Genomic DNA, 266,221 nt, shown 5'->3' with positions numbered 1-266,221 from the left:
AGTTTTTCACATAACATACCATCACAAAACCAGGCATATCTACACGGTGGTTATTACTACAGTTTATGTTCTCAGCCCAAATGCATAAATCATTCTCTTCTGCTGTTATGGGTGTGGGGTTTATGTGTTAAAGAAGATGTCAATAAATTTCCATATGCACAAACTGGTTATTATGTAACTAAGATTATACCGGTTAGCTGAGAGGTTGTTACACCACTCATGAATGCACTGTCTAGAGGCGTGTCGCACCGGGTCTTTGTCCTGGAGCTTTTGTTGCCGTTGATCTCCTCACAATCGTTTTCTCAGCCAGTATTAATTCACTTCTACCCATATCTTCTATTTACATTATTGTCAGGTTAAAAACAACAATGAGTGCGTAGAAACTCTCAGAAAGCTGGAGTTTTACAGTAATGTGGCTCAGTCCAGATTTTTATCTTAGCTCTTTTTATCTTGGCATGACACCGGTCTCTTTATGGTTAGTCATAAGGTTATCAGATTTCTTCCCTTCAGGACTCAGAACCCTTATCTTGTCTGCAGAAAAACAGCAGCGGTGGTTTCTGTTCTGCTTACAAACAAAAGAATCAATCATTCAATCAAACTTTATTTATATAGCTCTTTTAATACGGCCAGGTGTAAGACAAAATACTTTACAGAGATTAAAAACTCAAGGGGCAATTTTAAAGCAACATGTGGTGTAGTGTGTCTGCTGGTTGAATTGCTTGCTAAGTTCCTTAACCCAGACCTATAAAATACTCTAAGGCACATAACCAAAGCGGGGAAACAGTGCTATATACATAAAAGCAATATATTCCTTATATTTTTAATTGTATGTTTGGACCTGACAAAAAGATTTTAAGGTTTTATCCGGTAAAAAAAACAAAACTACTACTGTCTGGCCAGCACAAAATATTTGATTCGTCAGCTTTAGTGTTCCCCTAGTTCCCAAATTAGCCAACTGCTTTGCATACAAATCTTAATTCAGGATTGTTGTGGATTTTTTTTCTTCTTACCTATCTCAGAACATCAAACATCATTTTCAAAATCCATTTATCTGCTACTGGAGTCTTTCTGATCTGCTGCTATTTTTTTTTTTCCAAATCTGGTAGTACAAAGTCCTCAATTTCTTTAGGAATTCACAGTGCACAATGAAGAGTTTTCAGATAGTAAATAAATAAACAGCATATGCCCGAATAAAACAGCAAAAAAAAAAAAAAACCTTGAGAAAATATTTGCTGAAAGCAAATTATAACGACTCTAAGGAAAGCCTGGCCTCTTAAAAGCTAAAGTTATTTAAGAAAGTTAATTAACTCAGAAGGAATTCAGGACTTTTGCATGCCATCACTTCAAAGCCATAGCTGCCCATTAAGATACATAGAATTAAATTATTTTTAAATGATGCTTGTTTAGTTTCCGCTCCAAATAGTTTCACCAAATCATGAAAAGAAATCTAATTGAAAACTACACGATCGTTTTCTGTGCTTATTATGCAAGAATAAAGGACAGACAATCAGAGGTGAAGCAGGGTGTGTTGGACTTTAGTGACTTATGGTGTCGCTGAAAGCCCAGCTGCACCCACACCATCTTTGGTGTGAATCAGTCACCCAATAATGAAGGAAATCTGGAATTTATTTCCTGTTCTTCGTGCTGAGGTGTTACACAACAAAGATATAACTACTCATGTTGAAAAAACGGCAACAATGTGTCTAACTAGAGCATTTATTTCACTTTGCTTACATTACAGAGCGTGGCGTCATGTATATTTCATTCTAACCGACTGGGAAAACAAAAAGAATACGAGAAATGTCTTTCTAGATCCACTCGCATTCGCTCCTTCGCGAGGAGCATTAGGCACGGCAAATTTTGTCTCCCTGCCGACTCCAGTTTGCCGAGTTTCAGTGGCTCAAGGTGTTGTCAATTGAAACTCAACAGACAGGGAACATTCCTCGACCTGCAGGGAATTTAATCCACCCTCCCTCTTTAAACACATTCAACATAGTTGGGGAAGCTTCAGTGCATACAACCATTAGCAACTATTTTCAATCTTGTTCTTTCTGTTTGAGAGCGGACTAGCTGTATAATGGCATCTCTGTTCAAGGCCTAGAATATAGGTTTGTCGCAGATTTACCCAAACCCCTAAATGAGTAAAGCCATTCCTGTGGTGCTTTGGCCTCCCATGAGCCACCTTTTCCTGCTTGTAGCTTATTTTGTTTAGTAACTATATGTAGTGAGCAGTTCATTGGTAGAAACCAACATTCAAACACAATGAATGAAATCCATATCTACCAAGTTTTCAAAAGCTGAAAAAAACCTCCGGATGCAATGATGCTTATTTATATAAGTAATTGTGAGCTATATCCAGTACGTACACTGAGCAGCCGCTTTGTTAGGTACACCTTCTGCACAGAATGAAAACACGTTAACATTTGAAAATCGGACCGTACTCTCTTTACCTCATTACTTTGGTTGAATCGTGTGACAGACTGCCGTATGACGCCATGTAAATCAAAACTAGTTAAATTAGCTTTTTCTTTGTTTTGTTTTGAGATTTGAGCTTTTTTGTTAATGGTAACAAATATTTCTAAAACATTTAACTCTCTGAGCTAAACGTTTTCCATACCTTTCACTGTACCTTCCTTTCGATATGTTGTACGGTTGGTATATTGGACAACTGGTGAAAGTTCTGGTCTTTTGCTGCAGTGCCCTACCTCATGGTTAGATTTGGTTAGCATTTAATTACTCATTTTATATTTTACATTTTTAGCACTTTTATTTATGTAAGATGACCTTGTGTAACATTTAAATAAAAGAAATGTAAATGCATTGAGGGTTATGTGTTCAGATACCCTAGTTACATTAAGTGATTGGTTAGGTAGCATTTTACACTCTCGTTTTATATTTTTTATTTTTATCCCTTTTATTTATGTAAAGTGACATTTGATGTGATTCCATCCAATTCTTGTGTGAATTTTGAACAAACATTTAGAATACGGCAAAAAAAAAAAAAAAAAGCCCATAAGACGTATTAACCAGGACACGCACAGCGTAACGTTGACATTGGCTGCTATAAACAGGAAGTTGATGTTGCTAACTTGCCCGGACCACGGTCAAAAACACCTCAAGCGAGCGTAAAAACTTTTTTGGCGAAATAATTCAATTCAATTTTATTTATATAGCGCCAATTCATGAAACATGTCATCTCAAGGCACTTTACAAAGTCAAATTCAATCATAATACAGATTGGGTCAGATTATACAGAATGGTCAAAAATGTCCTATATAAGGGAACCAGTTGATTGCATCAAAGTCTTCACAAGCAGCATTCACTCCTGGAGAAGCGTAGAGCCACAGGGAGAGTCATCTGCATTGTCCATGGCTTTGCAGAAATCCCTCATACTGAGCAAGCATGTTAATTAAAATTTTGCCGTTTCCATCAGACCCTTCTAATGCGATACTTCAAAGTGCGCATTAAAAAACTTTGATGGAAACGAGACTTTTTTGTGCTCTGAAAGGTTCCTTTTAAATAGAAGAACTGTAAATGCAAAATGCATTGAGAGTTTGCGTTCAGACACCGTTCTATTACCTTGAGCTGATCTGCTTGTTGCCAACAAGACATTTTCCTCCACACAGCTCAGCACGTGTGTGTTGAAGGACTTTTTCCATCACCTATTGGTCCAGGCAAACTAATTTACCGCGTTTGAGCTGAAGAAAATTTGTAACTCTGTTTGTTGCAAACATAAATGTATTCAACCAAAACATAAACAGATGAAGTCATTCTTCTGCTGCTTTTGTCCTCACCTGAGCCGCCGTTTATCGCTTACAGCTTGTTTTGGGGAAACACAGTCAGTGGTATGTTGCTAGATGCCGTTATGCAACCCATTGTTTTAACCCAATCATCCAAATCAAAATCTGACATACGTTCTTTAAATGTATATATATATATATATATATATATATATATATATATATATATATATATATATGTGTGTGTGTGTGTGTGTGTGTGTGTGTGTGTGTGTGTGATAAAACAAATTATGCACACTAATTATTACATATTCCACAGGATATTTGGAGACTAATATGGATTTTGCGCATGTAAAACAATCACTGTTGTCTTTATCTCTCCATTTGCCATTAAAGGCATGAGATTACTTTATTTTCCCGCTTGTGTTCTGCTTTTGAAGGATTTAAAGACCAGATTTCAAAGCTGAATCAGATGCTGTTAATTCTTGCTGGAGGTCTTTCCATGAAAACCCCTGAATTTCACAAAAAGCGAGCCAACCTTCGCCTCAGATAAACTTTATGAGGCACACAGACAGTTGGACATGGGTTACGCTGTGGCGCACATGTGTGGGTTTCCTCTGGGTACTCCGGTTTCCTCCCGCAGTCCAACCGCCGTGTGTTTGATGAAATACGTTTGTCGTGTGTTTGATGAAATACGTTAGTCTTTCCTTTATGTCTCTGCGTTGCTGTGTGTCAGATTCGGGACATGTGCATGCCTCTTTGAGCATTAAACACCGGTGATTGGGATATTAAAGTTCTTTTTTGTATGTCCTCCTCCTGGAGACTATTGTTTAAGATTAATCTTAAAAAGGTAGTAGAGTTTGACAAGAAGGTTCCTAGTAGGCAGACCAGGCTTCGCTGTATCTACGGCATTTTGTTTCCATGAAAGGACGAGCGCATTCCAAAGAACTCCGCCTTTGTTTCATCACTTCATGGAATATTTTCTTAAGTGCCAATGGTCCAGACATCTTTAGGGTAAATGTGGAACGAGCCTCTGTTTTCTTTTTTAGTCAGCATAGTTCATTTTATTTACCTCGAAACTCTCCTATAGATGCTATTTTTGTCCGGTTTCATAATGTCGTTTCGTGAATGTAGATTAGTACCTGAAACACGAGAGGCCGCAGGGTAAATGTTGCTCTGGGTTCATTGACCTTTTGGATGAGTTGTTAATTTGCTCTTGGAGGGATTTTGTTTGGCCAGCCACTCCTGGGAAGGTTCCCCGCTGTTCTATGGTTTCTCCTTGTTGTGGGTAATGGTTCTCACTGTGATTCAATGAAGACCCAAAGCCTTATGAGGCTTTGTCTTTTCCAGACTGGAAGGATTACACTGGCCTTTTCTTATCTGATCTTGAATTTTCTTTAGATCTAATCATCACGCTTTGCTTTTTGAGATCTTCTAGCCTACTTCCTGTCGACAAACAGGTTCTGGTTGAGGGATTTCTTCAGTCTACGAGCCTGGCAATAAAACTGCAAGTGTGAGGTTACTGTATTTGGACTCAGCTTCATGCAAAGTTGGATTAATCACAGGGACAATCATACTGTACTCAGGTTGGTTTGGAACGGCTTCTTATCTTTACCTTTGAACAAAACCCTAACGGTGCAAAAATATTTGTGCAACACCCTTAAAATTATAGCTAATTATCCTAAAAAAAATATGTAAATAGATTATTTACCACAGCTAGTAAAATCCCCCCATGCTGTAAATATACAATACTTAAAAAACCTACATAACAATAATAAGCCCTTATATTAAGCACTTATAATAATGATAATAGGTGACATCATCACCAAATATATCAAAAAGGGTTTTATGTTGGACTAAAAATCTAAAGGGTTTGCAGGTATTTGAAATGTTTTGTGGTCTTTCTTGCAAATCAGCTCACCTTGTAACACAAATACAATCAGGCAGAAAAATGACACTCCAAAAAGTAGTACGTTCATATAAAAAAAAGTTTATTAAGTACAGGTATAAAAAAAGGTGCATACAAAAGTAATTGCTTGCTTTGACATATGGACCATGTAATCACAAAACTTAACAGGCTAAACGACAACAACAACAACAGAGACAGCCTCTCGTGGAAACCCTCATTATTCTCCTCGCAGAAGAATTATCATTTGATTCCAGTTCATTGACCATGTAGGACACAAAGAGATCAAGGGCAGCGATGCAGTCAGCATCTGCCTCCTTCTAAGCGAAGAAAGACAAAATAAAAATCCAAAAAAACAACAACAACAACATTAGACTTAAAGAACAAGCACAGGACAAATCCACGTGAACTCACTGACATCATCATCATCATCATTTTTGCAGTAGAGATGTTGAGTCTTTTGCCAGTATAGGTTCGCTCTACTTCTTCCCCACATTTTGAAACTTTCATATAGCTCTATGGCATCCATCGGGAGGTAATAAATATATTAAATAGAGGCTTAAATAGTTTCATCTGATAAGGCCTGAACGTAAAACTATTCACAAGACATCGGAGTGCAAAAAAAAAAAAAAAAAAAGAAACATTGATGCTTTCATCAGGACCAAAAAAACCACGTGAGCTCGGCTGCTGCCTTTCCTCGCCACCGTTCAGATGATGATCGTTTCATCAGCAGCACCAGCAGCAGCAGAAATCGGGCCCACTGAGAGAAAAACAACAACAACAAAACAAAAAAAAAGTTCAGTTCAGCCGGCGAGACTTTGGAGAAAAGAGTCCAGTTGCGCGCGTCTTATTGGCCCCATCCCCCGATGCCAATCTCCTGCTGGTAGCGCTTGGTGAGCGAGTTGGCCTGCTGGGTCAGCTTGGACAGAACCCCCTGCAGTCCCGTCAGGTGGAACTGGAACTGCTTCTGCAGATCCTCGTCCTCTCCCTCGTCTTCCTCCTCGGAGCACGACGCCGAGCAGGAGGAGGCGGAGGCGGAGGAGCAGGTGGAGGCGGACGAGTGCGAGCGGCCGATCTTCATGCTCTCCTTGCGCATCTCGTCGGCGGACGCGCACCGGACGCCCCACTCCATGTCCGTGCGGATGGACTTGAGCAGCTCGTAGTAGCTGTACATGTCGCCCTCGTCCTCCTCGGACTTGAGGCCGCCCATCTCGCGCTCCTCTTCCAGCGGGACGTCCCGCAGCAGGCTGGGCACCAGGATGGTCTGGTCCATGTCGTTCACGGCGCCGATGAAGCGGTTCATGGCGTTGAGGAGGGAGTTCTTCTGCTTGGGGGTCTCCGACAGCTGCTGCATCATCATCATCTTGGCGCGGAGAAGTTCACGGTTCCTTAGGCTTGTTTCTGCGTCTCTGCTTCTGCTTTGAGCGTTTCTCGTTGTTTCAGAAATCTCGGCGAAGGTGGCTGCTTTATATGCGCTCTCTTCGAGGCGGTACCCCAGCCCGGACCTGTTTGTCGGGTTTGAAACCTGAACCGGATGACCCAAGGTAGCACAGGGACGGGAACGAGGGCTGGCACAGAGGCTGCCTTGCAGAAAACCGGTCGGACCGGCTCACACCTATCCGGAGAGATTCGTCCAGATTCTTAGGTAACAGGTGCAGATCTCAGGCAGAAACCTTGATTAGTTGCGTTTAAACGCAGCAGAAGTTTCCGATCCACCTCTCCTCCGTGTCCGTCCCGTAGATCGGCCAAAATAATCTAACTTCCGGTGAAAGATGTGGCAGAGATTATTGTCCCACGTGTCACACATTCTGTTCCGATGGATCATCGCCGCTGGACTTCCTCATGAATATTTATCTGCAGAGACATCAGCTCACTGAGCTGATGCACGACAGCCAATCAGAGGCCAGGGTTTGATACGAGGGCTGGGCGGGCCAAGCGCAAAGGTGCACCAATGAGAGCCCACCACTGCACTCACGGTAAAAGCCGAGCACGCTGCTTCCTCCTTTGAAGGATGAAACAGGTCCAGACACCCAGAGAGAACAGCTGGAAGGTTCCTGAACTTCTTTCAGCCTGATGTCACTGAATCAGGGAGTCACTGAGTCAGGGAGTCACTGAGTCAGGGAGATATGTGTTAGTTAGTACAGTCAGTGCCTTGGAAGTAAGGCAAGGAATTTCAGCCACTTTGACTTCTTGTCTTCGTGTTGTTACAACCACACACTTGTGCATGTTTTGCTGGGGGTCTTATGGGACAGACCAACACAACAGAGAGTGATTGTGAAAGGGGGAGCTTTGGTTTAAAAATGTTTTAGAAATTAAAAATAAATCGGCCAACGAGAGGCCCACAGTAACTCTGGAGGAGCTGCAGAGATCAACTGCTCAGGTGAAAGAGATTTTTTTTAGTTTAGAATATATATATATATATATATATATATATATATATATATATATATATATATATATATATATATATTCTACAAGCCATGTAAGGATGGAGCAAACAGGCGGAAGATGATGTTCAGCTCAGACTTTTTGCTCTATGTGGAAGAAGTGATCTTCCACTTCCCACTGGAAGAGGAAACCCACTAGCATTGCACGGTACCCTGAACACAAAACTGGTGGTGGCAGCTTTATTCTGTGGGGATCCCTTTATGGAGTTTATAAAAAAAAAAATGTTTAATTTTCTTGTTAGTCTAACATAAAATCGAAACAAAATGTACAAACGGTTTGTGATTGTAACAAAACAAAATGTGGGAGGGAAAGGTGCAAGGGGTATGAACGCTGCAAAGCAGTGAATGAGTGCAATGGACTAAGTGAGGGTTGGAGACTAGAAGGCACTCTGATCATTAAACTCTCAATGGTTTTTATATTTTGATTTGAGCTCCAGATTTGAGCTCTCAAATTCTGCTCTTAAACCATCTGGGATTTTCAGACAGGACAGACCCGGGTGAAGAAGGTAGCAGAAACATTTAGATTGTCTGGGGGAACCAAAAGCACTTCAACTGAACAGAAACGCAACAAACACATCCAAGAGCCAGAAACTCAGACAGATTGGTGCATATACGGCGATTCCCAGTAGGACAGATTTGCATCGTCAAGCTCCACATCAGAGAATTATTATGGACTTAGACGTTCCATCCCAAAATATGCCCTGTTTATCTGCAGCCACTGGTGCCTGAATCTGTATCAGACACCGTTATACATTCACAACCTCAACTTGACTGCTGCAATTTAGTCTTTGTTGGAGACCACTGTGCAAACCTCTGAAAGTGACCAAAAACTCAAAATTTAGCCTGTTCTCTATCAAAAAAAACAAAAAACCCAGCAGCACATCTCCTCCAACACGACTTAACAATCGCATCGTTCAGACTTGCAAACCCTCGGGTTAAAGACACTTTTGGAGTGCGTTTGAGTTCAAAGATTTCCATAGATCACTTATGACATTTCTTACGCTCTCAGGACCAAAATGACATGCAGGCCAGCTGAATTTATGATGATTTTTGTGGATGTACAATTATCACAGAGCTACAGTATCTAATGAGCTAGGGGTTCTGCCTCCCTTTCCAAGACGTCGTCAGCTCTCGGTACCTGGCAGGAGTTCAGTATTACTGTGTATTAATCACTGTATTATAACAGTTTAAAGAGAAAAAACCAAAACTCCTCTTTTGACGTTTGCATACTTAGAAATCAGAAATACTGGATCAAACATGACAGGTAACTTCCCACCAACAGACCCACATGATGAGAGTAACTCCAGTGGCTTATGATGAACGTTATCCAGACGGCGGATGTATTGAAACGATTATATAAGCACTAACTTCCTCTTTGCCGGGTGCTGGCCCGTTTCCAAAGGCATTCAGGTTTGGGGCATTTCCTTATAAGGTAACTGTAGTCCATGAGGGTACAACACTGACCAGATTTTTAGATTGCACACACAGCTGAGCTGTTGCACCAGCGGGTTTCCAGTGGAGACGGTAAACAGCCGAGTTGTCCCCAGCCTTTCAGCTGCGGGGTAAACACGGGGACTCCCACATGTCTGCTGCCACAGAAATAGCTCCTGGAACAGTGCTTGTTACTGTATGTTCACTGTGGTGGGAGGCGAACACTTCTTGTTGAAACGAAACTGGAGAAGGGTGTTTTCCCTTTTATGTTGCAAGTTAAATGAAGTCGTGAGATGGACGTACCGTCAGCGGCGCCTTCTGAGTCTAGAGACAGGCCAGTGCTGTGTAAAAAAAAAAAACAGGATGAGCTTGGAGAGCTGTTATGAAGCCCGACAGGGAGACAGGTGGGCTGACCGAGACCATTTGCTGAGAGCACAGGTTGTTCCACATGGGAGGAGGTGTTCAGGCTTTGTTGCCGGGCAGGAATTGAGGGAATGTGAACACTGAGGTGGTAAAACCTGCTGGGCTGGCTTCCGTCTCTGGGTAGCCAGCCTACTCCAGTAAGCCCTATCTGCTTTTTGGAAGTCTATTCTTCTTCTTCTAATTTTCTGCCCTAAATTGGAGCTGAAGAGACCTGCCGTGTCACACATCGACCGATCAGATGAAATCTGAGGCGTCACACGAAGATAACCTGACTGTAAATTCAAAAGGCAGTTTTCAAATGATCATTTATTTAGGCCAAAAAGCTATTCAAACCATAACAGGCTTATGTAAAGATATGATTGCCCTTCTTATCAAATCTTATATTAACTGTGATTATTTATAATAACCGCAAACCAAAACGGGCTTATGTAAAGATATGATTGCCCTTCTTATCAAATCTTATATTAACTGTGATTATTCATATTAACCACAGGAAAATATTTCAACATACAATAGCAAGTAATATTCTGAAAGGCTACAAAAAATAAAAAAGTTAAAGTCTGGGCTTAGGTTCAGTTGAGATGCTGTGGGATGAACTTGTTCATGTTTGAAAACCCGCCAATGTGGCTCCCCCAACCAATAAAAATGAAGGACATCATATAATTCCTAAACCAAAGGACACCGACCCCACCATTCGCTGCACAGCCCATGCATAAACAGTGGAAAACTTGTTTGTAGTGCAACTGGCCCTTCTATAAACAATCTTTACCACAAATACCACAAATAAAAGAAACAGAAATATGTTGATCTGTTTATTGGTCAAAGCAGCCAGATCCTCTGCAAACTACAAAAAGTCGTGAAGTTGCTCTGGTTTTTTTGGGTTTTTTTTGTTTGTTTTTTTGTAAAAAGCTTCGGATAACTATTGTCTGACCCAGTTTTGTGCTCATGCTTTCTCATGACGTCTTAGTTTTTAAGCGTTGAGTCCTAGCTCCAGGGAGCTGCCAGAATAAGTAGCTCAAGAAGGAACCAGTACAAGCCAGAGGTTCATTACTCGCATTTCTGCAGCCGCAGCGAACCGAGAGTAGCATTCAAGCACACTAGGCCACTGAAACTACCACCTGTGACGTGCATTGTTCTCGAACAGGATAGCCTTTGCAGTCACATGTATTAAAAGTCACTTTATGTAATAAAGTGTCAGAATGGGAGAAAGTTTAATACCACTAAGAAGTATTGCATAAAGAGTGAATGCTTTTGTTCTTGTAGCTGTGCCTTGAAATATGACATAATGTAATTTTTGGCAAAAGTAAAAGAAAAGGAAGAAAATCCTAAATCCAACTTTATTTATGAAGCAATTTACACAAACACAGAGCTCAAGGTCGTTTAAAGACCTAAAACTAACAAAATAAGTTTAAAATGGATCCCGAAATGGACGGGGAGCCACTGAAGTGAACTGAATACCGGTAAGATGAGCGAAGACAAGTAGCATTTTGCACCACCTGCAGACATGTGATTAAAAACCCACTGACACCAAAATGAAATGTGTTGTCGTAATCGTGGTCGCAAAGGCATGGAGTGATGTCCCCAAATGCTCCAAAATGCATCGAGGAGCATCACCAAGCATCACTGGGGGAGGAAGCAGGAGAATCTGGCACTGACTGAACGCAGCTGGAGAGATTAAATACTGGCAGGAGTGATTGCTGGATGGGAAACAGGTGAGTCTAATTATTGAACGTGAAAAAAAACAAAACGATTATGGCTACATCAGGGGAAAACAGAGACTGAGGGGAATAAACTATGGAAAAATGAAACGGTAGCATTAACAACAAAGAAAGACCTGAGGTAAAAATAAAATAACACAGGGCTCGTCTGGATCATAACAGGTATAACACATCAGAAACTGCTTCTGTTTACTTGGCAATGACATTATTATAAATTTATAACTGTAAATTAAATCAAACTCCTTCCCCATGGGGTTTGATTTACCTGTAGAAAAACATATCCTGGAATCCCGGTCTGCAAAGGTGCAAAACGAGGTAACACTTTACAATAAGGTACACAAAATTTGTTTAACTACTAGGGAACGACTTGGGAACTAATCATGTAGTAATTGTTAGTTAACCAGTACTTATTGGGGAACACCCAGCCCAGCCTTGTTTGGGAACTACTTGTTTACCTGGGAAACAAAGATGAACTAATCAGGTACTAATAGGTAGTTACCAAGGACCCAAGGAGGAATGGCTCAAGAGCTAATTGATAATTAACCAGTACTTACTGGAGAGCACACAGTCCAGCCTTAAATGGGGACTGTTATTTATTTATTAGGGAATCAAAGACAAATTAATCAGGTAACTAATAGGGTAGTTAACCAGGACGAACTGGGGAACACACAGTCCAGCCCTATTAGGGGATTGCTGATTTGTTACTAAACAATGTTGGTCCTGAATAACCCCGCTTCAGTGAGCCCACAGCTCATAATTGCCAAAAACCTAGTGATTATTGATTTTACTGGATTCTCTCTTTTTTTGTAAACCAGTTGATGAAAGACATTAGCAATTTTATTTTCTGACACTGCTCTCATCTTAACTATGTCCTGACTATCACTTCCTGAATACTAAATTATATTCTGGTCATTATTTTGGTTAACCTCAAGTAGTGGAACATCATACCAAGAACTTACTAAGGAACCACTCTTTACCTAATTAGTCCCCGATCATTATCAATCATTACTCAATCAGCATGACTAATATACAATATTAACCAATGCTTTTTTTGTTTTCTTACAAATTAAAAATATCCTTAACTGATCCGTTAGATACCATTTCTATCATATAGTACTGGTTAATAAGGTTTGGCTGCGTGGTCACCAGTAAGTACTGGTTAATCAAATTTTGTGTACCATATTGTAAAGTGTCAGATTATCTACAAAATACACAATAACAAATAATCATGTGATGCTAAAATATAGTGTTTTTTTATATTTGTTGTGAACGGTTTGGGTAACTATGGCCTGGCCTAGTTTTGGGTTCTTCTTCTCTGGTGACGGCATCGTTTTTTCTTTTTGTTTTTTTTTTTTTAGCACGTATCACAGCTCTAGGCGGCTTGCCAGAAAAAGTCGTTGTAAACCAACTACTCACATAGTTCTGTCTTTAACCAAACCGGAGTAAACTGCATGAGGTCACTGAAACTGGTTTTGTCCTCCTTCATGGAACAAAGGAACAAAGAGAAAAGAAGTTTAACATTTATCATTTCTGTACAGGTCTGTAAGGACAGATTCATATTTTTAAACAGATTTATAATTCAGCATCCCCCCCCCCCCCAAAAGAAAATAAATGCAAAGTAGAAGTGCAGCCTCTTGCAAGACATTATAATATTCATTCAGTATTGTCAAGTTAGAGCAAAGTATTTTGCTAAGATTTGATGAACTGACACAAATTAGCGCAAAACAGAGAGAAAAACGAAACACGATTTTTAATTTTTCCTCATAAATAAAGATCACAGCAATCATGACGTGCATTTGTTTTTAACCTCTGTCTTGGAATACTACATTTTAGCCCATTCTTCTGTTCGTTTTCTCTCAGGGTTGCTGCATATCGGTTGTCACGTCTTGCCACAGATTATCTCTTCCATCGAGGTCTGGGCTTTGACTGGACCGTTCTAAATCAGGGGTTCCCAAACCTTTCTGCCTGCGACCGCCAAAATAACGGTGTCAGGGACTGGCGACCCCGTTTTGGCGAGTGGGATTTTATTTTTTTTCTGTGGAAATTATGATAATAACGATTTAAAATTACAAGAATAAGGTCATATTTTTGTAAGAAGCCCTAAAAAGAATGCAGCCTTCCCCCAGCATTTAAATCAGGAACGTGGAGCATCATTTACTACTCTGAAATCGCTTTTACAAATAAAGAAATGCTAAATCTTTTTAGCACATCAGCATCAAATCATCTCACGACACCTAAGCAATGTCTCGTGACCCCCTTGTCCTATTAAATTAATTTACCCCGATCTCAACTATTTAGATAAATAAACTTGTCACAAGGCAGTACAATGAATTTCTTTAGCAGCAGAATGTCAGATAACAAAAGTTTACAGTTAAATTAACAAAAAATAGATAAAAATTTCAATTTAAAATTGCATATGTTTACTAAGGTCACTGTTTTTGTGTTTGTCTAGTCCTCATTGCAGTATTTCATTGTATCTCCCAATTTTCTCTTTGCTAACATCTGCATTTCTACGTCTATATGGTGCCTGGCAGAAGGGCTTATACCCCTGAATGCAGCATATTTTTGATCGGTGACCAACGCAAAGTGGTACATTATTGCAAAGTGGAAGGAAAATGCTGCATGTTTGAAAAAAATAAATAAAAAATACAAAGCAATAAACAGCCTCCCTGAATTACCAAGCCGCAGAACGGGCTTTTCGCTGAAATGGAAGCTGCAACTCTTTGTCTCTATCAGTTCTGCACATGTAGAAATGTCTTTTCTCTGTTCCTCTTTGCAGAATGTGTCAAATTCAGACAGATTGGATGGGCAGAGTCTGTAGACAGCAATTTTCCATCCTAGCCCCAGATTCTTAATTGGCTTTGGGCGTGGGCTTTGACTGGGCCGTTCTAAACCATCCCATTGTAGCTCTGGCTGTATGCTTAGAAAGTGAACCTCTGCTTCATCTTCATGTCTCTGGCAGCTTCTAACAGCTTTTCTTCCAACAATCCCATGCATTTAGCTCTGTCAATACTCCCATAGACTCTGACCAGCATCACTGTGAGTGATGAGCAGTGCAGTGTGCTGTGTTAGTTTTTCCACCAAACGTGCCGTTTTGTGCGTTCAAGTAACTAACGTTGTAAGAGATCCTTTTCCAAGGCACTGCCTAAAACATCCCAAAGCGAAAGTGCACCGGTTGAACTCGACGCCGTTTACTCGGGCGAATGTAATTGTTCATTTTTCTCCTCAGTTTGAAGCCTTTATGTGTCGCTGCCTTAGAAACAAAGCCCCGCTAACAGTCTCTCGGCTTCCCCGCCGCAGATTAGCTGATCCCTGATTCAGCCTGAAAACAGAGAGACAAACCAGGTCAGCAGAGCCAACGTGCACAGCTGCTGAGCAGAGATCAGAGAGAAACAGGGACTGGCTTTGCTGCTCTCAACAGCGCTGTCAGTCACGCGCCCCACCTCACTGACTTCATCTATTCTCCTGCGGAAAAGGCCTCTCTCCGCTTGTCAGGGAGGACGCGGCGTGCCTGAATGCGACGGCAAAACCCCGATCAAGTCGGGAGGGTTCCTCCGATTGTGTGTCATGTCAGAAGCTGAGCATCCACAGATTACCACGGGTGTCATCATCATCATCATCATCATCATCATCATCATCAACATCCTCATCATCATCCTCATCATCTCTGAGGCTTCAAAGGACGAGGAGGGGAGAGTGGAAGAGAGGGGAGAAAAGGGGGGGTGGGGGGGGTGGAGAGGGAATGAGGGTTAGTGGTGCGTTGAGCTACAGGAACAGGCAGCTTGAGTGGGAACTCTAGTACTTGTCATCGCAGCGGCATGTTGTTGGAAAGCGTGAGGCAAGGGTGTCAGCGGGAAGGCTGCAGGCAAAGCAGCAACAGCAATTAGAACAACAATAACAACAACAGCAAAAAAAAAAAAAAAAAAAAAAGACAGATAGGAAAAAAAAAAAAAAACTAGCAATGATAACAGCTCCCATCACAAGCCGGAAGGAAGGTGAAGTGAGACAGGCTGGCTGCATTACTTTATAAGGTAGTAAATGAGGCATTTTAGTGGCATGCATGAGGGAGTGTCTGTCTTTGTCTCGCCTCAGTGGGAGGAAGGCTGCAGCTGCCGCTGCAAGCTTTCAGAGTCAAATCTACATTAAGATCATTGTGAGGCGATTTCGTTCATATCAGGCACCTTGTACGAGTTTTAACACAATTAAGGTGCCGTTTTTAAAACAGGTTTCCTTTATTATGACCGTCTAAAGATATTTTAGTGTTATGATTTAAAGATGGCAATCCTCGACTAAACAAGTCCTTGTCAGATCCTATCATGGTTCATGAACGTCTAACAAAGCTAGCAGAGCTGTGTTTACCTCAGGTTCTCGTAAAAAAAAAAAAAAACACAGCTGATTTCAAAGGAGACCGATTTGGCCATTGGGATGAATGCATGGGATTGTTGTTCGCAGCTTAGCACTAACAGATGCTGCATATGTTCCTTTAAGCTATCAGCATCCCGATCTTGGATGTGTCCCGGTGTTAGCCGGACGTTCTAACAATCCAAGCGTCCAAATGTTGTGGGATCTGTTAAAAGGAGAGCAGATCTACTCATCAGGCAAACCGAATGGCTGTAAAATCAGTTCCAGACAGATTGAGTCTGCAGACGTTCAGGGATGCTACATGAACTAGCGAAGCCTTGTAAGGGCAATAGAGGGAGGACCTTGAAGAAAACCTTATGTATGCGTTACACAAGGTGGACCCAAGTGCACACACCCATGATCAAATGCTCGTTTTTTTTTTGTTATGTAAAAGATGATAATCACAGTAGACTTCACTACCTTTGCAAAAGTTCCAGATTGTTCCTCCTTGCAGCCTCCCTGACCCGTTTCTGTTTCGTCTTTTTCTTTCCTTTTCAGGAGAAATCCAGTTCTTGGTAACATCGCTGCTGTTCTAGAGTTTCTCCACTTCTCAGAGGCCCTTTTCGCCGCACTATAATATATGTAACACTATGAGGAAACTAGTCCTCTCCTGACAGGTAAATTTATACAATGAAATACATTTTTGATCCTTTTTTAATCTCTCTGCAAACCAGGATTTAAAGGATGCAAGTTTCAGAAAAAAAAAAAAACTTTTAGGGAACCTGAACTTCTGGCTATTAGTTAGCAGAGCACAACAAGGCCCACTTTATTAGGGCCTCTATTATGAAATGATTTAAACACTCTCGGCACCATTTAATTATCTGTTTACGTTTCCAGCTTAAAATGAGCGGTAAGCACCAGCAAACATACTCTGTTTTTTAAGCACACTAAATAATTCAGGCCCCTTTAATAGACAGAACGTCGTGCAACACCTTTTTGAAGTCAAGTAACTCTGCTGACGTGACAAATACCACAGCAGGGACAAAAAGTCAGACAGCGTTTGTCTTTGAGCTCATGTGCTGCGCTCCGAAGGTACGCTGTGTATTCAAATGTGGTGCCGAGGGTTCTTAATCACTCATAGGTGACGAGCGAAAGCAGGCTTTCACCGGCCAAGTGCTCCATTTAGTTCTCACAGTGTCTTGACAAGATGACAGATGTTCATATAGGCCCTGAAGACGCAATATTTCGCTAAACTAAGCAGAACGTACTGAAGTGGACTCGTGAAAGTTGGACGTTGCCAGACGGAACGTCTTGAGGCGATTGCACCGCATGTCTTAGTTATTTTAACATAATAACTCGGGGCAGTTGCAGCCATAATTGTTGCAGGATCCAAAACAATAAACAGTCACTAGTAGATCCAAGCGGTATTGTATATTTGCTGCATATACCTTCTGCAGTCGAGGTCACGGGTCAGGGAGGGTCCTTAGTTGTTTGTCGATTGCTTTGAGAAACCAAAGGTTTGAGAACAACCAAGCTGATGCACTTTTGAGCGCATTGTTCCTGGAAAGTACGATAGTCTGCATCCGGGTTTCCTTTACAGGCTCAAAAAAAAAAAAAAATCAGACAAAATCTGGAGCTGAGATTTATCTTTTTCCAAATCTGGAGCAATGACTTCATTCAGACTTTAGTCTTTGTATCGTTTAAAACACTTTTTTTTTTAAAAGGTTTTTGCTTTTGACCCACAAAACAGCAAAAATAGGCCTGAGACTCCAGCTGCCGGCTATTCAGCATTAAACCATTTCTACTAAGTCAATTAAGACGGGGGTGCGGTTCATCTATTTTTTTTTTTTTTACGTCAACATTTTTTGTGAAAACATGCTTCAGATGAATCATTTTTGCGAGTTGATTCATTTATGAAGAGGATCTCAACAGCCCACACTTGTTGATTCACCCCAGCTTTGGGAAAACATTGACCCAGCAGACAAAAATTTGAATTTCCAACAAATAAAAGGGCTTTCTAGATTGGTTTATTTTTTCAAATCTGCAGTTTTCCTCTTATGTGCCACGTCAGTGCTCTGCATGGGTTCTGCCTGGTTTTAAAGATCTTTTCGGAGTCTGTAAATGAATGTGACCTCAAGGGGATTTTTTGACCCCTACATCCTCTTAATCAGAATTTTTGCACCAGATCGGGGATTTATGGGGCGTTCTGGACACTGCACCCGACTCACCCTGGCTGGCTGAACCGGGACCTGGCGAGATAGGTAGACGTCGCCTCTGGTTCCTGGAGGACCTGCTTCATCTCTGTAGTGGCTGCCTGGCCTCTGAGCTCCATGGGGCTGCTGGTTTTCCTGGGTCTTGGAGTTCTCTCTGCTTGCTTCTGACCCCTGAAGGGGGGATGACTGTGGCAGTCTGCACCCATCACTGAACAAATATTTTGCTTTTCACTTCACACTGAAGTCTGGTTTATGCTTGACACATCCGCGAGGTCTGGTCGGTCATTTTACGTCATTTTGGCTCCCACGCCTCTCCGTGCGGCCAAAGGTTTCCGCTCCGCGCACCAAGGAAAAAGCTAGACATTTTTATTATGCGGCCCATAAAGATCACCGTTGATCAACAAATTGTTAACAGTTCCTAGACAGTAATCGTTGTCACTCTTACAAGAAAGCAAGAGGCTAAAATGATGGAAACAACTGTGTTTTCTACTTCTATATGTAGCGGGGTGTAGTAGGCTTGCTGTGGGAGAGCAACACTGCCCTCTAGAGTCTAGGAGAATAGTGCGACTTCGGAGGAAAAGCCGACCGGAGCATAAATGCCGCAGACGTTGTGTCTTGTACCCGCGTGGAACGTATTAAGCAATCTTTATAGGCCCGTTTACACTACACTTTTTTAACCGAGCCGAGCCGAGACCAGTCTGAGCTTGGATCAGTTAACCAAGCCAAGACGACCGTTTACACACCACACTATCCCGGTTCCTTGGTTGCTCCTCGCCTCCTAGAGACGATCTGCGGTACTGCTGCTCTCTGGGATTGAAGGCGGGACCGAGCAAATCAAAATGGCGGCGCCCGTAACATTCAGGATGTTATGGTTAGCCAGAGTCGGCTTTTGGGACGTGGATAAGACAAACGAACGTCTAATAAGGATTTACAGAAGCAGGAAACAACGACAGACGCTGAGGTTCATCACACTGTTAAGCAGAATCATCTCTGAAAATCGTGTGGCACGGTAAGGAAGCTAGTATTATTATGAATGTCTGAAATTTGTCTGAATGGAGTGTAAATCGGGACGTGCAGCCAGACACGCCGGAAAAAACATGGACAGTCAGCTGAATGTAAGGGGATGACGCGGTCTGCTCATGCGCTCTTTATTAGATAACCGGGCCAAAAAAAAAAAAAAAACAGGCCGAGACCTACTAGGGAACTGGTCTGCAGTTAGCGCGGTCCGGTTCAGTCTGCTGACCGTTTACACACAAGAGTTATCTCGGTTACCGAGCTCAGACTGGTCTCGGCTCGGTTAAAAAAGTGTAGTGTAAACGGGCCTTATGTCTTCATAATACTGTGGGTGCGCTGCCCTGTTGTTCTCTCCATCAACAGTTTTGTTCCATATTCTTGCTGCTGGTGTTGCTGATGTCTGTGTTGTTTTCTTTGTTTGTAGGTGTCCATGGCTGTCTTTCCTCGGTTTCCCCATGGCGGCCATAGGCCAGTTTTTCTATTGCTGGGTTTTGTCATTTTTGTCTATATGTTTTCTTTGTGTTTCTGTCTTCTCTTTTCCCTCATGGTCAAGGGTATAGGGTCCAAACCCAGAATTAGGCCTGGCCGATTAACCGGCTCCAACATGACCGAGACCGATGAACGGACCGATAAATGGACCGATGTACCGTCCATCTATCGGTATCGAGGCGAACTGCTCAGTATATTGTGATATTGATTTTGGGCCGTGTCGTCCAGCCCTGCCCAGCATTGTATCCTGATTGGTTTCACTGAAACGTCAAGATTGTTCTAAAGGCTACGAAAATGAAAATCGGAGGAACATTTATATTACGGACTAATTAATGTGTACCGTTTGTATTAGGGAACGCGGTGCGTAGGATTAGTATAATAACAATGTTGTTGAAAAGCGAACTCCCAAAGTAAATTTCGCATCAGGGAAGCTGTTTGGACAGCTGTCCAATAAACTGTACGGTTATATTTAGGGCTTTGGCGATGCGACGCAATAGACTGACAGGTGGCTCTGTTATCGAGGCCCTCTGATGTTGAAACGCACTGAAACGTTAGAACCGGCAGCCGGGGTAAGCTGCTTTTGCAACGACGTCTTCCTTCTAGGAAAAAAAATAAATCTCCTTGTTTATTTTGATGTTTGAAAAAAAAAAAAAGGGGGGGTGGGGTGTAAGTGCGCTCGCCCTGTTAATAATTAGTCTGGCTGCACACGGAGGTGTCTGTGCGCTGCGGAGTGCGTGTGTGTGTGTGTGTCTGCGTGAGTAATAGCGCTTCCCCGGTGAATGCCTCCCTGCAGCCCACAGCCCATTATGTGCCGCGGAGAGGCGGGGGCGAGGGGCGAGGCGGAGCGCGGAGAGCCAGCAGCACGCACGCTCCATTAGCGGACCCACTGCCGCGCCGCTCTTCCGGTAATTTGCGTAACGAGGTTGGAGCGAGTTCCGCTGGCTGGCCGCGGTCTGACCGAGCGGAGCTGCTCTCCTGTCTGCTCCTCATGTCAGCGCGCTGCCTCCGCTGCAGCCCGTAGGAGCGGAGGAGGACAGACAAGACAGGAGGGGGAGGGGGAGGGGGGGGGGGAGCGAGATGGAGATTAAGCGAGTGTGTGTGTGTGTGTGTGTGTGTGTGTGTGTGTGTGTGTGTGTGTGTGCGTGCGTGCGTGTGTGTGTATGTGTGTATGCAGCAGCCTTCCGCTCCGAGGTTCCGTTCTCCGTCGGTGCCAGAGCGCCGCCATGTGGACAAAGATGCTGCTGCTGCTAGAAACGCTGCATACAGGAGAAAAAATAGACGGCGCCTCTCTAAAGTGTCCCCCCCCCCTCCCCTCCCCATCTTCCCCCCGTTATTTCCCATTGCGACCACAGTTCAAATCTATTTTATGTAGGAATGACCAACGCAACGTGTTACACGGGGAAGCAGAAGGAAATTATACTTTAAAAAAAAAGTACAAATAAAAAAAAAAACTGAAAATTGTGGCATGCACTTGCATTGAGCAGTGGTTTGCATGGTCTCCTCGTGTATGTATGGGTTCTCTCTGGGTACTCCATCTACCTCCTACCTGTACTGACATATGAACTAGAAGACTTAGAGCTCACCTTAACTTTATGTAATATAAACATGTTTCATTGCATTTGTCATTTTAAATCTATGTAAGTACAAATATGATAATAATAATAATAATAATAATAATAATAACACATAAAAAAACAAAAAACACTTTAGATGCAGCTCACTGGAGGGTGGTGCTATTTTTGAGCAGGCCTGAACGCACCACACGTGGTCCTTGAGGGCTACCTGGAGCCCGCGGGCACCATGTTGGCAACCTTGCTCTAAACTGTCCTAGGCGCACTGTGTGTGTGTTGTCATGTGATGGTGTACCCTGCCCCATGTCTACTGGCTGCTGGAGAAAGGCAGCAGCCAGCGACTCTGCTAGGGTTAAGTTATTACAGAAAATGGAGGATGGAACGTGTGATAGAGAACTGCTCAATCCATCGTCCAAAACTTTAAGTATAAGGCGACAAATGAAAACCCACCGACAGACGGCTGTCCACGTGAACTGATAGGCTGAGTTAAGGACGGCGTTAACAATCAATCGGTCGAAACGATGGCTATTAGTCGAGCACTCCACACATCTGGCCGTTACGGTAGAGCAGCAAGAAGAAATTCACGAGACGTTCTGTTTGCAGTTCAAATCAAAGTGTTTGTATTTAGATACAGAAAACAGAGGGGACTAGACAACACTGTAGTTGCCTTTGCAGCAGAAAGGTCTTGGTTTTAAATCCTGGCCTGGGGGTCTTTCTGCTCAGTTTGTTTATTTTATTTAGGGCTTTTATGGTTTTATCTGAATTCCTTTTTTTTTCAGCATATTCCCACCTCTAAATAATGAGAAATAACATTTGCGGCCCACTTAAAACCCTTTTCACTGTGCAAAGTGACCCTGGTGTTCTGGCAGCTTGCAGCTCATGGCCGGGTTGAGCTTGGTGGTTCCTGGATCGTTAATGAACATCCTAATTAGTTTCCTTTCATCTGACAGCAACAGTTTGGGTCTTATTATAGACTAAGTGGTAAAAATAATGCTTACATGCAGCTGTTTGAACTGATAATGTTGGAATCTGCAGCTGGTTGGATGTGGCCCCAAAAGACTCTGCCCACTTGTGTGAAATCTAAAAATCTTCTTCTTAAATCGTCTGCTCCTCTGAGCTGTTTTGAACGTCGATATACCCAATGATAGCTACCTGCTGCTGCCAAATGTGACCAGCAGTGAGCTATAAGGCTCTTTAAGTAAATCATTCCATCTATTAGATGAATGTCCATATAGTTCAGCCTGTATGATTAGCTCTGACAGTGGTCGGATAAAGGAAATCCACAACAGATTCAAACTTGTGACAAATGGAACATTTCTGGTGTTAAAAGTCACTGAAGTTGTTTGTTCCACCCTGGAAGAATTTAAAGGTCAAGCTTAATATGAAATTCATGCATTAGGTAGCACTGAAAGTAGCTGGGGGCACATTTTGTGGGCATCTTTATTTGATGATGTGCACCAGTTACCCCTGCAGCAGAATCCCTTCACAACACGATGCCACCAAAACGTCGCAGATGGGATTTTAAGTAAGTTAGGCAACAAGAAGGAAAGATTGTCATTGTGGTTAAACGCAAATTTAATTTCAATAGAGCACAGGGCATACGTTCAAAACTAAAAGTCTTTTTCTTTTGAGTGTCCTTACACTCTGCAATGCGTTGTCAGCTTCTTCCCAGCTTCAGTCAGATATTCACTTTTCCTTTCATTCTGCAGGGTAATTCTCACATTTAGCACCAAAACAGGTTCAGGGACAGGGAAGCAGACTAGTTTTTCCCGTATGAATGCGATGGGTGGACCCATACATGGTGCTCATGCTCGAGTATAATTGAACAGATGAAGATGTTCTGTAAATTATACCCAAAGGTGATCCAGAACTGTGGAGGTCTGCATTTCCCTTCCTGATATCTTGCGTGATGACCTTTGATTTTCCTCTAGTGTGACACAAGAAGCAGTTTTGTTTGATCTGTTGCCTTAAAATGCATCCAAAAATGAGACGTCTTTAATTCCAAAGGTTACAAAGTAATCTATCATGCAGCTTGCGATTTAGGAATGTTTTGTGTTAAATGAAGGAAGATGGCTTGTTTTGGCAACGCCTAAAGGGAGATTTATTAATTAAAACCCTAGAAAGCACAAAAACACTGGAATCTGTGTCTTCCTAGTCACGATACTAAAGCAGAAATGAATGAAGACCAAAAACAGAAATCTGTTAGTCTGTATATTTATTGATAATAAGACCACTGATGGTGACTTAGTCAGTAGTAGACAGCACGGTGCGGTTCTTCTTGGGTCTCTAGTGACCCCTTGTGTAAGATGGATGGTATTACAGTTTAGTATTTACAGAACAAAAAAAAAAATTGGAGTAGAGAGGGCAGGAAAACATACATCCACATATCAAATGTACAGATCTCTAAAGGAAACCGCCACAATTAAATACTGTCAAAAAAAACCAACAACAATAAAAAAAAAATAGTCACAGCTGGAGCCACAACGTCTACCAAATGCTCGCACACGCTCACATCCACCATGAAAGGGAAAGAGAGACTGAAAACATCTGGGCGAAGCTGTAAACTAAATGCCAACAAACCATAATAAGTTTAGAGCTAAGTGCATTATTCCTCAACTAAAACATCAGCAACAATTATTAGGTTGTTTTTTTTTCAGTGCAAGTTTTTCTTTTTTTTTTTTTTTTACAAACAATCAAACTAATACTGACTCTGAGCGCTTAATGCGGATCGAAAAAACCGTGACACAACAGTTATACTGATTAGCATGTTAGATTGTGAAACAACACGTCATATAAATTACATTTCCAATACATATCTACAGATGAGGATGATTATGATGATGGCAGCAGCAGGTCGATGCACTTCACAGAATAACCGTAAATCGTAGATGTTCGGCGAGTGATTCCCACTGATCTCCGTTTGCGACAGACTGCTGTGCTGAATACTTCAACAGAAGAAAATGACTCAAGATCCTGATCGTTTGAGGTCGAGAAAAATTGTCAATAACGGCTTAAGTGTAAACACACACAAAAAAAAAAAACATAAAGAAAAGCTTACTAAGGACGTGAAACCATTCTTGGATCATCAAGTGGCATCCTAAGCTAAATCTCTCTCAACATGCTACTCATCCTACCAACAACACCAGAGTCTCTTCCTAAAAACAACTACAGATGCATAAACATGCTCAGATCCAAACAGTGAGAGTCTTAGATGTTGTTCTTTCTTTTTATCTGAAAGAATCATATACAGGTGCCTGTGCAAGGAGACTATGCAAAAAAACAAAAACAAACAACTAAACAAATAAAAAATAAAAAAATGTAGCTGAATCATAATATTCAATCAGAGCCTGAAAAGACCCGGTCACATCTTTATCTAAACTTGCATGGACCATGGAAGAAAATTTACACATTTCTGTTTCTTAAAGATTTCAGAACATCATGATTGAGTGAGAACTACCAAAACACGAATTTCTTGTAAGAGATAAAAAAGTGTAGTAGCCTTCTTTGAGCCAGCTGACCAGCAGTGTGCAGCCACAAGTGGAGGAGGGTTACTGCTTTTCTGCTCTATGACCCTATTCCCACCTGGCACTAACAGAGCTAGACACAGATAAGATAGTGCTCAAAACGTTTTGACAGAGGTTTACCACCAGACTCACTATGGACGTGGTCTATGGAGGAGGCCTTTGTATCTGCATTAGTTCAGCAGTCTGACCGCAGTCCATCCTGAGACACGGTGAGCTGAAGGGAGTCCATTCAATATGCAAAAGTATAACCTTGGCAAAGAAAAATACATTCTCCAAAAACAACTGCTGCTGGGTAATTTCAGAAAGTCTTTTATGAACTCGTTGGAATCTCTCTTCCATCTAAAACTCACAGTGGTTCACAGGACTGTAGATCATTTTTGGAGTTAATTGCAGGCTACCTGCTGCAATAGCTACACTGTAAATTTGTCCTGTCTCTCAAATATAAAGATGAACTGTTTACTAGTGTTGCACCGATACTGATACCAATATCGGACAGGGCCCCAATCCAGCACTAAAATGGTGGTATCGGTATCGGTGAGTACCAACAAATAGGGCACCGATACCATTTTGATGTTTGAACGCAGCCTTCTCTCTCCCAACAAGTATTATACATGTTATATAAGTTCATGAAAGTTGCACTATTTTGGCATTTGAGAGCCAAAACTCAGGGTTTAAAAGAGATTATTCAATTATTAATGTAATTTTACTGTCTTACTGTTGCACTACTATTATGCATGTTATAATTTCACAAATGTTGCACTATTCTGGCCTTTGAGAGCCAAAAGTTTATTCAACTATTGTCACCCATTCCAGGTAGGCAATAAAAAGTTCTACTACCCTAAGTAGTATGCAGTTCTTTATATACACACACACACATTAATTTTAAACAGATGGTATCGGTATCGGCCAATACTGCACAGCCAGGTTTCGGGTATCAATATCGGGGCCAAAAAATGGCATCGGCACAACACTACTGTTTACATAGCACTATGTGCACAACGAAAGTCTGCAGAAAAGCTCACAATAGCTGGTGAGCCATCAGGTAATTTTCCAGCTTTTAAGGGTTAAAATCTTTAGTGCCTGTGCGCTGACACTGAGCTCTGTGAAATCCTATATCATCTATTCGCCTTTATTTTGTCGCATTTTGCAAAAATTAAGCTGCAGAATCTTGCTCAACATTGCAACTGGGGTGAATCGTAAACGTTTCGATGTCTGAGAAACAGTTAAAGGGGCCAAATCCATGTGAGGTTTTACCAAAGCATCAGCAGATCAGTTGCATGTCTTGTTAATGGCTCAGCTGACAGGTCACTGAATGACGTACCTGTGTGTTCCTTTAGATTAAAGGTGGGTAACTCAGCTCTGATTACTCAGGATGGACTTTAATGCCAGGTGCAAATTGTCAGCACGGTCTACTTTTATCTGAATCAGCCATGTTAATGCTTACCGGAAAGGACTCTGGTCACTGCCGCGTTTTCTCTGGCGTCTCATTAAAAAGACTTCAAACCATAGTTACAAGTCTGGATATTGTAACTTTATAAAACTCTGGTATGACTAAATGCAGGTTCAACAGCTTAAGTCTAATTTAGAGAAAGATGTTGTGGCCAGCTCCTAAAACACTGATTAATTCATTTGTACATGCAAATAGCAGTTTTCACCTATACAAAGGCTAAAAATGCCTTTTTTTCACAGTGGGAATTTTAAATGAATAAATCAAATTCATTAACTTATTAGGCTTTCCTAATGTTTATATTATGGGCAAAAAAATATATATGTTTTAATATCATGGTTAAAAATACTCCAAAGCAGTTCTCCCTTTCCCCACCTTTATCAGCCCAAACTCTCCTCCTTAGTGCACATAATCAAGTAAGAAAAGACTACAACCCTAGGAATACACAGTGATGAGCAATAACAAATGGAAAACTAAAGCTATCAATGGAAGGGTTACTTTCAGGTTTTTAAGTAATGCCCTTCTGAGGCTGTCCGCTCTGCTCCCCCTGCCTGCTGTGGGCTGCACCGATCAGAGATGACCCCAAACGAGCAACTTCTACGTCAAGCATCGATGTGGTGCGTGGTACAGAAAGCTTTGATGCAAACCGCAGCGAGTCGAGGAATGGTGCTTTACAATAAGTTACATTAAGATATTACACTGAGATCACAGGCAGAGAGACGGGCGGAGGCAACTTCCGATTCAGACGTGTGATGGGAGTTTGGGGAATTTACTTCAGTCTCGTGGCAAGACGCTTTGTCTCTTCTTCTCTCCATCTCCCTGGTAAGATAAAGAACGTTTTAGTGGTGGAATGATTTAAAAAAAAAAAAAAAAAACTTTTTTTTGTATAGATTTGTGTTTACCTCACCTGCCACTTCACATTAGCTAGACCATCTCATACTGATTGGCTGTGATGATCCTGGACAGGCAGCAGGCCAGCAACATGCCAATCAGCTGAAATGCACAACCACACACACACACACACACAAACACGCACAGACAGGCAGACAGAGCTTTAACAATCTGCTCCCATCAGAAATGTGAACAAACCATTATGAAACAGACTTTTCTTTAACCCGTACCTGCGAGAAGGCGATCCCAAACGTCACTCCTGCGATAATGGCCATGTTGGTTTCCATGAACGAAGTGACCAGCTCAAAGCAGCCCTGAAACAAAAAGGGGGCGTGTCAGTAGTTTTACTGCACTGTACTTTTTTACTTTTACTTTAGTAATATTATTACTCAGGTATTGCTACTCTTACTTGAGTAAAATGTCTGGCTGCTCTACCTGCTGTGAGTAACTTTGTGAATAAAGAACATACTTGTTTTAACCAAAAATGCACCAGAGAGACAAAAACCCAGAGTTTATCTTAAAGTGAGACTTCTTATTTGTACACAAGCTTTGTTATTTTAATGTTCTTTTCTATCTGCTGAGCTCATTGAGCCATTTGGAGGTCAAATGAACGTACAGTAAACAATAGATGTTGTCACCGGAAGTACTTTTCACTGTTCTAACATACTGTATATACATTATCTGCTGTAAATATTGCTTTCAAGTTTGAAAATGATTTAGAAAAGTGTTTCTTTTGTCTTTACTATATCTTTTGTCTTTAAAATACCAGAATTTGCATGTAACCTTATATTTTTGTCTGTCCAATTACATAATTTTTAAATACAAAATAATCAGCTGTTATGCGTAGTTACTCAGTACTCGAGTAGCCTTCTTACTGAATATTCTTTTACTCAAGTACTTTCTTGGCTGACAACGTTTTACTTTTACATGAGTAAAAACATGCTGAAGTAGTGCTACGCTTACTTGAGTACAATTTCTGGCTACTCTATCCACCTCTGGTCAGCAGAGGAAACAGGGACACGTTATACGTGCTAATTAAAGCAAGACATGGGATCGTTTCTGAGGCAGCTGTTGATGTGCCGAGAAGCCAGGGGTTCGATAAGAGGTCACCTAATAAAGTGATGAGGTTCGTTTAATGTGGACAAGCAGGAAAAAAAAGTGGAGCTATTAAAACCTACCTGGTGGTAGACCTTGCTTGGGGCCACAGTTGCATTGCGGAGATCGTCTGGGTTACAATCAGAGGAGTTAAAGCAGCAGCTGGGAGGGATACCATTGGAGGGGTAATACACGCTGGCAAACCAGCTGGTGTAGTTATAAACTCCACAGCAACGCAGCTAAAAAGCCAAAAACAAACACAAGAACACTTAGATCCTTAGAACTAAGCCAAGTCATGTTACTCTGCCTATCTATTTATTAACTAGGATTTACAAAATCCTAGTTAATAAATAGAATTTAGCCGAGTCTGCGCTACTTTCAATGGAACCTTTTGTATATCCGGATTTATTCCTTTGACGTCCATGTTTCTACAGAAGCCCTGAATGGACAAACCACACTTTGATTCTAAAGGGACTAAGGATTTTGGTAGTTTCTGTAACGTTAAGATAAAAAGAGGTATGGCTGTAATTAGGTTGGTGTCTTGGTGCGTTGGTTTCTGTGCTCAAAAGTTGGGGGGAAAAAAATCGAATGAAAGCCCCTCAAGATGGCTGCAGCATGCACAAAACGTAGTAAAAATTGCAGGCATAAACTGTTAATTTACACTTGTGGCCCTTCACGTTTCATTATACCAGTAGCACACACATATACCCAGACTGCATTGAGCCATGGAGCCCATATGAGGAGAAACTGGTTGGAAATAAAGGCCAGAAATGAGACGGTTCGAGTGTTATATGATAGGATAATTGCTTAAATAGGTCTGGAACCCTAATGGGCCTCAGATTTATTGTAATATTTCAACTAATTTTCTTAATGTCCGTAAGATACCCAGATAAGACCCACTAAGTGACATCTAGCTTGAACACAATCCACATGAACCCCTGTGCCCTAATCGATGTAGGAATGTTGTAGAAGCTATTAATGGACACATTATTTTAACATTTGTATGCATGATATGAGGAGAAAAACATTGTTTAGGACTTGTACAACTATGCAACTCTAGACTCATATCCAAACTCTCGGTACCTAAAAAATATGTAAATCTCAGCACAATACTATCAATGGTTTGGAAATGATTTCTTAGTCAGAACTCAGGGTGTCCTTGCTGATGTCTAAAATCTGATTTAATAAAGGGTCCCCCAAGGTTCAATTTTGGTGCCTATCATATTCACCATTTCTTTAATAGTGTTGAGACTAGACTTCACAAGGTCTAATCGCATTTTTATGCAGATTACACGGTTATTTAATCTATTGGTTCTCTAGCAATCAAGCTATTGATGATTCAAATAGTACTATTTGACTTCCAGGTCAAATAAATATTGAATAAAAATAAATCAAATCAAAGTTTTATGTCGTTTTCCAAATTACAACTAGAAATTCCAGGTCTAAAAGCGATCCTTCTCAGTATTAATTGTGCTAAATCTCTATTTAAAAGCTCTGCCGTCAAGTCTTAGCAGTACACATGTACGAAGTTATGCTAAAAAACTAAAAACAAATGAAACAATGAGGCGTAATGTAGTGACTTAATGAGGGCAAATAATAGATTTCTGAATAAGTTTAACAGATGTAGCTTTTATTTGAAACACAGCCAGAAGTGTTTTTGTAATTGGTCAGTTTTTCACAGGTCAGCTGAGTTTATTTAGCTTAGAAATGACAGAATCAGATGTTTAATTTGAGGCATGAACAGGTTGTTGTTTTTGAATCAGGGTCTGCAAACTGCCTTGGTTAATAAATCAAACGCACCCTTAAACAGGAGGACAATAGCCACTGATCATACCAGGGCTGCAATCTGCTTGCTCTGTGCTAGCATTAAAAAAAAAAAAACTAATTTAGAAGCAGCAGTGAGCATTACTGTAACATGAGCGTACGGTCAAACATTGCAGAAAGCCATACATACTGCAAGCACTGATACCATGACCAGTCCCTTGGAACACACTACGGTGACTCAAAGAGGAACACATTAATCATTTATTAAAATAATCTGAGCTCTCTGGCGTACTTTCACCCCTGATTGTAAGGGTGAAAGGTTGCTGAGGACTCGAGAACCTGGGCTTCATGTTGAAACATAAGTCTTTAGAGCATCAGTCTGAGTCAAGACTCGAATCTTTGTATGTGCAACGTACAGGACACTGAGGACCAGCCTCAGGAACAAGTCTGAGACCTTGAGTCCAGGTTGAGCCTGGAGTCTTTAGAGCAGAATCAGAAATGACATCTGAAGTCTTTGTGCAACTTAAAAGCTAGTCGGGCCTAAGTCTGAGAACTGAATACGTGACTTTCAATCTTCAGAGGGTAGTTCTAAGTCAAGTCTAAAATCTTTTGCGACTGAAGTACGACATGAGTCAACGTCTGAGACTTGAATCTTTAGAGCGTAATTCCACGTCAAGCCTGAAATCTTTGATTTGTTTTTTTTTTACTTAAGCAAAACCTGACTCTGAGTTGCAGAGAGTCCCACTCTGCACCCTTATTAAGAGTTTTCAAAGAATTGGAGTTTATTGCATGCTGGTCTGCCATGCTGCACTGCAAAACCAAAACTAAAAATAAGTCAAATTTTCTTGAAATTAATGTATTTGTCCTTGATTTGAGCACGTAAATAAGATGATTTGCCAATGGAATGAGATTTTTGCACTTAAAATAAGAACAACTCATCTCCATCATCTTATTTAGAGTGCAGAATGTCTAAATATCTTATTTCAGGGGTCAAAATACTCATTCCATTGGCAGATCATCAAGGACAAACACACTCATTTCAAGAAAATTTGACTTATTTTTAGTTCTGTTTTTGCAGTGTGCACATATGTGTGTGGTCAGGTGGCAGCCAGTGCAGCACTTCATTAGAAGTAACCAACCTTTTAAATTGTGGACAGTTTCCTTTAATGAGTCTGTAGCTCGGCTTTACGTTGTCACTCACCCTGTGCTGCAGGTTGTCCACAGCACGGCTCGCCTCGTCCTCAGCATTGTAGTTCAGGACTGCATCAGTGTAGGTCCTCCGAAAGGTTCCCTTTATCTACAGTATGCAACAGCACACACACACACACACATACACACATACACACACTTAATGCGATACATTGACACAGACTTGCGCAAGGTTTGTGCACAAAGCCGCGGAGAAGTAACTCTGACCTCGTGACGAAACACGAATCCTGAGATCCCCGCCACGAGCTCAGCCAGGAAGACCAGTGAGAGAAACATGGCGTACTACAGAGAGAGGAAAGAAAGCAGCAGATTTGCATTGATTTTATGAAGACCTTCAACCGAATATCATTTGCCTTTCGGTGCGCACACGCACTCAAACACACTCAAGCGCCTACTGAAGAACTCACATCCTCGTGCAAGACAGAGGTAAGCCATGATTACTTGGATCATGTGACCTGGGGTTAGTCAGTCAGCATCTGCAGCACTTCTCACACAAAAAAAAAGGTTCTTACCAGCTTCAGCATCCATGGGCTTCCTCTGCAGGTGGCAAAGCATCCAAACAGGCCAAAGACGATGATGACAGTCCCGGTGCCGATGAGGACATAGGGGGCGTTGGTCGAGTTGTCGGCTATCAGGGAGATGTAAGGGCCCAGCATCAACTTCCCCCAGACTCCCACTGCCAGCAGGATGGCTCCTGTTATCTAAACGGATGAAAGAGAGACGGCACAGGGAGCAGAATGAAAAGCAGAAAGGAGGCCTTAATCTCTGCACTTATTTCGACAGTTGTGCTTTTCGCACCGTGCAGAGAGGGAAAGATGAAGAAACGGGGATCAAGGTGGAACAAAAAGGAGAGCAATTATGGTAGGAGGAGGAGCCGGAAGATAGGAGACAAAAAAAATAAAAAATCACCAGGAGTACGAGGTGCCAATCACCTGCTCGGTGAATATGCCTACACTCACGAATGAGAACATCAAATCAAAGGGGCTCTTTGATCCGAGGCGAGACGCTTCCTCCTGTTGCGCCTCTTTTAGCATTTCAAATGAATGCGGCGGATAAAAGGGCGCGTTGTTCGAGGCAGATGAAGCAGCGTGTGTCTCAGCTGGGTTTGTCTCGCTGGCGCTGGAAACAAGAGTGGGGGGGGTTGAACGGCTGTGGATGATCCGACTCTGGCGAGGTCCGCCTCATCCTGCTCGCATTGTCTGCTAGAGAGGAGGCTGCTCAGCATCCAGTTGTGAGGCCTTCTAATGACAAAAGGACCACTCTATGCTCATCTACTCTGCACCTTTAAAAATTACATGAGGACTACACCGTCTTCCCTTCTCCTTTCTGTCCCTTTCCATCTGAAAAAGGGCCATCAGGAGATGAAAAGGCACAGAATTATTTCATGCCCTGTGGCTCCCCCCCACCCCCATCGCTCTGTATGTAGCTTCAGCTGGCTTTCTTCAAAATGAGCTGCTTTAGATTTTGCTGGGAACAATAAACATGTGGAAGAAGTCGCTTCTGAGAACAGCCGTTTTTGTCTTACACGCAAAACGTGGACGAAAACTAATAGAAATCCCTGTGGCGGCAGTATCATCATGTGGGGATGCTTTTCTTCAGCAGGGACGGGGAATTTGGTCAGAGTTCACGGGAAGATGGGTTTAAATGAAGGGCAATCCTGGAGGGAAGCATGTTGGAGGTTGGAAAGCACGCCACTAATTCCAGCAGAACGGTTTAGGTCAAAGCATTTCCATGTATTTGAATGGCCTAGTCAAAGTAAACTCAATTGAAGCTTTGCAGTAAGACCTGAAAAAGTCTGTTTCTTCGTATGTATGTATGTATGTATGTATGTATGTATGTATGTATGTATGTATGTATGTATGTATGTATGTATGTATATGGATTGATGCATGCGTGCATGTATGTATGCATGCATGCATGCATGCATGTATGCATGTATGTATATGTATGTATGTATGTATGTATGTATGCATGTATGCATGAATGCATGTATGTATGAATGCATGTATGTATGCATGCATGTATGCATGAATGCATGAATGCATGTATGTATGTATGTAGGGACTATTTCAGGGACTATCTGGTACCGCTCCACAGTAAAAGACCTTAATAAAGTGTTTTAATGCAAGGCAGATACTAATATAAGATTGCATAACGGGTATGGAGGAAAAAGAGAGCCATAATCATGCCTCAGTGTTGCTGTGGTTAACACGTTTTCCTAAAAAAAGGGCAAAAGTACTTTAAAAAGCCATACTTCACGTGGTCAACATTTTATTGTTTCCTTCAAACGGTTCAGAAGCCAAAACACATTCAGTAAATCTGCTGGTGTTACTATAACACCAGTGTTGCTTAATTAAAACGTATTACCTTTCAGTTTCAACGCTGTGCGTGTTTGGATTATTCACATGAAGGGATATTTGTTAAGGAAGCTAAAGCTGCGAAAAATGGGCATTATATTGACAAGTTGTGGGCAGTTGGATGCTGGGGCGAGAAAGCCCACACAGGATGTCGTCACACGCGGCTGAGATTTTTATTTCTGCTCTCAAACTGAAGGCTGGAGCTTCGTATTACACAACCACAATAAAAATGTCTATATTCAAGGACATTTTTTCCTCGTTGTCACAAATAAACCAAACAATTTTAGAGGGTGCCTTTATGTTTGCATCTTTGTGGTCATTCATATATTTGGGGAGCAAGATGCTCAAATGATGAGGGGGGAAAAAACGCCCACAAGCAAATGAGGAGATGGAAGAATCAGTTGACGGGACATGAGTCCATCAGTGATGGACTCATGAAGACATGATAAGTCCTGTTTAAAGCTTTTCACAAACCAAGCAGGCCCCGCATGGTTTGCTTCACAAGTAGGGCCTAAATGTAGCGGGACACAGCAAACGTATACAGATGTAAAACGTGGGCTTAAATGGCAAACACAAAGAACTTGACTGAGACTGGGGCGGGGGTTCACCTTCCAGCAGGAAACCTAGAAACACACTGCCAGACTTACAACGGGTCAGATCAAGGGGTCTCAATTGGCCCAGTCAAATTCCTGCCTTAAAAAAAAAAAAGTAAGTTCTGTGGCTGTTATAATGAGTAATGCCGTTACTTCTGGTAGAAAGATGCCAAATCACTGTGAGTCCTTGAGAAAAAAGTAAAATAAGCCCTGTGAGTGGCTAGCTAACAGCTAGAAAGACGTACGCTGACTTTGGCAATTTAAAACACCTCCGAATAAAATTGTTCTACATGACGTTGGCTGATGGGTTAAATCGGCTGATGCGTTACATTGATACGCTGCACGTCTGACTGGCCTGTTATCCTCCGCCACCTGGAAGGACGTACCTCATTTTTCAACAAACTCCTGTTGCATGAAATCTTTCTCCAACAGGTCAGGGAACTACTACTGACACTACTGTAGAACATCACTTCAACAAAGTCCAAAATTAACCTTCAGATCTAATTCAACACCTATGGCTAGACTAGGAAAAACATGTCTACAGACCCTCTGCCTCATCTCTCCACTTATTTAGCAAAAAGTTCAGTCTAGATGTGTAAAGATGGTAGAAACATACCCCAAAAGACCTGGAGCTGTAATTGTACATGGACCCCGGTTCTACTACATATGGAAAAGACATCTGAATTCTCAGAACAATTTTCAGACTTTAATTTTTCTTTAAACAGCTACCACCAAGTCTCCTTTTTTGCTCCACTCTACAACTGTCTGCTGCGTTGATCAATCACAGAAAACCCCGATGAAAACAGTCAATTTAGTGTTTGCACCACAAGAACTAGTGAAACAGTTTGCGAGGCATTGTACATACATGGCCAGATATACTGCATGTTATTTGTAGCCATCTGGTAAGCGCCTGACAATAATTAGGGCTGGACGATAATTCAATAACGATATATATATATATATATATCGATCGATAGATGTATATCGATGGTAGAAAAAAAAGGGTCAATAAAAAGTCAAATAGATAAATTGTTTTCCTTCCTTTTGCATTCTAGCCTATCATGTAGGTTAATATTACACTCATTATATCCTCCCAACCAATCACAAACGCAGACCCCTGAAAGCTCCACCCCTCCAAGCTCTGCCCCCTTCTAAGAGTTTACAGAGCATGGGTTCTTTCTAATTTTTTAAAAACTTGCAGTTTTGGTAAAAAGTTAGTTATATAAAGGATTGAGTTTGAATTCAGTGTTTGCGTTTTTTATATATAAAAATGGGTCGCAAAGCAGCAGCATAAAACGGCCAGTGCTGCACTTAAAATAAGCTTACATGTTTTGAATTTGTTAATAATTATCTTTTTAAATCTGCCCATTTGGATGTTGCTTTTTTTCTCATTACTGCAAACATTTCATTCTAATCTAACATTCAAAAGATAATAGCCTATTATTATTCTCAGAAATAAATGACCGAACCTCCAAACAAAAGCAAGTATCTAATGCGCTTTTAAGTACGTCATCCACTCCACTCAGCTGCAGATGCCCCCCCCCCCCATAAACTAAAGGACTTCAGGTCGACGATTTAACTTGCAAGTAGAATTATTATTATTTCTATCAACAGTGATTGTAACAGGTCAGCGCTCTCTGCCATGTCAGTCAGGATTCCCTTCGGGTCTCTAATCATGGCGTAATGATCCTGTCCTCCAAACAGCGGCTGCTACATACAAACAAACAGTTTGGTGTCACTGCTTGAGCTTAACTCTCAACAGCACTGAGGGTTTCAAGTCTGCCGAGTGTTGGTTGTGAGGAGGAGGGGGGGGGGGGGGGGCTGAATTCCAAGCACCCCAATATGCTCCTTCTTCCCCCTTTTTGAGCCCCACAGCCCCTTGTCCCCTCTCGACACCCCCCCCCCCCCCACCCACCCACCCACCAACACGTTTTGTTTGAAATTCAACGCCGACCACCATGGTTACGCCACAGAGTTTAAAACAGGTCACCCCCCCTCCCTCTCTTTCCCTTTCCATTCGCATCGTCCTGAGCCTAATAAAGAAACAGAAGGTGCGACGGCGAAATATGCTCCCACAGGACGAGGAGCAGACTCCAACACCTGCTCGGCATTCGCGCGCCTCCTGTCCCCCCGGGTGTATTTAAAGAACGGTGACACTTCTTCACTTGAGACTTCTTTTTAGCCTCGGCAAGCTTCAAGGCAGTGAAGCCTGGACGTCTCTCCTATTTCGACCAGATCTTCAGCCCTCCGGGGGCTTGCCGAGACCCCCCCCCCCCCCACCGATCCCCCCGGCTGCCTGAAACCTGAGGCTTCAGATGCTAGAGAGTGCCTACAGACCACCCAATCCAGACTAAATATAAAAAGGTCGCGTCTGTGACAGAGGTCCATGTTCATGCTCTGTCCCTCAGTGCTGCAGGACCTGTTTGACTTGAATGTTGTAATTAGCATTCCTGTAACATTTAAACCCTAATCAGATCTGGCAAAACGCATTCATTGACGTTAGACTGCGTGGGCTTTACAGAGAGCGCGTGGGAAACGGAGTGATGAATTATTGACCACAGGTTTTTCGTGTCCTGGACGTTTGTGTTCATGACCAAGGGTTTCGCTTGGTGCCTAATCCAAGGTGCAGAACAAAACCTATCATGGCCCAACAGAAGCAGTGCTGTCCTCTGTGTCTGGATGTGTCTCTTAGCCAAAGAGGCAGACAGAAGGGAATCACGTACTGGTGTGGGTACAGTCGGACTCAAGAGTAATGAAAGCATCAGCCCATTTTAGACCCAAATAGGTACTTCCTCCTTGTGCCGGATGGATTCGGGTGTGATCGCTGGCAGGTTATTTTTCGGTTCATTATCTTGGAACTTTAAAACTTTTTTCTCCAACAGCTGTTTGAAACGCATGGGAGGTCCGTCTGGAGCAGGCGGGCTCCCGGTTATGGTGCCGCTCATTTGGCCAGCTAAGTGTTTCCAATCCTCGATCACTTATGGTCCTGGGTTTAGATATGAAGGCAAAATTGCAAGTTGCAGAGAAAAAAAACCAACAACTTAACAATACCTTGTAGGAACCTAACGCCAAAATAGACAAACCTTAGACAACAATGTGAATAAACCTTTAAACAAAAAGACATTTAATGCAAGGGGAACTTGAAAGGTTGATCAGCCCACTTTGACCTAGGAGAACCTTCTAGATTGAGTAAAAGGGTTTTCAAAAGACTTTTTCTAAGACTCTGGAATAACGGTGAGTTTCATTTAGAGTTTCCAACCTCCAAATCGAAAATTTCTACTGGAACGGCCTCTAAACTCAAAATTACGACCCAGAAAGTCGGTGCCACAGGACCAGACCTGCAACAACATTGAGTGCAACTTCCGACTGTTTTTAGCAGTTTTCTTTTATTTATGTAACATTTAGTTGTACAGGTACTACTTTTCAGTGTTCATAAGACGGGACGTTTCGGCGCTGCTTACATCCTCAAAATAACGTGTAGAACAGTGTTTTTTGTCTTAACAAAAGTGGCCATAGTGGCTTAACGAGCAATGAAAGATCGCCACCTATTGTTGTTTTATGTTTCGTGTTCAGTTGAACAGTTCAGCATGGCTTAAATAAAGTGAAAGATTTTGCAACACAATGTGTAAACGTCTTTGTACATTTAATAATGGCTTTTGTTTAAGCGTCCATGTTGTTACTTACCGTCGGACAAGAGAGAAACTGGAACGGGGAAAAAAGAGGAGGCGATCTAATCTGCGACTCGTTACTCTCAAACTCCGAGATAAATTGGCCGCAGCATAAACTCGTGTTGGCAGCGTGTTCTTCTGGTGGAGGAGTTAACACAAGGGACAAATCAGCCAATCAGAGGCAAACTTAGGGTAACGGGAGAGATATGTTACTCTACAAAGTCAACAATAAATGGTTTCCACTTGTTTTGTGTTACATAAAACTGGTTTAGAAAATATGAAAGACTTGGCTAAATCCCAAATAGGACAGTAATATATCCCCGCGGCCAAAATAACTCTCTCATGACTGAGGTCGTTTCCATATTCCACCATTTCAAATATTTAGCCATTCCCGTGAATAAAAGAAAGGATCTAAATTCAAGGTTTGACATCGACAATCATTTTTTTTAAAGTTAGGAATTGCAGATTATTTCAGAGCTTTCTAAATGTATAAATTCCTTATGTATTTGTCAGCATTTAGAAGAAAAAGTTTGAGCCTGACTCATCATGAATGGTAAAGTTTTGTATGATAGCAAAAACTCTATTTATGAACATGGTCCAGATGTAATGACTCAAGATGCAGGGAAAATAAAAGATGCCATAGTGCCGTACTGGTTTGCATTATACCGCAGGGTGTGTCTTATGCTTGGTTTCCCCTGCAGTAGAACAGCAGGATAGCTAGACGGTTGCAGATAAATCAGGAGCACGCTTTCCTCTCTGTCGTCTCAAAGCGTTACCATGCTACTCTAAACATCTACCAGGCACCAGAACCTCCCAAATCCTAACGCTTAATTTTTCCCATTTGGCTCAATTTCATTCTGAAAAACAAGCAAACTCTGTAAATATTTTATGGGTTTTCAAACTGCTGTTGAAAACCGGAGCAGTTTGATTGATGTACTAAGCAGCCCAACTCCGTCTGCCACGGATTTATGCGATTTTCACCGAGTTTTGGTTCAGCCGTCTCCTAATTGCTTATGGAAATGGCCTTTACATGGTTGGTTTGTTAAAACTGGGTGGCAAATATTTTTGGACAGTAATGATTGTAATGCAACACGGTCCTGGAGCATCAAGAACAGCCAATAGGGAAACTGCAGCTGCTGTATTACTTGTGCCGCTTTTCCATTGGCCGTTTTCGCCCCGCCTGACTCTTCTTGCCCCGCCCCCAGCGCTTCTCTACTCCACTCCTGTTGGTTTTCCAGACCCAGTATAGCCAGAAGGTGGTGAATATCTTCTGGGGGGTGGCTTTAGCCCCGCCTCCAGCCGTCGGTGCGGTCAGCTGCTAATAAGCATCCCTGTTTGACATTAACCCGTTGAAAACGGTAAAGAATAAAAATTTAAATATATCTTTAGAAATAAAATCATAAATAAAACAACAACAAAAATACTAAATGTTTTTGCATTATTGGATTTGGCTTGAATATTTTTTTTTAAGGATGAAACCACTGGAATAAATCTATGGATCACGCATCAGCCTGAACTAACTAATAAGGCTCAATATGTTGTATTTGGAACAACTAACTCGGGTGCCGATGCATAACAAGACGTCCGTGCAAGAAGAACGCAGTGAAAACAAAGTCTCACGCTCCCATTTGAGTTTATAGAAGGGAACATTTATGTGGTGATATATCCACCGAGGAGGAGAAAGCAAACCGGTACCTCACTGCCTGTCGTTCACCACGCAAATGGCAGAGAAACAGTCATTAGAGACATTAAAATTCCAGCAGAAATTAGTCAGAACTGGTTCTGACCAGAGCTGATACTCTGGTGTACACAAGCACACGTCAGCATTTAGATCTCACCGACGTTGTCACCAGAGGGCTCCTCTTTATGTTTACAAGTCACGTGGCATTTGTGCACATCCCTAGCTGTCTGCAAATCTGTGATGTATTGAAGGGCAAGTAAAAGCAATTTTACACAAACTGCAGCTACCGGCAAAAATTCTCTTTTCACTTAGCTCAGACGCAGAGAAAAAAAATAAGTTGCTGATGAGGCTAAGTCCTTAAACTGAACAAGATTTAATGATTTAAATAGATTTGTGGACAACAGGAGATGTTTTTTTAATTGATAAAGCATACGTATGGAGTAAAATTGGTAAGTACTTCAACTTCTCATCTCATTAGCAGCAACTGCAGTCGTCTCAGTGGTCTGGCTGTTTACCCCCTGCTCTGAGTACCTGTCCTAGCTCTTCAGTGTTTTACTCACTCTATCCTTTTTCTGTGCAGCCATTTGACATATCCCCCTCTTCTATTCAATGATACCCCATCAGAAACTGCATATTTCTATGACGTCATCTCCTATATATGGTACTCACTTCCTGTTTTAAGACATCTGGCTGCAAAAACCTTTTTTTTTTTTTTTTTTTTGCTGCCAAAAGGTGTGTTTTCAGAATGTATTACCTGTTTTAGAAGAATAAAAAAAAGTTTTACTGTTAATTATTTCTGTTTTACACTTGATTACTCCTTGATTTCTATGACTTTAATATGTTATTTGTCCTTTAAACCAGCAGGCTCTATAGATATTCTTTGTATTGCACTCGAGAATGGGACCGGGTTGGGGGGGGGGGGGGGGGGGGTAACCCGTTCAGGAGCAGGAAACCCCGGCAACCATCTACCAAGTGACACTCTTCAGCTCGTTCGGAGGGATCCCACGGTGCTACCAGGGTAAAAAAAAGGACATGCTGTCCCTACGGACAGTCCTGGGTTTGATCCAGGGTTTCCTTTTCAGTGGGACGTGCTTGTAAAACCTCGAAAGAGAGCAAACATCCTGATCAGATGCCCTAAAGCACCAAAGCTGACTCCTTTTGATGTTAAAAAGCAGCAGCTCTAATCTAAGCTCTGAAGAGCTCCATTATTTACCCATAGTTCTCTGTGAGGGAAACACTGCATCACTGCGCAGTAGTTGGAAACAGTCGGCAGGGAGAGGAATGTTGCCAACAGCCAATGGAAAGTAGAGGCTGGGATGCAACAAAGGCTACGGGCGTTTTTTTAATTTAATTTAATTTATTTATTTGAAACTAGTGATAAAAATGATAAGAAAATAAAATATGCACAACAGAGGAAATACTCTGTTATTAGAATTAGGTACAGTTGGAACAGAAAGCTGAAAATGCTCTTAAAAATGTAAAGGTTTTAGCAATTCATAAAGTAAAAATGAGTAATTTTTCCAGTGAATTAGTTGGGATTGCATCTTAAAGAATCAACATCTACAGATAAAAGATTTTCTGGTTTAAAATTAAGTTATTTATTGTGGATTCTAATTGTTTTTTCCGGTCCAAAGACAACAGTGTTGTCCTTTTAAAGGTAGAAGTAGAACAATTTTAGAATAAAGACATCATGGAAAGTCCTTTTAAATCCCAACAACAACCTCACATGAAAACAATAAATGCTCCACGGTGAGCATTTACAAAAAGAACAATGAACAGGCTATCCAAATCTAATAATAAAAAATTTAATCAAATATTTTAAGTCATACTTGATTTTAGGTGGGAGCAGAAAAGAAACAAAAAAAAGAAGCCTGCTTGATTTCTGGGAATATCTTCTGCTACCGACGTCAGCTGCTATGTCTGTCCTTTAAACGGTGGACCATGCAAGAGCTTCTAGAAGAGCTTGCAATGTTTAGCTGGATTGATCAGTGCTGTGCACTCCGTGATCCCTCAACAGGTGCAGCCGTGGAGCGCGTGATCTACCGGCCTTCTGGCCGGCGACGCTAAAATCTGCTGAAACCTCCCGTTCGTTTGAACTCCAAGGCTCTGCAGGAATCTGTGAGGAGTGGGAAAATCGTGCAGCGGGTCCCCAGAGCCCAGCTCCTTTTCTGGCTCAACTCTTTCTCCATCAGACGCTGGGACATTAGCTGCACAACAGTCAGGCAGACAAAGCGCTTCCATCTTTACTCCCAGGTCGACTATATGTACTCAAAGGGATTTCAGAACCTTTTCGTTGTCACTTTAATCGGGGAAAAAAAAGGGTGGGGGGTGGGATGCTTTTTATTACAATTTACAACTAGCACAATACTGTTACTGCATTGGTTCAACAAATCTCCTGTTTTTGTTCAAGCATCCTAATAATTTAAATGTATTTGTACTACAGAGCATCATGTTGTGCAGCCATGGCATTTTTATCTATCTATCTATCTATCTATCTATCTATCTATCTATCTATCTATCTATCTCTCTCTCTCTCTCTCTCTCTCTCTCTCTATATATATATATATATATATATATATATATATATATATATATATATATATATATATATATATAAATGCCACTCAAAGTGAAAGTAGGTTACAGGCCAGCAGCGCTGAGGCTGAATAAATAAAGCCCCCCCTAAGCATCTATGGCAGAAACCCTACAAAGCACAGGATGCGTTCAGAAAACAGGCCTCTCTCATCCAGGGCCTTTTATGCTGCTCTCCTGTAATGCTCCCCCCCTCTCCTCCACCTCCCTCTCTCCCACCATGATGCTCAGATGCGAGACAAGCGCACTGACGCCCAGCAGCCAGCAAATGTGCAACCTTAGACCCCCCCTCCGGTTACATAAGGAGCGACTGCGTTTAGAAATAAAGGCCAAAAAGCGCGTCCGCATTCGCCTCAGCCCGTCACGTTTTGTCAGTCAACAGCACGGATCCGTCGATGATGATGATGCTGCTGCTGCTGCTGTTGGCACCGAGCGGCCTTTCATCACGCACAACAAAAACACGGACAGCAGCAGCAGCGGAGGAGGAGGCGGCGGCGGAGCGGCAAGTGTCCACGTTTGTTGCAGGGGAAAGGGGGGTTAAACAAAAGCAACGGCAAAACGAGAAATCAGAGGATACGTACCCAGAACACGAAGGAGTAGACGATGAGGAGCGTTTTAAGGCAGGTGATGACAGGTTTGGTCTCCATGGCGGAGCTGTGTGTCAGACCGAGCCGCTGTGGCGATAATAACGGGGGGAGCGGAAAAAAACAGGCACGTCTCCGCGGCTGGTCGCGCTGCGCTGCGCTGTGCGCGGATGCGGCCGCACGGCGTCACTGTCCCCCTGCAGGTTGCGCTTTGGTTTCTGTGTACGGCGTTAAATCAAGCAGCTCTCCTCAGATAGATGCCGCGGAGACAAATAAATGACGTTCGCTGTTGAGGAAGCTTGGAGTTTGCTGAGCGGCGGAGGGACATATAGATCCTCGGCTTCAGTGAAAACACCCCCCTCCCCACATGCGCACTAGAGGGCTTCTATGCTAGAAAAAGGTTCATGGTTTATTCTTTTTTTTTTGCACGGGTTATGTAAAAATAAAACGTATATATCTCAGATTGCGCATTAGGGGCGATCAGTTTCAGGTGAATCTACGTGCGAATCCAAGCTCTAAAGAGGCCTCGCCAGCAAGAAAGCTTCCTTGGATGGGAAGCGAAACGCCTTTAGCGTCAGAATAGAAGTACAGTTGTTTTATTTTTTTAACCTGTCTTTGGATTGCGCATTAATGTGAACACATTTTGCATAAACACAATATAAACAAAACAGTTTGCACTGTCTACTCCCTGCAAAGTGTAAAATAAATAAATAAAATAAATGGAGATAAAATATAGTGGTATAGGAGGAAGTATATCGAGGGTAAAAAAAGCCATCAAGGGAAATGTATTTTAAGAAATCTAAGTGGGTTAAACTTGCACTAGGGTTATAAATATCAATTAGTGCAGTGTCAGATTAATCTGTATTGCAAAATACAAGATTTACTCTCAAACTCCTGTTGTTGAAGGCAGATAAAAAAAGCTACAACAACATGAGTTGTTTTTAAAGAATAAATTATGGATCAAAGTTAAGGGAAGCCTTAGACTCAGAAGAAACTCCAAATGAACACATGCATAAAGATTAAGACCTAAAATAAGACAGATAGACAGACAGACAGACAGACAGACAGACAGACAGATAGATAGATAGATAGATAGATAGATAGATAGATAGATAGATAGATAGATAGATACATAGATAGATAGATAATCCACCCCAAAAAAGCAAAAGGTTCCAGAATTTGCTTACTCAGACAGTTTTAAGTTAGAAAAGGTTTCTGAAAAACAGGCACCATTTCCTTCCTCTTTCCAATTATGTACCACTTTCAGTCAGTCAACTGCAAGAAATCCCAGCAAAATAGACTGAAATTAGTGGTTGTGATAAAATTAAAATTAAGTAAAAAAGTCAAGGGGCTGTGCGTGCTTTTCACACTGAAAGACAAAATTTTGACATATGCTAACAAAGAGATGCAAGTATAAAAGGCAGTCATAAAAATACAGAACATTATGTTATCACAGAACACGGCAATAAAATACATTAAAAAAACTCAAATATAAAACACGTGGCCTTCAGCTACCAATGTAGCACATAGTTGCAAATCATTACCTTGGAGGACAGTGAAAGTTGTCTGTTTGTTTCTGTATTTAGAAATACTTCCAGCCTGGAGGCGACTTGTCTGAGAGAACAGCTGAAGGAGTTCAGTGTAATTGATGGGATCAGATAAAATCACCAATTTTGAAAAAGAAAGCATGAACTCCACATTTTATTACTAAACAACCTTCTCAAGAATTGATGCCAAAAGTCTTTACTGACATTATAGAAATCAAACTCTTTTTATACATTTCTGACCAGTTGTCTGCACGTTTGCCCGCACGTTTAGACAATTTTTGGTGATGATCTCGAGTTTTTAAGTCTTTGGGGTTGGAAGGGTTCCTTGCCATCACCCTAATCTTGAGCTCCCTGCAACGATTCCCTATCAGAGTAGGGACAGTACTTTGGCTGGGCCGATTTCAAAGCAGTTGGAAGGATGCAGGATCTGCATGAAGTTTTAGGACAAACTGTATGTAATTATGAAAAAAAAAAGCTGAAGTCAAAGCAGGAAAAGTTTGGGTGAAACAAAGTTAAATAGTGTAGATGCGTGCAAAATAAGTAAAATCCAATTTCAGGATGCCGTGCCTTCCTTTTATCATTGCAGCTGCAAAGAAAATTAATGGAGCTGAAAGTGCTTATAGTGCAGTAATACAAAAGAAAAACTGGAAACAGTTACCAAAAAAAAAAGGCCACCTTTCTTTCATTTTACCATGCATCTGATGTTGTTTATTATGCAAATGTATTGGAGTTTTATTGGAGTTCTGTTCTTTGTCTCTCCCTAAAGATAAACTATGAACACACTTAACGTTATCAGACAAAACAAATCAATAGATGTCTGGATTTGTTTAGATGTGAGTATTTTAATGAATATTGCATGGCAAATTGATGAAAAGCTGCCGTTTAACATGCAAAACCTCAATGTGACCTGACGTCACTGGGCTAATTACGTTGCAGAGTTTTGAACAAACAAAAAAAAAAAAAATCTCATGGAAAGGTATACCATGAACTTCTAGTGTTGAACTTAAAAAAAAAAATCAGGTTTTCACTGCACAAAGTAGACTTAGACAACTTTATTGTCATTCTGTATGCACAAAGTGCGCACATAACAAAATTTCGTTGGCATACAGCTTGAAAGAAATCAGCTAATTGCAGCAAGTTTCAGAATAAAGTTGCAGCAGCGATTTGTGTAAACAATTGAAATGGCTTTAGCAGTACTAGCAGTTCAACAGTCTGATGGCAGCAGGGAAAAAGCTGTTGCAGAACCTGGTGGACCTGCAGCGGAAGCTGCGAAACCTCTTCCCAGAAGGCAGTAGGGAGAACAGTCCATGGTGGGGGTGTGAGGGGTCTCTGATGATGTTACGGGCTCGGGACACACATTGCTGTGATGAGATGTCCTTGATGGAGGGAAGAGGAGTCCTGATGATCCCTTCTACTGTCCTCACCACTCTCCTCACATTCTTCCAGTCGGAGGCACTGCAGCCTCCACACCACACAGAGAGACAGCTGGTCAGAATGCTCTCTATGGTGCTTCTGTAGAAGGTCTTGAGGATGGGCGGAATATTTTGCCATTCCGATGAAACACAGACAAAAAACTGGCAGTAAAACAAAATGTGCCCAGTTCCCTCCTTTATATCACTCTGCTCAGCTTAAACGGAGGTTAAATATTCAGCCTGGTATCAGGCTACAACAGTATGACTCAGTAGTGAAAGAGTCTGGGTGATCGAGTGGCCTGCATGCCTCCCAGACCCGTCACTTGCTGCTCCATTATCTATTTGACTCATCTGACTCATGCCCGTGGCTGCAAATGGCTCCTGGGATGCCCTATGAACTCCTCTGACCTGAGGGGTCTACATGGTTGGTTCACATCTGACCAGCAGCTCTCTATTGTGTTTGGCCCCACACTGTTCAGGCCCTTACAGAACAACAAGAATCTAGAATCTGTCCTTTGACCAACAGGAAGCCAGTGCAGCAATTTAAGGACCGGTGTGATCCGTTTTCCTGGTGACAGTCAGGTCAGTGGTACCATGTTGAATGAGCTGCAGAGACCTGCTTTAGTCTTTCAGAGACCTGCATAGATACTATGATGAGCTACTGAAAATAAAAGCATACACTAGCTTTTCTGGGTTCTGTTTGGAAAGGAAATTCTTTATGCTGGCAATGTTTTATCGTGGTGGTAAGCTGACTTCTGACTTATTTAGGTTGTTAAAGTTCAGGGCTGAGCCCATGATAAAGTTTTATGCTTGCTCCGTGGTCTGGAGCTTCATGGCGCTCAGCTGAGTTCTGATTTCCAAAAGTATGTTCGCATCGAAGGCGATCCAGGTGATTTTTCCAGCTTTTGGGCCACTTGACATTTTGAGGACCTTAATAGACAGAAAAGTTCATCTTTTTAAATTGGAGCGAGGTTTTGCTTCGCTTTGTCTGCCCAGTTTGTGCCGATCGCGTCTCTAGAAACATGTCCTTCGCATCACGGACCATTAATCCGCTCCTAAACCACCTTTACTCAGGGATAACATGTAAACCCCTCATTTCAAACGTCTCGTTCGCTGTGAGTTGAACTTCTGTCCCATCAACTCATGGATATTTTTGACAGACTGTAGTGCACTGTAGTCAAGTGTTGACACAGAAATATAAAGTTATACATCACGAGCATACATATTGTAGATTTTGTAGTACTCCATAATCTGAACTAATGAGATCATATAGAAATTGAATTAAAGCCGCCCGAGAATGGAGCCTTGAGGTGCTCCACATTTGATCTTTGTTTGCTCTGATACAGAATGACACAAATTAGTCCCAGTCTGTCAAATAAGATCTAAACCAATTTATCACAGTACCTACCCATAAACCCCTAGCAAATTCCTAATAGCTAGTTAGTTTTTTTCCAAAATATCTATATTTTTTGTGATCACTCTCCAATATTTGCTTTTCACTTCTTTAATGCAATGTTGTAGTCCCTTGTTACAGTAATAGACAAAGGTTGCCTCTTTACATTTAGTGCTTCAGCCCAATTTTCCACAATGCAAATAAATGAGATGTCTGCTGTATTTTTTTTTTTTAATCGGTGTTGAAATAAATTTCAATCTTGGTATTGAGATTGTGTGCCATGGTGTCTTAAAGCAATACATCTACAGCTTTTTTTGTCCACTTCTGTCATAACGAGAGATGACGTGACCCACGATCAGCAGGGGTGTAAATCCCCTGCTTTGGTTCAGTCATACATCTTTCTTCAACTTATCTATAGCCTTTACAAGATTTGAGCCTTCATCTGAGTTCATGAACCGAAGCGGGCAATGTTGTAGTTGAGAACAAAGAACAGATTTTATTTCGTAGAGAAAAAAACAAAACCACGTCAGCAGACACATTCTTTTTGCTTTTCTCACATTTGTTGGTCCAAACGTCATTTAAAAACTGAAGACGAATGTAAAAACGTACAAAAAACACCAGTCAGTCACAAGAAAGCAAACGCGTAAATCGCTAAACCATGAGCGTTCAGTCAGTAGTCGACACATTCACTTCTTAAAAACACATTTAAAGTGCTGAAAAATACAGGAAACGTACCAGTTCTTTAAGAGTTATTAAGAATACAACAGACTTAAGTTACCAACAGCATGTGTGACTTTAGTCTGAGAATAGTGTTAAATTATGACGCATAAAATTTCTTCTATTTATTTATTTTTTTACTTTGTAGAAGATCTCTCATGCAAAGCGGAACACTTTTGGAGGCTTTGTGATAATTTTGATCAGTTTGATCAGTTGTCAGGAAAAGTCATGTCAAGCAGCTGCCTTTGCTCTTAAAGTGACATGACTCTGCTGTTTTTGTTAGCATGACATTGTTAGCAGCTTGATAACAACTCTAGATTTATTGGAATTTCAGACATCAGCACTGAGGCCTGATGCTCTGCGGCATTTTACTTACCCTCTTTGCTTTTGAATGAGAGCTGCACAGGATCAGAGGCTAAAATAGAATATTTAACAAAAACAAATATAGATGTTCCTACTTTTGAGGAATGGGGTCAGAAATGTTCAGCTTAATATTATAGACATAAGGTTAACCAGGAGAAAGATGTCACAAGTCTATAAAGCGTAAGGAGAGAAATGTACAAGAGCAGAAGTGGAGCTTCTCAAGGTTTTCCTGATGCTCTGTCAAAGATGCCGGCCTTCTGATGTGAGCGCCAACACCCCTGATGTGCTTACCGGCTCACACGCCGGAGTTCTCCTCCTCTTCAAAGCCTTCGCACTTCAAAGACGCAAACGTTCTTTTCAACCCTCTGGTCCAACCCGGGGACGTCGCATCCATCCTCTACACCGAGCCGAACTCGGCCATCCAGGCTTCGTATTTCTCCAGGTCGGCAGCGGACACAGATTTTGAGATCTTCTTCAGAGTGAGAGTGAAGTCCTCCATGGTCACGGGCATCTGCAGCTCATCCTTAGACAGCGCTCGAATCTCCTCGGGGCTCAGGCCTTGGATCCGACGACGCATGGCCATCATGGACGCGTCTCTAAAGCAGACACAGGGGAGCAGATGGTTGCTCACTCAGTAACCTTGCAGTGTGGAATGCTGGGTTTTAATAGTTTAACCGTTCAGAAATAAGATGGAGCCGATTGTATGAGGAAAACGCTGCCTACGGCTAGAGGCCGTTTCTAGATGAAATGCATATCCAAGGTCACTGAAGAGATGAGTCAGAGATGAACAGAGATTGTTCCTAAAATACCACGAATAGCTGCTGCAGAACCATTTCACTCACTAAGAGAAAAAGACATTTAGGGTTACAAGAAAGACGGATTTGGCAAATTCTCAAATGGCAAAAAAACTGATAAAAGAAATAAGTTTGTCTCTATGTATCAAAATCAATGTAACAGTTTAATAGATATTCTAATAGCTGCAATAATCAAGGTTTTACTGTAGCAGCAGTAGAATTAACTGGGGCTTTTCTGTTTAAATGAGAGCAATTAGATTATTAAACATTTTGTTTTAATTTTTCATACTTACTGTGAAGCTTTGCTATTTTACTAAAGGTTACCATACTGTGAAAATCACATAAAGGAACATACCTACAGCTGCTCGTTCAGATTTATGCAACAGGCATTTAAAAAGGTATTCATTAAATTCAGTTTAACACCTTTTACAAACCCTGTATGAAGTTAAATTATGATCTATGCTTGAAAACAGACAACGAAATCTGAAAATCAAAACTTTATACTCATACTTTTGAGTGTTTCCTGATATATTTGAAAAGACGGTATTCTATGGCAGAAGTGAACGGTGTGGTTGCAGGATTCTGGATTGGAGCTCGGCATTTTTAGCCTTTATTACACACCTTGATATGAAGACTGGGTCACTCAAAGCCTTTTAAAAATCCTTAATGCGATTTACTGAGTTCTGATGCATAAATAGTCGCAATGCACACTTTGCACGAGTAATTCAAATAATACATTTTTATTGGGATTTTAGGTGGGAGGTCAACATAAAAGAGCATAATTGTACAGTGGACGCTTTTTACAGTATTTATTCACAAAAATATCTGAAAACTGTTTGGTGTCTTTGTATTTAGCCCCCACAAGTAAAGACTGATATTTCTGCCCATTCCTCTTCAATAAACTAACTCTGTCCTTTTGCAATGTCATTGCTGATAACTGCATTGCATCCCCACAGCACAATGCTGCCACCTCCATGTTTCATGGCAGTGTGTTGTGTGTTCAGGGGAAAAGGGAAATTTAGCTTTTCTACATGCAGTGTTTTTAAAAAAAAAAAAAAAAAGGTGAATTTTTATCTCATACAACCACAGCCCCTTTCCCTAGAAGTTTGCCGTGTCTCCTACATGCTCTATGGCAACGTGAAAACTTTCAGCAATGATCTTCTTATCTAATTTCTGGACCCGTTCGAAGGAAGTGAATCCTTTTGCAAGACACTGTGTGAACGATTTTTAAACCCCGTTTTAAAAGGATGAGAAAGGAGCAGGTGACCGACTGACATTCAGCAGCAGCATCTGACCCTTTTGTCTGAGCGCACACCAACCTGCAGACGTTGGTGATGTCTGCTCCGGAGTATCCCTCAATCTTTTCCGCTATGAGCTCCAGGTTGACATCAGGAGCCAGCTCCACCTCCCTCAGGTTGATCTTCAAAAGCTCCGCACGGCCGACAGCTGCACCAGACAAAACGGATGAGACATTAGGGCGACGCTTTAAGAGCTGTGGATCGGCAAGGCTGCGTCATGAATCAGTCCGCCTTATTGTGCGTGGAAGGAGATGGCTTGAGCGGTCACCTGTGGGCAGCGCGATGTAGATGCGCTTCTCCAGCCGCCGCCGCAGCGCCTCGTCGATGTCCCAGGGGAAGTTTGTGGCGGCGAGCACCATCACCATCTTAGAGGGGTCGTCGTTCTCCAAGGCGCCGCCAACGCCTGCAAAACACACAGCGCTACAATTAACCAAAGAAACACTTTTGAAAAGTTTTCATTCAGCACCAAAGGAGTTCTAATCCCAAACATGTCAAAAACAACCAGAAATTACTGCATCAACCCTACCGAGTGACAGCTTTTACACTTTAACCCTCATTTTTCTCTTGGCTGATCCGCTCAAATCAGCCGCGGCGACACACGGCACCTGCTTCTTCCTTTGGTCCACTAACCGTCCATCTGGATCAGAAGTTCTGACTTGACGCGGCGGCTGGCCTCGTGTTCGTCCGACTTCCCTCTACTGCCGCAGATGGAGTCAATTTCATCTATGAAGATGGTTGTTGGAGCGTAAAATCTGGCCTAAGGGGAAAAAAAAAAAAAAAAGAGAGATGAGACGGGCTTTTTTTACATAGAGGACCAATGAGCAGTGAGCCAGGCTGGGCATTTTCAATATTCTACAGAAACGCTCACCATTTCAAACAGCAGGCGGACAAGTTTCTCTGACTCGCCCCTGTATTTAGAGGTGAGGGTGGAGGAGGACACATTGAAGAAAGTAGTCCCACACTCTGTGGCCACAGCTTTGGCTAGCATGGTCTTCCCTGTGCCTGGCGGCCCGACCATCAGTACACCCTGAGGGGGAAAAAAATAAAAATAAATAGTGGAAGAAGAAAAACATGAGAGACTCTGACTTGCAATTCCAGCTGGATGGCTGCACATCCGGTGGTGCTTACACCTAACAAGGAAGACACTTATTTATTTATTTATTCAGATTCCTAGAGATTTATGCTGAGCAGCTCACCGCCTTGTGTGTCTCACCTTACAGTAATCAAAATTAAACATGATTATCTCTCCCCTGATCTCATCTTCCTACAGTAGAGTCCCTCGTTGCCTGTTTGAGCTTTTCAGTGGTAACCAAATAATTTTATTCTCTTGTTTGGTGAGGCCTGTATTAGTATAGAGAATGGTTGAAATGTGAGCCGTGTAGACTTGCAGCAGCAGACACGGTTACCAGTTCAAATGTCGTCCCTTCTTCTTTAAAAAGGCACAGATCAGATCTCTCCCTCTTTTAAAAACTGAGGTCCCATATTTGAGGTTGCAACTATATTTCGGTTATGGAGACTCACTCAGTGGTCAAGATATTTGAATAATCTTCCCTTTTTTTCACCATTTGATCTGTGAAACAAAACAAAGGAATCTCTTTGCCATCATCTATCTATACTATAGATGGCATAGCTCATTTTTGACTATTTCTTTTGACAAATACTATAGATTCTGAAATCTATTAGTATACCTGTACAGATTAGATTAAACACACGTTTTGTTTGTACGCACGAGAGTCTCAATAAATGAAGAACACATCGGTACATTTGGAAGTGATCAGACCATAAGTATGGTAGTTATAATTACCAGGGACCAATGTGGCTGAAAGTTGAAGCTGATGAAACCTTCTTCTCTTCTATAATAATATTTTACTCCGTCTTTGTAGCCTTCTGAGAGAAATAAGCACTTCTTTGCTTTGAATGAGAAACGCTTAGCTTTGTTTGCATGGGGTAGAAAAAGGATAAGAACGGTGCCTGAGGGGAAGGCGCCTCACATGATGGAGCTACACAGAGGCCGACATAACAGATGACGAGAGGAAGAGGGGGGGGGGGTCGAACAGATTTGTGTAGACACAATAAATCGGCGGAAAACATTCAAGCGCAGAAGGTTTAGTCGACGCGCACAGATATCCTAAAAAACCAAACCATTCTGATCAGTGGCAATGCACTCGTCTCACACATGCTTGACATTTATCGGCATCTAGAACGGCGTTCGTGCGTCGCACAGCCAGGCCGGTGGATTCACGCTCATTCATCTTCGCAGATCGAGCACGGCAGACCCACACGCACACAAAGTAGTGCACGTTTTGGAAGGGTAGCAGGTAAATGATACCTAAACATGTTTTACAAAGACGAATCTGAAAAGCGTGTCCCGTTGACTCGATGCTTCGCAGAACTAGCTGCCGCCGCAGCTGCTTTGCACATCTGCAGGGGGAACATTTCTGCCCACTCCTCTTGGTGAAATAGATCACGCTCATTAAGATGTGATGCGTGAACATCAATGTCCAAGTCTTGCCACAGACTTTGATTTTGGATTTAGGTCCAGACTTTTTTTTTTTTTTAAATAAACACGCTTTCATCCGTCAGTACTACACTGTAGGCCTGGCTGTGTGTTTGTTGTCGTTTTCCTTGCTGCCCGGTTACCCAGCCTCAAGTCTTTTTCAATCTATACGTTTCCTTTCATGACGCCCTGATTAAGCTCCGCCCATCTTCCCCATCAACCCTGACAAGCATCCCTGTTTATTGCTAAACAAGCATATCACCACAGCCGGATATGGCCACCAGAAACTTCTGCGGTGGGGATCGTTGTTCAAGGTGACGTGCAACAGTATTTTTGCAGCAAACAAAGCGATTTGCAAGTAGCTGAGATAAAATTACAGACAGGTGGACTCTATGTGCTATCACTTGACTTTATTAGTTGCTCATTAGTACAGTATATTCTAGAAAAGCGGGGCAACTATTACCACTGTAGGCCACAATTGTCATTTTATCTTATTTTATATATTCTTTTTTTTCCCAAAAAAGGAAATTAAAGTTTATAGTTGTGACTTGAAAGCTGTGAAAAAGTCCGTACGGTATGACCGTTTTAGCAAGGCGCGGCGGATCTACCTTCCACGGTCGACGAATCCCCTTGAAAAAGTCAGGCATCCACATAGGCAGCACTACGGCTTCTCTCAGAAGCTTCTTAGCATCTTCCAAATCAGCAATATCATCCCTACGGATCAGAGAAAAAAAAAGCCAGAGAGCAGAACAGGTTAAAAAAAAATAAAAATCAATCGCCCCAGTGGCAAAACGTGTGCAAAGATATGATTGAAACGGTGCGTGCCACCCTACCAGTGTACGTTAGGGTTGCGGGAGACTATGTCTCTTTCTAGTGAGTCCACCAAGTCGCTGTCATATCCAGTACCATCAAACTTCTTCTGTTCTCCATCCCCTGAGACATCCACTTTTTTACCCTGATAATTAAAAACAAATGTTTTTTTTTTTACAAACTTCCCGATTTGTTTACTGGTCAGCTGAAACACACGACTAGCCATCTGACCTTATCGTCTTTGGCCTTTAATCCCCGGGCATCTCTGTTCGCTTGCCGTTCTGCTTTAGGGTTGGCCTGAGCGCGTCCTGCTGCCCCTCGGTGCTGCAGACCAGGAGAGTCCTTCTTCTGCTGCTGCTTCACCGCACTGTTGGGCCTCTTCGCCACGACAGGATTCCTATAAATACCCAAGGGACCGACAGATGGTTGAACAGACCCTCCCAAGAGCATTTCTGGTAGGCAAACGGTGGCAAGGCAACCGACAGGAAACGGCTCTCTCAAACTCAAAACCAGTCCTGTTTGATTGTGGAGGTGGTGCGGCAGTGGAGATAAAACTGACTATGCAAAAATCACAGACTGTGTTTCGCCCCATTGACTTTCTGCTTAGTCCCATTTACCACTTGGGCTTCGTCAAAGACATAGGGCTGGGCGATAAATCGATTTAATCGATTAATTGGAATTTACAATTCTTTAAGATTTCATTTTTGGAAAATCTGGATTTTATTTTGCCAATACACTCATTGGGTTTCCACGAAGAGAACAGCATGTGATGCTGAATTTATGTTTAGGCAAATGTATTGTCAAAATATTGTTAAGTGGAAACTTTTTTTTACCATAATACGAGGTACTTCATTTACTTATTTACTTTTTTTTTTAACTTAGTTTGAAGTTCACAAGTGCAGTGAAGCCTGTTCTTAGCTCAATGTGTAATACTACTAGCAGCAAATGTTTTGTTATATTTTCATTGTTTATAATGGCACGGCTGGCATCTTGTTTTACAAGCATGTTTCACAGCTTGTTTTTAGTTGCACTTTGAATTCAGGTCAATCCCTGACGAAATGCTTGACATAAAAAGCAAGGTTTTAAAATAATTTCTTTAAATTTCTTTGTATGAAACAAAAAGGAGGAAAAAAAAAAATCGATTAATCGGATTTGGTATGATAAAATTGGAGATTTAATTTTTAATCCATATCGCCCAGCTCTACAAAGACAGCCGATTAGAAAGCAGAACAAGGAAAGTCGGCGTGTAAAACGAAATCTTTTTACATGATTTTTTTTTATGTATAAAACATCTATTTAGTTTTTTTTTTTTAAATAATACGCAAATTGTGATTGCTCAGACAAATGCCCACATACGCCGCCACTCACCTGTGCTCTGCTGGGATGGGTGGGGGCCAAACCGCCGGGTCCTCGGGTCGCTCCTCTGGCTGAGGGACAAGGATGTTGACGGGCTTCTCGCACTTGAAGCTCTCAAGTGTTCCCATGATGCTTTTCACCTGCTCGTATTCCTCAGACAATTCCTGTCTGAGCTGTTTATAGAGAGGGAAGGAGGGCATCGTACCGACATTAAATCAACGGGGTTTAGAATGAATCACAGCCTCTAATGTTTGCTTCTGACTTTTTCACTAAGAGGTCACAATTCTGGGGACATTTCTGTCCGCGTTTCCCAAATGAAACTTGAAAACTTTAACTTCTGACTAAACATGGGTCGCATACTTTAACTACACTGCAACTTGTTTTACATCGTTTACATTTCAATTGTTTACATAAATCGCTGCTGCATCTTTACCCTGAAAATTAGTGCAATCTACTGTGATTCTTAGAGTGATTTCTAGAGTGATTTTTTCAAGCTGAAAACGAAATTTCGTTTTGTACGCACTTTGTGCATACAAAATGACAATAAAGTTATATATCTATCTAAATGGAAATGAATTATGACATTAGTCCCCAAATAAGTCAAATCCTATACTTTACTGTTTTAAAATGTATTTCAAGAGGCCGTTACTTGGCTATCTTGGCCTTTACTGAAGTGGTAGCTGTTAGAAAACGTCTAAGAGTCACTGCTCTTAATGTTTATCATTGAATTAATCTTTGTAATGCACTTTTATAGGCACCACTGAGAAAATCCCTCGTATGGCTTTTAATGAGCGTTTGAGTAAGGAAAGCTTTATTCTCTGCTCAGATGTTTTCATCAGTGCTGGTGCTCCTCCCACTTGTGTTTGGTGACTACTGGATGTCTGGGCTGTATCAGCCTTAAGGCGAAGAGGAGGAGGAGGAGGAGGAGGGGGGGGGGGGGTCTGGGGTCACTTCCTGTTGTGTTGTTCAGCTCTTCTACTGAGGGATCAGCCAGCTGCATTATAATCGGATGCATTTAGTTTCCATTTGGTCATTCGATGCTCTCTAAAACTGGACCATGACCTCACATCCAACTGACACCAGCCAGAGAAAGAGTCCCAACTTCATTAAATGTTTATGTGGAACTGTATCGAGAAAGGGATTCATTCTGTTATATCGACTATCCAGCCTGCTGTTGTTCCTTTCTGTTTTTTTCTTTGTTACATTTAATATATGGATCTTTCATATGAAGTGTGTTTTTGTAGTTGAAAACAAGTTCAATTGAAATGTTTTAAGGAAAGAAATCCAGCGCAATTGTCCATAAGATTAATTAAAGACTTATTTGCTCCTAACTTAAGTTGTTGGATGGCAGCTTTTATCAATATTAACCCATTTAAAAACATAACGATCTTCCTCCTTTTGTACTGTAAAAGTTAACATTTTTATTTGATTTTGGTCGTAGAAACACTTAAAAGCAAGATGAGTGAGAGATGGGCAGCCGATGAATGGATGAATTAATGCATGAATGGACAAAGTAATGGAAAATAAGACAGACGGATGGATGGACAGATAGATGCACCAGCAAATAAATGGTTGGATTGTTAAACAGATGGACAGATGGGTAAATGGATGAACAGACAGATGCATGAGTGAGAAGATGGATGGATAGATAAACAGATGGACAAAGGAGTAAATGGATGGATTAACAAATGGAAGGATGGGCAGATAGAAAAATGAAAGAATACAATGGACAATGGGGATCAGGTGTAAGTGTGGAAATTAACATAGTTTTCAATACTCTAATTTTGTTTTGAATATTTATCCAGAGCTGTCAAATACATAAATCAAACTCTATACTTCTCCAGACTGCGTGGAACCCTGGGAACAAGGCAAGGCAAGGCAAATTTATTTATATAGCACAATTCAGTACAAAGACAATGCAAAATGCTTTACATGATTAAAATATAGCAAAATAAAACAGAATAAAAGCAAGTAGGAATAAAATATAGATAGAAAATAGAACAAAAAAGGTGTGATTCAGTTAACTAGGACAGTTGAAGGCAATTTTAAACAAATGTGTTTTTAATCTTGATTTAAAAGAACTCAGGCTTTCCGCACTTTTACAGTTTTCTGGAAGTTTGTTCCAGATAATTGGAGCATAGGAACTAAAAGCTGCTTCTCCATGTTTGGTTCTGGTTCTAGGTATGCAGAGTAGGCTGGAGCCAGAAGACCTGAGTGGTCTGGAGGGTTTATACGCTGATAACAAGTCTGTGATGTATTTAGGAGCTAAGCCATTTAAGGATTTATAGACTAACAGAAGTATTTTAAAGTCTATTCTCGGAGATACAGGGAGCCAGTGTAAGGACTTTAGAACTGGGGTGATGTGCTCTACTTTCTTAGTCTTAGTGAGGACGCGGGCAGCAGCGTTCTGGATCAGCTGCAGCTGTCTGACCCACTTTTTAGGCAGACCTGTGAAGACACCGTTGCAGTAATCAATTCGACTAAAAATAAACGCTTGGATTAGTTTTTCTAGATCCTGCTGAGACATCAGTCCTTTAATCCTAGAAATGTTCTTCAGGTGATAGAAAGCCGACCTTGTAACTGTCTTTAGATGCTTTTGGAGGTTCAGGTCTGAGTCCATCACTACTCCCAGATTTCGGGCCTGATTAGTGGTTTTTAGCTGAAGCGACTAAAGCTGTGTGCTAACTTTTGATCTTTCCTCTATTGGTCCAAATATTATTACTTCAGTTTTGTTTTTATTCAATTGGAGAAAATTTTGGCACATCCACGTATTGATTTCTTCCAGGCATTTACTCAGTGCCTGAACTGGTTCATAGTCACCTGGTGACATGGTGATGTAGAGCTGTGTGTCGTCTGCATAGTTATGGTAGCTGATGTTGTTATTTTTTATTATCTGAGCTAGAGGGAGCATGTAGATATTGAAAAGGAGGGGACCCAGAATGGACCCTTGGGGAACCCCACATGTGATTTTTGTCGTCTGGGATGTAAAGTTACCTACTGATACAAAAAAGTCCCTGTCCTTTAAGTAGGATTTAAACCAGTGGAGAGCTGTAGCAGAGAGGCCGACCCAGTTCTCCAGGCGTTCTAACAGAATGGAGTGATCAACAGTATCAAATGCTGCACTAAGGTCCAATAGTACCAGCACGGTGGTTCTTCCATAGTCTGTATTTATATGGATGTCATTAAACACCTTGATCAGGGCGGTCTCTGTACTGTGGTGAGCACGGAAACCTGACTGGAAACAAGTCATTTTTTTGCCAAAAAGGATTTTTTTCTGTTGTCTAAACCATCTCCTCAGTATGCTAGCAACCTCTTCTGAAATTGTCTAGATCCTCAGCTGAGGAGATTATGCAATCGCACCCCTACTGTACAATGGCCTGTGTCAAGAGTGCGACTTAGGCCGTATTGTTTTGTGTGTTTTCTGAAAAACCTGGGTAGGCAAATAATGACACGCGCCATTATTTTAGGAAGGTGACCAATGTGGTCTGACAACAATAAGACAAAATGTTAGATTCAGAATAAAAAGCCATGCATAATTCGGGGTGATCCCTTGTACATTTGTCCTGCAGGTCCATACATGTCCCTGAACGGAAAGGGTTCCCTGACCTGTTGCCATTTAACTTTCAGTGCTGGATCTCTGAGGGCCTGCGAGTGCTTGTGGATCTGCTGGATCACGCCCTGGTAGTACACCACGGAGGAGTCATAGTTCCCCAGCAGGGCATACTCACGGCCCTTCTTGGCGTTGTCACATATCTCTGCCAAATTCATGCTTTACAGACACCTGTAAGGGAGCAAACAAGTACCCGCATTAATTACGCATAATGCGTACGCCACTTCCAGCTATTGAGAAGTCCGCGCAGCCCTACACACGTTCACCGAACAGGAAATTAAATGTTTGCGTAGCTCTCTGTCAGATAACTGAATTAAACCTCAACACCTGCTACGCGATAATTAAGCTAGCTGGTAACAGGGACACTGATCTCTTTTGTTTCGAACCGCGATCAACAAACAGTTCGCAAAAAAACACAATTCAACATTCAAATTACGCTACGTACGCTTTTAACGCCCACGTTGACGTTAGCTTTTTTGCTAACTCGTAGCAGACAAAAACACACACACACACCCTCGACCGTCCGTGTGTCAGTAAGCGAACGCTCCCGTAATCCTCCCATAAAGCGTCAAACACGCATGTAGACAAATAAATAAGCCACGCATTGCACTTTTCACAACGGGTTATTGGTGAAGGTGTTACTTACAGCTGCAAAACAGCGACTGATAGTGAGGAGTTCATGAATTAGCGGTCCAACGTTGAGCACAGGGTTACCATGGCCGCAGAGAGACGCCGCGTGAATACGGAGAGCCTCGGGCGACGGAGATGCTTTCACTTACGCGTGAAAGAATGGTACAAAATGACACCACAGCCCTTCAATGTGAGGTTATCAGGACGAATTTAGAGGGCCGCCGAACTGAAAGACTGAGAGTGATTATAGATGGTATATATATCATTAGTAATCACTATTTAACTAGTCTATCTATTTCTCGTGACTTGGCTAAAATTATCGCGACACGTTAATGAAACATGCTTGGTTTACGTGGTTACGTAAACGCTTCACAAGGGCCGTAGCTTAGCAAGAGCTGGCCGCTGGTCGTCGCTGAAATTAGGTCAAATATTGAAATCTGGCGCACAGTCTCAACATTAGACCGTTCAGCAACGACAACGTTAATAGCAACAATAATAATAAACTAGTAGCATCGCACAAAACATATACTTTCAGAGCCCTGTTCTTGCAGCTGCTCTGGAGACATTTTTCAGCTCCATTCATTCACTGTCCACCGGAGGGCTCTTTTCTCCGCCAGAGCATCGTGATGCGCAGTGGCGGTCATTGTATTATTGGTGCCCTGGGCGAGTCCCTCCTCATACTCCTCCTCACACAGACAAACGTACTATCAACTCCCCTTAGGAGACACATTTGGCAAAAAAAAAAAAAAAAAATCATGTCTTATATGTGATGTAGCAATAATATTAAGATCTAAGTGCATTTATTTTTATGCTGTATTATGTAACCTGATGTACGGCTGCATGTGTAGAGTAGCTCTGAATGACAACATCTTAGCGCTGAAAAATACTTCAAGGAATTCTGTCAAGTATAAGTCCAGGATGTGGAACCATTGCCGTTTTAGTCTTTTTTGTACATTTGTGATTCTTTTAATTGATTTTAGCTGCATTTTTTTTGTTTGTTTCTTTTCGTATTTATTTGTTTGTATGGCTGTTAATGTGGACCTTTTTGTGTCTTTAATAAAGTCATGATGATGACAACTGATCTGATATCAATTAGGGCTGGACAATTAATCGCAATTTAAAAAAAATAGAATAAATTTTCAAATCACAGCGGTCTGCAACTTTGGCTATGTAACAATTAATGGATAAGACATGTTCTTTAGGTGTCATTAATAAGTCTTAAGTGGGTTTGCCTCCACATGGAAGGGAAAAGAATTGCAGCAGTGAGATAATCTAATTCCATTATTCGTTTTAGAGTTTATATAATCATACTTTTTACCAGAAACTTTCAAGAATCTCACCATAGCATCAAGTATCGGTCAAACTGTTTAATACACAGACTTGTTTGTTGGTTGAACTTTGCACCATATGTTAAAGAAGGATTGATGTCCAACTCAACAAGCTATTCTCTTAAAAGCTCTTAGATAATATTCTGATTAATAAAAACTTATTTTAAATAGTCCTTGTTTACAAACATCCATATCTACAGGGTATTTTGTTGCTTGTGGTTAATGCAGAGAAAAGTCTAAATTAAACTGCAATTATGGTTGAAATATATGGCAATTTAGATTTTTGGCACAATTGTACATCCCTTATATCAGTTGATCTAGATGGATAGATATGCTAGATTTAAAGCACTCACAGAACTAGTGTAGTAATTCCTCAGTCCAGATTCGACAAGTGTATGTTATGCGTTTCAAGCTTATCTCTACAACTACTACTACTACGAAAACTACTCCTTCATTGTATAAGCACAAATATATTAAAGGTTTCATACATTTTTAATTGTGCATGTATAGAAATCCAAGCTTATTTATGATGCAGTCAGATTCCCCGTTATATTAAACAACTTGCAGATTAATCCCGATTCTGATTTAAACTTCGGTTTAAAAAAAAAAAAAAAGACCCTAAATAGCTACTGGTAAGCATTGAATGTGATACCAAGTCCACCATATAGGAGGGGCATGCCTATTCCCGATACCTACAAATGCTAAAAACCTCCATAAAAATGGGCAGATTTTATTTTTGTATTATGGGAAGAAAGCAGTATTGCCTCATCAAAAACCACATGTGAGATGCTGTCAGGGACCGGTATTGTATTCCGTTTCCTCACAAAAGAGCAGGCTCTGCTTGGCCCGTCTCACAATATTTACCGTGTTCTTTCATCAGGCGAGGTCATCCGAGATCTGCACTCACGATGAATTAAATGCCGACTACTTTCTCTCCTTCACAGATGCTGATGCTGAGAATTTTATTTTCGAGTCATGGCCTCCAGGACTAGATGATCTTTCCCTGTTCTTTGCTCGTTTCTGGCTATTTGACTTCCAACCCAAAGAACTGGTCCCACAGCAGTGATGTCAATTTGCAAATTTAATGATCATAATAGATGCACATTCATATCATAGTACTCTTGACCAATTTCTTCAGCAAAATAACACGACTGCACATATCCATAGATATCATTGCACAGCTCCCCTTAGAGCTTTAGACAACCTTAAAAAAAAAAAGAAACCTATATAAATAACACATAACAAAGCCTGTTTCTCGTTGATTTCCAGGTTCAAGTCGTCCAAAAACTTGTCAAGCTTTGGGTAAAGTGTCCTCCACTGCTCACATGCGGCTCAGTAATCAGTCATGTTGGATATGTTTTCATGTTGGGGTTCAGGGACCTCTTAGACATGCGCTGCAAGTCAGCCGTATGGATGTGTACTTTGTCCCCCAAAAGCAGCAGTCTTTTACAAGTTCTAGTCTTTTTGATTATAATATTCATCATTATTACAGACCTGTGTTCGCAATGCAAACAAAACAAACAAAACAAAGAAACTTCAAGAGCATCACAACTGCAACTGTCCTCCTTTTAAAAGTCCTAAGGATGTTTTGAAATGATTATTGCACAGGTTTTTTTTCTCTCACAGTTTCATTGTCATTCTATCCTAGTTGGCCACTTTAAACGCACGTATTTCTTTTTAATTAGCAGTCAGAGTTGCAATTTGACGATAGAGCAGAATTTTGGGAGGCAGAGATTCTCGTTTCTAATTTGTCTTCTCAAGTGCCGACACTTGACATGCCTCCACATTCACGCATGCCTTTTAAAGAAGTATTGATTAAACATCGCTCCGGCTTGTAGTCCTTTGCTTGCGACGACTACCGAGCTGTGCCTCACGTCGGGCCCCGAGAACATTTTAGAATTTCTTTCTGTTTTTTTTTAAACGCTGCTCGCTAATTCGATGTAAATTGTTACATAGCCTTCGTCCATCTCCGGGTCCACGGTCGACGTTCAGCACTGACAAGACGAGGGCTCTTCCTCTCTCCGGTTCCTCAGCTCCGTGACGCCGCTCTCGCCGAGCTGCTTGAGTCTCAGAGGCTTGTGGCTCTTCAGCCGATAGGCCAAAGTCAGGAAGATGGCGTCGACGTGCTCCTTCTCGCCGGGGTCTTTGGCCGACGTCTCGAAGAGGGGGAAGTTGTAGCTGTCGGCGAGGCAGTGGGCGGCGGAGGCGGGCACCTGCCGCTGTCCCCCCAGGTCGCACTTGTTGCCCACCAGGATGCGCGGCACCAGGGGCCCCACCGAGTGCTTGCCGCACTCCTCGATCCACTCGGGGATGCTTTCGAAGGAGGCGAGGCTGGTGACGTCGTACACAAAGATGACGGCGTGAACGCTGCGGTAGTAGTGCTCCACCATGCTCTTCCGGAAACGCTCCTGGCCCGCCGTGTCCCAAATCTGCAGCTGGAAAAGACGCAGAGGTCACATTAATAGCACGCACAACAGGAGTAGTCCTACCAGGATTTGACTGACTTACACCATCAAGCAAGCGGCAACATGGCGGTCTCTCTTTTGACACTGTATGCTTTTTGGGAAGAAAAACGTGCTGACCCAAAAAAGATGACAAGACATCTAAAGACGGAGAGGACAACTATAAGTCCGACGTACGCTACATACATCTGGGCTTTCCGGAAGAGTGGCAGGAAGAAAGCCGTCGTTGGCAGAAAGCCGTAGGAAGTCCTGTTTAAAGTTTGTCAGGGGACAAAAAAAAAAAAAAAAACACGTGGAAGAAACGGGATGTGGTCAGATGAGACAACAACCGAGCTTTCTGCCCTACCTGCAAAACTCTATGGGGAAGCTAACACTGCACCTCACCCCGAATAAACCATCTGGATATATTAAAGAATTATTTTTGCTCTTTAACAATGTATTATGGGAAAACCTGCTCAGTTATATAACTTGTTTTACTTATATTACTTGTTTTTGAGTTCACTTAAAACTAACAGCAACATATATGCTCGTGCTCTGTTCTCACATTAAAACTGAGAACCACAATTGTTATTTTGTTATAACTTGTACTTGTTTCTGAGTTCACATAAAACTAAGAACAACATGATTTTGCTTAACTTGTGGTGGGAACCTATGAGAATGTGGTGTGGGAAAGACAAGATTCTGTATTCCTTATTTTGCTTATATTTGCTGTATTTTTAGTGCATTCATATTATTTTGCTTCGCACACTGCTGAGATGCTGGGAACGGTTTGTCTGTTTGGGAAACTTGCTTTGGGAGGCAGGGCAGCTGTGGAGGGAGAAATGGCCACTCTCGCTCCACATCTGACTCTTTGTTTTACAAGTATATTAAGAGGACACTGCCCTCATCCCGGTGAGTCTGCCGTGAGTTCGTGTGTGGATCTTAACCTAGGACTGAGGGCTCCCAGTTCGTGTCAATGGTAATAGCCGATTCTGACAATCTGTTGACCTTCACGTTTGTTTGAAAGCTTGTTGCTTTAATGCTTGCTACTTTGCGTGTGTGAAGAGCTAGTTGTTTTGATGTGCTGTATTCTGTGGGGAATAATAATAAATGTGTGCCTTATATTCTAACAGAAACAGCGTTTGAGTCCTTATTTGTGTTTGCCCGATCTCTCCCGATCCTGAAATAAACATTTCATAAAACACCATCCTCCGTGTGACACCTGGTAGCGGCGGTATCACGCTAGGAGGATGCTTTTCTTTCTCAGGCAAATTGGTCAGAGTTGAGGGGAGGATGGATGGAAATTAGCTGGAAGACTGAAAAGACACAACAACTGGGGCAGGAGTTTGACTTCCCTGAGTTACACCAGATAGGCTCACATGAAAGCATGTTAATGTCTTAGAAGGGCCTAGTCAAAGTCCAGACCTAAATCCAAAGGAGAATCCATGGCAGGACTTGGAAACTGATGTCCACGGATGCTCTCCGTCCAGTGTGTCTGAACGAGAGCCAGTTTTCAAAGGAGCGTGAGGAAAAGGCTCCGGTCTCCAAACGCACCGAGCTGGTAGAGGCGTACCCGAACCTTTTGTTGGTCGCATCGCCTCTGCGTTTCCTCTGATGACATCAAATATAAAAGTATTAAATAAATACATCTAATTTTAGACTTTTGCAACAATAAAAATAACAACATTGAAAGTAAAACGTGAAAAAAACCCGCATAAAATCAAAACATATGGACTGCTGGAGGCCATTTGCCTTTGTTTGAATTAAATCTACTATAATTTAATTTCAGATCAGTCTCCCTGCTGTTCTTCCAAGAAAACCAACGCGACAGGCAGTGAACGCTTCTCCTCTCCGTGGATAATTGTCCACGTGTGCGTGTGCGCCCCCCTCCACTCACCTTGATGATCTCCCCGTCCAGCTCCACTGTCCTCTCCCTGAAATCCACCCCGATAGTTGCCTCTGGGTTCTTCAGGAAAGTGCCCCCGCAGAAGCGGTAAGTTAGGCACGTCTTGCCCACGTTTGAGTCCCCGATGACGATTATCTTGAAGATCCGAGCCTTTCCGCAGTCGCGCTCCGCGTGGGATGACAGCTCCAGGGCGTCATTTAGGCTGAAAACTGTGTCAAATTCCTCCTCTGGTTTGTTTTCTATTGCCATGGCTCATCTCGTCGCTCTGTCTGGACGGTGCTCAGTTCTCGCGAGAACTTCAAAAAAAAAAAAAAAAAAAAAAAAAAAAACGCCGCTAGATTTCACCATAAGATGTTGAACTTGAACTGGCCTGACTGTAAAGTCCTTGGAAATAGAGAAGGGGGGTCTCTACTTGTGGAAAATGCGCTAAATGTGCCTACAGTGGTTATTGTTTTTATTCTAGGAAGTTACTTGAGTGAGTGATTTTTTTTTTTTTATCTTTCAAAGCCTTTTGAGCTAAAGATAATTTTAATATGGATTTTTTTGTTTAGCTCGTCTTGGCGGTCATAGTGGACATCTAGATGCAAAACTTTGCTTAAGAAATCATTTTTCGTTCATACAGTCTAATTCCCCTGATTTTGTACGTGTTTAATTTAATTCTTGATCCTTTTAAAAGCATACATATCTCTGAGGATTTCAGTTTATAGAACAATCCTAACCATGTATCACTCCATTTTTTTTTTACATCCTACAGCTGTCATGTTAAGGTTATCATAGAGTGGGAATCTCTTACCAACCCTTTGCCACATACATCACATTGGTCATTAAATTAAACATTTTGGTCTTAAAGGCGTCACGATCTTTTGGGATGATAACCTGGTAAATCTTTTAATTTGACCTCATTTAGTTTGTCCTTTGTCTTGCTTTGACCTTCCTTCTTTTCCACATTTCTTTGCATTTGCCATTTTAATCATCCCTTTGTCCAGGTTTAAATTTTTTAAACTGGCTCTCTTTGGGCTCCTTTTAGATAGAGATTGACATTATATGTTTATACTATTTTGATGCACCAAAGATACGAAAAGCTCTCGAAAAACTAGAATTGTATGGAAATTATTTTTCAGGCATTTTAAGGTGTCCTATCATTATTATCATTTATACCACAAAAAAACAAAAAAAAAAAACATGTTGGAACAAGTTGACCTTTGTTAAACCCTACATCCAGTGCTAATTTAGCCTGAAGAAAAATATTGAGTTGAAAAACATTGGGTTGATTATCCCATTTCATTGTCCCTTAACTGAGCAAAACATGACACGAGCTCAGTCTTTTATTTACATTTGCTGTGAAATAGACAATATTTAACTTTTATCAAATCAGCTTTTAATGTTACCTTTTTTGGATAATCGACCCATAATTCCATATACTGTTCAATGTGCGTTGTTTATACAGAACAGAAGACACCATAAGGACATTTTTAATATTTATTGAACACAGGTGTTTATTTTCTTAGACATATACATATATAAAAAAACACCTCCTACTCTGTGACAAGTGACTCCATTCTCGTCCTTTTTTAAAATATAGTCAAGCCTACGCTCACCGTTCTGGAGCCCATGGGTGACATAAAACCCAGTATTGCATTTATGTCTGCGGACAGAAATACAGATTCATCTCCACATCATCATCATTTCAGCCGAGACTGTTCGCTGGTTTCGCATTTCGCCAATTTTATTCTCCCAAAAAGCAGATTCATTACAAACATCTCCCCCCTCTATAGGACCAAACAGTGCTGATCAAACAAAACAGGGCGTTCCCCATTTCTTTAAGGAACGCAGATTCCTCAACTACCCATACAAAAACGAGAAAACACGTACATCTGAACACCACGTCACAAAAGTCGACCACTCGTAGTCAAAAACACCAACAAGGAAGCTGAACATGGCGAGGCGGCTTCTGCAGAAGCCCAAACCTGAGAGAAATGCACCAAACGGCGGCTTTAGGGTGTCAAACTAAAAGGATTTTGCCGGCCTGGCTGAGCACAGCGTCTAATCATCGGCATTAAAAATGAAAAAAAAACAAAAAACAAAACAAGCCCTGTTTGTGTTTGAAGTCAGAAACAAGAGGCACTTAAGCTGTCAGACTTCCAAATTATGATTATTTCCACCAATCTGAAGCAGGCGTGTGAACGTATGTTCAAGTCGGACACAATACTTGGATCACAAACATGTCATTATGGAACACAACTGCTGGCGTAACGTATTAACAGACCCTCCAGAGATGCCCATTTAATAATAATAATAATAAAAATAGTAATAATAATAATACAAAATAAATAACAGGAGAGGGAGTTGGCAGGTGCAGTCTTCTTTCCAGTCTCTCAAAGCCTAATAAAGTCTAGTGCTTTACAAACAGGGGCATGAACACATCTGGGAGCTTTTTAAGCATCAAGCATGAGACTAAAGATTTCTGAACTGTTTTTTTTTTTTTTTTGGTAAATCTCATCCTCCAAATGTCACTTCAGCAAGCGTTTTGTGTTGTCATCTTCCAACTTAGTCATTTGATAAAGTATAAAAACAAATTACAATTTAATCAGACATCAGACATTATGTGCGATGAAATGGAACAAACAACAGATTTTTCTTCTTGTCCGTTTAAAAACAGAGGCAGGGAGAAGTTTGGTAGAAGTGGAATGAAAGATGGCTGAGGTTAGGGCGAGGAAAAGTTGTCATTCCCTGCTGTTGACAAGTTTCCCTTACAAGACATCCCTGGCTTGGAGAAACGTTGATATAAATGGCATTGCAAGTGTATTCATACACCCTTGAACCTTTTCTGTGATGCTGAAGTGCAAGAAAAATGATCCAGGGTTTTCCAGTTTTATCCCGACATTAAAATCTGAAAAGTGTCGCATGCAACATTTGTATTCATCTGTACTCTGAGCCGCTCTCCCAAATAAAGCCCAGTCCGGCCAATCGTACGTCGGCGTGCACGTGGTGATGGCAGCGTGGTGCCTTTCTTCAGCAGGGACGGGGGAAAACGGGTCAGTTATTGGGAAGGTGGGCGGAGCTAAATACAGGGAAGTCTGTTTAAGAGGCTGCAAAAGAGACCTGAGGCTAGGGAGGGGGGAAGCTTCATGGTACTGCAGATCAGCTGAGCCCGAACATACAGCCAGAGCTACAGCAGGTTGGTTCGCAAGGGCCCGGACTAAACTGAGAAGCTAAATGAAGATCAGTGATCAGTGTCTGGAGTTGGAAACAGCTGTTTGCTGACAATGAGTTATGCTCCTCCCACCAGGCCCCCAGTGCTGTTAGCAATGAAAGGAGGTTCTACAAAGTATGAACTCAGGGCGGCTGAATGCAAGCTGAATAAATGCTGAATGCATGCTGAATGCAAGCTTAATGCAAGCTGAATAAATGCTGAATGCGTGCTGAATAAATGCTGAATGCAAGCTGAATAAATGCTGAATGAAAGCTGAATAAATGCTGAATGCAATCTGAATAAATGCTGTATGACTGCTGAATAAATGCACGCCACACTTTTCAGAATTTCATAAAACACAAAAGTCCGTGTCAATCCCTTACAATACATCCGCTTTAGTGTTGGTCTGTGATATTAATCCCGTAGAAAATCCACAGGAAATTGTGGTTGTAGCCTGGCAGAGTGTAAGAAAGCCCAATTGATGTGAATACTTTTGCAAGGCACTGCTGTAGGTATATATATAAAAAAAAGACATTTTTGCATCGGTGCGTGGCATTTATATACGTTTTTTTATTTACTTCATTCTGAAAAACAATTTAACGCTGCAACTTAATGAAACAGCAAACAAAGATTCTCCCAAGCCTTAACTTATGTCTTTAAGGTAAACAGCTGCTTTAATACTGAAAGGACATTTCCGTCCCTGATAAAAATAAATAAAACCTTGAATTATGAGCTTTCTGCATCGACTACCAGTTCTCATCCGAGAACGAACTGGAGCTTCCAGAATCAGAGTCCGCGTCCGTCAGCCCGTCCAGGTCCCAGTCGGCGCTGGAGCCGCTGTCGTCGTCCTCCTCCGTGGAGAAGCTGTGAGCCGACCCGAGGCATGCTGGGTACACCCGCGTGGACACGCACACCGGCCCCAGCGTGGACACGTACACCGCCATGATGTTCCTCCACGCGTCCCTGGCGGGGTCGTACTCGTGGATGAGGACCCTGTTCTTGTTGTGCTGCAGCAGCGTCTGCGTCAGGAGCAGCAGCTTGCCGCCGTGCTGGATCACCTGGTAGTTGAGCGCGCGGCTGTCGATGGGAATGTCCCCCAGCCTCCTCCACTCGCCTCGGGCCGGGCTGTAGGCTTTGACCACCGGGATGTCGCACACGCAGACGATCTGCTCCTGGTAGATGCAGGCCTTGTGGAGCTTGTCCCTCCGCAGCGAGCCGCAGTGGCGCCAGCGGTTCCTCCTGGGGTCGTAGCAGAGCATCCGCCTCTTGTTGACCACGTACAGGTGGTCGTTCAGAGCCACCACCTGCATCTTACCCAACGAGTGAGGCAGCGGGGCCACCAGCGTCCACTGGTTCCTCTGGATGCTGTAGCACTCCACCTCCTTCAGCCGGGCGTCCGTCACCGGGTTCCGCCCCCCCAGGAGGTACACGTGGCCGTTCAGGTAGCCCATGCCCGAGTGGATTCGGCCCAGCAGCCTCTCGGCCAGCTCCCGCCAGCTGTTGCGGACGGGATCGTACAGCCAGAAGTGTCTGGAAAGGTGGGAGGCCAGGTACAAGTTGTGGTCCGGCGTGGCGCAGGCGATGAGCGACTCCATGGTGGAGCGCTTGTAATCCTGACTGCTGAGATCCTCCAGGGGCGGCGCCATGAAATACAGGTCCTCGGAGTAAGGGTCGCAGCACATGATGTTGTCGTTGGGCAGGCCGAAGAAGAGGATCATCTCCTTGGCGCTCACGCCTATCCGGTGCTTTGGCGCGTCCTGGAGCGCGGACACGGCGCGGCCGCCGTCCTCCGCGGGCCTGCTGCAGAAAGACGCCAGGTACGTCTCCATCAGCGGCCTGGCGGCCAGGCTCTCCAGGAAGCACTTGTCCTTCTCGCCGAACAGGCTCCAGCGCACGCAGCGCAGCACCTGCAGCGCGTCCTCTCCATCCACGGGCGCGTTGGCCTCCAGCCACTGCACGGCCGCGGAGCACACGGTCTCCTCGCAGTCCACGTCCAGGGTGTCCAGGGACAGCAGCTCCTGCAGCTGGGCCGGGCTCAGCTCGCGGAGCTCGCCCCCGGCGCACACCTGCCCGAAGTTCCTGGCTATGAAGGCCCGCGCGCTCTCCTTCAGCTCCGGGTTGTCGTAGGTGTCCGCGAAGCGCAGCATGCCCACGCAGTTGGAGGCATCCAGCCGGCGGGTCATGAAGCCGGAGCAGGCGCGCCGGATGTACTCCAGCTGCAGCATGTTGGCCGCCGCGTACAGCCGCTGCACGTTGCTCTCCGTGATGGTCACGCGGCCCGTGTAGCAGTAGTCGATGATGACCGACATGGACTCGGAGTCCACGCCGCGGATGAGCACGCGCTCCTGGGCGCTCTCGTTCAGCCCGCCCGTGAACATGCTCTTGAAGTAGGGGCTGGCGGCGGCCAGCACGTTGCGGCTGCACAGAAACACCTGACCCACGTCGACCCGTGCTCCTCTTCCTCCTCCGCCGTGCTCCAGCGACACCTCCTCCTCCTCACCCTCGACGCCGATGGTGACGTCACCGAGCAGCCGGCAGTCGTACATCAGCTTCAGCTCGTTCACCAAACCTTGTGCGTGGTTGGCGTCCTCCAGCACCTCCGGACCGGAGAAGCAGCCCAGCGACGAGGCCATTGCCGGAGGTCCCAGAGGCTATAGCTCGCGCGTTTTTCAGCCTCCCCAAAAAAAAAAGAATCACGCGCTGTCAAGACGGCGAGCCTGCGGCGTCTGTGCCCTCCCGTCGATGCAAATCCAACATACTTTCTGGTTAAATGCCTTACAAGCTAGCCGGCAGCCGAAAGTCCGCCCCGAACGCGCGAGAAGCTGAACATTTCTCGGTCTCCGGATGAGCTCGGTGCCGCTTCCGAACCAAACCGGGTCCTCTGACCACCAGCAGAGCGTCACTTCATGGTCCCGTCGTACCCTTTTTTTCTTTCTGTTTTGATAGTAGCGGCTACGCTGGGAGGAAAATAGGCGTCAGATGAGAATGGGCTGCAGCCTACTTCCGGGGAAGGACTTTCAGAATAATGTCTCCCCTTTGTCAAGTGTTACAAGAAAAGCCCTTTTTGTTTCATAACACGAGTACCCCAGAATGTGTGACATGTTTATATCGACATGGCTACTTTAAAATAAATAAATAGAACCTTTCTAGTTTCCAATCAGAAAATAAAAACTCTTATTTTGAAGGGAATCTCGCCTGCCTTGTTTATGCGCTCTCACAACCTTGCTGGGAGGCGTCCCGACGTTCTGATTGGTTTGCAAAACTGGGTCAATTTGGGTTAGGTTGACCGAAATGTATGACTTGATTAGTTCACAAAAAATGATGATAGAATGATTTCAAGGTTCAGCTGGGACAATAAGAAACCTCTCCAGCTACCTAAAACAAAAGAGGAATGTCGTTACCCAAGTTAAAAGAATATTATTATGCATCCGAGTTGAGATACTGCTGGTGTAATCCATATTATAATAATGCAAAATGGAAAGATGTTGAAAGTGGTACTTTAGAGGAGCCCATACAAAATATGGTTGGAGATAAAGATGAATATGCAAACATAAAATCCGATGTGGATCCTATATCAAATCATACCTTGACACTATGATTTAAAATACTCAGAATTTTTCAAAGAAGACTGAAAAAAAGTGAACTAAAGCTTAAATGGATGACATTTGATAGTCACTTTAAACCAGCAAAATGTGACCAAAATTATAAATACTGGACGATTAGAGGGATGCCAGCCTGGTGTGTACTGGAGGAAAATGGGCAGCTGGGGAGTTTGGAAAAATTAAAGCCACAATATCACCTTGGAAAACATGATTTCTTCAACTATCTTCAAATGAGGGATTATTACAAAAGTGAAATACAGGGGAATTCTTCCACGGTAGAGAGTGGAAGAATCCTTATTTGTTTTGGCCTTTAATTTTTACGATAAGCAAATCAGCTTTTGTTGTGATTAAAGAAAACCAGCTTTAAGCTGAGTGGTTTCAGTCACCCCATTTTATTTTTAAACATGTTTATTAATGTGCTTTTAACAATACATAACTGTAAATAGCGGCAATGACAAATAATGATAATTAATTACCGTACTGGCTTTTTATGGACCAAAAAAAATGGTCCATGTAACAAAAAACAAAAACAAACCACCGGCACAACGAATTGCAGGTAATCTTAATGATTAACTAATAAACATTGAAATGGAAGAACTCAAAATTAGCCCTAATATCTGCATTGTAATTTTATTGTAGTGTATTTATCCTGTATTTACTCACAAGACAAGAAGCTCCATTTATGACGCTTCTTTTGTTTGGTCAGTGATATTAATCTAGTCTGGTATTATAGTTTATACATGCAATGTAAGATCAATAAATCAGAGTGCATGAGTGCACTGAGGCTCATTTTTAGGTGAATCTGCGGCTGAGGTCGTTGATTCTGCGCAGGCCATCTTGGTTGCTGACGGTCTTATGGACTGTGATGATGAAGGGGAAGGCTGAGGGGAGCTCCACCTTTTTGCTCAGCTTCTGGTGACCCCAGTGGAGACAGCGCAGCTTCTCTGACAGGTCCCGGCGGCCTGCTCGCTCCAGCCCGTCTTGGAGCAGTTTGGTCTTGTTTGGCTTGTCCCACGACCTCTCATACCTGGTAATCAATCCAATATCAAGAGTGAGGAAGAGTAGTGGAACATTTACTAAAATGGTGATGCTAAACAGGATCCAGAGGTACTGGGTAAAGTTTGTGCAAAAAACTAGTGTGACGTTGAAAGGATTATTTCTGCAAGCTCAAGTTTGTAGAAATGGGTGCGCACACACACACACACACACACACACACACACACACACACACACACACACACACACACACACACACACAGTACCAGCTTTCCAACATCAGCTTGGCCTGCACGCTCTTCTCTGTCGATCTGGTGTGAAACCGGCCTATCTCAGCTCTGCTGAAACCAAGTTCAGAAGCCAGAACTGTCCATTCAAAACCCAGCTGTCCGGAAATCTCTTGCAGCGTCTTTAGGTTGATCACAGCATCCTGATTTAAAAAAAACAACAACAAACAAAACGCACAGGGGGTGAAAAATGCTGCACGTGATCTTGGATGTCTGTCGAGCTTGACACGTACCTCTTGAGCTTTGTTTGGCATTTTTAGAAATACAAGGTTTCCACTCCAGGGTCAGGATTTAAAGATCCAACACATCTATAGACCGAGCTTCCCAACAGCAGTAGAAAATGTTTGTAGCGTCTTACAGGATGTGTGTAAAAAAAACAAAAAAAAAAAAAAAAAAAACGTGCAAGGCGGAACGTTACTTGGGAGACTTCCCATGAAAACACAAGCAGGTTAAAGATTAGCCAGTCCAGCTCTTCCAGGGTCTTCTGTCCGGTTCAATGCCCTGCCTCACTTCTACAGTGCACCTAAAAAGTCTCTCCTCACAGTTAATGTCCTGTACAATTCAACGGAAAAACAAACTTATGTCATTGGTGAAGAATATTGATTAATAAAAAGCCGCTCAACTCCTAAATTATTACTTTGTTGGACCACTTTTTGCTTCAAATCTAGCCATCCGTCTTCCTAAACATACAGCTGCCATCAATTATGGAAAATCTGGTTAATTTAAAAAAAAAACATTCTGTGTTAGTAGGTTTTCCTGGCATTGGTATGCTTTATCCAAAGCCATAGTTTACAAAGAGGTTAGGTAAGGTATCAGTCAGGAGAAGAGGGGAAAAAACTGGAGCACTATCGTCACAGAGCGAAGACAGTCGTCAATAACTAGAAAACTGGACTTTTCCATTACCGGCTAAAAAGACAAGAGGCAGAAACCGGTCAGAGAGGCCACCATGAGTCTGAAGGAGCTGCAGGAGTTTCTGCCAAGCATTGGTGTTTAAATTATTGTTAGTTTTAGGTTCCTGGGGATCGTGCATCTTTTAGTTTTTCGCCTTTTTAGGGTTATTTATCAAGTCATGCACATGCAATGGTCAACTAAACTGAAATCTGCATTGTGAAATGAGATTTTCAACCCTCTTTGCTCAATATATTACTGGGTGAGAGAGCAGACAAGACATGCTTTGAAATGATTTATTCGTTTTTAAAAATCCAGCCCCTCTTGTTTTGTTGTGATCCATAAAAAGCATGTGCAATATTAATGCAGCGATCAGGTTTGTCAAACAACTTGATAGACTTCATCATGTAAATTCAGAAAATTAAAAGAAAAGTAGCACTGTGTGCACTGGCACAAATGAACATTAGATTCGATGTCAAAACAAAGCAGACAATTTACTTTTACAGGTGAGTCACGGTTCTCATCTAAAGTGCTGCAAGGTCCAGCCATAAAACAGAACTATCAAGAAACACAGCACTTTTTAACAGGCAGGAACGTCACTCCAGTTTCAGGATCTTCTTATATACCATACCACAGAATGACAAATTAATAATATTCTCAAAAAGAACCACAGAAAATCATTCAAAGCGTGTACAAAAGCTTTAGGGTTGAGAGAAATTGCCCTTCTAATGAAAGACAGTTGTAATTATCAGCAATGAAAACTCAAAAAAAAGAAAAAAGAAAATAATAAAGAGGATTTCATTTTTCTTCTTCACATTTATTATCTTATTATCAGAGTATTGCCTGTTGTCATCAGTGTGTTATCAGTGTTTAAGCAGGTAGCATAGATCCAGCCTGCTGGATCCACACTTCAGTTTTTTTGTTTTTTTTTCATGTGTTCATGTTAACAGTCACGTTCTCTGGGACCTCTTGGCAGCATCGTTTTTAAATCAGCACGGTCCCCCTGCAAAGAAACCCTGTGCAGCCTTCAGACTTCCCTCCGTCTGGGTTCAGTAGCAGCCGTCTTTCCAGCTGCCGTCCCTCAGGGCGCTCAGAGCAGCCAGGCTCTTTGGAGCAGCGAGCAAACTGTGGGCAGAAGGGAAACAAAGTACGCTGAGCATCTACAGTAAATTAACATTTCATTTAAAAAGCCAGTCGTTGGCGCGTCTGTAAGCTGGAGTAAGTCAGTTCTTCCTGTCTCGATAACGCCTGGTTCTAAACGCTGCTGCACGTCCTTTAGGTCATAAAGACGAACATACCAGCCCTGTTCTGGCCTCCCCTCCCCTGGTTTGCTTTGTGCCTTTTTAGAGTTCATTTTAAAATTCATATTTAAATAGTTTGAATGACCTTGCCCCGCCGTACCACTCTGAACTTACCTTCCCGGTCCCTTAGGTCGGCCAGGCAGCGCCTCCTGCAGGTACCGAGGTCCAGGAGGAAGCTCAGAGGGGACAGGACCTTCTCTATTGCTGCCCCTCAACTGTGGAATAACCTTCTCCTGCCCATTAGAGAGGCTCCTTCACTGGCTACTTTTAAAACTCACCTTAAAACCCATTTCTACTCTTTGGTGACAACATCAGCGAGACGTAGCTTGACATTATTGACATTAATTGATTTCATTGAGTTTAATCTTTTATTGTCCTTGTCACAAATATGTGAGTTTTTTTTTCTTTCAATGATGTGCTGATATGCAGCACTTTGTGGTTGTTTTAAACTGCTTTACAAATAAAGTCGGTGTGGTATGGTATGAGGGGTAGACTGTGTGTCTATCAAAGCGTGATTGTCTGACGTACCCAACACTGTGGTCTCCAAACAGAGTCTACGGGAAGGTCTCATCACAGTCTTTGCCAGAACATTGTGTGGCGTAGCGACTTAGCGGGCCCCCTGTATATGGAGGCTGTTATTTTTAAATGCATCAGCCTGGGGTTCCATCAGAGACTGTAGGACCTTTGCTGCATGTCTTCCCCTTTATCTATCTGACTGTTTCCTGTCTGATCACCAGGGCTGCACAATATATTGTAAGTCTATCATATTATTGCTGTAGGTACACAATACCCATATCAGGAAGAAGTGCCTGGACAGCCAAATATTTGGCAGCTCACTGGCGTTGCATGAAATAAAGCATTTTTGGATTGGGACTACAAATAATGTCAAGGAAGTTTGGGTATAATTTTGAGGTTAATGCAGCACATGTGGTAGCATTCGACGCATGAGGCGATGATGCTGGAGTTTTATTTATCAAAAGGCAGTATATATATATATATATATATATATATATATATATATATATATATATATATATATATATATATATATATACACACACACACACACACACACATATATATATATATATATATATATATATATATATATATATATACACACACACACACACACACACACATATATATATATATATATATATATATATATATATATATATATATATATATATATATATATATATGTATATGTACATACACACACACATATATATGTACATGATTGAGTCTCAGTCCAGCCTCTCTTCCTATGACATTGTATGAAAGGCAAATGCTTAATGGTGTAATTGGGATATAGGGTACGTCTTCTGGTTATTACTGCCACTGATCAAAGAGACCCTGGTGGCAGAAGCGTACACCAGTGACAACATCGTGACATGGCCTCTGACAAAATGCTAAATGACTTGTACTTGTACAGCGCTTTAACTAGTCCGACAACCCCAAAGTGCTTTCCACTATAATCAGTCATCCACACCCAGACAGTGATAAGCTATGTTAGTAGCCACAGCTGCCCCAGAGCAGACTGACAGAAGCAAGGCTGCCATACATCTGCTCCACCGGGCCCTCTTATCACCGCCAGCAGGCAATGCAGGTGAAGAGTCTTCCCCGCCAATTGCAGGACGAACTTCCTAAGTCTGTTGCCCCATAAACAAAACAAGGACTCGTGTGGAAGTGTTTTTGTGGCTGACAAGATCAGACAACTTTTCCCCTTCTCCGGTGTTCATGCTGGTTTATAGAAATTAACCCCAAACTGGTACTGATGAGCCAGCTGTTGAGGCCAGGTTTCAGCCTGGATTCAGCGTTTCCCTTTAGACCTGAGTCAACGTCACCCTCTACTGGCATGGGGTACTTACTGCACCTGATGTTCAGTTATCGATCAAGATCTGATACTATAGCCACTAGAATACGCTCAGATGGCCTTTGTCCATGGGTTGTTTCATTTTATTCCCTCCCTGACTTCTGGGTATTTCACTATTTGTGTCACTAAGTATATAAAACAGCATTTATTTATGTTTTATTATTCTCAAATTCTTAATAAATTTGTTTATTTAATTTAATAGATAAAAAAGTAAATTAACTAGAAACTCAAGAGTTTGACTTCAACTGTTGTGTGTTTAAGCAAGTAACAACGATCTGAAGCCGGTGCAAAATCACACAATGCTTTATGTTTTGATGTCCTACAGAACGAGGTACCCTGTGGTACCAGTTCTACGGCAGCCCACTGAACCAGTACTGCACTACAACCTTTACAATAACAGAAAACTTTTTTTTTTTTTTTGCATTTGCTTCTACTGAATGAAATCTGCTTGAAATAGATATGAGTACTTAATAGTTAGATTTAGTAAAGAAACCCTCATCGTATTCCTATTTTTGAGTTTTAGATAAAAACTTACCACAATTCCTTATATATATATATATATATATATATATGATTATTTTAAAATAAAAAGTACATAGTTTGCAGCCTCACAACAACAAAAAAGAAGAAAAGACTAGTATTATAGACATTTTACGCATATATTGCGTGAAAATACAGAAAAACTACTACAACGAGCCTTTTCAAGTGGTTCCACAGAATTTATCCTATTCTGTTTTTTGTCCCAGTTAAATGTTTAGGCTCATTAAACAAATGTTAATATAACACACAAGGATAACCTGAATAAAAACTGAAATCAGTTCTCAAAAGATGATTTAATTAAGTGAAATAAGCCATCCAAACTATGCTCACTCCTAGATAAAAAAAAAAAGTGATTGTCTCACATACTTAATCCATGATTCTGCCACTGTTGGCAGCAAAAAGTGCCATCAAGTGTGTGCAGTACTCGAGTCTTTTCCATCGTTGCGGAGGATTTCTGACCCACTCCCCAAAACAGAAATGTTTTACTTCAGCTGCATTGAATGGTTTCAGTCATGGACAGCGTGCTACAGCATCTCAATACGTTTTAAGCCTGACCTCTCAGATATGTGTACTTAGTGACGTGCTTTGGACCGTACCTGCGTGTGGGCTGCATGATTTTACTCGCACGTGGAAGTCCGCTCAGTCCCGCTAGGGAAGCCGGGCGAGGAAGCGAGCTGCGCGGGGCGGCCGACTGGTTGGCGCCGCCTTTCAGGGCGTGCGGCAGCAAACTGGCGCCGGCTTTTAGGGGCTGAGGAAGCGCTGTGCCGCTCGGGATGGAGCTCAGACTGGCGGAGGCGGACAGGGAGGCGGAGGTGGGACCCTGCTGCACGGTCGGGCTGACGTAGGCTGTGGCTTTCAGCTGCTGCCGGGGAGTGCTGGAGAAGTTTCCGACACTGTGCACTCGCTGACTGAGCTGGCTCGGAGAAGGGACTAAAACATAGTGGAACAGAGAAATATGAAAAGAAACTGAGCTCCAGGTGGCTGATTTATTGGTAGACGCAAGAGTCTTACTGGAGGACTGGAGTCGGAGGAGCCCGGTGGACGAGTCAAAGCTCTGGCTGCTCCGGAGGGAGGGCATTGATGGTAAAGAGGAGGGGCCGTTGGAGGGTGGGTTGGCAGGAGAGGCCAGGCATGGAACGCTGGGAACACTGGGCATGCTGGGAGCTCGGATCAGGTTGGGCATGCTCCTCTGTAGCTTGTCTATTTAACAACGTCAACAGTTCGGATCAGGTCTCGTAATACGGAATTAAGAGGCTCAAAAAATGAGCTGCATGCAAACGTCCAAAAAGCCGGCTCTGAATTTGTCGTTTCTTAAACACTCACCTGTGCTGCCCCTGTAGGCTGCGTGCGTGTCCGCGATCAGGCCGGAGGATCCAGACAGCGCAGAGAGTCCGCTGAGTGGGAACTGAGGGCTGGCCGAGCTGCGCCTGCAGTCTCTGAAGCTGGAGAAGGTGTGAGAGTGGGGCATGCTGCCCCGCTGCATAGAGCTGGTGCGAAAGAGTCGAGGCTGCGGAGGCGGCAGCTGGTCGTAGCCCTCCTCGTCCTCCTCCTCCTCGTCCTCCTCCTCCAGGTCCACCTCGCAGCGCCTGAGGGTGTGCAGGGAGAAGCTGGAGCTGCGACGGCCGGCCGTGGCTGAGGTAGAGGCGTAGTCCTGTCGGAGGCCTGAAGGAGAGCGGATCAGTGCTTTAATCTGGGAAAAAGTCGGACTTGTATATATGGCGCACAATATAGTGCTTCCTTACAGAGGCGCCGCTCATCCATTATTCAGTCACTGTATAAGTAAACCAGACTGATACAGGCCATTTTTCTGATATGGTCTACATAATTTATGAGCTGGCGACTCAAATTCGACTGTTTAGAGGTCACCTCCTCCTTTCAGTCTGTACATACAGCTACAGATCAGCATTTTCGTTGTGGGCCATAGACAGAAACAAAGAAGCATGAGCAAAAATAGAGAACCCCTGGTAAATTGGCAAAAAAAATCCTCACAACCCCTTTCACTGTAGTGACATCATTTCCCACTGGACGTTTCACCCAAATCCAACCTTTAACTTGGCTTGCTTATCTAAAATGACAAAAGATCCTACATTAACGTACAAGACATTCGAACGTGCCATTCAAGTAAGTCAGATCTCAGCTGATCTTCATTAAGTATGGAATACAAGAAGTTACTGGCCTAAACGTGTACAGTGGATTTGGAAGTTGAAAAACCAGCCGGGGCTGTGACAAACTAGACGAGGACTCATGTTTATGTACAGTTAGCAGGCTGGTGAGAGAAGTAATGAAATGTCCAAAGAGCGGCATCCAGAGGTCACTGAGCCTCCGCAGCAACCATCAGACGCTGTTCCACATGTCAGATGAAAAAGTATTTTCTGTCCTACTTTTACAAACCTAAACATGTGAAGTTTGGCTAAATGACACCGGGACTTAAACCCTGTGCTTTGGTCAAAAGAGAATAAAAATAAACTTTTACTAAATAAACACTCCGGTTGGGATATGTATGAATAAATATGGTTCGGTAAGTTTGAGGATCTATGATGGTTGGGGCCGTTTTCTCTGGGAACCTTGTTAGAGCGAATGACAACGCATTAGGTTATTTTAAATAAAAATCTACTGACCTCTTCCAGAAAATGAAATATGTGTAATTAGTGGGTCTTTTATTACAGTAAAAAGGTCCAAAGTTCAGATAATTCTCACATCCCTCTGGCCTGATGAACGTAGATATATGCAATTTTCTTTTTGTGTTTTAAAAGACTTCCATTGCTGAACACAAGCTGGGATTTAACATGTCAAGATAGTGAAGGTATAAAGCCTAATAGTCAAACCAATTTTCAAAGCAGCTCTGCATTTAATAAAGCAAGTGGAAACAGTCCCCCCCTCCCCCCAAAGGACTTTTAACACACAAAAACTGAATTGGTTCTTTTTACATTGAATGAAAAGCTAGTCTCTTAGAAATAAATGCTATATATAACACACATTCGCATAAAGTTGAAATATTTAGAGTTAAAAAGGCAGTAACTGATTTAGAGAGGCAAGATTTACACTGGCATGTGGAAATCGTTATACTTCTGCATTCTCGAAAGACTAATAAATCACAACAATCAACTTGTACCCTTAACATGATCAGCTGGTCACCGTGAATTATGTTTTATGCACTATTTTCCTGTAATATGTAATAAATTGCTAGCCCACGACACGCCATGGGGGAAAATTACAGCTACAATTTGGCTGACTCACCATTTACAATTTACAACATGTGGAGTGAAATTTACTTGTACCGCAGATTTATGCCTGCTTCCTTTTGCGTTTTTATGCCAGAGTCCCACAAATTATAACAATCTGCCTCCTCTGTTTACATTTGGCTTCTCCAACGCCACCCACCAAAAGGATTTATCTATGCATGTGCAGTTTTAAGCTTAGACTGTAAATGAATCCTGTTACCAGACCTCAGACTTGACAGACTGCATTCCTCTTGCCACATTACAAGAGATAATTAACATTTTGCTTTCTGATGTAAGACGTTAGGTAAATGCTGTTCTCCTGTAAACCGTGTAATGTTGTTGCACACCGATATAGCTACCAGTCAATGAATCCAAAGGTTTTCAATGATTTTCTAAGCTTACTGTTGGTGTTTTAATCAACACTAAGCTATATAGAAAATATTCTTTAACTCTTTTATAACAAGATGATCATTAGAAGACAGTTTACAGAGAATAATGTTGAGATTAATCCGATTTTAGCCAATATTTTTGCCTCTATGCTATGGTCGGATGGTTAGGTAATTGCCTAATTGGCTTTCTTACATCGTGAATTAACTCTTTATTCCTAACGGTTTTCCCTTGTGGGTCAGTCTTAGGACCACTTCTGTTCCTCGTCATTGTTATTGATGCAAAGGATTTTTGTGACTTGAAACTGAAGTCGAAGCTGCAGATTTCCATTTTACAACGACAGTACAGTAAAGTATAGCTCAGAACCTACATCCAATCTGGGTCCCAGCAGCTTTCAGTCAACAAAAGCCTTTTTTTTTAGTGAGTTGAAACTTGCAGGAAGCTCAGTGAAAAAAAAACTTGTGTTGTTCTCAAATCCAAAATCTTTGTCTCTTAAACTGCAAACCATCCCCGCTTTCACAGATTTAATCTGACTCCACAAGCAAGCTTTTGAACTTTGTACTCAACAACACGTTCATCTTTACATCTCACATGCAGGTGTTGATTGGCTGTCGATGGATTTACTGGTTTTGATGAAAACGCTGCGTATGGGTATGTATTTGTACGTGTATGTTTGAAAGTAGTCAGACTGCTGTAACTTAGGCTACGTTCACACTGCAGATCTTAATGCTTAATTCCGATTTTTTTGTGAAATCGGATTTTTTTGCGTGGTCGTTCACATTTCCAAATATATGCGACTTGTATGTGATCTGAACTGAATGCGTTCAACCTAAATGTCCCGCATGCGCAGTCGAGGACGCGATGACGTCACACTTAGCAAGCGTCCTCAGTGTTTGCAGAAGTAAACATGGATTATAATGCTGGCGTGCATTTTGCGGTCATTAATTTATTTTCTAACCGGAGCTTTCTCTCCATTGAATGCTCTCCTCATTGTAGTCCGCTATGGGTGTCGTCTTTCTTCCTGCTTCTGCATAGCAGGACGCAGAATAGTGACGTTTGTCGAGTATCGGTGACGTACAGGTCGGATAAATGCGACCTGGCCGTACAGACACAGGTCGCATTTGAAAAGATCAGATACGTATCGGATTCAGGACCACATATCCAAGTGGCCTGGGTCGCATTTGAAAAAATCCGATCTGTGTTGTTCAGACTGTCATGAAAAGATCAGATACAGATCGCATATGGGCAAAAAAATCGGAATTGGGTCACTTCAGGCTGCAGTGTGAACGTAGCCTAAGACTATTTTTCCTTCTGCCTGGCTCAGGACTCTCTCAAAGATGACGTTTCTCTCAAAAACAAAAAGACGTATTACACGTTCCATTTGGCCTTTTACAAGTTTAATGAAAATAAATATTAAATATAATTTCAATGAAACACGTTTTTACAGGTGACTCACTCTCCTCTTGGAGGCGTGCCATGACCTCCACGTCGGTCATGTCCTGCAGCTTGTAGCTCATGGAGATGGAGTCCTCTTCCAGCTCAGAGACGCCTACGTCACTGTCCACTGAAGACTGCGGCGTGATGGCTGCATGGCGGCGGCCAGCGTCTAAAACCACAAAGGAGACGTCACTCCTACAAAAGACATTTAACTCGCAAACCCTGTGAAGACTCTTCACGGACAGAAAGACACGTTAGTATGTATGTGCATTCGTGCTAGATTGAGATACTCCTACTGAAAGTACGACTTGTGGCTAACGGAGCAGAGAAGACGTCGTCGGGGGGGGGTCTTACGGTGGAGGGCTGAGTTTGAGAGGAAGGTGGGCGCTCTGTCGCTGAGGCTACAGCTGGCCCTGGGAGGCGGAGCTGGCTGGACGACAGACGGGCCTGATGACGGCAGCGGGCCTTCAAAGGAAAGAAACACAGACAATATTTAGGACTGACTGATATTTCCGTTACCTTGAAACATGCTGGGCTGAGTTTTCCCCCCAAACATCTTGATGGTCTGACCGTGTAATCTCTGCAGTTTGCTGTAATCTGATTTCAAGCTGCAGGAAGCAGGTTATTTAAGAATCTGGGTTATGTTAATACGGTAATGTGCAGATGTATTTTGGAAGCAACAGCTGCTTTTGGCACAACCTTCAGATTATTTTGGTTCAGATTATTTTGGAGTGGAACAAGATATGGATTTGAGGTTGGGAGAGGTTATGTCTGATGAAGATTATTATATAAACTACTACTATTAGTTAGAGCCAATAAAGTAAAGCAGTGGAAAGACAATGATACGGTCTTTGAAAATATGTTCTGCGAATTTAAAAAAAAGCCTCAAACTGAAAACCTTCAGGAGTCGCCTAATTAGTAGGGTTCCCCTGAGTGGGTGATTTAATCTCAGTATAAATCCAGCGGTTCTGTGAAGGTCTCAAAGGTTGGTTAAATTAAAGGAACAGGCATCATTATAAAAAAACCAAGAAACACGTCAGACAGATCAGGCTTGAATTTATGGAGACATCTAAATATACTGGTTTAAATAAGGGCAAAAGTTTCCCCTTCCATCACAACAACAACCCCAGACATACAAGTGGAGCATGCTTTAGATCAAAGCACATTCATTAGTTTGAATGGGCCAGTCATGATCCATATCTAAATCTAATTAAGGATCTGCGGCAAGAGTTAAAAGCCTCCTGCATTTCACACTGAGTTAAAGTGATTTAGCAAAGAATGGGCAAAAAGCTTCGTTTTCAGATGTGCAAAGCCGACAGAGATATTCCCCACTATGAGCTGTGACTGCAGTGAACGGTATAGTACCACAAAGTATTTACTACTGAGAAGGCCCGCATATAAACCCTTACCAAACTTTTTGTTTTTATTTGTATAAAAGTTTCAAACTATTGTATAAATTCCCTGCAACTGTTCCATCCCTTCCTACTTGGTGTTGGTCTATCACATAAATGATAACACCAAAGGGGTGTGAATAATTTTGCAAAACACCGTATGTCCTATTCATTATTCTTCTGCACATCCTGCAAACTCTGTAAATGTTTCAAGTGCTGTTTTTAATTCTATTTTATTCTTATGTGAGCACAGGCATGTCAAGAACATTGGGGGGGGGGGAAAATGGCTTTATGTTACGATAAACATCATAAAGATGCAACACAAATCACACAAAACAACACAATCTGATGGACGTCCTTCACAGCGACCAGGATCAAGTCGAACGGTCCGTCGAGTATTTCAGCTTGATTTAAGCAGAATAAAATTTCAAACGTCTGAAAATGGTCTGGTGGTTAGTAGCAGTGACGTGTGCAGCTTTGTGTTACCTCGGGCCTCGGTTAGTGCAGCAGGTTTAGTGTAAGGCAGGACGGGACAGCTCAGGGTGGAGAGTCCCTCTATGCAGCTGTATGGACGGACAGAGGACAGCCCTCGCCACCGCCTCGCTACAGAAACAAGATTGCATGCAGGGAAGGACATGTTAGACGGACATGTTAGACGGATTGCCCTCCCCTATGTTATGCACTCACATGCAGCACGTTGATTAACACAGTTTAACACACTCAGACCCATGTTGATCGGCCTCTTACAGATCAGTATTGATGTTTTAAATGATTGGGTCAGAAAAGCTTCCAATAGCAGCTTATTGGGCTAAAGCATAGATTTTTTTTGGCGGGGGTGTGGGGGTGTGTGGGTCTTAGGTTAAGCTGGGATTGTGGATGTAGGCTACATCTATTTCCAAAAATGAAATTATATCCACGGACTACTGCAGAACCAGAGCTTACACTAATTCCCGTACGTTTCCGATTCTTGCACAAAACTGTGCCACTTCATGCTAATTTCTGTCACCCATGAGCCAATTCTCTGGCTACTTAAGTTCAGCAGATCACTGAACTTAAATACTTAAAAATCAAGGCTTAAGGAAAGTTAGTAAAGCATTGATAAACTCTTAAGCCTTCAATATTTTTTCATTTTTCACCTTAAAATGGTGAGTAAATTGGCCTGCACTGTGTGATCTGCCCAGCGTGTAAACACTGTGTCCATCCTCGCTGATTAGCAGGCGCGGAGGCTGCTCTCCTGACAAAGTGGACCGTTTTGCATTCCTCACACAATTAGGCCCGATAAAACCAGCATTCAGAGCAAGTTACAAAACTGCTTCTGGTTTGTTCACGCCACAGGGGGCGTATTCAGGACCCCGAGGAGGAGAGCCAACTTGAGAGAAAGAAAAAGTCCTTGAAACGTCCACGCCGATGCCCGTTACCGACCCACAGGGCGGACGCAGGCCGCCAGAATGAGAATAGTTATCACAGGGAACCATTCTGACAACATGCCACATACATGAACATCTTGTACCCATGTATTTCAATGACTATGAGCTTTCGCTGCACAAGAGTCTCTTAAGCAGGCTGTTGGAGCGATGAAGCCTGCTTCAAATATGCATTAAATGTAACCAGTGTTTCTATGGTAACAATATTTCCCACGCATGAGAGCCGAGAGCGTGGTCCAGCAGCAGATATCATTTATTGGCACACATACGTACCAGCTCCTGCATTTATATATACACTATATAAATAAATCTCATATTACCGTTTCGATCATTTTAATAATCCCTTGTCCCAAATAATGATAATATATTTTAAACTGGATTGTGGCCTTAGCGATAAGAGGTTATCCGTTTGTAGACGGGAAGAAATCAGATTTGGTTTATTGTAAATGGTTGATTTGACTCATATTAGTGCACAAATGGCAGATTTGTTGGCTGCGGAAAAATCAGCGCGCGGTACAGCGGCAAGCGGAAAAACCAGTGGGATTTGCTGTCGTGCTCGGTTTCCAGGCCAACTACCATTAGCAAGAAAAGCCAATAACACCGTATCCCCCAATCTATATGTTCAATGGGTAGAGGAAAATACAAACAGGGACTGCAGTGATCTGTGTGCCACCAGTTTAATGTGGTACACCCGCTCAGAAGTAGGCTGCAATAAGCTGTCAACTCTTGCAGCCTCCACAATATTATAGCTGCACGGCAGCCGCCACATTCAATCTGAATCAGGGTTGGCTGACTTTCCAAATGAAGATTCTGACTTCAGGAGATGTTCAGTTTCATTTTTAGCCAAAACAAAACCTGGAAAATTGGTCTTTCAAGTAGGATAGAGTAGAACAAATAGGATGCACTGTATGAAACGGGTACAATAACTACCTGCCTCCTAAGTTCAAGTTGCCTCAAGTCAGAAGTCAGATCTGGGAATTACATCAAAGCCTAGTTAAGTTTATCGGAGTTGCAAGTGAAAGAAACAGTCACATTTGTTGATTTCAGTGATGCTAACTACCCTTAGCAATACAAGCTAACAAGAAGGTATTTCTCTCAGTTTCATAAGTTTAAACACTGAATGAACACATTTAGGAATAGAAACTGTACAGCGCTGTGTGTATCACTGGTTTATTGAGTTACACTCCGTCAGAAGTGAGATTTGCCTGCTTACACCAACAACTTTCATCATGTTTTACAAGCGCAGCGGCCATATTGTTCACTGAAAGTCAGGACTACTCGGAGACATAGAGACTTCAGTAGGCGTTCTTGTTGTATTCACTAATGAGAAGCTCAAAATCCAGCTTCATAGAACAAACTGAACACACCATTGTCATGAAGGCTAATGCCACTTGGTTCTAATTAGCACTGAAGCTACACGCTACAAGCAGTTTTGTTTCATACCTTTCCAGACTGCAACGTTCAGATACGTATTTCAGTCAATTCATGAACCATTTGAAGGCTTCCCTCCAGATACTGCTGGTAAATCTGATGTAAACGTTTGGGCATTGGTCATGCTGTTGGGCTTAAAAGCCAATTGAAAACTATTTATGGATGTCAGGGGCCGACACTTCTGTACTGTAACAAAGAAGAGCCCTGTGGCAAAGCTTTTTCTTTACAGCTTTCCAAATATGTTTATCATCTCAGTCACAGGGTTCAAGGCTTCTTCAAAGAGACATCTTGTTCATTAAAAATTTTTAATCAAATTGCTCAAGGACTAAGCCCTAGAAACTTAAGACTTTTTTATTCTCCATTTGCATACAGATTTTCCACAGTAATTGACGTCTCTGTTAAAGATCTGAGCAAAACAACCTAAATAAGGAGTCGTTATGAGGACCGATGACAGTGACCTCAAAGATGGCCATTTCTGCTCTTCCTCAACAGTCTCCTCATTGTTCCAGACCCAGTTGGTTCAATCGATGCTAGGATTGGAAAACACTGACAAGTTTGAGTGAGTAGCTATTTTCCTGTAGCTATTTCGTGACCAATAAAAATGAGCAAAAATCTGCCTTTTTCAAAGGCTTTTTTTTTTCATGTCTTTCCCAATCTGAAAAGCAAATAAGGCACATCATATCTGCACACCAGGGAAGCATAATATCATGACTAATTAAAGATTCCCAAAAAACTCCAATTAACTAAAAGAAAGGCAAGCATAAATGATAGACACATGTTTAAGTAGATCTATCCTGAGTAAATGCACTGGAATTAAAGGTAGGTTTGGTCTAAAAAGTCTTAGCATGAGAACGTAATGCTTGAATAAAAGATTGTTTTATTTTAAGACATTTGACACATCGCTCCCAACAATTACGGGGAGGGGGGTCACTCTGTCTGCAGCTTATATGACAGTTTATGTAACAAAGCCAGGTTACTGAAATATTTTACAAGGTCCTTCTCCTTCCCATATATCCAACACACAAGGGGTCACCACTAAGAGCAACTCCAGGTTTTCATTTTTAATATACATAAGGAATGGGAGGAGGACAATTACTCTCACAAATTTAGATTTTATCGCTGTTAGAAATGAAATAGGCTGAGATAAGAGCTACTTATAGTTTTCCATAAACAGACTTCTTCTTTTTTTTTTATAAATCACTTCTCTATTATTTTCCAAGTTCAATTACAGTCTAAATATGAGAAGAGGCAGTGTGTTGGCCTGTCTTAAACGACGGCCTTAGTTAATTAATTTTAATTAATTAATTTTATATAATCTTAATCTATTTAAAAACATGAAATCTGAATGATCTTGACTCCAATAGTCACAGCTAGGAACATAAATAAACAATATGTTTTATAAAAATGTGACAGCTCCTAAAAATATCAAAATGGTTTCACACTAAGTTTAGCTGCTTCCTTCTGTTTATTTTTTCTTTTAATGGCAATGTTACATGAAATGTAGAACATTTGTTTATGAATGGCAAACGGCCTCGAACTTGTATAGCGCTTTATCGAGTCAGACGACCCCAACATTCAGTCATTCACCCATTCACACCTTGACGGGGGTTCCCTATGTTTATATAGAGACACAGAGATTTGTAACTGAAAGAGAATCACGCTGGTTAAACTGTGTTTATTCAATGTTTGCCAAGTAAACGCTTGTAAATGTGAGGGCGGACGTATTCTGACCGATCAGTATACTGTACCTTGGTCCAGCCTGTGGCACAGCGTCATCTTAGCCAGCTCCACCTCCGGCCCAGGGTGGTCCAGGACCTGCCTGCACCACTGGAGAGGGCTGAGCATGCCTTTGCTGGGTGGCTTTGCTCTGGGATTCACATACAGCCTGAGACACAGAAGCACTTCAGTCACATTCTGCAGCCTTTAATCTCACTTGCTGCTGTATTTACTCATCTACAGAGAAATCTTCGATCACCAGCACTTGAAAACAGAACATACCCGTGAGGAATATATGAAAGCGAATAAAACAAATGTAACATTCTTTTGTTAACCTATAAAGACATTTTTTTTATATACTTCTGAACCTATAAATGTTCCTCTTTCAGTTCTGCAAGATGATTGTAAATCAGTTTTTAGCGAAAACAAATAATACACCTAGCATTTTATGTAAAACTGTGCTACACCTACACATGATAGAGTACAAAAATAAATCCAACAGGAGTCTATTCCTGGACTCCCCAAGTGACAGAACATAAAAAAAAACCTAAAAAAACACACAGGAGTGACCTTAAATTCAACAACTAGGCCAGAGTGTTAGAGTGATTTTAAGGTCAGCTTGTCATGTTAGATGGAATAAAGACGCGCTAGGGGCAGGAGATGAGCGCTGTAACCCAGCAGTGCTGCAATCAGCTGTGTGCTACATTTTCCACATCATCACGTCGGATGCATAAAGCTGCTTCAGTAGTCGGCATGTCAGTGTGAGAGCAAGCCAAGTCAACAGCTCCTGCGCTTCCCACTAGTTCAGCCTGGGGGCCCAACACCGCACACAAAGCCGAGCTGTTTGATCATAGACTGAAGGGGGTCATTGTTTCTAAATTCATCCCAGAACATATGCTGCACTGTGCATCCAAGGATTCAGGTCTATTCTATTGTTTTTCCCACTGAAAAAAAAAACGATAATTTTTGTCAGCGTCTCAAAGTTTAAGCCAAGAGAAGAACAAACGGCATCATCGGAGCAGACACAACTTTGCATGGGGTCGTACGCAGAATTTAGTACCAATCACCCAACAGCCACCACAGCATCACTAACATCACTTTTCATGCTGATTTTCAGTTTTGTTTTGCCTATTTTTCAAAGGATTGTAACACATAGAAGAGTTAAAAGCTGTTGTAGGATTTATGATGAACTCTGTGATTATTTTTTTTTTATCAAACTCAAAAGATTCTTTAGAAGTACAAGTGTTTAGTTGATGCATTTATAGACTAAAAATGGTGGCAGTTAACATTTTGATCCATTTAAAGACCATTGATCTGTCAGTATTCGACCTGACGATCATTGAAGATTGAGGCAAAGCTATTTGATTCCAATGTTTAGCTGATCGATTTTGTGCATCTCTAGACCAGACCTAGCCTCGTGAGACCATCCTGATCTCGCGAGCTTTCAAGGTTTCACTCGCAGATCAGTCTGGATACTTTCCGTTAAGGAAAATTTGTAGCAGTTCACCAAACGAACGTCCAATCAGCGTTGGCTTTAAAGCGGGTTGAGGTGTGACGCAACGAGAAGCGCGACAGTTCAGTCTAAAGAACATGGCGGCTTCAGCCGATGAAACTAGCGTTAGCGTGGCTATCGAGCAAGTTTTATCGGAATTACAGAGTATTTCTTCACTGAAAGAAGAGCAAAACACTGCTCTGGAGGCTTTTCTCAGAGGAAAAGATGTTTTTGCTCTTCTCCCGACTGGTTTCGGCAAGAGCTTGTGGTTGTGTTTTCGTCGTCGCTGTTAGTACGTCATGTGCTTCGTTGATCTGATTGGTTTATTTGGCCCGTCTATCACCAACATAGGCCAATCAGCTAACCAGTATTTTCGCCCCTTCCCAAAATTACTTCAACGGAAGGTTTCCAGATGGATATGCGGAGCAAATCTATCTGGCGGAGTCAGGTTAGACCAGACCAGCAAACTATTATGAATTTCCCTTTAAATGATAGGACACAGTATATTTGCAAATTCTTTTAAGTCTGAAATAGACAAAAAATAAAAATATTTCTTATTTGCTATTTAGAAAGCGTCATAATGGATTTAAAAGTCTGCACGTTCTGGCAAAAAACTCGAAGTCTTGGCATATTTCTCTGATAGAATACAAAATTCTTGGGAGGCCCGAAGGTGTGGCTTTGTTCACTTTTGCAGTGAGCTGGCCCTGACAATCAGAGGTGTCAAAAGTATTCCCATCTATTACTCAAGTACAAATATAATGACAAGGGTTTGATAATCCTTCTGTAGAAGTAGAAGTGTCAACTTAACCTTTTACTAAAGTAAAAGTATAAAAGTACCAGATACAAAACTACTTGAAGTATTAAAGTAGAAGTAATCCCTCCCCCGTTACTATAATTGTAGAGTGAGATAAGATAAGATAAGATAGTCTTTATTGATCTCACAATGGAGAAATTCACTCACAATATGTTAATATTGAAAAAAAATTGGGATTGGCTGTTTCACCCACATATATGCCCATTGAAAACGAACCATTCAGTCCAATGCAAATATATTAAAGGTCCATTTATAGGTGCAATAATGAGCATCTACATGGGTTTCATGGAGCAGAAAATCTGGTGTCTGGTTGCCTATAAGTATTGGTGTAAAAAGTCAAATTTCAGAGACATATTATCACTAACCTTTTACTTGTTATTATTGGAATGTAAATGAACATCCAAGCATAGCTACAGGAATTGATGAAGGCAACAGATGTAAGAAAACCAGATTAGTCATGGAAATGAGTGCATTACCCTCGTATAACAATTACCCATGTATGGTTGTCTGTATGCAGTAGACAGTGTTGTCCAAATTAATGATTGATCCTGGCGATTAATAAAAACATGAAAAAAGGGAAAACAACAAATAACCCTAAAAATGGAACGTTCCTCTACGTTTTGTGCTTCTTACGTTTTTAATTGGGGCATTTGCCAAACAACTCGGTGCAGTACAACCTCCAACCACAATCAAAATCACTCCATAGCGCTTTATCTGAATATTTTTGTTTTTGTTTTTGCTTTTTATTGACAAGCCAGAAGCAAAATAAGCTGAAATAAAATCGAAGCAATGAGACTATTTTCAAAATGTAAGGAGTAGAAAGCACAGATATGAAAATTTAAGGAGTAGAAGTAAAAAGTAGGCTAAAAAATAATCACTCTACTAAAGTATAAATAACCAAAACTTCTGCTTAATGAAGGTAACAAATTATTTGTACAGTAACCAATAAGAGAATGCTGAGTACCAACATCACACAATAAAACTGGCTTATTGATTTTTGTGTTGGGTCTATAATGCAACTATTGTGGGATTTGTCAGATTAATCTGAGGAAACAAAGCTCACATGATTTTGTAGCCTATTTTATTTTATTTTTTTTACACATGTTTATTGTTTTTAATGTAATGCACTTTACCTTTTGTTAATTTATTTTTGTGGATTATTTGTTTAGGAGTGTTGCTGAACAAACACGCGTCTATTAACCCCTTAGTGAGACGTGCATGGAGCAGATCTTATTTATCGTTTTCATCATGAACTAAAGCAGAGCAGCAACAATAACAAGCGGTAGTGGTTACCAGCTATCGGGCTCTCCAACGGGGAGCACCGCGTTCAGGTCCAAAACATCCACCTCATCCAGCACGGTCGCGCTGCCCTCCGCGGCATCAGGAGACGCGGAGCTCGGCTGGAAATAGGCGAACACCTCCTCGGCTGCTGCTGCTGCTGCTGCCCGCGGCGGCGGGGAGAAACACCGGTGGGTCCGCGTCGGACTCGTAACGTCGTATTTACGGGAGAAGCCGTCCGCCAGACACGGCGCGGCGCCGTGCGCACACGGCAGCGGGCTCTGGAGATGAGGGCCGACGGAGCAATTGTTCGCCGCGTTGTTCGCTCTGCTCCGCAATTGTTCGTTCTGCTTCTCCAGTTTTCGAACCAGCTCCTGGAGCTTGAGCACCTCCAGCTCCGCGTTGGCGATCTTATTGTTGCCGTTGATGTCGGCCATCCTCTGGAGGCTCGCCACCTCTGCTTCCATTTGCTAACAAGCACATTGAGAGGAGTAGGAAGCACGGCCTGCCTGCAGAGGGTCCCTTTCAGTTCAGGGAGGGTGTCCAGATTCCCCCCCTTAAAAGCTACTACTCACAGATAGACTCACTGATGCTGCTGCTGCTGGGATGACTGCACAGCCTGCACCTCATTGGTCAGCAGCACGGAGCTAAATTCCCATCACACCACCACCGAGGAAGTGATTATCACAGCCTCCCTAAACACATTCCTGTGCAATATCTTTACTCACTACAGGCATATATATATTTTAAATCCATTTATTTTTTGCTCTGACATATGATTTGCATTTATCCTATACATTGAAAAGCTGCAACATTATGTGTCAACTATATATCTCCTCAGTTTAGACCCCTTTTTGGGAGTGATTGTTTGTAAGTGCAGAGGCAGACTTGGAAGCTGAAAACTTTTATAATAAATTAAGACGAATGGACATGGAAAACGCAGGTTAAAAAAAAGGGTCTAGAAATACAGGCAGAAGATTGGCCACTGTGATGAAACAACAGGGAAACATGGCAGTTTAAAGGGGAAATATAATGCTTTTAAGTTGTTGTGGTCAATATAAAGTGGAACTGCAATGCTTTGGTGTAAATACCAGGTAAATTTACCCCCATGTTCCCCCTTTTAACTGAGGTGTGTCTGAGAGCAACTCGTTTTGGTGTTGTCTCTTTAAATCTAAAGGAAGCCCTTCACCCCCCCCCCCCCCCCAGTTCGTAGTGTTCAACTCCACCCCAATATGTTATGTTTGTAGTATGCTGGGGGACGGTGAAATGAATAATCAAATATCTTGACTTATCCACTTGTAGCTTCGGCACCCTTTAGCTTGGACTACCAAATAGATCAGAGAAAAAAAAAAAAAGATATGGCTGATTCTCAATACTTGGAAGCTGGAAGTCTGTGACTTTGTTAAGCAGCCCCACAGCAAATGCTGTGACATAATTGTTAAAAAAAAAACCCATAATAGAAAACAAAGAAAACTGAACGGCTTGAAAAATATGACCCACACGGAATATAAAGATATTGAGGCAGTTCCTATAGACTCAAAGGACACAACAGAATGTATTTAAGAGCTAAAAAGTGAATTTTACATGGTATGTCTCCTTTACTGGAAGAACTCATCAATGAATAATGACAACCACCAAGCTCATATAGCCTACTGAGGGAAGAGTGGAGAATAGCATTGAATGCAGGCGAGCTAGTCAGGGGATATGTAAAGCCCGCGAAGGCAAAAGGAACGAAGGTAGACGAACTGATGCGGATGAAACTGAACTAAGACACGAAGAAATGATCAAACCAAATGGAAATATCAGACAGAGATCTAAAAGAAATGATTTCAAATGTACAAAGAACAGAACACAAGAATAAACTAAATAACCAAACACAAAGGAGTTAAAGGAACTATCCATGGTCCTGCCCAGATTTGTGAGTGATGAGAACAGTTTAGTCAGAACTGTAAGCCCCGCCCCCAACATTTTTTTTTTTTTTGCCAATGAGAAACCCTCGACATGCACGACACCAGCGCCATTTGCACAAGACTAAACATGCGCCTCAAGCTCGCACACAATCTTCTGGAGGAAACAAGGCTTCATCGAGGGATTTTTCTGTTTTCTTTGACATGACACGTCTTGGGTAGATTTAATTTATCTTATGTGAATGGTCAAAACTTACACGCATGCCATGCTGCTCTGTTTACATACCCTGTCATGCACGGCACTGGAGCTGCTGCTTTGCAACGGCTCCGCACCTCGTTGTGCCATTGGCAGAAAAAGTTATTACGGGTTGTCCCCATTCTACCGCTTATTCCTACTACTAAAAAAAACAAACTGGACTTGCTTGATTGCGCAGTCAATTAGTCAATTATTATTATTATTAAATTATGTCATTTAAATAATTTTAAATTTAATAATAAAAAGCATTTTTCTTAACCAGACAAAAATAAATTCAGGTATAATTTTTTTAAACTAATATGTCAACACTGTAGAGAACTTAAAAAGGGAAATAATGGAAACAGAGACACGAAATTAAACAAAATGAAACCCAAACAACCGAGGATCACAACATTTGAACTTTAAACCGAAGAATAGGTTGCAGAGAAAGATGATGAAAACAAGGTAGGATTTAGTGCCATAGACAATGCAAGACAACACCATTGAATTTTTTATTTTATTTATTTATTTAAACTGATCAGTTGCCTTATGCCGCCTTGTGTGATGTAACCAGACAAATGTGTGCATGGAATTAGTTTTCAGGATTGATTATGTTATCTTCATTAAAAAAACAGTGTAAAGCATTTAGCAAAAAACAAATAGAAAAGCTAATCTTGACATGTTCTTCCAGGGGGACAAACGGTAGTTGAGACCAGATGTGTACCTACGCCATATTAATATTTTTTTCCTTCAGTGTCAGTCATAAAATCCTCAACTGTTCCTGCTTTAGGTTACTTAGGATAATAAGATTTTTTTTCTATTTGCTAAATACCAGAATAATGTAAAATACTTTTTTTCAAATCAAAAGTTTAACTTTCTCTACATGTAGAAGTTTAGGTTATATGTAAGTATAAGTAATGTTACTCAATTGGCAGTATGCTGCGTTTCATTGTCCATTCGGGCTTTAATTTCCTGGCTGACGTTTTGAGCTGTTGCTTTAATATTTCCACATAATGTTCTTTCATTAAAATGACTGGAGCAAAACACCCCTGCAATATGTTGCTGCCACCCCTATACTTCACCTTTCTCCTCCAAATGTAATGACAACCAAACACTTCCATTTTAGGATTATCAGACTGCAGGACAGAGCTCCAAAAATAAAAGTTTTAATCCCCGAGTACATTTGCATTCGGACCTTTTGTATTAGTTTAGGGATAATTGCATCTTCTTCTTCTTCTTCTCTAGCCTTTCTACTCATGTTGGTACAAGACTTGTTTGACTGTGAATAATGACACTCTCTTACTAGTTCCAGCATCTTCACAAGATCATTTTGCTTTCGTTCGAGGGTTGATACGAACATTTCACACCATAACACTTTCATCTCTGACACAGAACTCGTCTCCTTCCTTAGCGGCATGAGAGCCGGACATATCCATCCTGTTTACACATTGTGCAGTTGTAAGAATGGATGAATGTGTCACCTTCAGGTAACTGGAGATTGTACCCAAAGATAAACCAGACCTTATAATCTTCCTTCTGATACCCTACCTCATTATTTTTGATTTTTCAACGATGTCACACAAACTGACAAATGAACAAAATCATTGTCAGGGATTTCCCAAATTGTTCAGAAAACATAATCTTTATATTAAGTTGATAAAAAGATCCATAAACTTTGTGGCCAGAGTTGATAAAATGTGTATGAGCAAGGCCACCGACATACCTGACTCACTCACGCTAGTTCTGTTTTGGGATGTTTTGTTTAATTTTATGTCAGACTAAGAAAAAAAAAAAAAAAACAGGTGATGCGTTTTTGGTACACTGTATGCTAATTTCTGTATTCAACTGTACATCTAAAGTCTGGTTCATAACAGTAGTTTTCAAAACTCAACATTTGACTTACAAACAAATGAATAAGATGGGATACACAGTGGGTTTTTTTCTTTTTACCAGATCTGACAATGTCAATCGCTCATACCTGATTGGTTTTCATTGTACATGAATGGACTTTATCTCGACTGCAGAAATGAAGAGCAACAGCAGAGGGCATGATATTACTTTAATGAGCTGAGATGCAAATAAAAATGTTGCTAGCTGTAGTACTTTTAGAAAGCAAATCGGAACAAAATAACAAACATAAAATGTCTTAAATCGAACATCTACAAGCACAAATGCCCTTACAGGAAGCTAGACGCATCCTAAGAGACATTGATTTAAAGCTGTGGCATGGTTTAAGATGTTTTTTGTGTTTTTAGCAACTATTACATGTACATATCAGTTGTATCATCATCATCAAAATTATTTCAATTTTTTTTAAAAATAACAAGTCAATAGAACATCTAGAGTGGTGCAGAATAATAGTATTATTTTTACTGAAAGATAAATATATAGTCTATTTTGTACATTTTGACGAGTCCAATATATATATATATATATATATATATATATATATATATATATATATATATATATATATATATATATATATATATATATACACACACGTACACTTCTGGTTACGATGTCAATGTCGACACAAAATGGTTCTGCATCAATAGGAACAATAGGTTGAAGTCACGTGAGACAGAGCTCAGTTGTTGCCAGATTGTAGTAGCTCTGTGATGGTGCTGAGAAATGGTTTCTTCTCAACGTTTACATTTATCAGATCCAAGCAGACCAAAAAGAAGCAAAATGAGGATGAACAAGATTTTGAGCGTTGGTGCCAACTTAAGGAACCAAAGAGGTCATGTCGAGGCTGTTGCTTTGCTTTTGGATAGGTGAGTTTAAAGTTTGCTAATGCTAACAAAGGACCTGGCAACCGGCTGGGACAACTGAGGGAATGACATCGGGTGAACGCGCCACCCACTGGTCAGGCAGAGTATTTTTTTATTTTTATTTTTTATTTTTAAAGGAGATAGCTAAAAGATAGCTATCCCCTTCAAAGGAGAATAGCGTAAATTCCAGAGTTTTTGCAGAAGTGTGCCCCCTCTGGTGACAAGCTGAAATTACACCAGTGTTGTGGGTGCACAGGGGAGAAGAGAAAAAGCATCTGCGACTGCACAGATCTTTTTTTTTTTTAGAGGTGTAGTGTAGTCTGAGGTAAGAAAGTTATAAACATTGAAGTTAGCCTATGTTCTCTCACCAGAGATGTTCTCTAGCAAAGTAGCCAGGTGAACAAGACCATGCAGCGCATCACACCCTGAGAACATGACCCGAATTTATCTTATCTCATGAACTAAATAATGGAGCCTATCGAGACAACTGCAGTATATAGAGGAGAACTAATTTTACATGTTGGGCAATTATAAGGGCACGTATGAGAAAAAAAAATATTATTTAACCTTTAAATTTTAACAAATTTCTAATTTTGACATCGCCTTGGGTTGACTCTGAGTGTCCGCTCAAGGAATTGGTTAAACTGCAAGTAAAGACAGCAAAACAAGTTGATTGTGTGTCTGCTTAATGACAATGTTATCAGAAAAACAATCAATATGACTATAGTACCCTTTAGTCTTTTCTTTTAATGAGAAATAGATACAGTGCTGATACAATGCTGTTTATTCTTTCAAAACTGAATATATTCCATTGCAATTCATAAAAACAAAAATATTGTTTATTGCATTACAGATAGGAAAGGACATTTAAAAATGCATTATCTCTGCTTTTTTTTAAACTCAATTACATGGTTTAAAAAGAAAATGACACACTTGCATGGAAACAATGCAAACGGATATTCTGAAATTCCCCTCAAATAAAACTAAATAGCCTGACCTTTTTCTTGGGGTTTCAGCATCCAGTTGAACAAAATTGTATTTCATTAAAACAACACTAATTGTGTTCTGTTTCCAGTGAAGTAATTTTAAATCTTATCTAAGAAAAACCCTTTCTTTAAAATTCATTACATTTTTGGGGTTCTGTACTACCACATAATAACTTAGCAGTAAACGTAGATCAGAAAAAGGGGGACCTTTGAGGAAATAAATGTTTATAAAGAAGTTTTATTTGCCCTTATTGCACAAAGAAAAAGCCCCCGGCCCTCAGTAAAATTGTAAAATATCCTGTCATGTTACTCAGAAGAGTCCCCCAAGAAGTGGCACATAAAAGAGAGTATAGGTAGAGGCAGCAGCATTCTAATACAATTATATTAGTAGATTTTTGTCACGTGTGCGCTGTAATGTCACATTAAATGTCATTTAAATGATGTAACTGTGATTTTTCAAAGCAGCCAGTCAAAGATGTCTTAGTATGACCCACACAATCCAAACACGGTAATCTACTTCTTCGGTACGGAGGTTCAGCGGCACCATTTATCTGTTGGAAGGGGGGAGAATAACGTTTATTTACATTTATTAATTGGAGAGTTGATTACAGGACAGCAAAGAGATGAGTTGTTTACCTCTGGTGTTCTCAAAGCAGGTCTCGCAGTGCACCATGCGTTTGTAGATCCAAATGCTGTCCCCGGCTTTCAGATTACCCAGAGACATGCTGCAGACTTCACACTGCCAACACAAACAGATGCTTAAAGGAAGAAGGATAATCATGCTTAGCACACAGCAGCGCGGCATGACGACCGTTAATGCCAGACTTCTTCTGGATAAATGTCACTAAGCATATTTTTTTTAAAGCTGCTTCAAACACACTGTACAGCTGGGATAATGCCATAGGAGGACTTCAGTGATCTATTTCAGATATCCTATGTATGGTTATCCAGCTCCTGTGCTGCTTGCAAAAATATCTAAACGCAGTATTTACAGAGGTTTTGACAACCTTTTATATATATTTTTTACACATTTAGTGGAATGCAATACAAACACCAACGACGAGACTGAAGCATAGAAATTTAGTATGATATAGGAGGAACCATTTAAGGTGTAAGGGGGGGGTATAACATTTTTATTCTCATGTAACCAAAGTATCTTCTTCCTCATGTGTGCTGCATCCGCTAAATGACGTGTGGCAAATACCCACCTGGGCTTTCTATTTTCTTTAAACACTCGCTTTAATACCGACTCTCTTCCATAAAGGCCAGATTAGGTGATTTCTTAAATAATACTGGTTTGATCAACAGATCTCTGCGCCCGAGCTGAGGATCTTTACAGCTCCTCCAGAGTTACCGTGGGCTTTGGTGATATTTTCCCTCCTTGAGCTGCCAGTCAAATTAGGTGGATGGCCACGCACTTGTGGGAAAACCTAGCCCGATTTATATTTAAGTTTATTTATGTAAATAAACTGTATTAACTAACTAGAGGAGGCCTCTGAAAGTACTTTGGGGGTAATGGAGTAAAGGGGGCTGAATAAAAACGGAAGTCAAACTTTTCAGATTTGTTTAGATTAGAATAAAATGTGAAAACCACGCAGCACTTCCCATCCACTCCACATTTATACACTACTTTATCTTGGCCACGATAAACCAAATACATTGAATCTTAATAAAATAAAACACGGAAGAGTTCATGGGATGTGAAAACCTGTAATCCAGGCTACAGGCATTTAGATTTTGATTTAACATTTGAACGCTTCTAGGGTCAACGGTTGAGAACAAATGAAAGTCACGTCTTGAAACAAAAAAGGCTCACTTTAAAGCAGCTAGCGTGGCAGTTGAGCTTGATGTCGTCCAGGACCATCTTGGCATCGCCAGTGAAGGGCTTACGGCAGGAGGTGCACAGGTCCTTCTCGAGCACAGGCCTGTTTCAAAAAAAGACATCGTCGACATTCACCAGTAAGTAAGTGTCGTGGCCCAGCAGCCAGTGAAAGGATTTACAGGAAAAGTCCAAAAAAATTCAGCCGACAGACACTTGGTAGTCTTTAGAGGATACGCTCCTATCGCATTTGATCAAACGCTCTGTTTCTCCCAACAGATTGTTAACATCTTAGGGCGCATGCATAAAAACGTGAATAAAATGCTAAAACCCGAATGCTTTGGTGGACACAAGTCCTTTCAACATTTCAAAACCAAGAGGTGCAGGCCGTGCTCTCTTCTTACCTGTCAGGGGACTGATAAACACTCTTAGTGGAAGACTTGGAGTAGATTTGATCTGACAGGATGTTATCTGAAAAGCTGAGGGTTAAAAAAAAAAACAGGGTTTTTGTTATATCACACATAACTTGGAGCCAACAGTGAACATCAGCGGTGCTCATTTGATACCTGCTGCTCTTGTACGACGAGGAGCTGTAGCGGGAGGGGCTGTTGAGGCTGCTGTACTCATAACTGCAAAAAAGACAAGGACACACACAGAGAGACACGTTTACCTTTCTGTCGCACGCATTCTTTACCGAGTAATGGGTGCCCGCTTCCTCTGCCACCCACCTTGAGTCTGGTCTGGAGTAGGAGTAGGTTTTGTAGTCGCTGCTGTATTTGTGAAAGCACAGAAAAGATTAAAGACAAGAGAAACGGCGCGGGTACATCTTATGGCAGCAGATAAGGGCGGATAGTTACCTGTACGAGCTGTTGCGAGTGTAGGTAGGATCCTCAGTGTATGAGCTGTAGCTGTGCACATCACAAAGAGCAAAGAAATGAGCTGGATTCATTGTTTTATCTTAATTAATACAATAAAAGAAATTTGCGCTGTATTAAAATATGTTGCTTTACAGCAAGGTTAAAAAAAAGGCCAATTACTAAAGGTACATTTACAAAGGTGGGGGAAAAAAAAACAAAAAACTTTTGATGTCTCTTATTAATGAATGTTGTTGAGCAAAAGTATTCACACCTCTTGAACATCTTTAGATCTGGTCATGTTACAATCACAAGTTTCACTGTTGGGGTTTTATGTGGTAGAGCAACACTAATGTGCCTGGTGAACAATTAAGAAGCAAAAGTAAAATAATTCAATAAAATAAATACATTCTGCATAATTTAGCCAGTTACTTGGATGACCCTAAATAGGATCTAGTACATCTCATCTGCCTTCAGAACTCCCCTATAAATAGAGTCCAACTGGTTGTAATTTATTCTCAGTATACAGTAAAATCTACTGGGTTTCCTTAGATTGTAAATTTCTTGACCAATTTGTATAATCTGACCCAATCTGTATAATCTGATTGAATTTGATTGCTTTGAGATGACATGTTTCATGAATTGGTACTATATAAATACAATTTAATTGAAAATTGTATTGAATTAAATTAAATCCAGCTGTTCTGTGAAGGTCTCAGAGGTTTGTTGGAGATCATTAGTCAACAAAGAGAATCAGTAAGACCGGGGAACACAGTAGACAGGTCACGGAGAAAGTAATGGAGTAGATTAGAACAGGGTTGGGTTCTAAAATAATATTCCAAGCTTTGAATTGCTCAAGGGGAATCAGAGAAGAGGCCAAAAGGCCCGTAGTAACTCTGGAGAAGCTGCAGAAGGACATGGCACTGGTGTGGTTGACAGGACAACTATTAGTTACAAAGCCAAAATAAGTCCTATTTGTCTTTGCAAACACGGGGAAGAGCATGTTCTGGTTGGATTAGGTCATAAGTGGATGTTTTTGTTCCCTTGGTTGATGTTATATTTGGTATATGTGGTAGAAAAACTACAAATCAGCCAGAACTCACTGTCCCCGAGAGTGAAACACGGTGGTGGCAACATCATATTGTACAGTGGGGATGCTTCGCTTCAGTAGCAGTAGTGAAGCTGGACCGAGCTGATAGGAAGATGCATTGAGCTAAATACAGGAAAATCCTGGTAGAGGCTGGGAAGGACCCAAAACTCACCTTCCAGCACAACAAAGACCCAAAACACACAGCCTGGGCTTTAATTTAGTGGATATGGATACCATTCCCCACCAAAATTTTCTGATTTGTTTTTAAATTTTATCTTGATTTTTAGGAGAAATTAAAAGCCGTGCATCAGTTTCTGCATTGATGTGCAACTTTGATTTGATTAATGACATAAAATCAGAATAAAATACAATGAAATCTGTGGTGGTAACCTGATACAATGTGAAAGCGTTTTGAGGGTGTGGAAGTTCCCCCCCGCCCCCCAAGGCAAGAGTGGGAATTTAAATGACCTACTTTTCTCCTTAGTTACAAGAGCATGGTGCATTAAAGTTAAACGTTTTTACCAAACAAGAGGGTTTCTTGGTTATTTTCTTGACTATAGGGTTGCATTTTTGGTCTTTCTTTTCTTACCTGAAGCTACGTGTGGAGGATGGTGTTGATGGGCTTTCTTCCCTAAAAGCAAAACCACAAACTAATGTGTCAGAATATTGTTTGGACCAAAGACATTTGTTTTTAAAATGTAAAAAAAAAAAAAAGTACTATAAAAAGTAAACGACAGCCGCTCACTCTTTTCTGCTCTTGACAGTGACCGTCTCCTTGACCGAGGTGCTTGAACCAGGGCTTTGAACCGATTTTTTTCCCCGATCGGTTCGTTCCGAACAGAAACGGAATTATAACGTTTCCGGTTATGAGTTCCACCAATAAATTGACGTTCCCGAACCGGTTAGAACAAAAAAATACTGTTCTCGGAACGGTTAATTTCGTTCCTTTCGTTTGACAAATATCGCTATTGATATTGTGTTTGGAATGAGCGTTTTACTTAACGATGGATCGTAATTTACCTCTTATTTAAGATGTGTAGCTCTAATGGAGACACCGCTCTCTCTCCATTCAGTCAGCGAATGTGTGATGTGATGTCACACAGGAAGTGAACCTCAGCCGTCATGGTAACGTGCGCTAACCTGACTCCGCCAGACGCATGTCGCTCCGTCTAGCTCCACTCACATCCATCTGGGACCTCTCCATAGGAATTGCTTTTATTGAAGGCTAGGCCTTATCAAAAATCCTTGCATATGATTGGATAAGCCACTTGTCTGTCATCTTTATCGACGTGCTATTTCAACCACTCACACCGAAGCTAACCCGTGACGCTGATGAGAGCGACGCAGGAAAAAACTAAACTTTTTTTCTTTTTTTTTAATGTGTTTGCGGCTCTAGTGGCACGCGTTTTATTGACAGTGAGCTGACAGGAAGAGGGGGGAAGACAGGCGGCAAAGCGCCGTGGGTCGGAGTCGATCCCGGGCCGACCGCGTCGAGGACTAAAGGCCTCCTAAAATGGTTCGCGCTAACCGACAAGATGTCTGCTGCGGACGCGCCCCGGAAAACAAAACTTGCCAAATCCGGTCGGGAGAAGGGCGAAAACATTGTTTCCACCAACAAAAGCCTTCAGAGCCGTTCTCTGATGTTCTTTTAATGAAACAATATTAGGTAGATTGGACAACACGGAAGAAATAGCAGCATCAATGTTAACGCTTGCTTCCTCGACGAGCCGCCATTGTTATCAAAACAGTCTTACGTCATGGTCGCTTCTCCACTACGTCACATCTATGAAACTCCAGCCCTGCGTCCTGATTGGCCAGACCATAAAATTGATTGGAGAAATCACTCTCTATGGGAGACGTCCCAGATGGATGTGAGTGAAGCTAGGCGGACCGACATAGAGCTGGCGGAGTCAGGTTAAACGTGCGCAGGAAAATAATTACGTTTTTTTTTTTTTAGTTAATTAGGTAACAAAAACTTTGAGGAACGAAATAAAACCCGTATTAACCAGTTACCATTATTTTAAAATTAGTGTTCCAGTTCCAGAACATAAAAAATAATAAAGTTTCCGGTTTCGTTTCTGTTCCTTGAACCGGTTCAAAGCCCTGGCTTAAACTGGTGAGACGATGAATGTTTAATGTTTTACCAACGCAGTGGACAACTGATCTATTTATGGTCAATTGGCTGAGGCATCTCACCTGACAGAAGATGTGATGGATTTAGGCAGGAGGGTGTCATACAGGTCATCCACAGGCCTGTTAAGACAGTAACATTACACGTTCATCACCGCTTTAATTCAGACTCTTCGACGGGGTGCCACATGAAAACGAGGGATTGTGTTTTCATCTTACGTTGAGACGGTGTTTGTTGGGGATGTTGACGTTTTGGTGTCATCTCTTGAAATCAAAATAAGACAAAGCATTTCAATACACCCTCTGGTATTATAATTTTTTTTGTTATTAACAGTAGTAGTAATAGTCTTAGTAGTAGCCTTTCAAAAATGCATTCTAGTTTGACGTTTGCGTGCACCCCTCATTGGCACTGAGGCGTTCATTTTGGGCTTTGGATGCCACATTTCAAGTTATGATACAACACAAACGACACTGTTTTAAAAAAAAAAAGAAATAATTGACTTTACTGAAGACTGTCTCTCATTCCCAGGCGGTCAAAATTACACATACAGGCTCAGTTATATACACCATTAATATTTTAATATACATCTCTTAGCAGATTATGGAGAAACTACAAGTTTTTATCAGTCATCAACCAACTTCTGGGGGATTTCTGGTGGTAAATTTAACAACAGGCTATGGCAATAATGTGGCGATAAAAAGTACGATTCTGAATTGTGCACCTAATTATTGCTTTTAATCATCTTTGAAGTTGTATCAGTTTGCTCCGAAAAAAGCACTTCAAATAAACAATTGAAAGCTCAAAGCTACCATGAGGTTCCTGCTGATGTTCAGCCAGACAAGACTTCTGACCTGCTCTTTATAGGAACCAGATCAACTCACACACTGTTTACTAGTTTACATTTGGATCACATCAGCATTTCAAGCATTTTTTGTCGAGCCTAACTTTCAAATGAACACAAACATATTTATGCTCTAAGAAAAGTGCAAAATGTTGCAAATTGTTGTAAAAGGTATCATGTGCGTTGAAGTCAAAAACAGTTTTGGGCTACTCACTCATCGTCGTCCACAAACACGGTAGAAGTCTTTGTGGTGCTTGTGCTGCTGAGACAGTAATGGGACGTTAGAGACATAGAATAGCCAACTGGGTTGCCATCTTTTTTCTAAAAATGACAGACATCTTACCTGACAGGAGATTTGATGTAATCAGGCAAGTGGGAGTCATTCAGCTTGTCCTCAGTCCTGTTAAGACGATAGCGTAACGTACACAGTGAATTATGACATCTAGAATCAATTTTCTGTCATATTCACCTAACCATGTGCTGGTACTTTTCAAGGGTATGTATTATAGTACACTACAATACAATTCTTTTAAAGCCTGTGAATAATGTACCAACTGTCAAGCACGGTGGTGGTAGCATCTGTTTCACTGCTACCGATAGTGCAACACCGCACTGCAAGTAGATTCATTAACGAAGAAGGGAAACTAGCCCCAAATTCATCAACTTCACCTCAAATCATCAACTAGACAGCAGAAACTTGGATCCAACTAGTTGCTCCAACAAAACAATGATGCCAAACACACAGTCAATCTGCTTATGAATGGACAGGAAGGGCCCCAACCTAAACGCGATTGACTTCAACTCTGTGGCAATAAACCAACCAGTAGAAATGAGCTAAATGAGCCATCCAGCCAGGATTATGGCAGGAGGCTACTTTATGGCTATAAAAAGTACAATTCAAAATTGTACACCTAACTATTGCTTTTAATCATCTTTGAAGTTGTTTGTTGTGGGATCAGTTCACCCTGAAATACAGCACTTCAAACAAACCCTTGAAAGCTCAAAGCCACCATGAGATTCCTGCTGATGTTTAGCCAGACAAGACTTCTGACCTTCACCGTATAGGAACCGGATCAACTCACACAGTGTAGGAGCTCTTCACCGTCGAGGTCTTGCTGCTGGACACATATGTTCTGCTGTAACTGGGAGAAGATTTTAACATGTCAGATCAAACTATAACAAACGTCCAGAGTTACTTATCTCCTTTCCTACCATTGTTTAATTTGTATTTATTAAAGTTGAAATGTTACCTGTCTCCATCGTTGTCTTTAATGGCGTTGGGAATCAGGGAGTCATAGAGTTTATCCTCAGCACTGCAAGAAAGAATAGATAAGGTTAGGTTTAGGGTTAGGGGTAGGGTTAGTTAGGGTTAACTAACCCTAAACCTAATGCATGTTTGAAGGGTGATTAAAACCTTAAACCTTAAACCTTCAAAGTGGTTAAGTTGTACCAATGTGAAAATAAGCTTAGGTCAATTACAATTACAATTACAAAAAACGAGATTTAAGTGCACAGGTTTGAACTGATCCTGGATTTTACCTTTATCAACTAGTATAAATTGCAATTACGTGCTTTAAAAGCAACTAATTTTAAATCCTTTTTACCAACCTGCTCCTGATTAGTGGAGACACTAAAACTTGGATACAACTAGTTGTTCTGACAAAACAATGATGCCAAACACACAGCGAATCTGGTTAGGTATGGACAGGAAGAGCCCCAACTTAAACCCCATTGACTTCTAGTCTGTGGCAATAAACCAACCAGTAGAAATGAGCTGAATGAGCCATACAGCCAGGATTATGCCAGGAGGCTACTTTATGGCTATAAAAAGTGCAATTCAAAATTGTCCACCTAATTATTGCTTTTAACAGTCTTTGAAATTGTTAGTTGTGGGACCAGTTCACTCCGGAAAAATAGCACTTCAAATAAACCATTGAAAGCGTTGAAGTCAGAAACAGTTTTGGGCTACTCACTCATTGTCGTCGTCCACAAACACGGTAGAAGTCTTTGTGGTGGTTGTGCTGCTGAGACAGTAATGGGACGTTTGAGACATAGAATAATCAACTGGGTTGCCATAATTTTTCTAAAAATGACAGACATCTTACCTGACAGGTGATTTGATGGAATCAGGCAAGTGAGAGTCAGTCAGCTTGTCCTCAATCCTGTTAAGACGATAGCGTAACGTACACAGTGAATTATGACATGCAATGCAATCCAAACGGTACACCTAACTATTGCTTTTAATCATCTTTGAGGTTGTTTGTTGTGGGATCAGTTCACCCTGAAATACAGCACTTCAAATAAACCCTTGAAAGCTCAAAGCTACCATGAGATTCCTGCTGATGTTTAGCCAGACAAGACTTCACCGTATAGGAACCGGATCAACTCACACAGTGTAGGAGCTCTTCACAGTCGAGGTCTTGCTGCTGGACACGTATGTTTTGCTGTAACTGGGAGAAAATTTTAACATGTCAGATCAAACTATAACAAACGTCCAGAGTTACATATTTCTTTGCCTACCATTGTTTAACTTGTATTTATGAAAGTTGAAATGTTACCTGTCTCCATCCTTGTCTTTAATGGCGTTGGGAATCAGGGAGTCATAGAGTTTATCCTCAGCACTGCAAGAAAGAACAGATATAAAACAGCTTATTTACCAGTAACATGCCGAACACGGTGTGTCTGGTTCGCGTTCTGTGTATCAAAAAATGTGAAATAAAAAAAACTGCTCAGTGCAGTAACAGCTGCACGTCAAAATTCATGCACATTTTGCATGTGTTTAAAAATAACGCCTTAAAACTTAAAAGTGGTTAGGCTGTACCAATGTGAGCACAATCTTAGGTCAATTACCTAACAGTTACAAAAAGCAAGATTTATTAGGTGCACACGTTTGAATTGATCATAGAGCTCACCCTTCTCAGCTAGTATAAATTATAATTATGTGCATGAAAATTAAATAATTTAAAATCCTTTTTTATACCAACCTGCTCCTGATTAGTGCAGACACTGTCCTATCTTAAAAGTCTGAAATCTAATTCCTGCATGAGGATAAAATGGAATGAGCATTTACTAAAATGTCCATTTGTCTGCTATCTCTGTGGCTGTTCAGAGCAGGAACAAGCGGAGCGAGTCACCAGGTCCACTGTACCCTCACACATTCGCTGTTCGCACACCTACAGAGCATCTGAACATTGAATCCGCCAACATTTTTTCTACAGAAGGTGAAAAAAAATGCATTATGTAAGATCTCGTGGAGGGGTGGGGGTTAACTGGTGATGCAGTGAATCTGTGGCAAATGTTTTTACTAGTTTACACTTGGATCACACCAGCAGTTCAGGCGTTTTTGTTGATCTTAACTTTCGAATGAAGGCAAACATATTTATGAAAGGAAAAGTGAAAAACGTTGCAAATTGTTGTAAAAGGTAAGGATTTAAAATGAGCTTCTCTTTTTGTCAGTCAGAAACAGTTTTGGGCTACTCACTCCTGGTCGTCGTCCACAAACACGGTAGAAGTCTTCTTCGTGGTGGTTGTGCTGCTGAGACAGTAAGGGGATAGTTAAGCAATAGAATAGCCAACTAGGTTACCAGCTTTTTTCTAAAAATGAAAGAAATCTTACCTGACAGGAGATGTGATGGAGTCAGGCAAGTGGGAGTCATTCAGCTTGTCATCAATCCTGTTAAGAAGATAGCGTAACGTACACAGTGAATTATGACATCTAGAATCAAGTTTCTGTCATATTCACCTTACCATGTGCTGGTACTTTTGAAGGGCATGTATTATAATACACTACCATACAATTATTTTCCAAATATGTTCTTATCATATTGCATTGTATTGTATCATATTGCATAACACGATGTTGGAATTATGAGAATGTATCAGAAATCGTAATAAAGCAGGATATCACATTATAGGGGATTGCATTGTATCATATCATGTTGTATCATAGGACATTGCAGCACGTTGTGTTGTGTCACATCATATTGTAAAATGCCATATCACATATCACATTTTGTCAAAATGTATGATATAGTATCCCATTGTATGACATGTGTAGTAATCTTACCGTATCATATCACACTGCATTGCAATGCAACATATAGTGTTGAAATGCGTAATATGGCATTGTCTCATTTGGTATTGACGGTAACATATTGTGTTGTGTCATGTCATCTTTTTTTTTTTTGGTCTTTTATTTGATGCAAGTTTTGCTTTTTATGCTTTTTTAAAAATTGCACCAAAGGTAGTTGCGCTCAAACTTTGTTGTTTCTTGTGCAACGACAATAAAGACTATTCTATTCTATGTCGTGCAGCATTGCACTGCATCACATTACGTTGTGTCATACTGCATCCTGTTGTAGTGTATCACATCATGTTGTATCATATCTTAACACGTGTGTGTCATATCTCATCGTATCATATTGCCTGGAATTGTATTGTATTAACACTGCATCATATTAAATCACATATTTATTGTACTGTGTCATTTCTTCTGTTCTCATCTGATCTTATCTTTGTGAAATTAAATAGTATTACGTCAGCTGAAATTGCTATAGGTCAGTGGTGGGGATGCGACTAAATATGGGACCAAACTTACTTCGTACTGTCACTCTTCACCGTCACAGTTGTGGTCACAGATGTTTTGCTACCAAGGAGAAAATAAAAAGTACATTGTAAGCTAAAGCAATTCCGTGCGTAAAAACCCGTTTCTTATTATTTTTTTGGCTTTGCTAATAGAAATATCTACCTGTCTTTGGTTGGGGTATCATCCTTAGTGGATGTGGGGGTAAGCGAGTTGGAAAGTTGTTCCTCCGCACTGCGTGGAAAAATATCGAAGGAGAAATGTTATAGAAAGAGTGCAAATTACCATGACGCTGAAATCTAATGAGTATTTATGTTTTATATCTTACGGTTTAGGGCTGATAATAGGAGGTTTTGTTGTCTTGGTAGGTGAGTAGGGTGAGTACTGTGACCTATAAGTGTGAAATGACATGACAACTGACGTTCATTTTCAACTAAAAATGGTCATATATGCAGTGAATGGGGAAGAATGTGGTAACACTCAGAAACATGCATTTACTTTACAACAATTTCCTGGTTTTTAATGCTAATATATTTTGACTGCTGAGAAACCTCTCAAATTATGTTTTTAGTGGACTGATTAGGTCAGTAAAATGGCCATTTTAAAGAGCAATGTTTGACGGGGGATAACTAAAACAGGTCAGTGAAAACAATATTTTTGTTAAAAACACAACAGAATTACAAACAACTAACAACAAGATATACAGTTTCCATCATACTTTGTTATTATCTCAATTCATTGTGTTTCCCTTGTCTCTGATTAGATTGATTTTTACCCTTTGCTTGAGGCTTTGACGCGATCCAAGAATGTGTCAGTTTTAGGGGATGATTTGGTCACAGGAGACCTTTATGGAGACAAAAATTCAAAAAGTCATGATTTTGAAAACACATATTAAAACAAAACAGATATGCTCTCTGGAAATAGATATTTTATTCCCTACTTGACACTTTGGGTGGTGGTGGTGGTGGTGGTCTCAGTTGTCCCCTCTTTGGTAGGTGTTGTAGTTTTAGTGCTAAAAGGGGAAAAAAGACAGTAGATAACAAACTTCTTTTCTATATATTCCTTAATGTTAATATTTTAAGATTGGGCAGCAGCATTACAAATACGCTATTAAAGATCAAATGTTTGCGGTTTGTTTATGTTTCCATTATATATCACCCTAAGCATTTATTTGGCATCCCTGGTTAAAAAATGTGTAAAAAGCCTTAAAATAAATGTATCTTTTACTTTAGCCGCACAATCCCACACTAAAGAAACTTGAGAAAAACCCTTAATTTGAATACAGTCATAAATTCTGCTAAATAGATGTATTGAAGGATATTTTGAATTTATGCTTCACTTTTTTTATGTTGATCAAAGCGCCTGGAGCATTTGTTGTATTAGTAATGGATGACCACCTGTTTCCTGGAGGTATGAACAGGGCTGATTCTCTTTTCTAGAGTTGGTTTCATGTCTCACTATGTGGAAACGCCTCCTGTGGGGCCTTGTCAGAAGCTTAAATATCAGTCATCGTAAATAAACAAAAAACAAACAAACATCTCCTCGCTTGTCCCAGAAGCCCATTCACAAACCTACCTCGGGGCGCTAAGCTAAGCTGTCCATAGACCAGGTGACCGGCTGTGTCACCGGACAATTGCTGACAGGCAGCGATGTGGTTGTCTGTATGGCTAGCTTTTGAAAAGTAGCAATACTTCTCTCTGCTTGTACACGTGCAAGGTAGCAATACTTTACAACACAAGGGTGGACCAAAATGTCTTCATGGGACACTCATTCCCTGTGTCTAACATGCTTGTGTTGGAAGCGTCAACCCAACCCAAATGAATGGATTTACTGAGCAGTTTCCCCCCCTAAACTGCTCCACCTCAGGCTAGCCTGCCAGGTTAGCTTGTCTGCTGTAAACCTAGTTAGGTGTGGTTTGGCCATGCCTCTGGGTGATGTGTCATTACAACTTGGCTGAGATGGGTAGATGCAGACACCCCCCCCCCCCCCCCCCCCCCCCCCAACTAATGCCCCCGACATTCCCATTGCTTCAGACAGGTGAAGTATGAGCTTATGCCGTTGGACGATGAAAAGGAAGACTTCACTGTTCTTGTTAGCCACCGCAAGGCTGCAAAGCCTCCTGGGGCGGGGGAGGAAGGCAAGACCAAGGCATCATATGCCATGGACGTGGATATGCAGGACATCTGCAAATGTGTAGTAAAAGGGCTCAACATCCCTTAGCCGACTGTGAATGCAGAGGTTTGATGGGAAAAGCTACTGAAAGCTGGAAGACGTATGGCACAAGCCACTGGAGGAGCCACTGGCCTCATGGTTCTTCAGAAGCGGGCACGCTACCCTGAAAACCAGGGAAAAGTATGACCTCCATGTTCTCTTGGTGCAGCGGTCAACACCATGTAGAAGAGTTGTGAGAAAAGCACCCCCCACAGTCAAACGGGGTGTTGCCGGAAGTGGTTATGGACTCCGGTTCAAAGATGCCCTGTTCCGGGAAATTTATAGTATTTTTTTTCCAGGTGCAAGAGAGACACTGTAAACATCCTTCTGAAGTTAAAAAAAAAAGAGTTGTCCCTCCATTTAAATCCAAAATCGGGTCCTCAAAAAAAAGGGGAGCGGGAAAAGGGAGCCATTTTTGATTTCCGTGCCCTTAAATGTTATCTGAGGAAAAACGCTGATGCTGACTCACAGCTCTGCTCTGAAATCGGTGAGAGCAGATTCTAGGATTCAAGGATTTTTTTTTTTATTGTCACCGCGTGTTACTGAAGAGATGTCTGTTATCTTCGGCCGACCTGAAAGTTGCTTATTTCCAGATACCCCTGCATCCCCCACAATGGAAATACTTGTATTTCAGATTACACGGGATAGCTTATGGGTTTGTGCTTCTACCCCTTGTCACTGAGCTCTAGGGTGTTTGTAAAATGCACATAGGCAACTTGTGGCTCCACTCAGGGAAAGAGGCCTTTCTATGGCCACATACCCAGATGATTGATTTATGGCTGCTCCAACCTCTCCAGAGGCAGAGCCTGGAGCCTCTTGGTAGATGTAACAATAAACCGGCCAAGCATGTTTTTCACCAAAATCTTCATTCTGACCGACTCCTGTGAAATATCTCCACATAATCCCACTACGTAATTAGCCTGAGCTAAACACTAATTGTGAAGTAGTTGCTGTAGTTCTCGCGTCCTATGTGCGAGTGTTTGTGTACGTGCGCATTTGTCGTCCTACGGGCTGACAGAGGGGGAACATCAAGAAGCATCCACCCAAATGATGACTGAAAAACACGACTTATTTGGTGCAAACATTTACTCGCCACGTGGCAGATAGCCCTCTGAAATTTTGTCGCTAAACGGAAAATTTACTCGCATTGCTGAGTGTTAATTTCGGAGCCTCCCTAGATCTCTGCTCTGTGCTCTCCTGCCAGTAGCTCTCATTCCTCCCACTCTGGCCAGGAGGAGGGAGCAGAAAGGTCTGACTATGTTCCTGGTAGTGCTGCAGAGGCTGGGAAAAACACTGGTTAGCTGAGATGTTTCAACTCCTGTGGAGTCCACCATGGCAATTACCACTTCGCAGGGACCTCTCATCCAGAAAGGCTCATTGTGTGGGCTTGGCCCCTGATTGGCTGCATTTAAATGCATGCGTTATTGAAACCATTCAGTGTGCCAGAGCTCGTCAACCAGGCACCCAAAGCTCACTGTTGCAGTTTTTTTTTTGTAGTATGAAATAATGCTAGAGCAATAAAAGCTTAATTTCACTGATGGCTCATCACACATCATTCCCAGGGATGCAAATAATTATGCCGTGGCAAAGCTTATAAGGGCAGTGCTTACGTGCTGGAAGTTTCTGTCTTCCCAATGGAACTTCTGGTGTAAAAAACAAACAAAAGGAGATTAACCCAAAAACTATATAGATATGGACAGATAAAACACACAATGTATACAGTACAAAGCTCAGATTTACAAATACCTTTTTGAGTAGTAAGACGGTGTGCTGCCAATAGAAGAGAAACACACATTACATCACAGGTCTACAACTGGACCCAACTTAAATAATTTATTATGAGTACAATAGGGTTGTTGTTTTAATAATATTAGTAATAATAATAATAATGAGAAGAAGAACAAGAAATGGCACCAACATGCTTTTCAGGTCCTCTCTACTTCCACTGAACCTGCAGTAACAGAACTCAAAGGTTAGGGATAAATGTATGTATCGTTAATCTTAGAAAAACAACAACCTGTTGACACGCCGACGTGATTTTACCTTTGGGTGAGGGCCTGCACAGACGTGGATGAACTTTTCGGCTTCGCAGTTTTCTCCGGCACAGGTTCTGAACTGCTGTGTAAGACACGGACAAAAACACGCGTTACCTAAAGCGATCAAAGACACAGAGCCCCCCGGACACGTGGGCCTTCTCAATAAATGGCCGCACGGGATTCACGTGTTTGCTTTACCTCACAGTGGTTTCGGTGGTCTTCACTCGACTCAAGACGGTTTTAGCAAAGTTTGGGTCTCGGCTGTGAGGGCGGAAAAAAGATCTAGTGAGTACATTCCCCTGATTCATGCGGCTATGAGTCAACAGCGTTGCAAAAAAGGAATGCGAGCGTGTCTGAAGGTGCGCTGGTTACAGGTAACTCTTGTCTGTCCGGCCAAACCTCAGAGGTGTGAGCCGGTATGCCTCCGGTATCTGTGCGGCGGCAGCCAACGCGAAACTTACTCGACGGCCTCGTCCTCGTCGTCAGGTTTTTTGATCCAGCTGTTGTCCTTCAGCAGGGAGGATTTCCTCTTGCTGTCTTCGAGCGCCCTGGCCTTGGCTGCAATCACGCGAGATGGAAAAAATCATGTTCAGCTCAGCGAAACATATTTTAGGCCCACGCGGAGGTTAATGTCTACCGAACAGAGCATATATGAGACACCATAGAATGTTTTTAGTAAAAAAATAATGGATTATTTGTCAGAAATGGTCCAGTTAGCGAATAGTATCAAAGTATGTTAATGTTTCAGAACTTTGGGAATTTTCCAACACATCGTTCTACAGTCTAGTGTCTTTTTAACGGGGTGCCAGCAATGCTGATCCTCCCCCCCCCCATGCTTCGCTGCACACTGCCGTCCAGCTGGCAGAAACGAGGCTGCCTTGCTCAAAAACGCAGACAGACTAGGTGGTGTGGAGATGTTTCTGGTCAGGGAGAACAAAGAGCGTCAGGAATGCGGTTCAAAGGAGCCCCGCCCTTTCACCTCCGTCAAGGTAAACCTGTTTCCAAACTGCTGTTGCCAAGCAACCAGCAGCATTTCTGCTAAAGAGCCAACAACACGCCGGCTTCTTGAGCGGATAGCCCGACCAATTAACCAGCTGATAGTAACTTGTTCTGTTTGTGGAGCTTGATGAGGAGCAGAAGAGTAAAAAGGTATAATATTATGATGCTATAAATAAATTCAGTGGGTAAGTTTTTATTAAGCCTAAATAACAATAAATGAATGCCATAACTAGCAAGACTCTAACAGTAATACGTCAGTAGTTTTCATTTTTTTAACAACAGAGGGAATAATTGTTGCTTTTTGGCAAAGCCTTTTTATAATGTCATACAATTTATCTTCTAACTTTGATGCAAATACCATGTCATTTATAAGAAATTATATAAAATACATTGGAGGCACCTGCTGCTATAAAAGAAACCGATGTTGATGATTATAATTATTAATATTAAACAACTTGATAGAAAGGCTTAACGTCATTAAGGTTAGCTTTTATTTTCAGAAGATTGTGTACACGTATTGTGGCCAGCTACTAAAGTTTTCTATATGTGCAACGCTTTGAAAAGGCGTTTGCCATTTATTTTGTTTTTAAATGTTTCAGATCTTCAAGTCAGATATGAATATCAGACAAAGGTTGGGAGTGGTGGCTTTGTGGTTAGGGAGCTGGCCATTTTTGTGTTGGAGAGGCCGCAAAGGTCGGCAGTTCAAAACTCAGTCTGTCACTTTGGGTCCCTGAGCAAGACCCTAGGCCACAGATTACTTCATATGCGCTGCTCAGTGTCGGCAGCACACTGCCCCCTACAGGAGGGGCTAAACGCAGAGACACATTTTCCCTCTGAGGCAATATGAGGGAAAATATTTATTTAAAAAAACCTGAGTGAATAAAAAGTTCTGTTTTCAAATGATGATTTTATTTATCAAGAGAAAAAGCTTTCCAAACCTAATTCTCCCTTAGAGAAAAAAAAGAATTGTTCTCTAAATATAATAACTAGCAAATGCCATTAAATGTTCGCAATATCTGAATTTTCTTTCTGAAATATTGTGTTAGTTTTACACTAGAGGTAGGTTCTTCTTTTGTCTCATCAGTCCATAAAATATTTTCTCTTGGGGATCATCAGGATGGGTTTTTGGTAAAAGTCAAAGTGGTTTTGGCCATTGATGCCATTTTTTTATTATTTTTTTTTTGCAGTGTTTTACATTTCGTTCTGGGTTTCTTTTGTGACCTCCCGGTTGAGTCGTTGATGCCGTATTTGAGTGATTTTGGTCGGCCAGGAAGATTCATCACTAATCCATATTTTCTCCATTTCCAGAGAGAGCATCTATCTGTGTTTCTCTGGAGTCCCAAAGCCTCAGAAATGTTTCCGTAAACCTTTTTAAATTGATTGAGTTGTTGAGCTATTTCTTGATTTTGCAAATACTGTCGAAATCTAACAAGGGGGCCAATTGGTTCCCCGTCCCAAAGTAGCCACTCATCCGGATTTTCTCTAAATAAATAATAATATTATGATTTAAAACTGGGTTTTGCATTTAATCCGGTTATCTTTGTCAGATCTTAAAGTTGTTTGATGATTTGAAACATTGAACAGTGACCTCAACAACATCAAAAAAAGCAGCAGAAATCTCCGAGGGGGCAAACACTTCAAGTAGCACAGCATGTGATCATCTAGACATTGTGAATCACGTGACACAGTATATTCAATAGTTCTGTTGTTATTTGTTCTAATGTCAATACTTACAAGTTGTGTAGGTGCTCATTTTGAACGTTCACCTGAAAGTGAAGGAGAAAACAACGCAGAACATGAGATGGACACAAGGTGGCAGTGCAGGCTAAGGATGTCAAGGTAAAGCAGCTTGTTTGACCCTGAACATGATCTGAATGAGCCTGAGAACTCTGATCTGAACCCAATCATTCATTCTCGGCTTCAGCATCGTGGTCCCATCTCTCTCCTCCTGAGCGTTTGGTCAGCAGCTCCCTTTAGTGACCCCGTTGCTGGGTTTGTTGCTGCACCCCGGGTCCAGACTCAGTGATCAAAGCCATAAACTGGTTTGTCTTGATCTGCGCCCACATGCAGACATGCAGACACACCCACCCTCCACAGCACTCCCTCTACAAACACACCATTGTCAGCAGCATTACAGTAACACACCAAAAGTGGATCCTACTAAAGGCAAATAATATATATATATATATATATATATATATATATATATATATATATATATATATATATATATATGCTCGTACTAGAGGAAATAAATCAGTCACACAGTCTGAATCATTTGCACTAGGTTTCCATATTTTATAATCAGTTTGTATTTGAGATATAAAGCTTGTCTTTTGGATAAAAATCAACAATCAGGGTGCATCAATGACCATGCATGCTTGGTATGAGGGATTGCTGCAACGCCATGGATAATTCAGACGACTGTCCCTGTGGCTCTACGCTCTTTCACGAGGAGTGAATGCTGCTTGTCAAGACCCGATGGAATCTACTGGGTTTCCCTAGATGGGAAACCTTTTGACCAATCTGTCTGTGTGATTTGATTTGATTGACTTTGTAAAGTGCCTTAAGATGACGTGTGTTGTGAGTTGGCGTTACATCAATAAATTGAACTGAATTGAATCAAAGCAGCTCCTACGGTCCAATAAAATAGATTTCCTTATTATCCTCAGTCGTTTAACCCCTCTCCCAAGAATGTTGCACAATGCAGCAGGATTAAACCTGTACTTTCCCCACCTGCACTGAAAACTAGTTGCTATTTCGGATCGCCAGACAAAAATAGAATCCGTGCGATAATCAAAGAAGTAACTATCGCTTTAATGTGCGGCAAAGCTGAGCGTCTGAATAGTTTCTGTGTGCTGAGTCTGCCTCGAGTGACTCGAGTGATTTGGATTCATCCCTCAAAGGGACGTCAGTCGATGGAGATCACACAAACTAAAAGCGCTTTCACAGAAAGAATGCTTTCGGCATCTCAATGTAAATCAGCCAAGAAAAAATCATAATAGTGAAAGCACGCTAAGAAAGTTATTTTTCCCAGGTGAAAAGTGGCTCGTTGCCAGTTTATAATTGTTGGGTCGGCATACTCAGCAACACTGCAGTAAAAAAAAGAGGAAGCTTAGGCTCCTCTAAATCACTACCATGTACAATTAAAAAGTAAATTATGGCTGGTGAAAACTTAAATTTAAGGGTTAAAACCTTTTTTTTTTTCAGAAGTAAGAATGTTTGTAATAACAATTGTCATTATGCTTATTATGGTAACATAAAGACAATAAAGAGTTTTGAACTCAATGAGATAAAAACGATATAACTGCTGACTAAAAGAGCGAGACAGAAAATGTGATTCATACCTGTGGAGACGGCTCTGTCACTGGCTTTCCAAAAGTTAAAATCCTCGCCTCAGCTCAGGTCTGAACACCTGTCGATCACTCTTCACGGCACAGTCGCTCCTTCGTCATTCCTTCTGCTTTTAACCTCCGGGGGGGGGGAGGCCACCCTGGGGAGTGGCCAAGCAGAGGAATCAAAGACACTTTTCTCTCCGTGTTTCCTCCTCGTTTCCTTCCTTAATGAGGAGTTTCTGCGTGACAATTAGTGGAACTGGGTGGAGTGCTGAAAATACCTGCTTCTCGGCTTTGCCGTTGAAAGACGTCTTTCCAGCACAGTCTCAAATTAATCATCACTGACTCCGGATGAAATCTTTTTTTTTTTCTTCCTCTGAGGCATTTCATTCATAACGAGCAGACATAAAGTGAGCAGAATTACCACGCACGGGTCTGATACAAGGTGATTACACACCTGTTGGACTTGGTCTTTCACCACATTATAACTGACGGCAGACTTTGAACTTTACTCCTGTGTGCTGATAAAAGCCTGGGAACGCAACACATCTGGGCCTTTAGGGAGGAATGAGAAGAAAAAAGCCACCAGAAGCTCCTTTTAAACATGGAAAAGGTGCAGATGAAGGCACTCTGGCCGGACTTGAACCTTGGGGGTTACATGAAAAACACAACATGTGGGGGGTAGGGGGGCATCATGCTGTCTGGATGCTTTTCTCCAGCAGAGGAGGTGGTCAGATCTGATGGGAGGACGGATGGCCCTGAATCCAGGAGAGTCCTGGAAGGAAAGCTGTGAGAGGTTGAAAAAGAGCTGAAGGTGGAGGTGAACTCCTCCTACACATGCACCCAGAGCACTTTTGCAGGGCTTCCTCCCAGGAATTAATCCTCCCTCTGCGCTCCATCAGAGATAACACCTAACTCAGGGTTTGATGGTGAGGAGCAGGTCTCCAGGGACCTTCTAAAACTCCCTTCGTTTTAACACGACGTCCACATCGGGGATAGTGAGCACACATCAGCAAGAACAGCTGTAAAAAAAAAAAAAAATCAGCAAACACTCAGACTTTGAGCAGGTGAAAAATGCGGCGTCGGGCGTGCCGCGTTCTGGGTGATAAGCGGCGTGACAGGTGCACGGCCACTTTCATACCTGGCCTGGGTGTGACAGCATGTCGCTGAGCCCCTCCCTGTCACTGGCAGTAAAGAAGGAATGCAGACGGGCCTGGAATGACGTAACAATGGAGCTGTGCATCCAAAGACAGTTGAAGCCTTTTTTTTTTTTTTTTTTTTGCTTTGTTTTGTTTGTTTGTTGCTATTGTTAATTTTAGACCACCATCGATGGCTGGGTTTAAAAGAGAAACTCTGGACAATTCCTATTCCACCAAAGTGCTTTTGGGTTCTGGGCTTTGTATGAGGCTGTATTGTTGCTGAGGATCATCTGTTAGGGGGTTTAAAGTCAGATTTGCTCTGCACTGTCTGGTAAAACTATCCCCACACTTTTATAATTTTTAGATTTTCATTGATTTTCAACAAAGGGGGCTTCAGAAGAAACACTGATTAAATGGTACTCATCGTAAACAGAGTTTACTCCTGGATACTCAGAGAAGCTGAATTGCGACTAAAATTGTGTCCAACCTGTTTTGCTATGGCGACTGAAGCAAATAGAGCTGCCAATGGACCAAATTTGACTGTGAACAGATTGTTTTTATCCCACAAGGTGGACAATTTCTATTTACATAATAATACATTTTTCTTTCACATTACAAACTCACTATCTGTGTTGTAAAACAACTGAATCTTTCTATTCTTAGTAAATGGGGAAAAACAGTGGTTAAAAAACAATTTATAAGTAATTAAACAACAGAAAACTGTCATTTTGAACGGTAAAATAGAGCTTTAGCGCCATAAAAGAATGTTAAATAACAAAAGACTAACCGTTGTTAAAAATGTGAATAACCTCTGTGGCTGGATTTTTTTGTTTTGTTGTTGAGATTTTGTGCTTTACCTTTTTAAATTATTAGATAAAAGACTTTTTATTTGTAGGAACAATAAAATCACATCAAATAAGATTACGTGCATATCACCAAAACATTTAGGGCAGCAGCCATTGAGGACTACTTCTTTTTTTATTTCAAACTTGAGCAACACGCTCAATATCTTTCAATAAAATCAAAATTTGTGTAGTAGACTTCTGCTAAGTCACTCATACAGGTTTGTCATGTTTTTAGCATAGATTATATAAGTTCTCTTAAGATTTTGCAATTCATATTTTTTTGTGTATTCTTCATAAAAAGTATGCAAATAATAATAATAAAATTAAATCGTGTAAACTAATTTCCTCCTGACATTTGCATTTGGGTAGATCAGAATTAATTCGGAGTGCTGGAGATAATTGTTCTCCTGAAACGTCATAACCAATTAAAAAAAAAATTAAACTGTTGAATAATTGTTGTTATTATTATTCTAATTTGTTATTATTATTCTAATTTGAATAAGGTCCTCTTGTGCAAAAAAAATTGCACAAGAGGACCAAAAATGCATCCCTTTATTTGAAGGGATGCATTTGAACATTACACAACATTAGGAAACGAAAACGGCAAATATTTATGAAATGACTGTATATGTGAAAGCGTGTTTAAATAAGTGTGTGTCGTCACAGAATGAGCAAAACACTTTCCTTCCCATTAAAGCAGATAGTCACATCAGTCCAGCTGCCCTCCAGGCTCAACGCGCCACACTGCCCTCTACTGGCCAATCTACAGAGCGCAAACGGAGCACATTTCTGAAACAAATGCTAGGTAATTTATTTTCCCCCATGAAGGCTACATTACCCTCAGTGATTCAGATGCTCCTGAGTTTATGTCATTTAATTCAATGCATTTTCAGATGCTTTAACATTTACAGAAATAAATAGCAGAAAGGGCTCTGTTTTTCAGTTTATTTTTTAAAGCAGTGTGTGTAGCCCAAATAAGATGTCTCAATGTGAAGAACTGTTACAGATAATAATAACTCGAAGCATTTGTTGTGCATTGGCTGGTCAGACAGTCCAAAATGACAACACAAGCAAAACAAAGTTGACTTTCAGCTCAAAACACACAAGCTTCCTGAAATGCATGTAAGCTTTCAGATGAAAAGAAGCCACAAAGACCATAACATCGAAGGGAGCATGAATTCAAGCAGCTTTTAGATGACTTGTCAGGCAGCCCTTAAATGGGAATCGTGTGCTGCCTCTCTTCTCTTCTTTTTAACTTGAACATCACGTTATTATTCCTACCCCTTTTTGAGCATGATATGTTAACTGAAACAAAAATCTGTATTTTCTCTTCTTTCTTATGCACTTCTTGTTACTGTGCACTATTTTATTTTTATATTTGTATCATGTTCATGTTCAAATAAATAAATATTATCTGAATATGCTGTATTACCATTCTGATAAGTTTGTCTCCTCTGTCGCAATGATGAACCTTAAACGTAACTTTTCGTTCATAGTATGCTTCTGCTTTTCTGAGGGTCTTCTCTAGGAGATTGCTTCTTAATTTTTCCATGGGTGTTTTTGATTTCTGTCGGTGTGCTATGTGTGCGTTTAGGGTCGGAATCTCACCAAAATTTCATTATGGCTGCGTAATGACAATAGAAGATTCTCGATTGTTGAAAGTAGAGCCCCTCACACTAGCTGGCAAACTATTTTTTACAGATTGGTTTCTGTTGGAAAATGCAGATTTCTACTTGAAAGGAAAAGCTTTACTGGTGTAAATGTTTGAAAGATAACTATCTTTATCTTGTAGTATGATCAGTGCTTCTCATAAAGGAAGAGGGAAGTTTTGAAAGTAGAGATACGGCAAATAAGTTAAATGCATTCTTCTCTCATTATAAAAGGACATTTGGCAGGTTGATCGGAAAGCGGCTCAATCTTTTACTGTGGAACAAACGGTATTCTACAATGTTTTCAAAGGCCTAAATAAAGAATCCTCCTCCAGATAACAGCTGTAGCAAGTCTTTGAAACATTTTGCTGAACAACTGTCACCTATTTCTACTGAAATGTTTCAGTCGTCTCTAGATAAGCACGCAGATCCTCTTTTGGAAATACCAACTATTGTTCCTGTTCCCATGATTCTATAATCAATTTAGAATATCTGTCCCATTATTATTAAATGAAGTTAGTGCAACAGGACTAATGTGTTGTCGCACTAACTTCATTTAGTCATGAATGGTTAGAAAAAATAATCAAAAATGATATTGTCTCACATTCACAGCAGGTATTTAACCCCCTGGGATTTGCCTATAAATCCTACAGAGGGGTTGATGGTGCAAAAACCCAGGCTAAACTATTATGCTTCACGTTTTCATCATTTTAAGCATTCCAGCATACCGGCGAAAAAGGCTGCATCATGGAGGAACTTTTTCACAAGAGAGCTGTGAAGGTGGACACTTCCCTTTCTGGTAAAATGATCACCAATGTAGGCGGTCCATCCTAAAGTTGAACAAAACAGTTGTTTATACCAAAAACAATTCGCTCCTTCCTCTCAGGTATTGGACCAGGCCTCTGGTGGGGGCTGGAGGGGACGAGGGTGCTGCTGGAGTTGCTCTGTGTTTGTTTTTTTCTGCCTTAGTTTTGCCTCTTTTCAGGTGTCCGGTTGTCTTTCCCAGGTTTCCCCATGGGGGAGGATTTTTTTTTTTGTAGCACCTGGTTGTTGGGTTTTGTAATTTTTGTCAATGTTTTGTTTGTGTCTCCTCCCTTCTCTCTTTCTTTCCTTTTTTCTCTTCCATTCTTCCTCTGCCATATTTGACAGCAGTTTGACCCTAGATGCTTAACCTCACCCACCTCCTTGCAGTTTCCCTGTTCCACTCGTCTGCCTCTTATTTGCACATGTGGAATCCCACCTCCTTCTTCTACCTGTCATTTCCTCGTTTCTCTAGAGCAGGGTTTCCCAGAGTGGGGGTCTGGACCCCCCAGGGGGTTCGTGCACGTGCCCGCAACACACAGATATAACTTCACATGCACGGAAATAACACGCAAGTTTGTAGCCCCATTGGTGTTGAACTCTAACTTTAATATGCATAAAAACTGAACCAAGAGGCATTTGGCTTATTAGTGGGCCGAGAGATAATGTAGGCCTACAATGAACAGGGTGAAAGGGGCAGCGCACACCCGACGATCATGCCGCCTCGTGATTGGCCGGCCCAAACGGCCCACGAGGGCCCGCGGCCCTTTTGGCATCTGCCCAAATGCCAGACCGTCCAGTCCGTCACTGGTCGCAGATGATCCAAATGATCTAAATTTATGACTTTACAATGTCAGAGAGCTACATTTTTTTATATAGTACATTTATGCCTTTAATCATGGACAGACAATCTCAAATTTTTCTTGTGGAAATGTATTCCTCTGTGGCTAGTAATTTATTTTCTTTCAACAACAATGGCCGAAATAATATATACATTTTTAATTATAACAATAATGTTATGATATTAGATGTACAATAATGCAATTATAAACACAGCGGGAAGACTGTGGTCCTTTGTAAGAGTTCTCATAGCATTACTACTATATTCTTACGATTTTATGACCTTATTTTCGTATTTTTCTAAAAAGAAAGGAAAATGAACACCCTGTCAAAAGGGGGCATTCAGTCTGTTATTTTGGGGGTCGCAGGCTCATAAGTTTGGGAACCCCTGCTCTAGAGCATACCTCTACCTGTACCTCTCCACCCACCTTTCTACTCTCTCCAAGGATCAGAACGTCAGTCTGCAGCCCTGGTTTTTAATTCTAGTCCTGGAGCGTGGATGTCCTGCAGGTTGCAGACGTGTCCCTGCTCCAAAACAAATGATTTAAAGCACAAAATTACCTCCCAAACACGCATTCAAGCTCCACCGCAGTCTGCTCCGGACACACCGATTTAAATCCACTATGGCTTTAAATACTGGTGGTATTCTAAACGTTCTACAGATGCCCAAAACAACTTTACAGGGGGTGTTTTTTTTGGATCTGCACTGTAAAAAAAGTTTGTAAAATAAATAGTAAAAACCTGTTAAATCATGACAGAAAAATTTTGTAAAGAAAAATACAATGATATTTTGTTCATTTACCAGTATTATTTTGTATAATGTAGAACCGAAAATTATTGTATATTTTAAAATATAAAATTGCAAATAATACTGTATTTTGTTGTGGAAAACACACATTTTGCTGTGTGCAGACTTGATGATGAGTACGACTGTTAAAAATGTAAACACAGTCGCTGGTGCCTAGTTTTTAGATAAATAAACAGATTTTGTCTAAAGAAATGTTTACTCTGCGTCTGGAACTACAGTGCATTTTATCACGTGAGAACAAATAACGATAACGGCAGACTGCTAAACGGAGATAACAGTGTCGCATACAATAAATAGCATCCTAATCTCATCCCCCCCCATCTGCACGCATTCCTAAATCCATGTAAAACAAGTACATTCTATCTTATGTTGGCCATATTATTGTATGCTGTCTATTCTGTGGCATCATCTTGCCCTAGATATCCCCCCCTCCTCCTCCTCCTCCTTATCCTAGAAAACCAGGGATTAAACCCACAGACTCTCGAGGCGGATGTGCTTCCAGATTGCACAAAACCCATAGTTACTAACGAACAGGAAAAGACGCCTCAACGATGCTGGTTGTCACTTGTTTAAAAAGATAAAAACTCCTCAAGTTTTCATCGTCAGTGATGCGTGCTGTGCCTGATGCGGAGAGCCCCCGAACGCTTTCTGGGTTGCTATGAAAAGAGACCATATAGACAGGCTTCTCCCTTGTCATTGGGCCGAAGCAATGCCTGGCGTCCAATAAAACACAGCACGCGGCTGCATACATCTCTGTTCCTCTCTCTGCCTCGGCAAATGTGGACGTTTGCTCAATTATGTGCCTCCACTGCAAAAAAAAAAAAAGAAAAAAAAAAAAGCAAACAACTGCCATCCCTCCGAGAACAGAGCGGTACAGGAGGAAATCTTTACGTGCTAAATATATTTTGGCACCTTGAAAACATGCATGTGTGTTACTACGTCTGCTACGCACCTTCCTTCGTGTGCCTCCTGTTCTCCCTCTACCTCTGCACCAAAGTCTGTCGTGGCCTTTGCTGACATTTTGACTGATGTTGTCGAACACAGTCCGCCTCCCGCAGCTCACCCGCTCCTCGTGCATCCTTCTGTCACTCCTTGACTAGAGGAAATCTGAATATAATCAGAGCCTGTGTGGCGCGTTTCCCAAGGATTCCAGCAAGGCAATGCAACATTTTTTTTTATTTTATGTTTAGAGAGAAATGGACGCATGTTCACAGCGGTTAGGAATTGAAAGCAGTCAGGCGATGAACAGAAAACAGCAGTTAGGATAATTATAAAATCAAAGGTTGGCTCCAGTCTATCCAGTCTAAGGTGTTTTTAAGATGGCACACCTGAGATCCAGGTCTTCCCAGGAAAGGGTGCACAATAAAAGCACTTGATCTTATGACTAGACTGTAAATGGTGATGCATATCAAACCAAAACATTTTCAACATAATCCAACCTAGTTTTCAAAGGTCATATGGATAACACACCACTCTAAATTCATGTGGTGATGAAAATCTACAATTAGAGGTGTGAAAGACCCCCTGCTCCTTCCTATGCTGTTTGTCTTATTGATAATTAGCACTGTTTTTGGCCCTCCGTCATAATTTCACTGACATGTCCTATTTGGGGAGTTTTAAGTTGCATCGTTTCATTTAACGGGAATGATTGATTTGTGCTTCAAACGAGTCACTATTGCAAGGGACGCTCGAATGTGATCCAAAGTATTTACTTAGTTTCTTGAATAAATGCTTTTTGTTTAAATTATCCATTCACTCTTAACCCATCTCATTTGTATTTTGTTGCAGGTGCCTGGTGCCTTCCTCAATTGGTCAAGGCGGGTCGCCAGTCCGAGACGGGACTAAAGCAGAGACAAAAGAAGAAACAAACAAAACAAAAAAAACACGCACACACACACACACACACACACACACACACACACACACACACACACACACACACACACATAAGGGAAATTTAGAGACCAATAAACCTAACATGCATGTCATTTGACTATGCTAGGCAATGCAGGGTAGGCCTTAAATAATTAATAACATTAATAACAACAACAATAATAACAACAACAATAATAGTAATAATAATATTAATTACTATTATTATTATTATTATTATTATTATTATTATTATTATTATTATTATTATTTAACCATGCTTGTCCCACTGAGATCAACATTTGACCTTTGATACTGCCTCTCTCCCTCCCCCGTTCAGGACCTACAAGCTACACCAACGTAGCATCTCCAGACCTTCTGCGTTACATTAACACACAGTCTACTGTGTATATACTGTAGCTCTGTATATATGTCTATTTCTGTCTGCACCATCAACACCAAGTCAAATTCCTTGTAAGTGAAAACCTACATTGCAAGAAACTTGATTCTGATTCTGATATGTGGAAAGAGGCTATTAGACCACCATTGTTTGTTGGTTGCAGTCTTCAAAAAATAATGGTTATGCAATCAAGAGCTAATTTCTGGTGACTTAAACATACAGAAAAGCCTTTCTCGCTTCTCTTATCTGGTTTAGAGTGTGTTTATGCAGGCTAAATAGTTTTTGCAGCTTTTTCCTAAACTTCTCCTAAAATGTTTAATGTTCAGAGGATTTTATGTAAATAATACAACAAAGTTAATTGAGTAAACGGTACAATATATGCAAGTAATTGTTTAAGGGTTACACAAACTCCATATTTATAATTCAAACTGGAAGTAGTTTTTAATAGTAAAATAAGATACTATTACTTTTACAGAATGAAAATTATAGTCTTTATTTGAAATCTGATGACTTTCTACGTGGTGTTCTGACATAATTTCGGCAGTGACCTGGTGTTCTAGTTATATGCGCTAAATGGATTTTACCTTGATGTTTCCCTGTTGCATGATTCTTCATGCGATTAGTCATCATTTGGGTCCTGATTGGTCTTGTAGGGGCAAAAAAAGAATGGTGCATTTTTACATCTTTACAATGGCACGGTGTCTGTGGAGAAAAACTAAATTAGTCAGCGCACAATGGCAATATTTTCCAGGACTTAAAAAGTATAACTTGTCTAAACGCAGCGCATGCGTCTGACACCGAGAACTTGAAGTCAGCTCGTGATATTACCGCTGTACAACATACAGTCAAGCCCTGTAAAGAACTACTTGATGAAACTCAAACTATTTTTCAGGTTTTAATGATTTAAAGCAACACAGAAAGTCTAAGTTTACTTTACCGTGGCTCGTTCGGACCGTATTCCGTGTTATTCTCTACCGGTAAATGCCATTAATGTAATATTTAATTTTGGAGCGAAGCAGAAGGACGAGCCAATCAAAACGGCCTGTGGGTGGAGTCGGAAGTGTGGCCACGCCCACCGCCCGGCCCCTCCCCGTCCTGTGAGCTGCAGCAGGGGACCTTCTCGCCTCTTCGGGGTCAGGAAAAATTCAAGGAACGAATGAAATCGAAACACGACCGTCTCGCCCATGGTGACTTTCGTTTCTTCTGCGCCGCTCGGTCTTTTTCTCGCGGCTTGAGGAGGTCTGCTGTCGGCAGGAGGACGCCGCGCTGACACACTTGCGCATCGGAAGCGCCGGAGCAGCCCAGTCGGAGAGCCTCTTCTTCTGCGTCTGCTCTCGCCGAGAGAACAGTTGGATGCTAATTGCGGCGTTTCTGCAGCTCGGAGCGGATATGCGACGTGACATGCGGCGGGCTGGACGCGAAGAGGATTGCATCTGATGGCTGGATGTCACCTGGCTGTCTGATATATGCATTGTTCTGCTAAGCGATGATGTGCGCGGCTGCGGTAGCGGCGGCCGCCGCCGCCGCCGGTGGTGGTGGCGGGGGAATTCTGCCCTCCTTGTCGCCGTCCATGGGGCTGGGTGTCCGGGTAGCGTCTGGAGCGGGAGCCGACCTCGCCACCATCGGTTCGGGAATGGGTTCTTGTCCGACTCTCGGAGCCCAGTCGGACTGTCGGACTCGGTACCAGCTTTTACTCTCAGGACGAGCCCTTGCGGAAAGATACAGGCGGATTTATACCACCGCCATCAACGACAAGGAGCAGGGGATAAACCAGGGAAGGTGAGTGATCAGCGGGGGGAGTGATGGAAACATGGAGCTGCTCTGTCAGTTGGACCCGAGCTAACGGGGCTAACGTCTGTGAGCTAACCTTAACCCTTTCATAGCGGCGCTAAGTCGACCATTATAAGCCGAATATATGTTAGTCTGACCTGCCCTGAAGTTCAGTATTTAAACGGGGACCAAGCACGCTTTGTGCTCAATGGTTTACTTGCGGGGGTCATCTGCTTATTTGTCCATTTTAGCGTGACTTCCTTAGCTTAGTGGTCCAACCCCAGCTAGCATTACGTTGCTTCACCCTTGTGCGGATGGTTTGTAAATCCCTGGTGGTTCCGGGCAGTGTGCTTTGTTTATTTTTTTATTTTTTTTTAATTTATATGTGTTTTTATTTAGGCAAACGTTGTTTCAGAAAGACTCAGAACTGCTAAATGCAACCAGTCGGTCCTAGCGCGTAGGAATCAAGAGCAGTTTCCACCCGCACAGCCCGGCTAGCTAGCTGTCATCATCATCACAGCAGCAGCAGTCGGGTTTGTTTTGGAGAGCGGGGTGACACCCTGCTGCACATAAACACACCCGTCCCTGGCGTCCGACGGGTTTGCTTTCGCGAAACACGCTCGGGAACGTCCACGGTTTCGCTCCACGACACGTCTGGCTCGGTTTTTTTGGGGGGGGTGTTTTGCCGTGTGTTTTGTTTTTTAGGCCCCAACGGCGTCACTGTGTGTTAGCCTGCTAGCAAAAAAAAAAAAAAAAAAAAAAAAAGCGTCAGCCCCCTTCTTTATTTTCCCTCCCCACCCCACGTTATCTGAACGGGTGTCAGCGCCACAGAGACACTAAGCGTGGACACGAGCCTCCGGGGTGGAAGCCGACACGGCGTGAAGAACGGGAGACGTCGCTTTCGAGGAGGACGTGTCGGCTGCTGGGTCGGCTTCGTCTGCCTTTCTCTGTCGTAACACGCTTACGTCATTCCAGTCGGTCGGCTTGTTGTGTTTGATAACGCCGGCCTGACGCTCGGTCACAAGCTAAGCCGCAAAACCGCGACAATTGGACAAATCACCGCAGATAGTTTGCTGGCCGGGGCGTTTGTTTCTCTTATTGTTTAGTAGTACTCTCAGTTGCTATTCTCGAAGTCAATAAAGCGAGTGTGCACTTCAGCCTATCTAGTGCGCTTCTGTGGACGTCAGATTTGACTTCAGCGTTGTTAGTGGATGACCGGTGCTCGCTTTTTAAATGGATGCCGTGCCAGTCATCCAGGAGGCAGGGGCGACTAATGGGCTGTAATAGAGGCCTAAAACCCATGCTTTTGGTATAATATATGCCACTATGAAGATACTTCCCATTTATTAGAACTAAACAGTGTTTTTTTTCATGGGGGAACCCCCCCCCCCCCCCACACACACACACAATATTTTAAGCAAAATGTAATGATGTAATATATTCATATATTAGGTGGGCCAAGGAGCCACTTGTTGCTCTGGGGCTGCAGGTTGCACACCCCTGAAAACCGGGACCCTGTCTCAATACTCCCCAAGCTAAATGTGAAACACATTCATTTAAAAATTGTTCAAATAAAAATGTAAAAAAAAAAAAAAAAAAAATTCAATTGGCCCAAGGGACTAAACAGTTATGGTCTCTGTTCCAACACATATCATATTAAATTGAATCAGTGTTGATTCAGTATTATGTCTTTAGTACAGGGGCCATAACAGGAGCCCTGACCAGTTGAAGGGACCTCTTGAACCACCCATGGTTGTAATGGCAATGGGTACACAGAAATTTACCATTATTAAATGAATGAGACGATCAAAATGATTGTATTATTCTGCTCCAAATATGATATATGATATAGGACATTTATTATCACTGCTGTAACATCTGTGCCATTTATTTATTTATTGTAATTTAGATCCAGCTACCTAGACGTAGTGCTTGCAGCTAGCTAATTATAGTTATTTATTTATTTATTTTTTTAACAGCATTACCGTAGTAGGAGTAATGATGGCATTCCATGGGTTTCCACCACTGAGCTATATTATACTCTGGAGTGCTAATCGCTCGCTGTTAGAACGAGTCGCTTTGAAGCCACCAGCCGCCATATTGGTACTCCCTATTTTCCTCCAGTAACTAGAGATTATGTGCGTTAAAGCATCGAATATCGAGGATTTTCTCATGTTCAGGGGGGGCTTAAAACTTTTAAAATGTCAAATGCCATATACTTTTATGTTATGTTCTAAAACTATCAAGTACTGAGAAAGTCATGTGCTGAAATATTTTGCATTTTATTCATTTAAATACATATATATATAACATTTATAAATAAATAAATAACAATATACAACAACATATATTTACATATATGTATACACATACATATATATATATATATATATATATATATATATATATATATATATATATATATATATATATATATATATATATATATAATATGAATAACATGTAAAGTATTTCAGCACCTAATTTCCTACTAATTTATAGTGTTAGTACATCCACTGACTGTAGAATTACCTGTGAAACGTTTTCACTCAGCCAGAAAACTGCTTGTTGTTGCAACCAAATCCTATGGGATTCTGTGAAAGTAGGGAGGCCAAGATTTCTGCTCCCACTGCTTTTTTTGTTTTTGTTTTTTGTCGTTGATGAAAACCAGGTTGAAATCAGGTGACAACAGGCCGTCCTCAGAGCTCCTTCCCACCTTGCTGCTGTTCGTTCAGCTCCCCACATTTGGCTGGCCGTGGTGGTGGTGGCGGCACTGATGCTGTCGGAGGCAAATCTTTAAATAAGTGCCCACAAACACTTATTGTTCTTCTGAACTACAGCTGCTCGTCATCGAGCTCAGCCCTACTGTTTGTCGTGCTCTTGTTTATCGCCCACCTAAATGGAATAAGGATTTTATTTAATGGTTTTCTCCCTTTCTTGCTCATTTTTATTCCTAACCATGACAATCTTTTAATGGGGGGGGGGGGGGGTTTTAACATCCATGTTCGTTGCCCTGCTGGCCCACTAGCCTAAGAGTTTCCAAGGCCTTTGGCCTCTTTTACTGTAGCACAATCAGTAAACGGACCAATGCCATATCTCAGGCATACTCTGGACCTTGTTAAAGCCCACGGACTTTCCATTTCATGCCGCAAAATTTCCCAAACTGTCATCTCAGATCATTTCCCCCATTCTCGTTCAGTTTGCCGCTCCTTATCTAGCCAGGAGGCCATTGGTCGCTGGTTGGCGTTGCATTCTCCTCTCTTCTTTCATGGACTCTCAGTTTTACTCGTCATTTGGGCCCGGATACATCATCATATTGCCGTTGGGTCCCGGTATCTTTTGCCCTGGGGTAAATACAAACGTACCACATCCAGAGCCGAGCCTTGCCTGAGCAACAGTACCACAGGAGAACTCAGACGCCAATGCAGAAACGCTGAACGGCAGTGGACAAAAGAGGCAACCTGAATGTTGTTTTTCTTTTCTTTTTTTTTTTTTTTTTGGTTTTGCTAAAAAACATTCTCGCTAGATCTACATTTTTGTCCAGTATAGTCATTAACAGCATCTGTTCCACCAGGGTGTTATTTGTTACAGTTAGCTTTGTTTTAGACCCACCTACCTCTGTCGTACCTGAAGCCTGTCACCACCTGTGAGTAGTTTCTCTCTTCGTTACTGGAAGCGTAGCAGACCTACACAGGCTGCGGCTACAGCTGCTTATGCCAGGTCACAGCTTTCTGTTGCCCTGGCTGGTTCTGCTGGATTTAAACATTTTGAACCAGTGTCTCTTCTGGACAAAGTAGTTCATTCTATGAAATCTGCAAAATGCCCCTTTTAGACTTTCTTCCTTCTAAATTGATGACATTTTTTTTTCTTCTTTTATTAACTCATGTTAAGGAACTGTGCCTACTGCCTTCAAACTTGCAGCTGTCTGCCCCTTTCTTAATAAAACACATGTTGAGCCATCGGTTCTATATGCATTTTGTTTTAGAAAAAAAAAAGCCAATGTGGCTTTAGATCGCAGCGTAACACTGAACCTGCTTCCTAAAATGTTCAAAGTGACGTTGTTGTCCTGTAGCCCTGGGGCTTCTGGCTCCTACGGTGGTCTCTGATATTGCGGACCACTCCTCTTCTCCGCTTCTTTTAAGCGCTTCAGCTCTTGCCTGATTGACGGAGCCCTTTTCTGTCGAACCTAGAGGCTTCTCTTCCTCCTCTGCTCCTCTCTTGTGCGGAGTCCCGCAAGGCATCGTTTTCCATAGGGCTGTACGATTTTTGCCAAAAAATCTAAATTGCAATTTATTCAAAGCGTAATTGTGATTTAATTTGGGCTTTTCTCAGTATTAACCACAAGCAACATAAAAGCCCTGTAGATAAAGATGTTTGTAAACGGGGACTATTTAAAATAAAAAATTTAACAGTTTTTTTTTTAATTAATCAGACTATTCTTATTCAAGAGAATAGCTTGTTGAGTTGTACATCAATCCTTATTGAAGTGCAACCAACAAGCAAGTCTATGTATTAAACTGACTGACCTGTACTTAATGCTATGGTGAGATTCCTGAAAGTGTCTGGTTAAAAAGTATGATTGTATCAACTCTAAAATTAGATTATCTCACTGCTGCAGCTCTCTTCCCTTCCGTATTGAGGCAAACCCACTAAACCCCTAAAGGACGTGTCTCATCCATTAATTGTTACGTAGCCAAAAATGGCAGACTCCTGCGATTCCGAAATTGTGTTTTTTAAAATTTGTTTTCCAGCCCTAATTGTCGACCCTCTGTTTTTTTTATTTCTTCCTTATCTATGTTTTTTGCTACTTGGCTCTATCATGACCTCAAATTCCGTTGCGATGCGAATGATTTGCAGGTTTATTAGCTGTCAAAGCCAGGATGCTGTCATCCATAGCTTTCTCTCTTTTCCTGCATCTTGGCCATCAAACAGGGGTTAAGCCAGAGCCTTTAATTTTTAAACAACCAAAAAACAGAATGTTTTTTCTATCGCAACAAAGCTGTCATTGGCGTTGGAGTTCTGACTGCTAAATTCAGCGTCTAGCCCGGACGTTAATACTCAGCAAGGATTTAAAATTTGATAAACAAATTCCCTCTATAGTTTGGTCTTGCTAACGAAGGTCAAGCCTTCTTTAAACCAGAGAAGGCTCCAATTGTCGTTTGAGTTCCACAATCAACAATGAATGAAACTTTTATGTTAGACCATCCATTGAAATTATAAATTCAATACAAACATTATGTATAAATAATGGTATATCATTATTTTAATGATTATGTCTGAAAGGGGGTATGAAGAAGGGAAACTTATTTAATTATACCCATTCTCCTTCCTATAGTCTTTAACATCAACAGTCTTCCTGATTCCTACTTTACTCATGAGTCCATACTACTTCAAAGTCCATTAAGTAAGCAAATAAATCAGTATACTGTACATATAAACGTACATATACACATTCACATGTGCCTAAGCACATCTACGTTCAGGCGCTTACTACCTACAGCCCATAGCCCACACCACCGCATCCACTGCAAAAGTATGTACTGTATACACCCATGTACAGAGCACCCATTGGCGTTCACTACCCGTCTTCCATCTCATATCTTCCAGAAAACCAGTTTGAGCCTTTTCCTAAACAGTCTCATGCTTGCACATGGTTTTAATTCCACACCATTGCAATGCTCTCTATGTTGGTGTCCCCCAGTCATCCTTTAGTTGCCTAAAGGATGACTGCAGCAGCTCGCCTTTTAACTAGTGTTGCACCGATGCCATTTTTTGGCCCCGATACTCGATACCTGGCTGTGCAGTATTGGCCAATACCGATACCGTCTGTTTGAAATTGATGTGTGTGTGTAAATATGAAGAACTGCATACTACTTAGGGTAGTAGAACTTTTTATTGCCTACCTTGAATAATAGTTGAATAAACTTTTGGCTCTCAAAGGCCAAAATAGTGCAACATTCGTGAAATTATAACATGTATAATAGTAGTGCAACAGTACTTCGAGTCTGACACAAGCCTCCTCCAGATCTGCGATGTAAAAGTGAACTTGCTGTTTTAAAACCAAAGCTCAAAACTTTAAGTCGGGCGAGCTTTTTGGCACTTAAAAATGTGGTACCTCGGTTGTAACCTGACTCTTTTTTTTTTTTTATTATGTTTTTATCTGAGTCATGTTTCCAAGCTTTTTGACCCACATGCAGAACACACTAACAGGCAGATAGGCGGTTTAAACAAAGTTTATTTAACTAATGCTAGAGATTTGCGGAGACTGGCAGAACACCTGCGTTCAGCACCACCCTGCTTCTCAGCAGCCACCTGTGAGAGAGAGCAGCACCCTGAAAATCTGTGTTTCTGTGTCTATATACTGATTTTGTTAAGGTCACCAATATTGTGGCTGTCAATGCTACATACAGCTGGAGGAAAACCAGAGCAGAGATAATCTCTCAAGCCCCTTAAAAACAGCGTCAGTGTTCAGATTCTGAGTGCTTTTGGTCTAAACGAGCCGTTAGTGCCTTGAAAATTCAAACGGCCTAAGTACTGTAGGGGAGAAGATGCAATAGCAGCACTCTCTTTCGGATGGTATGACGGCCCTGTTCCTGTGAGGTTTGAACTCTCGTACTGACTGTCTGAAATGCGTGTTGAGACTTATGCTTTGCTTTATCTGCCTTGTTCCTGTGCTCTTCCAGGGGGAAGAAGGCTTTGAGCAAGAAGAAACTGAAGAGGCGACAAAAAGTCAAGTCAAAAGTTAAATCAAGAACAAAGGTAAGAGCTTTTTTTTCTTTTCTTTAATACCTCACTTCTCAGGCCACCTAGTTGGGGATGACATAACCCGTAGATGGGACAGCCTCGTGTTTGTAGCGATAAATCCTCACTGCTGGTTTGGCTCTGCTGAGGCGTTTAGCTCAGGTTGTGATTCGGGACGAGGTTGAGTTTTTTTTTTTTTCTGTCCGGGAGGACCGTCCTCCTCGACGGCTTCCAGCTCAGACGGGTGCGCTTTAGCCCGTCCACACGGGAAGCCGGGGAGGTGGACTGTGGAGCGCTTGGGGAGTGGCTCCGACTTGTGCATGATGGGCTGTTGCCAAGCGACCTAATGTGTTCCACATCTCCACGGCAACAGTTTCCTGCCTCCTTCTCCTTCATCCAAGGAAGCAACAAAAAAAGGATGCCATTGTGTCGCTCTGATCCTAAGCTCACCAGTGTAAGGAGAGGAATGATTTTTTATTTTATTTTTTAAGTGTGTAGTCCTCCGAGGTGACATGGAGTACGTGTCATGCCTCTCTGGATGTTTTGCCTAATATGGGCCAGTCTTTTTTTACATTTTCCTCATGTCAAACCTTTACTTTCAAGATAGCTTCTTGTTCTAGTATCTGAACCCTTGAATGGCCGGAGAAGCGAGGCTTTAGCAAGGCTTTGTAGCGGGCAGGCACGACAACTGGGCTGCCGTTATCGTTGTGTTGTATTTGTACTCGTCACGCTCATTCCTGCTCAGTCATGCCTCCAACGCCGGCGTAGACAGTAGAAGGGTTTGAAATCACTTCTTTCCTCTTTTGCTACTGCGCTGAAACAGGAAAGTAGGGCAAAGAACAAAAAAAACAAAAAAGAAAGAAAGAAAGAAATAGGAAATAAAGAGTGCGCTTGTCGTTTCTGTGGAGAGCATGATGTAACATCTTGTTCGCAGGCAGATGTGTGGTTTGTTTCCTTTAACGCAAATCACAGTTGTGTCAAATTATGACAACGGTATGGGGAATGGGGCGGAATGAAAGATTCAGGTAAATATTTCCCGTATTGATAAAATCAGTACTTTCTACAGCCTGCAGTGATGAACTGCAGATAAGTGGATTCTAAACACTTTCCTTTTTGCAGTCATAGCTAGTCAGCACACCATGAGCCTCTGTCTTGTGGAACCCCCCCCTCCCTTCCCCCCTAAAAGGGTATTGGGTACTCGAAAGCGATCTTTGCAGCTTTAAAATAGTTTGTTTACGTCCAGCTTTGGAGCTTTTTTATTAGTATTAGTTCGCAGCGATGTACCGATCAGGATTTTTAGTGTCAGACACAGATCAGGTTGGTTTTATTTTAAAGCTACAAAGCTGAGAGAATGAAATAAATGCTGTGTACGTCATTGGGGGCTTCAGTGTCTGTGTTTTTCCTGATGGCTGCAGCTTTTTTATCCCCACTGGAGTTTCTGCACGACTGCTTTGATATGCTACTCCCTCATGGGAATAAATCCTTTTATAGCGCTACTATAATATGTTCTTAAAACACCTTGAATGTAAGTTTTATCACTTGTATCTGTACATGCTAGGGCTGGGCAATATGCAGCAAAGATATTATGATCTCGATATTTTTAGGCTGAATGCCAATATACGATATTTATCTCTATACGTCTTTTTTTGTTTTTTTTGTTCATAAAGTAATTATAAAAAGGCATCTCTCAATCAAAGCTTTATCCCAAATGTCTCACAGGCATATTTCTTTGTAAACAAACAGCTGTAGATAAATTTGAGAAACGGCTGGAAAAAAAACAAACCTGCTGGAGTACATAAAAGTATAATTCTGACGCAACATAGACCATCTTGGTAGGGCTGGACGACATCACAAAACATTGTGATGAAATTTAAATTCCTAATCCCCGATCATGGAGCTCTTTCAGGGACAGACTGCTGCATCCCAGATGCTCTAAGGAGCGCTTCCGCAGGCTGCTCCTCCCGGCTGCAGTCAGACGTTAAACTCTCCGCTGCTCGCAACAGGCCTTAGCTACATCAGGATGCTACTATCATGCATATTGCATATTATATTATGGTGTGTCTGTAAATGGGCTGGAGTTTTTTTCTACTGCTTTGTCCAGTATCTACTCTGGTATTTAATTTTCATCTTCTATTCTTGGCGTTTCTATAGAGATTTTTTTTTAGCTTAGACTGGTTTGTTCTATTTTTTATTCATTTTTTTTCATTGCTAATAAGTGGGTGTAACTGTCTTGCCACTGTCACACCCGAATTTCCACCTTTGCCGGACAATAAAGGAATTCTTATGTTATCTAATGCTAATCAGGAGCCCGCTGCGATGTTTGGGATGTTAGTGTGGTATGTTTCCATAATAACATGCTTTAGTGTCGCTGTGACATGGATATGACGTACCCACTCAAGTCCACAGATAGCTGGGGGAGTTTAATTTAGATTTGAAATGACAGAATGTGTTGAGGTGATATCATCAAGGCAAGCTTAATCTCCCAGAAAAGATTTTTCTTTAAATAGATGTTTGAGTAAAAAAAAAAAAAAAGCCATACTTCAGTCTGAGTTATTTGCTTCGCATTAATGTTTCACATTGAAGCTACTGAGAAATAACTGGAATAGTTTAATTTGTGACATCTTGATACATTTCTTAACATGATGTGACGCAAGCTCAGCAATAGATAATAAATAATGATATTTAATAATAAATTCAGCCAGTTTGATATAGAGCAGATCTTTGGAAAGAGGAAGTAATCCTCTTTTCTTCGCTGCAGGCAGGGAGATCTTTCCTTTTTAAATGCTTCAACAAGCTTAGAGGAGATATTCAACATCCTGACCGAAAAGCAAAGCTTCACAGAAGGGGTAATGCTTATCCCTGTGTAGTGAGGGTAGCACTACTTGAAAAGCACAGACGTACAATTACTCTGTTAGAAATATTTATGAAAAAAAAAGGGAAAAACCGACACGACTTGTGTTAACATCGCAAGATGTTGTTGGTTTACTTTTTCTTATCATTTTTGCAATTGCATTTTTAATAGTGGTGTAAAGATGCATTCAGCACAAGAACAGACAATACACTGTAATGAATTCAAAAGAACAAGACAAGATTTTTAACAATATTTTGGAAGAAACTGAGAGGCCCTTTTATAGATTCTCTCAAACCCAGTGAAGATTTTACAGATCACAATGGAAGTGAACAATGTGAACTGCTCAAACAAAATTAAAGGAACACTTTGAAAACACATCAGACCTGCAGGATATCCAGATTGACGTGGAATGGTTAATGTGTTGGGAACATTAGGATACCACTTCTTTTGATTAAAATGAAAACGATCAACCCCACAGAGCGCTTAAGCCAAACTCACCGGGGAAGTGAAACTAAAAAACTGATGCAGAAGGCCGGTCCGGTTAGCTGAATTGTCATTGGAGCAACTCAGTAGTTTGTATGGTCCACACTTCCTTGACTTCATGCCTGACAACGATGGGGCATGCTCCTTATGAAATGACGGATGGTGTCCTCGGGTATCTCCTCCCAGATCCTGACCAGGGCATCACTGAACTTCTGGACAGTCTGAGGTTCAGCCTGGTGGCGTCGGATGGACCAAAACATGACGTCCCAGAGCTGTTCTGTTGGCTTTAGGTCAGGAGAGCATGGAGGCCATTCAATGGTATCAACTCCTTCATCCTCCAGGACCTGCCTGACTACTCTTGTCACATCAGGTCAGACACCACCGAGCATCAGGGGGAACTGAGGACCCACTGCACCACTGAAGGGTCTAACAATGGGTCTAAGGGTTACATCCTGATATGGCAGTCAGGGTGCCATCGTTTATCCTGTTCAGGTCTCTGCTTCCCTCCATGGATATGCCTCCCCAGACCAATGCTGACCCATTACCAAAGTGATCACACTGAACGTTGTAGCAGGCAGCATGATGCTCATCGTAGCGTCTCCAGACCCTTTCACGTCTGTCACGTGAGCTCATAGTGGACCTGCTGTCATCTGGGAAGAGAACAGGATGCCCGAGGTGAAACCTGCCGGTTCTAGGGTCGTCTCCTTGTTGCCCCTTTACTGCACCTGTTCATTTAATCAACACCAGAACAGCTGACTCGGATCAATAACCCGCTCTGCTACTGAACTGACCAGATCAATATTTCAAAAGCTTAACTGACTTGATATTAAACTCTGATTACAAGGTGTTCCTTTTAAAGGAACGATAAGCAATAATTTCACCTAGTGGTTAAAATCTTTTGCCAAGATGAAATGCCAAAAGCTGCTGGGAACTGTCCTGTGATTGGTTCAGGAACCAGGGAGTAAACACGAGCTACACTGTGAACCGAAGTAGTTCCAGACCGCACCTCTAGGTTTGTAAGGAGACAACGTGACTAAGACACTGTTGATGGAGAGGACCGATCATTTACAGGGAATGTTAATTCCATCCTGGGTGAGAAATGGGACGGATTAGGTTCATTTTACAGTAAATTTCTTACTTATTGCTCCTTTAAGTTTGTATGAGCAGTGTATCACGCAGGAAATGTAGCTGCATTATTAGTGCGTGCGATATTGCAATTACCAAGGACTGCATTAATTGCTGTCAGGATGGATGTTATCCTTCATGTGCTCACATTCTTTCTATTGACGATGTACGATACGGCCATGCCTGATGTATGTTTCTACTGGCTGGAAAACTAAAGTTCACACAGATCAGTGGGACACTGTGTAATACTAAAGAAAGAGGGATTCAGAAAAACATGGCTTAATTGGAATCAGCATATGAGGCTACGCTATCAGTAACCATGCAAAATGCAACGGTGGTGGCGATTTTTGCTATAATGATACATTTTGCGGTTGAGGATCAAATCCTGAACTTAAAAGTGTTGCTGTGTTTCTGCTTTGGGTTCATTGCAAACAAACATGACCCGCTTTTTTAAGACGGTACCATCCTACTACCGTTTTACCTCGATAACATTCCTTTGCTGCAGTAAACAATGAAAATCACCTAATTTAGCAAGCATAGGATGGCTGAATGCATTGTACTAAAATAATTAGCTGACACGGAGATTAGCAGAGACAATCCAACAACGATGACCGTGCAACATGCACTCACATGCAGTAAATGTGCATATATGGTCCAATGAGGCTTGTCTGACAAATTAAAAGTAGCTTTTAAAAATAATATTTAGGCAGGTATTAAACATACTTTTCATAAATCCTAAATCTCTGTGTTTAAAAAAATAAGTGTAACACTCTAAAATCATTATAAATCATTATTAACAGAAGCAAAAGCTTGGACATTAGTTTATCTCATTAATCTATGTAATGTGCTTCACTTAAGGAGCCCAGTCATTGAAGTCAATGAACTTTTCAATAATCTAATATAAAATCATCTTCACAGTTTTTCCTTTTTTTTACTATCTTTTAGGGAATGTGTGATCAGTCCGCCACACGATGCAGTCCAGTGTTGACTAGTCTGTCTGTTGTGATCTTCATCAACACAGCAGCACAACTCGGGAGCGTCTTCCTCTCTCTCTCTCTTCAAAGGGAAAGTCTTAAACACAAGAACAAGAAATCCAGGGCCCTCAATATTAGCCTGAACCGACGCGGCAACTAGAGAGCTCGCTGTGAGGCGGACCGCACTCTGACCAGAAACGTCGGCGTGTTTTTAACGTCAGACCTCGTTATATAAGCGCTTTTACTTTTGCCACGGTGCCTAAGATCTCTGCTGTTTACAGTTTTTTATTAGTTTAGGGGTATTTCCTTCACATCCAAAGTGTGTCATTAGATGTCTTTAAGTGCTGCCAGTGACTCTGAGAAAGCTGTAAGTGCTGACTTCAAATCAGCGGCGAGGAGCGCACAGAAGCACAGGAGCAGCTGGCTTGAATCGTGTGTCGTACTTTTGCAGAGTGAGAAGAAACGTCGGATTTGCATATCCATTTAGTTTTTGCGCTTTCAGACACGGGTGCGTTGCCTTTTTTCTGATGCTGCGATTATTGCCGGTTAATCTTTCTCACCAAACGAACGCTGCACCTCTGAACTGCGTAAATGCGCCGATCTTCAAACGGCCGTGGCGTTTACGCATCAAACGCTTTAAAGCGGTCCTTGTAGGCAGGAGAAATAAAAGCCCCTAAAGTGAATCCTGCTTCGGTTTAGGCCACGTGTAGTTGTTGATTTTAGTTCAAATAAGCGTCGCACATTAAAGAGTAGATGCAAGTGCTGATCTTTAGTTTCTCTGTTCGACAAAGTCATCACAGCTGCGGGTTTGAAATATTTCCATGCTTTAATTCCATCAGGTTAAGGTTTTTCCAGCCCCAGTTAATAATGTTACACTAGTTATGAGGATCAGCTGACAGCGGAGCCAGCTTTCTCCTTCTCGCAGGTTTTTAGTCCACAATAAATGACCCTTTCTCTCCCGATAGATGACCTCACCTTCTGTGATCTGGATGCCATGAACGCGGCAGTGGATCGATGCAATTCTCCAGAGCTCGCCTCTTGGCTGTGGCTAAAAACACTTTACGCGCTTTGGCCGGGAAGGCAGTCAGCAATTGGTCAGATTGTTTATCGAGTTTCTCTGTCTGCTGTAGGATTGATTATAGAAAACCTTTAATCTAAATAATTATTTTAATTCGGGCCAATGAGTCGGGCCGCATTTATATTTAGCGTAAAGTCGATTTAAAAAAAAAACAAAACATATCGCTGGAGCTAAGTGAGGAAGAAGAGTGCTTCGGTAGAGCCGCTTGCTGTCCATTTTCAAATATGTATGCAAATTCTGGATATAAATGTTTACATTTGGACAGTGGGAGGTCTAAACCAAATTTAGCAGGGGGGCCAGGGTGGGGCCAATGTTTTTTCACAGGGGCACAGAATAAAAGATTTGGGGGGGGGGAACTTAACAGGTCAACATTTCATTGTTTAATATATTAAGCCATATAGCCAATTGTGGCTCTGGAACTGCAGGTTGCAGACCCCTGATCTTTTCTCAATACAGCGGGAGCTTAAAGTGAAACAAGTTAATTTTAAATTATTGTTGTTTTTTTATATTTATTTTTTTATTATTTTGTTATTTTATTATTGGGTAAAAACAAACGAAAAAAAATACAACTGATCCAAATGACCAGTCAGTCACGGTATCTTTGTCAGCATTTATCCTCCTAAGAAATTTAATATCATGTTTTTAGTACAGGGGCCATAACAGGGGTCAGGAACAGTTCTACAAGGGCACAGGCCCCTGTTGGCCCCTGTCTAGAACCGCCCCTGCATTTGGACATAACTGCATAACATCAGTCACATAGTAAAGCTTTTTTTTTTTTTGTGGAACTAGTGGCCTTTATTTGAAAGCGAACTGACAGGTTATAGGGTTGAGAGAGAGGAGGAAGACAGACGGACAGAACCGGGGCTCCCAGGCGATCGGCACCACCGGACCCTCTGACCAAAGCGTCTGACGTGTCTGAGACGGCCGTAGCCATCGAATATCTGTGACGACAAGCAACGGCTGCTTTTTGCTGCTGTGCAGGAACTTTGGCCACCTCTTCTTTGCTGAGTGGGTTCGATTTAGCCACACTGTATGGTTTTAAAATCATATTACACTGTTTTAAGTCCTGACTTTGAAAAGCCACCCGCTCTCTTTCACTAAAACTCCACAATGTTTTCTGTATAATGTAAAACATCACTTTGTATTCTTTTGTATTCGAGCAGCAGTTTTAACATTCAAAGTTCTCCCATGGATGTCATGGATTTGTGACCATTTGGAGGATCGCTGTCCTGGAGTAAATTTTGGATTCCAGCCACTTCCGAGAAGGCTGACCGCTCTAAAGTTATTTGTTCGTTTGTGATAGTGGCTGTCACTGCTGTGGGTTGGGCTTAGAAAAGACTGATAAATCTCAATGAATTGATGGTTTTTTTTTTTTAGCCTACTTCATGTTGCCACGCAGGTTCTGTTTTTGATTTCTTTTTTCAATCAGGCCGTGATCAGCTGTGGATATTGGCAGTGAAATTTACTTCTGCTTTTTATAAGAAAGACAAACGGCAGTCAGTCAATTAACTCGTGTTCTTTTTCATAATATTCACTCGGTGTCTCGCTATGGGATGCAGCCTCCCAAGTGGGGAGGTTACTTTTTCACAAATGGCCTGGTTGGTTTAGATAGTTGTTCCACTTAGTAGATAAAATCATAATTTCACTCAGGTTAACCTCTGATTGTGATACAAGGAAAAACAGAAGAAACGTGTGAGAGAGAGAGAGACTTTTTCACAGCACTGTACAAATGAAGCTGGGACACTGTGCGTCACAATATTGTGTAGCAATACATTGATTGCTCCCTCTATGGTCAAAATGGATTTTATGAGAGGGCATTATACATGCTGAGAGACATTCTGCAGCTTTAAAAAAAACAAACATAAAAGCAGAAGTCAGTTAAACTCTGTGACTATAACATAATTTCTCGTCTAGTTTTTCCCAGTAAAGGCTTTGGCCTTCCTGCGTAGGTTTTCAACGCTCGCTCTTAGTATGTTTTTACGGTTGATATACAACTCTTTTATCGTATGGGCCACACATTTATTTCCGAGACTTCATACCCTTTAAGGATAACTAAAAGCATTAGTTAGTTGAAATAGCTTTTAATTTGTGTTGTTGGAAAACTAAGGGAAGCCCATACAGTCCTTGTCGTAGGGTAGGTTAAAGTAATCTTGATGATGTTGACGTTAAGTGACAATAATAGGCATCATAAATATTTCTATTAGGGATTTTATTGAAAGGTGGCAGTAGATTCCCTCCTTCTGCCCCTTTAGCCATTTCTAAGGCGGCACCGGCGTTGCCAAAGCAGAGGGCTGCGGCCGCACGCCGTGGTGACTCACCCTCAATCTGCTGCCCGACAAACTGTGCGCTGGATGTCACGATGCCAAGCTCTCTACTACGCATCATACTTCACTGCTTGGAAGATGTCCTCCGTGATGCTTCCTGATAACATTTTGACATTGTCACGATATCTATGCCCAGGGCCCCTAACAACTATTGGCACCCTCTGCAAGGATTTATACAAAGCCTTAAATTAATTTTTTCCTACCCTTTTTTGTTTTGTTTTCAAAGTTCACCTTTTATGCTGTTTGTGCTGACAAGTCAGACTTGAATTCTCGCTCAGCTTCAAGTGTTGCAGTTGAAGGTGTTTTAAGCTCAATTATTGCCTATCGTAGGTTCCCTTCCTAGATATTTGCATGGCAAAGTTTGCTTATGTTTCCCATCTTTAAACTGTCGAAAAGAGGAACTGACCTGGCAAACTCTAATCAGCTCAAAAACAGTGGTTGAAAAAATCAACACAAAAATAATCCAGTTATCTTTATATGAAATGTTGGCGATGCCAATAATTGTGTTTCTTGGTATTTATCTTTGATAATAATCCGATTACAGGCTGGATAATTCTTAAATTTGTCGGTTTGTGAGTAGGGCTGGACGATAATTTAATAACGATATATATTGATCGCTAGACATCTATTGATGATAGAAAAAAGGGTCAATAAAAAGTTCAAAGCCATGTGGGTTAATATTACAGGTTAATATTACAGTCGTGAATCCTCCCAACCAATCACAAACGCAGACCCAGGAAATGCTCTGTCACCAAGCTCCGCCCCCTTCCAAGAGTTCAGAGAGCATGTGTTCTTTTTTTCTTTTTTAAAAACTTGCAGTTTTGGTAAAAAGTTGGTTAAATAAAGGGTTGAGTTTGAATTCAGTGTTTGCGAGTACGGTATGTAAAAATAGGTTGCTAAGCAACAGCATAAAATGGCCAGGGCTGCACATGAAATATGTTTTGAATTTGTTGATAATTATTAATATCGATCCAATATGGTTTCTATTTTACGGATATGTTTTTTTTCTATGTCGCCCAGCCCTATTTGCGAGTTTATTCTACTGGTGAATATTTTTTTTAACAAATATTTACTAGCGGTGTAAATAATTGTGCAGATTTCTATCTTACTGATATTGAAAGAAGCTCATTGTGCGTTAAGGATGGGTAGCAGGCCCTTTAATGTTGCATACTTCATCAGCAGACCACTTTAGAGTGCTTCCAGCTGCAGGGGAGCTTACAGGATGCTGGTCAGGTTTGGTTTGCTAGTAATAGCAGCTCTGGGGCGCAAAGGAACCCTAGTTTAACATGCAGAGAAATTGGTGACTTGGGTTGAGCTGAGCTTGAGCAATATTTTCACATGTCGTTTTTCCCCCGAGTAGTCAAACTAATAATGAAAGCTTTCTGTAAATATTTAATCTGAAGCCTGTTTTGGTCTGCATAGGTTGTCAGGAGTCCTACGTGTCTCTTTTATGTGAAGTAAGGATCCGACTGGAATAATTGTGCTAGGCCTGGCTGGGGTGTGTTTGGTGGGCAGATTACTTTCAAAACTAACTGTTTGGGCCAGGACGCTCTTGTAAAAGAGATTTTTAATCTCAATAAGACTTGTCCTGGTTAAATAAAGATTAAATTAAATGAATAAATAAAAAAATAAAATAAAAAAAACTGCCTCATGAACAGTGGAGAAACGTGAATGCAATGTGGGATTTCTGTTTTAACTGCTGTTGAAAATGTGGCTGTGAACGCATTGGTTAAGAACATGCTTACCAAACTAAGTTTTTAATTATCCGTGTTTTTTTTGTTTTGTTTTTTTTTTCTTCCTCCGCAGGCCGAGAGTCTGGACGGATCCCTCTTCGTGCCGGACATCAAGCTCCACAGCAACCCCTCTGCGTTTAATGTCTACTGCAACGTGCGACACTGTGTTCTGGACTGGCAGCAGAAGGAGGCCTCCCTGGCTCTGGCCTCCAGGACCTCGGTGCAGAGCGGCGAGTCGGACAGCGAGGAGGAGGAGGAGTACCGCGAGCCGGCGGTAAAGCTGCCAAAGGTCAGAACCGAGTCGGCGGAACCATTTTTTTTTTTTTTTTTTTGCGGTGCCGGCGTTGCTTGGCTTTCATTGCTTTCATTTCAGAATCGATCCTGTTTTTAGGTGTTTTTGATGTCTGCTGGATCTGATGACGCTCATTCTGCTTTTTGTCATGACTTAGCTTTATTAGACTTCACCAGATTTATGTCCTTTGGGGTTTTATTTTGTTAACTGCAGTGAAACAAACCCAGAAGCTTTGAAATGTTCTACATAATACCAGGACTAGCTGTGTTTAAGCACTGATCCTTTTAACCATGAACTGTTTAGTTCGGACACTAAGGCTCTTCACTATTTATCTGCACTTCTAGCAGGCTTGTTAAGGTTAAGGCGGTAAACGGTAAAGTGTCAGCCAAGCATCTCCACCGTTTTGCATAGAAAGTTTCCTTTTTCAGGCTGTAACCTTGTAGGCACATAGTATTTAAATGTATCAGCCACGTTTGTTCGTTTAGCTTCACCCCAGATAATTATCGGCCTATTGTGGCATTATTCCCTGATAAGAAAAAATAGCTTTTTCCAAGAAAAACAATTCTGCTCTTGACACAATTGTTAGGTGAAGCACAGGTATCATGCGGTGAAAACTAGATGAAACAAGGAAATAAGTGGGAAGGCGTTTTTTTATTTTATTTGTAGAAACTACTGCCAAGCCACATTAATCTAAAGTTTGTGGAGAAAGATATCGTGACGTTTTTAGCTTAAAAAAATATTGTATCAAACTCTACATTTTCCACATTTCACCAACATTATCCCCAGTGCCTGGCAGTTTTTTCTTCTTCTCTTGTCTGAGGTTTTTAAATCCTGTTAAATACATGAACAGGCAGTTTTATTCGTTATTTTGAGAAAAGGCCCGTGGAGCAGACATCTAGCCTGTGTACCACTGAATGCTGACAGAACCACGCCATCTTCAAAAGGAAAAGATAGGATGAGGAGCTTGCCCTCTTCTCTATGTCCACAGCATAAAATCTGATCTTTCCCACGATGCTAGTCAACAGGAACTCCTGTTGGAGTCCGACCCACAAATAAGAAAGCTCTGGGTATACGAGCGGCTCCTCAGAGCCTCCTTTCCAGCTCCCTCTGTCAGGTAAAAAATGACTCTTGGGTTTGCTGTTACTAAAGCAGTGCTTACCGTGTAAATGTGTCACAGCAGGGCGGGTTTTTATTGGTCGCCTGATAAAGAGGCAAGTCATCAGGCTCGCATCCCCTTTGAGGGAAACTCTTTAATCATTTTTATATGATACAACACTTTTACGGATTTGGTTTGAGTCCCATGCTGTCGTTAACTGTTGTGGATCGGCCATATGTTGCAAATATGTACTGTTGGTGATGAATGGGGGGGAGATTTTCATTTTCGAGCTTTAGGCTCTGCAACTATGGTTGTGATAGATTTTAAGAATTCAGTCTCCATAGTCATCATTAATACTGCTGTTTTACGTCTTCTTTTACTGCGTTTTTATGCAAAAAGGCCGACCCTTCACTGCCAGAAGAGGCCTTCTTCGCTTGTAAGGAATGACTTTGGAGCGTTATTTGATTCTCTAACGAGCTCTGTTTAAAGAGATGGAGAAGGGCATCTGTTTCTGGGCCAGGCTCTCCCACAGCCAATAGATGGCAGCTGCCATTCTTCCTAATGTAATAAGCGGATATTTAGGTACAGCCCCGGTAGCTGTACATGCTATAGGAGGTTTCTCATGTGCATGTTCTTTTTAGCAGAGTGATGTGTCATCTAGCCCCTGACCTCAAATCGTTTAATCAATTTTAAAATGTCTCAAACTAGGAAGATTTTCAAAATGTCAGTTTTTGCCACCTGGTACGTGCCGCCTTGCATCCCTGAACCTCAGTGTAGATCTGTTTCCCTCTTCGTCTGCAGATCATCGGCATCGGCCTGTGTGGGGTCTTTGAGCTGATAAAAGAGACCCGGTTCTCTCACCCGTTACTGTGCCTGCGCAGCCTGCAGGCTTTGCTGGACATGCTGCAGGGACAACAGCCAGAGGGCTTCCAGACGGAGCCTCCTGATGTTTTAGGTAAAGTTCAAAACGCGTTCCTCTAATTTAACCAGTCTGTACGTAATGGTAATCGCTTCTCATTTAATTTTCCCCCCCCCCAAAACGTCTAACTCCTCCGCCTTGTGTTTTGCTTTCGTCAGAGTCCCTTTTCCAGCTGCTGCTAGAGACCACGGTCCGGAGCACAGGGCCGAACGACCCCACCGGACAGGACATCACGGCCCTGTCCTGCGCCTGTCTTTTCAGTCTCGTGGTGGCGTGGGGAGATACAGGCAAAATCCTGCAGGCTGTCTCTGCCATTCTAACCAATAATGGTAGCCACGCCTGTCAGACTATACAGGTAAATATCAGCTAAACGTACTCAAAGTGGTTGAATTTAACGGGCAGAGCAGCCGCAGACGTTAGAGCTGCTCACCGTTTATTACAGACCTGCGTTTTTCACAGTTTTGGGTGCCGCAAATGAGTTTTCGTTGTTGCCAATTTTCCATTTTTGCACGAATGCAATTGGAGTGACTCCAACAATGATTACCTACCTGCCGGAGGTATCGCAGTCATTTTGATGCGGAGCCATAAACCTGTCGTATTTCACAAGAGACACCTGCTCCCAAACGAGGGCTGAAAAATGTAAATTTGCAATACGGCGAGATGTAAAGTCCACTCTGGGCTGCATAAAGCAACTCTCGCCACCCCCGTCCATTTCCTCCATGCACAGATGCCGAGGGCCCTGTCTGGACAGCTCAAATTGAGTTTAGCAAAATGTCAAGCTGCTCCAACTCTCCTTTTTAATCACGTTATTCTGCTTGAATTCCTCTGCCAGTTAGCTAATCTTCTGCCTTTCTGCTTCTCCATCATCTCTCTTTTTATCTTGTTTTTTTTTTTTCTTTTATTCTGCCAGAAAGAAAAACTGAATTGTATGTGGAAAGCACTTTACATTTGATCAGGGTTGCACCGGGGCTCTGCGGACTCACAAATGTTCATCCTTCACCATCTCGTTCACCTGGTTGCTTTTATTTTTACGTCTTGACTGGGCCGTGACTCATCACAGTGGCAGGCAGAGTACCACAAAGTGTGGGCTTCAGCGCTGTCGGTTGTGTGTGGGTAAATTGTTGGGAGAGTAGCGGCATTTGTAATCGCTGTCATGGTAATGGTGGCTGTGTGTGTGAGTGAGTTAGAGAGAGAAAATGGATTTAGACAGAAATGTAAATGTGGAGGAATTTCCCAACAGTGTCACTCAAATCAGCAACAAATGCAAATAGCAGGGCATCCCTTCTGTTTCTAATCAGAGGTCTTCTCTTCTCGTCTTGTTCAATCAAACCAGGTCCCCACCATACTGAATGCACTACAGAGAAGCGTCCAGGCTGTCCTGGTGGGAAAAATCCAAATCCAGGACTGGTTTGGAAATGGCATCAAACGAGCCGCACTGATGAACAAATGGTTCCTAAAGGAAGTGTCCATAGACGATGACGAGCGCTGTCTTCTGCAGACTGACGGTTCCTTTCTGTATTTGCTCTGCAAGGATGGACTCTACAAAGTTGGATCTGGATACAGTGGCACTGTTAGGGTATGTGACTCTTCAAGATGCATTTTGACTTTGGATATTGTTTGAAACCCAAGACAAGTGGGTGTAGAAAGTCATTACATGTAACTTTAGTAAAAAAATATATATATCATATTTAACAAATGATCAGCGGAGGATGTGAGCTCAAATAAGATTGATTCCTCACAGGGACACGTCTACAACTCCACGTCTCGAATCAGGAATCGAAAGGAGAAAAGGTCGTGGCTTGGCTTTGCTCAGGTAAGAAGTGCCGCTACCAGTTGGCAAAAAATCACTTGAAAAGCCTCTAGTTTGATCCATGTTGGAGATGTTGCAAAGCATCCAATCGCAAGTTGTTTAGAGCTTTGAAAAACAGTGGCTATAATTCTGAAACTTACTACTTTATATGTGTTATTGTTTTCTTAAAATATTAAATGTTTTAAAAAATATATATATATTTATATTTTTAAAGACATTACTTAGGAGAAGATTTTAAATCATTCAAACACATTGTGCTGCTTAAAGTCTAACTGTTTTCCCCTGATTTCAACAAAGAAAATCCATTGAGATCTTTTTCAGTTTTCATAAAAGCAGTTTAAGATACTTTCTGTTAAGATAACATTATCACACTCTTAAGCTAACACTGTTAAGATAACATTATCACACTGTTAAGATAACATTATCACACTGTTAAGCTAACATTATCACACTGTTAAGCTAACACTGTTAAGATAACATTATCACACTGTTAAGCTAACATTATCACACTGTTAAGCTAACACTGTTAAACTAACATTATCACACTGTTAAGCTAACATTATCACACTGTTAAGCTAACACTGTTAAGATAACATTATCACACTGTTAAGCTAACACTGTTAAGATAACATTATCACACTGTTAAGCTAACATTATCACTCTGTTAAGGTAGCATTACCACACTGGCTAATCCTGAAATAATTCCTTCCTCTAGCAGATTAGCCCGTTTTTGCTAAAGTTACCTAACATGATAATGCTAGCATGTTAGCTGATGCATTTAGGTTATGCTATCAATACTTTTAAGGTACAATTAGTCTATACTTCTATTGAGCAGTGATGGATTTACTGACTGAAGTAGTTCATGTCTCGGAGGGTGATCTGTCCCCCGACGCGGGGCAGCAGCTCCTAATACTGGGTCCTGGAAAGACATAAGCTACAGCCGGAAGCGACCGCCATCCAGACGCAGCTAAAGGCGGTGCTATTCGCAAACCGGGTGGACCCAGGGGCAACAACGCTGTTCTTTTCGGCTTTCCGCATTAAATACAGCACCGTGACTCGCTCAATAAAATCCATGTTCGCCATTTTGAGTTTAACAGACCAGAGGAAGTGGATAGACGCTCCTCTATGTGATGACGCGGTGAAACCGGCTGGATGGAAATTTGCTGCGATGTCAGCGCAAATTGTTTGCGAAAGAGACTGGAATCGTCAAGCAACCAACGGCTGGCGATCAGCGCAAAAAATTCACCATGTTCCCGTTGAATGTGAACGTACCTTTGGGATAGCAACTATTGTTAGCTCATCTGGGCTAACACGCCAGATAATTATAGTTTTTCAAAGAGTTTTATAAAAAAAAAAAAAGAGTTTTAGCAGGATTTCAAAATTGCAAATATATTTTCTCATTGTATTAAATTACTCTCAGATGACACTTAAAAAAAATCTTTGTTCTGCTTATAGTACTGCTGTTGATTACAGATCGGATATTCTTTTTCAGAGGAGAAGTCTACCCATTCAGTTTATGACATTCACATAGGATTTATAGAGTAAATGCGATTTTTCTCTGTATTTTAACATTAAGGTCATATTCTGAGGTATTATATATTTTTTGATTGATAGTGGTAAAGTTTTAATGTTCTACTCAAAATCCTAACTCCATCTGTGGTGACTGTAACGTTAAGAAGAGTCAGCTGTAATTTCCGGTGAGTAATAATGTTTGTGTTGTGTCCTCAGGGGTACTTGTTGTATCGGGACACAACTAACCCCAGTATGTCCGCTATCAAGATCAACCCCGAGACTCTGGAACATGAGGGGGTGGTCACCATGCCAGGTGCAGAGAAAACACCTTTAATTGCTGTCATCAATGTGCCGGTAAAGCAGGCCAACATAAACTAAAACAGCACTATATTCACTTTATCTGTTATTACAGGTCAACATTCAGATGGACAAAACATCATATTCACAGATGGAGAGTACATCAACCAAATCGCAGCCTGCAAAGATGTATGTTTTCATTTTATTTTTGTATTTATTTCTTTTTAGATTGCAACTAACGTGATAGCAAAATATTTTAAGCTTTTCACATATTGCTTAAATGTAGCAAAAAGCGACCCCCCCACACACAGTTTTATTACCAAGTATGGAAAGAAACCTCCAGCAGTGAACCAAACAGAGAGGACTGGTGACATGTTTTGAAAAATACGGTCACTGGATTTCCCTTAGATAGCTTCAGATATTTAAGCCTGAGGTTTAAAATGCTGCTGTGCTCTGCCTGCTGACTGGCAGTGCGCAGCAGCTGTTGACAGGAGCGCAGCACGCCATCAGTCAGTGCGCCTGACAATGAGAGAAAACTTGTTGCTCTGGAATCTCATTAAAGCAACTCTAAGTGTTATGACGGATAATTTTAGCAGTTTTTAATGGGCAACTTTTTAACACTAGGACTCCCATAATTCTGATACTCCTAGAACTCCCACTGGCAGTCAATTTGACGGGTGACATTCTGACCAATGGAATGCGGGATTGGTGATGACGTCATCAACTGTAATGGTTCTAGTGGGCTTTATAAGCCCATTGTGGATATGTAGACCTAAATATGAGGTCCAAAACATATTTTTACCACGTCCAACAATTGTTCCTTAAATTATTTATAATATACGATTGTAAATGGTGCTAAAAATATCACTGTAAATAAAAAATGTTTGCAAGAAAAGTTTATAATTAAAATGTTTAATTATTTACATAAATTCGGAAAATGCAATGTGGCAATTATAGATTAGACTATATATAAAACGAAATAAAATTACACACTATGGTACCAAAAAAGAAATTACAAGAAATGACGTCACTATTTACAATTGAAAACAATAAATGGTTCTAAACTGTAATGAACACATTAAAAATCTAAATATTTAATAAAACTACAAGTGGAACTACACAAAACAATATATTTACAAGGTTAGAAAACAGATCAAACACATTTTTTTTGCATGTTACAACGATATCCCCCGTGCATTTCCCGCACACCACCTTTTTGCACTTGTGACAGGCATCATGTGAGCGGTTTTTTGTACAGTGTTGACGCACCTAACACAGTTTTCTTTGCCTAAATAAAGGTGGCTCCTCCTCTGAGGAGGGTTCGCCGCACACCAGCGGGTCTTTGGTGCGCTAGCTAGAATGCTGGTTGCTAGGCAACATCCCGTTGTGTTTCAACCGCGGGAATAAAATAGAATGTAACTAACGGAGCCGTCAAAATGACGGGTGTGGGAGACAAAGGTAAAAGTAACGATATTTTTTATTTGGTTTTTTATTTTATTTAAAAAACAATATGGAAATAAAGGAAATACAGATACAGGAAAAGTCAGCTAGCATGAATAATGTAAGACTCATGTAAAAAAAGTTATTACACTTCAAAATCTGAAAACAGTCAAAATGACTGCCTTGGGAGTTCTAGTGTTAAAAACCATGGTATGCTTTGAGCAGTTCATGCGCACCCCTGACTGCAAAGCATCAGTTCAGCTCAAGGTGAGTACAAAGAGATAGAGCATTCAATCGTTTTTAGAGTATTTCAGCTAAATATACTCTCTCTACGGTTATTTTTACTTATCCTGTTTTAAACTGAGAATACTATTAAATTGATTTGAATAATCATTAAATAATCCTTTATTTAGTCAAACTGAGCTTCGACGCTTCTCTTTACTCTCTCTGCAAGGCACATTTTTCCCTCCCACAAATCCTCAGTTGATCAGTTTATCCCTTTATTTAGATGCTCTATATATGTGTGTGTGGGCGTGGCAGCTGTGGCCCCACATGTGTGCTCCCCCCAGAGAGCTTAACCTCTCAAGCGAAAGCACTCAGTAATGGGAGGTGGGGGGAGGGTAATATGTGAAATCCATACATCCACTGTTGCAGGGAGTCTTACCCAGCTAATCATACGGATGGAGTACTGTTCAGTGGGCGGAGTTTATCTGCATTTGTCAGGGCAAAAGCTGCACAGACCACTTACAGTTAAACCATCTGATAAACGAGTGTCTTTTCCTTCCAAGCAATGAACGCCCAATACACGACCGTGATGACTACCACGATGAGAGTTATATTGTTTTGCTCACTTGAAGTCTATTCTTGTTTTCTTCTTGATAAATTGTTGCTTTTATCTGCATCTCTTTAATGCCTCTCCGAGCGAAGAGGTCGAGGGTGAAGCAGGTGGAGAGATCGTTAAAGCAGGGTTAGGTAACGAGACAGCTTCCAGAGATTTCAACATCTCAAAGAAGTCTGTTCAGACCATTTGAAAATGGAGAGTGTAGCACAACGGCAAGCCTAATCCGACAGGCGGAGAACGCATTAATAATAGAAGCAGGGACACATCCCATGGTAACTCTGGAGGAGCTGCAGAGATCCACAGGTCAGGTGGGAGAATCTGTCAACAGGACAGCTGGTAGTCGTGTATGCCACAAATCTGGCTTTTAGCAAAAAGTGGTGAAAAGGAAGGAGTTGTTGGGCAGAAAAAAAAAAAAAAAAAAGAAGTCATGTGTGCACGTTGTCATAAGCCACTTAAGGGGCACAGCAAGTAGGTGGTAGAAGGCCAGAAGTGATCTTTTGGTTGTATACATGCAAAATGCTGTTTGTGGTGGAAACTTGGTTTAAATGGCTGCAACAGGGCAACCATATTTGAGGCTTTGATACGCTCTGCATGCCGAACTGTAACAGTGTTGTGTTGTGAAGCCAAACAGTGTTTCTTCCTGTGCGCCCACACCCCTGCAGGACGGTTTTGTTGTGCGGATTTACACCATGAGCTCAGACCCGGCCCTGCAGCAGGAGCTGCAGCTGAAGCTGGCCAGGAAGTGCCTGCACGCCTGCGGCATCTCTCTCTTTGACCTGGAGAAGGATCTCCACATCATCAGTAAGTGAGGCAAACTGGACTAGGATCTATGGGTGCTGACTGTCACTATACAACCGCAACAAGTACTTTATGTGTAAATGTGTAAAAGACTGTGAAAATCGATTTTTTTTTTTTTTTTAAATTCATGTTATTCTCCGAGGTGGTTTCTCAGTCGTCTTGTCTTCCTCCCAGGCACTGGCTTTGATGAAGAGGCAGCGTTGCTTGGCGCTGGCAGGGAGTTTGCGCTGATGAAAACTGCCTCTGGAAAGGTGAGCGGCCGGTTAACTGTCTGGACGTGTAAGAGTAGTGAAAGTTAGAGCGGCGGCAACAGCTCAGCTTCAGAGCCTTTATCTTGATAAGAACAGACCAAACAGCCTCAGTCTAAAGGCTTAATATAAATAGCAATGCAAAGCGTTTCCCTTTACAGAGACCATTAATAACCAGCTGATCAACATGTAATTGGTGCAGAGAATCGGTTTGAGCTGAGCTAGGAATGTATTTTTTTAACAGCTCTTTTCTAGTAAACCCTAATAAATTATTATTTTTTTTTAAATATAGATTTAATATCTAACAGGTGAAGTTGGATTCAAATAAAACCAGGATTAGTCACCTGTTTACTTACACTCCTAATCGACGTATTGTTTTGCTCTGGATCTAGCCCTGGCTATAGGCAGAAGCTTTAAGTGCTGCTTCAGAACAATTTAATTTAACTCATCTATGTCATAACTCATTTTCTTTGTAAGTTCTGGAGCATGTTCAGTAAATAGTTTTTCAAAGGAAATGTTTCACATGTTTTGGAAAGTAGCTCATCGCCATGAGAATGCTTACTATGCGGTTGGTTTAAGGTGTGTCGGAGGGTGTGGTCGTTTGTGCGTTTAGTCTAGGTGTGGCGCAGCGGGCCTGTGTTGGAGATAGCAGTCCGTTTTAGCTACATGCTGCACATTTTATGTGTCTGTAACGAAAGGCGCCTGATCTGAAAGCGCCCGCTATCTGCAGTTTCCCCTACCCAACAACATCTTGCTCAGATATTTAATATTGTTTAGATTATTCCTTAGCAAGGACCGGTTTTACATTCAAACAGGTCTAAACTGAATTAGGACATGTTCATGGGTCAAAACCTTAGCAGTCTTAGCTAAATTTGTTCCACATTCATTCATAATTTCATTTATGAAATGAAGCCTTTAAAAAAAAAAATCATCTATTGTGCATCAGTTAGCATATGGATTATTTTACCTCCAGCAATACTTGGCCAGTCCTCTACATTGGTTTGTCTCCAGTTTCCTTAGATCAATTAAACTGTATATGAATGTAAATGAAATTAATTTATCATCCACATATTGTTTTACTTTTTTTCCAAGGAAGCAAAATAAGGCTGAAATCTTAATGGAAATTGGCCATTTTTAGTGTATAGTTTTATTTGTGGCCATTTTGTTTTTCAAATCTAAAAAAAACGCCTGTTCATCTCTTCTCCTGTAGATCACAGCTGACATATTTGTAACTCACTTAATTTAAAGACGATTTCTTTGCTTGTTTTTTTTTTTTTTTTTTCTTGCCCGTATTTAACTTGAGCGATTAAATAGAGCAGAAAATCAGAAATAAGACGAAGCCGCAGCTTCATTCCTCCCCTCGTTTTTGCAGTCCATGCAAACCTACGGCTGGTCTCCCTCCCTGTGTGCAGCACGCTCCAACACATTGAGAGCCAAAACACTAAAAAAAATAAAAAAATAAAATAAAATTCCTTGAATTTTGTTGTTGAGGTACAAACACTGCTACAGTGGGTCCTGAACTTAACCATTTCAAAGCCATTGTCCAGCAATAAGTATATTCATTAGTTCTCCAACATTGTTTTGAACATGTCATTTTTTTAGGGTAATTATTTTAAAATCTTTGTATTTCTTTTTTTAGATCTACTACACAGGGAAGTACCAGAGCCTGGGCATTAAGCAGGGGGGCCCGTCAGCAGGTAAATGGGTGGAGCTTCCCATCACAAAGTCTCCGAAGGTCACCCAGTTCTCAGTCGGCCACGATGGTTCCCACGCGCTTCTGGTCGCCGAGGACGGCAGCGTTTTCTTCACCGGCTCCGCCAGCAAAGGAGAGGACGGCGAATCCAGTAGGATATTTCCCGACGGCGCGCCAACGCTCATCAACGTCGCTACGTTGACCTTACTGAACCGCCTCGTTTCCTTTTCGCAGCCAAAAGTCGCAGGCAGCCCAAGCCGTACAAACCCAAGAAGATGATCAAGCTGGAGACGAAGACGGCGGTGTATACAGCGTGCAACAACGGCAGCAGCAGCATAGTCACAAAGGACGGCGAGCTCTACATGTTCGGCAAGGATGCAATCTACAGCGACAGCACCTGTAGGTTGACAGAAATACCTCCGCTTTTCCACCAGATGCTGCGCTCTTGCTTGTACTTTTTGTTTTTGTTTTTCATAACCCTTTAATTTCTCTCCACAGGCCAAGTGACAGACCTGAAAGGCCATTTTGTAACTCAGGTTGCCATGGGAAAGGCCCACACCTGTGTTCTGACTAAGAACGGCGAAGTGTGGACGTTTGGGGTGAATAACAAGGGCCAGTGTGGCAGAGACACGGGTGCCATGAGCCAGGCTGGCAAAGGTGAGCAGATCGACTCAGATGAAGCAAATACCCCCTAAGAATATGAAGGGACTGTTAATAGGTGTAAGTAGCGCCGAGATATTCCACCGTTTAATCGGTTTGCGTCTGTCGCAAAGCGTTTGGCGTGGAGAGCATGGCGACGGCCATGGACGAGGACCTGGAGGACGAGCTGGAGGACAAGGAAGAGAAGAGCATGATGTGCCAGCCGGGCATGCACAAGTGGAAGCTGGACCAGTGTATGGTCTGCACGGTCTGTGGAGACTGCACTGGCTACGGGGCCAGCTGTGTCAGCAGCGGGCGGCCGGACAGAGTACCAGGAGGGTAAGCTGGGCACGGAATGGTGCTTTGAAGTACTCTAGGTGCGATGTGTTTTCAGTTTAATTGTTCTATAATAATGCATTGTCTTAATGTGTTTGTGTTTAATCTGTGGGCTAGTATCTGTGGCTGTGGCTCTGGAGAGTCTGGCTGCTCGGCGTGTGGCTGTTGTAAGGCCTGCGCCAGGGAGCTTGACGGTCAAGAGGCCCGGCAGAGGGGGATCTTTGATGCCGTGAAGGAGATGATACCACTGGATCTGCTGCTAGGTATTTAACCAGTCATATCTTATCACTTTAAGCCTTATTTTATTTAAGCGTGCACACAGAAATAAAAAATACAAGCACGGGTGTTTGCAAACGCCTGTCACTTTGCTTCATTGTGTGGAGCGAGGGAACGTGTCTATAGCCGTGGACCTGAGGGTCCATGGCTATGATCCTCGGGTTTCTCCGGCTGCCTGCCAAAGTTTCAGAAGGAGAGCTGTTAATTGATTCATAAAAAAGAACCAATTAACCATAAATCTGTTAAAGTGTGTCATGACTAATCACATTTCAAGTTACTTTATAATAAAGATAATTTAAGTTATCAATTCAAGGAGAATTACTGATATTGTTTTACTTTTGACATACTTTTAAAAAGCTGTGAAATAAAAAAACATCCACTGTTTCGTGAATTTCTCACTGCAGTTTGCCTTAAATTCGTGATTAGAGGTGTTTTCAATCTGGCCACATCCGGCTTGATTTCCCATGCTTTGTGTGTCGTAGCGAGTGAATAGACAGAAAGGAGACTGATTACCAAAGAGAAAGTGAATGTCTCCATTAGTTACTGTACTGTATATAGGCTTTCACCTATCCTTTTGTATTTGGGATCTTTAGATTTCACTTAAGAAGTTTTTTTTAAGTTCTTTTTAAAGTTTTTCTGTGGTGTTAGGCTGCCGGTCTCCTCATCTCCAGTCCATTTCCTGATCATTTTTGGAGGAATGTTGTTTTTGTTTCATTGACTTTCAGTCTGATCTAGGATTAATTTGGCCATCAAAATCTCCTCAACATGCAGTGATAAATCACATTACAGAGATTTTAATAAAGAAGCAATTTGTGACTTGTTTAAGTGAAAGAGGGACGACTAAGGCCTTTGCATTGTGCTTTACGTGTTTACGTGTGTGTGTGAGCGGTATGTGCTTCTTAGCTCTTTCTGAACACTGCTTACACGCACAGAGCCTTGAAAAAGCATGCACATCTTTTGAACTTATTAACATTTGTCACGTTACAACGAGAGACCTCAGTGTATTCTGTTGGCCTTTTATGTTGTAGATCAACAGAAAGTGGAGTGTAATTGTGAAGTGGAACGAAAAGGATAAATTATTGTCATGTTATTTTACAACTAAAGATTAAGAAAATATTGCGTTCTGTTGTATTCAACCCTCTTTATTGTAATACCCTTAAAAAGTCCCCATTTGCTTTGCACCACTGACCATGTAGGGGACAGAGCTAACATGAGAAAGACCCCGCTCTGCTCAAATGAAATCAAAGCTAACATTACAACCCTGAATGTAGCAACCCTGCAGTGAAAGTAGGTGCTGGCAGCATGATGACGTGTGGATGTTTTCAGCAGGGAGGGGGAGGCTGGTCATAGTTAGTAATAGTAATAGTAATATCATCTTTATTGTCATTGAAACATACATTACAACAAAATTTCACTCTCTGCTTTTAACCCATCACCCTGGGGATCAAACCGGGTACTTGCATCTGAGTGCAAGCACACTGCTCTAACCACTAGGCCAACACTCCCCATACACCGAGACGCAGCTCGGTATGTAATTTGGGCTTAAGTGCCTTGCCCAGGGGCACATCGACATGTGGCAAGGGGAAGCTGGAATCGAACCCACAACATTCTGATTGCCAGACGACTACTCAACCCATCAAGCCACAGTCGCCCCAAGTTGATGGGAAGATGGATGGAGCGATAAAATCAGCCAGCGCTACACTATCAAAACACATTCATGTTTTACAATGGCCTAGTCAAAGCCCTTCCCGTGCCCAAATCTAGTTCTGAATCAAGTGGCAAGACCTAAAGTTGACGTCCACAGACGATTTCTTTGCGAAGAAATTGGTCGTCCAGATATGCAGAGCTAGTACAGACTTAGACCAAAGGCCTTGCAGCTGTAGCTGCAGTGAAAAGTAGTCCTATGTTGTATCAGTTGGGTTGATTAACAGTGCGAGCTACACTTTGTAAATAATGTATTATTTTACTCCCACTTCACAATTAAGCACTGGTTTGTGTTGGTCTAGCTCATAAACTCCCCAAAGCATACGTTTTTGTTTGCGGTCACAATGTGAAAGAGTTCAACTGCTGCACAGACGCCTGAACCCAGGGGAGGAAAATCCCCGCTACGCCACCGTGCTACTCTGCCCCTTGCAGCTGCCTGATTTTCATCGACTCGTCAGCGCTCGCTCTCTGTTAAAATGCTCAGTCATTGCTTCTCCATCGTGTCTCTTCTGCGCCCATTGATGTTTGTCTCGTTCTGCTCTGCCTCTGCCTCATCCTCCCACCTTCACCTTCCTCCCGTTTGGGGGCGGCCCTGTACCCGGGGGGCCTCTTATGTTTTTCAGCTGTGCCTGTCCCTCCCCCTCCAGGAGTGAACATCGAGGAGCACATCCAGATCCGCCAGGAGGAGAAGCGCCAGAGGATCAACCGCCGCCACCGGCTGGAGGAGGGAAGAGGTATGGGAGAAGAACGTTTGTGGGGAGTTCAGATGTCTTTGGTGGGGATGTTCAGGATACCTGCAGGCGTGGTGGAGAATTTAAAAAACGTGCATTTACAGACACCGGGTCCATCCCGTGTAGTTTTAGATGTGCAGATGTGAGGCGAGACCTTGGGTGTTTGTGTGCCTTGGTGACTTCCCTCTTCCTTGTTATGTATTTTTTTTTTCTCCGTGTCTGTGTATTGTTGTGATGTAGTATTGCCATGTATTCTGTCCCATTTGTGAGCATTGTGCATGCATGTGAAAGTTTTTTTCTCCCCCAGGCCCCCTTGTTTTTCCTGGTCCCATTTTTATGAACCAGCGTGAGCAGGCCCTAGCCAGAATAAGGCCCCTTCAGGCACTCAGGCATAAACGGGACAAGCACAAAGGTACTACGGCCTTCACTAATTCAGCGGGTGCGGGGACGCCCCTTTGACCCATCTCCCAGTCTGGCTGTCCCGTCCACCTCCTTTCACTCTCTGAAGGAAGGACTCTTAAGTCTGCACCGGGATAAAAACCCACTGGCATGGAGGACTGTAAACTCAATAGAGCTACCTAAGCACCATTCTTCAATCGAATCTTTTTATGCTAGTTAGTTAGATGAAAAGACTGTGATGCTATTTTACGGAGTCCCTTAAAACAATACCGTTTAAAACCTGAAGTCTCAGTTGCCTTAAAGTATGGTAGATTAACACCACTTATTAACACGCTCATCAGCGACCCTTTTTTTAATTTTTTTGACTGCAACATATTTTCTCCCAGAAGAGGGTTCTGCAGGAAAACCTTTTGTTTCTAAAAACGGATTGGATTTTACTCTTACAGCCCGTCATCAGCTCATGATTTTAGTTAGAAGGTAGACTAATGTATGGCTCGGAGATGTAGAGTTAAATTGTAGTCGTCCTGTGTCGTCACCCTGCATCACTGCGTATAGTTAAAGCCCATAGACACTGCTTTTAAAGATGACATACTCATCATAAAATAGGATACTTAAAGATATATATATAATATTGGTTTCACGATACATCACTATTCTTGTCAGGGAAAATAAATCCCAATAAATATAAACAATGCAGTAATTGCCCATTCCTAGACTACACTAGCACGTGTTTACTCTGTTTCGATGTGAGTCGCGCTTAATACAGCTAGTAATATATTTCAGTCGTGTTCCCCTTAACCGCGTGCCGACAAAACTTACAGAAAGAGTTGTTTTCGTGCTCCGTAAGCTCACAGCTTTGCTTTTAAATTCACAAACATCACTGAGTGGTGTTTCCGCTGCTCTCTGCTTAACTGAAATGTTTCTAGAGAAATGCGAGCACAGAAAGCTGCAGCAGCCAATACAGTCTTTTATGTCAACAGACATAAATGATACCATTAGGCTGCCAAGAGAAAACCCTGATATTTTAGATCCACAAAGTAATGTGCCAGGTCTTGGATACAGCTTGTGGTTGTTAAAAATGTGGGCTGCACAGAGATGTTGTGGACTCACAGTAAATACCAAATGAGACACAAACGACAAGGATCGGGAGCTGAGTTTTTTCCTTGACTGAAAGCAGATATAATACTGCTATAATCAGAAGATAACCTACAGCTTATGCTGAATAACTTCCTGGTTAAGGAGCTTTTGACCTTTATACAGTACATTAGCTCTTCTCATGGCTGTGTTGGCTGGACAGTAGAATTTAATGCCCTTGTCTAACCAGAACCGTAGTTTGTGTTGTACAGAGCAAATAGTGGGACATGACAAAACTTGGGGTTCCCCAAACTGACACAAAATAAAAGTATCTTAGAAATTTAGAGACTAAAACATTTTTTAAAAGAAATAAATATTAACTTTTTAACCAGTGAGTTAAACTCTCCTCAGTAATTCAGGAACTTTGCAGATAAATGTTTCCCTCTCACCCAAACTTTGGACACCACAAAACACTTTCCCTTCCCTTTCTAAAACAAACCTGACAGTCCCGATCCGCTCCAAGTCCTCGTAAACCACGATCCTCTTATCAAACGCGTCAAAGATGAACTCCAAATAGCTCCTAAAAGAAATGTTAAAGATGTCGCTTGGATATTTTTCTCTTTGCAAGACCCCTTTAGCATCAGCTGGTTATGATTTCCATTTAAAACCTGCACCATGTTTAATGTTTAAACCCAAGTTGTTGTGATTAGTAGACACCCTGCCACTGAATTTGCCTTTGGTGGTTTCCTTAATGCTCCGTGCATTAGTGATATTGCTGGCCTTTGATACAACATTCCTTGTTGTTGTCTGTTCTGCAGAGATCCAATCTAAGGAAAAAAAAAAAAAAAAAAAAATATATATATATATATATATATATATATATATATATATATATATATATATATATATATATATATATATATATATATATATATATATATGCAAATAGATATAGATATATAACTTAATGTGTGATTTTTGTTTTATTGTGCTGCATGACATGCCGACATTGCGGGACTCATTTTATTTAGATTAAAGGAAATTGTGGCAAATAAGAGTCAAATACGTCTCACTTATAAAATAAAGGCTGTTAAAGGCTCTAGGCTGTTGAAGAGTAGAGATATTAAAACAAAATCAGAGTCTCTGCCAACTAAAAAGACCTGTTGCTAAAAAGTCCTTTTGCTGCAGAACCGTTAGTCCCACCCTTCTGTTTAAGCACGTTTTCCCCTCTTCCTTTCCTTTCCTTCCTTTCCTTTCCTTTCCTTCTGAGTCCACTTTCCCTTCGAGCTCTGTTTCTCAGGACTTTGCAGAGACACCCTCCTCAGCAGCCTAGAGCTGCCACTACACTTCTCGCTCCCTACCCTCCGCTCAGACGCGCTTACGTTATCGTTTCCCTTCCAGACGGCAGTAGCGAGCGCGGGGAGAAGGATGCCAGCAAAATTACCACCTATCCCCCGGGGGCGGTGAGGTTCGACAGCGAGCTGCGAGCCGTTCAAGTCAGCTGCGGCTTTCACCACTCGGGTAAAGTGCTTTCTCAGGGTCGCCGCCTTTTGCTCATTCGCCATGGTGGCTCTGGTGTCAGTGTCGCTCTCAATATGACTTGATCCACAGTGGTGCTGATGGAGAACGGAGACGTCTTCACGTTCGGGTACGGCCAACACGGTCAGCTCGGTCACGGAGACGTCAACTCCAGGTACTCATTTTGAGGCAGAAGAAATGATATGCGGTGTTGTTTGAACTCTACAGGTACACCTCAAAAGGGTTGAATGCTGTGAAAAGGTTATATATTTTTTGTCACTCATTTCAGAAAGTGAAACCTGTGCTTAGATTCATTAGACATTGATTGAAATATTTCAAGCCTTCTTTTGTTGTCGGGTCCGGGTGTCTCTCATCTTCCTCCTGACCATGCCCCATAGATATGGGGTTCAGGTCAGGCCAGTCATTTTGAGGGCAGATGCCAAGTCCTGCTGTAAAATTAAATTAGCATCTCCGTAAAGCTTGTTAGCAGGAGGCAGCATGAAGGGCTCTCAAACTTCCTGGTAGATTTCTTCGTTAACTGAGGATTTCAGAAAACACGGTGGACCAGCACCAGCAGCTGACACGGCACCCCGACTCATCACTGACACCGGAATACCAGCGTCATGAATTCTGTTCCTCTCCACTCTTCATCCAGACTCTAGATCCTTGGTTTCCCTATAAAAAGCAAACTTTATTACCGTATTATTACCTAACTCTTTGTCTCCTTAGCCCAGGTAAGGCGCTTCTGACCTTGTTTCTGGTTCAGGAGTGTCCTGACATGAAGAACGTTACATTTGTAGCCCTCGTCCAGTATTCATCGGTGTGTGGTGGCTCTCGGTGCACTGACTCCAATCTCAGTCCACTCCTTGGGAAGCCCCGCCCCAAATTCTTGACTGGATTTTTATCAAGGCCGCAGTTATCCCTGCTGACGATGCACCATTTTCTACCACGCTTTTTTTCTTTAACTTAACTTTCTATAAACGTGCTTGGATACAGCACCTAGTGAACAGCCAGCTCCTTGAGCAACTACGCTTTGTAGCTCGCCCTCCTTGTGGAGGGTGTCGATGACCGGCAGGAGTATCGCCCAACGATTTGGTAGCATGCTGACACCGACTGAGAAACTAACCATTTTTAGACCAGGGGTGTCAAACTCAACATTTCTCTGTTGGGCCACTTTGGCATCATTAAGTCATTAAATTGGCCGGCTGCACGTGTATATATGAAACTTTTGATTTCATAATATAATTTCAGTTCACATAGAAATATAAAAAAAAGCACAGTAACATAAATGTAGCGCCCTTAGGCCCAGTTTATACAGGTCATCTGCAAAAAAGTTTATATTGGGGTGAGCTACACTTTAAACTCTCATCCTTCTGCATCACCTTTTCTCTTTTTGGACATTTCTGGGTTGTTTTAATATGTAGTGGCAGGATGCCGTTACCACTACTTAAGAAAATCTAAATTCGCTACATGAGGCACAGTTTTAGCCACTTTATACAGTTTAAAAGGATATATTCCTCTACTTTATGACATGACTCTTTTGGCTCTTGAGGGCCGGAAAAATTGCCTTGACGGACCGCAGTCGGCCCGCGGGCCTTGAGTTTGGCACATGTGATTTAGAGCATCAAGAAACCTTTGCATGTGTTTTCAGGTGTTTAGCCGATTAGGGTGTGACACCGTGCGTTTCCAATGTCTACCTTCTTTACAATTTTCAAGTTCTCTGAGACGCTGAATTTTGCGTTTTCATTGTCTATAAGCCAAAATCATCAAAATTACAAGAAACAAAGAGTTGTACTAATATCACTCTGTGTAATAAATCTATATAATATGAGTTTCACTTTCTGAAATGACTGACAAAAAAAACAACTTTAAGGATGTTGTAATTTTTTAGACCACATCAGCGGGAGTTTAGCGTTACATTGAAACAAAGGCAGTCCTCCAAACAAACCCACTAATTGACCATTTCTATAATCCAGGGGCTCTCCGACGCTGGTTCAGGCGCTGCCGGGACCGAGTGTCCAGGTGACCGCGGGCAGCAACCACACGGCTGTTCTCCTCGTGGACGGGCAGGTCTTCACTTTCGGCAGCTTCTCGGTGAGGAAACGTTAGCATATAGTTTCCGAGCAGGCATGGTCCAGGATCCTCATAGCATGATATACCTTGACTATTTGACAGTCTCAATATGAAGAGCTAAAACAAACATTTATAGCATTATTTCATTGGTTTTAGACAAAAATGAAAAGCAACAACAACCCAAACAAACTCTGCTGTCCTATTAATGGACTTTACCGTATGATTGAAAATTTAAGCCCAATGTAAGCTTCCGATACCGGGGCCAAGCCTTTCAGCAACAACCCCTTTGTCTTTGTGAGTGCATTTTTTCATCCTTTTTTTGTCAGTCTAAAGGTTTTCTCTCTCGCGTTACAGAAAGGGCAGCTGGGCCGGCCCATCCTGGACATGCCCTATTGGAACGCCAAGCCGTCGCCCATGCCCAACATCGGGGCCAAATACGGACGCAAGGCCACCTGGATCGGCGCCAGCGGAGATCAGACTTTCCTGCGGATCGACGAGGCTCTCATCAACTCTCACGTCCTCGCCACGTCGGAGATCTTTGCGAGCAAGCACATCATCGGGCTCGTCCCCTCCTCCGTGTCGGAGCCCCCCCCTTTTAAATGTTTGCTGATCAACAAAATGGACGGAAGCTGCAGAACCTTCAACGACTCCGAGCAGGAGGACCTGCAGGGCTTTGGCCTCTGTTTGGACCCGGTTTACGATGTCATATGGAGGTAAAGCCCAGGACCGCTGACACATACATTTAATAGCTCCTCATCGTTGGTTTGATAGTAAATGCAACTGTTTTTGTCAGGTTCCTGCCGGCCTCAAAGGAGATGTGGTGCTACAACGCAGTGATAGCCGACGCTAGGATGCCCTCTGCCACCGACCTACAGGCTCGCTGCAGCATCCTCAGCCCGGAGCTCGCGTTGCCCGCAGGATCGCAAGCAAGCACCACTCGCTCTCATGGAGCCCTGCACATCCTTGGTAATCCCCAAGCGCCCCACGCAGCGGATTATGTAACGGAGGCCTGTTTGGTTTGGATTTTCCTGAACAAACCGGATACCCGGTTAATCTATCTGGTCCCCCGGGGAAAGACTGCCGTGTTATTTTTACTTGATTGTTATGTTTGAATAAATGTTGCCATGTAGAGATCTTGGGAAAGGTAGCAGTAAAACCTTTCAGAGACTTCGTCTGTTTTTTATTTGATCTCATAGCTGCTAGTTTTTATATATAAAAAAGACTTGGAAAACATCCAGCAAATGTTTTGGTGGAGTAAGCTAAATTTGCCATAGCTAGTTGAACGTGATCTGCTGCTGAATAACCGGGGCGTCTCGCTTGCAGGTTGCTTGGACACGTTAGCGGCCATGCAGGAGCTGAAGATGGGCGTGGCGAGTGCAGAAGAGGAGACCCAGGCGGTGATGAAGGTCTACTCAAAGGAGGACTACAGCGTCGTAAACCGCTTTGAAAGTAAGGCCGACTTCGTGCTCAGAGGGAAAACTAACGCACAGATCTCCGTCGTTACATTCTTCAAGTTTTTTTTTTTCAAACTTTCATCTCTTCCGTTGACGTACCGACATAAATTTGAATTAGTTCACCTACAGATTTTACGGATTTTACTCTCTATCCTGCTCCTTTAATCCATTCAGTTTATTTTTCAGGTTCTACATTTAAAGCCTGGCAAGTTGTACATTATACATAAATGTGCAGCAAAGGATGTCAGAAATAATTTTTTTTTTTAATGTTTAAAAAATCGTGTTGAAGATCTTCAATCTGAGACTAGAATACGAGGGAATTTTGCCATCATAACGTACCGGGAAATCCCGAGCTCAGTTATTGTCGACGTCTTTGTGGAAGCCGACGTATCGCAGAGGAACTGTCGAGCCTCTTTCCAGGCTGTGTAGCTCCGCTTTATTGATGCCGCGGTCGATCTTCCAGGTCACGGAGGCGGCTGGGGTTACTCGGCTCACTCTGTGGAGGCCATCCGTTTCTGCGCGGATGCCGACATCCTGCTGGGTGGGCTGGGCCTGTTCGGCGGACGGGGAGAGTACACGGCCAAGATCAAGGTGGGCATTCCTCTCAGGCATTCTTTAACCAAATAAATTAATTACATTTCTTTAATTATATCCGCGTGTTTATCGAAATGTGCTGATGGTACAGTATGAGCGGCCCAGTCGTGCTGCTTGGAATGTTATCTCAGGCTGACGTTACTGTAACATTTTAGCCCATAGCTTTCCAAAAATAATAAAGCGAGACCTTTTTTTTTCTTTTTTAAATTAAACTTGTAGCTTTTTGAGCTGGGACCCGACGGAGGCGACCACGAGACGGATGGTGACCTGCTAGCTGAGACCGATGTCCTGGCCTATGACTGTGCAGCCAGGTACAGCTGATATTTCACTGATATTTCAAGACGCTCTCCATCACGTCCTCGCTGGCGTTTGTGTCGTAAAGAAACGATGCGATTCCACTCTCTCGCTGGCCCGTTTGTTTTTCAGGGAGAAATATGCCATGATGTTCGACGAGCCGGTGCTGCTGCAGCTGGGCTGGTGGTACGTGGCGTGGGCCAGGGTCTCGGGTCCCAGCAGCGACTGCGGTTCCCACGGGCAGGCAACCATCACGACCGACGACAGGTAAGACGTCACTTGCAATCAAACTAATACATATTTTTTTCAAACGTATTGATAAATACCTTTTTTTTATGTCTTTTTTTTTTTTTTTTAGTGTGGTCTTTCAGTTCAAAAGCTCCAAGAAATCCAACAATGGGACAGACGTTAACGCGGGTCAGATACCGCAGCTGCTTTACAGGCAAGCTAAGCTTTCTGCCTTCTGTGGAATGTGATAGAGCATTATAAAATTATTTTTGCTACATTTTATCACGTTTTAACTACAAATCATTAAATTTGAATGCGATAACCAACACAAAGTAACACATAATTGTGAATTAGGCTCCCTTCCAACGATGGCAACGCATCTAAAGGAAAACAGCAGACGAGCGAACCGGTTCATATCCTGAAACGGTCGTTTGCTCGTACCGTCTCAGTGGTGAGTATTTTTCTTTTTTTATTCTGTTATCGGCTGTGATTTTAGAGTTGTTTTTCTTTTTTCTCTTCTTTTCTTTCGCTGCTGTGTTTGACCGTAACTTTGCTCGCAGGAGTGCTTTGAGTCTCTGCTGAGCGTCCTCCACTGGAGCTGGACCACGTTGGTGTTGGGAGTGGAGGAGCTGCGAGGGCTGAAAGGCTTCCAGTACACGGCCACGCTGCTGGACCTGGAGAGGCTGCGCTTCGTTGGCACGTGCTGCCTCCGCCTGCTCCGGGTCTACATCTGTGAGATCTTCCCCATCGCAGGTAGGAAGAAGGCCCGCATAGTGTGGAGAAATTTGGAGTTTGACTTAAGCGTTTTCCAGATCCAAATAAAGAAAATGAAGCACAGGAACATATTTCTTTTGACACACTCTATTCCCTATTTCAAACTCATCTATTCTTCTGTTTGTGCGATTGTCCATCTTTCCTCTTTCTGATTTTTGTAGATTCCATTCAGTTCTGCGAAATAGCGAAATTTCTTTGGTGATTTTTATCTTTTAATTGAATTTTCTTATAGTGGTACATGACATGACCAGTTATACATTTAATTTTTCCCTTTCTTTTCTCACCCTTCTCTAAAGTATCATCCTATCTCTTCGACTTTGCCTCCCTTTAACCCTACATTTTTTGTGAGGATAGACATATATGTGTCTCTATGTCTCTATACATGTACTAATATACTTCTATCTTTATGCATTGAACACAATATACATACATACAAACACACAAAAACACAAAAAAAGTAAATAAATAAATAAATCGAATGTATACATTTGTACGCGCACACCTGTACACACATATATATATATATATACGTACATACAGATACTAATACCTATACATACAGCATATACACATACTTAAAAAAAATTTCGATTCCAAAATACAAAAATAAAATTGTTTTGTAATTAGGTGTCTATAATCTCATAAAAACGTAGGCAAAAATTCCAAAAAAGGGGAAAAATCGGAGGAACCCTGCTCTTCTAAAGGCTTATCACTGAAGAAAGACAATTCTATCAATAACTATCGTAATTCTACGTTCATAATTGGCTTTAAAGGATCAAATACTCTGGAACTTGGGAAGTTATATGGGTATGTGTTCATGTTTGTATATGTATGTAGGTGGATATATGTGTGTATGTACAGGTGTGCGTGTACGAATGTATACATTCTATTTATTTATTTATTTACTTTTTTGTGTGTTTTTGCTTATTGGCAACAAAGAAATCAGAATAATGTTTAACGTTGGTTTTCTACACAAAGGTATTCTCATAAAAAAAGAAAGAGATAAACCATCAGGATGTTCTATTTTCTCTGTTTGGTTCGCAGCCAGCACCAAAGCCGTGGTGGAGGAGTCGAGCAAGCTGGCAGAGTGCGTGGGAAAGACGCGCAGCCTGCTGAAGAAGATCCTGTCAGAAGGCATGGACAACTGCCTGACCAAGCTGGACAACGACCCCCAGGGCTACCTGTCGCAGCCGCTCACCTTGCTGGAAGCTGTGCTGCAGGAGTGCCACAACACATTCACCGCTTGCTTTCACTCCTTCTACCCAACCCCGGCTCTGCAGTGGGCTTGTCTTTGTGATCTGCTCAACTGTCTGGACCAGGTAGGATGAATTCATTCTCCCCCCCGGCAGCAGCTCAAATTACCGTCCCCCTCCAAAACAGAGGGAAAGGCATTAATAATCGTTCTTCTTCTTGCAATTCAGGACATTGCGGAGGCCAATTTTCGCACCTCCAGCAGCCGTCTGCTGGCAGCTGTCATGTCAGCTCTCTGTAACACTTCCGTCAAGCTGACATCCATCTTGCCTATCGCGTACGACGGAGAGGTGCTGCTGCGCTCGCTGGTGAAACAAGTGAGCACGGAGAACGACTCTGCCCTCGCTCATCGGTTCCCCCTGCTGGTGGCCCATATGGAGAAGCTAAGTCACGTAGGTTTCCACCTGGCCGCCTCACCAGCGCCGTTCACCTTCTTAACGCCTTTGGAGATCCGTTTTAGATGACCTTAGAGCCGCACGTCATCAAAGCCTGTCTCCAGGCTTCCTACGCAGTCTGGAAAAGTGTGGCGTTTGGCATTTTTTTAATTTTGGAAAGTTGTAGTAAGAAGGAAATCAATGATGGGGAAACACTTGAAGAAAAAGATTTGGTTTAAATTTTTTTAAAAGGTTATTTTACACTTAATTTAATTTAAATTACATATTTTAATTGTTGATTTTGCCTGAGGCCATTTCGTGCTTTTCTGAGCCTGAAGACCACCTTAGATTTTAGGTTTTCTGAACAAGTGAATGTTTCTCTGGGTCTGGTTTAGATCAATCCAGCTTCATTTTTCCAGCGCCTTTACTTTTTTTAATTTTTTTACAACAATTTGCAGCACAACGTGCTTTATAAGATTACCACCAACAACCCACTCAAAAGAAAAACAGATGCTGAACAAAGAATTCCCAGCAATCCCAAATCAAGAACAGGGCTTTGAAGAATCTGTATTAAGTATTTAACTTCTCCGTTTTCCTCTTAACGGCGCTCTGATCTTGACTGTCTATGCTACCAAATATGAAGCTGATTTGATCATCACGTCGTTTCATGGTTTTAGAGACCTATAGATAATAAAGTACAACGTAATAAAAACAACCTACACATTGTAATTTAGAAAAGTGTGGCATTTTCCAGTGTCCTAACTCATGGTATATGAGCCTCTAAGCGATTCGATGCGGCTGGATGTTTCAGACGGAGGAGAATCTGATGGGCATGACCAGTTTCCGGGAAGTACTGGAGAAGATGCTGGTGATCGTGGTGCTGCCGGTGAGGAAGACTTTGAGGAAGGAAGTGGAGCTGTTCTCGCCGCACCTGGTCTCCAACACCTGCGGGCTGCTGGCCTCCATCGTCTCTGAACTCACGGCGTCGGCCATGGGCTCCGAGGTAGCTTCACAGTCACTCCCCCACCAGCCGCACAACACGAACAGCAGCGTTGTTTATTGTCCTTTACGGTATGCTGAGTCACTAGGTAGGCGTGGCCAAATGTTTGTCATCCTTCCCTGCATGGACACTCCTTGTTATTATCATCAGTCGCTGCAGTCAGGGCTCCTGTTCCCATAGCAATGTCACTTGACATCAACCCCCCCTCCCCTCGTCAGTCTGTTGTCAGGGCAACAACTTTTTTCCTCCCCAGTGTACCCGATTAGATGTCTCAGCTGTTGCGTCTGGCCCTTTGCTCCCATCGGGGTGCAATAAATAGCAACCTGCTCGCTTTTCAAAACGTAAATTTGAATTCTCATAGTTTTCTTTAATCTAGGGCTGAACAATTTTGGAAAATAATCTAATTGCGATTTTTTTATCTTAATATTGCAATTTAATGTGATTTTTTTTTCATCTTAATTTCTCATGTCTTTTTAAACATATACAAACAACAAATCAATTTGTTTCCTCGCCGTGCGGATTAGTTGCTAAAAGACCCACAGCATCTAAACTCAGAGCAGAAATGATTGCGTTCTGCCTACAATATATTTCAACCAAAATTGCAATTTTGATTTTTCTCTGCATTAACCACAAGCAACAAAAATGGCTTCTAAATAAAGATGTTTGTAAACAAGGACTATTTTAAATATGAACTTTTAATGTTTCTATTGATCAGAATATTATTCAAGATAACAACTTTTAATTTAATTGGACATCAATCCTTGTTGAACATAAAGTGCAAAGTCCAACCAACAAGTAAGTCTATGTATTAAACTGATTGACCAGAACTTAATGCTTTGTATTATTACACAAACTCTAAAACAAGTAATAAAATTAGATTATCTCACTGCTGCAACTGTCTTCCCTTCCATGTGGAGGCAAACCCACTTTAAACATTTTACTAACACCTAATGGACGTGTCTAATTCCCTAATTGTTACATAGCCAAAAATTGCAGACCTCTGCGATTTGGAAATTGCGTTTTTTTTTAAATCACGATTATATTGAAAATGCGATTAATTTTTCAGCCCTACTTTAATCATATTATTTGTAATAAATAGAGATTCACCAATTAGAGATCTGTTGCCGGTGTCCGATCTCAGTTGTAGTGAAACCAGTTTTAGCCAAATCCCATTTCTCTTTTAACAATTCTAATTAAAAGCGTTCAGGACATCTAATTTTTTTTTGCCTTTCTGCTATAAAACACTATTATTTATTTACTTTAGAACTACAGGAGAGTTCACTTTAGTTCACTTTAGTTCACTTTACTTCTATTGCATTTATTTATTTGTTTGCTATTTTAAGTGATCCATGTAATTCATTATGTATGCTGGGACCCTGGATTAGCCATGGTTGCTAATTTGCCATGAAGCCTAATCGTCTTATGTGGTTTGTTTTCCATCCATTGATATATTTGGGTACCTTTCTTCCTACGCGCTTTGCCGTTAGGTTGATGGGCTAAACTCACTGCACTCTGTGAAAGCGTCTCCCAACCGCTTCACCAAAACCAGCCAGGGGCGCAGCTGGAACACGGGCAACGGCTCCCCGGACGCCATCTGTCTGACGGTGGACAAGCCCGGCATCGTGCTGGTCGGCGTCTGCGTCTACGGCGGAGGGGGCATCCACGAGTACGAGCTGGAGGTCCTGGCCGACGACGTAAGGGCTCCGAAATCTTTTCAACCTCGATTAGCTTTTCATAACCTCCCTTCTGTTGTGTTTTGCTTTGGCTGGAATTAAAAATAACTAAATCCATCTTTTGTTTTTGGGTCCTTCAGGCACAGACTGAACACCCGGGCGACTCGGCACATTCTCACAGGTGGACGTCTCTAGAGCTGGTGAAGGGCACCTACAGCACCGATGACTCCCCCAGTGATATCGCAGAGATTCGCCTGGACAAGGCGGTGCCTCTGAAGGTGATTTGATTCGGTACCTTTCTGGGGCGTTCTGTCAAGATGCAAAGATTTGGATCTGCTGTGCAACCGTATTAAAGCACAGGTTGGCTTCTGTTGCAGGAAGGGGTGAAGTACGCAGTTCGCTTGCGGAACTACGGCAGCAGGACAGCCAACGGGGACGGAGGTATGACGACGGTCCAGTGCTCAGACGGCGTCTCCTTCACCTTCAGCACCTGCAGCCTGAGCAGCAATGGAACCAACCAGACCAGGGGTCAGATCCCGCAGATCCTCTACTACAGGTGAACGCCGAGTCAGCCTCCTTCTCCTTCTTCTTGAGTCGTTCCTAACGCGTCTTGAAAGCCAACCCGTGTGTCGTGCGTCGCTGCAGGAGCGAGTACGACGGGGACCTGCAGTCCCAGCTGCTCAGCAAAGCCAACGAGGAGGACAAGAACTGCAGCAGGGCTCTGTCGGTGGTCAGCGCCGTGGTCAGAGCCGCGAAGGACCTCCTCCACAGGGCGTTCGCGGTGGACGGTAAGAGGCACAACCCCTCCTGCAGGAAACAATCGTGTCCGAAGAGACCGCTGCGCCGGAGGTGTATTCATTCAGCTTTTTTAGGCTAGTTGTTTGTCGCTTCTCCTTCCCAGCCGACGACATCCCAGAGCTGCTAAGTTCTTCCAGCCTCTTCTCCATGCTGCTGCCGCTGATCCTGGCCTACATCGGACCGGTGGCCGCGTCCGTGCCAAAGGTAGAGTTGACTTCCTCTGCGCAGCTCTTATGACGACTTTCTCGGCTGTCCGTGTGGCCACGAGGTGTGAACTCTGCCGTTCCTCCCGCAGGCTGCCGTGGAGGTGTTCGGGCTCGTTCAGGAGCTGCTGCCCGCCGTCTCCGCCCTCAACCAGAAATACGCCCCGCCCTCCTTTAACCCCAACCAGTCCACCGACAGCACCACGGGCAACCTGCCCGAGCTGGGCCTGTCGGCTTGCACCACTTCCAACCACTACTCCGTGATTGAGAGCGACCACCCTTACAAGCAAGCGGGCGTCACACAGTATAGGGTACTGCGCTCCCAGCCACACTGATAAGTCTTCGAAGGAGAGGAGCGTCATTTAACCATCCGGTTTGTTTGTGTGCCGTCTGCCCGCAGGTTTCCTTCCCAGACTGCGTTCGCTGGACCACCATCGAGTTCGATCCCCAGTGTGGGACGGCGCAGCCGGAGGACGCCCTTCGGCTGCTCATCCCCAGCCGCACGCTCCACCTGTCCAACCTGGGCGGGAAACCCTTGATCCACGAGACCATCAACACGTGGACTGAACTCAGGAAGTTCTCGGGCTCCACCGGCTGGCCCACCACCGTCCTGGTTCTTCCAGGTGAGACCGTCACACCAGGGGAAGTCTTTCTTGTTGTTGTTGTTGTTTTGTTTTCCAGCTCTGGATGCTTACGGAGAGAGAGAGCCTAGCAGGACGGGAAAATGTTTCTCACACCTTATTTTGCTTTTCATAGTCTAAATGTTGTCTTTCCTTTCATCTGTTTTTCTTACGTGTCTATCCTTCCTTCCCCTCTCTCTTCCTGATGTCCTTCCTGTGTTTTCTCCTTTCTTTCCTTCTGTCTTCCATTCTTGTGACCTTTCTCCTGTCCTCACTCTCTCAAGTTTTTTCCTTCCTCCCTTCCTTCTTGTCCCCTTACTTCAATCCCTCCTTCGGTGTTTCCTTCCTGTCCTCCTTACCTTCCTGGTGTCCTGCATGCAGTCCTACCTTGTGTCCTTCCTTTATTCTCTCTCCCTTTTTGCCTCCCTTCTGTTCTTTTTTCCCTAATATCCTTATTTCCTTTCCTATATCCTTCCTTTGTGTCATTTCCTTTTTGTTTCCCCCTTGTTTCCTTGGGTTCATTCTTCACTGCAAAAAAGGAACAAAATTTTCTTGAAATTAGTGTATTTGTCCTTGATTTAAGCAGGTAGATAAGATTATCTGCCAATGGAATAAGTTTTTTTTTTTCACTTAAAATAGGAAAAACTATTTAATTATCTTAGTGAATAAATACTCATTCCATTGGCAGATAATCTCATTTACCTGCTCAAATCAAGGACAAATACACTAATTTCAAGAAAATCTTACTTTCTTTTATTTCCCTTTTTGCAGGGTTCCTTCTTCCCTTTCTTTCGCCCTCCTCGTGCCTTGCCTCCACGTTTTACTTGCATTCTCTTTCTCTCATTCAGCCGTCTTATGCAGAGCCTGTCTCTTGTACAAATGTCAGTCAATGTATTCATAGCAAGTCTATGTTTTATATTTTAAAATGAACCCAATGGACTGAGAAGTCTGGTAAAGTCTGAAACCATTACATAAAAAAAAGATTAGCAATCCTGCATTAGGCGTCATGTAATAGTACATTGAAATAATGCAAGTTATATTTTATTGAAGTAAATTAAAGAATCTTAAAGTAAAAGAAATCTTTCAAAAATGAGTTTTCCTTTTCTCCTTGTGTGTCTTTTTTCTGATCATGTACATCAACATAAAATGGTAATTTTGGTGTCGAAAAAACACACAAGGAGTGGAAAAACACTGCACACAGCAGTCCTTTCAAACAGGACGACAAAAAAAAAAAAAAAGCAGCAAAGGATACATTTAAACCATGTTTCCATCTACCAATGCAACAGTTTCCTTAGCCTCCGTCCCCCAAAGTTGAATAGAGAAGGGACACAGAGTGTTTTATGTTACCGTTTTGTCATGACTAATCCAGCACGACAGCAGCGTTTAGCCGCAGGTCTGCGTGACACTGCTGAGGTCCGCGCTCAGTGGGATTGCTGCAGTCCTGCTGTGGAGGTTTGAAGAAAGCCCCGAAGCGCTCGGTTACGCAGCGGCCTCATCTTTCACAAGGGACGGACCAAAGATCGCAGGAGGCCCCAAACCCACATCCTTTATTGGGACTAATAAACGGCTGAAATGTTATCAGCATTTTAAACAAGACACGTAGCATAAATATGAATCACTCTCTTACTAATCACAGTCATTTAGTTGTATTTTTTTTATTACTCATCAGTCTGTGTTTCATTCTGCTTTAAATGAGATTATTATTATGCAACCTTGTTTAACGGCGTCTTTACTCACTGGGCCCCTCTCGGCTGTCACTTTTAAATCAGCGTCTTCTCTCCTGCCAGGAAATGAAGTCCTCTTTTCCCTGGAAACAGCCTCGGATTATGTGAAAGACGAGAAAGCCTGCTTCTACGGCTTTAAGTGCGTGGCTATCGGATACGAGTTCAACCCAGGTCCCGATGAGGTAAGGACCCGTCCCTGAAGTTTCGCTGGTTTAAAAGGGTGATTCTGTACATAGCTGAGATGTAAAATGCATTTTAAAAAAAAAAAGCAGCCTCTTGTAATAGTAATAGTAATATCATCTTTATTGTCATTGAAACATACATTGAAACATACATTACAACATGCGGTCGTTATTCCAGAAGATCAGTTCAATTTTATAAAAAAAAAAAAAATTATATTGTACTCGGTGACGCCTTCTGTTAAAAGGTGAAGCTGAACCATCAAACCAATTGTTTTTGGACTTTCAGGGTATAATCCAGTTAGAGAAAGAGTTGGCGTTCCTGGGCAGCGTGTGTGCCGCGGCTCTAATGAAGAAAGATTTGGCCCTTCCTATCGGTATGAAAAATGGACCATAAGGCATTTTCTTTCCTGGTGCACATTTAAAGTCCCGTATGATCTACACCAATAAACCTTTCTGTTTTTATAATTCTAAGGATCAACGGGCATTTTACCATGCTTTTAATATTTCAGGTAACGAGTTGGAGGAAGATCTTGAGATTCTTGAGGAAGCCTCCCTTCAGGTGTGTTGCCTGCAAAATGAATCCTGGTGTATAAAATGTTCCTCTGAGACTAAGTACACATTGCTTCAGCGCTCATATATATTTTTTTTTTACCTGCCCTTCCTAGGTGTGTAAATCCCACTCAGGGATTCTGGGGAAAGGTCTGGCCCTTTCTCACTCCCCTACGATACTCGAGGCCCTCGAGGGCAACCTGCCGCTGCACATCCAAACCAACGAGCACTCCTTCCTCGAGGACTTCATCACCTGTGTGCCAAACTCAAGCGGAGGGCGACTGGCCAGGTGCGTGACCGCACTGTGGTGCTGACGAACCGTCTCAACTCAGCTTACTGTCATTTCGCTGGATGCTAAATAGAGTAGAACACAATCTGACTTTGTTTCTCTGAGAAACCAAGACACGCAAGAAAACAGACGGAACATCGCACTGCAATAAAGGAGCTCAAAGTAAGTAAAATTTTCTTGAAATTAGCGTATTTTTCCTTAATTTGAGCAGATAAATAAGATGATTTGCCAATGGAATAAGATTTTTGCACTTGAAATAATATGATGGAGATCAATTGTTCTTATTTTAAGTGCAGGATGTCTAATTATCTTAATTTATGGATAGAAACTACTCATCCCATTGGCAAATGGTCTTATCTAGCTGTTCAAATCAAGGAAAAATATACTAATTTCAAGAAAATTGCACTTACTCTTAGTTCCCTTTTTGCAGTGCGAGAACCCGGCTTCCCTCACTATCAACCGCAGGACCTGGATCAGCTTCTGAGGGCAAAATAAAAATGGTGTTATTTAAAAGTGTAAAAGATAAATAGATTGATAGATAAACACTTTATTGATCCCCTAGGAGACAAATACATAACAACAACAGGAACCAAGCATTAAAAGTTTAAGGAAGTGAGCAAAATGCTTCTATGTAATTGTAAGGGAGCAGCGTTTATTCTTTCTTTCCAACGTTCTGCTCTGTCCAGATGGCTGCAGCCTGACTCTTACGCAGATCCACAGAAGACCTCTCTGATCCTGAACAAAGACGACATCCGCTGCGGATGGCCGGCCACAGTGGTCGTACAGACTAAAGACCAGTATGGGGATGTGGTGCATGTTCCTAACATGAAGGTTAGGAAACAGTCTTTCTGTTTTCCTTCCTCCTTTCAGGGAAATTTACCTTTCAGTGTCCTGCGAACGGAGAAAGTTGTCGACGGGCGCAGTCGGCGCTCACTGCCGGACCTGTGGGACTCAGCCTTTTGTCTGCTCGGCCTGTAGGTGGAGGTGAAGGCCGTCCCGGTTTCCCAGAAGAAGTCGGTTCAGGCAGACAACATGAAGAAACTGCAGAGGCTTCCCGGAAGCTCCTCTCCTTCGTCCTCCAGCCCCGACCTCACCTTCGGAGGCCTGTCGGTGCCCAAGCTGGAAGCCACATACGAGCCTGTGATCGTGAAGGAAGCTCGATACATCGCCATTACCATGATGAAGGTCCGCACGACTCACTTCGCTACCTTTACTTTGTTTATTCCTTTGATGTAGAAACGTGGATTCTCAGAGGTAGGGATCTGGTTAGGTCAGGTGCCACCCGGGTCTTTCTCTGACACCTTTGTGGAAAGAAAAAAAAATCTAGGTGAGGGTTATTTAGTCCAACAGTTGCACATCAGACATTTTAACGAGCGGTTCACAAATGAGGCAAAGGGTGCCACTTTGATACTTAAGCTTCTTTTTTAATATGGAGGTTTTTTGCAGTTTCACGTATAAATAGAAACACACATGTCTATTCGTCCATCTTTATGAAGCTCTCACCTGTGCATGAAGAGAAACCTCATTGTAACACTTTATGGTAAAAAATAAGACAGCTATCTTTAATGGCTTCTGCTTGCTGAGGCTGTCCCGCTTTGTGTCAGAGAGCTGCACTGCGCCGCAGTTAAACAGGATTTCACTTTCTTTTCAAGCAAAAGACCATCATCACAGAGGCTGAGATTGTAAACCTTTAACGTGTTAGATTAGGAAATGAGCTGGATTAGCACGTTAACGTGACTGCATGTCTCCATCTATAATCTCTGTAGGGTTTATAATCTCTCACTTTACCTTTAGATTTTTTTTTTAGAAGGCTGCCAACATTTATTTCTAAATCCATCATGTTCCATTATTTACAAAAGTGGCCTCTTGAAAAGGATGAGAGAGCAATTGTGCTGTAATAACTTCAGCCCTCCTCTCGTTTGTTGACTTACCCCCTCATTGTGGCAGCCTGGTTAAAAAAAAAAAGTTTCCTTTTGTAGAAGCTTCTTACAGCTTCTGCTCTTCCTCACGATACAGAAAACAGCCGAGGCTGATTTTAAGACTTCCACACCAGAAAGACGTGTCGTCTGTGCAAGCTGTTTTTTTTTTTTTTTTTTTTTTTTTAGGGTGGTGCGTTCACTAATCTGAAAGAACAACAAAAAAATACATGGATATGGTTTAGTTTCTGACTGGGCGATCACTGATCGACGACGGTCGGGTAAAGTCATCCGACCTTTGCGGCAAACTGCTTTCTCGATGCATCGTCGAGCACTTAATGAAATAACGTCAGAAACTACAGACTGAAGCTTTGTTGTTACCCTCAAACTCACATTGGACGTTTCTTTTAGGCATATGAAAACTACTCTTTTGAAGAGCTGCGCTTTGCTTCCCCCACCCCAAAGAGGTAAGAAGTCGCACTCAACACTCTAATCCGTGGCGCCTTTTACTGATTTTTTTATTTATTTTTTTTTATACTGAATGTGGCGCTTTTTACTGATTCCTCCCGTAACAGACCCAGCGAGAACATGCTCATCCGTGCCAACACCGACGGGACCTACAGTGCCAACTGGACCCCCGGAGCCGTCGGCCTCTATACGATCCACGTCACCATCGACGGCATAGAGATAGGTATTCCCCCGTCACTACCGGCACGTGGTGTAACATTGGGCATAGACGGTGAACTCTCCTGAGTGCTAAAACTTTTATGTTTAAGATGCTGGGTTGGAGGTAGAAGTCAAAGACCCTCCAAAAGGAATGATACCCCCCGGGACTCAGATGGTGAAACAGAAGGCTGAACCTCAGCCGAGCAAGGTGAGTTTTCATTTTTTCCTCTCTATTGAACATAAGCACGCACGGATAAAGTATATTCAGAAGGGATAAATTGCATTCTTGGCCTCAACGTTGACCCGTTTGGTGCAATTGGAAAGGGATCCGTTTCGTTCTCCGTTCATGCAAAATCGTAGCTTGTAGAGGAAAACATTTCAGCGCATTTAGGTCAGAAAATATCCACCCATCAATCCATCGTCTTGTGCCTGCAGAGTCTCAACAACAGCGGTGCACACAAATTGGACATACTTGATTCGATTACAGCCATGGTATGGGACTGTGGGAGGAAGCTGGAGTACCCAGAGAGAATCTGCAGGATGCACAGGGAGAACATGCAAACTCCCTGCAGAAGCTGTTGCTGCAGGGCCACAAGGTTAACCTCTGCTTACCGTACCAAAGAACACGTCTGAGCATGCTATATTCAGTTTGGGTTACTTTTTTGTTGCCCCTTACACCTTTTGACATGTTTAGGGCTTCATTAATAACGTATTATTCCTGTGTGAAGTCCACGTAGATCAAAAAAGTATATTAGTGCACAAAGTAGACGACAGCAGCACTCTTTGTACATAAAAAGGAAACTTATGAACCTAAAGGAATGACCTTGTATAATCCACTACTGGTTCCAAAGTGAACAAGTGGAATAAAATCTGGTTTGATGTTCGCGTTTTGTTCTAAAACTTAAAAAAAAAAAAAATAAATAATGCGTTCTCGGATGTCTTTTTTCCCAGAAGTGATCCGTGATAAAGGCCTGATGGTGAGAGTTCGGTTGTTGTTGGCAGTAAGTGGCCTTTTAGGCACACTGACTGCTCTGTTAACTTTCTTTTTTTTAATAATTTATCTAATTCTGTTTATGCACTCAAACAAAGTGAAGTCAAACATTCACCTTTAAGAAAGCGCTGCGACCGGAAACGTCATTTAAGACGCGACTTGATTTCGTCATCGCTTTTTTGTGAATCTCGTTTTGACTCTTGTGAAATTCGTCACGGGGAAACAAGCAACACTGTGTGCCGTTCAGGTTTGTCTCAAGAAAAAAAAAGAAAAAAAAGAAAAGACAATCCTCCTGCTAATATTCTAGGATTTCCTGCTGTGACGGTGCTCATAATGCAAAGCAGGCTCTGGACGGGACATTCGGAGTCAACCCCCGCCATCAGGGCCTCCCTTGTCATTTCTTTCCTTCTGATGCACCTCCTGTTGTTTGTTTCTCTCTATTCTTTGCTTCCGCTGATCACCATCTCCCTTCTGACTCTATCAGGTCCGCAAATTTGTGTCCAAGGACAGCGCAGGCCTGCGTGTCCGTAGTCACCCCTCCTTGCAGAGCGAACAGATAGGCATAGTGCACGTCAATGGCACCATCACTTTTATTGACGAGGTAACTCAACGAAGACCAAAAAATGCTCCAGACTGAACGGCTGGACTGCTCTGATCCAGCCTTTTCTTGTTTAAGTCAAGAGATTCAGAATATAAAATGAGAGAAACACTGTCAAGTATGAAGGCTTTCTGTAATTTTTAGTAAATTTAACAGAAATGGTTTCTCTGTGATAATTACTGCCTTTTGTCTTTGATGCTCTACCTTTTTAAGTTGCTTCATTTCATCTTACCAGACACTCTGAGGCCACACGAAAGACTTTGATTCCTTTTTGTTGTTTTTATGCATTGCATCCTAAATGAATTCAATGACCGTCTACGAGTCTATTTGCACAGATTTCCCTTTCATTTGCTTGTAGCTGGCAGAGTAATAGCTTTCCTGCTGCCTCAGACGTGTCCGATGTTTGTAATCTGGGTGATTCTCCTTCTGTTTCCCTCAGTAACAAGCCGGCATTGGCCGTGCTCTGCTCTGTTGCTTGTTTTCCCCCTTAGATCCACAATGATGATGGCATATGGCTCAGGCTCAATGATGAAACAGTAAAGAAGTATGTTCCCAACATGAATGGTTACACAGAAGCCTGGTGCCTCTCTTTTAATCAGCACCTGGGCAGGAACCTACTGGTCCCGGCTGACGTAAGTAGAAGGCGGCCTTGCTGAGCAGCTTCACCCGGTCTGTTGATGACGGGGCCCGTGCCCCTGTTACGTAGCCACGAGACGCTGCTTACCCGCTCCACACGGCCCCGCCGCGTGGTAAAACCACGAGCCAAGAGGGGGTCGAGCTGTTTTTTCTGTGCATGACAGCAGCGTCCAGCGAAACCGTTCGTCATCAGTTTTAGCTTTGGGTCACGTTACGACGACAAACTTCAATGTGTTTCACGGGATGCGGTGCCGTGCACCGACGTAAGGCAGCGCATGCGTGTTCGGCTGACTGAAAACGACACCTTGTTTTCACCGCTTTTTAAAGGTATACTATGCAACCGGGGTTGATTTTCCAGCGAGGCTCCCCCCAGAGGGCGAAAGTAAAAGTGCACTGTCGTAAAGACGCTCAGCTGTTCTGGTTTCTCCGTCAAGCCAGGCGCGGTTGTTTTGAGCTTAGCAGACAGGCGAACGCAACGAAAAGTCGAACAAACGGCAGTACAAACAATGACTAACACAGTGAAAGTATGAACATGCACACAGAGAGAGGGAAACCATTCCAATGTTACTTACAATCACATCAGCAGAAACGCGAGGTCCACGTCAGCCTTGCAGCCTTCTTATTCTTTTAGCTCTCGCCATTCGGAAAAAAGCTTGCCCGATGTTCACCCGTGTACGACTCCTCTCTCTGTCCAGAACCCTTTTCCTCTTTCTTGCCTGCTCAGACATGGGCTTTCGCTGTTTTCTCGCTGGTTCCGCCATTATAACTGCACAAATATCGCCACTGCGCTACCAACGAGCATGCCTTTTACTGGGGGCGTGTAGCAGTTCCCGCCGTAAAGCAAGACCGACTCTCGCGGTCTTGCACGAGACTTCTGAGCCTGTGTGTGCGGGCCGACTGCTCCTGCAATTGCAAGTGCGGTATTTCCCCTACAGACCACCAGGGCGGCCGAGAAAACTTTAGTTCAACCTGAAATGACTCATTTAATCATCCAAAACGGTATGGAACATATTAATTAACTGAAACATGTTGCATAGTATGCCTTTGACAAATAAACACCCAAAAGTCGGCGGTGTGTCGGACCAGCTTTCACTCCTGTTGCGGCCTCCAGCCTTTAGGTGGAGCCATTTACGTCTCTCCACCAGGTTTGCAGATCTACAGGTGGATCTCTTTGCCCGTTCTGAACTAAGCCATCGTGACTCCGGCTCATCTCCGTCTCATTGGCCTGGAACACCTTCTTCCACATGCGTGCTGTTTTTTTTTTAGCAGCCCTGCGGGTAAAACTGCGAATGGCCGTCTTGCCGCTTTCTGTCAACCGTTGCTTTTTTTTCTCGCCACTCCTCCACAAAGGCACATTTTATGGAGGCTGCTTCTAATATTTGCTCAATTGAGCCAATCTGAGCTGCGAGTCTCTGCAGCAGGTGGAAAGCCACGTCTTTGCCATGTTTCGCTGGTTTCAGAGGATGGATTTAAGCTCGGTGAGATCATCAGCCCTTGGGATATTTTTTCCCAGCCTCATCCTACTTTAAACTTTTCCACATCTCCTCTGCTGCGTTGATTGAGCTTCGTGGGGAGACCGTTTGTTCACCCGAAGTTCTCCAACAAACCTCAGAGGCCCTCACGGAGCAGCTGTGTTTATACGGAGACTAAACTACAAACAGACTGACTCTAGAAGTCATGTACTGCGTGCCGAGGGCTAACGGAGAAAAGGGGGGCTGAATAGTAACGTGGATCAGATTTTGATGCTTAGAAAGCTTGAAAAGCTTTCACCTCACAGCAAGCTGCCGTCTTACGTTGGTCACCAACAATAAATCCCAATAAATTAGATTGACGTTTGTGGCTGTAACGTGACGAAATACCCCAAGTTCCAATGAAGTTTGGACGTGGTGTAAAACGGAAAGGAAATCAGAATACGCTGAGATGTCCCAGCTTTGTTGGAACCTGCTGCAGGAATCAAATTCAAACTGAGTGACTTTGTGCAAAAAAAAAAAACAAGTTTATAATATTGAACATTAAATGTGTGGTTGTTGTAGTGTACTCATTTTTATTATAGGTTGAAAAGGATGTGCAAACCATCGCATTCTCTTTTAATTTTCCGTTTTACACAACGTCCCAACTTCATTTGAATGGCAGTTGTATGAAAAAGCTCAAGAGGGATGAATACTGGCACAAGAAGCTGTAGAGCTGAGGCAGACCTAGGTATGAAGCTTTCACTGAGACGCTGTAAAGGAAAAGCTGCATGTGTTAACTCACGCTGAACACCTTAGATGGACGGCAGATCTGTAGTATCTGCTTAGTTTTGTGCATTATTGAGAATCCCAATGCAGCGATTGACTGACAAGGGAAACAAAAAAGGAACAATTATATTGTGTGGTGCAGGTTTCCCCTTTAAGGGTGTCTGTTTACTCTGTGCATCTGACCGATTGCTTGCAAATTGTCTCAAGCAAGGTGTGTAGTATTTTTTATTTATTTTTTTCTCACAAATTTTCTAAGAAGTTTGCAAATAAGGAATTTGAGTGTTGCATAAAATGAAATTTTTTTCCATCTACATGTTATAAAAACGGCTAACATTGCAGCGACGGTGGTTTCTGTTGCGCACTAATGATTGGTCCGTAAACAGGAGAGTGCGTAACATTGGGACGGCGCTGCGCTACACCACCTCTGCATTGGGATGCTGTAGTTGTTTGGAGGCTTTACTGTAAAGTCTCTGTCTGAACAGCATGACACACCACATCATCCAAGTGGGGAATTTTTTTGGAAGTATCTTAATCATATATTTATATATTTTAGAGTGTCTTGTTTGGGTGGTGGGGAGGGGGGGATTCTCCAAAGTGTTTGCTGTGAACTTTTCTTATTTTATTTAAGTGTGTAAACACATTTGGAGCTCCTTTATATGTGGTCCACCTAATCCGACCTATTTGACATCAGCCCAAATCTAACCTTGTTTTTATTTTTTTTTATTTCTTCAAATGAATCCTTTGGGAGTGGATAAAGCCCAGAAGGGCTAAGCCCTATCTTCTTTTTTTTGTTTTTCTTCCAAAAAAATACGTGCACCCCCTCCCTCCCGCTTTTTCTTCCCTCCCGAGTCGTCTGCTGTTTCTTGACTCTCTCACGATTTGCTCAGAATGTTTTTAACGCAAGCCAAGGAGTCAGGGATATCGGCTTTTTGTCATGGACCCCCTTAACTATATTCCCGCCACAGGTGAGTTGTATCAATCGGGGATAAAAGAACTTGACGTCTGTCTGTTATTCCACGTGTCGCCTTGAACCCTTTTGTGAGTCGGACGTCCAAAGTCGATCTGCATGGTTGTCTTAAACCCGATGGCCACATGTCGGCGTACTAACGCCCCCTGTTGACGACTGCATTGCCTCATGTTTGGAAATTTTAGCGTAATTGCTTAAAAAGATTGCTAGCTGCATGGGTTTCAGGCGCTGACGTCCGATCTGTTGCATGAGACCTTGTTGTATGAAACTCATAGTGTCCATGTTTGTCATAGCATGGCTCCCCTCACACCGTGTAAAACTATCTGTGCCTTCAACTTGAGTTAAGTAGGCCCGTTGTTTGATTGTTTATCTGAATTATTTAAAGAATCTGTTGCTCGTATGTGCACTGGACACTAAAATGAGAGTGAAGGTCTGACCACAAACTTCTACCTTTTTGCTGGGGGTTGATGGTGTATTTGTTTTAAGGTCTTAAAGCAAAACCTGGCTTTTTGATAGCGTTTTTGTTTTGTGGTGCAAAAAAAGTAGTTTCTTCACCTTTTGTTGCATTACAACCACCAAATTGTTTGCGTTTTACTAAGATCTTATGAGGCAGAAAGAAGCAAAGTGGTATATTATCAGCTGGAAGGCCTGGTTTAGCGTTTAGCTACGCCTCTTCCTGCTTTGCCCGTCCAGAGACGGAGATTGTTGGAAAATGTGAATGTAATCATTTTATTTCTATCAAGTTACAGGTATTTGGTTTGTTTTAAGAGTTTGCTTTCAGGAAGGTTCTGTTGTATTTAACCTTAGACAGGAATAACAAATAATTCTCTCAGATAAGGAATCCCTTGCTCCTTTCTTTGCTTTCCACCCCCATGTTGTAAAATTCCTGAAACCTCCTGACCCCCTCAATGATGTGTGATAATAAAGACAGAAGGACAGAGATGACCTGGCGCAGACGTTCCTAAACCTTAAGGAAATGTAGTTCTCCGTTTGGGTTCCTCTGTCCTTTTCTATAGAAATGTCTAAAACTTGTGTTGTGTGGTTTTCATTCTAGGATAAAAGGGGTTATCTTTAATAACCCTATCAGAGATGTTTGCTCAGTCGTCAGAGCAGGCTCTGTGAGACAGGACAGGGAGCAGACGCGGACAGCAGCTTAGCAGGTTCTCAGTCTGGTTGCGCTCTGAACATTTACAGGCGTGAAGCAGAGTGCTTCAAATGCTTTGACTCAAACCGTTACAGACTTTAAGGAGCGCACCACTAAGTGATGGTAGACGTTCCCACCTGAGCTGCGGGTCTCTGCAGCTCCTCCTGAGTTGCCACGGGCCTCTTGGCTGCGGTAATCTTCTCCGTGCGCGGCCTGTTAGCTGAGGTGCACAGCCATGTTGTTGAGAGCTCTGTGGTTGTGCCGGGCTCTCCTTCTTGTCTGGGGTTGATCTGCGCCTCTATGAGATGTTTATAACCTAAATGTGCTTTAGACATCTCTCCACTTCATCATCCCTGGCATTTCCGGTGCGTTCCCGGATGTTCGTCATGCCGTTTGTCCATTGCCATAGCAATTCTGATTAGGATTCACCTTTTTCCTTCGTTTACTCTTACACAACATCCCCACTGCTTTCTGTGTATCAGGCGTGGGCATTTTACATAAAATACCAACAAGTTACATTGAAGTTTGTGGTTGTAACGCGACGAATGGTAAAAAGTTCAGTATGAATGCCTGGTAGTGGTGGGTCTATAAAGCTTTTTTTAATTTAATTTAATTATTTTATTTTATTTTTGTTGCTGCGTGTTTTTGATCCATGCTTTTACCTCTTGCAGGAGGTCAGGGGCCAGTCGGAGGAGAACGTAAAGGAGGTGAGCAGCTGCCCTTCCCACGAGGCTCCCATTCGGGTGCAGAACAGGGCAGGGCAGGGCGGCGGCCCGGGGCTTTATAAGGTAGTGAAGACCGGCCCCTCTGGTCACAACATCAGAAGCTGTCCAAACCTTAGGGGTATCCCTATTGGAATGTTAGTACTTGGCAACAAAGTCAAGGCCATAGGCGAGGTACGCACTCACCCCTAAATAATACAATGTTTTTTTTTTTGTGGCTGCGGCTCGATAATCTAGTCTGTTTAGCTCACCAATACAGCCTTATTTACTTTACTTTCAAAGCTGTTCTCGGTTGCTTCTAGGCATGGGGTTTGCTCTCTGCCTTTCCACTTTTCTGAGGTCTGATCAACTTCTGTGGCTGCAGTACCTAATCCCTGACTAATTCCAGCCTATGTCTTAATCTGTGGTGCTCTCTGGGTGTCAGATTCAGCTGCCTCGAGGCCTGCCGGTGCAACCCTGACCGCCAAACCCAGGAGCCTTTCTGTACCTTGACTTGGGTTTTCCTGCTCTTGTAACTGCTCTTGGGGTTTGCTTTAAACACTTGGGCTCCCTTTGACCTGTTGATGTGGATTTCTTTTTGGTGATGACCTGTCCTTGGCTGTTGTGGCGTGTCATGCTGTTCGGTACATTTCTGAGACTGCGGTTGAATGTCCCGTCTGGATCTGGGAGATGCTGCCTGCCTACACTAATACTTCCACCTATGTATCTTTTTTTTTTTTTTTTCACCGCAATAATATTCCAGGGCGTTGAGAAAACACAACTTCATGCATTTACCTTTCAATAAAACACCTCTTTCTTAGAGTAAGTTGTTTTTTTTGTTTTTTATTCATTTAACTACAATTTTCTCCTGAAGTGTCTTCTGATGAAATCAGGTTCATGTAATCTTCTGCTATGGATACCGTGCCTCCGGGATGATCCGAACGCTTGCATGTCATTGATCCTCTGTAGCAGAGATTTTTTTTTTTTTTGTATGTGCTGTAATGAACAGGACGTCGGGTGGGTGACTGTTGAAATGGATGAGATGTGCGGGAGTGCGAATAAACAGCGTTGTTTGTGCATCAGGTTGTGAACTCAGAGGGAACCTGGGTGCAGCTGGATAAGAACAGTGTAGTGGAGTTCTGTGAGAGCGACGAAGGGGAGGCTTGGTCGCTGGCCAGAGACCGTGGTGGAAACCAGTACCTTCGTCATGATGACGGTACGTTTAACATGACGCCTCTTGTGTTTTTCTGTTACTACCCTTCATAAAGATGTGTTAAAATTCTCAGATAGTAAATAAAAACATTTCCAGTCTGTTTATGCAGTGGTGGGGGGTGATATATTATATGAAAAATACGGTAAAATTGCATTTACCGTATTTTCTGGACTATAAGTCACTCCGGAGTACAAGTCGCACCAGCCATTAAATGCATAATAAAGAAGGAAAAAACATATATAAGTCGCACTGGAGTATAAGTCGCATTTTTGGGGGAAATTTATTTGATAATATACTACATCAAGAACAGACATGTCATCTTGAAAGGCAATTTTAAATAAAAATAGAACGGAGGCAACAACAGGCTGAATAATTGTACCAGTGTTTCCCGCAGCGCTATCTTGGCGAGGCTTTGCCAAACTCACGCTACCGCCTCGCCAACAATCCAAAAAAAAACAAAACCTAAGTCGATATGCTTGCATGTTTATTTGACGGTAACAGGCGTTTTTTTTTTGTTGTTGCTTTTGCGCATGAAAATAGTGAAATAACAGGCGCTCCGCTCCCCCGCTCGTCCGTGCAAAGCATGTCTTCTGTTTGGTGTGGAAATAACAGGTGTAATGATATACCGGTAAAAATGTGTAATAATTTCACACATAAGTCGCTCCAGAGTATAAGTCGCACCCCCAGCCAAACTATGAAAAAAAACTGCGACTTATAGTCCGGTATTTGAAATCTGTAGAAATTCCTACCAATAAGAACTACTCCCCCCTCTCACTACAACACGATCCCTTCGCTCAAAAGACTCTAATCGCCTCTCACTCCCCAGAACTAAGTTTAGCACCATGGGTGATCGTGTCCTTTGCTCCCCGGACTTGGGATGCCCTCCCCGACCATCTCAGAGAACCACAGGCTATTGAGGCTTTTAAAAAAGGACTAATAACATTTCTTTTTAGCAGAACTTATGAGTTTTAACCTTACACGAAAATGTTGTTGCAATATACATTGATGTTTTTATCTGCCTCTGACTTGTAGCACTTTTTAAATGTAAAGTGCATTACAAATGACATTATTATTATTATTATTATTATTATTATTATTATTATTATTATTATTATTATTATTATTATTATTATAAATGCATCTGAAGTCTCTTGGGTATAAATAGGCTGCACAAGGACCTGAGTTTGTGACGATGCTACAATTTCAAACTTGATACCGATACTAAGAAAAGACCAAATTTCATTGTCTATATTGTAGCAACATCTGTTGAAGGCAAATTTCTGGTTTAGAGCAAAATATATGATTACTTACAATAAGACAAAATCTAACTTTCATAATTGAGGGAAAACCAGATAAGTAGGCGACAAATCAGCCCTCAGTTAGAGAGATGCATTATTTTGCCCAAAGCGTTCACTTACCGATACAAATAATGCAAATCAGGCATTCAAATCCCTTCCATGGCCACAGGAGTGTTACTACACACATTTGTGAAAGAATGGGTCGCTCTCGACAGCTCAGTAGCTATACTTTACATGCACAAAATGTCACGATCTGATCGAAATGTATTTGGATTTAAAAACAAAAATACTGTATTTTTCGGGCCGTAAGGTGCACCAGATTATAAGGCGCACTAAATATTCTTCCCAAGTGTGTAATATCACACTCCGCGGAGTGAAGTATACACGAGTATGTGGGGGTCTTTACATGAATACCCTTCTAGTTTCTACATTACAGTCAGGCAGTCTTGTAGACAGCTCAGGGGTCCAATCGGGGAGTTGCACAGTGTACCGTAATGCTCCGAATATCAATTGAGCGGAGCAGGTTCGTTGCTTACCAAAGCCGTACTTACACATTTTAGCAGATTTTTGAGCACATTGTACCACATAAAATTGGTCAGTAAGCACAACTTTAGTCTTATATAAGGCGCACCATCGATTTCTGAGAAAATTTAACAATTTTAAGTGCGCCTTATAGTCCGAAAAATACGGTAATTGGATTGTACCTTTTTATATCGGCACACAATCAATGAATCTGATTATGACGTGCGTTTATATCCACCTGGCTTTACTACAGAAATAAATAAATAATTTTGATGCATCGGGAGCAGAATCAGTTTTTGCTTCCCAACGTATTTCCGCCCCGTCAAAGTGGAAAAACTTGACGTTGATGTTGGGCGCACATGCAAACTCGGGTCAGTTTGCCACATCCAGAATAACATGATCCATGACAAGTGTTTACATACATGGCGCTCGGATTATCAATCAGCATAAACCACCCCTCTCATTCAGATTACCCGTTCATTCCGATTTAGCTTAATCTGATCACTGATCACAATTTTCCGACTGGCTTGTTTACACGACGCATATTTATTCCGATCTGCCCTTTATGCCCATTATTTTTGTCAGTGTAAATGTAGCTGGTGATTCCCAGCGTGGGTCTCAGATGGGATGCCACCTGAGCTACAGGTCCAGTCACGAAAGGCTCCTAAATATCCCTCAGCTAACTGTTTGGTTTTAAGAGGAAGAGATTGTCAATGCCAGCAACTCAACCACAAAGTGATAGGCCATGTAAACTAACAGAGCAGAGGCATGGTGCACTCTCTGCTGAATCAGTGGCTACAGACCTCCAAACTTCATGTGGCCTTCAGATTAGCTCAAGAACAGCGTAAAGAGCCTCATGCTGTGGGTTTCTGTGCCTGAGCAGCTGCATCCAAGCCCCATATATCACCGGGTGCAATGCAAAGCGTTGGATTCAGTGGCGTAAGGCTCGACGCCGCTGGACTCCAGAGCAGTGGACGCGCGTTCTCTGGAGTGATGATAGCTGGCTAAAGGCCATTTTTCCTCTCCCTGTTCTCAGATCAGAAAAGACTACCCACTGAATCTGAGCATATTACTTATCTGAGAAAAAAAAATAAAAACAATTAGTTCAAAGATACATTCATCTTAATGATTTTGTTTTTACACCGCCTTGCCAGGGCAATCCAATCAATTACTGTGGAGGGTTCTCTAATTAAATGAAAACCTCGTGAACAAATGGTAAGACCAGGCGATCTAATTGCAGAACAAGCTTTGATCGAGAATCAGACGCCACCACCCAGCCCCTTCTCTGTGCAAGCGTTCAACAGAGCAACGACTTCCAACGGAGCGCAGGGCTTTGATTACGGCATCTGCAACAACAAAGGTGAGCTGCGTCAGCAAATCTACACCATCTGCCCATCCTGTTCCTCAATATTAACTTATACATAAACTATTGCTACTATTTAGCGCTACACTAGTCTCCTGAAAGTATTACAACTACATTTTGTAAAAATTTTTTACAAAAGCCAATTTTTTTATATAGTTTTTTTTTTTTTTTACAAATAACTACAAATTTTACAATAAATAATTACAAATAGATCTCTGCTACATATATGTCCCTCTCTGAATGCACAGGTGTCATGATTTTTTTTTATCTGTTTTCTTTAGGTTTCTGCATGCTTTTTTTTAAGTTGTCTAACGCTGCTGTCATGCCTCACATCTCTGCAGTGTTGGGCATATGTCTGCATGCATGAGCCAGTCAGTGTCATTTGAACTCTTGTGGGCTTTATAGTTGGATGTAGAAGCTGGCTCTGACCACCCCTCTCACCCTTTACTCTATGTTGTTTTAATTAAGTTTCCTTTACAACACGAGGTCATTTATTTAATCCGTTACCTTTGTACGGTGAGCGTCCCCTCAGGGAGCCAACCAGTGTAGCTGTAAGCTTGCATATTATGCCCGTTATGGTGCCAGTTTTCCTACAAAATGATCTTCTCTACCCATCATGGCTTAGGAGAGACACTAAAAAGTGTTTTATACTTTGTAGAGTAAGATTAAAGCTAATTCCATATTTTGATGTCAACAACTAATTATTATTAACAGCCACATATATGAAATTGAACAATAAGTTATATAAGTTACATGGCTAAATAAATTCTTTGTTACCTTTTATCCTAATTAGGTACAGTGACAACTCATTATACGACAGCCAAATGTTGTAGTTCATTGGTGCGACTTTATAAAGAGCTAGTTGGGTAGAGCATGAAGTAAATATACAGTTTGGTGTTCTTGGCTATCCATCCTCACATCCTTTGTCATCCACTTATCTGAGATCGGGTAACGTTTCCAGCAGGGAAACCCAGTAATCCATCTATCCAGCAGCTCTACAGGGATCACCCACAGTGTTCCCAGGCCAAAAGGGATGTAAATAGCTCCTCCAATGAGTTCTGGGTCTATCCGGTGTTTCTTTCCAGTGTCTCTCCCCAGCTTCTTAGGGAGGCACCCAGGAGGGGTCTTAACCTTTAAGGCTGCGTCCTCCCCCTCCTGTATAGGAAGTCCCACTCAGATGTAGGATTTCATTAGTTCACCTTATAATTCAGACTGGAGAAGCTGTTCCTCAAACTCCCACCCCCCTCCGGATAAGGCCACCATCAGGGAGGCTGGGCCATTTGAACTGCCATCTCCTGCCTAATGACAGACAAGAGTCTGGTTTCCCCCTTTTCAACTCGAAGCTACAAAGAGGATCACCTCCAGCTCATTGGTGAAAATCTGCCAGCACCAGGGTCCTAGACCTTGTGATTGAGTATCCCAGAACCCACCCAGCACTCTCTGCCAAGACAGCTCAAGAGGAGGAGAGACTCCTTCCCCTTCCTCCAGGAGTTGGGTCCCAGAGTCCAAGCTATGTGTGAAGGGGAGTCCGACTATATCTAGTTTGTAATGCTCGCCATCAGGCACCAGTTTGGACTGCTGGCCTGACATCCGGCGCACTCTGCGCATGACCCTGAAGTTCCCCCCCCCCATGGTTGTTGGGTACACAAAGAGGGGGCGTCCTGTATCTTTTAGGGCTGAGCCCATCCAAACACCAGAATCCCATCGCTTCACAGCCACGTGCTCGCTTGTGAGCGTGCTCTGAGGCCTGGTTCCTGGGTGGAGCTCTGGCCTTCCTTTTTTAAAGCCATTTTTATCCATCGTCTGATTTTATGAAGCACTTTATAATTTCTAAAACTTCCACTAAATTGTATTAAATTGGATTGTATTTGACTTGCATTAAAACTGGCGAGATGTAACTGTGCTATATGATGTTTTAATTTAAATATGTTAACTTTATGTGATTAGCGGTAGGAGATGGCCTTTGTTGTGGTTTTGTACAGCAGAAATAAATCAAACTGACTTTAGAGGTAAACTTAAGAGAAGAGAAGTTGAGGTTGTGTGTGTCTTGGACAGATGAGTGTTTTTAAATTAAACAAGCTGAGCTTTTTGCTTCCTGATGCAGTCTGAGCACTTAAATGAATTGCAGTTGTTCGTATTTTTTTTTTTTAGATGGTCTTTTAAATTTAAACTTTTTAACAAAGGCACCTTTGGTTGAAAGTCTTTTGACGATCAAAAGAAGGACCCGCAGGAGGCTATATGTCAAATTTGGCTCCTTCTGTTGTGTAAACCAGATGTTCTGTGGTACAGAACTAAATGACTGGCACAGAAATGACCCTCATCCCCCCCCTACCCCACCCCCCCACCCCCAAAAAAACCCAGAGTATAAGCTGTAGTTTCTCCACTTCCTCTGTGTTCATATTTGCAGGTGACCGGTTAAGTGCCATACTGAATTCCATTCAGTCTGGGCCCTTCCTCTCAGCAGCTCCCTCCTCCTCCTCCTCCGTATTTGATCAAGCCGCCCAACCTCCCTCCTCTTCCTCTTCCTCCTCCTCCTCCCTTGTCCAGAGCCCATTTGTGTTTGGACAGTCCCCCTCCCAAGTGTCTCAGCCACAACCACAGCTTCTGAGTAAGTCTGTCCTGCTTTCTGACAGCACTTTCTCATACAGGTGTTGATCTTCTAACCTTGCAATGTTTTGTTTTCCTGATCTGTTCCTCCATGTTAAACATTCAGTGTGGTGAAGAGGGGTGACAAGTGGCACATAGACGCTAACGCTCTGAAGTGCAGAAATATCTTTAACAAGTTGACCTGTCTAATGTTTAATGCTGAAATCTTGTTGTTGTTGGGTGTTTTTTTAGTAGAAATAAACAGTTGGTGATTTTTGAAAAACACACCGACAACAAAACAAGATTTCCAGCTGAAATACTTAGACTTTTACCTTGGTAAAATTAATATTTTTGCTATGTGCTCACGTAAGAGGCTGAGTTGCTTTGATTTCTGTTTGCTGTGCTTGCTCGATTGTTCACCGTCTCTGTCTTCTTCATGGTTTCTTGTCGCCGCTTTAAAGTTAGCTCTGTCGTGTTTCATTTTCCACCTCAACCAGTCCCCAACCTTAATCTAGACATTAAGATCAGTGGTCTGTGAAGATTTCAGGAGTATTAATTAGATGTATGTTGTCTACACTTATGAAATTGGCATAAACGGACATGTACCTGTTATATATACATATATAAGATATTTGTTTGCATGCTGGCTTCATTATTCAAATGAAAAGTGCAACAACTTGAAGGACAGTCAGCTAAGAAGATCCTTAAGGGTTTTAGCGTATGTAATTTTCTGTGGACATGTTGATCTATTTTTTTTTCCAGCATTGCTGCTGTCTGTCTTCTTGTTTGTTCTGTGTTCTCTGTCTCCAGAGTCCTGTGAGTGTCATGAAAACATAGATAAATTTAAGCATATTTGAACTAAAGATTCAAAAATCGAGTGGCCAGACATCAGAATCGGACTTTATTTTCTTAATCACCTGTGATCAGCAGATCAAGTAGTGACAAACCTGTATTGTTGTTTTTTTCCCCTATACTTTAAATGTATCAAAATTAATGAAGGCCACAGCTTTTGGGTCCATAAACACATGCATCCTTTTGAGTTTCAGAAGATTTTAAATGTTAAGAATAAATGTTTTGATGCAATTTTTTTTATTAATTAAAGGAGCTATAATTAAGATATTTATTGCAAAATCAACCTAAATCACTCTCATTTGTCACCTGGAGTGGAAGAAACATTCCCTATAAACAGTCAGTCCTCTCCATCAACAATGTCTTTGTCACGTTTTTCTCCTTTCACACCTAGAGGTACGGTCTGGAACTACTTCGGTTCACAGTGTAGCCCATAGACATAATATAAAGAGTAGACCCCGCAATGACCGCTTTCGCCTATGGACCGCTTTCGCCTATGGACGCTGACGAGATTTGGGGGCGCTATCTTGTGGCGGTCGACGGCTCTGCTCAGTGTAATGTGTTGACCAGGCGCAGAATAAATTTTAATCAACTATAACTCGCTGATTATTGAAGTAATTTCCTCGTTTTTTTTTTTCTTTGTTGAAAACTTTAAAACTGAAGCTATTATAACAAATTCAGTGAATTTAAATATTCTTAGTGGGGTTAAAAGTAATAGAATATTCTGATAGGATGTATGTTGCAAAACACTGCCACTCATACATTTTCATAACACACAAACACATTTATACACACACACACACACACACCCACACACCCACACCACACACGCAACACCATAGATATAGAGTATATAGATATATAGTGATCGAGATATATATGATAATATCGATAGTGAGATATATTAGATATATATATATATAGATAGGACTATATATTTATATTATTATATATATATGATATATATATATATATATTTATATATAATATATATATATATATATATTAGGGCTGGGCAAGTTAACGCGTTAATTTTGCGTTAACTCATTAGACTATTAACGGCGATATTTTCTTTAACGCGCATTAACGCATGTTGCTCACATGCTTTTATTTTGTAAAGGTCTGTTGCTGCGGTGTAGGGGTTTGAATCAGAACAGTAAGTGGCGATAATGCGCCAATAACCTCGCTGTCAGCCAAGCCTCGGATTCAGAGGAAGAAAGGTGCTGGCCGGAAAAAAACAAAGCCGACATGCGGAAGGCGGTGTTTCCCGCAGGTACCGCGAGCGAGCTTAGGCGAGGCGAGGCGGTGAGTTGGCGGCCGAAACAAGTTTTGTGCGGAGCGGGGGGTCTGCTTAGACGCCGTCGGTGAAGTCGCTTCTCGTTTCAAAGTATCCATGTGTTTTTGCCTGTTTTTCCCTGCCATTCACTATATGAACGCGAGAAAGCAACAACAAAAAACCGCGTGTTAACGTCAAATAAACGCAAGTAACGCAAGCATATCGAGTTAGCAAGCATTTCAGTTTAAAGTTCTTCCAGCATGGAATATGACAGAAACAAGTTAGTTGGAACCACTGCCAAGTTAAATTTTGGTATTGAACATAAAATGGTAAAGCTGCTCCTTGCGGTTACCTCAGAAATCGCCTGTTTTTGGTAGATTTTTTCCCCATAAAGAGAATTCCCTGTCAGTGGCAATAAGCTTTAATTTATTATTATTGCTATTTTTTGTTTTACATGTTTAAGTTGAGCTTTACACTAAATATGTGTTACTGATAAGTGCTACAAATGTTACAACACTTTTGTTCATATGGCAGCAGAACATTAAAATAAAAGTGTTCTTTACACTACTTTTGAATTCATTCTTGGAGTTTGTAAATACAATGCGATTAATCGCGATTAATCGCGATTAATCAGGGCGATTAATCGCGATTAAATATTTTAATCGTTGCCCAGCCCTAATATATATACATATGTGTGTGTGTGTGTGTGTATATGTGCATATATATTACTTTTTATTATATTAATACTATATTATTATTATTTAAATTAGCCTATTTTGTCAGGAATAACTAGTTTGGCACTTTAAAGACTTAAAGGTGAACAAGCTAAAAGTGAATGTAACTCAAAAAGTCACTTGATGAAGTGTGGGCTTCTGGTTTATGCAGTACAACAATAAAAATAAAAAAAAACACGTCAAAATGCAGTTCTGTGTTGGTTTATTCCAGGTCTCTGCAGGCCAACAACATGGTACAAACTTGAAACCATCCCTTGCTGTCTCTCTAGCTCTGGTTCCTGCATTGGTGATTGCTTTACCTACTCACTCATTGATTGACTAATAGTGACTGACTGGTTCCTAAGGACTGGTAAAAAAAAACAAAAACATATGACCACCCACGTTCATCCCGAGCTACCTTAAATCTATGTATATATGTGACACACCCAAGACCCAAACAAAATCAATTAACTAATTAAACCAATTACTAACAAATAATTGCATTCTAAACAACTAAATTCAAACAAAAACATTTATACAACAAATAAGCAAATAAATCAAAATGAACTAAAATAATCTAAATACTAAAACGTAACAAAAATGGCGAAATTGCTCCTACAGCAAGCTTTAATGTTGTTGGACAAAAATACAGAAATATAACATTCTAATCAAAAATACAACCAATATCTGTTCATCTTAATTGTGAAAAGTTATCCCTCGAGCCCTGATATCAATTGTCCGTAGATTCAAACAAAAATACGCCGCACAGTGCTGAGGCATCATTCGTCTGTTCACCTTAAACCAGCAGGATAGGATAGCAGGTCGACTGCCCCAAGATGGTGGCCGTAATTTCTGCACCGCGACAGTCAATGTGGGGTCTACTCTTTATATTATGACTATGGTGTAGCCGGTGTTTACTTCCTGGTTCCTGAGCCAATCAGATGAGAGTTCCCAGGGTTCCCAAAACGAGCAAAAGAGCAGCAGCCTGCAAACATGGAGGCCAGTAAGAGCAGCGGACCAGAAATAGAACAGAATACAACAATATAGACTTATCCCCTGTTAGTAAAAATTCACAACAGCAAGTTAGATTGTTGTGATTGACAAGCTGTTGTACTGATTTGAGCCACAAGGTGTCAGTATTACTTATAGCTCCTTTAACTAGTAATTCCCTCATTTCCCCTTGGATTCATAAGACCACCTAAATCAAAGAACCTGCACTACATCTGGCTTTACTCTTTATGATCACTAGAAAAACTGTTGTTATCAGTCAAATATGAAAATGGCTTATCAGATCTCAAAGAAAACCACCAGAAACGACAAAGACTCCTGGGTGGGTGTCCAAACGTATTCAGAGAGAACTAAGCAAAAGCCTGGTTGCCTCCGATTTAAGCCTGTTTGCTGTCAATAGTATAGACGCTTATTCATATTATCAATCGCACATCATCATGATTGATGTTTATTCTTAGTGAAGGAGACCCAGAATTGGCTTAGGTTTTTTAATATATGAGGTGTTTAAACATTAAATAAGAGGAAGCACAACAAGAATTTTCTCAACATGGTGCTATCTTTCTGGTAACCTTTACCCTAGCTTCTATTTATTTTGATTTTTGTTCATCTTTGAGTTTTTGATGTGTGCACACCAGGTTGCTGGGCAGCGAAGAGGGCTTAAATCTCTAAACCTGTTTTACGTTATTTATGTTAAACATCTTACCAACAAGTTGTTTTCATGATACCCACAGACCTCGGTGACTTCACTGACCTTTTCTAAGTGTCTCTTTCCCCGACGTGCCATCTATATCTTCCCGTTGGTTTGTGTGTTGTCCATTTCACGGTTCGACCCCATTTGCCCTCCTCTTCGCTCCCTCCTTCTGTCCCTCTGCTCTTCCTCCCTTTCTGTCTCTCTCTCTCTCTCTGTCTGGCATTTCATGTCTGGCTTGTTTACCTGCTCCACTGTTTCCCCGCTGTAGATGGTTCATCTCGCAGCCTTGCTTCTCGTGAGCGTGTGCACAAAAGCAGTGTGTCGGTGGCTGGTCATGGTAGTGCTCTCTCATCTCTCGCTCTAAGGCAAAAGGGTGGGTAATCACAGAACGCATGCTCCCCCTCAGACTCAGCAGAGGGTGGGTATGAACTCAGGAAAACCCTCTTCTTTAAAGTCAATGAGGAGCTTTTTCTATTGGACTTCTGATGAACTGTTTTTGGCTTCTTGGCCTACTGCTTCCTCTCAGGCTCAGGTCGTTAGTAGAAATATAAAACAGTTTGTTTGACGATAGGAGTTGCCTGAATTTGTTTAATGCAAAAGCGACAAATGTGGACCAATCTTTTGGCCCTTTTTGTAAAGACTTATAAAGAGCTTTAAAATGGATTGATCTTTAACCGCAGAAGCATAATCACACTAAAAAAACATAGAACAATACAACTTTTAATTTGATTTACATTTATTCACTGGGGTACAAAAAAAAACATGTTTATAATTATTATTTAACAGAGAACCATCACCCGGTGATACTAAACACAACAATGCTAGCAGCTAACGGTTAGCATGTTGGTAACCAGAAGTAGCTCCAGGAAGGTCCTACCAACTTCTGCTTGACAGAGTCTGTATTTCCTTTACAGAGAAGGCTCCACAGCAAATTTGGGCCATATCGGATAAAGCATGTCTATTTTATGAGGTGTCAAACATCCATTTTTTACCCCTTTTTGGCCTCTGCTAGATGCTGCAGACATGCTCCACAGACACCAAAATCACATAATCCACAATTCGACGCTCACTGCGGGGGATGTGATGAACGTAGGAATATGATATTCGCAAGGGTAACTCTTACGGGTAGCACGATACACACCACGAGGCAGGCGCCTTCTTAAATTTCTTCAGAAACTTTCTAGTTAATTTTTTTACTGGTACCTTTGCTGGTAATACCTATTATTGCCTATAGGACGTTAGTTTCATAAGCATACTGAGGCAGGGACGCACACCAGTCTGGGTCCATTTTTTGCCATCCCTCTCCTCAGTTCACCCTCAAGGTTTTTTATAGGAATTAGGTATGCAAACATGTAAGGTTTTTCTTTATGTATTATTAAGTGTCTGATAATCCGTTTTTGAATTATGAATTTGTCCAAAATAGAGCTGGGCAACGGTTTAATTAATTGATTCGAATTTACAATTTATTAAGATTTTATTTTACTTTGCCAATGAGCTCATTGGGCTTCCATAAGGAGGAAACCTTTTTACCAAAAGACGAGCCACTTTAATTTATTAATTTAGTTTTTTTTTAAGTTTGTTAGTAGTTATACAAGCAAAGTGAAGCCTGTTTTAGCTCATTGTTTAATGAGCGCCTGCCATCTTGTTATACAAGCACGTTTCACAGTTTGTATTAAGTTGTACTTTGACTTCAGGTCAACTCCCAGACAAGATGCTTGAAATAAAAGCACATTTTTAAAATAATTTCTTGTGAAATAAAAAGGAGGGGAAACAATTTATAAATTGGATTTGGGATAATAAAATCAGAGAATTTATCTTTAAGCCATATCACCCAGCCCTAGCCCAAAAGCTATCACTATTTTTCATGTAAAATGTCTTGATATTTTTAAGGAGTTTATGATGCCACTGAAACAAAATTCCCAGAGCCTTTGGAGGAGAAACAGGCCAGAGCATCACAGATCCTCTGCCATACTTAGCATAACCGTTTCCCCCCTCAGTCATTCTTTGGTTTATTTCAAATCCTCCTGGGTTTTCTGTTGCTGAAAGGTTTAGTTGTGGTCTCATCTGTACGATGCATTGAGTTTAGTTGACTGCATTTGCGATGGTCGGACAAAAGGAGCTAGTTTGCAAATAGGTGGTCTCTGTTTGCTATGGAGACTTCTTTAGACCAAAAAAAACCCTCTCCATGCTTCAATTCCTCATCAGTGAGCTTTGGAGATTTTTCACCCAACTTACCATCATACTCAATGTGCCTAGTGGAAAGATAAATATGGGTTTCTATCCAGCCTAGTGGCCAGGAGTGGCTCTTTGTGTCCTATTTTCCTCTGGGATAACAGAAAGTCAGGGATTATAAACTAAAATCGGTGATTTTTTTGTAAAAAAACAAACAAAAAAAAGGTTTATTTGTATACATTCGTGAATAAAACAATATATGCACACACTTATATAATATTGAAGTTAAAGGTTGGATTGTTTATTTTATAATATTTATTTCAAATGTTAAGGGAATTATGCTACTGCAGTAAAAGGTACATTAATTTCAGGGCTTTTTGGTGCTAAACACAGAGCCGTCCCAAAATTGGGTTGAAACCCATCTTTCATCAGTGCTTTCATGGTCCACCAGCTATCCTCATTCATCACATCAGTTGTCTGATTGAAAAGAACGGATGAAACATTTAATAATCCTGAGTTTTAACATCTCTCGTCTTCGAGGCTTTAGTCCTCTTTTCGCCGTTTCTTTCTACACATGACTGTTTATTTGCTGCCGACTGTTGTCGTCGACCCGTCGGCCGTGTTTCATGGTGCGTCTGTGTTTGGGTCAACGATGTTTAGGTGAACGGGGGAACCTGATGCCCGGTGCGCGCTCCGTGTCCCAGGGCAGCAAGCAGCGTCAGGAGAACCGCTCGCCCAAACAGGAGAGTCGAGGGAGCCGCTCCTCCGAACAGGGCCGGGGGAAGACGGGCGAGGGCGGCCTCTCGGCCAGCGAGGCCCTCATCCTGCGGTCGGACACGGCCAAGCTGAGAAGCGACTCTCACAGCCGCTCCCACTCACCCAACCACAACACTCTGCAGGCACTAAAGGGAGACGGTAGAACCCCGGGGATTCGGGCCGAGTCCCCAAACCCGGGCTCTCGCTCCTCTTCTCCCAAGCAGAAAGGCGTATCCTCATCGGGCCGATCCAGTCCTTCAAGCACCTTATCCCAGCTGTCCTCCTCCAGCCACCACGACAAAAACCTCCCCCCCAAAGTGAGCCCTTCCAAAGCAAAGCTCGACCCCCCCAGGGAGCGCTCCAAGTCAGACTCGTACACTCTCGATCCAGACACACTCAGAAAAAAGAAGATTCCCTTCACAGAGCCTCTAAGGGGCAGATCTACCTCTCCTAAATCCAAACTGTCTCCTAAAGATCCCAACAAAGACGCGATGAGCAATGCAGAAAACCGAGCCCCGTCGCCACACGTGACCCAGGAGAACCTCCACAGCGAGGTGGTGGAGGTCTGCACCTCCAGCGCGCTCCTCTCCAACGACGACGGCGGCAACGACGAGAACGCGGCGCTGCTTAACTCGGAAGAAGGCTCGTGCAAAGTCCACTTCAGCATCGGCAAGGCCCCCGTCAAGGAGGAGCTGGAGAGCCGCTCGTCGCCCAAGGTCAGCCGCAAGACCTCCAGCCGCCACGCGCGTCCCAAGAAAGACAAGTCGGGGCCGCTGTTCAAAGCCGAGAGCGCAGCGCGAATCACCGAGCCCGTCAAACAGGCCATGTCGCCCTCGGTGGCTGAATGCGCGCGCGCCGTTTTCGCCGCGTTCCTTTGGCACGAGGGGATCGTCCACGACGCCATGGCCTGCTCGTCCTTCCTCAAGTTCAACCCGGACCTGACCAAGGAGCAGGCGCCCATCCGCAACTCCCTCGGCGGACAGGGGCCCGAGGAGAAAGAGAGCAAGCTAAAGAATCGCCACTCCCTTGAGATCTCCTCTGCGCTCAACATGTTTAATATCGCCCCGCACGGCCCGGACATCTCCAAGATGGGCAGCATCAACAAAAACAAGGTGCTGTCCATGCTGAAGGAGCCTCCGCTGCCCGAGAAGTGCGAGGACGGGAAGGGGGAGAACTCCTCCTACGAGATGACCTCCCACCCCTGCTTGAGGCCGAAGTCCATCTTGCCGCTAACCCTGCAGCATTTAGTGGCGTTCTGGGAGGACATCTCCATGGCCACCATCAAAGCGGCCACCCAGAACATGATCTTCCCCAGCCCCGGGCTCCAGCGCCATCCTAAAGAAGAAGGAGCACGAGAAGGACAACAAGAAGGCGAAGAAGGAGAAGAAGAAGAGGGAGAAGGCCGAGGTGCGCCCCCGCGGGAATCTGTTCGGAGAGATGGCTCAGCTGGCCATGGGCGGACCGGAGAAAGACACCATCTGCGAGCTGTGCGGGGAGTCGCACCCTTACCCCGTCACCTACCACATGAGGCAGGCCCATCCAGGTCAGAACGGCAAAGTCCCTTTTTTCTTAAGCTGCTGTGACCCCGATCTGTTTACCAACCAGCTTCTTTGGCCTTTTTCCGTGGCAGGTTGCGGTCGTTACGCCGGGGGCCAGGGCTACAACAGCATCGGCCATTTCTGTGGAGGCTGGGCTGGAAATTGTGGGGATGGAGGTATAGGAGGCAGCACCTGGTATCTGGTGTGCGACCGCTGTCGAGAGAAATACCTCAGAGAGAAACAGAGCGCCGCCAGAGAAAAGGTCTGTGCGCTCGACCCATCACCTCTCTCTCTTTTTTCTTTTTGCTACAATGATTGGATATTCATCATCTAAGCTAATTCAATCCGTCTCATTTTAAAGGTGAAACAGTCGAGGAAGAAGCCTCTGCAGGTGAAGACCCCAAGAGCTCTGCCGACCATGGAGGCCCACCAGGTGATCCGAGCCAACGCCTTGTTCCTGCTGTCCCTCAGCAGCGCCGCTGAGCCCAGCATGCTGTGCCATCATCCCCCCCGCCCCCTGCACTCGCTCCCCAGCCTGAAGGAGGGCGTTTCAGAGGAGCTCCCCAACAAAATGGGCTGCCTGTACCTGCAGACGCTAGCCAGGTAGTTGTGGGCCCGCTTTTTAGCCGGCAAAGCCAGGGAATCCACTCGCGAGGGTTTGATTAATGTCGGGACTTTGGTTTCAGGCAACACACGGAGAACTTCGGCGCGTACCAAGACGACAACCTTTTTCAGGATGAGATGAGGTACCTGCGGTCGACATCTGTCCCCGCGCCGTACATATCCGTCACACCAGACGCCTGTCCCAATGTGTTTGAGGAACCGGAGAGTAACATGAAGTCCATGCCCCCCAGGTAAACGAGTAAAATAAAAATACACTCACTGCTTTATTTTAGACACTCAATAATGTATGCATTTCAGTCGTTTTAAACTATGTTTGTGTTTTTATTTTCATAAAGTGGTTAAAAAAAGGCGTCTCTGGATCAAAGCTTTATCCCAAATGTCTCACTGGCACATTTTTAAACACAGCCGTAGCTAAATATGAGAAGCAGCTAAAAAAATAACCTATTGGAATACTTAAATGTATAATTGTAACGCAACATAGACCATCTTGACATAAACGATATAGTTTGATCTTAAATCTCATTCTCAATATATTGCCCAGCCCTACGATGATTCCACCTTTCTGTAACTTAAACTTAATATTAGGAGAGCTAAATAGTGGCGTACATCTCATAACCTTAAATAAAACCCAGGATAACCAGATGCACCTATTTAGGAAGTCGAGACCCCTGGTTGTAATTTCATCTCAGAATGAATCCAGTTGTCCTCAGAGGTTTTATTAAAGAACATTAATGAGCAAACCATCAATAAAACGAAGCTCTGATCATCTAATGGAGAACTCTTCCTTTAGATGAATGGAGAGTTAGCAGTTTGCAAACATGGAAAAGAAGGTGTCCTGGTCAAATGAAACCAAAACTGAACTTTAGTGCCTTCAGATGCACCGTGCACTGAACGCACCATCCCCAGGGTGAAGTATGGTGGTGGCAGCATTATGCTGTGGGAGTCAAGCTGAGGTTCACTCTAACCCCTAAACTTTGCTTGAGCTGTATTTATGTTCTAATGGCCTAGTCCAAGTCCAGATCTAAATGCAGTTAAGCTTCTCTGGACAGACTTGAAAATGGATATTAACTCATCCTCTCCATCTGTAACGTCGCAACTTGCGAAACACTGCAAAAAGAGAACTAGATATAAGTAAAATTGTCTTGAAATTAATGTATTTGCCCTTGATTTGAGCAGGTAAATAAGATTATTTGCCAATGGAATGAGTATTTTTACCCCTAAAATGAGATAATTAGATATACTGCACTTGAAATAAGATGATAGAGATGAATTGTTCCTATTTTAAGTGCAAAAATCTTATTCCATTGGCATTTAGTCTTATTTACCTGCTCAAACCAAGAAATAAAAACTTTTATTTCTAGGAAATTCCTCTTATTTTTAGTTCTATTTTTGCAGTGAAAGGTTAAATGGTCATAAATAGTTTTGTGAGGCACGGCTGTGTTTAAAAACCTCTCGACTTCTAAACTTTCATCCGGCTCTGCGTACCTCTTCTTTAATTAGCCGACCAACAATCCTAAACAGAACGAGCTTTAATGGATGTCTTTTGTGATATTATCAGACCAAAAGTTCTCTTCTTCTTGCCTTGATTTCCGTTCAGTCTTGAGACCAGTCCGATCACAGACAGCGACACGGCAAAGCGCACCGTCTTCCAGAGGTCGTACTCCGTCGTGGCGTCAGAATACGACAAGCAGCACTCGCCCTGCCCGGCCCGGGTCAAAGCCGTGCCCAGACGGAGGGTCCACAGCGGCGACGCAGGTAGATTAACACAAACGGGACGCGTAACACTTAGAGGGAGGGGTCGTTGCGTCCGTTCATCATTCACTGCTCCGTTTTTTCCCCCAGAAGTGGGCTCTTCTTTGTTACGCCACCCGTCTCCCGAGCTGTCGCGTCTCATCTCGGCTCACGGCTCCCTCAGCAAAGGGGAGAGGAACTTCCAGTGGCCCGTCCTGGCTTTCGTCATCCAGCACCATGACCTGGAAGGCCTGGAGGTGGCGATGAAGCACGCTCTGAGGAAGTCCGCCTGCAGGGTGTTCGCCATGGAGGTACCCGTGTCGCGCCCGCATTTCCTTTTCGACCCTCGGTCAGAAGCTGCGTTTATTGGTTTTATTTGCGGTTCATTACTTCTTGTGCTCCCGTCAGGCGTTCAACTGGCTGCTCTGCAACGTGATCCAGACCACCTCGCTGCACGACATCCTTTGGCATTTTGTAGCATCTCTCACTCCGTCCCCGTGTGAGCCGGAGGATGAGGAGGACGAGGAGAATAAGGGGAACAAAGAAAATTTAGAGCAGGTAAGAGTGGCTAACAGTCCGGTGCCATGTGGCCTTTCTGGTTGTTTTTTTTGTTTTTTCTCCATCACCTTTTCTAAACATGAATATCTCCGTAATCACAGGAACGAGACCTCGGCGTGTGTGAACACCCCCTGTCAGACATCGTGATCGCCGGGGAGGCAGCTCATCCGCTCCCCCACACGTTCCACCGCCTTCTGCAGACCATCTCCGACCTCATGATGTCACTTCCCAGTGGCAGCGCACTACAGCAGATGGCGCTCAGGTAAATCTCGGCTTGGGGAAGGGCCGCGCCGTCCTCCTGCCTTAAGACGCAGCAGCAATGACGTTTCTTTGGTCGCGTCTCGTTGCTTTAGGTGCTGGAGCCTCAAGTTCAAGCAGTCCGACCACCAGTTCCTCCACCAGAGCAACGTTTTCCATCACATCAACAACATCCTGTCCAAGTCGGACGACGGCGACAGCGAGGAGAGCTTCAACATCAGCGTGCAGTCGGGCTACGAAGCAATGAGCCAGGCAAGAACACAGCCAGTGCTGACGCTTCCGCCCGCTGGTCTGCTGCTCATAAACCAAATGAAAATATGTGTTGTTGTTTTTTTTTTTTTTACAGGATCTGTGTCTGGTAACCTGCTTGAAGGACCTGACCAGTGTAGTAGACATTAAGACGTCCAGTCGCCCCGCCATGATCGGCAGCCTGACCGACGGCTCCACTGAGACCTTCTGGGAGTCTGGAGACGAGGACAAAAACAAGACCAAAAGCATCACGTTTAGCTGCGTGAAAGGCATAAATGCCACAAAGGTCTCTGTTCACGTGGACAACTCCAGAGACATCGGGGTAAGGAACAACAGCGAGCTCGACATTAAAGCGCCAAAGGGTTGTTTAGCACAAAGTAAAGGCTGGTGTGTCGGCCCGTACTCAGAGAGTCAGGGGTTCGCTCCTCAGCTCAGCTGGTGGTAAACCGACGAATCCGAGGCGTTTTTATTTACAATGAGTAACTCGTCCTTCTGTGACTTCCTTAAAGTTAAAGTTTCAAACGTATGCCTTTAATAAAGAGCAGCTAGCTGGATGCGATAACAAGGTAGTCCCTGTGGAGTTTGCAGGTTTTTTTTGTTATCTTCTAGACAGATGAGTCGGACAACTCCTCACTCTTTAGTGAAGAAATCAAGTTTTTTTTTTTTTTCAGTCATGTAGGTCCAGCTTTGTGAAAAAGTTTTTTTTTTCTTTGGCTGTGTGGCTACTTGGCCTGTTCAGCCAGACTGACGTACGCTGTGTGTTTTCAGTGTGTTTTCAATACACAGCTAGAATTGACCGGACCAATCGCAGCACGGGAGGCCACGAGGCTACGATGCGTCACTCTTTACCCATAATGCAGCAGCGCTTTTCTGTAGCCAAAACTGTCCAGATGGCGGCTGCAACAGAGCAGTGTTTTAATGATGATTATTATGTCCTGAATGAGCTGAATCAATCTTTAAAACCTCAGCAACCTGCTGCTCTAACAGAGCGCGCCCCGTCCGTAGTTCTCTGATTGGTTCTAACCTGTTTCCGCTGACCCTGTTTTGACAATGCTTGCATACAAATGACTTTTCCACCAATTACTAGGGTTCTTTGTGATTATATTTACCTACACTTTATGCTGCTAAATGCTTTTTGTTCAGGGATACAGAGGGGATTTCAGTTTTGTTATAATTGACCTCTTTCTACAAGTATCAAAATTGCTTATTCATAAATCCAATTCCTCCAGACTTCACCAAAGCTTCCTTATAAAACTTAATTTTTTTTCCATTTGAGACAAAAATCTTAAAATATCTTTTCAGGCAGAATTAACTCCTTAAATTCTGTGCAAACGCTTTAAATCCTCAAACCTCTGGCCTTTTGTGTTCATGATACATTTGTCTTTTCATGCTCTGTCGGTCCAGATGTGATGCTGCGATTTATGTTTCTCTTTATATTTAGCCTTTTCTTAAAAAACAACAAAGATAGAGTTTTGATGATTTGTCATTGAGTTGGCCTGTAAATTAGCTGCTGACATAACTGGAGAAAAAGTTGATTTCCTGCCTCAGAAACTTTGCACTTTACTTTAAACAGCATGATTACAGTGACTGGTGTCTGAGCGTCTCTCTGCGACGTGCTAATGGAAGTCCCTGCACTTTCGCCGATCTTTTAGTGCAAATTGCGTTTGTGACGGGCAAAAACACTTAAATTGTAAAGTCAACAAAATGAGCCGCGGAGCCCGTAGACACGTTCTGAAGGCGATGGCCACATAAATGGGCCAGCAGCGGGCTGAGTGACACTGCAAATTACTGGAAATGTGTCGTATTATGGCTTTCTGTGAATTTATTCCTTGTTTCCTGTGAAAAACAGAACAAAGTCACCTCCGTGACGTTCCTTTGTGGGAAAGCAATAGAGGACCTCTGCAGAATCAAGCAGGTAGGAGCACTTTGAGCAATATAACAAGTGAGAAATCATTTGAGAATAATTTCAGCTGTAAAAGAGATACAGCTGACTTTGTCCTGTGACTGTCTTCCAGCTTTTATTGACTTGTTTTAAAAAGAACGGATGAAAAAAATGATCAGACGAGTCAATTGTGCTCGTAAATGTTTGGTTTATCTATTTTTTGTTGTTGTCACAGGTCGACCTTGACTCGCGTCACATGGGCTGGGTGACGAGTGAGCTCCCCGGAGGCGACTACCACGTGATCAAAGTGGAGCTGAAAGGCCCCGAAAACACCCTGAGGGTTCGCCAAGTGAAGGTTCTCGGCTGGAAAGAGGGCGAGAGCATCAAGATCCTCGGGCAGATCTCAGCCAGCATGGCTCAGCAGAAAAACTGTGAAGCCGAGACGCTCAGGGTTTTCCGCCTCATCACCTCGCAGGTCAGTCACTGGGCCAGGGTCACTTACCGGTCCGGATCATGTGCATTTAAGAGAGACCGTGAGTGTGAGTCTTCTGTTTACCTTTAGGTTTTTGGCAAACTGATCTGTGGAGACGCCGAGCCAACTCCGGAGCAGGAGGAGAAAAATCTGCTCTCGTCTCCAGAAGGAGAGGACAAGGTCTGTAGCATGAACTGCCTCACAGTTCCTGCATTTTTTTTTCCCACCCCAACATTTGTTTTTACTATTTATTTCTTTGTGAATAGGCGCCGTCTGATGCGGACCTTAAGGAGCACATGGTGGGAATAATCTTCAGCAGGAGCAAGCTCACCAACCTGCAGAAACAAGTAAACCAAACTTTAAGCCCGTTCAGGAGTTCTGCCCGCCTGCCGACACAGAGAACCCACAACCCACTGCAACCGCTGCCTTTTTATTCCCAGGTGTGCGCCCATATCGTTCAGGCGATCCGCATGGAAGCCACACGTGTGAGGGAGGAGTGGGAGCATGCCATCTCCAGCAAGGAGAACGCCAACTCCCAGCCCAGCGACGACGATGCCTCATCCGACGCCTACTGCTTCGAGCTCCTCTCCATGGTGCTGGCGCTGAGCGGCTCCAACGTGGGCCGCCAGTATCTGGCGCAACAGCTCACCCTCATGCAGGACCTGTTTTCTCTCCTGCACACCGCCTCTCCCAGGGTGCAGAGACAGGTGGGCACGAGTGCGAACACACGCTCGAGAAATGCAAATCAGTGTTTTTTTGGGGGTTTTTTTTGTTGTCGTAGACTCTAAGCTGAGATGTTTTCTGAAAACCCAGAAACTCTTGTTCACTATTCAGCCACTTCTACATATCCTGATGTACTATATGAACCTCGTCAGTGGGATCTGAAGGCCATGCCTCCACCAGCTGGTGGTGAACTGAATGGCATCATGGAGGAGTGCTGGTTTGAAACACCTGTGCTGGATAGCAATAAATTATAAGGGTTGAATCATGACGAACACTCATTCTAACCTGTCATCCTGCCTCCTATTAGATCATTGAGGTGCACATGACACACGGTACCTAAGCCCCTCATGTCTCTTGCACATACTGTACACAGTAAGGTTCCTATAAGGGTAACTCGAGGTGAAGTCACAGGTGGGAAAAGTGGAGTTGGGGTTGTACATCCAGACTGGATGTCCATGAATCTCTGCTGTTTTTATTCAAGGTAGCAGAAATTAGTGCAAAGGACTCCTGCTGCATGTAGAATAGTGTGTTTTTATATATATATATATATATATATATATATATATATATATATATATATATATATATATATATATATATATATATATATATATATATATATATATATATATATATATATATATATAATATTGCTTTTATTTGTTGCTTCTTTGTGCATTTCCAATGTAGCATCCTTAGACCTCCCCTACCGTTTTCACTAGGCTGTTGTTAAGCTGCTGCTCCACTATAGATAATGGCTGACGCCAACCACAGGATCAAGAAAAGGCTTTCAGGAGAAATAGCTTCTATCTCCCTATTTTAAACTGATCTCATATCGACTGAGTTTTGGGTGTGGTACACTCGGCTCTGGTTGGACAAGAGTTGGATTTTTCTGGCTGTTTGACTCCAGAATCGTTTGTAGGAGATGTTGCAATGCAAAGGGTAATGTTTGGTTTATAATAACATAATCATCTTTATGCACTGCAACATACATTCCAATGAAATTGGTGCTCTGCATTTGGGGAACAGCGGGCTACTAGGCCACCACTGACTTTTGCATTACATGCACTTTAACCTATAGGTCTGCTTTATTATTTGATATAATAATAATCAATCCCCCTCTACCTAAAATAGTATTGCACCGATACCAGTATCGGACGGGACCCCAATCCAGCACTAAAATGATTGTTTCGGTATCGAGGAGTACCAACAAATAGGCACCGATACCATTTTGATGTTTGTATGTCACTTGAACACAGCCTTCTCTCTCCTGACTAGTATTATACATGTTATATAAGTTCATGAAAGTTCCACTATTTTGGCATTTGAGAGACAAAACTCAGGGTTTAAAAGATTATTCAATTATTAATGTAATTTTACTGTTGCACTACTATTATACATGTTATAATTTCATGAATGTTGCACTATTTTGGCCTTTGAGAGCCAAAAGTTTTGTAACTATTGTCACCCATTCCAGGTAGGCAATAAAAAGTTCTACTACCCTAAGTAGTATGCAGTTCTTCATATACACACACAGATCAATTTCAAACAGATGGTATCGGGGTCACAAAATGGCATTGGCGCAACACTAACCTAAATTCTTGTGTTTGATGAATTGATTAGCTCACACTCTTGTAATATAGAAGCGTGCTGCGGCCCTGTGGTGTGGAGGCAGAGTTTCCTGTCGGTAAGGTAGGAACTACTCGAGCTCATATACGTAGTTTACCTCCTGACCTTTTCTCGTCTCAGGTGACGTCTTTGCTGCGACGTGTCCTACCGGAGGTGACGCCGGTCCGCCTCGCCAGCATCATCGGGGTGAAGGCTCTGCCCCCGGCCGACATCAGCGACATCATCCACTCGACGGAGAAGGGCGACTGGAACAAGCTGTGCATCCTCGACATGTTCCTGGGCTGCATAGCCAAGGCCCTCACCGTGCAGCTCAAAGCCAAAGGCACCACCATCTCCGGGACCGGCGGCACGGTCGCAGGGAAGGGCGTCACCACCGTCACGCTGCCCATGATCTTTAACTCCAGGTGAGACGTTTTTCTGGAAGATATAAAAAATATAAATAACCTGAGACAGAATTAGTTTGCAGCATTAATTTCTCCCCCATCTCCTTTTGTTACCCAGCTACATCCGCAGAGGCGAGAGCCACTGGTGGATGAAAGGGTCCACGCCTCCGCAGATCGCCGAGATCATCATAAAGCTGGTCAAGGACATGGCAGCGGTGAGTATTTAATGTTTCTGTCGTTTCACACGCGTCGCTCAAACGACCGCGGAGGTTTAGAGCGACACAAACGCCGCTGCTCACTGTTTGCAGGGCCACCTCTCGGACGCCTGGTCCAGGGTGACCAAAAACGCAATCGCTGAGACCATCATAGCCCTAACTAAGATGGAGGAGGAGCACCGGTCTCCCGTTCGCTGTATAGCTACAACAAGGGTAACGAAAGCACACAACAAGCCAGAACCGCTGATTAGAGATGCCGTTTGACTTGTGGTGCGCTGATTCGCCGCTCGTCCTTCTCCTCAGCTGTGGCTGGCCCTGGCGTCGTTGTGCGTGCTCGACCAGGATCACGTAGACCGGCTCTCTTCTGGTCGCTGGATGGGTAAAGACGGACAGCAGAAGCAGATGGTGGGATTTTACTGACAGATGCAAGCGCCTCGGGTGTGTGTGAAGCTAATTGAAAGGGTAATAATTTATTCCCTTCTCTCCCACCCACAGCCCATGTGCGACAATCACGACGACGGCGAGACAGCAGCCATCATCCTCTGTAACATATGCGGCAACCTTTGCACCGACTGCGACCGCTTCCTCCATCTGCACCGGCGCACTCGCTCCCACCAGAGACAGGTCTCTTTTTTCACAAGTTTACGTTGATATCAAGAGAGTTCGGTTGGTGTTGGGATGCTCTGACGGGGGTCAAAAGCCAGTTTCTGATGTCTGGTTTTCTATAGCTTCTTATTAGGGCTGCACAATTAATCGCATTTTCAATATAATCGCAGTTTAAAAAAACACAATTTCCAAATCACAGAGGTCTGCAATTTTTGGCTACGTAACAATAAGTGAATCAGACGCGTCCTTCAGTGTCTTTAAAGTGGGTTTGCCTCCACATGGAAGGGTAGAGAGCTGCAGCAGTGAGATAATCTAATTTTATTACTTGTTTTAGAGTTTATATAATCATACTGTTTTACCAGAAACTTTCACGAATCTCACCGTAGCATCAAGTTCTGGTCAATAAGTTTAATACATAGATTTGTTTGTTGGTTGCATTTTATGTTCAACAAGGATTGATGTTCTAATCAATTAAAAGCTGTTCTCTTGAATAATATTCTGATTAATAAAAAAACATTAAAAGTTCTTGATTTAAATAGTCCATGTTTACAAACATCTTTATCTACAGGCGAAATGTGTTGCTTGTGGTTAATGCAGAGAAAAGTCTAAATCAAATCGCAGTTTTGGTTGAAATATATCGTAGACAGAGCGCAATCATTTCTGCTCCGAGTTGAGACGCAGCAGCTCTTTTAGCACCTGATCTGCACAGTGATGAAACAGATTGATTTGTTGTTTGTATATGTTTAAAAGGACATGATAACTTAAACTTAAAAATAATCGCATTAAATCGCAATATTAAGATATAAAACCACATTTAGATTATTTTCCAAAATCGTTCAGCCCTACTTCTTATAGGGCTGGACGATAATTCAATAACAATATCTATCGATCGATAAATGTATATCGACGATAGAAAAAAGGGTCAGTAAAAAGTTCAATAGAATAACAGTTTTTTTTCCTTTTGCATTCTAGCCATAGAGGTTAATATTACAGTCATTACATCCTCCCAACCAATCACAATCAGACCCATGAACCAAGCTCCGCCCCCTTCAGAGAGTTCAGACAGCACCTGTTCTTTTTTCTTTTATAAAAAAATTGCAGTTTTGGTAAAAAGTTGGTTGAATAAAGGGTTGAGTTTGAATTCAGCATTTGTGTGTTCTGAGTCTAAAATGGGTTGCTAAGCAACAGCATAAAATGGCCAAGGCTGCACTTAAAATATGTTTTCAATGTGTTGTTAATTATCGATATTGAGCAATATGATTTCTATTTTATCGATATGCTTCTTTGCTGTATCGTCCGGCTCTAGCTTCTTACATCTCCGACTTTGTTTTTAAACCCCACCGATAATAAAAATAGCTGACTACGGGTGTTCTTCGCTCTGTAACATCATCCTCACTTAAAAAATTATTTCTTTTTTTTTTTAACAAAATCGATTCCAGTCACCAGCTGATTTCTCCCTGCTTGGCCATTTCATCTGCTGATTATATTTCTTCTTCGTGCTCTTCCGCACGTCAGGTCTTTAAGGAGGAAGAGGAGGCCATTAAGGTGGACCTCCATGAAGGCTGCGGGAGGACCAAGCTCTTCTGGCTCATGGCGCTGGCCGATTCAAAGACCATGAAGGCCATGGTGGAGTTCAGAGAGCACACGGGTAATTTAACACAGAGCGCGCCGCCGTGAATCTATGACATTCTCACGTCGGAAGATTAATGAAATTGTAAGATAAAACCTTTGCATTCCCCAGCCGTGTGTCTCCCTCCCGCTCACATGTTGAATATCTTTGCAGGTAAACCAGCATCCAGCAGCTCAGACGCCTGCAGGTTCTGCGGTACGAGAAATGGAACCGAACTGTCTGCGGTGGGGAGCGTCTGCTCGGACCCAGACTGCCAGGTGTGGAGCATCCCCTTAGCTTTCCATAAAAAAACAAATGATTCAGGCAGTTTTTTTAATGCCATATAAAAAAAACAACATTAATTTGTCACATTCAACTATCAACACTTCCTTTTTTACCCCCAGAGTACCAAGATTTTCTCAGACTTAATGATTGTTGTCCCTAAAGAAGAAAATCATAAAGCTGACAAACTTTTTTTTTTTTTACATATTTGACTGTTTTACCAATTTCATTTTCTTATACAATTGAAATCTAGAGCTTGATTATACTGGGCGTCGGGCTGTTTAGCCAAGCTCAAAGCCAGTATTGTTATTTAAAAGGTAAATAAAGACACAAACGTTATAGTAAAGGGCCCTCCTGTAACTTTTATTTTTTTATACAGCTAAAACAAAATGAGGAAAATTAAAATGTGTCTTTATAAAAAAAAAAATCCTTTTTGTATTTTGACCATATTACGTCACCCAAGAAGTAACTAATCATATAGTTAGAATTTCTGTTGTTTAGTTGGAAAGAAACTACATTTAAGGGGACGATACCGTGTTTCTGTAAGGTTCTCAAAAGTCTGTCAGGAATTGTAACCAAAAAGCTTTTTCTCTTTGATGCTTTAGTGTCATAACAGTTCAAACAGTACGTGTTAGTAAAAATAATTTAAATTATTTTTGAATAAACCATTCATATTTATGATTAATTAACAATTTCTAATGCATATCATACCAGGTTTGTCTAATACAGCCTCTTGACGTTAATCTTGAGGATAACAAATACTGCATTAGCTTCTCCCTGTCCATAATAAACCATTTCAAACATATTTATTTATCCATGTAGCGCTTTATTTTATACCCAACTAGTCTTTTGTGCATCGCGTTGTACTCCCTAAGCCTCACCACCTCCTCTCCTGTCATCTATCTCAGGAGTACGCTAAGCTGGCCTGCAGTAAGACCCATCCCTGCGGACACCCCTGTGGAGGAGTCAAGAACGAGGAGACGTGCCTGCCGTGTCTGCACGGCTGCGATAAGAACGCCGGCTGCCTGAAACAGGACGCGGACGATATGTGTATGATCTGCTTCACAGAGGCTCTGTCCGCCGCTCCAGCAGTACAGGTGGCTTTGAGTATAGCTTTCTGTGTTTATCTCAAGAATATCCCGTTTCTCGCTCTTTTTTTAACGTTCCGTCTGTTGGCTCTGTTCGCAGCTGGACTGCACTCACGTCTTTCACCTTCAGTGCACTTGCCGCGTTCTGGAAAATCGCTGGCTCGGGCCGCGCATCACGTTCGGGTTCATGCTGTGTCCGATTTGCAAGGTATTGCAAATCGTTGGAGTCTAGCCGTGTCAGAAATGGCTACAGTGTACTTAACGAAACTATAATTATGTTTTTGCCTGTCTTGTTTTCCCCGCCGCAGAACAAAATCAATCATTCTGTGATCAAAGACCTCCTGGATCCCATTAAAGATCTGTACGAGGACGTGAGGAGAAAGGCTCTGATGAGGCTGGAGTACGAGGGGCTGCACAAGAGCGAGGCGATAACCACACCGGGCGCGCGCTTTCACAACGACCCAGCCGGCTTCGCCATGAACCGATACGCGTACTACGTCTGCTACAAGTGCAAAAAGGTCATAAACGACTTACGCGCAGGAGGTGTTCAGCTCGCATGTTTTACACGCATCGCAAAAAACATGACCAGTGTCCCTTTTCTTGTAGGCGTATTTCGGGGGAGAGGCTCGCTGCGATGCAGAAGCAGGACAAGGGGATGACTACGACCCCAGCGAACTGATCTGCGGAGCATGCTCAGATGTCTCCAGGGCTCAGGTGAGTAAATTCTACCTGTGTGTTCCCAGCTGGGCTACATAGATGATCCGGATTAAATGTTCTTATGTACGTTAAACTAACGTTTGGTGGTCTTGGCAGAGAAGAAACAAGCCACATCTCCAAAGATCAGTTTTGTTTTCGGGCTGTTTTTTTTGCACAATAAAGGTGTTTCCTGTGTCCTTTTGTCAGATGTGCTCCAAACACGGCACAGATTTCCTCGAGTATAAATGCCGGTACTGCTGCTCCGTGGCTGTTTTCTTCTGCTTTGGAACCACACACTTCTGTAACGCCTGCCATGACGACTTCCAGAGGATGACCAGTATTCCCAAGGAGGAGCTCCCCCGTTGTCCTGCAGGTGATTAAACAGTTTCTCTCTAAAAGAAGGATCTTATGTGCCCTTTTTCTCAGAGTTTTAGGACTCTCATTTTAGCTGGAAAGAACAACTAAAGCTGCTTTTTTTTGTGGTAAATAAATGTTTGCAAATGACAAAGGAGGGAAAATGCCTTAATTTTCTAAATTCTATTGGACATCTGCCATTCTGGTTAGACTTCTAATGCCCTCTATGAAGCCCCATCTTAATTTCTGGCACCTCATATTAGAAAAGGTTTTTTTTTTTTTTTACTTTTTTTTTTTACATGGACAAAATTAATCGGAATAAAGGGCCAAATGGAATAAAAATGCATCATGTAAACAAGCCAATCGGAATATTGTGATCAAATTTAGCTTAGTGAGATGGGTGGTTCATGCCGATTGACAATCCGATCAACGCTTGTCCGGACCAAGTTATTCCGAATGTGGCAAACTGAGCTGGGTGCGCACGTGGTAAACGTGACGTATTTCCACGATTTTGAGTGGCAGAAATACTATATATATATATATATATATATATATATATATATATATATATATATATATATATATATATATATATATATATATATATATATAAAAAACTGTAGGGGCTCCCGATACAGCCTTTCTGTTCGGTGGAGGAAACCCTGCGCTTTAATCCGACCATGAAATGTTGTGTGTGTAAATATAGCCACTGTAAATAAAGCTCGCCATGAAGGTACCAGAGCTTTATTTGAAAACATTAGTTAACAAGCAGCATTAATCAGAAAAACAACCAAAGGGAACTCTGGGGGTGCTGCAGCCTAGGCTGACACACTTAAAATCCCAGTAAAACAGATTTGAGGTTTGTTGGTTGTAACTTGACAAAATGTTATCGCTGTGACTTTATTTTGCTTTTTGTTAGGGATGCAATTCATGTCTGGTCCTTTCTGCAGTGAGTTGGTTTAAACAGATAGTCCTGTGTAGCAATTTAAAGAAATGCAGTTCCCTAAGTCCCGCTTTTATTGTGACGTCCTCGTAGAAGCTGCGGAACCAAACGATGAGGGCAAAGTGTAACTCTTGTCTCTGTGTTGCAGGGCCCAAGGGCAAGCAGCTGGAAGGCACCGAGTGCCCTTTGCATGTGGTGCACCCACCGACGGGCGAAGAATTTGCTCTGGGCTGTGGAGTGTGCAGGAACGCCCACACCTTCTAAAACTTTTAAGAGACTTGCTGGAAACCAGTCGGTCTACTGTGATTTTTATCGCCGCTGGCGCTGCTGCTCAGCGACGAAGCTCGGCTCCGGCTTTGAGTCTCCTGGACCGCGGACCGGGTCTCCGCGCTACGCCAAGAGTCGTCAGGTCCGCTCTTCTCCCCAACATCAGGATCCAGACTCTGCTGCGGGCACGAGCTGTTGCTCCCTTTGGATTCAGAGCAAGCTTAATAATAAAATAACTTTTTTTTTTTTTTTTTAAGGAAAAAGACGAATGAAATTAAAAGAAAATAACTCGTGACATGTTTGCATGCAGCCGTTGTAATCCCTCGGCTTCTATAGACGTCGCACACCTCCCAATCAACCGAACTGTAACGATGTAACATTGAAGATTAAACAAATTTGCTTAAAACGCGGCTGTGGATGAGCGTGAGTTTAAAAAGAGGAGAGAAGGAAAAAAAAAAAAAACGAAACAAAAGGAAGGGGCCATATTTCCAGCTTCCTTACTATACATTTAAAATATTTGATGTATGTAAACTTTTTTTTTTTTTTTTTCGTAAACTTGTACAGTATTCCTCACTTTCAAGTGCATCATGAGTTGACAGACAAACAACAAAAAAGGTGAGTTGACTGTTAAGAAAATCACTTTCGGGATGGAAATAGTGTACGATTTATCTAATGTTGTATATAGCGATCCCATTCAAAGTAGCTGTATTCCGAAGTTGCTCTCTTCACTTTGTTTGGTATTCTGGGTTTTTGTTTGGAGCCAGAACTTTAAATGAAGTGCAATACTGGGTGTGCCTCCTATTTTGCAGCTGTTTAATCTATGGAATGTATGTCAAATAAAGCCACTGTACATTTTTTTACAGTGCCACCCCTCCCTTCCCTAATTAACGTCAGTTCTCTTCAATTACTGTCTGGAAAAGAGGAGCCTGGCACTTGCAGTCAAACATGGTGGATGTAAATTTTGTTTGCAGCTCTGACAAATAAAATAAAAAAATTTAAAAAAAGCATCGAAATCCTATATAAATACGAGAATAAAAAAAAAAAAGGCTATAGGAGTGGTTACAGCTGAAGGGTCCAGTCTTTACACCAAATACAATTGTGCACCTGTACGCTTTTTCCTAGTATGTGGCGGGAAGATTTGGGGGCCAAAGAAGCAGAGTGTGGGGGATTCAAAAAGAAAAAAGGAAAAAAAAAAGAAACAGCTGCTGTTAAATAAAAAGCTTATTACTTGTGAATCTGCTCTGTAATATCTGTGGTGGATGGAGTTGAATGGTAATAAACCAGATTCTCTGTTTCACAAATTATTCAATGTGTCATTGTTTTTTTTTTTTAATTGGTAATCCAAATGGAAATAAATGGACTATGCAATTATTATTTTTATTTTTTTACTAACAAATATTTGTCCACAATTAGAGAAAAAAAAGCACAACTGGGTAATAAGGTATGGATTTCCACAGCAACATTTAAAAAACATTTTTTATATATATATTTTTTACTTTATGCAGATATGTGTTGATGACATCAACAGCCAGTATTGATGAACCCTGTGGGTGGTGAAGGTGACTTGGAGTTCGGCATTGGTTCTGATGCACTGGAAATCCAGTCTAGTCTGCCCTGGTCCTATTAAATACTAAATAAAATAAGGAAAGAAACGTCACCGTGGAAGCATTTTGTTTAGTACTGTGTAGATATGTAATAATTTGATTTATTATGAATTATTAGGTACTTTCTATCTTATAGAACAGTTTATCACACATTTCAAATAATGTCCTCGTTAGGAGATTTAAAGTCAGAATTTTGACTTTCAAAGTCTTCGTCATTATAGGATTGAGGGCCTCAAGGAGTAATAAGCGAAATTTCACCACTAGGTGCGCTGTTGAGTAATGTCTATATAGACCAAAACAAGATGTGTGACAAGCTACACCTCTACCTCCAAAGTCTAAGCAGCAGACCAGTGATCCGTTTCAATTTTAAATGTTTTCTCAACAAAACGAATGCCCTAGAAGTAGGTGAGGATCACGGTGGGCTGCATTAAACAATGCTAACTATGTTAGCTGGGCTACCAGCCCAGGCCCGGCTTTGTAAACAAGAGACTGGAGAACAAAAAAGATGCCGTGTGATGTCATACCATATCTAAAAAGGATACCTTTAGTTCATTACAAAACTATCAACGTTTATTTATATAGCACTTTTCAACAGTTCATATGGTGCACAAAGTCCTTTACAAGCTCAAATTCAAACAAGAAGATGCTGACATAAAATATAAAAATGTGTAGGAAAATTACAGGATAAAAAATTAAAAAGTGCATAACAGCACAGTTCAAAACAATTTTAAGAGCTATATATAAAAATAAAAAAACTCAAAGCAAAAGTTATCCACAATTGAACCGCTAGGAGTGAAAGGCCTGTCTGAACAGATGTTTATAGTTGTGATTTAAACTGATTTTAGTATTGTCTAAAATAATTAAGTTTCGCTTATTGCTTCTTTAAGTATGGTTAAGTCTGACAATAAAGATGCTGAATCCCATGATGACTGACAGTCTATGACTTGGATATCATCATACAGAGGATTTTAAAACTTGAAATTGTAGGTTTTAATCTCATAATTCTTAAATGAATCAAAATAATCCATTTGATTTTCACAATTACGATTTTGAACTTCATGATTACTGCTTTTTAGAAAGTCTGAATCAATCCAAGTGAATCTCAAAATTATGATTGCCAATCAAAATTACAATTTTTTTGTTTTGTTTTACTGTGAATCACATATATGGTTTTTCAAACTAAAAAAAAACATTACTCAATAACTCTGATCTTGAAATTCATAATTATATTGAATTTAAGGAGAAAAGCAATTGAAAGATAAATAGAGAATGACTATAAAGAAGCTGTTATGTATCTTTTTTTTTTCCAGGTCAGATATAACCTAGAAAGGATTACGCTGTGTCGCGATCGTTAATGTATATTTCTGTAGTCGGTACACTGAGTACTTTTAATGCTATTTATTTATATATATTTTTTTTTTTACCGCGAGGTGAGTCATCTCGCGAGTATACACGATCTTTTCCAACAGCCATTTCGCAATTACGTTTTCCCGTGGAGCACCGCCGCTGTCAAAACACTTCGCCATTTCAGTCCTAGGAGGGGGAATTAGGTCAGCCGAGCGGAGGTGGCGGTTTCTGACTTAGTCTCGTCGGAGTGCTCGGTCTTTGGGTTCCGATGCGAGTCATCTGGCTGGTGCGGATGAGTTTTTCCTTCGTGGGCCCGGGTTGAAGAGTGAAGTCGGATTTTCCCAAGTCAACAGCTACTGAAGCAAGCTGTGCGTGTGTAAACAACAAGGTAGGGTGATGCTCGGCCGAACCGGAGCTTAAGGGAGTAGATACCACCTCACCTACCGACGCGTTAGCCCTGCCACGGACACAGCGTCACACGCCGCTGACTTTTTCTTCAAGCAACGCTCGAGAGTGAATTTTAACAAGCTAATGTCAAAGTTAGCTAACACCTGCGCGGCTGTAAACTAATGAAAAATGGATAAAAAAAATGTCAAATGTTTCGGTTCATTCGGTGCAAAAAGTTGCAAAGTTGCTCCTTTTTTATGTGACAGAAATTCAAACCCATATAGATGACGGTGCGTGTGTGTCACTTTGCAGTGTCATATTATAACCGCGGTCACGTTTTTCACGTACTCGGTCGGTACGTGACGTCACATTGCCATGGTCACGCAGTGATTGTAGCCGTCAGGAAGGCGTTAGTTAGCGCTTGTCCTCTGTTTGGGGAAAAAAATGCTAATCTGCAAACTGGTAATTCAGTTCAGCTGATGTAAATACAGCCAGCGGATTATTTGATGGATGGTGAGGGCGTCATTGTTGATTTTATATATATTTATCACATTTAATGTCCCTTTGGGATGAATAAAGTATATATGTTTTTTATTTGAATATTAATGGCGCATTCACCAAACTCCTATAAGGAAAGTCCTGTGTTTTGCTGTCAACCCGAGTGATTTAGGCAGGCATTTGCAGATTCCCAGTCCAAACCAGCCATCTGTATTTGGAATAATATATATAATAACCTGCAGGGTTCCCCCAGGATTACATGGCTTATTATGTAGTACCGTAATTGTGCTGCTTGTTCCAGAAGCTGCAGTTTTAGCAGGTCAACCTTACTGTGTTGCTCCAACATGGATCCTGCTGTGATGTTTTCCTGCAAGCGACTGTAAAGTAAAGGCTGAAGGATTTTGGAAAATAATCTTAATTGCGATTTTATTTCTTAATATTGCGATTTAATGTGATTTTTTTTTTTCATCTTAATTTCTCATGTCTTTTTAAACATATACAAACAACAAATCAATTTGTTTCCTCGCCGTGTGGATTAGTTGCTAAAAGCGTCTAAAAGAGCAGAAATGATTGCGTTCTGCCTACAATATATTTCAACCAAAATTGCAATTTTGATTTTTCTCTGCATTAACCACAAGCAACAAAAATGGCTTCTAAATAAAGATGTTTGTAAACAAGGACTATTTTAAATATGAACTTTTAATGTTTCTATTGATCAGAATATTATTCAAGAGAACAGCTTTTAATTTAATTGGACATCAATCCTTGTTGAACATAAAGTGCAATCAACAAGCAAGTCTATGTATTAAACTGATTGACCAGTACTTAATGCTTTGTATAATTATACAAACTCTAAAATAAGTAATAAAATTAGATTATCTCACTGCTGCAACTGTCTTCCCTTCCATGTGGAGGCAAACCCACTTTAAACATTTTACTGACACCTAATGGACGTTTCTAATTCCCTAATTGTTACATAGCCAAAAATTGCAGACTCTGCGATTTGGAAATTGCGTTTTTTTTAAATCACGATTATATTGAAAATGCGATTAATTGTTCAGCCCTAATTCTTTGCTTTTCTCCGATGCGTTTGCATTTTTTGGGGCGGGCAGCTGTCATAACCACAGACCAACGATGCGTAACTAGAGCGGAGGTTAGTCAGCGGCTCCTAAAACAGATCACTTTAACAGAGAAATGCAAATAGTACTGGTGAAGAGGGGGGAAAGTATGACGTTTTATTGAATTCAGAGGCAACGGGGATAAAGGCAATAAACAGTAAACCGAGAAGTAAAACCTCATTATCACCAAAGCTTTTTGCAGCACATGTGCTTCATCGCTGCGTGCTTGCAGTCCCCGTTTGATCTCAGCGCCGCGTTTTTATGCTTCAGGATGAAGCGGATCAAAGGAGGAGAGGAGGGAAGCGCCGGCGAAAGCCCTCCGGAGGCGAGCAAAAAGGTCCGCACGGAGCCGGAGAGCGAGGAGCCGGAGGCCGCCGGCGAGTCTCCGCGCTGCGACTGGTCGCGCCTGCCTCAGGAGCTCCTGCTGCACATCTTCCAGTACCTCCCGCTGCTGGACCGGGCGTACGCCTCGCAGGTGTGCCGCGGCTGGAACGAGGCTTTCCACATGCCCGAGCTGTGGAGGTGCTTCGAGTTCGAGCTCAATCAGCCGGCGAGCTCGTACCTGAAGGCCACGCATCCAGACCTCATCAAGCAGATCATCAAGAGGCACTCCAACCACCTGCAGTACGTCAGCTTCAAGGTAAATAAAAAAAAAAATAAATCTGTGTGCTGAAACGGTGACGGTACAGTGGAGGTGTTGCTTTTGTCCTGCAATGATTTGTTTGCCTTCATCACCAGGTGGACAGTAGCATGGAGTCTGCAGAGGCGGCTTGTGACATCCTGTCTCAGTTGGTGAATTGTTCCCTGAAGACCTTGGGGCTCATCTCTACAGCCAGGCCCAGCTTCATGGAGGTCCCAAAGGTACAATTACCGCTACAGACGACCTCCTCTCTCCCCAATCAGTCAAGAAAACCATCAGAGCGCCAGCAACAATGTTTTTTTTTTCTTCAGTATTCTGTCTCAAACATGGGCCAAGGTCAGACTTATTTCATCTGGCCTCAAAAGGGAACATGACGTTATTTGCAAACCCGTTGTTTGGTGTTCCTCGGTGCACAGAGATCTCTTTTCGAATCCTTGAAACATGGTCACATGTGTGTTTGTGGAAAAATCCCTTAATGCCGACTTTATGGAAGCCCGGAGCTTCGGGGAGGACTGGTGGGGACATCTTCTGTTTGTTTAAGGAAAATATGAACTTTACCCGTCTTCTGCTCACTGCAGAGACTTTTTTTGTATATCCCTAATTAATTAATAGTTTTTATCAGTACACGTTTTACTTATTCTTTAAAATTTCTTTCATTTTATTTTTTTTCTATTTATAATTTTTTACTTTTTAACTCCTTGTACAGCTTTTTCATCAGTCTATTGTTTTTTTTTTTTTCTCTACTCCATTGAGATGGATTGATTTGGCCTTTAAAACACGCATAATCTTGGAATCATCAGTCTGTCATTGTCGTTTACTAAGAAATGCCCTTTTCTCAATAATCACATTGGGTTCATTTGTAATCAGTCTTGTTGCTTTTTTATGTAGTGATACATTCAGTCCTCATGTAATGAACCAGTTTCCCTCTGGAGTCAAATCAGTGTTACGTCTTTAGAGATGAACCCTGTGAGCGCGATAGGCTTAGCGCTGAGGAATGATCGTGTTTGTGCTTCCTCAGTCTCACTTCATCTCGGCTCTCACCGTGGTCTTCGTCAACTCCAAGTCTCTGTCCTCGCTGAAGATCGACGACACGCCGGTGGACGACCCGTCCCTGAAGGTCCTGGTGGCCAACAACAGCGACACCTTGAAGCTGCTGAAGATGAGCAGCTGCCCCCATGTGTCCCCTGCAGGTACACGCGCTCACTGAGACGCATACACACTAACGTTTCACATCACCACTGCCAGCTTTAATGCGTTTTACTGGGATTATACGTGACTGACCGGCAGAAAGTAACGCATAGTTGTAAAGCGGGAGGCAATTCAAACAAGGTTTTTTTATTATGTTTTGCAAATAAAAGCCTGAGACGTGTGGCTTGCATTCAGATTCCTTTTACGCAACCAGTTTGCTCCAGGAGTTTTCCCAGTTTAAATATGGCTGAAATGTGAAGGTCTAACAGAAAACACCAGCATACAAATGGCAGCGTGACAAGGCACACAGTAACTCTGGAGGAGCTGCAGAGATGCACAACTCTGGTAGGTTAACTATCAGTCGAGCACCCCACGAATCTGGGCTTAATGAAGAAGTTGGTACAAGGGAGCTGGTCTGAGTTTATGGGAAGAAGGATGTTGCTTATACTAAAAGAAAACCTGTTAGAGGTTAGATAAAAGGAGTTGGAATGGTCTAGTCAAAGTCCAGACTAAAATCCAGCTGATAAGTCTGTGGAGGAAGACTTCAACATTTATATTTACAGATGCTCCTCATGCAACCTGACTGGGTTGGAGCTGTTTTACAAAGAGAAACTGGCGTAAATCTCAACGTCTGGGTGCCCAAAGCTGGAAAGACTTGCAGCTGTGACTGGTTAAACAAACTATCGGAGCAGAACTTTAATTTCTGGAAGGCGCTTTTACGTATCCTGCTACTTCATAAATATGCGTTACTTTTTGCCAGCTTGTCACAGAAGATCTCGATAAAAGACATGGAAGTTTGTGGTTGAAACGTGTCAAAAACATTTAAAGGAAGCAGCGTTCTGATGATTTAGTCTCATTTCCTTTTTTTTTTTTTGTGAGCGGGTGTGAATTATTCACAGCAGTTTAATTTCCAGTCATGTCTAAATATGCTTCGGTTCAGTGTTTTAGCTTTTTGTTTCTGCCGCTGCTCAGAGCAAGCTCATCCTGTGGCACTAACCATGACCCTGTGGTTCTGTGGGGCTTTTTCTGTGACACACATTCTCCAGCCAGAGTTTTTTGACGCTTTGCAGAGACGGTTGAGTCAGCTGCAGCTTTGGGTCGGAACGACTGGTGGCATTGAAGGTAAAGGTCCTGCCTGTGCTTTCAGGGATCCTGTGCGTGGCGGACCAGTGCCACGGGCTGCGGGAGCTGGCGCTGAACTACCACCTCCTCAGCGACGAGCTGCTGCTGGCCCTCTCCTCCGAGAAGCACGTGCACCTGGAGCACCTGCGCATCGACGTGGTGAGCGAGAACCCGGGCCAGCACTTCCACGCCATCAAGAAGAGCAGCTGGGACGCCATGGTGCGCCACTCGCCCAAGTTCAACCTGGTCATGTACTTTTTCCTCTACGAGGACGAGTTCGGCCCCTTCTTCAACGACGAGATCCCCGTCACGCACCTCTACTTCGGCCGCTCCGTCAGCAAGGAGGTGCTGGGCCGCGTCGGCCTGCACTGCCCGCGCCTGGTGGAGCTGGTGGTGTGCGCCAACGGCCTGCGGCCGCTCGACGAGGAGCTGATCCGCATCGCCAAGCACTGCACGCAGCTGTCGGCCATCGGGCTGGGGGAGTGCGAGGTGTCCTGCAGCGCCTTCGTGGAGTTCGTCAAAATGTGCGGCCGGAGGCTGTCCCAGCTCTCCATCATGGAGGAGGTGCTGATCCCGGACCACAGGTACTCCCTGGACGAGATTCACTGGGAGGTGTCCAAACACCTGGGCCGCGTCTGGTTCCCGGACATGATGCCCACCTGGTAGTGCCGTTTTGGGGTTCAGCTGTAGTGATTTGCTATGTGCTAGACGAGCAAAAAAAAAAAAAAAACAACAAAAAAAAAACTCCTGCTTGGAGTTAGAAACGTCTCTGCAGACTGAAACCCCCGAAATCAGCAAACTCTGGGACGAAGCTTAGTGACAGTCAAGCCGTACGGACATTTGCCCCTGCTTTGTGCCCTGGGAAAGATGTCTGCCCGTGTGCAGGTACGCCTTGGACACGCCGACCGCTCTGCAGGAAATCGGGTCGGCTGCACCGTCGCACGCTGCTCCCCAACTCGCCCCACATTCTCCGCTCTGCTTAGACGCCCGGCACCCCAGCAGCTTTCTGAATCACTGTAAGGTTAGATGTGTACAGGAAGGAGGAAGACGCAGGTTTCACCCACAGCTTTGGGACGTGTTTTCCAACACCGAAGGAGCGGCAGCTGAACTCATGAACCCTGAAGCGCTGCTGCTGCAGACGCTGGCAGAACGCACCGTGTACATACAGTAGATACTTGTGACGTGAAGCTGTACAGTGTCCAGTAACGTAATTTCCCTCCGTGCGTCACACACACTCTGTGTATTTAAGACACTATTTTCATGTGTAGGTGATAGAAAGTTTTATTTGTACAGCGAGAGATTTTATTTTAATTTTTTTCCCCCCTACGCACCTTAGGCATAAACCAAACGACAGCTGGGACGAATCGAGTCTTTACGGCCAAATGCCGCAGCTCTGCTGAGGATGTTTTCTATTGCACCCAATTAGTCTGATCCCAGGCGCAGAATATTAAAGTAATAAAGCTGTAATGAAAGAAGAAAATCAGTTTACTGTGCCTTGCAAAAGTTGTGCGTACGCCTTTCACTTTTCCACATTTTGTCACCTTAAAGCAACAGAGTATATCAGGGATGCAGGCCAACACAAGGAGAAAAATATATATACATTTTTTTAACTCAGAAATCTGAAAAGTGTGGCGTGTGCGTTTATACCCCGCCCCCCTGGGTCAATAGATTACAGCTAGAGTTACATGGTACATGGGCCAAAATTGTCACGTCAAAGGAACAAAGGAGGGCCAAAAAATTAACACATTTATTTTTTAAACCAAAAAAAATTGTCAATTTTTTCACCTGCTCTACCAAATATGACCATTTTTAAATAAATAATTTTTTTTTTTTTTTTTTTTTTGTAGGAAATGAATGTGTAAATCATTGTAGACACAAAATTTAAAAAATTAGCTCATTTCTTGTATTAAAAGATAGTCATCCAGTTTGCAAATTATTTTGAATTTAATTTGACTCTATAACAATAAACCTAAGTCTTTTTGGGTCAGTTTCAAAACACTTGTTGTAATTAGCCAATTTTAATAATTGAATTCAAAGCAGATTTTAATGCTCCAAAGTCTGCATTTGAGTAATTAAGTGTCATTGGATAGATATTACTATGAAATGAAAGAGAATGTAAAAAGTGCTTAATAAAAGATGAATACTTTGTGTTGTACTTACCATTTACAATTTTAACATTCCTGCAATGATTTTGCTCTAATTAAAAACTAAAAGCTTCCATCTGCATCAGCCTCCTGTGCTGGTGGGCCAAATCTTGAAATGCAGTTGGGGTGGGGTGGGGCGCCCAAAATCAGTGCAGGGGCCACAAATGGCCCCCCGGGCCGCACTTTGCACATGCCTGATCTAGACTGTCAAATAGCTCAAGATCAGTTAGATTGGATGTGACCCCAATGTTTACAGTTTGGCCGCAGATTTCCAAACCAGTGTAGGTCTGGACTTTGACTAGGCCACTCCAAGGCTCTGGCTGCCGGATGGTGAAGCTCCACCTCCTGCAGAGTCTGTGCAGCCTCTGAACTGCTGCCCTGGGGAGACAGAGGGATGATTAGCTCCATCCATCTTCCACCTCCCTGCTGTAGAAGAGCATCCCCATACTACGATGCGGCCCCCTCCATGTTGCTCTGTGGGATCCGTCTGTCCAGGGGGAAGTGCGTCGTTTAGCTTTCCGTCGCACTTGGGTGCTTTGTATGTCGGCAAAAAGGTTTTAATCTGACATTTTAAGCTTGACAGGACTGCTGGACTTCCACTGAGGTTAAACCACGGCGGGCCGGGTTCCATTTACTAAACAGGTGACTGATGAAGGCCTGCGGTGACGTGGGTTTTATTTAGGGGTATCGGTGTAACAACACTTTTCAGATGTTCTTTTGCACAACACTAATAGCCATTTTGTAAAGTGACAAAGTGTGAAGAAGTTAAAGTTGAATGAACACTTTCCCAGGCCACTGTATCGTGTAAATACTGATCGTGTTCAGAAGTCTCGTAGTCAGCAACGCAATAAAACTCTGCAGCCATTGGCTCTAAATGTCGGGGACGCAGAAGTCAACCCCTTTGGTCTCTCAGGTGCAATAAATCGATTGATGTCCTTTTTTTTTAGAGGTTTCAGTTGTATCTTCTGCGGTCCTGGTCCACAGGCGTTTTGTTTTATTCGCAACAAACAGGAGCTGGAGAGTTGCTGCTCTCCCTCTCATTCATCCTTTACAGTCGTGAAGAGATTCGGCAAGTCTTATTTTTCAACTTTTTTTCTTTTCCTTTAAGAAGGAAGTCGAATCCACCTGTATATAAAACGCTGCGTGTTTGATTACCTGCAAAGAAACGTACTTATTTCTTTATTTCACCCTATCAGGGTTCAGTGTTTGCTCAGCCAGCTGCTCTTTGTCTTTCGTAAAACCAGGGTCCGAATTAAGCTTAACTAGTTGCCTTTTTTTTTTTTTTTTTTCGGATCGTAGATCCACGAGAAGTTACGCTTTGTCAGCCATCACGCAGAAATTGACCGTAGTTTGAGTTGGTGTTGAATTGGAAATGCACATCAGCAGTGAGATCGTTGTGATTATGGAAAATAAATAGTTTGTCTACTTTTGCTTTACTGGTCACCTGTCTTTAGTTTAAAGGTGTTGTGATCGTATCCGGAAATAAATAACTGTGGATGTCCTTGTTGCCCCTGTCATCTGTTTGGCTTCAGCGCCTCGCAGGCCTCACACGGATATGAAACAAAAAGCCTCAGCGCAACAAATGTGCTTGTGAAACACAATGAGAGGAAGATATAAAACAAAACAAAATGAAACCATTTAAATTCAGAGTGTAACGTCTTTGACATTTCTTGCAATACGAAACAAAAATGTCAAAGATGTCTTGAAACAGTGATTGCGACCAAAGACCAACTACAAGCCACTGGTGAATTATGGAGCGTTACAAAAGCACACTTTATTTTTTTGTTGTTGTATAACTTATTTCCGTTTCACGTTATGCAGCGACACAAAACAAGTACACAATTGGGAATTGCATTTGTATTGAGATCTTTGCAGAACCACCGCTTCCTGCAATTACTGCTTAATGTCTCTACAGGTTCCAACAGCTAGAGACTGAAATCCTTTGCAGAATAACTCGTGTTCAGCCGGCCTGGATGGACGGCATCTGCAAACGTTTTAAAGTCTTGCCACTGATTCTCACTTAGATTTATGTGTGGGCTTTGATTAGGCCATTCTAACCTGTGAAAACGCTTTGGTCTAAACCACGTGTCAAACTCAAGGCCTGTGGGCCGAATCCGGCACGTCAAAGCAATTTCCCCGGCCCCAAAGAGCTAACAAAGGCATATCATGTCATAAAGTAGAGGCGTATATCCTTTTAATTTGTATAAAGTGGCTAAAACTGTGCCTCCTGTAGCGAATATTCAATTCAATTTCAATTCAATTTTATTTATATAGTGCCAATTCATGAAATGTCATCTCGAGGCACTTTACAAAGTCAAAATCAATCATATTATAAAGATTGGTCAAAAATGTCCTATATAAAAGGAACCAGTTGATTGCTTCAAAGTCCCGACAAGCAGCATTCACTCCTGGAGAAGCGTGGAGCTACAGGGAGAGTCGTCTGCATTGTCCATGGCTTTGCAGCAATCCCTTATACTGAGCAAGCATGAAGCGACAGTGGAAAGGAAAACCTCCAGCAGAACCAGGCTCAGTATGAACGGTCATCTTACTCGACCGACTGGGGTTACAGAAGACAGAGCAGAGATACAACAAGAGGGACAAAAAAAGCACAGAAGCACACATTCGATTTTTGTTTAACTGTAGTAACAGCATCCAGCCACAGTTCTTCCATTACGCATTAAAACAAACCAGAAATGTCCAAAGAGAGGGAATGATGCAGAATGATAGTTTAAAGTTTAACTCACGCCGATATCAACTTCTGTTTAGCAGATAAACTGTTCAAATGGGCCTAAGGGGGCTAATTTTATGTTACCGTTAAAAAATATGAAATAAAAAGTGTCCTATATACAGGTGCACCACCATGCTTCATCATGGGATGGACTGTTCAGTGTGACATGTATTAGTTCTGTCCATCCAGGCTAACAAGTTAAATCTTGGTCTCATGTGGCAGGATGACCTTTTTATGGCTTGGGACAAACTGCAAACACTCGAGGTTTTCTTTCAACAATGGCTTCCTTCTTGCTACGCTTCCAGAGAAGCCAGCATTGTGGATTGTCCCGTGGACAGATTCTCACTCCTTCCTGATCCAAAGACAACAGCGCTCTCTCCGCCCACCGCACAGCAACGATCCCCGTAATGTTTGCTGCTGCCTAACGTGTTGTCCTTCATCTTGATTTTTGCAGCATGTTATTCGTCGTGGTCGCATTGTGTTACTCAAAAAGGGCCTTGGGACAAAAAGGGTGCGTCAGCCGTAGTTGTAAACAAATGCTCTTTTATTTACCAGTTTAAAAAGTCAAGGAAAGGCATCATTTTGCAGAGTGTAAAGAAAAGAAAAACACGGTTTGTATTCAGCGCACTTCTAAAGATAGTGTGACATAGAATGAAGCTTCAAAGATCAACTATGGTCTCCGAAGGCAACTGTACAGCTGGCCGTTCATCCAAGTCTGTTATCAATAACTTTGTAGCAGAAGCCAGATCAGGTTTGGGTTCAGACTCAATACAGCGGCCTCCACAGTTATGGCCATCCCTGGTAAAGACGTGCAACACACCCAAAAATGCAATAAGAGAGTAGTATGAAGTTTTTAGAGCACATTTACGTGTCGTTTAGAACCTTTTGAATATTCAACGTTAATACAATTATTGGTATAACAGTCCAGCAATGTAATGGCCAGCTCTTTGCATATCTAGTCTGAAATTTTAATGATTTATTTTTGGTGATGAGTTCCAGGTCTGAGGTTAGAATACCTCCTTTCTGTCACTCTGATCTTTGGCTCCCTTTACAGTGTCTCTGTCAGGACTGCAAAATATAACCTCCAGTCACAAGAAACGTGCTAGTAAAATTTAAAATATTACTGTATTTATTGGAAACATTAATGTTCCTTTATCTTTCCCATTTAGAAGCGCGACAAAGAGGCTTCTGTGTTGTACCGTATTGTGAATTTCTCCAATGTGAGATCAATAAAGCTTATTTATGTTACAAATTAAAATCTTCTTAGATTATCCGATCACCATACAGTATTATTTAGAAAAAAAACAACAATACTGTGTAGGAACTGCCCAACAACATTGAAGATTATGAAAACTAGAACTGTTGCAGCTCTGAGCCTCATTTATCTGGTTCTTTTTTTTAACAGTGTCGCCACCCAGTGGTCAGAAAAGGATCCTCCACCCGTGACAAAAATCTTAAAAAGATTTGCTTTCTGGAGCATTTGTGTCCTTTCTGCAGGCAAGTGAAGGTGTAGCAGTGTTAAAACTAAATAACCAACCCATCATTAAAATAAACAAGTGCTCACCGGACTAGCTGTCACTTTAAAATAAAAACGAAATAACAAAAACAATGTAAGTGTAGAGGCTGGTTTTTTAGGGCAAAGGCACCTCTTCGTACGTGATCTGCACATATGGAGGTTTCATGGGCAGGTGCCAGTACTCGAAGTTGTAGTAGAGGTAGAAGCTCTTGTCCATCACAACCTCCTCGTAGGCTTCCAGCAGGCTGAAGGCGAGGTCGAAGATCGACTGGTGCGGCCTGAACGGGTGGTAAAAGCGCCGGATGTCCAGGGCGAGGTTTTTCAGCGCGGGCTGGCCGAAGATGGCGCTGTCGTTGCCCAGGTAGCTGGGCTCTCCGCTGTACAGGTAGATCTTGGTGTAGTTGGTCTGCGAGCGGCTGGACAGCTTGGCTCCCAGCTGGGCCAGCTTCCTGTACGTGCGGTGGACGAACTGGGAGCAGTCGTACGACTCGAACCACACCGTGGCGTTTGGGCCGGGGTCAGAGCGAGCGGTCCAGGTCTCGTAGTAGATGCCGGTCCGGTTGTCCTCCTGCACCCACTGGGCCATGGCGTTGAACTGAGTCCCTGCGGAACAAAAGGACCGTTGAAGAAAACTAGGCGCCGATGACGGCTAGAGAAACGGGATCGTTTCAGAATGTCGAACAAAGTTGAATATCAGAAAGAGAGAAGCTAAAAATCTGCTACTTTTTAATGATCATTTCATTTATTAAGGAGAAAATATAACTGCCCCCCCTATAAATCATGAATTAAATTTTAATTCACTCAAACCCTGAAACCTGCCTGACATTTTATTAACATGTTTGATGATCCAAAACCATTGAAGAATGACAATAATAACTACAAAAGTAATTTCCCCCTGGGATCATTAAAGTATGTATGAGTCTGAAAAAGTTGTTCCTGCGTAACAGCGAGTGAGAATGCTAATCTGCAGAATGATTTGAGCAGAAGTGCAGAAGATCCCCACAGAAGAGAAAAGGTGGCTGAAAAACATTGAAATCAGATTTGAAGAATTTTTAAAAATTGAAGAATTAGAAGAAATGGAAGAATGTGAAGAATTAGAAAAAATTTGAAGGAATTAGAAAAAATTTGAAAAAACTTGAAGGAATTTTGAAAATTTGAATTAGAAGAATTTGAAAAAAATTGAAGAATTTGAAAAAAAATTGGAAAATTTGAAGAATTTGGAAAAAATTTGAAGAATTAGAACAATCATAAGAATTGAAAGTATTGGAAGAATTTGAAGAATGTGAGGAATTTGCATTGATTTCAATGGGAACAGCCAAAAAAAATTGCACAAAAAGTGAAATATTTTACAAAGAGTAAAAGTTAGCATAACCATGAGATATAGCAATCATGCCGGGAACGAGCCGAACATTTTGATACCAAAATTGTTGAAATCGGTTGAAGTATGCAGGAGTAGTTAGACGCCGACAGAATAATGATAATAAAGAAAAACAGGAAAACAATCAGTGAGAATGCTGTATAGCATTCTCACTGATAAAAAAAGAGCATTAACAGAAGAGATCTGTGACAGGGAGAATACTTCTTCCAGGGCGACGGCAGGTGTGGCTGACGGAGGCCGGATATTCGGCATCACCTGTGACTTCTCCGATTTTCTCCAGGGTGCCGTTCTGCGACCAGTGCAGGTCGTCGATGCCGTCGAAGAAGCAGGCGGCTCCCTGGTTGCACCAGAAGGGCGCGAACACGTCCGGCCTCAGGTGAGGGAAGGTGCAGTTGCCCAGCTGGAAGAGCTCGTACCACTCCATGGTGTAGTTGGCTCCGGTCTCCAGGCTGCTGAAGCCCACGGCGTCGTGCATGATGTGCTGCGGACGACAGAAACGTTGAGAAGGATGCGTTTCCCTCGACGTCACACGGCTGCATATCTACGACGGCGCCTGAAGCTGTGAGGAGAAGCGTCTGCAGCGATTTTTGGTTTGCTCAACATCAAAAGCCTGTTGCACTTACGAACTTCCCCAGCGCATCTCCGTACTTGAACTCCCACACGGGCGTCTGCAGCCTGTAAACAGAGACCACGTCGCTGTCCCTCATGCGGGGAATGCGTCCGTCGCGGTCTCCGGTGGGGCAGAACGGGTAGAAAGCTTCGCAGTAGGGGTCCACAGGAGGTCGTCGGTCAAAGCGCCTGATGAGGACAGAAGGGATGAGGGACGACCAACATTAAATCACTTTGGATCAGTTTAACCATTACATTCATTGACCTAGAGTTTTTTTTATTTTGGGTACGTCACCAGTTTTGCACTTTGAGAGAGAGAGAGAGAGAGACCACAATTTCTGCTCATTCTTTGCAAATTAGCTCACTCAGACCAGATGGAGGGCGTCTGTGAACATATGTTTTCAGGCTTTGCCCCAGACTTTCAGCTGTGTTTAAGTATGGACTTTGACTGGACCATTGCAACACATACGCTTTGATCTAAAACCTTTCCGCTGTCCCGTCAGGTGTCTGCTTCAAACTCCAGCTTCAAATGTTTTAGGGAGCAAATAATTTCTTTCCCCTGCACTGTACAACGCTAATTACCTAAAGGAAGCTCGTTTCTACCTATAAAAATGACCACATAAATCAAACATTTTAGAAAGATATTAGTGACAAATAAATAAATAAATCACAGAAACCATTTTTTCCAGTCTGTTTACTGCCATTTATATAGCTGCTGTTTTAACTCACTTCCTTAAAGTGACACCTGGCAGAATCACGTTAAAAATGGAGGGTTCATTAAAAAAAAAAAAAATGGCTGAACTACAACAAAGTTTTCAACGAAAGTCCAGGTTTTGACACCAACCACCCAGAGGTTTGTTTTGGTTCAACTAGACGAGCTTTATGTGGATGTGACATAGAGACGGTGTGGTCGGTCACATGACAGGGCAGCAGGCTGCATACCTGTAGGGGACAGGCCACCGCTGCGGCTCGTCGCTCCGCAGCTCAGCGACGACGTGGAGGAGAAGGAGCAGCTTCACACACACCAACACCTCCCTGAGAGACATGGCGCCGCGGCAGAGACGAACCCCGGAGTGAGGACAGAGCTGTTGCGGTGATTGTTTTCACATGATCCTTTCCTCTCTCAGCGGACTTCCGCTTCTTGCGGTCACGTGGGTTTGTTGACGAGACGCGTCGTTCGACGTCACCGAAACAAAACAAAGAAGAAAGTTCCTTTAAAAGTCTCTAATGGCAAAACTGAGAGACCAATAATAATAATAATATAAAAAATAATAAATTACATCATTAAATGTTGCTGAAAAGCATGAAGAAATAATTCATGTTTTGTTTGTGGTCAAGAATGTTTTCCTACTTTTGTTTATTACTTTAAAATTATTATTTTTTCTTATAATGGAGGATTAAAAAGAAAACGAAACATGGTCTGGATAGGATATTCTTCTTTATATAAAAAAGCAAAGGCATCAGAAAAACGCTGCAATCAAACGCTGCAATCACTGAAAACAGAAGCAAAATTAAAATGCTCCCAAATACCGAAAACAACGGCTTAAAAATAGCTGGGTAGGAGAGTGAATTATTATTATTATTATTAACAATGATGCTAGTTTGTTTTAATGTTTTCATATACATTTTACTTTGTTATCCATTGTCCCTCTAATCGCACCTTATGTTAAGTTAATTTACTTTTTCAAACTAAAAAAACAGGACTTTAACTTCCTTCAGCTTTTGCTTTAAAAAAATTGGACAGTTAAACTTGTGTTTAGATAATAATAAAAAATGACTACGACTAATAAAAAAAAAACTTTCAGCTTTTTTTGAGGTCCCGTTGCAAACACACGGGGGCGCTACTGAGCAAAGAACACGCCTGAAACCATCAGAAGAGGAACAGTGGAAAAGGGGGCGGTGCTCTCCACTGACGCTCCGCCATGCTGCTCGGCCTCCTGCACCACAGCGGCCGCAGCTTGCTGACTCTCAGGACGCTGCAGACTGTGAGGAAAAGCTCGTCCTCCTCCCAGATGGCCAAACGCGTCGCCGTGGTGCTGGCGGGCTGCGGGGTTTATGATGGAAGTGAAATCCACGAGGCCTCCGCTGTCCTGGTCCATCTGAGCAGAGGAGGTGCGACTGTAAGTCAGCTTTTTATCTCCCTGATCTGCCACGGTGTGGGTTTATTACGTGGACGTGTTAATTAGTCACTCGTCCTGACTTTCACTGTGCCCAGACCGATGCGATCTTATGATTTATTTATTTATTAGCCACGCTGCTGGTGTGATCTGATCCTGGTCTGACCTCTGCAAGCAGTGAGTGACATTAAGTGGATTTAAAGGGAAAACGCCTGCAGCAAGGGCAGACGACTATAGTGGGAGTTGATCATCAAGTCACAATAGTTAACATAAGCAAACTTTTACCTTTTGTAGATAATGTAATTCTCTCAGGATGTAAATGTTTAAAGCTTTAAAATGTGATTTAAATATCCATAGGGGACCGCAGGTGCTGCGACGAGGCCTTTTAATGACGTTTCACAGAGGGCTGAAATGAAAGCATGCAGCTTTAATTGTTTTTAAAAGCAAGGAACAGGAGCCTAGGTTTGGATGTGTGGTTATTATCTGATTTATATAAAATCACAGCTATGCATAGTGGTTAAACTGTATCCGTACGCCTGGTTGTTTGGTTCAGTCTCCCTTTTTCCAGTGGCAGAGAAAAACCCCATGGCCTCTTTCATCCGTCACCCAGCTCCTCGCAGGGAGTCGGGCTAAGCATTTGACGGAGAAACGGTGGAGTTAATGGAAACTGGCTGGCTTGCATGGACTCCGCTTTTAAGCACTCAGTAGGGTTGATGTGGGGGGCCGTTCCAGATGATGAGGAATAAGATAAGATAGGCTTTATTGATCTCACAATGGAGAAATTCACTTGCCACATCGGTTCATACAAGAAGGTGCAGAGTAGGGAAGGTGCATTCAGTTATATACAGTTATATATGTCCTCCACCTTTCATTTTAATGCTCACCACTCAGGAGGATGTTGCAGCCCCCATGCTTGACAACTGCTGTTTCATCAGCGTGGGGAGCTGCAAATTTCCGTTAACGTTTTAAGGTGTGAATTTTTTAGTGCAAGGGGACTTCCTTCTTGATCTTCTGGTTGACGTTGACATGGCCGTGAAGCAACGTCTTCGCTTGCTGCCGAGGCCGAGAAGAGCCGGGCTTCCGAGTCCAGTCCTTGGCCGGGTGGAGAGCGTCCTGGGAACGGCGGCGCGTTCTGAGACCAGCTGAGAAGCTCGCCCTCCTTTTCAGCATCTGTTTCTCTCACACTGCCATATTCAAGGAGACAGTTTGGGCCACGTGTGTCCAGTTTGGACACTGCTGGACAGTCGAATATAAAGCTCCTGGAGGTTCTCTGACCTCACCTCTAATAACAAACGTATAGACTGTGTTGAAAAGCTGAGTCTGAGCAAGAGAAACCAGTCCTAATGTTGCTCTACCGTTTCTGAGAAGCCGCGATCTAATCATCGAGCCAGAATTATTTCTGAAGCTTGTAGCTGGTCAGAAAAACCCGGTTTGGTTTTACTGCAGCGGGATAACGAACGTGCATCCAGATCTTAGTGGGGGATGCACTTATATCTTTGGAGATGTATGTATACTTGTCTGGCTCAGAGGAAATAAGCTCAACATTTAATTTAAAATGTGCGCCGCTGTATAATTATTCCGCTCTGATCAAAAAGAGGTAGTTACAAATTATATTTATAAACCGAGAATGTATATTTATGCTCAGTCCATCTCTGAAAGAAAGTGTGCGTGTTCTGTAAAAAGCTTTTTTTTTTTTTTAAATCTAAAGTTTTAAAAGTGAATTGCATTTGTGCACTACAGCCTTGTCATATAAATCCTTTGCATTCTGGGGAGAAGTTCTTGCCGACTCTCATACCCGGCTTTCTGGCGCTGTGCTCCGACTCCCTTGCAGCCCAGTCATCCTGTGCTCTGAAGGTTTTTATGTGCGCATGAATCCGCTTGATAATTGCATTTATAAATATTAAAATTGGCCCCTGTATTCCACTGTTCTCACTACCTTCTAGTAGTTGTAAAGTCCGGTTGAACAGAGCTTCCTCTGCGTTTTCGCGCATGCATCGAAGTAGAATTTCATACCAAATGTTTCCTTTCTGCAGCGTAGTGAAGTTCCTGTTCAGTTTAATTCTTTGCTTATTTTAGTTTTCCTCTTATTGTACCTCAGGGCTGTAATTGTGCATGTCAAAAATCCATGCACACTGCAGACATTTCACCTTCTTCTGGGTGTTATAGGCTGCTCAGTTGTTTAACGTTGCGTTTGATGGCAGCTGGGACGTTTGAATTTCTCACTTTAAACGAGGAAGCATAAAAACATTCCTTTCTTTTTAAAAATCTTCATTCTTTTTCAGTCTGCTCGCGTAGAGCCGTGTCTCCTGTGATCACGGCTGCCTCTCTCTGCTCACAGGTGCAGATGTTTGCGCCCAACATCGACCAGATGCACGTGGTGAACCACCTGAAAGGCGAGCCCTCTGAGGAGAAGAGAAACGTCCTGGTGGAGAGCGCGCGTCTCGCCCGCGGCAACGTCCGGGATCTGTCTGAGCTCAGCGCCAAAGAGCACGACGCCGTTATATTCCCAGGTTCGCTCAGGAGGCGTGGCCTCCTTGTCTGCAGCACGTTTCCCCCCCTCCTCACTGAACAGAGGTCGGCCCGGATGGCGGAAGTGAAAGTGCGGGCCCAAAACGCTGTGGTTCTGTTATTTCCTCAGGTGGGTTCGGGGCAGCGAAGAACCTGTGCACGTGGGCGGTGCAGGGGAAGGACTGCTCTGTGATCGAGGAGGTGAAGACCACCCTGCAGGCCTTCCACAGCGAAGGCAAGCCCATCGGCCTCTGCTGCATCTCGCCGGTCCTGGCGGCCAAGGTGTTCCCGGGCTGCGAGGTCACCGTCGGCATCGAGAACGACGACAAGTGAGTCTTAGCGGCTTCGGGCGGCTGAACAGCACGAGATCGATGGAGCGGAGGAAACGCCGAATCCCAGAATGTAAAATGGGCTTTATCGCTTTACGCCTAATGCAAAAAGGAAATGAAAGTTTATTCACTAACTGCAGGTTTAACTACATGGGAAAGAGCTTTTGAACAAGACTCCTAACCTCAAGTTCCTCTCCGTGTTCAGAACAGCGTGGCTTCATGACCACGAGAGTTTTAGGAGGGTAAGGGGTTAGAAAATGTAAGTAAAAGCCATGAGAAGCCAGTTTGACGTGAGAAAACTCTGCAGACTTGGTCAAAAGCCCAGGGAGCATTTTTTTAGAAGCTGCAAATGGTTTGGTTTTATTTAGGCAGGCAACTACTCATTTGCGGCAAATGAAGTCGTGATAGAATGATATCAAAATATCCGTTATCGTTTTTAGTTCTGACTGTGTGAGAGTGGATCTCAACTTTACAATATTCAACATATAAAAACACCAGGGAACCAGAAATTTAACATGAACATCTTTTGTAAAACCGGAGTCGAATTATAAAAGATTTCTCATAACATAAGGGACTAAAGGACCAAAAGTTTCTATTTTCGGATCCGTCTGTTTTTTTGTGTTTTTTTTCTCTACAGCACCGATTTCTTTTGCTTTCCTTCACTGACATGATGAAAACGCTTCACCATCCTACATTTTCCCACAGATTGAGCCCTTATGTTAGACGTCCAACTAACCTCAACTAACGCAGTTGTCAACCTCAAGTCTTAAGACCTATATCATTAGATGCAGTGGAGAATAAATTCCTTTAAAAGTGCTCAACATGTGCTGGAGAGGCAGCACCTGCAACAGAAACAGCAAGGGGCCCTGAAACACAACCTTGAGGTACACCGTTCTAAAGTGAACTTGGAAAAAGCAGACCTGTGATTTAAAGCGGATACAGGAATAAGATCAGTCTGTTAGATGAAAAGGAAACAATTTCAACATTGTTTCAACAATTTAAACATGAAAGGCAAATTTTCTACGTCTGCAGAATGTGGGTAGATATAATTACAATTGGTCAGGTATATGGTCTTGGATGCAGAGAGGTGTAGGGTGTAGCAATAAAGCATGCAAAGTAGCAACGTGCATTAGATGGGGCAACTATATAGAAACAGATAAACTAGCTTTATTTTATTTTTTTATATAGGCAATATATAACAAAGTTCATTTGAATGTCTTACTAACAGCAATACCTACCCAACGTGCCCAATATTCCTAATGCGTATGTGGTTTGTAAAAAAAACTCCACTGTGGAAATCCCTTTAAACATTTGCCTTCTCGAACCATATGAGATGGAAATTCATAGAAAAATGTCAATTATTGGGAAATACTGTTGAAACCGGATATTTAAATACGCTATTTAAAATGTATTAAACCACAAAACCTTTTTTCTCTCAGACTTTTTTTATTTCCCTCAGCTAAATTGCAGAATGAGTTTTATATTTTTTTTACTAGCCTTTTCTAAATTCAAAGCCTCCCTTAGCATTTTTCTTTTTAAACTGTATAGCTTGGGTCAAACATTGTAGGTCTCCTTCCACAATCTTCTCTTCATTTGGCACTGCTGCATGTTCATCTGCAGGACACAGACCCCGTCTGCTACCTGAAAGGTGTGGACGGCTGGACCGTCCAGTGGTGTTCGTAGTTGCGGCACCTTTACACATCTGGAAATTCCACTCAAAGATTGGCTGATGTTGTTTCACGTTGTTCCATTCCTCCACAACGCTGCCCCCATTTAACTTTCCCTGATTGTTTAATGCCAGAGTCACGTTGGTGTATGTAAACTACTGAATCTGTAGAAAGTAATCAAAAAATGTCAAAATGTTCAAATGCATATAATTTTTGGGCTCCTTATCAATCAGGAAAGGTTTGTTCTGATTTGATGTCCAGCAGTGACTGGGGGTGAAAAGGTTGACCCACAAGGTCTCAGGGAGGGTAACACAGGATACAAGTCTGGATAGGTAAGGAGTTTTAAAATGAAACCAAAATGTTTTGATCCCTACGTTATACTCGTGACCTAAACCTGAGTGTTACTCGAGCGCTGCAGAGATCCCCCCCCCATCTTCCTCCACACAGCCAATATCTCCTCTCCTCCTCCTCCATTCAGGTATCCAGATACGGCTGACACGGCCGCGGCCATCAATCAGCTGGGCTGCAAACACGTCAGCAAGAGCGTCGGCGAGAGCCACGTGGATGAGAAGAACAAACTGGTCACCACCTGCGCCTTCATGTGCAACGCTCCCATCCACGAGATCTTTGACGGGATCGGATCCATGGTGCAGGGCGTCCTGAAGCGTGCCTGATCCCACCGAGACGTTGAAGGCTGGACGGACCGGGGGAGGGTAGATCTGCCAAGTTATTTTTGTAGACGCCTGCTGAGCTGATGCTAAGGAAATTCTAATTCAATTATAAAAAGGTTACTCTCTAAATGTTAGCTTTTAGGGGTTAATTCTGGCTAGGCCATGCTAGTTGAATTTAAATTTAGACAGAATGGCTTTATTTCATATTTCATTGTACTCTATCGGAGTCATTTGTTCATCTATTTTCTGAGACTCAATAAATAAAACTTGCATTGCATTTGAGTTTATTTCACACCAGACACTCGGGAATAAAATATATAAATACATAGTTTTTGGTTTAATTTTCTTACAAGATTGGACACACACACACACACGTGGCGTTAAACCCGTCACAGTCAGAGCTTCCTTGTGCTGTACACCCGCTGGTGTGCGTCGCTGGTCATCCTCAGATACGAGCCCAACACCGAGCACTCCGGCACCCTCTCAACGTTCCCCACCACATCGATCACCCCCTCCACTCCCTCTGAGCTCAGCACCGAGGACGCGTTGGCGCAGAACTTCTCCACCAGGTCCTGCTGACTCAGCGGCTTCCTCCAGTGGCCGTAAAAGGTGTTGCACCGGGCCGTGCAGCTCCCCCCCTGAGCCGTCTCTACCTGGACCTCGCAGTACATGTCGTCGAAGCTGGGCCGGTTATCTGCGGGCGTCGTCACCTCCACTTTAGACAGGAGCTCCCGCAGAGCGGGCCGGTTGATCTGAGCCGGGTCGAAGGAGGCGACCGTCACTTTGTTGTCCAGCAGGGCCGAGCAGGCGTTGAACTGGAACGAGTGCCGGGCCTGGTGCTCCGTGGTGGGCAGCGGGACGTCGATGTACTTGGATGGAGGCACTCTCAGGGTGACCCGTCGGATCTGGCTCGGGTCAAAGCTCCACACCGTCTCCTGGAGCTCTGCGCTGGCTGCCAACGCGGCGTCCACCAGCCAGTGCATGGCCAGGTGAGCGGGGATGCGCTTGAAGGCCACATCCTGATCCTCCAGGATCCACCTGAAGGCCCCGGAAGCGCAGTCGGGCATCGCAGACGGGCTGTAGTCCTTGTAGTACACCCCCAACCCGCTGTCCACGTCCAGGACGGCCGGGTTCCCCTCCAGTCCTGTCCGCGCCAGCCGGGCGGCCTCCAGGCCTCTCCGGGCCGCGTTCCCTATGTGGAGAGGTTTGGTCTGAGTGGCGGCGTTGGCTAAAGGCGCCCCGGCCGAGGAGGCGGCGATGGCCAGCGCGTGACTGCACTGAGACGGAGACAGGCCGAGGAGTTTGGCTGAGGCTGCGGCGCTTCCCATCACTCCGACGACGCTGGGAGGGTGGAACCTGAGGTTTCAAGGAGGAGGACCAGATGAAGAGGTTTGTGGACAATAATTACTGTTTATAAATCATGTAAATAGAAGAAAAGGAATACATGCGTTACAGTGCCTCGTATAATGATTTTAAACCTTTGGACATTTCCACGTTTTGTCTCAACCACTAACATTTTTTTTGTACTGGTGTGACAGGTTAAAACAAAGTAGTTCACCGTTGTGAAGTGGAAGGCAGGACGATTCATGGTTTCTGCATTTTATTTCATTAATTCACCAATAATCTGAAAAGTGTGGCATGTATTTGTATTCGTCCACTTTTATCTCTTAAACTCCAAATTAAGACCCAGGGCGACCAGAAGCAGCGTAACAGCATCCACCTGGTTGCCACTCGGTCTCCGTCGACATCCAGCTCTTCTGTTTCTGCCCTCAGAGGCTTTTTTTGATGAACATTAGTGATCGACCAGCAGACAGGTCAGGGACGGCGTTGCGATGAAGTTCAAAGCAGAATTGGGGAATAAAACATTGTCTCAAACTTTGGTCAGCCAAAGCACCGATCCGCCTCAGTCGGAAACCGAAAGAGTGCAAATCTACCACAGCATGACGTCAGTGCTCAGCCTGCAGAAAGCCACAGCTCCAGTTACATTAAGTATTAGAAGCTGGCCTCTATGGAAGAATGCAAAACGAGAGCCACGCAATATATAAAGCAAACCTGTGGTACAAGGTGCTTTGGTCAGATAGGACTGCAGTTAAACTTTTGGCCTACATGCAAAGCGAAACAAACGGCGCTTCACTCTGAGCGCTCCGATCCCACGGCAAAGCTCTGTGTTTGGAGAGCATGCTGTTGGGATCTTTTCCTTCGTCAGGGTCAGTGAACCTAAACGCAGGCTAACAGTGAAGATGACGGGCCGCGAAGCACTTCTGACTAGGGTGGAGGATCACCTTCCTGCAGGAGGACAACCTGAAACGCACGGCCAGAGCTGCAATCGACTGTTTAGATCAAAGCTCGCTCATGTTTCACAACGGCCCAGTCTAAGTCCAGACTTAAATCCAACTGAGACTTTATGGTAAAATCTGAAAACTGGTGTTCGCAGGGGTTCTCCCTCTGATCGGACTGAGCTTGAGCTTTTTTTTTTTTATGCAAAGGAGGAATAGGCAAAAATGTTCAGTGGCTAGATGTGCAAAGCTGGTAGAGACCTACCCTAAAAGAGCAGCTCTGTATGCGAAAGCTGGTTCTCCACTGTATTCACACACGACTAGAAATACACACGTCTTAGATTTCTATATGTAAAGCCACTTTGATCTAATGTATTATTTTGTCACTTGTGAAATCACACAAAGTTTATGATTGCCACATGGAAAAAAAGTTTCAGGGTAATAAAAATCCTTGCAGGGCTCTGTATTCACTGGAGAACAAAACTATTGCTCACTTCTTAAAGATTTCACAGCCGCTTTCTTTTTGGACTGAGATTAAAAAAAGAAAAAAAAAAAAGAATGCTTTCCTAATAAGCAACATCAAACACTTCCTGCACAGTTTATACACTTTATTCAACTTAAGGTGAATAAGCCTTTTAAAGCTCAGATGTCTTTGGGGTGCATCCGTTTACAACTGCAGGGGCAGTGATTCAAAACTAAGCCAACGTGATTTTCTGCATTTCTCACCTTTCAGGGATGTTGTAGGCCTCCCTGGAGAATCTCAGCAGCCGCCCTTGCACCTCAATGCCGACATTAAAAGCCAACAGCAGGTCGAGACCAGAGGGCCGGCTGGGCAGCTGCTCGGCCAGCGCCAGCAGAGCCGGCAGGACGGCTCCAGAGGGGTGGGTTGCTGGATGCCAGGTGTCGTCGAAGTCCATGGAGTGAACCTGGAGTCACAGCAGGGCTCGTCAAAGATCACAGCAGAGCTAAACTATAATATGCACAGAGCCTGGCAAAAATATTCACATTTTGTCATGTTGAAACCACACATTTCAGTGCCTTTCATTGAGATTTTACATTAAAACAACACAAAGTAACAAATCAATGCGCAGCAGACTTTTCAGAAATACAGGTGCAAAACAACAGCGGTTGTAAAGTGACAAAATGTGTCAAAAGTTCCAGTTGCTGGAGGGAAACTTTTAGCAAAAAACGCCGTTCGTGCATTCCTGAGGCCAAACTTACCGCGATGCCGTTGACGAAAGCCGCGTAACATGGAGGCAGAGTTAAATCTGATCGGCCCCAGACGCTGCTCCTCTGCTCGGACGTGAACGTCTACAGATGAACACAAGAGATCTTCACTGAGCTTCCAGCTTTTACTCCAACTCAAAGCAAATCTCAGCGTGAAGAAGAACCGGACTGGGGGGGGACAGGACACTTTACCTGGCTGTACTTGAGAGCCTTGTTGAAGACAGCCGTCCTGGTTCCCAGCAGTCCAACACCCAGGGTGTCCAGCATCATCCGTTTGCTCCTGTGGATGACCCCGTCGGTCAGCTGAGAGGGGCCGAGGGCATGGATAGCAGCTCCGAAGCTGTCCGTGATACCCTGAAAAAAGGTGAAACGCTTGAATAAAGAAAATGCAGACGTGGAACAAAAAGACTAAGAAATAAACATTTGCGTTTGGAACGTCAGCAGATACTCTCCAAAGAGATCTGAGTGAATATTGCGGAGATAATGCTGAGAAATTGCAAATCTCTAGGAGAGAAAGAACTCGTCTGTACCTTGCGCAGCATGGTTTGCTCTCAGCCAGTCTCTGAAGTGACAAACCCATCTAACGGCACCAGTCTTTTATAGTTAAATAGCCGGCCTGAGGGCTGGTCTGTCAAATTTCCAAAGTGGCTAAAACCCACTCTGATGAGAAGTGTGCACTTTCACAATGACTTGATGTTGTCTTATCGAGTCTGACCGCTTTGGGAAACGTCTCCCCAGATGTCTTGGTTTTGCTTTAATGGCAACAGCTTCGGCTCAAATGTCAAGTTTAATTTGAAATACGATAGCAAATTTTTTTTTTGGAGACATGTCTGATGAAACCAGAGTTGAAAGTGTTGGGCCATAATGACAATGTTTACATTTGGGAGAGAGAAAAAAGGGGAAACTTGCAAGTACGGGGGTGGCAACAGCATGTTGAGGGAGTGTTTTGTTGCAGGAAAGACCGGTGAACTTCACACATTATGAGGAAAGAACAGTATGAGGAAATGTTGGAGTAATGCATGAAACATCAGCTTGGAAGTTAAAGCTTGGGGGGGGGGACGTAGCTTCCAAATGGACAGTGAACCTAAATCACACAGCCACATTAATTACAACCTGGTTTAAGGACAACAAGGTCATGTTTTTTAGTATTGCCATTACAAACCCTGATGTCAACCCTGTTGATCATTTGTAGGCAGATGTTAAAAGGTGTGTTTGAGTAAGGCAGCCTGCAAACCTGAGCAGAAGCTTATAGGAGGACACCTACAACACTTACACAGTTTATAGGGAAGTGCTATTAAATATGAAGGAAATGTGGGGAAACCTCTGAATATGAAGGAAGTAATAAAACATTAAAAAGAAAAAAAAAATGCTGTCTCGTGTTATTCTACTCTTTGCTTAAAATAAATAAGTTTCTTGCTCTTATCCGACCTAAGACAGAAGAGTTTTTGTCTGACTTTATGTACAACGAGGAACGGAAATTATGCCGAATGTAACCATCAATTTATATATAAATTGAGACATTTATATATAAATTTGTGATTTATCTTTTAAAACGTAAAAAAACAAAAAATAACTTCTATATTGTAATCTCTTCTTGCACAATGATGTTTTTCATGTTTTCATGTTGTTTTAACTGTTTAAATATTTTCTTTCTCGTTAAACTTTGCTGAAAGTTAATTTATTTCTGCATAAATATAGTCAAACAGTGTTCACTGACTCCCCAAAGTGACTTGGGTAAGAGGCTATAAACTATCTTTCACAATATTTGTCTTTTTGAGATCGAGCAATAATAATTTGGCAATAATAGGAACTTCTGCAGGGGGAAATTTGTCACGAGGCTAAACCAAGTCACCCGCAACCAGTTACCTGACTAAGCACACCGACTCCAAACAGCTAAAAACGAAAACCGTCGCCCGTCGGCTCAGACCACAGAGTAGGAATTGAAGAAATTAGAAAAACTGCCCACAAGAAAGAGAAAACCTTACAGGATGTTATTAAAACAGATATCTGAATATTTTCTGTAATGAAGCGCCATAAAATTGTGCCATTTATGGTTAAGTTATGGTTTAGTTATTGTTTCAAAAGAAGGGCATTGTCCCAGTAAAGATGTGCAAGAGGCCTTAAAACAATGAATTTATTTGCTGTAGTAACATAATCTCACAGGTGAATGTTGAAAAAAAAAACCTAACATTTAACTTGGATACATTTCTTTTAGTTTTGGAAAAAGTGACGCCTACGATAAGAAAATATATATTTTTTTATTGGCACCTAATAGCAATCCCTTCAAGTGAAATGTAAGGGAACCTTTTTCAAGCTATTAATTTCCTCTTTTAAGTTAGTCAGAGTGTCTCTTTAAACTTTTAAATAGTCATTTATTACTCCCTGGTTCCCTGTGGTATAAATGAGTTGTGACACAGAAGCCCATTTCCCAAAGCATTGCTTCAAAATGGGAAGGGGGAAAAGAACACGCTCATCAAAATAAGAAGGACTTGCTTGATCGGCAGATTTCCTTCAACCCAGTTCTGTTTTTTAACCGCACACAGTGAGCAGGATGGAGACGGAGGGAAGGAAATCTACGATACTTAGTCACAAAACTTCAGCAGAGAGGGGCATCTTCAGGTCACCAAGTCAACATGACAGCCAATCAGACGCTCAGAGGATTTACAACAGCACCGACCTTCTTGCTGGTCATCTCGCTCCCCTGGACTAAACCCTGTAGAAAAGAGACGAGGCAGCCTAAGACAGGACCAAGCAGAGATGATGGGAGCACCAAGAATGACGCAGTATGTTGTGTAGAAATATTTGATTTTCTCCCCACCTCAATAAACGTACTCAGATTTGGTTGGATTTTTTTTTAAAAAATTCTATATTAATGCTGCAATAAAGGATTTTATTTTATGGCTTTTTGAACAACTTTAACAGGATCTACAATAAAAGTAGAAGACATTGTTTTAAACTTACACAGTCTTTATCATCGGAATGTATGTATTTGTTAAAAAAGGGTTAGTGAATAAGTAAGACAGTAAAATAATCTTTAGATAATAATCCTGATCATTACGCCTATATTCATGTATTTTAACTAAGTGATAATTTGCAGGACGTATTCCCCCCGCTGGGGTATAATGCAGCTTCACAGCTCGGTTTTGCACTGTTATGGAAAATATCATTAGTTGTTATATTAATTAGGCATTTTTATGGAAAATAATAAGAGGTACTTTTGGTCTTTAAACTGTGTCTCCCCTCTGGGGCAGAAAACACACAGCTCACAGGGTGTTTGCTTTAAGGTCTGAAAGCTATATTATGGTTCTTGAGGTCATCTGGCTTGAGCCCTGATAGGACATCTGGGTGCTAAATCTGCCTTACTTCATGAAGACCCTCGAGAGAATAGTCTCCTTGTTTTGGAAGCAGATAGGACCTGGAGTCACAGTGTCTGGGCCCAAAACCCCCAAACTAACTGGGAGGGGTTGGTCAGTCTGATAAAAGATGGGTTTGCGAAGAAGACGCTAGACAAAGAAGCTTGCAATGGCTGGGAGAAGGACGTGGGTAACACACTGAAACTAAGCTTGTAAGTTTTTTTTTGTCTCTTTGGAATTTCCAAATGAAATAAATATGCATATATTAAATGTTTGCCTCTGATGATCTGTTTCTTCTTTACTATCAAATCTTAAACAGGGGTAAGACGGGCCTTCAGAAATAAACAGGAGCAGGCCCATATTGATTTCAACAGCATGTTGAATGTTGTTTTTTTTTCATTCTTTATTTCTCTTCTTCGAACGCATTTCATTTATTGCTGACTAAAAGTTTTGTTCTAACCCTATCTGTCCACAAGAGACAGGGATTAAGTTTTCCATGATGACCCACGGTGAGTCTTTAAATAGTCTTTCTTTTTTCTTTGTGTCTTGGAGACACCTAAGAAGCCTTGGCTTGACGACAGCGTGTTATCAGTCCGCTGCCGACAGGGATTTCTATCTCTATTTCAAGAAACCTAGAACCCAACTCCCTCAAAGACTTGATCTGGTTGCTCAAACCTCGGCTTCAGCATTTCTGTTTGCTGTCTGAACATAACATCACTTTGGAGGACAGACTCACGGACATAGTAAGCATGCTTTCTGTCTCTCTCTATCCCAGGGAAACTATGGTTCTACTGCTTATAGGTCTAATTCTGACCCTTAAAACTGCTCAGCTCAAACCGACTTTATTTGAGAAGTGGATGCAACTTGAAACAGCTGAGCAGAAAAGATCAGTGAGAAAGTTGGATAAAGGCTATGTGGAACAGAGGTAAAATTATGGGTCATGGGCATTTCTTGACTATATAACTTCTTCTCAGATGGAGGAATGTAAAACAATATGTTGAATTATTTTCGCAATTAACAATTATGAACAGGAAAAGACAAAATTTGATTCAGATTTAAGTAATAAATCACAATGTGTTAATAAATAAGAAAAAACCCTATCCACGTGTGGTCATACAGATTATTATTATTGTTGTTTTGAGGTTCCTGAGATGAAATTCCTCCTAAATTCCCTCACTTCCCGGTTTTCCTTCCCTAAACTATGAGTGCTGGGTGTTCGTTCAGTGTGGATGCTGCGTTTTCATCTCCAGGACAATGGGTGTCACTCTTGCCATGTTTTATGACCATTGCTTGAAAGGAATAACAAATATCAGCTGAGGTGATTCTGGGCATTTCTTGGATAATTCAGATAACCAAGAGAGGATCGGCAGCTTTGTGCCGACAGCAATGGATAACCACAATGACACACTGTCAGAGGTGAGGCTCACTTAGCAGCAGCAGGCAGAGGCTGCTCCAGAATATTTTTAAAGGCTTGACCAGATGGGGGCCACGTTTAATGTTGGGGTGGCACAGCAAAACCACAGGCCATAATTATGCTGTTATATTTAGGGAGAGGAAGGAGAGGAGCCATGAGTGAGTGACAGACATCAAAATGCTAAGAAGGACAAAAATGACATGGGCGTCCATAAATAAACGTCTTGTTACAGCAACTTCTTGGAGCTTGTGATCTCCTTTCAAAAATTCATGTTAAAGACGATGATGCATTTCCAGATGCATCTATAAAATAGACTAATGTGCAAAATGAATTTAGTTTGCTTATTCAGTTTAAAAGGTAAAACGTAGTAGTTTATTTTAGGGCTGGATGATAATTTAATATCAATATATATCAATCGATAAACATTTATCAATGATAGAAAAAAGGGTCACTAAAAAGTTCAACATCATAACAGCTTTTCTTCCTTTTGCATTTTAGCCATGTAGGTTAATATTACAGTCATTACATCCTCCCAACCAATCACAAACACAGAACCAGGAACCAAGCCCCGCCCCCTTCAAAGAGTTCAGAGAGCACATGTTTTTTTTTTTTCTTTTTTTTAAACTTGCAGTTTTGGTTAAAGTTGGTTGAATAAAGGGTTAAGTTTGAATTCGTTGCTTTTCTGTTCTGTATCTAAAAATAGGTAATTAAGCAATAGCCTAAAATGGCCAGAGCTGAACTTAAAATACATGTTTTGAATTTGTTGACAATTATCAATATCGATCAATTGATTTCTATTTTATCAATGTACTTTTTTTCTACATCGTACAGCCCTAGTTTATTTAATACATTCATTTTTGTTCATTTTGATGAGCAGATACTGAAAAAAATCACTTCTTAGAAAATTACAATAATCCACAAGACCAATTAAAAAGGGGGTTTTCGACTGGAAATCAGCCTCCTCAAAACTGTGACCATGTACTTTACAGTAAATGCAGTCACTACTTGGTCGAGGCGCCTTTTGCATTAATGTCTGCAGGAGAGCAGTAAGATTCCCTGGTTGACAGCTGCACTGTCTTTGGACCTGATAAAACTCGGTGGACCAACACTAGCAGCTTACCCGGTTTGGGTTCTGCTCTCCGCTTCCTCCAGACTCTGGGATGTTCTTTTCCAGATGACATGCAAAATTTACCTTCATCTGAAAAGAGGACTTTGCAGCATCGCATCCTGCTCCTCTTCAGCCCAGACTGAAGATTTGCAGATATCACAAAGGATGTGACATCTGCAGCCCATGTCCTAGATACAGCCAACAAGTCCCGCTGCAGTACAGGCCTTGTGATTCTCCAAGGAAATCTAGACCGGGCTTTGCTCCAGAATCCTCTCAGGGCTTCGACTGTTCATTAAGTGGAAGGAGTTTTTCCTTCCACCTAACCTTCTATTAACAGGAGTGGAAACAACTCTCTGTGAACAGCCAGCTTCTTTAGCCTACATGACTTTCTGTGGCCAAGGTTTACCCTCCCTGAGGGTGGGTGTCAAAAACAAACCCCTTTTCACAAAACGCGTCAAGGCGTTATGGTTTGTGACAGGACTGATGCAGCAGGGGGGTTAGAAGTCAGCGTATGTCCCTGACTTGCTAATTAATTTAGTCCCAGCTCTTCATTCGCTGACTTATATAAGAGTAAGCTGCTTCACTATCTGAGGAAGCGATGTGGCGATGAAGTATGGTGTGTGCAACTGGGTAGATGAGCTATAGAATTTAAATCTTAAGCTTTTGCTTGAAACAACAGGATCAGTCCACTGAGTTTGTCTCCCATTGTTGGTTTAAAAAGGTTTTAGAGTGACTTTAAACACAGATTTGTTTTAGCGTTGGCGTGACTGACACACGACACGTTGGCTGTATGTATGTAAATCCACGGCTGTGCCAAATGCGGCTTGTGGTTCGTGACTCTATGATGGAAATGTCTCATTAAAGAGGACACCGTCTACTGGACAGCTGTCAAGTCACCAATCAGCTTATGTAGACCAGAACATGACTTTTTCTGTGTAAAGTAAATCTCTTTTTGTTCCCTAAATGTTTTCTCTGATAAACAGAATATTGGATTTAATCCAAATCCGGTTTGTGATGAATTTATAAAAATGTGTGCGTTTTGAGCTGAATTACGGGACCAAATGGACTCTTTTGGTGGTATTCTGTTCAGATTTATGGGCATTGCCACTCTGTGCCCTTCCGTAGTGGCGCCGCTGGAAGCTGGAGACATCATTTGCGTTTTTTCCCCCCTCCTGTCACCATCCTTGCCCGTCTATAACTGCGCGTCTCTAGGAGAGTGAGCGAGGAAAAAAGGGGGCGGAACTACAAAGACATCCCTAACAACAGCATCTCAACAGTTAAATGTTAATTTATCAGTCAGCCTGGTATGTACGCGCACACACGCACATGGTAAGCCCAGGCTTCATAAGCAGGCTGCCGCCGCCGCCGGCACCTCACTGTCTCCACTGATCCTCCTGCTGCTGCAGCGCACAGCGCCTCGCACAACATGGCACTGGCCGACACGGAGCGCGCAGCGTCCGGCTGCGGGGACCCGGGCACCCCGTTCTCAGAGATCATCGAGCTGAACGTCGGCGGCCAGGTGTACGTGACCAGGCACAAAACCCTGGTGGCCGTGCCGGACTCGCTCCTGTGGAACATGTTCACCAAGAAGTCCCCCAAGGAGCTGGCGAGAGACAGCAAAGGACGCTTCTTCTTGGACAGGGACGGCTTCTTGTTCCGGTACATCCTCGACTACCTGAGAGACCTGAACCTGGTCCTGCCGGACTACTTCCCCGAGAAGAGCCGCCTGCAGAGGGAGGCGGACTTCTTCTCGCTGCGGGACCTGGCGAAGCGCCTCAGCCCGCGGGTGAGCAAGGACAACTCGATCTGCGAGGAGATCAGCCAGAGCGACACGGAGGACGGCGCGCAGTGCTGCTCCTCCGTGGAGCCGCTGCGCGCCCTGTCCGCCGGCGGCGCCATGCGCTCGCCGTCTCTGGACTCCAGAAAGTCCGGGTACATCACCATAGGATACCGCGGCTCCTACACCATCGGCAGAGACATCCAGACCGACGCCAAATTCAGGAGGGTGGCGCGCATCACCGTGTGCGGCAAAACCTCCCTGGCCAAAGAGGTGTTCGGCGACACGCTGAACGAGAGCAGGGACCCGGACAGGCCTCCGGAGAGATACACCTCCCGCTACTACCTGAAGTATAATTTTCTGGAGCAGGCGTTTGACAAGCTGACAGAGGCGGGCTTTCACATGGTGGCCTGCAGCTCCACGGGCACCTGCGCCTACACCAGCAACGATCCAAACGAGGACAAGATCTGGACAAGCTACACTGAATATGTCTTCTGTCGGGAATAACAAACTCATTCGTGCCATTTCAATGTATATATATATATATATATATATATATATATATATATATATATATATATATATATATATATATATATATATATATATATATATATATATATAAAGGACTGTCTTTTCAAACGTACACGTTCTTGTGCTGAATTGTAGGGAATGGCTGAGAGGAAACTAATTAGACATGAAGCATCAGAAATAGATTGTATAGACGCAGTTCTGACAGTATTTCACTCAGAAAGTCAGTTAGGAGCTTAAAATTGAGTAAAGCTTCATTTTAACATTGGTGCCTCCAAAGTGGGTGGGGGTGGTATGTGTTGGTCTTTCAAAACTTACTGAACTTACTCTCCAGCATCTTAGTCTCTCACTACGAAGGGAACTTCTGGTTCTTCAAAATGAAAAGCACTTTGTGTTACATTTGTTCCGACATTTAAAATGCTCTTTATTTTACATTTTATCATGTCAATTGGGATGGTGGTGGTTTAGACCTGACAACAAAGCTGTCAAATGTTGGAGTAGTAGATGGTTTCCTAGTACATTTTCAAATCCTTTTGACTCAAAGTAAGAAGGAAACTCTAAACCCGATATTATACGCTGTGTAGACTGGAATCAGGCAAGGGTATCAACAGGTGATTACTTGTGTGGTCAGAAACTAGACATTAATTGATATCAACCTTTCTCTGCTATTGTCCGTAGAACACAAATGCATATTTAAATTATTAGCATAGTAAATATGAAACCTTTTTAATTTATATAAATAATTCACCGCAGTAAGACATATTTTTCTTATGTGTTGAAGTAAATTTTTTGAAAAGTTAAGGCTCTCAGATGTCCACGTATCAAATTATACTAGATGATGTGCAGCCGATGTGAGAATGTGCAACGAGTCGTCAGAGAATTTAGATTTGACTTGGGCTTGAGGCTTAACTTGGGCTCACCACTTAACAATATAAATTGGACTTGTTGATCAAAAATGTTCCAAGGGGCAACAAATTTAACAGGCATTTCTAAAGGTTTTTTATTTATTTTTTGTGGTACCAGTGGCCTTTATTTGACAATTTATAAGATAGGAAAGGGAGCAGAGAGATAAGGGAGAGCCAAGCAGACTAAGGCCAGGCATGACGTACCGCACTGCCGCCTATTTTGTTTGTAAAACCACAGCTGTGCCGAATATCACTGGACTCCAGTTGTGATTGGCGAGAGAGCTCAGAGGCAGCTTGTCTACACGGCTTTACAATATTATAAATGTTTCGGGAAAGAGGTTACTGTCTACTGGACAACTGTCCAGTCACCAAGCATCCCCATGCTTATGTAGATCAGAACATGACATTTCCACATAAAAAAGTAATTTTTTTTTCAGTCTCATGGAATTGTTTTTCTGAAAAACTGAATTTTGGATTTACATTAGCTGTAACCGAATGTTATCAAAATAACAGTAATACACACCTGAAATCCAGGAAGCGAACTCAGTAGAGCTGTGTTGAGGACTACTAGCCGCTGTGCATGAGGAACCTCCTCTATCTATTAAGCCTTGAGGCTTGACTTGGACTTGCCCCTGAAAAATTAGATCTGAACAGGACCTGTTCCTCGGTGACTTGATAATTAACTCGGACTCAAAGACTGGAGATGTGATTTGGAATTGCTCCTGAAAAACAGGAGACTTGACTTAGATTTAGTCCTCAGTGGCTCGATACGTGACTTAGACTTGCCTCTCAAAGACTTGACTTGGACATGCTCCTGAATGATTTTTGGGACTTGATTTGGGCTTGCTAGTCAATGACTCGAGACTTGACTTGCACTTCCAATCAAATTTGATTTAATATGCACTTTAAAACAAACATAGAGGCCAACGTGCTGGACAGATAAAAGCAAGTTACCACCAGTAGAACCATTTAAGTAAAAACGTGGCTAGACAAGAAAACAAAAACAACACAATATCAACGTAAAACTAACTACCCACTAAGTATTATAAGCCTGGAAGAAATGGCCAGGTCTAGAAATTATCTAGAAATGGCCTGGGAAGATGTTTGCTTTACATACAGCGGCAGATCATTCCAGCGTTTGGGACCGGCTACAGGGAAGACCCGGTCCCCTTTGAACTCCCCCTCTCCTCTCTCAAAGACTCGAGACTTAGCCTGGGCTGAATCCGGATGGATTTTGAGACTTGATTTGGACTGGCTGCTCTGTAACTTGAGACTTGACGTAGACCTGCTTCTCAAACACTGTATACTTCACCTGGACTTGAAAAAAAGAGCACATAAACATCTCTTCAACCCCCTTCAAAAGCTCTGGAGGTGCCCGTGCGTTTGAGTCGACATCCAAACTCCTCCTGGTGAACACCAGCAAGCACCATCATCTTCATTGCCATTGCTATAGTCATATCTGACTCAGTGCTGAACTGAGTGATGTCCAGGAGCTGACAAGCAGCAATTAATATTCAGTGTCAACGTACATTCAGGGCTTACTTGTTTGCCCGGGTTTTGTAGTTTCTTCTAGCGGTTTTTATGGCTGCAATGACCGTAAATGTACATGTGGAGTGTTGGCTATATTTGTTAAAAATGTTCAGATCTAAATAAAGCCTTCTTGTCTTTTACTCCGAGCTCTTTGCCAGTCATTTTCCCTTTTCACTATCCGCGAAAATCAGTAAAGATCTGTGCCATTCGCCTCCCTCCTGCCTTTTAAATCCTACCCCACAGGGAATCAAAGAGTCAACCTTGAAAAGAGAGACGGGGCTTGGTCCAGAAACCTCAGCCGTGCACGGCGCCGTGGCTCGACAAAATTAGTTTCACTTTTCTGATCACAAAGGCCTGACGTTGAACCCTTTTTCTCTCTTTTGTGGCTGGGTTCTTGAAGGTGCTCTTTGTGTTTTGTTTTTTTTATCGACCTCACAAGAAGAAAGCCTCCACATCTGAATGTAGTTAGCATTTAAATATTGCAGGAGGATCCGCTTCCATTTTGTCACACAGATTTAGCAGCATGTCGTGTGGATGCAAATATTGCAGCTGTGCACACATGATGCCATTATCATTTCAAGTGTAAATAATGAAAGGGTCCAGCTGCACACAAATAGGAGGGTGCTGCCTGCCAGGGATTGTGGATGAATGGAGAGTCAATGACTGGCCAGCGTGCAGCCAGCTCTGGCTTATGTCGTTTGCGCTTGAAACGGACAGAAAATGGGTTGTTACGCTTCAAACCGTGGCTCGGATTAGAAAACAAACAGCAGGGCCTTTTCTCTTGAGGACTCTGAAGAGACCCTCTGTGAAGAGATTTTGTCTAAATAATTTGAAAATATCTGTCTTTTTCAGCTTTGGCTAAAAAAAAAGCCACAAAAAAACAAAAACAAACAACTGATGTGTCTTTGTAAAAGCATAAATATCTACCTTAAGAGTAGTTGAGTTCTCAACTTTGCAAGCCTGTGTTTTAAAAATTAGGTTATGCACGTATATTTAAAACATGCAATATGATTCATAAAAAGACGTAGTTGTGTGACCTCAGCAGTCTTTAAAAGCCGGTTTCTTTATGAAATGTATATGTAAATATCTGTGGGCTCAGGATTTGTTGAGCTTTCGAATAAATGTCCTTGATTAAGTCCAAAGACTTGTCATATGGCAGCTTTCTCATTCCAAAATTGTACTATTGCTTGTTTTATCTATCTATCTATCTATCTATCTATCTATCTATCTATCTATCTATCTATCTATCTATCTATCTATCTATCTATCTATCAGGGAAACACAGAACTCACCAAAATGAGATCATGATTTGCCAAATAGGGCTTGGTGGCGGGTAGAGCACCCGACTCCCACCCTTTGGACCTTTGCCACATGTCTTTCCCCTCTCACCATTTCCTATCAGATTACCTTCCAATGAAAGCCATCAGTGCCAAGAAAAAGTGATTTCCCATTTAAAACTACTTTTGGGGTGTGTTTAGGATCATTATATTGACGAAACAACCAACTGTAGCCATGATTTAAACATCCAGCTGTTAATTTGAGTCAAAGTTAAATAATTTGGAGGCAATCCTCTGTAATTATCCATCCATTGTGTGTAATGAAGCAGTACCACTGGAGGTGAAACGGTCCCACAGCATGATGCCAGCACCAGCACACTTTAGAGATATTAGAGATGTTCCACAGTTCGAAAGTCTCACGTTGACTTCTTCAAACAGTCCTTGTCATGGTGGCCAAATCACCGCCTCCAAATTATTAAATTTACCCAAAGACGATATTTGCCCCGTCTATATAGGTAGCTGCACATTTCAATCAAGCATCAAAGTGTTGATCTTTGAGCAGACTCTTCTTTCTTGGCAAGCACATGTATGCTCAGATCATGGCGATGTTAAACTAGCTTTGCATCTAGTGACACTGGCATTGTAGCAGTGTCCTCTTCATGGTAAGTCGGGCCTTTTGTGGTGCCTGAGTTATTCATCCAAACACGTGTAGCTTCAGATGAGGGTGATTGTTTTGGTTAGGTAGGGTAAAACTCTGAGAAAATGGGTGGAAAATTTGCTGACAATGCTCAAGAGCATTGTCATACCAGCTCTTATAGGTAGTGGACGATTTTTCCGGAAATGTAGGTAAGTAACGCCCAAGTCCCTTTTTGAATATCTGTGTATGCGCAGGCCCATCCTACCTTGCTCTTCAGCTCTTCAGGGGATCACGTGTAAAAAATCTCCCAAATGCACTCTGGTATTATTTCTTTCTACTGAGGCCTTCCTCTTCTTCTCATAAACTTGTCAGACAGTTTGCTTCTTGCGACTCTCAGCCACTTACTATGGAGCCAGATGGGTCTCGATATTCACAAATGCACAAATAAATCCACACACACACAGGACAAGATCCACGCAAGCACAGGCCCGATTCATGCAAGCACAAAAAAATCCACACATGCACAAAAAAATCCACACGTGCACAAAAATATCCACACGTGCACAAAACAATCCACACACACACAGAACAAGACCCACACATCCACAGCTCTAGGCTTTAAACTTCACAGCATTTGTGTGTGGATTTTTGAGACTGTCCTGCCGTCTTGGGATTCACACAAGCATTTTTTTATACAGAGAGTGGTTTGCAACCAATCAGAAGCCTCCCTTGTATAAGCCAATCACTGGAAAGTAGGGGAGACCGGGGACAGTTGCAACACTTTTTACATTTGGCTCTGTTACTCAGAGACGGTTTGGATTAGACAAACAATTTTTTTATACAATACACTTACATCTGTCTGTTAATAGTCTAAACCATTTAAAGATAATTACAGAATCTACTTTTTTCACAATTTGCATTTGAATGTAAGGAGTCAGATGTTGCAACTGACCCCGGGCTCGGGGACAGTTGCAACATTGGTTGGGGATGGTTGCAACATGTTACAAATACAATATATTACAATATGTGTCAGTGATAGCTAAATGATTATTATCCAAAATGTTTGTTATAATATTTCAGTGTTATTTATTCATCAGCTTTGATTAGATGACAATTATAGATTTGTGTAGATTAGTAGGCCTTATGTGCAATCAATATTCAAATTGATATAAAATACAGTAGGCTTTTAGTGACATAGGAAGAATGGAACAATTTGTGAGGCTATCAACTTTTATTTAGCCTATTATCATGTAAAACATTTTTTCATTTTAGCAATACAAAAGTAAAAAAAATGTAATGTCAACAATATAACTGCATCCTGCATCTACTTCAACGGCAGTAACTTCACTTTATGGCGCCTAACCCTAACCCTAACCCTTTGCAACAGTTGTTGCAACTGTCCCCATACATGTCAGCCATGATAAAACCTGTAATGCTAGCTAAACAAGGTGAACTTGATACATGCTAACCATACTAGCTTAAAGTTAACATATCACTCATTTAAACTATATAAGTTTGAGCTGAATCACAAAAAACAATGACAACAGTTTAACAAAAACAAAGCTCATGAAAATAAATACTTTCATACCTCAAAAACAGTTTTTTTTCAATAAATCCTGGAGCAGCTCAGAAATCTCCTTGTCTTTTCTCTGCAAGGGGGGGCATCCAACTGAACATGTGCAGTATGAGTGTCATCACTCTAGCTTGTTTCTGATTGGAAAAAAAAGACATGTTGCAACCGTCCCCTGTTGCAACTGTCCCCGGTCTCCCCTACTCCACGTGGGCTGACTTACTCATAAGCCAATCACATTCAACCTGTTCAGGAAGCGCGTAGTATGAACACAATGTGCTCTCAGGCTTCAGCGCGCAGCAGCCGTTTGTCTCCCTCTCTCTCCGCAGGTGTTTGCACATGAGCGGAGGCACCCAGCTGCAGGTGTCCGCCCCCCCCCCCCCCCCCCCCCCCCCCCCCCCCCGGCCTTAGAGCCGACGTCAAAAAACGCTTCTCTGCTCCCTTCAAGTCACTTCGGATCCGCCCGCAGCGCTCCTTGGTCTCTGAGGTCCCAACATCTAACTCCGCGGGCCTCTTCCGTCTGATCTCCAGCCGGCCAGCAGTGATTCCCTCCGAGCTCTCATCGGCCTCGCCGTTAACTGCTTCTCCTGAGCTCCGCGGAATCAGCGGCATCTCGCTCACGGTTGATCCGGCTGATGGACCCCGATTTCAGCCAGCATCTCTCAGCTGCTCCCTCCTCTCACACGCTGTGGGAACTAAGCACTCTTGAGAAATAAAAATCAATAAATTTCATCTCTTGGGATCAGCTAAGATAAAACGAATATAAAATCATGCCAATAAATAACATCTGTAAGGCACACTGTTTTTATTCCATTTTAATCTGTTAATTTTTTAAAGATATTTGTAAGACAAAAGTTGGGATTTTTCTTCAATAGCTCCCTGGTCATGTGACTCACTGACTCAAAACCTGTGTTAAATTGTTCTATATTAGCCTGATGGGCCACACATTTTTATTCCATTTTAAGCCTTTTTATATTTTAAGATTTATTTATAATTAAATATTTCTTCAATAGCTTCCAGGTCACTGACTCCAAATCTGTGTGAAATTGTTCTACATTAGCTAGATGAGGCACAACCTTGATGTTGAAACAAAGGACAGTTTCATTGACATAACAATTTCACACAGATTTGGAGTCAGTGAAATATTTAATGAGTCACATGACCAGGGAGCTATTGAAGAAAAATCGCAACTTTTGTCTTTACAAAGTTTTGTAAAGACAAAAGTTTTTGTCTGTACGGCGAGGCCGATGAGAGCTCGGAGGGAATCACTGCTGGCAGGCTGGAGATCAGACGGAAGAGGCCCGCGGAGTTAGATGTTGGGAGCTCAGAGACCAAGGAGCGCTGCGGGCGGATCCGAAGTGAGCAGAGAAGCGTTTTTTGACGTCGGCTCTAAGGCCGGGGGGGGGGGGGGGGGGCGGACACCTGCAGCTGGGTGCCTCCGCTCATGTGCAAACACCTGCGGAGAGAGAGGGAGACAAACGGCTGCTGCGCGCTGAAGCCTGAGAGCACATTGTGTTCATACTACGCGCTTCCTGAACAGGTTGAATGTGATTGGCTTATGAGTAAGTCAGCCCACGTGGAGTACTTTCCAGTGATTGGCTTATACAAGGGAGGCTTCTGATTGGTTGCAAACCACTCTCTGTTTAAAAAAATGCTTGTGTGAATCCCAAGACGGCAGGACAGTCTCAAAAATCCACACACAAATGCTGTGAGGTTTAAAGCCTAGAGCTGTGGATGTGTGGGTCTTGTTCTGTGTATGTGTGGATTGTTTTGTGCATGTGTGGATTTTTTGTGCATGTGTGGATTTTTTTGTGCACGTGTGGATATTTTTGTGCACGTGTGGATTTTTTTGTGCACGTGTGGATATTTTTGTGCACGTGTGGATTTTTTTGTGCACGTGTGGATTGTTTTGTGCATGTGTGGATTTTTTTGTGCTTGCATGAATCGGGCCTGTGCTTGCGTGGATCTTGTCCTGTGTGTGTGTGGATTTATTTGTGCATTTGTGAATATCGAGACCCATCTGGCTCCATAACTTACGAAATATACGGTGAGAGGAGCGGGGCTACAATGAACGGCTAAAGGGTTGTTCACACGGCAGGATTTTATAATAGTCGGCCGATTTTCAAAGCTTGAGAGACACATGTAACGCTAATAAATCTTGGATAAAAAAGGTTTGCTCGTACAGTGAGTGGTGTCTGGTCAGACAAGCACATTCCAATCGGGATCATTCAGATGTCATACGGGAAATCCTCTCAAGATGAAACGTGAGTTTAGAGTATATAAACATGGATGACGAGGAAGAATAATGGCGATAGTTTGTGGACAAATTTTGAGGGAGAAAAAAACATAAAAAGAAAAGAAAATGATTGGAGACAGCGAGACCGTGGGAGCTCTACGTTTGCTACACTAAAAAGTAGGTGAGATGTTTTTCTGGTGAGATGTGTTTCCTTCACCTTGCTTTCTGATTGGCTATACATCACATTCAACAGGTGGCATGCTCATACACTAAGGATATCTCGGCAAGACAATCCAACATGTTGGAAATCCCCGATTTGAGGTCAGAGCCATCCCGACGTTCACCATACCGAGTGGACCAGATCGCTCCTAACACACCACACATGGCAGGAAGGTCTCTTAAGATTATTATGAGAGACACGCCGATAGTCGACGCCACTGGGAAGGGGAAGATCAGGGCAAATATCGGGGTAAAAATCCTGCCGTGTGAACCAGCTTTAACGTGCTAACTGGATAAGTAAACACTATAAGAGTGCACATGCACAGCCAGCAAGAGGAAACTACGAAGGAACGTGCACAGACATTGGCGTTACGTGAGTGTGTCACACTGATTGACATATTTGACAACCAGTAGATAAGGCGATACCCCCAGGACTCGTATGATTTTTAACACTGAGGAAATAAGAGAAAATCTAACCATCTCAACAGAGCATTTTCCTGGGGATAAAATGCTTATTGCCTGAAAAAGGACAGGACACTCATTACCATCCAACTAAATCGTTTTTGTCCATGCTGAGGAATAAGAAGAGGACTTAAGAAGTTTGGGAGTACATGCCAGAGACCTATGGATTTGCCATGAAGGAGCAGTTGCCTGAGAACACTGAGCTGACCACTTATGCGCGAATAGATTCATGTCTGCCACGTGCTCAGACTGGCCTGACGTTTTTTACTTGCGTTATTGACGTACAGACTCTTTTTATATCACAAAACTGATTTTTTCCTTTCTCTTCTCCACTGACTTCCATCACCATGTTTGATTTTATGTGTTATGGTGTTTATACTGTGATGTTGCATTATGTTGATCACTATGGCTTTATGACTAAGAATGGAAACTCTCTGTTACAGACACACACACCAAGACCTACAGTTCTTGCAATCTTTTTGCTTTGTTATATAGAGAACCAGGATCTGATGGCTATCACAGATCCATAAGTTACTCGGTAAGGCTAATTTCTAGATTCAATACAGGGTGTCTTCTCGCTCAGATTGGCCCAGAGTGGGAGTGCCCTTGACTGGGGCTCCATCACTTTTTTGCCATTTCTTAGAGATGGTTTTTTGTGATGAAGACTCAGCCTGCCCTATGATGCCCCCTACTGGTACTCTTGGATTTGTGAGGTGTGAAGGTGATGGATCGTTGTCCATAGGAATGGAGAGTGGAGGACCGAGTAGGAGGTTTCTTGGGGTGGGGGTAGAGTAGACGAATTTGGCCTTGATTAAGGTACATCTTTAGCTTATCTAGTCTAAAGTAAACTTAAAATAATGTGCGCATAGGAACCTAAAACAGGCCTAGCTCAAATAGTTGAACCCTAAATTGTAGTTAAAATGCTTGGACTGTGGGCTTGAGTAAAAAATGCTGAATTATGAAGTATTCATGCTGATTGATGCTAAGATGTTTCCATTAAGGTTTGTCCGGCCCATTCCTTGGAACTGTTTTCGTTGTGATGTGCCTTTGGGGCACACCAACAGGGGGGGGGGGGGGGGGGGGGGGGGGGGGGGGCTAACGGACAACTGGACTGTTTTTTGCAAAGTGCCTTTCGGGCACACCAGCAGAGATTGTGTGACCCCAGAGACTGAACCGCACTATCGACTGCCATGGAGATCACAGATGGATGGACTCTGGAAGCCGGAAGCTGACGTGCTTGGATTGCTTGGACTGGACGGAATGACCGACTGTTCTGGGAGAGGGACAGACTGAGAGCTGTCGTTCCACTGGTTGATCATCTTTGGTGATGTGCCATAATGACACATCATCAGGGGGACTGTTAGGATATCAACAAGGTCAAGTGGAACGAGCTGTTTATCCCAGAACTGCATGGCACACTTAGATGGCACTGACCCAAAAGATTGGCACATATCTATCAGATACCACCCCGGAGGTGACACAGCTTCCCTGCTGATGTCACAGTTTGGATGTGTACCGCCCTTGTATGGGTGTGTCCCGAGATCCCTTTATAATGTTTGTGTGATGAGCACTCGAGGCCTCCTGCCGATCAGGGGCCCATCAGCGCTGGTGTGACTGTAACTATTTCTCTGTCTTTACCTAGATAAAATATAACTAAAAGCATACTTGTCTGTTTTATGCTTCCTACATTCAAGGTAATAAGTAAGTGGGGGTCGCCTGACTGGGTAAAACGAACTGGGTCCACCGAGGGTGTTTCACCTTAGACACGGCACGGTGAAACAGTAACAGTATAAAGTCTTTCCTCACATTCATTCCTATCTAACATCAAGATTTTATACAGAGAAATTATCACACCAAAGCTTGCTTAAAAATCAAACACGAACATGGACTAAATGACTGGTTTAAAACCTATTCTTTAGAGATGGAAACACACAAGACGACTGACAAACCGTTTTCAGAAGCGACTTCTTTTACGTGACATTTATTCCTTGGAAACACCCTCGATCAGTGGCCAGTCCATCATCGATTTCTGCGTGCAAACAACAACTGACTCATTGCCGTATTTACTCATGAAATATTACGCGTACTTCAGAGGCTCTGTGACACTTGCCTCTTCTCCGACTGTGGGTTGGGACCCAATTGAACATGTGCAGGGGACTGTCATTCACAACTGAACAAATTGCTCATGCTGTTGCAGCACATGCACGTTCAGTCCCGCCGCATGCGTTTCCCATTTCAGCAAAAGAGAATAACTTTGCAGTCACTTAGATTATGCATGCTGGCTGTAATCTTATTGAAATGAGAAGAAATAGTTAATTATATATATATTAGGGCTGGAAGATAATTCAATAACAATATATATATCGATTGATAGATGTATATTGATGATAGAAAAAAAAGATCAATAAAACGTTCAATAGAATAACAGTTTTCCTTCTTTATGCATTCTATCATGTAGGTTAATATTACAGTAATAACAACCAATCACAAACACAGATCCAGGAACGCTCCGTCAACAAGCTCCGCCCCCTTCAAAGAGTTCAGAGAGCATGTGTTCTTTTTTCTTTTTTAAAAACTTGCAGTTTTGGTAAAAAGTTGGTTGAATAAAGGGTTGAGTTTGAATTCAGTGTTTGTGTGTTCTGTATATAAAAATTAGGTCACTAAGCAACAGCATAAAATGGCCAAGGCTGCACTTAAAAATATGTTTTGAATTTGTTGATAATGATCGATATGAGTTCTATTTTATCGATATGCTATCGCCCAGCCCTAAAATATATATATACATTTTTTTTTTTTTTTTTTTTTTTTTTTTTACTGGTTTCTATCGCCATGTTATATTTTGGGTTATTACATTATAACTAAACTGCACACTGATTCTGAAATTAGAAAAATAAAGAAAACAGTAGGTCCAGTTTGTGTTATTGGAATGATGGATAATGCAAACCATACAGTGTACATATATAGTATAATTAAATGGTAGCTTTGGTATCAGTATCAGTATGTGTGACCTCTCAGACAAATGTAGCCAAGTCTGCGGACTCGGCTACATAATTGGTTGTTAGAGCTGAGACTTGTTCAAAGAGATTGCCAGAAAAGGTCAAGTGCAATTTTCAAAGCTTTTTATAAACGCTACACTAAAGACTTGCTCTAATAATATGTAGCCGGGGACTTTTTCATTTCTGCTTTTGAGTAGCTGACCAAGGTGAAAACCTAGAAGTTAACGGTTTGGGATTACTGACAGCCTGCAACATGGCTCAAGGTAGCCCGTTCTCACAGAATGGAGGATTCCTGTTGAAGAAATTACTGATAATCAGACAAACACAAATGGAAAGACGTCTAATAGCTAAAGCACATACAGTGGTCTGTGTTGAGAAGGTTAACCCTGAACACAAACTGCTTTGAAGTTTAGTTTACGTAGGTAAAAGTTTTATTTTTTAATGTTCATAGTTCACTGCTTACTAAATTCCCCATCACAACATGATCCAATTTTTGTTTATTCATTTTGAGGAGATGCTGTATCTGTGCATATCTGATGCCATTGTGTAGTTTGTGCCTAGCATTATCAACCTGGCTAGTTTATGTAAATCTGTTTTTTTGATTTTGATCACCTGTAAACCGTCCACGTTTATAACAATTTTATCGCCCTCAGCCACATCCCTGAGAAGCTGACTCTGGTAATTGGCAGTTCAATAGTCAGAAACGTGGCATTAGAGACACTGACAACCATAGTCATTTGCGAATTGCCAGAACAGGTCTCTAAAATCAGTGTTGCTTTAATGTGTAAGTTTGCTAAAACGTGAGAGGTGCACTAACGTTTGTGAGATGCTGTATATATGTATATTTACTGCCTTAATTTGCAGTGTAGATGCTCCCTGGTAGATAACAGTCAAATTGTCAGTACATACAAAATTGTTAAAAAAGTAATGCTTACTTGTACTGTATCGTCTTCCCCAATGTTACATGGGTATCAATCCTTTATTTTTTATTAGGTTGGGCAGTAATAGGTTTAAAATATAGAACATTGCACAACAGGTAGCAAAACATTGTCTAAGAAAGCAAAATGTGACGTTTTGGAGAATAGTAAATTATCTCATTCACGTCATAAATCAGTGGTTCCGTGGCATTTTAAGAACTGAAAAACCACATCTTACGTCGAACATATAATCCATCTCATGCGTATTCGAGTCGATCGCCAATGCTACAATTTGTGTTCACCAGGCTCCACATCAATGTAACGCGTCTTGATAACCTCAGCCGAGATGCTATCCACGCTCTCGGCCATTAAACCTGCCACCTTTCATGGCTGCTGAGTCCTTTTGAAAATTACGATAATCAAAAAGAAAATGTCCTTCTTGCAGCCGCAATGCATTTCTGTAAAAGCCTCCCCGTATACAGCGCTGGGTGCTGCCCGTCTCACATCAAAGCCTCACAGTCGAGTCTTCTCTGCATTCAGAGGGTTATTGGCAATCAGTGTGTTATTTGCTCGACGGTGTGCTCATTTTTCCATTCATGTGAGGCAGCACCAGACGGCAGACTCCCCTTTATACTTCTCATATTTGATTGCTGCCCTAAAGACCAATTACTGGACTTCAGCACCAATCGAAGCACATTAAGTTGTATTTTCACTATTGCAGTGACTTTATTATGAGATCTGAATGGGTCTTGAATTAATCAGCGATTCTTTGTACTGGATTTTAAAATGTGG

At 42.3% G+C, this 266,221-nt stretch overlaps 14 protein-coding genes across 23 annotated transcripts; 4 read left to right on the top strand and 10 right to left on the bottom strand.

The window, feature by feature from the left end:
- Positions 1-5,710: 5,710 nt before the first annotated feature.
- mid1ip1a (MID1 interacting protein 1a) lies at positions 5,711-7,483 on the bottom strand. Its single transcript, XM_012864476.3, has one exon. The coding sequence runs from the start codon at positions 7,007-7,009 to the stop codon at positions 6,494-6,496; it is 516 nt and encodes a 171-aa protein (XP_012719930.1). The 5' UTR covers positions 7,010-7,483; the 3' UTR covers positions 5,711-6,493.
- Positions 7,484-26,626: 19,143 nt separating this feature from the next.
- tspan7b (tetraspanin 7b) lies at positions 26,627-43,030 on the bottom strand. Its single transcript, XM_012864421.3, has 8 exons — positions 42,696-43,030; positions 31,736-31,924; positions 31,431-31,505; positions 31,216-31,311; positions 28,334-28,489; positions 27,386-27,469; positions 27,172-27,257; positions 26,627-27,083 (listed from the first exon to the last, which is right to left on the bottom strand). Exons 1-7 carry the CDS (start codon positions 42,759-42,761, stop codon positions 27,189-27,191), a joined length of 735 nt encoding a protein of 244 aa, XP_012719875.1. The 5' UTR covers positions 42,762-43,030; the 3' UTR covers positions 26,627-27,083; positions 27,172-27,188.
- Positions 43,031-47,520: 4,490 nt separating this feature from the next.
- On the bottom strand, positions 47,521-59,281 carry katnal1 (katanin p60 subunit A-like 1). The gene is made up of 11 exons (XM_012864381.3): positions 59,142-59,281; positions 58,492-58,666; positions 54,898-55,058; positions 53,761-53,926; positions 53,553-53,674; positions 53,328-53,433; positions 51,091-51,249; positions 50,853-50,979; positions 50,491-50,625; positions 50,244-50,370; positions 47,521-48,726 (listed from the first exon to the last, which is right to left on the bottom strand). Exons 2-11 carry the CDS (start codon positions 58,651-58,653, stop codon positions 48,528-48,530), a joined length of 1,464 nt encoding a protein of 487 aa, XP_012719835.2. The 5' UTR covers positions 58,654-58,666; positions 59,142-59,281; the 3' UTR covers positions 47,521-48,527.
- Positions 59,282-61,519: 2,238 nt separating this feature from the next.
- zgc:101559 (Rab33B_Rab33A domain-containing protein) lies at positions 61,520-65,087 on the bottom strand. The gene is made up of 2 exons (XM_012864383.3): positions 64,792-65,087; positions 61,520-62,888 (listed from the first exon to the last, which is right to left on the bottom strand). The coding sequence occupies exons 1-2, from the start codon at positions 65,047-65,049 to the stop codon at positions 62,442-62,444; spliced, it is 705 nt and encodes a 234-aa protein (XP_012719837.2). The 5' UTR covers positions 65,050-65,087; the 3' UTR covers positions 61,520-62,441.
- Positions 65,088-68,253: 3,166 nt separating this feature from the next.
- Positions 68,254-70,974, bottom strand: kbtbd7 (kelch repeat and BTB (POZ) domain containing 7). Its single transcript, XM_012864418.3, has one exon. The coding sequence runs from the start codon at positions 70,624-70,626 to the stop codon at positions 68,740-68,742; it is 1,887 nt and encodes a 628-aa protein (XP_012719872.2). The 5' UTR covers positions 70,627-70,974; the 3' UTR covers positions 68,254-68,739.
- An 887-nt stretch (positions 70,975-71,861) lies between these two features.
- On the bottom strand, positions 71,862-73,693 carry wu:fc50b12 (Death domain-containing protein). The gene is made up of 3 exons (XM_012864420.3): positions 73,112-73,693; positions 72,858-73,021; positions 71,862-72,622 (listed from the first exon to the last, which is right to left on the bottom strand). Exons 1-3 carry the CDS (start codon positions 73,130-73,132, stop codon positions 72,388-72,390), a joined length of 420 nt encoding a protein of 139 aa, XP_012719874.2. The 5' UTR covers positions 73,133-73,693; the 3' UTR covers positions 71,862-72,387.
- Positions 73,694-74,048: 355 nt separating this feature from the next.
- Positions 74,049-92,708, bottom strand: slain1a (SLAIN motif family, member 1a). 3 transcript variants are annotated; one of them, XM_012864417.3, is made up of 9 exons: positions 92,093-92,706; positions 88,526-88,662; positions 84,409-84,525; positions 82,886-82,996; positions 82,551-82,700; positions 78,810-79,148; positions 78,498-78,686; positions 78,083-78,416; positions 74,049-74,891 (listed from the first exon to the last, which is right to left on the bottom strand). In XM_012864417.3, the coding sequence occupies exons 1-9, from the start codon at positions 92,542-92,544 to the stop codon at positions 74,816-74,818; spliced, it is 1,905 nt and encodes a 634-aa protein (XP_012719871.2). In that variant the 5' UTR covers positions 92,545-92,706; the 3' UTR covers positions 74,049-74,815. The 3 variants fall into 3 exon arrangements, with proteins under 3 accessions (XP_012719871.2, XP_035994985.1, XP_021173015.2); XM_036139092.1 differs by lacking the exon at positions 78,498-78,686 and having other exon boundaries at positions 92,093-92,708; XM_021317340.2 differs by lacking the exon at positions 84,409-84,525 and having other exon boundaries at positions 92,093-92,707.
- Positions 92,709-97,720: 5,012 nt separating this feature from the next.
- Positions 97,721-118,018, bottom strand: scel (sciellin). Of its 8 annotated transcripts, none has more exons than XM_021317468.2 (33): positions 117,890-118,018; positions 116,277-116,308; positions 114,005-114,101; positions 113,742-113,804; positions 113,551-113,622; positions 113,426-113,458; positions 113,254-113,277; positions 113,118-113,150; positions 110,237-110,308; positions 110,072-110,140; positions 109,625-109,687; positions 109,462-109,530; positions 109,312-109,359; positions 108,331-108,387; positions 108,196-108,249; positions 107,273-107,335; positions 107,105-107,164; positions 106,820-106,876; positions 106,688-106,738; positions 105,965-106,027; positions 105,797-105,856; positions 105,058-105,114; positions 104,929-104,976; positions 104,092-104,136; positions 103,939-103,995; positions 102,332-102,373; positions 100,656-100,706; positions 100,527-100,568; positions 100,365-100,427; positions 100,203-100,277; positions 99,796-99,904; positions 98,616-98,718; positions 97,721-98,530 (listed from the first exon to the last, which is right to left on the bottom strand). In XM_021317468.2, the coding sequence occupies exons 2-33, from the start codon at positions 116,293-116,295 to the stop codon at positions 98,514-98,516; spliced, it is 1,836 nt and encodes a 611-aa protein (XP_021173143.2). In that variant the 5' UTR covers positions 116,296-116,308; positions 117,890-118,018; the 3' UTR covers positions 97,721-98,513. The 8 variants fall into 8 exon arrangements, with proteins under 8 accessions (XP_021173143.2, XP_012719887.2, XP_012719890.2 ...); XM_012864433.3 differs by having other exon boundaries at positions 113,551-113,625; positions 117,890-118,015; XM_012864436.3 differs by having other exon boundaries at positions 106,688-106,735; positions 113,551-113,625; positions 117,890-118,015.
- Positions 118,019-127,309: 9,291 nt separating this feature from the next.
- Positions 127,310-218,727, top strand: mycbp2 (MYC binding protein 2). Its single transcript, XM_012864274.3, is given in 83 exon segments — positions 127,310-128,010; positions 134,685-134,760; positions 145,384-145,599; positions 147,500-147,653; positions 147,776-147,972; positions 148,951-149,193; positions 149,359-149,430; positions 151,156-151,252; positions 151,352-151,425; positions 154,180-154,318; positions 154,490-154,566; positions 156,203-156,407; positions 156,491-156,655; positions 156,755-156,913; positions 157,030-157,234; positions 157,349-157,494; positions 159,835-159,945; positions 160,250-160,354; positions 162,817-162,936; positions 163,027-163,108; positions 164,910-165,027; positions 165,361-165,719; positions 165,800-165,972; positions 166,330-166,455; positions 166,924-167,051; positions 167,274-167,365; positions 167,481-167,615; positions 167,707-167,790; positions 167,931-168,027; positions 168,137-168,329; positions 169,395-169,669; positions 169,772-169,993; positions 170,787-170,978; positions 172,463-172,669; positions 172,789-172,926; positions 173,026-173,204; positions 173,294-173,436; positions 173,550-173,650; positions 173,742-173,960; positions 174,050-174,272; positions 176,057-176,175; positions 176,462-176,549; positions 176,685-176,734; positions 176,841-177,013; positions 177,700-177,844; positions 177,992-178,198; positions 179,341-179,396; positions 179,505-179,620; positions 179,706-179,803; positions 181,071-181,187; positions 181,676-181,816; positions 186,840-187,064; positions 187,953-188,085; positions 191,143-191,262; positions 201,221-202,632; positions 202,634-202,859; positions 202,947-203,116; positions 203,216-203,457; positions 203,541-203,708; positions 205,076-205,233; positions 205,321-205,520; positions 205,618-205,767; positions 205,869-206,029; positions 206,121-206,277; positions 206,372-206,596; positions 208,124-208,189; positions 208,392-208,631; positions 208,719-208,808; positions 208,895-208,975; positions 209,069-209,335; positions 211,101-211,384; positions 211,482-211,578; positions 211,672-211,791; positions 211,882-211,983; positions 212,074-212,202; positions 213,700-213,832; positions 213,968-214,071; positions 214,984-215,172; positions 215,264-215,371; positions 215,472-215,681; positions 215,770-215,877; positions 216,067-216,232; positions 217,305-218,727. Coding segments are annotated over 83 exon segments (14,007 nt in total). The 5' UTR covers positions 127,310-127,717; the 3' UTR covers positions 217,421-218,727.
- A 1,762-nt stretch (positions 218,728-220,489) lies between these two features.
- Positions 220,490-226,807, top strand: fbxl3a (F-box and leucine-rich repeat protein 3a). Its single transcript, XM_012864318.3, has 5 exons — positions 220,490-220,762; positions 222,648-223,017; positions 223,116-223,238; positions 224,036-224,207; positions 225,353-226,807. Exons 2-5 carry the CDS (start codon positions 222,649-222,651, stop codon positions 225,991-225,993), a joined length of 1,305 nt encoding a protein of 434 aa, XP_012719772.1. The 5' UTR covers positions 220,490-220,762; position 222,648; the 3' UTR covers positions 225,994-226,807.
- A 4,488-nt stretch (positions 226,808-231,295) lies between these two features.
- On the bottom strand, positions 231,296-234,866 carry cln5 (CLN5 intracellular trafficking protein). The gene is made up of 4 exons (XM_012864319.3): positions 234,645-234,866; positions 233,717-233,891; positions 233,349-233,574; positions 231,296-232,318 (listed from the first exon to the last, which is right to left on the bottom strand). Exons 1-4 carry the CDS (start codon positions 234,746-234,748, stop codon positions 231,831-231,833), a joined length of 993 nt encoding a protein of 330 aa, XP_012719773.2. The 5' UTR covers positions 234,749-234,866; the 3' UTR covers positions 231,296-231,830.
- A 700-nt stretch (positions 234,867-235,566) lies between these two features.
- On the top strand, positions 235,567-241,271 carry zgc:162944 (type 1 glutamine amidotransferase). Its single transcript, XM_012864321.3, has 4 exons — positions 235,567-235,822; positions 238,158-238,329; positions 238,458-238,656; positions 240,802-241,271. Exons 1-4 carry the CDS (start codon positions 235,625-235,627, stop codon positions 240,995-240,997), a joined length of 765 nt encoding a protein of 254 aa, XP_012719775.2. The 5' UTR covers positions 235,567-235,624; the 3' UTR covers positions 240,998-241,271.
- Positions 241,272-241,358: 87 nt separating this feature from the next.
- Positions 241,359-245,046, bottom strand: acod1 (aconitate decarboxylase 1). The gene is made up of 5 exons (XM_012864257.3): positions 245,028-245,046; positions 244,690-244,851; positions 244,492-244,581; positions 243,997-244,196; positions 241,359-242,350 (listed from the first exon to the last, which is right to left on the bottom strand). The coding sequence occupies exons 1-5, from the start codon at positions 245,037-245,039 to the stop codon at positions 241,390-241,392; spliced, it is 1,425 nt and encodes a 474-aa protein (XP_012719711.2). The 5' UTR covers positions 245,040-245,046; the 3' UTR covers positions 241,359-241,389.
- A 6,518-nt stretch (positions 245,047-251,564) lies between these two features.
- Positions 251,565-252,693, top strand: kctd12.1 (potassium channel tetramerisation domain containing 12.1). Its single transcript, XM_012864221.3, has one exon. It carries the CDS (start codon positions 251,799-251,801, stop codon positions 252,654-252,656), a length of 858 nt encoding a protein of 285 aa, XP_012719675.1. The 5' UTR covers positions 251,565-251,798; the 3' UTR covers positions 252,657-252,693.
- The last annotated feature ends 13,528 nt before the right edge of the window (positions 252,694-266,221 follow it).

This window comes from Fundulus heteroclitus, chromosome 7, assembly GCF_011125445.2.
Source record: "Fundulus heteroclitus isolate FHET01 chromosome 7, MU-UCD_Fhet_4.1, whole genome shotgun sequence".
NCBI classification, from domain to species: domain Eukaryota; kingdom Metazoa; phylum Chordata; class Actinopteri; order Cyprinodontiformes; family Fundulidae; genus Fundulus; species Fundulus heteroclitus.
Note: the sequence above shows the minus strand (reverse complement) of the source record. Positions and strands in the feature narration are given on the sequence as shown.

Bases quoted from the DNA above. Each gene is read 5' to 3' on its own strand.
- mid1ip1a (XM_012864476.3), bottom strand. From the start codon at position 7,009: ATGATGATGATGCAGCAGCTGTCGGAGACCCCCAAGCAGAAGAACTCC.
- tspan7b (XM_012864421.3), bottom strand. From the start codon at position 42,761: ATGGAGACCAAACCTGTCATCACCTGCCTTAAAACGCTCCTCATCGTC. The intron at 31,506-31,735 runs GTAAGAACCTTT...CTCTCTCTGTAG, and splicing joins GCCCATGGATGCTGAAGCTG to TACGCCATGTTTCTCTCACT. The intron at 27,470-28,333 runs GTAGGTTTTAAT...TTTTTGTTTCAG, and splicing joins CAAGCAAGGTCTACCACCAG to GGCTGCTTTGAGCTGGTCAC.
- katnal1 (XM_012864381.3), bottom strand. From the start codon at position 58,653: ATGAATTTGGCAGAGATATGTGACAACGCCAAGAAGGGCCGTGAGTAT. The intron at 55,059-58,491 runs GTCAGGGAACCC...CTCTATAAACAG, and splicing joins TGAAAGTTAAATGGCAACAG to CTCAGACAGGAATTGTCTGA. The intron at 48,727-50,243 runs GTTGGTGTGCGC...TGTCTGCTTTAG, and splicing joins GACATCACCAACGTCTGCAG to AGACGCGTCCATGATGGCCA.
- zgc:101559 (XM_012864383.3), bottom strand. From the start codon at position 65,049: ATGGCAATAGAAAACAAACCAGAGGAGGAATTTGACACAGTTTTCAGC. The intron at 62,889-64,791 runs GTGAGTGGAGGG...CGTCTTTTCCAG, and splicing joins TGGACGGGGAGATCATCAAG to CTGCAGATTTGGGACACGGC.
- kbtbd7 (XM_012864418.3), bottom strand. From the start codon at position 70,626: ATGGCCTCGTCGCTGGGCTGCTTCTCCGGTCCGGAGGTGCTGGAGGAC.
- wu:fc50b12 (XM_012864420.3), bottom strand. From the start codon at position 73,132: ATGCCAAACAAAGCTCAAGAG. The intron at 73,022-73,111 runs GTACGTGTCAAG...TTTTTAAATCAG, and splicing joins TGCCAAACAAAGCTCAAGAG to GATGCTGTGATCAACCTAAA. The intron at 72,623-72,857 runs GTACTGTGTGTG...ATTGATTACCAG, and splicing joins AAGCTGATGTTGGAAAGCTG to GTATGAGAGGTCGTGGGACA.
- slain1a (XM_012864417.3), bottom strand. From the start codon at position 92,544: ATGGAAGCAGAGGTGGCGAGCCTCCAGAGGATGGCCGACATCAACGGC. The intron at 82,701-82,885 runs GTAAGACCCCCC...TTGTGGTTTTAG, and splicing joins CTCAAACTCAGCCCTCCACC to ACGCTGGCCGCCGCCATGCA. The intron at 74,892-78,082 runs GTACGGTCCAAA...TTCTGCCCACAG, and splicing joins ATCATGCAGCCCACACGCAG to TTTGCTCGCTGCTCCAAAGA.
- scel (XM_012864433.3), bottom strand. The intron at 109,688-110,071 runs GTAAAAATCAAT...TCACACTTATAG, and splicing joins GTCAAAGCCTCAAGCAAAGG to GTCACAGTACTCACCCTACT. The intron at 105,115-105,796 runs GTGAGTTGATCC...TCGTCTTAACAG, and splicing joins GTGAAGAGCTCCTACACTGT to GACTGAGGACAAGCTGAATG.
- fbxl3a (XM_012864318.3), top strand. From the start codon at position 222,649: ATGAAGCGGATCAAAGGAGGAGAGGAGGGAAGCGCCGGCGAAAGCCCT. The intron at 223,239-224,035 runs GTACAATTACCG...GTGCTTCCTCAG, and splicing joins GCTTCATGGAGGTCCCAAAG to TCTCACTTCATCTCGGCTCT. The intron at 224,208-225,352 runs GTACACGCGCTC...CTGTGCTTTCAG, and splicing joins CCCCCATGTGTCCCCTGCAG to GGATCCTGTGCGTGGCGGAC.
- cln5 (XM_012864319.3), bottom strand. From the start codon at position 234,748: ATGTCTCTCAGGGAGGTGTTGGTGTGTGTGAAGCTGCTCCTTCTCCTC. The intron at 233,892-234,644 runs GTATGCAGCCTG...TGTCCTCATCAG, and splicing joins CGGTGGCCTGTCCCCTACAG to GCGCTTTGACCGACGACCTC. The intron at 232,319-233,348 runs GTGATGCCGAAT...TTTGTTCCGCAG, and splicing joins GAAAATCGGAGAAGTCACAG to GGACTCAGTTCAACGCCATG.
- zgc:162944 (XM_012864321.3), top strand. From the start codon at position 235,625: ATGCTGCTCGGCCTCCTGCACCACAGCGGCCGCAGCTTGCTGACTCTC. The intron at 238,330-238,457 runs GTTCGCTCAGGA...TTATTTCCTCAG, and splicing joins CGACGCCGTTATATTCCCAG to GTGGGTTCGGGGCAGCGAAG. The intron at 238,657-240,801 runs GTGAGTCTTAGC...TCCTCCATTCAG, and splicing joins GGCATCGAGAACGACGACAA to GTATCCAGATACGGCTGACA.
- acod1 (XM_012864257.3), bottom strand. The intron at 244,582-244,689 runs GTAAAGTGTCCT...GTTCATCTGTAG, and splicing joins AGGCTCTCAAGTACAGCCAG to ACGTTCACGTCCGAGCAGAG. The intron at 242,351-243,996 runs GTGAGAAATGCA...TTGAAACCTCAG, and splicing joins GCCTACAACATCCCTGAAAG to GTTCCACCCTCCCAGCGTCG.
- kctd12.1 (XM_012864221.3), top strand. From the start codon at position 251,799: ATGGCACTGGCCGACACGGAGCGCGCAGCGTCCGGCTGCGGGGACCCG.